This window comes from Musca vetustissima, unplaced genomic scaffold (genome assembly GCF_032173495.1).
Source record: "Musca vetustissima isolate MV318-11 ecotype Yass unplaced genomic scaffold, APGP_CSIRO_Mvet_v1 utg1998, whole genome shotgun sequence".
Taxonomy (NCBI): Eukaryota; Metazoa; Arthropoda; class Insecta; order Diptera; family Muscidae; genus Musca; species Musca vetustissima.
Window position 1 is genome coordinate 263534 of NW_026884959.1, and position 288358 is coordinate 551891.

General features: G+C 34.2%; 3 protein-coding genes across 3 annotated transcripts; all 3 read right to left on the reverse strand.

Annotated features, from left to right (window-relative positions):
- Positions 1 to 31939: 31939 nt before the first annotated feature.
- LOC133332059 (titin) lies at positions 31940 to 171214 on the reverse strand. Its single transcript, XM_061540440.1, has 19 exons — positions 170905 to 171214; positions 112348 to 112470; positions 110971 to 112278; positions 110569 to 110910; positions 99836 to 100012; positions 96270 to 97034; positions 94114 to 94185; positions 90184 to 90378; positions 87542 to 89075; positions 87310 to 87470; positions 64262 to 65780; positions 50420 to 50626; positions 50141 to 50301; positions 48265 to 49527; positions 41201 to 42725; positions 37701 to 38189; positions 33432 to 33511; positions 32204 to 32384; positions 31940 to 32123 (listed from the first exon to the last, which is right to left on the reverse strand). Exons 1-19 carry the CDS (start codon positions 171205 to 171207, stop codon positions 32014 to 32016), a joined length of 10515 nt encoding a protein of 3504 aa, XP_061396424.1. The 5' UTR covers positions 171208 to 171214; the 3' UTR covers positions 31940 to 32013.
- Positions 171215 to 203309: 32095 nt separating this feature from the next.
- Positions 203310 to 207634, reverse strand: LOC133332060 (uncharacterized). Its single transcript, XM_061540442.1, has 2 exons — positions 207461 to 207634; positions 203310 to 203978 (listed from the first exon to the last, which is right to left on the reverse strand). The coding sequence occupies exons 1-2, from the start codon at positions 207632 to 207634 to the stop codon at positions 203310 to 203312; spliced, it is 843 nt and encodes a 280-aa protein (XP_061396426.1).
- Positions 207635 to 222346: 14712 nt separating this feature from the next.
- Positions 222347 to 268759, reverse strand: LOC133332062 (uncharacterized). The gene is made up of 8 exons (XM_061540443.1): positions 268590 to 268759; positions 263396 to 263588; positions 263105 to 263218; positions 262787 to 262961; positions 234823 to 235692; positions 230615 to 230979; positions 222434 to 222822; positions 222347 to 222398 (listed from the first exon to the last, which is right to left on the reverse strand). The coding sequence occupies exons 1-8, from the start codon at positions 268754 to 268756 to the stop codon at positions 222347 to 222349; spliced, it is 2325 nt and encodes a 774-aa protein (XP_061396427.1). The 5' UTR covers positions 268757 to 268759.
- Positions 268760 to 288358: the final 19599 nt, after the last annotated feature.

The window sequence follows — 288358 nt, forward strand, 5'->3', positions numbered from 1 at the left end:
AATAACTCTAGAAAGGAGTAATCGAATTTATCTAAACTTTTTATATAGTAATATTTCATCCAAACTTATTTCTAGTTCGAAGATCGGAAATATCGGCCCACTTCTTCTGGTACCTCCCCCACAAATGGTCAAGTTCAATATGGACCCATTGGTCCACTTCTTCTGTAACTCCTCCACAAATTGTATTATGTAACAAGAAGAACCGACATTTGTTTAGCGAAATGTCGACACCACCCCGTTTATCTATAAAGTTTATAGGTCAAACTAGCTTCGATGTTGGAGTAATCGAAAACTGGAAACAGCATGGGCACCATCTGCGACATAACCACTATCAATATTTATAATACACATATATATACGAAAGAGATCGCAATATTGGTATTCGATATGTTGGAGACTTTGGGCACGCTTTGAAACTGAATTAGTTATTATTGTATATTTCGTTTTCTCATGGGGTGAAAAATCTTCTTACAACCTTCGATTTGCTTCCAGGTATTTATGCCACCCCATTTTAAAGGGTTTAGCGGCATTTTTCTACTGAAGTGGCTGAACAACATTTTTGCAAATTTCGAGATAGACCCATTTTTGACAAAGTACCGACACATTTTTAATATTCTGAAGATTCTAATCGAATTTTCTTATCTAAGGAACTGTAATTAGGACATGTGAACTTTTGTAAGCTGACTTACACACATTTATAAAATGTTGAAATTTAAATTTAGGACTTTGTTTTGAGGAAGTCCTCATATAAACGTACCGTCACCTATTATTAGGGTTTAAGCCAATTTCGTGCAGTGTCATACATACTTTTGCCGAAAAGGTTCTAACCTTTTTAAAAAATTGAGTGCACACAATATACAAACATAGGTCCGAGGGAATTTAACTACTTTTCTTCTTGCTTTTTTAAGTAGAGGACCTTGAAAGGGATCACCTTATATTTGATATGTATATTTATCATCATGGCGCATGCAGTTGTCTGTCCATTAATTCATACTTATATCATAATTTAAATGTTTTTAAATAATTTGTTATTATAGGTAATATCGATCCTGGGCAATACCTCTACACCTGTCGCATTAATATCTCTTCGTTAATTTCTTGTGAAGGAATTTCAACATCTCAAAGAAAAGCACAACGTATCGCCTCAACACCAAGCCAATGATGGATTATAGAATAACACGATGCTTTTCAATTCAAATTGAATATCCGGTTAATTAATTTATTGAATGATTGGCAAACAACACCTACATGCTGCAACAACAGCAGCAGATATTTTACCTTGAACATTGATTAGAATTAAATTTTTCATATGCAATACCAAGAAAAAAAAAAGATTTTTATTTGTGGCTGGTAAAAATAAACAATTCACAGGGAAATGCCAAAAGGCAACATTTGTTTGAACGGAAGAAAAATAAAAAACAAAAATTAAAATAAAAATAAAAAATTAAATATGTATATGGTGCAGTTGAATGTGGCAGAAATTAATAATACTAATAAACAGCTGCTATTGATATGAAACGAGAATCATATGGGGATGAGGACGATTGGCATGCATCGACACATGGCAAATGGGATGGAAAACAGAAGGTAAACAAACAAACTGAAAAAAAAAACAAAACTTACCTTTTTCCTCTGTACCATTGGTCTTGTCACTGCAACCATTGGCCAATTTAATTGGAATTTTCTTGACGGTCTTGCCATTAAGCGGCTCCTGGGTTAGGGTTATGGAAATGGGTGTATTCGCCAGTTTACTCTTATCCGTGGGATATTCATTGATGGCCACCGTTTTAGTGGTGACATAACTAACCGATTCCACTGTTGTTTCCCACTTCTGGAATGTATTAATTTTCCCACTTTTCAAAGTTCTACACGATGATCGCAAGGGTGAGGAACGCAGCGAAAGCAAAGAACTTGAAGATGAATTGTTGGTGGTGGTATCTAGTGTACCCCTTAACGAATTATTTGAAGATGAAGAAAATGAGGCGGATTTTCGTAATTTGTATTTGTCTTTATCTTCTTCTTTTTCGCCTACTACTTCTTCCGTATCCTTGTTATTATTGGCCTTTGACAATTTCGTTTCCCGTTCAATTGTGTGATAAATATGACCATTGGGTTTTGTAACATTTGCATTTTTATTTTTAATGATCATCGTTGTTGTCTCCTCGGTCGTCTCTTCTTTTTCGGTAATTTGTAGAACCTCTGTTTGGCTGCCTTTTTCTGAAAACAAAGATAAAATATTTTGTTATTTTTGTTGTTGGTTTTTTTCTGCTCAGCATTTCTTTCTAATGTTGATGGCCTGATCATAATCTCTTGTTGATGTCTATCTGCCATTGCCACTTAACGTTTTCAATCGTATTGGCCATTAAATGTCAAATAAGAAAAACAAGTGCCCGCTCACTTAGACCGTTCGTTATCTTTATTTGCGCGTTTCGAAATCACACATTTCAACGGTGTCAACATAAATAATAATTATTTGTTTAAGCCATTTTACTTATATGTATTAGCACATAATTTATTCATTCATTTAGTGAAATTGTTTCAAATTTTCATAGAAGAAATACAACTTTATTTTGAGATATGAAGAAAATGTAGAGAGATATTAAATATATAGTGGTATTAATGTTTAAAAAAATAATTATTGATATTATGCTGTTTTAAACTAAACTGGCAAATTAAAGAACAATACCTTCAAAATAACTTAAATCAGAGACAGCTATATTTTATACGTTTTTTTTAATTTTTGCGTCCGTCCGTCCGTCTGTCCGTCTGCAGATATTAAATTATAAACAAAGTACAGGTCGCATTTATGATCCGATTTGGATGAAATTTGGCACAAGTCACTTATTGAAATTGGGAAAAATCGGTTCAGATTTAGATATAGCTCCCATATATATTTTCGTCCGATTTAAGGTAAATGTGGCACCAAAGTCCCTCTATATCTTTCGATTTGCACGAAATTTTGCACAGAGTACTGAATTAGGTCCAGAATGATTTGGTCCAGGTTTTGAGAAAATCGGTTCAGATTTAGATATAGCTCCCATATATAGTTTCGTCCGTTTTAAGGTAAATGGTGCACCAATGTCCCTATATATTCTTGGATTTGCACGAAATTTGGCATAGGGTACTGAGTTGGGTCCAGAATGATGTGTGCCAAGTTTCGTGAAAATTGGTCCAGATTTAGATATAGCTCCCATATATATTTTCGTCCGATTTAAGATAAATCGGTCTCCAAAGTCCCTATATATCATTTGATTTGCACCAAATTTTGCATAGAGTACTGAATTAGGTGCAGAATGATGCGTGCCAGGTTTCGTGAAAATCGGTCCAGATTTAGATATATCTCCCATATATGGTTTCATCCGATTTAAGGTCAATGAGGCACCAAAGTCCTTATATATCTTTCGATTTGCACGAAGTTTGGCGTAGGGTACTGAATTGGATCCAAAATAATGTGTGCTAAGTTTCATGAAAATCGGTTCAGATTTAGATTTTTACATCGTCCGATGTAATGTAAATTTTGCACTAAAGACCCAAAGATTGACCGACCCGCACACAATTTTGTACAATGTACTGATGTTACTATAACCTTTCGTGTGTCAAGTTTTCTTGAAATTGGTTCAGATTTACATTTAACTCATATATATACTTTCGTCCGATTTTAAGTAAATGGTGTACTAAAGTCCCATAGCTAGGCCGAATGGCAAAACGTACTGAAATTAATATAAATATAAATGAATCTCCAGGTTTCCTCGAAATCGGTTCAGATTTAGATATAGCATAGCGTCCATATATAATTTCGACTTATTCATGTTGATTGTAAACCAAATCAATGGGTGCTTGATTGATATGTTTCTTCGAAAAGACGACATCTGTAAGGATACATATGTAGAATATCCCCAAAGTGGTGAAGGGTATCATATAGTCGGCTCAGTCCGACTTTACTACTTTCCTTATTGGTTTTTAATGAAAAACTTGCACTTCGTTTTGAAAAGGCGGTTGCGATCTTTGAAATATCCAATATGACTAGGATTAGATCCTTTCACAATGTTAAATTCAAAATTAAATACACATCTGTAGGATAATGATTATCGAAATACGCAAAATCGATGGGCATCCTTATATGGGGTTTTATATCATAACATGTCCCTCTATTGAATATATTATGATTCTAGTTTTTTATCAATTTACAAAAGATCGTGGTATTTCATTTCATCCTTTGCATTGAATGTTATATGCGAAGAATTTTTTCGCACGGACCTTAAGTCGATCGGGACATTTATATGGGGACAATGTTATTGTAGGTTTTTCAAATAGCTGCGTTCACACACTCAAGTTGGAAAGCTTCAACATACCGAAGTAAAACGAGACTTCTTTAATTTAATGATTTTATTCACCAGGAATCCGTTTTGCCAAATTAAAGCCAGTTACATGAGAAAATTCCGTTAAAAATTTATAATACTGAAAATGTGGTGCCGTTCTATAGGGTCGGAAACTTGGGTCTTGGGTCAATATTAATCATTTTTGGTAGAGACATTTTCTACTCAACGGGAATCCAAAACAACAAATTGCTCTCACATTGACTGAAACATGAGCTCAAGCTCACCAAAATACTGGACTTTGAAATATAGCGCCACGTGGGAGTTTCCTTAAATGGTGAAGCAATAGTAATAATTTTTAGTAGGAAGATTTACTACCACACCATAATCCAAAGTACAAAAATACAATCGATAAAAATAGAATAATGTGCCTAAAAACCTCAAAATACGGAATATAGGAGGGTACCGCTATATGGGGGCTACCACGAAACATGGGCCAATTTTGGTAATGTTTCGTAGGCAGATCTGATGCCCAACGTGAATCTAAAATACTAAATTACAGGGGTACCGTTATATGGGCCTACCCTAAAAAGTGGACCAATATTCATAATTTTTGGCAGGAGGATGTGTAACCCAATGATAACCCAAAATACCAAATTACAACAAATTCAGTGCCAAAATCCATAAAATAGCGAATATTTGAGGGTACCATTATATAGGGGCTTTACCATAGCATTCAACGTATGTGCGATATTTAAAATCTTCATTTTTAATATTGCGAGCTCTATCGTGATTTGAACAGACAGGCACAAGGACATGAATAACTCGTCATAGAATTGTACTCAGATCAAGAATATATATATACAATATGTGGTCTCCGGTGAATATTACGAGGGGTTGAAAACGGAACATTTAATACACATTCCACCTTATGGTGAAGGGTATAAAAAGGTTTCTTTTCGTTGGATCCCCCATAACCAGAAAAGGTTCATTCTAATTGTTGCAAATAGATTTTGAAACAGAAAATAACATTGATAAGTTCGACCAGGTCCAAATTATAATACCCCATAAGGTACACATTAAAAATATCTAAAATCGATAGGCACTTGTATGTGTTAGGATTATTTGATACCCAATAGATACCAAAAATATAAACTATAGCCAATTCGGGTGGAAAAAAAAAAAACATTGAATAATGGGGAGAAGCAAAAGAATGTGTCCAAAACAACGAATATTAGGGGCTACCTTTATATGGGATCTATATCAAAACGTGGATCGACATATATTTTTTTTTATTGGAAAATATTTAGGCTTATTACCAGTTTATTGTTTTTATAATAACAACTATTTATTAGTGGTGAAAGTATTAGGTTGGTGAAAAATAAATCCATTATTTTTATATGAACTATAGGACTTTCTTTAACATGCTTTGGAATGTCCGATTTGCATCATTTTTGCCATTTAAAAAGTAACATCATAATGCCTCTCTCATAAAAGTCCAGCTCTCTATTTGCAAAAAACTCTAGTAGTCCATTTTCACAATCCTCCCTAGATACCAATTTTTTATCATTAAAGAAATTTTGCAATGCAAGAAAAGGATGATAATCGCTTTGTGTCAATTCTGGACTGTATGGCGGATGCAATAAAACTTTCCAACCAAGCTCCAGAAGTTTCTGGTGTGTCACTGGCCTAGCGTTGTCCCAGTGGAACAGGACACCTCTTCTGTTGGCCAATTCTGGCCGTTTCTGGTCAATTGTAAATGGTTTAAAACAGTTTTATGATCGATTTTTAGCTCCTGGGCGATGTTACATGCCGGTCAACTGTGATCATTTCTCCGATTTTATTTTCGACGATCGGCTTACCAGTGCAAGGGGCATCTTTAACCTCAAAAATTCCTGAACGTAGTCTACGAAACCAAAATTGCACATACTTGGCTGTTACAGTATCGGGACCATAAACACCATTCACAATTTTAGCCGATTGGCTTGCATTTTCGCCTCTGTCAAAGAAAAACTTTAAAATGTACCGAATTTTCTCTTTATTCACTTCCATTTTTAACACCCTGTAGTTCGCAACTGAATGCACCAAAAAAAAAAACAGCAACATAATTTTTTTACTGCGAAATGTCACCCTTCCAGCGAGCATAAATCGGAAATTGTGTGATCGATACTTTACGAGAAATCTATCAAGAAAAAATAATTTATTTCTTTTTCCCGAAGCTAATATGTTATTGTCCGCCAAGGGGTAAGGCAGGGAAGACTATAGTTTCGGATCAGTGGCGAGATCTATTAGTTTTTGTTCAGTTCCCTTAGATTTTTGTTGGGTTATTCATCCCAGAAGCTATTTATAGCATCTTTACAAATAACCCTTTGTTTTAAATATTGCGAACTTTGCCGTATTTTCAACGAACATACGGACATTTCTAAATCGGTATAGACTTGTATTATGAGGATATCGCCAACGATTTCCTTAAAAATGGCATAAGTGATGACGAGTCATGGGTATATGGCTATGACATTGAAACCAAAGCCCAATCATTCCAGTTAAGACATACCGAAGAGTTAAACAAAAAAAAAAAAAAAAAAAAAAACCATATTCGGTCACATGTGAAGGTTTAGCTCCTGTAATGACGTGTTACATCATGAATTCTTGTCACAATACGAACAATGATGAATGCTATCTTGAAGTTATTCATGGTTTGCACGAAGCAATTCGCCAAAAAAGCAACTTAATTTTGGAAAACCCAATCGTGGATTTTAAACCATGATAAAGCATCAGCTCGCACATCGATGCTTGTGCGTAACTTTTTGGACAAAAGCAAAACCGTTCTCATATCTCAAACACCATACCGGACTTGGCCCCCGCTTACTTTTTCATCTTTCTAAAACTAAAGTCGACGATGGAAGGCACAAACAGGATCGGTTTCTATTAGACCTCGTACGTAAAACTACATGGTTAAATGAACACCCTCGAAATTGGCAATTTACATGAAACGGATGTATTCTTCGTTACAGAACAAAACAAATTTTCCCATCCAAAAGGGTGTAATTCATAATTTCCAATCTCAAGAGGTTGTAAGCAACTATGCATACATAATGGGATTTATCTTCCGATTTTATATATTTTTAAGAGTATTTTTGAATGGTTACACCCTGTGTATATATTGGTTAGAAGCTACTGTATATATTTTGTATTTAAATAGAAAAAACATTTTATACGTAATTACATTTCTCATTAATTTTGAGTTTTTCGCAAATTTTTCTATATAAAATTTGTTTACACATTTCAGACAGACTTTAGACTTTTTCTTAAATTGTTTTTATTCGCAACAAATGTTTAATATCAAATTTATGGTGGTTGTGAAATTGTTTTGCGAAAATAGACAATTCGCACACACACGCACAGCAATTTTATTTTCATTGAATATTTTTAAATTTTTATTTTATAAATTTTAAAACAAGAATAACAAATATCTATTTAGGTCACATTAATGACAACAATAGACGATGTTAACACTATGTTAAAGTGAGGACATGCTAACCAAATGACTAGCAAAAGCAGCATGATGCCAACAAATTATCACATCATAAAAAAAGCACTAAATACTATAAATTATATTTAATTTAATTTTAATATTTCTATCACTATAACAATTTTGTATTGTTTACGCCATACATTGTTGTATAAATTCTTTTTATGTTATTTTTCCTATATATTTTATTGTTTGACCTTCACGCAACTTTGTATGGCTCTTGCATTTAATTTACAAATCAAGCAATTAATTTCTAATTGATATTTAACCGGAAATATCTCACCTCGATTTAGCCTAAGTGCATCGAAACATTAAACAGAAATTGTCTATTGAAATTTGGCCAACATGTAAAATTATCGTATTTAATTTAATTGACGTTTAAATAACAATTTTGACATCGAATGCAAAATGTTCTCATATTATTTACAAAACAAAATATGTACGAATGTGGTGTACGAGGGTAGAGATTACGGGCAGCTCGTATTCTATGTAACTGGGTGAAAAGATTGTCACGAGGTTTGAAATTGTACACATATGTATGAAATGTACAAATGGATTTGAGTTCTGAGTACCAAAGAGGAATAGCATCTCGACCCAACCTTTCGAGGCATGCGGGAACTCAAACTCGAAATTCCAGTCTGAACACGATAGTAAGACAAACATAAACGTCTTAGAAATCCTGAAGAGCGGATAGGCTGATAAAATGGTAGAGGAAGCGAGAAAAGAAGACGAGCGTTGCATCGGAATCTTCCAGAATGACGGCGAATCTCAAATGGACTAACCTGATTTTACGAAAGATAAAGTCCGTAGCGACAATTTTTAAAGAACCGCTATTTTACGTGAATGTTGCCAGGAGGCGGAATAAAAACGAGGTCTGCTATGCAGTAATGATGAGAATATTGTGCAATGGATTTTTTTAAAAATAAGATCACGGAGAAAGTCTGGCGCCTTGTCGATCTGGACAGCTGCGAATTTAAGGGAGATTTTCTTATGCTAGAATTTTCCTCAAAGAGAATTTTTTTCAAAATTTTATTGAGGCAAAATACTTTTTACACTCACTGTATGTATGAAATGTACAAATGGATGACCAGGAAACACGAGGGCAAGCATTGCCTTTATAAGCGAGAAAATCAAACTCTTCTTCGTCAGGGGTTGAGGCAGCTAGTTCACGACAGAACGCAAGCTTGAAGTCATTGGTCTGCAAAATAAGACACTGCTGGTGTGGAATTGTGAAGTCTTCCACAGAAAAAAATAACGAAGAAGGGTATTTTGAAAAGGTCTTCAATGGTATGTCTCGCCAAGACTAAGGGTAAGACGCAATACGTATCCCACACTGTCTACTTTAAGTATTGGAATATAAAGATTGGAAATGAGGAAGACATTAAGATCACGAAGGAGAAACACCCAGCAACAGAAGTGAGGGAGCCAAGGACCGACTCATAAGAAGATCGTTTATCGAAGAGTAATTGATTGAGACCGTGCAGATGATGAGGGAAGAGAACGAAGAAGGGACTCTCCGTGTGGTAAGCTTGAACAGGGTTTCTATGGAAAGTCTGACCAAAACTAATATGAATCCAACACTGTCTACTTCAAGTTTGTGAAGACAGAGATTTTGGATTTGGAGAGGTGGAAGCCACAAAAATTGGCGAGGGAGAAACAACCAGCAACAGAAATGAGGGAGCCGAGTAGAAGGTGGCCGACTTCGAAGAAGATTGTTTATGGGAGGGAAATTGATTAGGGCCGTCCAGATGAAGAAGTGGGAAGTCGGTTTCAAGGATGAAAACGAAGAAGGAATTCTCCTTGTGGTAGGCTTGACCTGGTTTTCAAAGGTAAGTCTGACAAAGGCTAACGCTGTCTCCTTCAGGTTTGGGAAAACATAGATAGGGGAAACATCCAGTGAGAGAAGTAAGATAGCCGAAGAGAAAATTACCGGATCCCAAGGAGAACGTTTTTCGGAAGTCAATTGATTGAGGCCGTCCAGATAAGAATCCATGGGTTCTGCAAGTATGGCTCTGATGATCAAAGGAACCTTTGACTGTTGAAAAAGGTTTCCGATTTAAACGTAGATTCGCGATACCACAAAACTGTGTCAGGAATTTCTGTTGAGGCGTTTGGCGAGTTTACTATGAGCAGAACGCTGGTTAAATTGTGGTATCATCGGAATAGGGAAGGTAGAGAACATATCAGTGACTTGTTCGCTTTGCTCGACCGAACACCCCATCTACCGGTGAAAACAATGACGTAGTGAAGAAACTGATTTTGGATAGTCGTTGAACCGCAATCAGAGAGGTTGCTGATGAGATTACAGATCGTTCGACCCATGACAAACCATTTTAGGGATTTTTTCTTATTTTTCAATTTTTCCTCTTGTTTTTTTTTTAATATTTCAGGTTTTTATTATATAAACAAGTGAAAAAGCGTTAAGTTCGGCCGGGTCGAACTTTGGATGCCCTCCACCATAGATACACTGACAGGTACTAGAAATAAAAATATAGGGAAGATACCAACAAGTGGACCCCGACATTTACATACATAATACAAATTTCAGAAATTTTTAATGAATAATTATACCCTACAGCAAAATTTGATGTCGATCTGACTAACATGAGGAATTTGATGCCCAATTTACTTGAAATCGGGCAAAAAAATATATATGGAAGGTCTATCCATAAATTAAGCGATTTCTTATGGCTAACAAGGGTGTATACACTTTAACGCGATGAAAATGTGCCTCATCGAAATATTGGATATAGTCCCCATGTTTCTTTGCACCAAATCCGTTACAGAAAATTTAGATTTCATCCAAACTTTGCCCATCATATTATTTCTTCCAAACTTAGTTCAAATTCGAAGATGGGGAATATCCACTCCTTCTAGAACCTCCACACCGGACCTAGGTCTAAATGCGGCTATAATTCATTATCGAATCTGAAGTTCTAATTTTTTATCTCGCTATCCTCCGTAGGGGAAATGATTACGAGGGAGTCTTAGAACCACACTTAAAACGCGGAACAAATCAGATAATTATTTAAATATAAAAAAGGGGTTATATGGGGACTGACCCAAAAAGTGGGGCGAATATTAATAATTTTTGGTAGGGAGATTTGTTACCATATACGACTACAAAATATCAAATTGCAGCAAATTCGGCTGAAAAAAGCGCTTAAGAACTCCAAAATACCGAAAATTGGGCGTACCCTTATATGGGGGCTATCCGAAAAACTTGACCTATATTAATAATTTTCTGTGGAGCGATTTGGGACCTATTAAGAACTCAAAATATTAAACTACAGCTAATTCGGCGGAAAAATACGATCAAAATCCCCAAAATACAGAAAATTAGGAGGTACCGTTATATGGGGGCTATGAGAAAAAGTGGACCTATATTTATAATGTTTTGTGGAGACATTTAGTACCCTATAATAAGTCAATGTAGCAAATTTCAGCGAATTCGGTCAAAAAAGCGCTCAAGAACCACAAAATACCGAACATTGGGGGGTACCCTTATATGGGAGCTATGCCTAAACGTGGACCGATAAAGTCCATCTTCGAACTTGACCTGCCTGCAGACAAAAGACGACTCTATGCAAAATTTTGGCGATCTATCTCAATTCGTTTAGACGCTAGAGTGATTACAACAGACAGACGGACATGGCTATATCGTCATAGAATTTTACGCTGATATATATATATATATATATATATACTTTATAGGGTCGGAAATGATTATTTCGATGAGTTACAAACGGAAAAACAAAATTAATATACCATCCATACTATGGTGTAGGGTATACAAAAACATAACATACCCCCTTTATAAATGTTCCGATCGATTTTCAAAAACATTTCTACCGATTCTCGTCTTTTGGTATATTTACTTATTTAGTTTTTCGTTTATTTATTTTTTTTTTGTTCTAAATACTCGTCTTGCATCTGAAGTGCATTTCATTTCATGCATCTCATTTTCATTCAATGTTCATTCATTCACATACAATTATTTTTTGAAATTTATTTGAAATGAAAATGTTTTAAGGATTTTCCAATTGATTTCCTTGTTGTCGGTTTTCGTTAATTTTCGCATGACTACAAATGCATAATGCGGAAGCTGTGAAATACAAATTCGGTAAATATCTCTCTGCTTGTCTGTCTGTCCACCCCTGTAATTAACATTGAATGCAAATGGCCTGCGACAACTGTTGATAATTCTTAATGAATATTCAATTAAATTCGTTATGAAAATCACCCAAAAACAGCGCCACTCAATTAAATGACATCGTATTTAAAATTTTAGCAACATTATTATTGAAAATTATTATATCATATACATATGTATATTCCTGCAAAATAAATATTCAAAATATATTCCTCCTAAATATATATATTTTTTTTAATATTTTTATGGACATTGCTGGCTGGCAATTATGCTTGCAATATTAATCCACTTAATTAAGACATTTCATAATTTTAGAACATCATAATTTATATAAGAGAGAGATAAAATTTATATTCAACCAAAAGCATTTTTATTGTCGACGTGTTTTTTTTTTGTGAATTTATTTCCAATTCATATATACATGTTTTAAAATATCAAAAAAAGATCAAAGCACAACAACCATCACCAAAGATTTATTAATTTGTGCATTCGTGTTTATTGGTTGCCTGAGAAGATATTTGTTTATTTTCACACACAATCCAGCTGGAAAATTGTTTTGCTCATGAATTTGAGATAAACAAATTAACTTTCGTTTTAATTGAAATTATATATTTATATATAACAAATATGTATATAGGTGCTCATATGTTGAAATTTCGATTGTGAGTTTGTGTTTGGTGGGTAGATGTTTGAAAGGTTGGATTTCTGGAAATTTGTACAAAAATCTACTACATAGAACTAAATACGAGGTCTTATGATTTTTTCCTTTTCTGTTTTTATGTTGGTCCACAAGTCCGTTATTTTATTAGCAATATGGACAATTTTTGATTGCCATTTTTTTATGGACAAATAAGTCGGTTAGTCGGGTATTGGTGTATTCTTAGATTTTTACCTAAATTTTAAAACTTTCCACTGACATTGCTCAGGAGCAGTTGAATATCGTCTTGATTGGTTGTATGGTTATAACATCAAAAAAACCAATGGAAACCTCCTTAGGGGGAGACTGAAAATCTGAGTCTGAACACGACAGTAAGACCAACATAACCGTCTTAGAATGCCGGAAGAGCGGAGAGGCTAAGATGGTGGAAAAAGTAGGAAAAGAAGACCAGTGCTGCATCGGAATGTAAGTAAAGACGGGACTCCCAAATGGCCTAACCGGACTTTACGAAATATAAAGAAAGTAGTGACAATTTGTAAATAACCGCTATCTTATTTGAAGGTTGTCAGGAGGTTGCTCTCTGCTAGGTGTGAACGGCAAACTAAAAAAGTAGGGCCCACATGAGGATGCGTTCAAAAATAAAACCATGAAGCAAGGATTGATATGGACAGCTGAGAATTCAAGGGAGATAATCTTATGCTAGAAGTTTCTTTTAAGAGCGTAAAAGACAAAACATATTTGGGCAAGCATTCGCTGTATAAGCGACACAATAAAACTCAAACTGATGAGGAAAAGACACATCGCTCAACTCTAAATATCAAAGGTCTGCGTCAGAGATTGGGGCAGCGAGTTCACGACAGAATACATGCTCAAAGTATTTGGTTTGCAGAACAAGATCCAGCTGTTGAAAAAGTGGACGTCTTCCACATTGATAAAGTCGTAGAAGCGACTCTCCTTGTGGTAGGCTTTATAATGTGTAAATCGTGTCCGACGATCTCTAATTTAAATCTTAAGGGAAGTCAACGATTGGAGAGTAGGAAGCTACAAAAAGCGGCAAGGGAGAAACACCCAGCAACAAAATAATGTAGGAACCCTTGAACAGATCGTTTATCGGAGGGCAATTTATTGAGGCCCTTCATTTAAAGGTCCATCAAAGTGAGTCGGAATGAAATTAAAACGTTTTGCTACGATTGAGAAGATAAAAGTAAAATCGATTTTTTCACAATGTTGACGCTATGTGTCGCAGGTACCAGAAGGAGTGGAATAGTAAGTTAATTTATATATATATATATATATATATGGATGAAATTGGATATTCCGTTTGATCCATTCGAACATAATTTTGGTTTTAAAGAAATGTTACTATGTGAACGGTTTGGATCAAATCGGACATTACATTCGTCATATATATGATTTATAAATATTGAAAATGTTTGTCTTTTGTGGGGGATGTACCAGAAGGAGTGGTCCAATAGGACTTGATGTAGGCTATAAAATTAATGTTCAGCAAAATTTTGAAAATTTTGTGGGAAAGGTACCAAAAGAGTCGAACTTCAACTAAATATGAAAGAAATATTACGATGTGCAAACTTTTGATGAATCGATTTTTTTTTTTGATTTATAATCGAATCCAAATTGTCTGAAACGTATTCGGTCCAAAGAAACATGGGGTCTAAAACCAAATTTTATGAGGCAAATTTTTACCGTACAAAAGTGCCTTTCAGAAAGTAGTAAAGTCGGACTATATGATACCCTTCACCACTTTGGGTATATCCTACATATGTATCCTAACAGACGTCGCCTTTTCGAAGGAATACTAATTTCAGTACGTTGTGTCAATCGGCCTAGCTACAGATCTTTAGTGCACAATTTACATTAAATTGGAGGAATATATATATATATGCAAGCTATATCTGGACCGATTTTCACGAAACTTAGCGCACATTATTCTCGACCACATTCAGTACCCTATTCCAAATTTCGTGCAAATCGAAAGATATTTAGAGACTTTGGTGCAGCATTTATATAAAATCGGACGAAACTATATATAGGAGCTATATGTAAAACTGAACCGATTTTCTCGAAACTTAACACACGTCATTCAGGACTCAATTGAATACACTATACAAAATTACGTGCAAATCGAAAGTTATATAGGGACTTCGAGGCACCATTTACATAAAATCGGACCAAACTATATATGGGAGCTATATATAAATCTGAACTGATTTTCACGAAAATTAGCGCACGTCATTTTTGACCTAATTCAGTACCCTATGCCAAATTTCGTGGAAATCGAAAGATATATAGCGACATTGGTGCCATATTTACTTTAAATCGGACGAAAATATATATGGGAGCTATGTCTTAATCTGACCCGATTTTTTCGACACTTGCCACACATCATTCAAAACTCAATTCAGTACCCTATGCAAAAATTCATGCAAATCGAAAGATATATAGGGACCTTGGTGCAACATTTACATTAAATCGGATGAAAATATATATGTGAGCTATATCTATATCTGGACAGATTTTCACGAAATTTAGCGCACATTATTCTCAACCTAATTCAGTGCCCTATGCCACCATTTACATACAATCGGACCAAAATATATGCGGGAGCTATATCTAAATCTGAACCGATTTTCACGAAAATTACCGGACATGATTCTGGACCTAGTTTAGTACCCTATGCCAAATTTCGTGCAAATCGAAATATATATAGCGGCATTTGTGCCATATTTATTTTAAATCGGACGAAAATATATATGGGAGCTATATCTAAATCTGATTCGATTTTCTTCAATTTCAATAGGGTTCGTCCTTGGGCTAAATAAGTGACTTGTACCAAATTTCATCAAAATCGAATCATAAATGCCACCAGTCCTTTGTTTACAATTTCAAATCTATAGACGGAGGGACATGCATAAATCGTTTCAGAAAGTGATTCTATGCATATTCTCAAAAGGAACCATGTGTCTATCTCGTTTCCTTTTGCCTGTTACAAACATATGCACAAATATATAATACCTTGTACCACAGTGTGGTGAAGGGTATAATAAAATGTTTCTCTTGCCGTTTTACCATGACCGCCAGTCACGATAGAGATTGCAATATCTAATATAAAGCTATAGGCCCACGTGTTGCTGCACGTTTCCAATCAATATTGGTCCATGGACCATCCTGTGCCACAGTGTGGTGAAGCGTATGATGGTATAATCCTATTTTATATTAATATAAGCTGTGATAGGAAGATTGATTTTTCGTAGTCTCTTGTATTCGTTGATGCCTCGACTTTTTGCCCAAATAAATTCGACATTTAAAGTCTATAATTTTGGTAACGAATACAAAAACTACCGCCCGTGTAAATATGTCATTATGATATAAATTATTGATTTCCCCCAAAAATATCAATACAGAGATATTTTAATTAACAACCCAAGAAATCAATTCATTGAAACGTATATGGGGATGCTGCATAGTTTCGTTTAAATTATTTGACGTCAATACCAAAAGTACATAGGCTCCTCGATGTCATCGTGTGAGTGTCGTGTGTGTCGGTGTGTGTGTTTTTACAACAAACAAGACGACGATGGCTATTATCAATTTGGGGGCATATATCGTTGCCTTTTGGTGCAAGTAAATATATATTGGCGGGGTATTTGACAAAATTAAATTATTTTTTTACAACTTATTGGCGACAAGATAAACTCATTAAAAAATAAAAATATCTATGGCATATGAGGATATATACATATATATATGTATGTGTGTAGACGATGGCTACATATACGGCATTCATCCATCTTTTGTGAATTCTTAGGCGAAAGCAAAATTTGAAAGCAAAATATTTTGATTTTATATCTGTCTGTCGTTACTGTTGATTCGGCCTGTGTTATTTTCTTTCGGCCAGAAAGACAAACAAACGAATAGCGAACGCTGTTTTGGTTGTTGTTTTTCTTCAAATAAATTTGCCTGTCGCTATAAAAAATACACCCCCACACAATACAATGATTGTTATAAAAAATATTAGAAACAAAATCTGAAAAAAAAAGAAATCAGCATTAAATAAGAGGCTAAAACAAATCATTTTCCCAACGCCAGCAATTACCGCACATTTCAAAAGCATTATAAAATTATTCACTTTTCGCAATGAATATCCAGTTCGAATGTTATTAATGGGAAATTTAGGATAAATAAAAAAAATTCCATTATTAGATCATTGTTTATTTTGAGAGGGCAAAACATATTCCTGATTTTCCAAAGGCAGCAGACTGATTGTTTTTTTTAAATATGATTGTCAATAATTTTTCAAATTGCTGTAGTTCTAATTTTGTATGGGCTATTCCCACCACCACTGTTACGTACCCTCACAACTAGTGCTATCCTATTTAGCAGTCACGGTCGCACACAGCTTGTCAATCTGTTTTGAAATATTTGATGCTTGAAATTTTTCATGAAAATTAATTACTTTTGCGCTATTCATTTGATCTTTTATTCTTAAATATTTTCTAATATTTTGTTGTTTTGGATTTTAACTACACGATTTTCTTGTCTCCGTTTGTAGTTTTTGCTTAGAACGACCTTCGTAAAATAAGTGTCTTGCTAAATTCTTGTTGGCAAGGTCGTTTTACTTAAGTAATTGTTGTGCTTTTAGTACTCATTACTTATTTTGTATAGCTTAATTTTTTTTACGTTCTGCATAATATATTTTCATGAACATATTTATTTTTAATGAAATTCTCAAAGTTTTTTTTTTAATTTGTCGACACTTAATTTTTTTACTTGTTCGGTTAACTTTTTGAAAAATACAAATATTGAAATGTGAAAGTGAAATTGACCATTTTAATGTAAAAAGCGGACAACATTTGGGTATTTCGGACACCATTTAGATTAAATCAGTAAAAAAGTGTCAGTCGATGTTGCTGACAGATACACCCTCAGCTCATGGCATATTTAATATACCCTTATCTTTACATTTGAATGATATTTTCATATGCGTAAGAATCACTGGCTTGTACCCTTCACCACACTGGTACACGGTATTATGCCTTTGTGCATATGTTTGTAACAGGCAAAAGGAAACGAGATAGACACATGGTTCCTTTTGAGAATATGCATAGAATCACTTTCTAAGTCGATTTATGCATGTCCGTCTGTCTGTCTGTCCATGTTAAATTGTAAACAAAGTACAGGTCGCATTTATGATCCGAATTGGATAAAATTTGACACATCTAGTCTATTTGGCACAAAGACGAACCCTATTGAAATTGGGAAAAATCGGTTCAGATTTAGATATAGCACCCATATATATTTTCGTCCGATTTAATGTAAATGGTGTACAAAAGTCCCTATATATCTACCGATTTGCACGAAATTTGGCATAGCGTACTGACTTGAGTCCAAAATGAGGTGTGTAAAATTTGGTGAAAATCGGTTCCGATTTAGATATAGCTTCCATATATATGTTCGACCCATTTAATGTAAATGGTGTACCAAAGTCCCCATATATCCTTCGATTTGCACGAAATGTGACATAGCGTACTGAATAAACCCTAGAACGATGTTTGTTAAGTTTCGTGAAAATCGGTTCAGATTTATATATAGCTTCCATTAATATTTTCGTCCGATTTTATATAAATGGTGCACCAAAGTCCCTATATATCCTTCGATTTGCACGAAATTTGGATTTATAAGTAAGTGACGAACTCAAAATTTGGCCGAATGCACAAAATATATTGAAATAAGTGTAACGTAACATGTGACAAGTTTTGATGAAATCGGTTTAGATTTCGATATTTTGCTTTATTATACATTATTATTTAAATAATTTTGCCCCATTGTAAGAAGCAACTCTATATCTGACCAAAATTTAGTATAGGTTGCAGAATGACATGTTTAATTTCATATTAGTAGTCCTACAAAAATGTGACGTCTGTTAGGATTCCATCTGTTGAATATACCCAAAGTGGTGAAGAGTATCATATAGTCGGCCCCGTCCGACTGTTCTACCTTCCTTACTGGTTTATATTTATATTTAATATAATAATTTGTTATTATATTAAATATAGCCGTTAGTTTAATTAAGGGGACCCCCCCCCCCCATTCTCGGGGTCAAAATTTTTGTTGACTTAATTCCAATCTACACTAATTCAAGAATGTCCCTGCAAAATTTCAAGTTAAAATCTCAAGAACTCTTGAAGATATAGCCGATTTATTGTGTCAGCATCAAGTGACGGCTGAAGGGCTTCTCAAACTTTAAACGCGTTTTTCTCTAAACATTTTTTTGCGAATGGCGGGCACGATAACTCAAAAACTAATAACCCAATCGATTTCAAATTTTTACACGTTTCTCTGTGAGTGTACTGCTATCGTATGAACTAGGATAAAGCCAATCGGTGAAGATCTTCCTTATTTTTTAACTTGGTTTTTGGTAAAAAATCGGTGATTTTTCAAAAATATTTTTTCAAAGGTCCGCCATTTTGTTAATTTTAGAGCGAGGTCAATAATCCTAGTTCATACGAGAGCCAGACATGTACTCTTTCTAACACCGTTGGAATTTTCGAATTCCGATGTTCCAGTGAGGAGTTATCATGCCCGCCATCAAAAATAAGGACTTTTCTTTGATCACAAAAAACAACAACAAAACAACAACAACATTTTTTTGTAAATTATTTTTCTTCCTTTTTAAATCTTCAAATATATATGTGCAAAGTTACAAACCTTAACAAGCATTGGTATTCATTTACCAGCCCATTTAAAATCTTAAAAATAAAAAATCGAGAATGGGGGGGGTTCCCTTAATTATATGAACTACACAGGATATGTTTATACCAAAGAGTTGACCATTTGTGGGGAGTTACCAGCTGAATTTGCCCTATAGATCCATACTTCGGATTTAATATAGGTTTGTTAAAAATATTACGATGTGTCCAGTTGGGATGAAATTGGATAATACGTTCTCTTAATATGAGATTTACAAATTTCCCAACATTTTATGCTTTGTGGGGGAGATACAAGAGAGAGTGGACTCACAAGTCCTAACTTCAAACATTATAAATGATAATGGACAAAGATTGTTTCAAATTGGATACTCAATTCATATTATATTATGCAATTAATTTTCAGTAAATGAGGTACCAGAAGAAGTTGGCCGATATTACCCATATTCGAACTTGATTTTTGGAGGAAATATTACAGTGTGTAAAATTTGGAAGAAATCGGTTTGCTGAGGGTATACATATATAAGGAAGCTATATCTGAACTGGCAAACGCCATTTTACACTAAATTTGGTACGCTGTATACAGTTTAGTCTGAATCGTATAATCGTTAGGTATTCGAAGCTGTTTGTGCGATATGCTCTTTGATACGGCAAAAATGTGCCTAATCGAAATATTGGTTTTAAACCCCCACGTTTCTCTGGACAATATCCGTTTCTCGAACGGAGTAACCGATTTCATCCAAACTTTGCACATCGTAATATTTCTTCCAAACTTAATTCATATTCGATTATGGGGAATATCGGTCCACTCCTTCTGGTATCTTCCCCACAAAATGATCAAGAGTACGCTAAAAATTAAAGTTATCGTACCATGCGAACGGACTATCCGATTTGAACCATGTTATGCACAACCTACTATATTTGTCAAGTATATATCAAGTCCGAAAATGGGATCCATTGGTCGACTCCTTTTGGTAACTTCCCCACAAATGGGCAAACTCTTCAATGTTTATAAATCCAATGTCAGACGAACGAACTATCCGATTTAAACCATACTTTGGACAACCTATTGTCTTTACAAAGACTAGGATAGTACCATATGGTCAAAATTTCCAAAATTTTTAAATCCAATATCAGACCAAAAGAGTGTACAGTTTGAACCAAACTTTACATATCTTTATCAAGTCTAGATCAAGATCGAAGGCGGGACCCGTCGGCACTCTCCTTCAGGTACCTCCCCAACAAAGTGTTCATATTTTATAAACTTATAAATTTAAACCTATTTGATAAAAATATATAGCTTAGCGAATAATACAACTTTCGACATGGAATATAGATGAATACAAATCATTGTATGGCTATGTGGCCCCAGCCCACATCACGTGAGAAACTGGTGTCGTGAATTTAATCATGGTCGTTATACCACTGAATATTTACAGATTGTACTCGTTGGATCCCGTACAATTTGAAAGTCCTTCAAAAAGGTTCGCACCGATTGGTGCAAATAAATTCGGTAGGGCCCATCGGATTTTTTTGTGAAGGCTTTTATGCATTATAAAGCACCAGATTTTGGGGTCTACCAGACTTACTACCAAAACTCCCAAAAATGTCGAAAATTGGGAGGTACCTTTATATGGGAACTACATCTACAGACATAGAACCTATTATGATCAAAAATATATTTCTCCGAGGACTACATTGAATATTACGAGGTGTTGCAAACGGAATGACAAATCTATAATGGAAGGAAAGTTTCTGCCTATCCATATCCCGAGACTGAAAAATATTTCGTAATATTTGCACTCTTTTAGCCGATGACAGGTCAACTGCTTTTCTGTGACATATTTTTCGAATCATGTTTTCGCGGTTTAAAAAATACTGCATAAAATTAAATTTTGTTTATATTACAAAAAAAAAAAAAAATACTAAATATCGGCATTAATATCGAATTAATTGGTCAGATAGAAAATTTATGATTTTCGGCTTATAAGTGTGGTGTCTGGAACGGCTAGAAAACTTATGATGTTCGGCAAAAAATAAAGGTTTTGGTCCAATTCATCCCTGCAATATCATTTGCTCATCATCGAAAATTAAATTAAAGGCTGCACCCTTCAAAATTTCCTAACACATCAGTGCATATATTTTTGCACTATTGTGGTAATGGTAATAATAAATATACATTTATCAAATTTTTAACTTACGGGTCCACATTACCCGCCAAGTTATTTATTTTACCGTTTTTAGATTTTTTTAATATAATGCGATACCATGTTTATATACAAATTTTGTAATTTTTCAAACAAAAGTCTGGGTCCATTATACCCGCTATATATTGACCATCAAACCAGTCATGCGTATTCTCTGTGTAAAATTTCGTTTTTTTTCATAATTTGTCTCTAGAGCAACATGAAGAGACAAAAATAAAGTTTTTAAAGTAAAGTTCATCCCCTAATTATTATCCGATCATTGTCATACATAATAGAGGTCTTCTTTGGCCAGAACCCCTCCCATATGCAAAATTTTGTGACGATTGGTCCATAACTGTGGCCTATATCGTGTTTATAAATTATAATGGAGAGACAGACGGGCGAACGGACACATATGTCTAGATCGACTCATCTAATCGAGATATGACGATCGGTGGGCCAATATTTCACCGTGTTCCAAACTCTTGGGCCACACAAAGCTATAAAACCCTGACAACAAAGTGGTATAGGATATAAAAAGGGAGCTCATGGTCTGGGGTCTTAAAAATTCGCTTTGTGCATGAATTACCTTGATTAGTACAAATTCCGAAAGAGCAAAAACTTCATCAATAAATTACTGATTATTTTTGTGTACATGTAGATTGATTAGACATCCAAATATTTACCAATACAAATTATTACTAATATGGGTATTCATATTACAAAGATTACAAAGGTCAAAACACCTAATATGTATCACATTTTTCTAGTTTTTTCGAATTCTCAAAGTCTATTATTTCGAATTCTTTACGTCTACAAATACCCTTCCTACTAAATGGGTCTAATATAACTTCTAGCCCCATTTAATTGATCTTAATAATTTTCTTTCACAAAATTTTCGATTTTTTTATTTTTCTTTCTGTCTGCGGCCAGAACATTCGGAAATATTTATCATCAATAAATTTTATAACACCTTTTATTGAAAAAATTTCAGCCAGCAATGGGAAATGGTTTTCTGTTTTTAATATTTTATCACAAAAAATATGGTGATGATTATATAAATTCTGACCAATCGTTTTCATCCCCCACATTTGCACACACACACAAACATATGACAGACTTAATCACATTCACTTTCATCAACAAAGTTTTTATCGGTGATTCACAAAGACACAAAGCATTTTCTTTTTTCGCCCAACCAACCATTCACATAATTTTGTTGACACCTGAAAGTGATTATTTTTTTTTTCATCATATTTTTTTATTTTAAATTTATTTTTGTTGTATATTATCAGATTTGGCGATTACCGGACTGACTGAATCATAAACAAAGAAAGGAAAAATCATAGAGGTTTTTGTGCAGAACATTCATAGCTACCTTGCTAATATCTGTCAATCTTTGACATTGAAATGTTTTTGAATAGGAGGATGTTTTATATACATCAATATTTGGGTATTATGGTAGGGTAGAAATTGAAATCAGAAGAGCAAAATTCAATGCTGATTTACCAACTTTTAATTCAAATTAGACGAAGAAAATCATATAAGATAAAGCAGTTATTGTATATCGACACAGTCGTACATTAATAATAAAAGATAAATATCGGCAACGTTTAGATTTTTGTTATGGTCATTTGTACCACAAAAATACCACGAACTCATAATGGTCGTCATCTTCTAAAAATATACTCCATGCAATTTTTTCTGCCACATCGTTTCTATTTATCTATTCCGATTTTATTCTGTTTATTTGCATTCTATTGTAGTTGACTTATTTTCAAACGAAAAAAGTATTTTCAAAAACTTTACTAATTAACAAAGACACTTTGCTAAATATTTGTCGACGAAAAAAAAAAACAACAAACTGTTGCATTCATTGTTTGCAAGAATTTTTTGGGTTTGTTTTCGATTTTCTTTTAATTTTTTTTATTTCTTTGTTTTAGCATTCTATTCAATTTAAAATGATTAATGGGGATCTTGAGCCAATTCTTATTCAAAATTCTTCTTCGGTCGACTTTCTTTTTTAACAATAAAACGTTCGTTTTCTGTTTTGTCTGTCATTTGGTGGCAACGACGCAATTTGAGGCACAGAATGCTATGGCGGTAATCTTAGCCGCTAACGGCGGAAAACATGAAAACAATTTAACAATGCGTTGGTCGCCATTTACAAAATTGCTTTGGTGGGCTTTTCGATGTGAATGTCTTCATTTCTGTTTTGCACGATGGAAGTGTGTCAACAACATCATAATTTTACTGAGTGGTAATGTATGTACTTCTGAAATCGTTACAATTAATATATTAATAAATTGTAAAGGCTTACGAAGCCATCAGGCCATCTTATGAACATAAATGTATTCAGCATGGATTGACGTACGACATTTGTTTTGTTGTTTACAGTGACTTGCGAATCCAATCTGCTAATTAATTTTAACCCTTTATGGCCCAATGTTGCCCGCAGGCAATAACATGTTTTAGAGCTTTTATTTATTATACAGTTAGTAGATATGCATTATTTTGATTTCCTATGTCAAGACAGATTATGGACGACACATATCACAAGAAAAATCTAAAAAATTTAAATGTTTGGTAAAGTTATGAGCTTTTTAATATAGAGAAGAGGGCAAAAATGTGTACAGTGCTAATTTGTGTATACAGTCCAAATTATTTAAATCGCTTCGTATTCCGAATGTACGAATTCTGCCATCAGAATTATTTTTGATTCTTTGGCTTTTATTTTTCAGAAAGAATGTACTGTATTTCCCGAATGCAAGGATGTAGCGACGTCAATTTTTGTCCATATCCTATCTAGGATAGTTGCAGAAAATTGTTCTATACGGAAAAAAAATTCGGGGTTCAAATGTTTAATAACATATTAATCCGTCTGATATAGCAGGATCATGAACACCTGACCGTAAATAGCTATGTCCTCAATGGATCACATACAATTTGACATTCGCTCGAAAAGCCTTCGATTGATGGTTTAAAAAAAAATTAAGTCAGTTGAAATTAGGTCCATATCTTACATAGTTCTCACAAAATGGTACGCCCAATTATTTGGTATTTAAAAGTTTTGATCACCCAAAGTGACTGTTGTTTGGATTCTTGGGTTTGGGTTCTTCTGATCGTATAAAAATGTTGCCCTATAGGTCCATGGCCCGATATAGATATCATTTAAAGATCTCTACCGATAAAATGACATTATAAATGTGTAACATGTAGAGGATAGTATAACAATTTCGGTCAGGACAAACATTATGCGTTTTTTCAAAATGGAGATTTTTTAGCTCTTACATTTTTGGCAACACTGGTTTATACAACTCACGCGCTTTTCTTTTTCTTCAGTGACAAAAATCTTTAGTTGGGTCCATTATTTATAAACGACCAGAGAAGGGGCAGACGGATCCCATCTTCGAACATTTCGGATATTTCAAACACCCCATATTTGAGTTATAAATAATGAAAATGTTTACCCACAACTATTTCTGGTACCTGATCCACAAGTACCAGAAATAGTTGACCAATGAGTCCCATCTTCGGACTTGATCCAGGCTTGATAAAAATAATAGGTTGTTGTGCAAAGTTTGTTTCAAATCGGACATTACATTCGCTTGGTATTGAATTTATAAATATTGAGAAATTTGACCCTTTGACCGGAAGGCGTGGACCAATGGGTCCCATCTTCGAACTTGCTCTAGGCTTGGTGAAGATAATAGGTTGTGCAATGTTTGTTTATAAATATGAGAATGCTGTTTATAAATATGAGAATGTTGACCACTTGTTGGGGAGGTACCAGAAGGAGTGGACCAATGGGTCCCATCTTTGGACTTGATCTAAGCTTGGTAGAGACAATTTGTTGTCCAAACTTTGGTTCAAATCAAACTTTCCATTCGCTTGATACTGGTTTAATAAATATTGAAAATTTTGAAACTTTGTGGGGGATATTCCCCATCTTCGAATTTGAACTAAGTTTGGTAGACTTATTACGATTGCAAAGTTTGAATGAAATCGGATACTCCCCTTCGAGAGTTATCGTGCGCACCAAGCGGCCAGACAGACGAACGAACATTTGTAAATCGACTCCAAATTATCTGAAATCGATTTGGCCCAAAGAAACATGAGGTCTAAAACCTATATTTCGATGAGGCACATTTTTACCGTATGGGTGGGGGTATAAAAAGTACATATATACACAAAAGTCTGGGTTCATTTGCCCCGCTAAACATTGACCGATCCTCATCGGGCGAGAAAATAGACAAAAATAAAGTTTTTGGTCCAGTTCATCTTCTAAATATTAACTGATCATTACCAAAAATAATAGGAGTCTTCTTTGGCCAGAACCCATTATACATACAAAATTTCGTGAAGATTTGTCCATAACTGTGGCCTGTATTTGGTTTACAAATTATAATGGACAGACAAACGGATAGACACGCATGTCTAGATCGACTCAGCTAGTCGAGATATGATGATCGGTATACTTAACAGTGTGTACAATATTTCGCGGCGTTACAAACTCCTGGGGCTACACCAAGCTATAGTACACTGGCAACATAGTTGTATAATAGTCTAGATAGACGACGGCCTTAATTTGCATTAACAGCCTTAATTGAAATTAATTTGTACATTATCCTCATTTCTATGTGTTTTTAATGCACAAAATCAAACTGAATTTATACTGGGGAGTTGTTTTACTATCGTTATAGCTGATTTTCTTCCTTTCTGCAATGTATCAATTTCATAAAGACGTAATCCCAAAAAAATATTGAAAACAAATGCCAATATCTTCTTCCTACACACAGGCAAACAACAGTTTTGAAACAAAAAATTGTTTCATAAATGCAGAAACTTTCGTCTGTCAGAGGTAATTATTTATTTAAATTAAGAACTTTTTAATGCAAATAAAGGCTGTCGTCTGTCTAGGGTATAAGGTATAAACAATCCTAAATTCACAATAAAAAGAATTTTAAAATTGTAATAATAAAAATTATCCATATTGAACAATTTCCGATCGAACTACCTAAACGAGGTGTCATTAGAGTTCTTTGTTTTAAAATTTACTTATGTAAATTTCTAGATTTCTAATTAAAAATTCTAAGGTGTATATATTAAAACAAAATCCCAACTTTTTATAATTATTTCAAAATTAAATGGTAACAAATGTGAATGACATGTGAGGCAATGTCAAGGATGATCCGATGTCATTTGTTGTGTTTATGTCAAACGTAAAAATAACCAAAAATAATAGCATTTGTTTGTCATTTATTTGGCGGCAGAATCCCAGAAAATTGAATGAAATACCTTGAGATCACCTGCTAAAAAAAACGACATTTTTATTATAGCACGTTGTAGTTTTTGCAACGCTGATATTAGCTGGCAAGATAATCTGTTTAATGTGTTTACACCAGCCAGCCAGCGAGCGAGCGAACGAACGGGCAGTGAAAATAATCAGACGCGTGGCTATCACAATTAAAGCTACAATCTCTTCTAACATCAGTATTTTATTTCAATTTCAAAGCCAAAAACCCAAAATATATATGTGTTTTGTGTAAAAAATATGCCATCCTGCGAACAACCGTTGGATCAAAGTCTACAAATTTATTTAAATGAAAAGCAAGTGCATTCTTTTTTTAATTTAGAATGCATACCAAAAGCATAATATTTTTCTTTCTCATAGTTTCTTGGCAGCACTAACAAAAATATTTTTTATGCCAATAGGAATTGTAAATTTATTTCTTAAACGTTTTATACTAAATTAATTTTTGTTTATATATATAAGCTAGAAAATCATTTTCAAATAAAAATATAAAAATATAAAACAATTGTCCACTTTTTCCAAGACAAGTGTTTTTTACAGCACAGATACGGAAAAAACAAACAACAAAGAAACATTAGACGAACAAAATTCTCTCTGAAATGTTCTTTATGTATTTTTCTAAATATTTTACTTTGTGCTTTTTGGAAAAATGCCAACAAATTTTGTTCATTACACTCAAACGAATTTCTCTTTTCTGTCGTTGTGTTTGTATAGAAAAATTTCACGCAGACACATGTATTTGTTTTAGTGTATCGGTCTTTTCTGAACACATATTTACATTTGTTTATCCAATCGCTGCTATTTGTCAATATTTCGGTGTGTGCATTTTTAAGTGAGAATGTATTTATAAAATTTTCAGAATTTTTTTTCATTTCAATACTAATGCTGCCATCTCTTAGAAACTATGGCCATGAAGTGAATAATTCAAAAAAACGTTAAACAAAGATGGCGCTGTTTTTATACCCTTCACCACACTGTGGTATAGGGTATTATGTCTTTGTGCATATGTTTGTAACAGGCAAAAGGAAACGAGATAGACAATCCTTTGGAGAATATAACACAGAATCACTATATAGTCGATTTATGCATGTCCGTCCGTCCATGTTAAATTGTAAACAAAGTACAGGTCGCATTTATGATCCGAATTGGATGAAATTTGGCATAGGTCACCCCAAGGACGAACCCTATTGAAATTGGGAAAAATCGGTTCAGATTTAGATATAGCTCCCATATATATATTTAACCGATTTAATGTAAACGGGGAATATATATCTTTCGATTTGCACGAAATTTGGTACAGCCTAATCATTTAGGTTTAGAATGATGTCTGCCAAGTTTCGTGAAAATCGGTCCAGATTTAGATATAGCTCCCATATATAGATTCGTCCGATTTCATGTAAATGGTGCCGCTAAGTCCCTATATATCTTTTGATTTGCACGAAATTTGGTATAACGTGCTGAATTAAGCCTAGAGTGATGTATGCCAAGTTTGGACCAAATCGGTCCAGATTTAGATATAGCTCCCATATATAGTTTCGTCCGATTTCATGTAAATGGTCAACCAAAGTCCCTATATATCGGCGATTTGCACGAAATTTGGTACAGCCTAATCATTTAGGTCTAAAATGATGTCTGCCAAGTTTCGTGAAAAAGACCTTATTTAGATATAGCTCCCATATATAGTTTCGTCCGATTTCATGTAAATGGGCCCAAAGTCCCTATATATCTTGCACAAAATTTGGCATAACCTACTTAAATGAGCATAGAATGGTGTCTGCCAAGTTTAGTGAAAATCGGTGCAGATTTAGATATAGCTCCCTTTTATTATAGATTGATTTTAAGTAATTGACGTACTAAGGAACCAATAGGAACAAAACGTTCTGAAATTAGTATAACCTAACCTGTGACAAGTATTGAAAATTTTAAAAATTTCTGGGGGAGGTACAAGAAAGGAGTGGACCTATGGGACCCATTGTCGGCCTTGATCTGAAATTGGAAAAAATATTCCGATGTGTAAAGTTTGCCTACAAGGCGTAGATTTTTTAAAGTATATTTTCTAAACACCTACAAGGCGTAGTTTTTTTAGGGAATATTTGTTGGAAGACCTGTAAGGCGTAGTTTTTTTAGGGAATATTTTTTGGAAGACCTGTAAGGCGTAGTTTTTATAGGGAATATTTTTTGGAAGACCTGTAAGGCGTAGTTTTTTTAGGTAATATTTTTTTGGAAGACCTGTAAGGCGTAGTTTTTTGAAGACCTGTAAGGCGTAGTTTTTGTATCACATATTTTTTTTTTCTGAAATATTTTATTAATTTTTTTGAATATTTTTTGGAAGACCTTTAGGTTTTTTAGAAATTTGTCAAAACTGTAAGGCGTAGTTTCGACAGGGAATAGAGAAAAGTTGATTTTTATAATGAATTTTATTGGAAGATTAAGGCGTAGTTTTTTCGCAATAGTTTTTTTCCATAAGACCTGTAAGGCGTAGTTTTTTTAAATTGGGAAATTTTTGGAAGACCTGTAAGGCGTAGTTTGAAAATATTTTAAAAGGCCTGAGGCGTAGTTTTTTTTACAAGAATATTTTTTGGAAGACCTGTAAGGCGTAGTTTTTTTAGGGAATATTTTTTGGAAGACCTGTAAGGCGTAGTTTTTTTAGGGAATATTTTTTGGAAGACCTGTAAGGCGTAGTTTTTTAGGGAATATTTTTTGGAAGACCTGTAAGGCGTAGTTTTTTAGGGAATATTTTTTGGAAGACCTGTAAGGCGTAGTTTTTTTAGGGAATATTTTTTGGAAGACCTGTAAGGCGTAGTTTTTTTGGGGAATATTTTTTGGAAGACCTGTAAGGCGTAGTTTTTTAGGGAATATTTTTTGGAAGACCTGTAAGGCGTAGTTTTTTAGGGGATATTTTTTGGAATACCTGTAAGGCGTAGTTTTTTTAGGGAATATTTTTCTAAACACCTATAGGAATCTACAAGTTAGTTTAATTACAAAAATGGCGTATACGTGTTGTCGGTAATCATACGCCACCTGGATTGATTAATTGAGAAACGAAAGTAAATATATATTTTATCTCAATTTTTTTGAATGTCTTGTAAAGTTCGTAAAGATTTCGTTTTTTACAAAATAAAGTTATCCAATATCTTAGATTTTTTGTATTAAAAAATCAACAAAATTTACGGAGTGTAGAAATTAGTATAAGAAATAACATGGTAATTTTTTAAGATGGTGGCAAGAGATCGGCGAGATTTAGGGATTAACGTTTTTATAAAAAAAAGAACAAAACTACTAAATTCTCATTGCGAAAGGTATTTTTGTCAAGGATATGCTTGAAGGCGGAAAAATAATGAGACGTAGCGTATACGTGTTGTCGGTACTCATACAGCACCTAAACTTGTATTAACATTTCTACACCCCAACAATGATCCTAATTACAAACTTTGGGATTCCAGCTCTATCAATTCACCCAAAATTTACATTGGTACCATTTAGTGCACATTTGTACAAATTCCCAAAACTTCCTACATATCCCAATTCTACACACCAACAGTGATCCTAACTCCAAATTTTTAGGATTGGTTCACCAAAAATTTAAATTGTACCAAATTTAGTACACTTTAGTATGAATTTCCAAAACTTCCTACATAGCCCAATTCAGCATCTCAACAGAGATCCTAACTCGAAATTTCAAGATTCCAACTCTATCAGTTCAGTCAAAATTTAAATTGTACCTAACTCGAAATTTCATATTAGGATTGGGATATGGATGGGTAACTCTATTTCCAAAATTCAGTGTTCCAGCTCTATCGGTTCACCCAAAATTTAAATTGTACCAAATTTTGTACCATACCAATAATGATCCTAAGTCCCAATTGGGATATGGTCCTCCAAAAATGTGTAAGCCAAAACTTCTTCCAAAATCCTGTACTCCAAAAGTAACAAAATTTCAGTGTTCCAGCTCTATCGGTTTACCCAAATCAAAAATGTACCAATTATGGTACGATTTAGTACTTTTGTAAAAAATATTACGAATTTACATTAAATATCTACATAACTCCAATCCTCCAAATTCAAATTGTAGATTCAGTACTTTTCATATAGTTTACATTTTCTGGACCTTACTTCACAGCTTTGTTGATCCAAATTTCGTTAAGTCAGTCAATCAGTAAGTTAGTACGTCAATCACTTTACATTCTTAAATATAATGAATGACATTTTTCTACATATATTACATTTTATACAGGTATATGAAGTTCTCGACGTTTCCAATTTTAGACAGCCGAAAATCTAAAAATTCGTTACACGGACCATCCTAATATACGATGCACCACTTTTGGGTACATATAGGAGGTACTGTTAGGATTTATATCATAACTCAATATAAATTCAAGAAATTACCGGTTGGTCTTTTTTTCGGAAAAATCAGAAGTCTCCCATTACACAATGCTTAATATAATTAATAACTATAAAAAATTAAACACATTAACATTTTTTTTGGAGTCAATCGGGGTCGTCTTTATTATGGATTTATCCCTAATTTCCATGAATGCTAAGACAACGTTGCCGACAACATATCGCTCTCATTTCTGACGACAGCAACATGTTGCCGAATTGGTTGGTTGGTATGCAAACAATGTTGCTGCTCTTGTTGTTGTTGTTGCTTGATGATTATCCAATGGATTTGTAAATTGTATAACAACACACGCGAAGTTATTATGAGTTTAAAATGCATTCGATAAATCGATAACAAACAAATTAGTGATATATGATTATAAGAATTACATGTATAATAATTATAATAGTTATTATAATAATAATAATGATAATAGCAATAATTTAAATAATTAAAATATTTAAACGCATTTGAAACACGTAAAGACAAAAACAATTCAAATAAAATAATTAAATGGGATTCATCCGATTGTCGGCGGTTTAAAATTATTCGTAATTTCCGGTTAGTTAAATCGACTCCCCAATGTTTATACACAGAACTACAACAACATCGATCCTTAGATATCATATGATAGTAGTGGTAGTAGTATGAGTAGAATAATTGTAAGAGTATTGGTAGTAGTATTTTCATCATCATCATAATCAGGGCATAAATAATTATACAAAAACACTGAATGAACTTAAATCTATTTGAAGATGTGGACAGCCTTGTATTGATTATTGACTTCCAATTTGGCGTTCGAGGTGGCAACGCCCAAAGGATTAGCAGCAGTGCATGAATAGTTACCAGCATCCTCTGCAATTGGAAAAATTAAAAATGTTTGCATTTAATCGTATATGATTTTTTTCAGAGTATGTTGTTTTTTTTTTTCTTACCTGGATATGCCTGGGGTATGGTTAGACGACATACACCATTACGATATTCAACAATATGCTTGGGACTGCATTCCAAATTGTAACCGTTTCTAGTCCATGTCACAGATGGTGTTGGATGCGATTGAACGATGCACTCAAATCGAGCAGTTTGTCCAATGGCAACAGCATGATCTTTCAAGGGCTATAAAATGAAGAGATTATTAATGATAGTCATAAAAAAAAATATAATTTTGGTATATGGTATTCAGAAATATAGGTCATCATAGAAAATGTATTTATAATAAAATATAAACAAACTAAAAACAACAAACGGCGATTCAGTCTGACTATTTTGCAAAAACAAATTTTTATAAAAATTCAGACTTAAAGTCTGCTATTGATAGAGTGCCTTCTGCAAGTATATTAAAGACAGAATACGTAGATAAAATATAAGACCTTCTTCGGGTTTTCTATTGAAGGAGTAACTTCCAAAAGGTCACCTTTCAATAGAAAAATCTTCAAATGGGCATCTTTAAATACACGATTTTTGAAGGGGTTTCTTATAAATTGAATGCCTTCAATGGCTTGCATAGACAGGGGACTTTTATAAGTGGAATATTTTTATGAAACGTGTAAAGATCGAAGACATTTCATGGGTCTTGTGAAGATATAATTTATAACTATCAAAGGGTCTTTTTGTACATTCAAAGTATAAATGAAATGCCTTCTATTGCTCTTTGATATGTGGAAGATTTTCTATGGGCAGAATATTTTTCAGGATACCAATATTCTATTCATATAGAAATACGAGCACATTTTCAATACGGACATACTAAGTACAGTTTGACGTACCACCATGTGTTGTGTTGTCATTTGCTAAAAGTGGAGTTTACTCTTCAACTTTTTTCACAATTCGAGGAGTCCTGCGCCGTACAGACCTGATTGGCGCCCAATTACTTATTTCGGCCAGCATAATTTTTGTCGCTCTTTCATATGAATAAAATATCTTATTTGGATCTCCAAGGCTTTATTTGGGTCTTGTATGAATGTTTTAAAGATAAAAGACCTCCCTAGGGTCCCATTTCCGTGGGTTTCTACGTTAAGATAACGTACTACACATATAAAAGATGTGTGAAATAGTTAAGATGTCAACAAAGGGTGTTGTATATAAACGTATATCATTGTCATTATTGTTAAAATTAAATTTCTGAATACCATTTCAAAATAATGTTGTTAAAAATTAACTTACCGTTATAAAGATTGGTGCAATGGGTACAAATTCTTCACGGCTATAATTTACTGGTACATCTTGTGGATAACCTTGTTGTCCTAGAAGATTTCATTTGAATATATTTTTATTAATTTCACTCAAATTTCTATAAAATAATGCATTGTCTTGTTAATTGCAACACTTACAGCTTTTAGGCACTTTGATTTAATTTTTTTATTACTTCTTCAAAGGATCAAGAATGCAATTAATCCTTTATTTGCAAGCAAGCATAATTTTGGGGGGTTCAATTACAAGTTTTTTTTAATTTGAACAGCATCACTTTTTATAAACACTTAGCATGCAAATTATTTAATTATTTTTTTTTCAATTATAATTAAACTCATTATTAAAAAACACAGTAACAAAAAAATGGGTTAAAATGTTAATTAAAATTATATATAAACAATCATGCAAATTTCCAGATGTATAATTTGATTCTGCCAGTTAATATCTCAAATTGGGTATTTGTTTCCATTTGGATGGGTGGCAATGATATCGTTTTTTTTTGTGACATTTAGTAGAAAGATCAATGAGTTCTATAATGATCTTAAGAGCGATATACATTGTTTTTAGTTTCATACATTAAAAAAAAATATATATTGAAAAGTTAAAAAAAAATGAATTGACTTTATAATAACAGTTTCCGATTGATAAACAAAAACTTAGGTTTGCACATTTTTTTGTCATTATGCAACCAATACTAAATTTGGTCAGATATAGAGTTGCTTCTTACAGTGGGACAAAATTATGTAAATACATTTAAAGCAAAATATCGAAATCTAAACCGATTTCATCGAAACTTGTCACATGTTAGGTTACACTTATTTCATAAAAATTTCGTCATTTTATATATACATACAAATATTTTGCAAATAAGGATATATAATATATTGGGAAAATATATATGGGAGCTATATTAATATCTGAAAATCTTTAAAAATTTAACACAAATCTTTCATAGACCTATTTCAGTACGCTGTGTCAAATTTTGTGAAATACTAAAACCTTCGTTTATTCTTTCAAATAAAGAAAAGGTACTATTTATATTTGGGCTATACCAAACATGACCAAACGAGGTCTCTTGTCGGTGTGTGTTTTAATTTTTTAATAAAAAAAATCAGTAAGTAAAAGACAAAAATTGGATGTGAGCGCCCACAACATTAGATATATTCACATACAAATTTTCATCGTAATCGGCCAAACCTCGAGGGTTTAGTGGACGAAAATATTATATAGTGGGAGATGTATCTATGTATATCTGAAACAATGTTGACAAAACTATCTAAATCTCAACCGATTCTCACAATTTTCAACAGATTTCGTCATTGGGCCAATTAAATAGGCCTATAGTACAGCCTATTAAAGTCATTAAGTTCAGCCCCCCAAAAAGAAAATATTAAGAAATTTGAAGTTATAAATGTCGAAAATTTGTTAATAAAAATTTCAATTTTATATAGGCATAAATATTACAATACAATACTTATATATATTATATTGGATACTTTTTTGGGAATCTCTATTAATATAAAAATATTTAAAAAGTGTTTCTATACTAAAAATGTCCTACATGATTTTCCTAACCGCTGGAATTTAGAAATACTAAAACCTTGCTTAGTTCTTTCAAATAAAGAAAAACTGTTATTCTTTTATATTTGGGCTATACCAAACCTGAAAATGGTGGTCGGTAGGAAAAAAATTTGTGTTGCAAAAAAAAATTTAATTAAAAGCAAAATGTGTGTTTCCCCATTGTAATTTAATTGTGTAATATTTTCCAATATTTTATTTATTGATTTATTATTTATTTTATTTATTTATTTTATTTATTGTTACTTAAAACTCCTTGTACATTAGAACTTTTTACCGGGTTAACCTACTTTATGAGGATTTATTTGACATATATGCAAAGGAAATGACAATTGAAACCCACTGGGTTAACGAAATCCGGTTAAATGTAAACGTACTGTAAACTTTATAACAATACATATGTGAAATATCAATAATCCACTGAATAAATGCTTTGCGATTAAAAGAAAATAAATTAAAGTTTAAAAATATGGCAACCTACAATATGGCACTGCTGTTCATTGTTTTGAAGCAATTTGGTGCAACAACTACAATAGATTACAAATAAAAGAACATTTTTATGATGGGAAAAACACGAATAATGGGAAGAAATCTGCGATTAAATTAAATAATTCACATGTTATTAGTTCATTACATAATTGTGTGCCTTTTAATTTAATTTCGATATTTTTCTCCCAAAATTCTTAAAGTGGCCAGTTATGATATGCTCCTACTCCTATTCTTCCTTCGAATCATGCACACGATAATTTTGAAAAAAAATGTTGTCACTTTATTTTTGTGCTTTCATAATTTTTATTTTTCTCTTGAGAGACAGATGCTCTTCCAAAATGTCTGTATTTCGCCTCCAAAATGCATCAAACTCGACTTAAATATTCCTTATTACCTTTATACATTCCTTGGCAATATTTGGTTCAGCATGCATCGTTATCAATAGGATTTCCAATGGCATTTTATTTGTTGTTTTCCAGTTAAAAATTTGCTCTCTGTCATTTATAATATTCTATGTATTGTATAAATATTTTTTCATAAATATATTTATTACTTATGTTTTTGTAGTCAGCTCCCTTTGAATTTGTTAGCGAAAATGTTCGCACAAAGTTTCATCTCATTCTCCTACTCCCTGTAATCCAGAATACCTAATTTTTCCCCAAAGCGGATATTTTCGCTTTCGGACTTTATTCAGAATAAGACGAAAGCGAGAATGCGAAAAAATCACAGGAAAAATATTGTTCAGAATAAGTCGAAGGGGAAGAGCCAGTAAATTCACGTGGAATTGACATCCAGAATAAGGCTGTATGTGTTTTGGGTTTTCCCTTAAACATCCTTCTAAAACGACATCTAGTGGGGAATATTGGCACAAACTCGGAATAAAATCGGGAATAAGGAAGGAAGTGTTCATATTTTTTACGTTTAGGCTGATGTTCGAGTTTTGGGTTACCTCCCGATGTAAAGTTTCAAAATGTCGATACACGTGTCATTTATTTTTACGCCCTCTATCACAATTTGTTTGAATTTTCCGATTAAAATTTTTTGTGTTGCGCATTTACTCCATTCGCTTCATATAATGTACAACTTTTCCACATTTTAAACATTTGAAAAGGGGTGTATCTATACCAAAATATCAAAACGTATCTTAAATCCTCAAAATACCTAAAATATGGTACAATAGTGATAATTTTGTCTACGAAGATTTTCAACCCAATGATATTCGACATATTTTTAAATTATAGTCAATAGGCGTGACAATTGTGTATAAGCTATGAAATATATATTGAAATTTGGGAGGTATTTTTATATGAAATCTAATCTATAACATTGGTAGGAAGATTTACTACTCAATGATAACATAAAATATGGTGGAAAAAACAAGTCCACAGATTGAAAAGAAATCACTGAAACCAACAATGACTAGTTAGCACCATTGAATTGCTTTAATGTAGAGGTAGTGAACAAAAATTAAAGCATACTTTGAGGCGCTCACATTTTTGTTTGTTCAATTTGTTGTCCATTGTGGTATATTGTTACAGACTTAATTTTTTCGTATAATATCATTTGTATTCTTCAAATAGATCAAGCTAGCTCCTCAGCTCCTTGCCGATAGTTAAATGTGAATAAACTCTAGATTATAATTGAAACATTAAATGGAATTAAAATAATACCAATTGAAATAACTATTAATATGTTCTCAAGAAAATGTTAACACAGAACAAAATAAACATAAACTTAATGATTATTTGAGGATTTTTAGGATAGGAATTTGAGTGGAAGGGAATATGTCAACTCCATTTTTGGGGGATAATTTTTAATTTTTCAGGTTTTGGGGGAATTTATATACACAAATAATGTTATGACATCGAAATAGTAAATTCAATCTTGTGGGGAAGGTAAAGGAAAAATGATTATAAACATCAAAGTGATAATGAGATCTCATACACATATTAATTTATGAAAACGATATTTGTTTAGAAAAAGCTTATTTTTGGGATCCAAGCTTTTCTCCGATTTACATTTCAATTGTTTTCAATCAATAATATTTGTTATTTAAAAACACAACATCAATTTTCTTCGTTTTTTTTCTGTTTTTCTTTCATATTGTTACAACATCAAAGAAGCCCATCGATCGATTGCTGGATTTCAATTTAACATTTAACAAAACCAACAAACCTGTTAATGGTAAACTAGACAAATTATTTAATGAATCCCCACTGTGCAAACGATCGATATTAATATCGATAGATTGGGTATTCGGTAAACTATAACGTTTCTTTAGTCTATTTGTTGCAAACGATGGTGATGGACACGATAGATTCGGTGTGATGGATCTATACGATGATGAACCTCCCCTGTAATGACCGCCAGCATCATCTGTATCCGAATAATAGCCACCATTTACGGGTGATGGTGTTATATGGGTACGTTCGTGCTGGACCGGTATAACTAGATCACGTCCACCCGCCAACGGATAGAGGTTTTTGCGTCCAGTTACTTTGGGAAAATTCTGTCTGTGGCTGGTCGGTAGTGATGATGATTGTGATTTATTCCATTGGCTGGCCACAAATTTGTGACCCTCACCGGGGAACAGTATACCAAATTCATAACCGAAATCATATTTAAAATAAACCAAACCAGTATTGGGATCAACACATTTGGTACCTAGTTCCACCGATTATTGTGTGTTTTTTATGTATATATAGAACATATAATGGACAATATTAACATTGTATTAAGTTATACCATAAAATTATTATTTTTTTTATAAAATATGTATTGTTGTTTTGTGTTGTATTGTAAAAAAAAGTGTTGAAAGATAAATAAAAAACAAGGGTTATGTAATAAAATGTCAAGCAGTAAAAATATAAAATTTGTAACTCCAAAACAAAAAACCAAAACCAAAAATATATTTAAACCAATTTACTCCAGTTACATGATTTTTTTCAATCACGTTTGAGGAATATAAAAAGTGTGATTTTCTCTATAGCCAAATCCTTTGAGCATTGAGCGGGGTTGTTGTTTTTTGTTAAGCTTAAATTTTGAAGAATAAAAAAATAAAGCTGTTAGTGTTATTTGTAAAAAAATAAATGCTTATATTTAGGACAAACAACCTGTCAAGAAAATGTTCGTATATTATCAAAAGTTGGGGAATTTCTTCCATTTAGAAGAAATTCATCAACAAGATGTTCTATTTTCTTGACAAACTGTTGATAAGCGGGAAATAAAACTGGAATACATTGGGTCCACTTGACAATTCACCACATTAACACATTTCCCCATATATTTACATTTACAAAAATAAAAGGTTCCCTCATCATATAACATAGGACGAAAGTCTCTTAAAAAAAATAATTTGTTTTTGCAAAATAGTCAGGCTGAATCCCAGTTTGTTGTTTTTATAAAAAACAACTATTTATTGGTGGGGAATGTATGACATTGTTTGCCGAGGGGTAAGGCAGGGAAGACTATAGTTTCGGATCACGCCACTGATCCTCATCAGTTCCCTTAGTTTTTTGTTGGGATATTTTCCCCAGAAGCTATTGCTTCTATACAAAAAACCTTTCATACCCAAATGTCTCGTGTAACAAAGCGAAGTACTTAGCTGACCAACGACATAAACTGCATGAGAATTTCGCTGGAGCCTCACTTCGAGGTTAACAAGGCATTTACAAACAATACCACACCTTTCCCACTGTTGTGTGTTGTCACATCGCGACAAATGCACACAACGACTTTGTTGGTGTTGCTAGTATACAGCAACAAACCAAACAGTTCAACCGTGCCTGCGTCTACAACTTCAGTAGTGTTGGCGGTTTATTTGGGATACCATTTGTATTTTGTTTTTGCAAAATAGTCAATATAGTTGTTTTATAAAAAAACAACTATTTATTAGTGGGGAATGTATGGCATTGTTTGCCGAGGGGTAAGGCAGGGAAGACTATAGTTTCGGATCACGCCACTGATCCTCATCAGTTCCCTTAGTTTTTTGTTGGGATATTCTCCCCAGAAGCTATTGCTTCTATACAAAAAACCTTTCATACCCAAATGTCTCTTGTAACAAAGCGAAGTACTTAGCTGACCAACGACATAAACTGCATGAGAATTTCGCTGGAGCCTCACTTCGAGGTTAACAAGGCATTTACAAACAATACCACACCTTTCCCACTGAATAATTCCCACAAAATAATTTTATATAATGCACATTTTGGAAGATTTGCTATACCCGGTGGATGCCGTGATTTTATGTAAGACTTATATAATACCGTGGAAGATTTATTATCTACCAGAATCCTATAGATGCTCAACTATAGTTAAAAGATCAATCGAAGTCAGATTTACATCCTCAGACTATGATCCAGGTCACCTTTCTTGGAATCTCTATGCTATTTTGTAAAGTTTATATCAGTTCTGTGGAGTTCGATCGCAAGGGTGGGGGAAATAATGTTTTTGTCTGTCCGTAATACTCTCCAGTATAGGGTGTATACAATCCACCATTCAGTTTGCAACACATGGAAATATTTGGGCACCAATGACCTCATAATGTATGCCTAACCATTGTGGGGTCTCAGTCGGTCCATCTGTCGGAATCACCAATGAGCTTTAATACTGTAAATATGTTAGGCATTGAAAACGGGACCACCACATTTTTGTTAATTCCGAACAAAGTGGCTGTTATTTGATAATTTAGGCTTTTTGAGTGCAAAATACTAGACTAGACGTAGATCCCATACTAAAGTCCCAATTTATGTATTTTGATTTGTAATTTTTTAACCGATATGACTACAATTATGCGGTTCGGAATTTCAATTTTTCTAATTTTTCAATATAAGTCAATGATTGGGTCCTTCAAATCTCCAGCCCAATTTAGGTATTTTGATCAGTTTTTGCCAGGTGGCAACAATAACTCAAAGTAGGTTCATATATTGACATAGGGTCTACATAACGGTCCGACCGATTTTAGAAATTTTTAAAGCTATACAAAGTTTGGCCCGCCCGTAATTATTCACCTATTTGATATCCTGGACTCATTCCAGGCACTCATGCGTGCCGGGCAGATGGGGGACAGACATTTGGAAATCAATTCCAAAATGTTTGAAACGGATCTGTGCAAAGTTACTTGGAAAATTGCAAATGAAAGATTTTTTTATTGAACAACTGTGGTCCTCCTTCTATAAAATACTTCGGAGGAAGTGTTTCTCTCATTAGAAGATCTTCAAGAGATATATGAAAGAATTTCTATCTATGGAAACAAATCTCCATTATTAGAGGATCATTGCTTGAGTTTATATGTCTATAGAAGATATTTATTTTTATAATTTACTAGTTTTCTAATTTATTCTTGTTTTTTTTATTTTTTTTAATTTATGTCGTTTTAATTTTACAAAAACTTACATTCGTCATATATTCCTCTAAAAGCATATCTTTCTAAAAAATATTGCATCTTTACCGTCTTATTGCACAACAAAACTGCAATACACATTACTCACAACAAAAAATATACAACAGCAACAACAACAACAACAAATTTACTCAACATCGTTCAAAGGATTTGCTTATAACAAAAAGTCACAGGCAAAAAACAAAACTCAAAAAAAGGACAAACGAAGGAAAAAAATAAAACAAATGAAAAAAACTCAAAACATAAAAATACACACACACAAACAACTACTTACCGTATTGAGATACCCGAGATTCATCATGATAAGCCTGTGGCCTATTGTCACCCTCACTGGGTGCCCGTTGGAAACCGGCACGATAACCCATTGGTGAGGCTGACGATCCATTGACTAGGTTCGATGTATTTTGGCTGCTGCTGTACTTGTGCATGTCTTCCCTAATGTTTTCGCTGAACTTTTGAGTTTTCTGCATAAACGACGAGTTCATGCTCTTGGCCTGATGTTCGGCTTGCGATTGCCAGCTATTGGCAGCATTATAGCCACCATCGCGGGGATATGTCTGTGGCAATGCCCCCTGATCGTAGTTGTTCGTTTGATAGTATTGTTGATTGGAACGCATCGACGAGTTGCGATTCAATGACTGAGTGCGATTCTGCTGGCCAATGTTGTTGGCACGATCACGGCGAATGGTCTCAACATCGACATGGATTTTGGTGGGCATTTCTGGTCCCCGGTCGAATTCCATGGGCGAGAGCACACGTTCATAGGCGCGTGGCAAGCTGGTGGAACGTGATTTTGGTGCCTCAACGTGACGGTAACGCAAAGGTCCCGAGGGTCCCATAGGTGTCCAGAGGGGAGCAATGCGAACCTTGTCGATTTCATTCGAATAGCCGCTGTCATGGAATTTGCCTGGTATGAATTTGGTGGGTGTAGCTGGTGGTGGTACACGTTGGCGACCAGGAGTGGCACGTGGTGAGGGAGTTGGGCTATAAGGTGGGAATTGTTCCATGGGTTGTTGATATTGGTATCCCAAGTTATTGTTGGCGTTGTTGTAGTTCTGATTGTCGTAGTGCATCACGCGTTGGGTTTGTTGCATATTCACAACACGTTGGCACGACTCCGAGGACTCCTTCATTTGCATGGAATTCTTGGTCTCGGTGGCCATGTGTGGCATATGCATGGGAGAACTAGCCACAGCGTTGTAATACATACCAGGTTGAGGAGCCACACCACGTGGTTGTTGTTGATGCAAATCTCTTGGTATGGGTTGTGGTGGTGGAGCAAATTGCTGCTGTTGTTGGGCAGCAGCAGCCAAGAATTTAGCAGCCACTGGTTTCGGTTTGTAGACCTGTTGAGTTTGGGCTGGAGCAAATTGGGGCTTGGGAGCTTGATAGCCACCAAATTGACGGGGTTGCTCAAACTTAGGCTTGGCAGCATAAGAAGGACCGGTTGTTGGTGGTGTAGGCTCGAATTCCATGGGTGATGGTGTAACCACCACAACGGGAGACTTATGACCATTAATAGTGGGCTTGGGTGTGGGTGGATAAACCACACGATAACCCTTAATGTCATTGTCCGAAGCACGTGACACCGAACGGAAACGTTCATCAACTTCGCTGCAATAGTCGCTGTATTCAGCAGCTGGTGTTTTACGTTGAGCCGGTATTGGGCTTGGTGGGGCAACGGGTCTATAGCCAGTAGGTTGTTGGCTAACTGGTTCGGCACCGAATGGTTTGGGACCACCACTGGTCGATGACATGTTGTAGGAAACATTTTTCGTCATGGATGTTACAGAGTAACCCTGTACAGGGAAATAAAGAATAAAAAATAGTTAAATTTTACAGCGTTATTTAAGTAATGAAGAAATACGAAGTCTTATTAAAAAACATTGACGTATGTATATTATTACTTATAATCTAACATTAACGATTAGTTTCAAATTACAATTGTTAAAAATTGCTATACTCAAAATGGTTTTGGATTAATCAAAAAATATTTACACAAATAGTGTTTTGCGGGATTGGGGGGCAATCACATGCCGTTGGTTAAACAAAAAACATTCAAACATAAATATAAACAAATTATCATTTAGGAGCCAGGGAACGTAGTTGTCGAATTTTATTATAAAAAAAAAAATTTTAAAAATATAATTAATTGACTCCAAAAGATTTATTTTTTTCTGATCGAAAATTCGAATTTTCCATAATTATTTTTTTTGTGATGATTATTTCGAAATATAGAAAAAGAATAAATGAAAATTCGAATATACAAAGATTTTTATTCCTTTAAAATGTATATTTCCAAAAAACAAGCCGCAAATTGTTGGAAATTCGAATTTTCGATTTATTTTATGCATATCATTTATAATGCAATATATGGGACTATGTACATATAAGGTACATGCACATGTGTCGAAGAATTGTTCTTAATTTAAACTTAGTGTAGTGTGTATTATTTGTTTATAATAACCATTACTATGGTATAGATTAGTTATACAGTGGTCTTTGTTTTAGAACATGGATATAGTCATTAGACTCTGAAGACTCTAAAGTTTGGAGACTAGATTGTAATCATGTTGTATGCGTGATTAAAATTCCACAGATCCAATTTCTTATATGACGTCCATCACAACTAAACATACTGAGTGGTACGTGTATGTATGGAATATTTATAAACGTATTTTTTTATTTTTAATTACAACTGTCAACTGTATAAAAAGGTGATGAAATGTACCAGGATAGATAAAAGTTTGATTCACAATTTTTTTAATTAAAAAAATAGGGGATTCTAAAATGTTAAAGCGTATTAATAAGTAGGATTAAAAGGAGAAACCCCATTCTTCAAAGAATTTCTAATATGAATATTTTATGAATATTAGGTTGGGGAAAGAGAAATCCATTTTTTTTTTTGTAAATGGTTTAAAACAGTTATGGTCGATTTTTAGCTCCTGGGCGATGTTAAGACTGCTAACATACCGGTCAACTTCAATCATTTCTCCGTTTTTATCGACATTTTAGACGACCGGCTACCTGTGCGAAGTTAATCTTTAACATCAAGAATTCCAGAACGTAATCTACGAAACAAAAATTGCACATTCGCCCATGTTCCGAGAGTTTTTGAATTCATATACTTTTTTAAATTCCCATGTTGTGCAAAATGGTGTGCTCAATTTCGAGCGAAAGTGCGACTCGAAAGCATAGCTGTGTTCAATATGTTACGAAAAGTGTTCAATAAAAAAACATATGTTTCATTGGAATTTGCAATTTGTTTACAAACAAAATTAAGAAAAAAATATGCCTGCTGGCTTAGTAATTGCCCTGGTTTCTACCAGAAAAAGTCTAATGATAATATAATGATACACAAGGGTGCCATTCCTGAAAGTCTCCAGTTAGCAAGTACATTAAGATTTCTGGCTGTTGGTTGATTTCAGAGGGTAGTGGCAAATGATTTAAATATAAGTGTTGATCGCACAACAATATATAAAATATTGTGGAGAGTAATGAAAGTCCTGAAAGACAAAGTGTGTGCAAGCTGTGGACAGCTGCAGACCAGGATCCAGCCATGATGCTTTTGTTTGGCATATGAGTGCAGCTAGGCAGCATTAACAAAAAAGAAAATGGTACGCAAAATAGTTGGCTTGTATAAGACAGTGGTTACGCTTTAGAAACATTTTTTGACGCCCTATAAACAAGTGGAGCATGGATCTTGTCAACATCGATATAATAAAGTGCACACATCTGCAAGAAATATTATTAAAAGGACTATTGGAAATCTTAAAAGTAGATTTTTTATAGATTCTATTTTTATTTTGATCATATGGTTTTTGAGTTGCCAAATTGATCTCAAATATGTTACTCGCTGTTTTTGATAAAATGAGCCCTTTTTTATTTTCTTTAATTTTACTATAAAAACTAATGTAAATACTGTATTTTTTAAATAAATATGGTAAAATCACGATAAATATTACTTCGGCGTTCTTTTTCAACTTGTACGTGCTCAGAAAAACACGTACGATCTCATTTCGTTTTCAATCCACAAGGCTATATGTGCTCGAATTATATTCCCAATATTTTTTTGGGAAAATGTTTCACATTCGAGCAAACTCGAAATGCAGCACATGGGCGATTATTGGCTATTACAGTATCGGAACCATACAAACTATTTACTATTTTAGCCGCTTGGCGTGCATTTTCGCCTTTGTCACAAAAAAACTGTAAAATTTACCGAATTTTCTCTTTGCAAAAATAAATTAGTTTACTGTGAAATGCGCATAAATCTGAAATTGTTTGATCGATACTTTACGAGAAATCTATCAGTACAGCCATTTTCTGACAAAAATAATAGATTTCTTTTTCCCCAACCTACTATCTGCAGAAGTTCTTATATACGAAGAGCTTTCTCATAGGTAAAGTACCCTAAAGTTTGTTTTACGGCATAAGGTGTATATATTATATATATACCTGCAGAAGTTCGTATATATATATCTGCAGAAGTTCGTATATACGAAGAGCTTTCTTGTAGGTAAAGTACCCTAATGTTTGTTTTTCGGCATAAGGTGTATATATTCTGGCGTTTTCTGCACAGAGTCCCCACCCACAACAACTGCAGGAATTATGCTTATTTCTGGTGGGAAAGTTTACTTTCAAAATTAATTTCCCCTAAAAATGAATTAAAAGTTCATTTTTCTTGAAGGAAAATACACCTTACTTAAATAAAAGTTCCCTTTTCTTAACGAAAAGTACTCTTGGCTTAAAGAAAAGTACACTTAGCTTAAAGAAAAGTAACCTTTGCTTAAAGAAAAGTACTCTATGCTTAAAGAAAAGTACCCTTTGCATAAAGAAAAGTACACTTTGCTTAAATAAAAGTACCCTTTTCTTAAATAAAAGTACCCTTTGCTTAAAGAAAGGTACCCTTTGCTTAAAGAAAGGTACCCTTTGCTTAAAGAAAGGTACCCTTTGCTTAAAGAAAGGTACCCTTTGCTTAAAGAAAGGTACCCTTTGCTTAAATAAAAGTACCCTTTGCTTAAACAAAAGCACCCTTTGTTAATGAAAAGTACCCTTCCTTAATGAATAGTACCCATTCTTAAAGAAAAGTACCCTTTCTTAAAGAAAAATACCCTTTCTTAATAAAAAGTACCCATTCTTAAATAAAAGTACACTTTCTTAAAAAAAAGTACACTTTTGTTAAAGAAAAGAATCCTTTCTTAAAGAGAAGTACCCTTTCTTTTAGAACAGCACAATTTCATAAAAGAAAAATACCCTTTCCCTTGAGGATGGTACCAGCTCTTTAATGAAAATGACAATCTCCTTAAAGAAAAATACACTTTTCTTAAATAAAAGTTCCATTTCCTTCCTTAAGAAAAGAAATTACACTTTCCCTAAAGAAAAGTACCCTTTCTTTAATTAAACGAACAGTTTTCATAAATAAATGTACCCCTTTCCTTAAAGAAAAAGTACCCTTTCCTGAAGGTTAAAACTGTTGATTCATTCTGAGGGAGGTACTAGAAGGCGAGGACCGATAGATCTCATTTTGGGATTTAACGTGAGCTTCATAAAAATATTACGAGTGCATCAAATGTTTTTTTAAATTATTATCTTTGGAACCTATTTTGTTAAAATTTATGCTCTCAACCACACTGTTTTTCAATTTTTCTTCAATCCGCTTTTCTTTAAAATTAAATATAATTAGCACATGCCATGTGGATGCTCTTTGGACATTTTTCCAATTGTTGTTGTCGGTATTGGGAACAAAATACATTTGAGTAGGTGAGCCACCTCCAAAGGTGAGAGGACTTTTATATGGAAGTTGCGTCAAACCATTGACCTACATTGAACATTTTCTAAAATTATATATAGTTTTACTCTAATCAAAAATATTTATGGCGTATCCGAAAAATCGTTAGAGGTCTTTCAAACCTTTTTAATCACATAAATGTCTACATTATGGACCCCGAAACAATTATCACTAAAAGAGTTATTTATATAATCACAATTATGTACATACATTTTTATATAAAAATAATATTAACAACAGTGTATTACTTATAGTATTTGTTAAATCACAGTAGAAATATTTGTACACAGAATTTACAAAACCTTAAATTATGGAAATTCGAATTTTCGAAATCGATGTAATAATAGATGACAAAATTTTATTTTCTTTTCTGCAACACTTACGAACCGTAGCCCTTAAAGATCGTGTTAAAACATAAACAAAAACGCGTTAATTATTATTAAAAGAAATTAGTCATTGTTTTTAAGCATTCATTCAAATCAATCGTTGGACCAAGGAGAGATAATGTGTTAACATTTGTTTTTAAGGGGAAACGGGAATAATTTTTAGGGAAGGGAGGAAACAAACGGGAGGGATACAATCATACATAAGTGTTGTTGAGTGAGAATATACACAGATTAGTTTGTTTGTGTTGTAATATAGAAGTGTTGGTAATAGAAAAAAAAACAAAATAATTACAAAAAACATTTAAAATCTTGTTTTACAATCAAAATTAACATAAAACACAAATGATATCTACATTCAGGATATATGGGAACGAAGAAAAAAATATATATTGATATTCGATTTTTTAATGTGATATTCTACATTAAGAGACCAAAACTAATAAAGTTTTTGAAATATAAAAAAAAATAAACAATTGTGGGAAATATAAAATATATTATTGTCATTTTTTATTCGAAGTCCCATGACCTAAATATTGGCAACTTCCAGAATTCACCACTGTAAGAAAAGGACCAAAGTCGGACAGGGACGGTATATTCGTCCCTTTACCATAATAAATTATTTATGTATCCCACTCGATTTAAACCAAAATATTCGATACAGTTTTTTTGTGGTATTTGCAAAATGTCGTGTCGATCGAACAAATGTGGTATATTTGGTGTCATATTGACATGAAAAAGTAAAAAATTTGTTAAGGGAGCTGTGACACACGCTTTAAATATTTAATTCGTTACACTACTTATTATTTCATTACAATCGAAAGAATGGTGGAGTCTTTGGTGAAATCTGAATCAATTCTCACAATTTTGAACAGCGGTTTTTATCTAAACAAAGTATCTCTCAATGTAGAATATCTTTGAGTTTATACAACAGATCACGATGATGAGTTTTGATGCTTGTAGACCTTTCTAACATAACTGAATTATCAAAATTTACAAACATAGAACAACATTTGGTGGGGGGAGGATACAATTTGCAAACTCATTTCTAAATAGTCCAACATTTTTTTGTACATAAAACAAAAACAACAACAACATGAATAATAGCATATTAACAGACATTCGAAAAATGATGTAGGCATGTGAATGCGTTTCAATTCCAACCTTATCTTCATGATGATAACGATTCTCTGTCGTTGAATACGATTCCTGTTTGTCTTCTGTATCGGCTGCATAACCATTTGTCTTGTGTACAGGGGCCTGGAACGAATTGAATGTGGTGCGTAAGGTATTCTCATCCGATTCACTGCCACTGCATTTCCAGCGGTCACTTTCATAATCACTTTCATTGTTGGGCGTTTGCAATTTGTTGGGAACAACTGGCGGGGGAGGTTTATAGATCGGAGCTTGCTGGGGTGTATCAGTGGGTGTTAGTGGCAATACTGTGGGCACCGATTGTGGCAAGACAGTGGAGGGCCTTGATTGTATCAATTTCTCCTCGATTATCTTCTCCATGGTCTCGACAATGGATTGACGTTGCTGTAGCTGTGGGCCCTTGGGGGCAAAACACATTTCTGGTGGAGTGCCTGGTTGTAAGTCGATATCTTCAATTGGTGTCTTGGGACGACTGGCACCTCCAGTGGCTTGTTTCACCAATGAGGGAGCTCTCAAATCGTGGGCACTACCACCCAAACCAGTGGCGTGTGTGGCACTGGGACTCCACAATTTTTCCATACGCAAACCTTCCAGGGAGGGTTTGGGTGTACCTGGTTTAGGTGGGAAAATGGGCACACCACCATGTGGTGGCTCTTTGGTATTGACGGGCATTTCTTCCAATTGTTTAATTCTTTCATTGATCGGGGGATTCTTGGGTTTCGTTTGGTTATCGGTATTGGGAACAAAACACATTTGAGGTGGTGAACCACGTCTCAAAGTGCGATCTTCGACGGATTCTTCGTCTTGGTTCATTGGAACGTTTTGAGATTCGGCTGGGGCGCCACTTTGAATGACCTTATCGATTTTCTTGAAATACTCAAAGGATGAAGTCTTCTTTTCTTCACTGTCAATAATGCACTGGGGTTCGGTGTCATTTGGATCCACAAATGTAACATGGGGCTTGGCTGGCGACGATGCGACCGCCGCCGCCACAGCTGCTGGGGCTGAGGGGTGGAAGGGCGTAGCTACACCACCGAAATGTGGTGGTGGCACTGACTTGACGCCGGGATTACTGTGATCGGTTACATCCACATTAGGTCTGGTCAGGCGATCGGGCAAATCGGAGTAATTGGGTTTATGTTCTAGACGCATGGTTGCCTCGGTGGTGCAACGATGCTCAGTTATAATTTTGGACTCGGATAAGCCATGCCTGTCGCTTGATTTTTGGCTTTCGATTTTTTGGGATTCAAACGACAGTGGTTCCTTGTTAAACTGTAAATTGTTGTTGATGATGATGCATCCAATGTGGGGGAGAAGTCACAGAGAAGAACACACACATACATACACACGCAAGTAGGCACAAAGGTAAATGTTTGTTGTTGTAATAGTTAATGTTTATTATTATTATTTGTTGGTTTTGTTGAGGAATCCAGGTTTTGTTTATGGTGTTGTTGATGGGTTGGTCGGTCAGGAAGTAGTACGTATATCCAAAATAATTGATTGGTTGTTTGGTTGGTTGGATTTTGTGTACATTCAGACATTCAGATACGTTCGTTACAAAATCAATTGATTTTCATTTTGGGGATATATAGATTTTTTGTTTGTTGTTAGTTTCAGTGGTATACCCAGATACGTGTTCGAAAGAAAACACGTTTGTTTTTGTTATGGAAAAAATAATAAAGAAAAATAGTGTTTATACCATAAACTATAGTTATTTGGAGAAAATTGGTTTCAATTGCTTTATGTATATAAATATGTAAATATAATTACTTAATAATATAAAAAGGATTTTTATATTTTAAATTACACAGTATTTCCTGCTTGCCTCTTTAATTTCCTTTCATTTATATCGATAGAATTTGTGTCTTTTCAATTTCAAACTTACTTCAGTGGTGAATGCATCGGGTCTCTCATAGACGACTGTCTTGACCACCTCTTGCATGCGTTCTGGTGTCGGTTCCAGAACAGCACAATCAGCTATGCTCTTGGCTTCGCCAGCGGCATTGGTTGCTTTGACCATGTATTTGCCAGAATCGCTTATTTGGCCTGAATTGGAAGTGTGAATGAATATTGTAGGGGTGTGTGGGTTAATAATCAGAATATTTGTTTTTTTAATTAAAATTGAGATGGGATTAAACTTATATAAAATTTGTGGAATACTTACCCCTTTCAATGATCAAGGTATGAGTGTTGCCATTTTCAAGGAGTCTATGTTGAGATAAACCAGCCTCTGCCAACGGTTTGTCGTCCTTCATCCAGACGACCGATGGTGCGGGTAAACCAGTAACCTCAACTTCCATGATAATCTTTTCATTTTTCTTCATGACTTGGGCTTGCAAGCGCTTGCCGAAGACAGGTGGGAAAATGGTTTCTGAAAAAGAAAAACAAAACAACAGAAATAGAGAGGGAATTAATATAACAATTTAATTTGAAATTTTAAAAATTACAGAAATACTTTTCTCTCAAAAAAGGGTGGAAGTTCTCTTCTATAAATAAAATAAATGCACTTTTAAAATTCCTGAAACAGAAAACCTGCGCAATATTTCCTATCTACAGAAGAAATTTAGAATATTCTCTTTCTAGAAGTCATGTAATAGCAAAAGATATCTATGATATCTGAATATTTTCAATATATGGCTATGTTTTGATATAAGGGCCCCGTCAACTTTTCGGTAAGTTAAAGATCTTAGCTCAATTTTCAACATGTTCCAGTTCGCAATTTGGAACTTCGTTATTATGTTCATATTTTCATAGCTCTTCATATAAGAGACCCTGGAGTTTCATTTGAGTTCCCAAAACGACACATACATTTCTCAAGAATTTTCCAATCCTTGATCCATATTCCAGCCTCTCAAATATGACAATTTTTGGGGACCTGGACTCATTTTCCAGCTTTAATATTTGTAATTAGAAATTTAAAGTCTTCAGATGAAAAAGAGTCTCTTAAAAGGGTCCTGCCCTATTTTAGATAGTTTGCAAGTAATATGATGCCAAACGAAGTTGCAGTAATTTTTTTTCGCAATTTGAACTTCGTTGTTATGCCATTTTTTAAACAATGCTCTTCATAGAAGACACCTTGCAAATTTTAGGAGTTCCATTTTTGTTCTCAATATATTACAATATATTACATTTTTCGTGATAACGTACATCTGAAAGTCCTATCCTTTTCTAAATATTCTTAAATTCCTAGAACCATATTCGTGCCTGCCAAATTCGATGATTTTTGAGGTCCTATACTTATATTCCAGCTATAGAACCTGTAAGTCACAATTTATGGTTGTCAGTTGTCTTAGCTCCTCCCCAAAAAGGATCCTGTCCCATTTGTATACCATTCACCACACTGTGGTATATGTTTGTAACAGGCAAAAGGAAACGAGATAGACCCATGGTTCCTTTTGAGAATATGCATAGAATCACTTTCTGAGTCGATTTATGCATGTCCGTCCATCCGTCTGTCCGTTTGCTGATGGTAATTTGTAAAAAAAGTACAGGTCGCATTTATCATCCGAGTGGGATGAAATTTGGCACAGCTCATTTATTTGGCTCTAGGACGAACCCTATATATAAATTCGTCCGATTTAAGGTAAATGGTGCACCTAAGTCCCTATATATCTTTCGATTTGCACGGAATTTGGCATAGTGTACTGAATTAGGCCTAGAATGACGTACGTGATGTTTCGTGAAAATCGGTTCAGATTTAGATATAGCTCTCATATATATTTTCGTCCGATTTAAGGTAAATTGTGCGTCAATGTCCTTAAATATCTTTCGATATACACGAAATTTGGCATAGCGTACTTAATTGAGTCTATAATGATATGTGCTAAGTTTCGTAAAAATCGGTTTAGATTTAGATATAGCTCTCATATATATGTTCGTCCGATTTAAGGTAAATGGTGCGTCAAAGTCCCTAAATATCTTTCGATATGCACGAAATTTGGTATAGCGTACTAAATTAAGTCCAGAAAGATGTGCGCTAAGTTTCGTGGAAATGTGTTCAGATTTAGATATAGCTCCCATATATATTTTTGCCCGATTTAATGGAAATGGTGAACCAAAGTCTCTATATATCATTCGATTTGCACGAAATTTTGCATAGCGCACTGAATTAAGTCTAGAATGGTATGTGTTAAGTTTCGTGAATATCGGTTCAGTTTTAGATATAGCTCCCATATATATTTTCGTCCGATCTAATGTAAATGGTTCGCCAAAGTTCCTAAATATCTTTCGTTCAATTTCATGTCAATGTTCTTTCGAATAGGCGACGTCTATTAGGAGACTATGTAGAATATACCCAAAGTGGTGAGTCGGCCCAGTCCGACTTTACTACTTTCCTTACTGGTTTTTGTTATTTTGATGGGAAACAGCAGGTGTAGAGCGTGTGGGAAAGATAGCCAAGCGTTGGAAAATTTTCTATGCCACTGACCAGATTTTGCAAGCTTTTGAACTAAAAGGGGAAACACATAAGAGAACTTCAGGATTGTCATGTTAAGTCGGATTCATTTATTGTAAAAGAATAAAGGAAAACGGCGTGACAATTCATACAAAACCAATTTAACGTGCCAGGCTTGAATCATTGTCTGTGTTTCCACTTTAATTTTTGAGCACTAACCGACCTAAGTGGGTGTGAATGGAAAAGACTGAAGAACTTCACTAAGAACACAAAATTCTTGGAAAAATAGGGTGAGGAAATCTCAACATGTGTTTTTCTAACTTATCTTCCTCTCTAGAGCGCACAGCTGGCCTTTATACTGGCTTAAGTGTATGTCCTACTATTGGAGATGAGGGGTGGCGTAAATCACCCTCTTGTCAATCAAACCTAAGTTATTCCCACGAATGCTCCTTTCCACCAAAATCAATCAATTTCAAAATATGTTGTTAAAACCACCTGCCACAAGTTTTCAATTGAACAACAACAAACAACAACATATGGATTTTTGACACATTATGTCATAAGATTGGCTGTACAGTTGAAATTTTCATATCTACATCTACATCTAAATATATAAATATTTTTATTTATATTGCTTTCATACATTTTCTATAATAATTTGTATTATTCACAAACAAAACTATACACATGTATGCCAGACAGTATATGTGAAAGAGCAAAAGAAAAAAAAAAAACAAATTTGAATACAAATTTAACGCATCATCGACTGAACAGTTGGTTTCATTAAAAATTTATATTTCACAGAAGATGTTTAAAAATTGGAAACTTTTATGTCACTGTCCACCTCCATGAATTTTCCTCGATTTTTCTTTCTAAGTAAAAAAACGTAAGTGTGGGTAAAAGTGACATACATTTGGTTCTGATGTTGGATGGTGGTTGGTTGAGGGGGAACATTTCAAGGACATTTGTTTACATATACATCTTTAAGTTGTTAAAGTGGCCGATATTTTGAAAAAGAGAAACCTAAATATATTTGAATTAATTTTTACTAACTATAATACTGATGACGATTGTGCTTGTGCCTGATGATGATGATGATGATGCTGTTGATCCACAAAAACATTTCTGGGATCAAAAAACAAACAAAATGCTGGGCATCCAGTTGTGGAACATTGGCGCAATGCCATTATAGTCTTTTTAAATATTTTTGTTGTTTTAAATTTTAATGTCCAATGGTTTTTGTTTTTGGGAATCTAAGTCAAACAAATTCTTGGCGTCCAATGCATGGCAAATGGAAACCACTGTTTACATGAGACAATTTTGTTATCTCGTAACTATCAAGGTTAAATGCATTGAGCAGAAGATTGCCCAAAAATTCCAATGGAAGGCCATTGCTGAAAATGCCTTAAGAGACAGACAGCAAGTGTGGAATGTCTCCAACAATTTTTTCTTTTATCAAGAAAAATAATCTCATTCTATTTAGCAAATAAATCAAGTGGATTTTAAAATAATAATAACACCAAAATATTCAAGGCTATAAATAAAAAATGCTTAGAATTCATTAAAAGTTTCTACTGATCTATTTTAATTTTTGTTATTTGACTCGAAAGAGTATAAATAATCACTTAAAATCACTTTCAAATGATCACAAAAATTCAAATAACAAAAATTAATTTCAGCCGAGCACGGCTAGGGCTCGAACCTAGGTCCTCAGAGCAACACAGATGTTGCCAAGACCGCTTAACGTTCTGAGCCATCAACACTTCCAAAACGGTTGCGCAAAAACATGTGTATACCAGGAAGCAATTGTAGGTGTGTGGATTAATTATCCATCGCTACAACAAAAATCTGCTTTGAAAAGGACTGTTCCTAGAATGAAGACAAATGTCGAACTTTGACAAATTTGAATTTAATTCGCATATGCAAGTTTCGCATCAGGGCGGAATAAATACAAGTTATCAACGTACGACCTTTGTAAAGCCACATAGCCCAATATGCCTGATGAGCCGCTTAACCAACGGCGAAACGCGTCGCATAATGGTGGGTACGTAGGTTCTTCTCCTGGCTTTCCTTTTCATTGCAAAATTTAGATCATCAAGCTCGACTCGAAAGAGTATAAATAATCACTTAAAAAACTGATCTATTTTAGCTAATTGAAATTGGGAAAATGGGAACCAGTCAACGTCAACGATTTCGGACAGTCATGATAAAGAGTAATAATATGCCATGAAAACAATAATTTTTGTTAGTAGGATTTGAACCCGAGTAGAGCCATTTTGGTTAAAAAACCTTCACATTCCCAAAATACCGGATCATGGAAGGTACAGCTGTCCTAAAAAGTGGACCAATATCGATAATTTTTAGTAGGAATACGTATGATAACTCAAAATACCATCTACAGCCAATTCGATTGAAAAACATATCCAAAACCCCAAAATACTGAAATTTGAGAGGTAATTGTAAGGAGCTATCGTAAAAAGTAGACCAATATTCAGAATTTTTTGTTGTGAAATTTTACACCTGATGAAAATCAAAATACAAAATAACAAATTCGGATGAAAAAATTAAATACCTTCATTTTGGAGGTACCGTTATATGGGGACTATACTAAAGAAGGAACCAATATAGACACCCAATGATAAATCGAAATACCAAATTAAAGCCAATTCGCAAGAAAATATTCTGGCATTTGGGAGGTGCCGTAATATGGGGTCTATACTAAAAATGTGACCAGCAGTTACCAATTTTTTATTTTATTTTAAATTACAGTAAATTTGTTAGAAAACGAGCCAAAAACCCCAACAAAACGTGGAATGATATATCTCAAAACCAAATATCCTAGACGCAATTTCAATGAATGTACTAGGAATAAGTAGTCGAGAGGAAAAGTCGACTTTTTGCCTCTGACCAAAGAGTCGATTTTAGACTTTTCGATTTTAGCCTCTGACTAAAAAGTCGAATTTCGATCTTTCGAAATTTGTCAAACCTGATCAAAATTGATTTTCGACATTTACCGACTGATGCAAACTCGACTAAAAGTTTTTTTCTTTTTGTATGAATTATTGTCAACAGATGAAAGTTATGGAATATGGGAAATTTGGGCTTTATGACAATACTTAATACTTCTTAGCCTATTAATGAAAGAGAATAGTTAGTTTTTCAAAAATATTTTTATTTTTCAATATAATCTCCTGAAAACTTAATACACTTAGTCCAACGCTTTTCTAGCAAATCTATCCCTTGAATAAAATAGTTTTCCTCAAGGTCTTCAAAATAGTAGTTTACAACTGTAGCAATTACATCTGCATTTGAGGTAAAACGCTTGCCAGCAAGGATTTTTTTTTGAACTTTGGAACAAGTAAAAGTCACTGGGAGCTAAATCAGGAGAATACGGTAGGTGGTAAAGAAACTCGTACTTTAATTCGTTGATTTTTAGCCATTGTAAAACAGTCTTGGGCGCTGGTGCTATGTCTTGATGAAAAATTATTTTTCTTTGTGTTGTAAGCCAGGACGTTTTTCTCCAATTTGTACATTTGATTGAGCCAAATGATTACAATAGTACTCTGAATTTATTGTTTTACCCTTTTACAGATATTCAATCAATAAAATATCTTTGTATTCCCAAAAAATCGTTGTCATAACCTTACCAGCCGATTGAATTGTTTTTGTCTTCTTCGGAGCACTTCCTCCAGCTTCAGTCCATTGTTTGGATTTTTATTGTGCCATCTTGCAGAAAGCTTTTTCATCTGTAGTTCTTCATTCAAAATTATGAAGAACTACATTTGAGATGACCATGATATTAGCAATTTCAAGCACTACCTAAAATTTTATGAGGGACATTTTTGTAGAATATTTGGAGGTAAAATTTTTGACTTGTGGTATTTTAATGAAAAGATTAAATGAAAAGATTTGCTAAGACTCGAGATAGAAGGAAGATATTTTTTTAAAAAAATATTCCTCATTTGATTTGACTGAAGGCATGTCATCTCAAAAATAACCTGTAATAGCCACAAACACAGACATAAATCCGTTTCTTTCAAATTAAGTACATAATTTAGTATCATTTATATATTTAGTATTTATTTTTATTATTTTAAAATATTTTCCTATACTTTTCCAAATCACTTCTGTTATCCACTTATTATGTATGCCAAAAAATTAATCTCTATACAAGACGAAGAATATGAACCATTGGCCGCTTATGCTCTCATATAAACATACATAGCCACAAACATACACATTTTCGTCATTATACTATTGATATATTATATAAAATATGTATCCAGAAAAGCATATATAAAACAGAAGGCGATTTAGGAACCCCTTGAACATTTAGAATGTCAATTTATATTAAAATTGTATCATAGGGTGGTGTATGCCATTAGTTTGATGTTAATTTGTTGATTTTATTGATCAGGAAAAAAATTTTTTTAGTATAAATTAATGACTTTAAAATATAAACAAATAATTCTAATTAACAATACGATAAAAAAATCAAATTCTAAGAGCCTCTGGGACAATTAATTATCCAATTATCGGTAAAATAAATATTTGCTACTTCAATATAAAATACTCTGTGACACAAACTCGAGGTCATGATGTGGGATAGAAAATAACGTATGAAGTTGAAAGCTTTTGCAGAGTATATAAGGAACACAGAAAGAATACTTCGACATAGGTACGTTTTTAAGTGAGGAATATTTTTGTTAAACATATCCTCCTTCTAACTTTAGTCCTTATGCTTCTTTTATGTTCTTTATTTCTTGAACCGTAATTTGAATACCGCAAGACGAAATTTTTTGGCCTTCAAATATTTTACAGAAATGTCGCTCATAAGATTTTAGATAGGATCTCCATTTTAGATAGGATTTTAGATAGGATCTCCAATAATAAAAAATTGATATTCGTATGTTTTCATCGTCCTTTTACCATTTTACTCGATTCATACTCAGAAAGCTGAATACCTATCCAATCGGATCGGATTTTCAGATAACAATCCCGATTTTTGTAACTTTTTTTATAAACCGATAAAACATATACTCATACCATTTAAAAGCTACAAATATTAGTATCTAATGGAATAAATTGTCTGCTACCAAAGGTGCAATGTTTGTATCAAATCGGACAGTTCATTCGGTTGATATTGAAATTAGAAATTTTAAAACATGGTGATACATTGTAGGTGAGGAACCAGAAGGAGTGGACCGATGGGTCCCATCTTCGATTGGGATTGGAAGATATAATCGGATACTCGGTTCGCTTTGTATTAGATTCCAAAATTATCAAAAATAAGCTGTCAACTCCTTCTGATGGGGGAGGCATCAGAAGGAGTTGACTGATGAGTCCTACTTTCTGACTTAATCTTGCACTGGTTAAATTTTTAATATGTGTAAAGTTTGCTTGAAATGGGATTTCCGTTTGCTCTACAACCGGCATAAATCAAAAATCGCAATTTTTAGTTAACCATGTAGAATTGTTTGCTATATCAAACTTTATGTTGTTTAAAAACTTCAGATGAATCTCTTAGACACTCTGATTGATAGGCTGTAGGAACTCCTCTGTTTCTTGTAATGTGTGAATATATTGAAAAATTAAAACTAATATTCTGCAAAATCATTTTTCTTTTTCATTTGAGCCGGTTATGCATGAGTTTTAAACTTTGTTAAAAATTATGACCCTTTGTGGAGACCACTAGAAGTAGAGGTTCGATACATTCCATCTTCAAGCATTGAACACACTTTATTTAAATTTTATGTGATGTAAAGTTTGTTTCGAATCGGACACTTAATTCGCATCATATTTTGAAAACAATTTTCAACATCATTTGAACATTTTGTGGAAAAAAATACGAGAGGGAGTAGATCGACATTCCCCATTTTCGAAATTGATTTATATTTGGAAAAATGATTTCGATGTGCAATAATTACATATAAACTCTCTTTAAGAGTTGGCGTACCTACCAGCTATACAGACAAACGGATGGATGGACATTTTTAAATCAACTTTAAATTATCTGAAACGGATTTCGTTCAAAGAAATTTGAAATCTAAAATCAATATTACAAGGAGGAAAATTGTCGTCGTGGCTAAGCGTATAAAAAACAAAAACAAAATAAATTGCGAAAATATATTAAAAAAATTTTCATACTTTTTTTTCATTAAATTCCATTTTAAATCTACTATAAATTTTGTTAAATTTAAAATATTTAAAAATAACATAACTAATAGATACACAAGCATATGTAAGTAATACAATTAATTTTCATATCTAAGAAAAAAAAACCAAGAAATTTTTGGCAAAAATTCAAAACCAGCTAATATAAAACTAAAATATTCCAAAAATATTCTTTCTTTTGGTATTGTTTTTCTTTTAAACAACTTTGTAGTTTATTTTTTTTTCTTTCAACACTTTTTTTTTACAAATTTCCATAACCTTCACCTACACTCATGTCACCCTTACATTGCCTTCACAAGATTAAAAAAATATTTGTCAAGTGTTAAGCCAATGTGAAGAAGAGGCAATAAATAAAAATACAAATTTCCTAACACACATTTTTCTTTTATTCAATGGGCCAGGGACACATGTCATCATCAGCATCGCCATCATTTGTTTGTTATTGTTGGTTTTATATAAAGTTTAGAGCAAATTATATATGTACGTTTGTATATGTAAACACACATGAATGACGATGATTGTTAGTTGTATAAAATATCGACAAAATGAAAGATCTATATAGATAGATATATGTATGTATATGTGTATATAGCCAAAAAATAAAATAGAAAGAGAAAATTTTGAACGAAAACCCGCGACCAACAATATCAAACATTTTGCAAATATAAATTTTGTAATTTTATTTATTCGGTTTTGTGGTTTCCTTTCATTTTCCATCTCTCTTCTTTGATGCCGTTGTCTATGTTTACATTTATGAAACAAAATCTTTTTGTTTGCCAAAACTTAATTGTCAGTTTTGTCTTTCTTGTAGAAATTATTTGTTTCGATTTTGAAATTTTCACTAACCGCGCTAAATATTGTCCACGGACGTGTTGGGAAAGGGGTAGGGTTTTCTTAAAGGCATGGTGTGTAATTTTTGGTGGACTTGAATGTGTAAATATTTAAAAATGTTTTCTCATGTTTTAAAAATGGTTTTTGACATTTTATTCATGCACTTGGCACACACACACCACAGTGATGCAGTCAACAAAATGATGCAAACAAAATGACCGAGAATATCGATAGAAATTTCATGAAGGGAAATAGAAAAAAATTGATGTTTTGCAAACATTTGTTTATCATATAAACGATAAATGTTTACAAATCAGAGATGTCCAAACATCTGTAGGTTGTTAGGTGAACAAAAAAATCAAAAACAAAAATAAAGTTGTTTACATTTTGCATTTCCTGCAATTATTGAGGTTATACTAATTAATCGACTTAGAATAAGATGTGCGAGAGAAGAGTTAAGTGGACTGAATTTATCGATATAATCGGATATTACGATTCTTAAATGTTTCTGTGTTGATTTTTACTATTAATTCGGAAATTGAAAAATCTTGTTTTTGAAAAAGAATATTTGTGAAATTGCTTTTCGAATGAAGAAATTTAATTAAGGCAACACGAAGTTCGCCGTTTCTAATAGGTTTTATGTACATTCTTGTCCATCCAACAAAATTGGAACAAGAAATTACAATATTTTTTGGAATAGATATCTGTTATAAATAATGTTCCGGCGTAGTTATGCGGCTCACCAATGATTTGTAAATTTTGTTTTGAATATTTCCACAGGCAGATCTTTTATACCCTTCACCATGAAGTGAGTATCCAAGAGACCAAAAATAGGTCTAGTCTTTCCTATCAGAGCTATGCCAATTAGTGGACACAGGATGGGTCTTAGTTCCTAAGAAAATGCAGTACTAAATTACAGATTTTAAAATTGATAACCCTTATGACCTTACATAGAATATTTTCTAGAAAGAAATTTTTTGCCTACCAAAAACTCCGAATGCTTATTTACATCCGTTCATGAGAATGCGCCTAGAACCATCGCAATACTTAAAATTTGATGGGATATTTTCTGCAAAAATTTTTTTTTACTCAAAACAAGAAATAATAACTTCTGTTGGGAATTGATCCTAGGACTCTAGAAATACTTAAAATGGTCTGAGACTTTGATAGGGAGATTAGTTAAAGCACGGATCTAAATTAAATAACATGTTGCATATTTTACAAATTCTCAATTCGATGGCAAAATGTGGTTAAAATCTTCAAAATATCGAAAAACTAAAAAAACAACAGATTCTGTTGGGAACTAAGCCTAGGATTTAAAATGAAACGAGACATGGACCTATTTTAAAAAAAATTTGCTTTTTTCGAATAATCAATTCGAATGCAAAATTTAGTTAAAATCTTCAAAATATCGAAAAACTAAAGACAGCTTCGGTTCGGAACTGAGCCTAGAACTCCGAAAATTCTTAAAATTAATCGAGACGTTGATATGGGGGCTAATCAATTTTGCTTATTTTTCGAATATTCAACTCAGTTGCAAATTGTGGTTAAAACCTTTAAAATATCGAATATGGTCCGATAAGATTTTGTGGGACCATTTTCTGTACCAAGAGTCATAATATTAGTAGCATGAATAAATCCACATAGAATTCTTTTGTTATGTGGAGGATTCCGACAAATATTTCGAGTTGTTAAAAACTGAATGAAAAATTAAAAAATCATAATAAGAAAAGTGTATTTAAAATCTTGAAATTTCCAAAATTTGTTCCTGACACCACTACGATATTAAATATATTCTGCTATATTTAATGTTAAAGTGGCATATTCTTCTCAAAGTAATTCTACAATCCTAATGACCATTAGAAAATATAGGGATAGCAACGAAGATATAGCCGCTGTGAAAACCTCGAGATATCTATGGTTGAAGAAGGAAGGAATAAGTGAGTAAGCGAAACCCTGAACGAAGTAACTTCCTGGAGGCACAAAGGCGAAGGGTCAAGCTGACCTAAGCGTCCTTTGAATATTGACACTACTTCATTGCTAAATTCGAAGGGAGATTTTTTTTGGAACGAAATGGCTTGAATAAATAGGAGAAATGGGAGATTTGTGCTGAACATTTTTTATACCCTTAACCACTCTGTGGTACAGGGTATTATGTCTTTGTGCATATGTTTGTAACAGGCAAAAGGAAACGAGATAGACACATGGTTCCTTTTGAGAATATGCATAGAATCACTTTCTGAGTCGATTTATGCATGTCCGTCCGTCCGTCCGTCTGTCCGTCTGTAGATGTTAAATTGTAAACAAAGTACAGGTCGCATTTATGATCCGATTTGAATGAAATTTGGCACAGGTCACTTATTTGGCCCAAGGACGAACCCTATTGAAATTGGGAAAAATCGGTTCAGATTTAGATATAGCTCCCATATATATATTTAACCGATTTAATGTAAACGGTCCCTATATATCTTTCGATTTGCACGAAATTTGGTACAGCCTAATCATTTAGGTCTAGAATGATGTGTGCCAAGTTTCGTGAAAATCGGTCCAGATTTAGATATAGCTCCCATATATAGTTTCGTCCGATTTCATGTAAATGGTACACCAAAGTCGCTATATATCTTTCGATTTGCACGAAATTTGGCATAACGTACTGAATTGAGCCTAGAATGATGTCTGCCAAGTTTCGAGAAAATCGCTCCAGATTTAGATATAGTTCCCATATATAGTTTCGTCCAATTTCATGTACATGGGCACCAAAGTCGCTATATATCTTTCGATTTGCACGAAATTTTGCATAACGTACTGAATTGAGCCTGGAATGATGTCTGCCAAGTTTCGTGAAAATCGGTCAAGATTTAGATATAGCTCCCATATATAGTTTCGTCCGATTTCATGTAAATGGTGCACCAAAGTCCCTATATATCTTTCGATTTGCACGAAATTTGGCATAACGTATTGAATTGAGCCTAGAGTGATGTCTGCCAAGTTTCGAGAAAATCGGTCCAGATTTAGATATAGCTCCCATATATAGTTTCGTCCGATTTCATGTAAATGGTGCACCAAAGTCCATATATATCCTTCGATTTGCACGAAATTTGGCATAACGTACTGAATTGAGCCTAGAAAGATGTCTGCCGAAGTCTATGATGATTTTGGACAATAAAATGAGAAAAGGATTCAATAGGGATAAGGAAATGAACCGCATTCTTTGCTGTTTCACTTGGTAGACCTTTCCATTGCCAGTCTGGCCTAAAAATTTATTACTATTCATGGATTCCCGATGTTAAGGGCCTGACATAAATTTAGGAAGTCCAAACATAATAGAATCAGCTCTTCTAATTTACATGTCCCTGTGTGCAAGATGCCAAACAAAGCTAAGGATTACTTACTCGTAGCTGGTAGACACTTTAAATAATGTTTGCTGATTTTAAATTACAATCTATGAGCTCAATGGGAAGTTTTATCTTGACCCAGACTTCAGATATATACTATGATTCAGGTCACAACATATTAAAGTGCTACTAAATTGTGAAAGAAGTGAGAATATTTGCAAAAGAGAGAAGGCTAAGAATTAATGCGGAAGTGCACGTCAAAGAATGACAAAACATACTTTAATGGGTGGAATGTCTTTTACTGGGAATGCTAAGGGTCAGTATTATCTTGGGAATATTGGGTAGGGAGATGTCAACCCTTCCGGGCTTGCACCATGGATGAAAAACAAGTTTTCAATGTCTATATTAAGAGTATCAAATTAATGCCAGTTTTTTAAATGGGTTTAATGAGTCTATATTTTTATCATCAAGTGTTTGAGCCGGTAAATATTTGATCTGTTTACCTAAATTTAATGGTTATTATTTCCAGAAATCGATTTATATGTCGCAATAAAACGGTCACACCGATTTACATCTACCAACAGGTGGCTTTAGAAACAAATAAACTTTTGTGCCACCATACCCACCATTCCCCATTCCACCAACGTTTTGACATATCTGTACAAAAACAATAAACGAAAAAGAAAACAACTAACAACCTAGGATTTTCATTAACATCCCCATCCATTTGTACGAAACAAGAATAGAATTATTTTCATGTTCACGATTAACACTTGTCTAAAGTACTAACGTGACTGCGGGACGTCAGAAGTGCTGCTGCTTTTGCTTTTTTTATGTGTTCAAAGATTAAAAGAAAAATTCTTGTATTTCTTTTGTATTTTCTCAACATTTGCTAATAGTTCATCTGGGCTATAGCATAAACACACAATGCCAAGCAAAACGAAAAAATCGGCATATATATTTTCCGTTGATATATATTTACCACAACAATATTTCATATATAAATGTACATATAGGATGAAAGCTGGCCACTCTACTCCTCCTACATGTTCTGGCATAGAAATTTATTTGCCTGTCGCTGTGTTATTTTTTTGCTTTGTTTGCTTCTGTTTTCTTCTAAATATTTATAAACTTCTAAATATACAGCAAAAAATATACTTTGGTTGATTTATGCAGCAGTGGGACCAGCACCACAGCACACCACCACCATCATCATCACGAAACCAACCACCCATACATCTACACAATTCGAGAATTCATATCATTTACTTACTTTTGACAATCAAATCGGCGGTGCTTGTTGCTTGGCCAGCTACATTACTGGCGGTGACGGCATAGCGGCCAGCATCCGAATGATTAACATCCTTAAAGTCAATGGTGACATGGTTGCTGTTCTTTTCGACAGTAATGCGACCATTTTGAGGCAAATCATAGCCATTCTTTTCGACCTTGATGTCGGGTGAGGGGAAACCATCAATGACGGCTTCCATGCTGACATCAGCGCCTTGATCGACGATTTTACCGGCCAAGGGCGTGGTGAAACGAGGTGCATAGGGCTTGCGGGTGCCGGAGGGGCTAGAGGGTTCGGCTGCATCATGGACTGGTGTGCCAGTTCTAGTTGTTTCCAACAACAACACCTCTTTCTTGGGTGCAGCATCAACAGTTTCTTCAGGTTCGGCATTCGATGACCTAACCTCAGATTGGGTTGTGGTACTGGTGACAGTCTTCTTTTCAATTGTTACCGAAGCTGAGCCGGACATATCTTGAGTAAGACTTTGGGCCACACTGTCGTCATCGGTCATGTCTTCGAGATCCAATTCGGAGGTGGACAAGCCCAAGAAGGCAACGCTGTTCGAAACACCAACGGGGTTTCTGGCGGTCACCTCTACCTTACCTGCTGTAGCGGTGCTCATTTTCTTGATGGTAAGGGAGAAATTGTCTCCACTGGAAGAGAGGACAAAGTTGTCGTCATCACCCTTAATGGGTGTACCATTCAAGGCCCATTCTACGGTGACCTGGGGTTTGGCCTTAATAACAACTTCCAACTTGACAGTTTCGCCAAGTTCGGCTGTTTGATCTTGAATTTGTTTTACAAATTCCAAGTATTGTTCCTCTTCTTCTTCGACTTCTTCCTCTTCAACTTCTTCGACCACTTCTTCTTCTTCTTGGGCGTCTTCTTCCTCATCTTCGCCAACATCTTCGACCACAACTTCTTGGACAGCGGCCGTTTCTTTTTCAACGGTTACTGTTTTGGTCACCTTTTCCTCAGTCACCACCTCTTCTTCTTTTTTCGTCTCCGACTCGGCTACTGAGGCAGTTTCCGATTCGGCAGATGGTGCAATCTTAACCTCACAGCTGCTTGTAGCTTCACCCGCCGAATTAATAGCCACCACTTTGTAGTTGCCAGCATCATCCTGGTATGCCTCCTCGATGACGAGCGAACACTTGTCACCCTGGAAGAGCAATTTCAAATCGGCCGATTCCTTGATGGGCCTTTCGTTGTGATACCAAATCACTTCGGGCTCGGGCTGGCCCACAATTATACAATCGAGACGAACTGGTTTACCCTCGACAATCGAGACATCTTTAAGCGACAACTGTACCGTTGGCTTGACGGGTTCCATATCCGAAGCCATTTCCGAATCGGACGTCTCGTTTGGCAGACGTCCTTTGACAATCACGTTACACGAACTATAAGCTTCACCTGCTAAATTTTTAGCTGTCAGTACATAGACTCCAGCGTCGTTTGGATAAGCTTGGGGTATTATGAGCGTTACGCGGCCGTATTCATACTGAAAATAGTTTGCCAAAAAAAATCATTAGAAACCAATGAGTAATGGTGAGTTTTGAGTATGAAATCATTTGTACGAAAATTTTCACGCTACATGTGTGTGTGTGTGTGTGTGTGTGGGTTAGTGAGTGAAAGAGTGAGCGACGAGCGAGCAGAAAAATGAAAAATGGATGAATGAATTAGTGTGCGTGTGTGTGTGTGCGTCGATATCCGTACATGTTTGTTCCCACATCCATCGTGTGTGTTGAGTATATTTTCGATCTCGCCAATATTTTACGATGTGTGATCTTCACTATGGTGAATTTCTGCAATAGAGAAAATTCGGTTTCTTCACCATGGAAGATGTTTGTATTTGGGTTATTTTTCCAATATTGCTTGAAAAACATATATGTATATTTTTATGAAAAAAGCAAAAAACACTCATTTCTCTACCTCCACTTCTGATTTGTTTTTATTTTGCTATAGATTTTTTTCGGATTTTGTTGTATTGCCAATAACAACTTGTTGGATATGCATTAAAATCGTTGGCATATAAATGTATCCGGCCCCATGGAAATGAGTGGAAGCTAATTAGAATTTTGTATTTATTGTAAGAGACAAAAGCGAAACTGATCAACCTTAGTTGAATAATCAATCGTCGAATCTATCTAATATAGGACGTGTTCTGTGTGGGAAAAAAAAGAACGAAAAGAAAAATTCGAACAATTTATGGAACATGTCATCACTTCCATTAGCCATCTTTTTAATGTGAATTATTATACAAAGTGTTTTAATAGATATCATATCAGAGGCAGTGTGGGGTCATTGTATTATTACAGAAACAAAAAAATTAAATGTTATCAATACATATGCAAATTTTTAAACCGATTTAAGTGTGTGAAACTTCGTAACGTACTAAGTGAATCCTATAAATTAAGTATATATCAATATAACCAACTGAAACCTATGAATATTTTTAGAAAGAATGATATTCGGTAGATATACGTAGTTAAATTCGTACATATGCATAAAAACTAAAATCAGTCTTTGAGGGTATGCCAGGTTCTAGAAACAGTTCATTTTTTTTTTGTAAAAGAGAGCAGAAATCACATGCGCCAACTAGTAGAATGTTATATACACAATACAAGAAGTTGTGGTCGAGGATGTTGGCGAAGATGAGGAAGAAGAAGAAGTGGTCGAAGAAGTTGAAGAGGAAGAAGTCGAAGAAGAAGAGGAACAATACTTGGAATTTGTAAAGCAAATTCAAGATCAAACAGCCGAACTTGGCGAAACTGTCCAGTTGGAAGTTGTTATTAAGGCCAAACCCCAGGTCACCGTAGAATGGGCCTTGAATGGTACACCCATTAAGGGTGATGACGACAACTTTGTTTCTCGCTTACCATCAAGAAAATGAGCACCGCAACAGCAGGTAAGGTAGAGGTGGCCGCCATAAACCCCGTTGATGTTTCGAACAGCGTTGCCTTCTTGGGCTTGTCCACCTCCGAATTGGATCTCGAAGACATGACCGATGACGACAGTGTGGCCCAAAGTCTTACTCAAGATATGTCCGGCTCAGCTTCAGTGACAATTGAAAAGAAGACTGTCACCAGTACCACAAGGATAAATGTCGAACCTGAAGAAACTGTTGATGCTGCACACAAGAAAGAAGTGTTGTTGTTGGAAACAACTAGAACTGGCACACCAGTCCATGATGCAGCCGAAACCTCTAGCCCCTCCAGCACACGCAAACCCTATGCACCTCGTTTCACCACGCCATTGACACATAAACACACATTAAATAAGTAAAATTTATATATGAAATTCGGCGGGTCTGACCTTTCACTTGATTTTGTGGTATTTTGATTGAGGTAATACAAATAACAAAGTTAAAGTTTTAGACCCAAAAGAAATTTAGAAGAAGGTGTTTTGTAAGTAAAATCCTGGAAAGAGGCATCCTTTTAAATTAATTCGGTGTATAGACATTTCGTACTGCTTTCTGACAAGTAGTTGCAACACACTTACGAACTGACGAGTATTATATTTTATTTCATTTATGGAAGCTGCAAAAATAGACAGGTTTTTATATTTGAAACTAATTGCAATACCAATATGTGATTCAAAAATGCAAAAATATTTTGGAGGGATAGAAAATTCCTCATCGGGATTCAAACCCCTTTGCGGCTATATTAAAAACCCAGAGGAAAAAATTTTGGCGCGATAAAGGTTTAGCTGGCAACTGAACATTTGATGACCCAGATCGTATTTATATTAACACTGTCTGTTAGTGGTGGAAGATAATTAAAAGTTCTAATTACTTAGTACAAAAATTATCGAAATTTACTAAATTCGATTGATTTTATTAGGGTTTTATGTTTAGAAGTCCCAGTATATACACAAAACATGTTTGGATCATTTTGAAAACATAAACAAATACTTGTGTAATGATTATCCCGGTGAACTTTATTTTTAGCTTGAGGAAGAAGAATTTTTATCTTCAGGATAATTACTTTTCAATAACAACAATTTGATGATCATGTCCTCTTACCTATTTGCATATATTTCACGCGTATCTGCATTTGACAATAGGCAATGAAAATAAAAAATGCTTCGAAACTTTTTTTAGAAACTTTTATTAGCAATAGAGACAAAATATTAAAACTCTTTACTTTCCGAACGTATATATTAGGTTGGGGAAAAAGAAATCGATTATTTTTGTAAGAACAATTTAACATGCTTCAGAATATCCGATTTGAATATCCAAATATGCACCATTTTGTTGTATGATTTGTTGCCATTTAAAAGGTACCTTCATAATGCCACTCTCATAGAAGTCCTGCTCTCGCTTTCTTCAAACGGTCCAGTTGTTGACAGTAGAGATCAGAATTTACCGTTTGGCCATATGAAAGCAACTCATAATAAATAATCCCACTCCAGTCCCACCAAATACATAGCAGAACCTTCCTGGCCGTTAGTTCTGGTTTGGCCACCGTTTGAGGTGCTTCACCGCTCTTTGACCACGATCGTTTTCACACAGGGTTATCGTATGTGATCCATTTCTCATCTCCAGCCACTATCCGTTTAAGAAATGGGTCTACCTCATTCCATTTGGCCAAGGATTCGCAGATGAAAATTCGATCCATCCAATTGTTTTCTGTTTTCTGTTAATCCAGCTATGTGTAAATGGTCTAAAACAGTTTTATCGTCGACTGTTAAAATGCCGGTAAACTTCGATTATTTATCTGATTTTATTGACATTTTTATAATTTATTTATTTTTCCCCATCCTAATATAATGTTTGATGGACACATTATTCTTTTCCGAATCATATGCTCATTCAAATTGCATATTCCAAGTAAACCTAATATGAAGGCCAGGACAACAGTCTGATATTGTGTTTTGTTAATATGTCAAATTCACTTCGTAATATTTTTACCAAACCTCTCTCCGCTTTTTCCACGAAGCAAATTTTCAAAATTCTGAAATTTCATATGAAGCTGATGGAGTGTCCGATTTGATCCGTTGAATGCAGATTCTAATATTTCACCAAACTCAGATCAATGCTGAAGATGGGAACTATCAGTCTACACCTTTTGGTACCCCCGTCAATAGGGGGAACATGTTGAATAATTTAAAATTTCATATGAAGCGAATACATAATATAAAGCGAATGGAGAATCTTTCGGAGTCTAAACTATGCAGAATTTTATATTTAAACTAACCATATATCCATATCGAAGTTCATAATCTCTGATAACTACCTCACAAAAGTCAGGAATATTTTTGAAAACATATTCTCTTCTATATTTTTGCCGCTGACCAAAAAGTCGATTTTTACCTTTAACTAAAAAGTCGGCTTTTCGATCTTTCGATGTTGTCAACCCTATTCAAAATCGATTTTCAACTTTTAACGACAAATACCAAATGGACTAATTTTTTTTAATTAAAAATAATGTTTTAGAATGTGTAAATTTTGAGTAATTTGAGACAATAAACCAAGTATGTTTGAAGAAGATCGAAAGTCGATTTTGAAAGGTCGACTTTGCGATTTTCTCAAAGATCAAAAGTCGACTTCGACTTTCAGACTTTTCAATACAAAAAGTCGATTAACCGAAAGTCGATTTACTTATCCCTAATCTGGTGCGTATTTTTCGTCCATATTTTCTTGAGCTGTAAATTAAATATCACAAGAAGATATTTTAATAGAGCCCTTATGTCAAAAATCGATATTCTTATGTTTCCATCGTCTTTTTCTACTTTTACAAGATCCTAGCGCAAAAAATTTAAATTTGCGAATACTCAAAAATTTAAAAAGTTTTCTGAACGTTGATGTATTGTAGTTCAGAAAACTTTTTAAATTTTTGATTATTCGCAAATATAAGATTTTCTGTGCTAGAATCTTATAAAAGTAGAAAAAGAGGACGCAAATTTTGCAAAGAATAGGTATAATATATTCCAACAAATGGCATACATCATCAAATGTTTAAATCGTTGTATTCATTTATTTTTATTTTATATAGAATGAGTTTGCAGAAGACAAAGAAAAACAAATCATCACTGTACCTTTTCGCCTGATTTGAGCATATGAAATACTATGGGATTCGTAGACAATGGCGTATTAATTGGAACATTTTTATAGTTTTCCAAAAAATTTTGGATTTTTTTTTTTAATTTTTTTAGCTATTATTTGGTATCTACGAAATTCGATAAAAATTAAACTGTGAGACAAAATCGAGGTCATGATCTGGGGTTTGAAAGCTCATAGTGGTGAGTATGTGAATACCCTAGAAGGAAATATTCGTTCGGAGATTAATGTTTTGCTGGGTACCATATTATAAATAAAGAGATTGATGCATATCCTGATTTGAAGCTATTGTACTGACTTTTTAAGATAACATTTCTGTAGAACATTTCGTCCTTTTAACTCGACTTCTTATGTGTCCCATTCGTCTTTTATTTATTGAACCGAACTCAAATTTCATCCACAAAAAAAAAATTGTTCATAAGATTTTAGGTGGGGCCTTCAATAAAGAGAAGTCGATTTTATAACGTTTTAATTGTCTTTTCTCAATTTTACAATTCGACAAATTTGTCATTGGTACCATCAAAATTACAAGCATCGATTACAATTTTCTCTGAAATATCTTATATCGTATATTACAAGTAATGCCTACCGCTGAAGTCATTTCCATATGACAATTTGAAAACTTTTAGCATAAATATACTCAGTACGCCTTAACATACTCTCATGTGTTGTGTTTTTTACAGCAATTTGCCAGAAAAATGCAATTGACTAGTGAACATTTTGGTGAGGTCATAATTCACGACAAGAGTATATCGGTTGCACCTTCCTAGATGCATCGGGTGCGCCTTCCAATTTAATAATTTCAATCATGGCCGACAATTGTTTTGTTTACATTTTATATAACAGGAAAATTCCGAACATAGCCCACAATCTAATAAATATTTATTTTCATTTCAACATTCTTTCACACATCCTGTCCAGTAGACCCACCGATCAAACAACAAATTCGTCATCGAATTTCAATTTAAACAAATCAATGGAAAATCAAAACAATTCAAATTGGTAGATTTTCCTAAGACTATGATGTCAAAACAACTGCAGTGAAGAATTTGTACATACAAACTCACACCCATATGTATGTATGTGTATGTTTGTATTTAGAACAATGAATGCTAATGATTTCAATTTTGTTTCGTTTATATTACGGCGAATGTTTACAATCATTTAGCCAAGATTCTTAATTATGAGCAACAAGAAAACATTAGCCAAACATTTGAGAGAAAACAACAAAATTTGAAAACAACAATAACTTTGCTAACTGTGGTGAAAATATGAACGAAAAAAGAAACAACACTGGCCGAACAATCATACAACGTTTTGTAGAATGAAAAGTAAAAAAGCGAAATATGAAAAATATACGAGATATTGAAAAACAACAGCGACAAATGAAAATACGCCAACCAACCACCCACGAATTTTTTTGTTTGATATACTCGGACAGCCGCCAGGCTCGTTAAGATACAGCCACACACACACGCGTGCAATCCAACAAATAAACATGGATACCACGCATACACAATTACCGCGAATTGATCTAAATTGTTGTTGGTCGGTATCCCATGTACATAGACACTTAAGTGGGGAAACGGGGGGCCATAATCGTGGAAAGCTATTTGTCTCTTTGCCTAACTGTCTGTCTGTCTGCTAGCCAGCAGCAGCGACCAGAAAATTGTGATTATGGCATAAAACAAAGAAAAGAAAATAAAGTCCAAACAGAAGGGAGGCACACGAACACATTTTATGGCCAATTCGTTTTGGGTATCAGTCGATCTCAGTTGGCCATCAAATACTGTTACTAGAAAGGGGTAGGGGGTCAACGATCACTTGCCATTTCACAATGAAATTATTACATTTCTCTGCCTTTTGTTAAAATTTTAGCGCTTAGTAAACATTGTTTGTACATTGTTTGTTTGGCTTTCTTGTGTTCTTATTTATTTTGAGTATTTCTTGTTTTTTTTTTCATATTTTGTCTGCAGTCAACCACAATTCAGAATGAAAATAAACGGCAATTAATAAAAATAAGTGGAATTAACTTGACACAAATTTCAAATGACATCTTGCTGTAACAGTTGGTTAGTCAACCAACCACTACCCAAAAGACAAAATTAATTTCATTATGAAGACTGTGAAGTAAAATTTTGTATGATAATTGAATATAGACATTTGTTGCTTACTAATTAAAAAAACCTTAAAGGATAAATTCGAAATAAGAAAAGGCATTATATACTAGGTTCGGAAATAGGAAATCCATTACTTTTAATATAAACTATAGGACTTTATTTAAAATTCTTCGGAATGTCCGATTTTGGCCAAATATTTTGTTGTATGATTTGTTGCCAATTTAAAGGAATTTCTCGATCATTTCTCCGATTCTATCGACATTTTCGACGACCGGCCTACCTGCGCGAGCTGCATCTTTAACATCAAAAATTCCTGAACGGTATCTAACGAAACCGAAATTGCACGTAATTGTCTGTTACAGTATTGGAACCATAAACGCCACGCACAATTTTAGCCGCTTGGCATGCATTTTCGTCTTTGGCAAAATCTATAAAATGTACCGAATTTTCTCTTTATTCTCTTCCATTTTTAACACACTGTAACTCACAACTGAATGCACCAAACATACAACAGCAAAATAATTTTTATACCCTACACAACTATGTTGTCAGGGTATTACAGCTTTGTGCAGCCCCAAAAGTTTGTAACGCCGCGAAATATTGGACCTAGACCCACCTTTAAGTATACCGATCGTCATATCTCGACTAACTGAGTCGATCTAGACATGTGTGTCCGTCCGTCCGTCTGTCTATTATAATTTGTAAACACGATACAGGCCACAGTTATGGGCCAATCTTCAAGAAGTTTTGCATGTAAGATGAGTTCTGGTCAATGAAGACCCCTATTGTTTTTGGTAAAGATCGGTTAATATTTAGGGGATGAAATGGCCCAAATACTTAATATTTGTCGGTTTTTCTGGTCGCTCCAGAGACCGCAGTTATGGTCCGAACATCTTGAAATTTTACATGGAGAAGGAGATCGGACCAAAGATAAAGGTCGCTCAATATTTAGCGGGGGAAATGAACCCTGAATTTTGCGTGAAAAATTACAAAATCTTTATTCTGGGGCGTATATATTTACCCCTGAAGGACATAGACCCCAGAAGTTGATAGTATATCCAAGAGGAGTCGTTGGCCGTTAAATTGATACCAATTATATTGTCGTATGTACTCGGATGTGGGAGTTACAAGCAAATATTTACAGGTACTTACGTATTCATATATTATTTAGTAACCTATTACCACATTAGAGGGTGAAAATATAGCGCGGATCGTTTTGAAATTTTCTAAGAGGATCAAGGACAACGCCTATAATTTTCGGTGATGATCAGATAATAATATTGGGATGAAATGGACCGAAACATTATTTTTTTGTGTTTTTTCGAGTCCATCTATAGGCAAAAATTGAAAGCCGAACATTACAACACAACCCACGGTGAAGGAAATCTGGACAAGTAATTAGAAAGGCTGTACTGAATATTAGCAATAATAGTATTTGTTGACCTCTAGTCGGTCATGAGGGTGCAAATATCGCGAAGTATTGCCTAAGCTCAGAATGTAGTACCAAAGAAAGTTAGATGGTCGGCCACGTCCGACTATACTGCTCCGCTCACTGGTTTTTACTGCGAAATGTCATCCTTCCAACGAGCATAAATCTGAACTAGTTTGTTCGATGCATTACGATAAATCTATCAGTACAGTCATCTGCCGAAAAAAATAATCGATTTATTTTTCCCAAATCAAATATTTGTCTGTGGGTATTACAGTTGTCTTCCGTCGAACCGATTAAGGAATATTTTTGTAAAATATATCCTCCTTCTATTTCCAGTCTTGTTTGTCTTGTTCTTCATTTTTTTGAACCGTGAAATAAATACCACAAGACTGGTTTAATGTGACCGATGATTGCTCCTTGGACGATCGGCAAGGTTTGTTCTCCTTTGACCCACACAAATTAAAAAAGTGGTTCGTGCACATTTATGCAAAAAGATGGAAAATGGAAAGAAGAAAAAAGGTTCCAGTCGGTGTTAACGACAGATATATACCCTCAGCTTAATATAAGGCTCGCTACTTCGTTAGCGAATGCTACTCCAATATCGACCAAAATTAAAACTTGAGTACCATCCCAAACAAACTACCATATTTGTTGTAATATAGGTTGGAGAAAAAAAATCCATTATGAAAATGTCGATAAAATCGGAGAAATAATCGAAGTTGAGCGACATGTTAGCAGTCGTAACATCGCCCTTGAGCTAAAAAAAAATACCATAAAACTGTTTTAAACCATTTGGGTGCCACATCAATTACCAGGAAAAAATAGGATGGATTAATTTTCCATCTGCGAAGCCTTGGCCAAACGGAATGAGATATACCCATTACTTAAACGGATGGTGACTTCAGATGAGAAATGGAACACATACGATAACCCTGTGTGAAAACAATCGTGGTCAAAGAGCGGCGAAGCACATCAAACGGTGGCCAAACCATGACTAATGGCCAGGAAGGTTCTGCTATGCATTTGGTGGGACTGAAAGGGAATTATTTATTATGAGTTGCTTCCATATGGCCAAACGCTAAATTCTGATCTCTACTGTCAAAAACTGAACCGTTTAAAGATTGCAATTGACCAGAAACGGCCAGAATTGGCCAACAGGAGAGGTGTCGTGTTCCACCAGAACAACGCTAGGCCACACACATCTACAGTGACTAGCCAGAAATTTCGGCAGCTTGGTTAGGAAGTTGCTAAATTTATTTAATGATAAAAAATTTGTATCTAAGGAGGATTGTGAAAATCGACTATGTACTAAGGTTATGAAGTCACCTTTAAAATTGCAACAAATCATGCAACAAAACGGAGCATATTTGGCCCCAATCGGACAATCCGAAGCATAGTTCATATAGTTCATATAAAAATAATGGATTTATTTTCCCCCAACTTAATATATTGCCACTTATATTGTTGTAGTACTTATATCCGAAACTAATTCTTTGTTTCATGATTAGACCTCTACTTTTTCACCAAATCCAAATTTTAAAAAAAATTAGTACAATTTGGTGCACATTAACATTATCAAATCCAAATTGTTCCAAATTTTGTATCATTTTGTACACATAAGTACAAATTTCCAAAACTTCCGACATATCCCAATCCTACACTCCAACAGTAATTTTAATTCCAAATTTGTACAGTTTTAAATTTCCAAATTGTATCAAATTTAGTACACATAAGTACTTTCCAAAACTTCCTACATCATATAATCCAATAGCAATCTTATTTTCCAATTTGTGGATTCCAGTTCTATCGAATTACCCTAAATCCAAATTGTACCAAATTAATACCATTTAGTACACATAAGTACAAATTTCCGAAACTACTCAAACAATTATATACTCTAACAGTAATTTTAGTTCCATCGCATCAAAATTGTATCAAATTTAGTACAATTCATTCCAAAACCAAATCCATACATCCATCCTATAATCCCACAGTAATTTTAATTCCAAATATAAGGATTCAAGCTCTATCGGGTTAATCAATATTGAACCAACTTTAGTACCATTTAGTACACATAAGTACAAATTTTAAAAATTTCCAACATACTCCAAACCTACACTCTAAAAATAATATCTATATTCCAAATATCAGCTCTAAATCCAGAATGTATCAAATTTAGTACCGTTTATTACCCATAATTTCCAAATTTCAGTGCTGTCTTCACCTAAATCCAAATTTTATAAAATTTAGTATCATTTAATACTTTTCGGTCACATAAGTACAAGTTACTAAAAATACCTACATGTCCAACTCCACACTCCGAAGGTAATGTTAATTTAAAATGTCAGCTCCATTAGTTTCTCTAAATTTAAATTGTACCAAATTTAGTACTTTTCGGATACTTATAGTTCGAAATTCCAAAAAAAAGCTTTGGCAAATCAAACCTTCTCTCCATCAGTGACCTATCGGTTCGAATAAATTAAATATTTCGTCTGTTCCACTTGAGCAATTTAGGAACGCAACTTCGAAGTTTTAAGTCAGATTCATAAACGGGTTTTTGATATATTTTTGACGGTTGTAGGCAACACATTTGGTTGACACGCGTTAGCCCCATTAACCTAATACACATAATAAGTCTTGATTTTTTTTAATCCATCACATTTTTCAAAAACTTGCACACTTAACATTTAATCTTTTTGCATTTTCATTCTGAATTTTGGGATTTTCGTCTCTTTATAATCTAGTTTTTTTTTGTCTATTTTTTATTTTAATTTTCCATTTCAAATCTCTCGTGTCGAATCGAGAGGTTCGTTTTTTATTGTTTCATCTTGCCCTAGAAATGTCGTGTGGTATTATTGAACTTGCTTTTTTGCCATTTTGTATATAAAAGATTTTTTCTTTATGATTTTTTATATATATTTTGTTTTGTTGGAATTGACGTCAAATTTGTTTCGTATTTTCGCATCCAGTTAGATCATCATTAGCGGTGGTGTTTTGTCAATGGTTTGGTTTTGGGAAAACGGAAAGGGGATTTTCTAGATATTATTTTTTTCTTTTTTATAGGAATGTGCCGCCAAAAACACAACCCTGAAAATGTTTTGTATATACAATTTTTTTGAAGATATTATAATCAACTGCGCACCAGATCTCCAGTTATATATTGTAAACAAAATTTTTACAGTATATTATTTTTGGCTGCAGTACAAATATTTTTTATTCCTACAGACATTGTTAATTATGATTTGTTAATTTTACTTTCTGTCACATTTAATATAAAATTTAATTGAAAAAAAAAATACATTTATATATGTGTTTTTCTTTTTCTCGTATATTTTTTGAAGAATGAAAATAGAATAAATGTTTGGTGTCCATAAAAAAATATAAAATATATTTTTTATAATTATCTATATTTGGGGAAATTTTGTATCAATGTGTATATAATTTATATAACGTAATTGACAGGAAACAGGATGGTGTCTTGAGGGATTGAAAACATAATCAGTTTTTTCAGAAATTCTTATTTAAGGGGACCCCCCATTCTCGGGGTCAAAAAAAATTTTTTTTATTTAATTCGAATCTGCGTTAATTCAAGAATGTCCCTACAAAATTTCAAGTGAAAATCTCCAGAACTCTTAAAAATATAGCCGATTTATTGTGTCAGCATCAAGTAACGGCTAAAGGGCTTCTCAAACTTTAAACGCGTTTTTCTCTTTTGCCAATGGCGGGCACGATAACTCAAAAACTAATAACCCAATCGATTCCAAATTTTTACACGTTTCTCTGTGAGTGTATAGCTATCGTATGAACTAGGATAAAGCCAATCGGTGAAGATCTTCCTTATTTTTTAACTTGGTTTTTGGTCAAAAATATTTTTTTCAAAGGTCCACCATTTTGTTAATTTTAGAGCGAGGTCAATAATCCTAGTTCATACGAGAGCCAGACATGTACTCTTTCTAACACCGTTGGAATTTTTGGATTCCGATGTTCCAGTGAGGAGTTATCATCCCCGCCATCAAAAATAAGGACTTTTCTTTAATTACAAAAAGCAACAACAAAACAATAACAAACATGTTTTGTAAATTATTTTTCTTCTCTTTTAAATCTTCAAATATATATGTGCAAAGTTACAAACCTTAACAAGCATAGGTATTGATTTACCAGCCCGTTGAAAATCTTGAAAAATTAAAATCGATGGGGTTCCCTTAAATCATTGGAAAAACCTTATGTGATGGGTTATTGGACGTATCAGTAACATATATTATAACGTATACCACATGCCCTTGCCACTCTTTTTAAAGATTTGTATCAGATTCCCAACCTAAAATCTAAATTACAGTTATTAACATTACGCAAGACACCTATAACTACTCAAGATGTCCGTATTTAATGAACAGACCTGCTAGTACAACAACACAATAGATATCTCCAAAATATTTTTTACGTTAGTTAGGAACATATTATCTTATCGGAACCAGATGACAGAACCCGAGTCGGAGTCTGGAAATTGAAGTGAATTTCATATAATTTCCATAGACCTCGAAAGACCTTCCTCTTAAAATGTCCTATAGGTTCCATATTTTAAAATATCCCTCATGTAACGGTACCGCCACAAATTTTCGGTATTTTGATAGATGTAGCCATATCTAATGAAAGTGGGTGCAATTTTGCATTCAAAATTGTTCTTCTTGTAGCGGTTAAAACAGTATTGCAACAGATTTTCCATCCAGATTCATAGTTTGTAGCCACCATATTCAGTCACCCTCACAATTTTCGGCATTTTAAGGGTTCTTGAAGGGTTTGTTTGGTCCAAACAAACACGCGGTCTAAAACCAGTATTCTAATGAGGCAAATTTTTGCCGTAACAATGTTTAATACCTCCAATAGTCATAAGTCTAAAGGCTAGGACATTATCCCTCTCTATTTGCAAAAAAAAACTCTAGTAGTCGATTTTCACAATCCTCCCTAGCTACCAATATTTTGTTATCCTTTAAGAAATTTTGCAACGCAAGAAAAAGATGTCATGCCCTGACTATATGGCGGATGCATTACAACTTCCCAACCATGCTCCTCAAGTTTCTGGCGAGTCACTGTAGATTTGTGTGGCCTAACGTTGTCCTGATGGAACACGACACCTCTACTGTTGGCCAATACTGGCCGTTTCTGGTCAATTGCTATCTTCAAACGGTCCAGTTGTTGACAGTAGAGATCAGAATTTGGCGTTTGGCCATATGGAAGCAACTCATAATAAATAATCCCCTTCCGGTCCCACCAAATGCATAGCAGAACCTTCCTGGCCGTTAGTCCTGTTTTGGCCACCGTTTGAAGTGCTTCAACGCTCTTTGAACACGATCGTTTTCGCACAAGGTTATTGTATGTGATCCATTTCTCATCCTCAGTTACCATCCGTTTAATAAATGAGTCTATCTCATTCCGTTTAGCTAAGGCTTCACAGATGGAAATTCGATCCATCCTATTTTTTCTGTTAATTGGTGTGGCACCCAAACATCGAGCTTTTTTTGAATCCAGCTTTGTGTAAATGGTTTATAATAGAATTTTAGCTCCTGGGCGATGTTACGACTTCTAACATGCCGGTCAACTTTAATCATTTCTCCGATTTTATCGACATTTTCATAATGGGGTTTTCCCCAACCAATATTTGGGCTATATTGCCAATTTTTTAAAATCCTTTATAGTTGGGGAATTGTATATTGAATAGTTTCGGATTAGTTGATTTCGTTGGGAGCGTTCATAAATGGCGGTCTATGCCAAGGTAAATTTTTGATAGGGAGATTTGACCACCAAATAAGAACCAATTCGTTTAACAAAAGTGACAAAAATCCCCAAAATTAAAAATCGTGCCCCCGCTCCCTACAATACCGAATAATTGGGAGTACTGTAATTTGGGAGCTATCCTAAAACATGGATGGACAAGATTTGCTACCCAATAAGAGCTTAATGTACCAAATTACAGCCAATTCGTTTGAAAATGTGCCAAAAATGTCCAAAATACAGAATATTTGGGAGCACTAAAATAGTGGGACTATACCATAACATTGGACCATTATATGCCTTGATATACGGATATTCATAAATCGACAAAGAATAATAATAAGATGCTTAAATATATGTAGGCATTATTGTCAAATTTTAACCAATTAAAGTATATGCGAAAAATGTAATAGTTTTGGATTTATTTGTTGAAGACATTTCACAAAGACACAGTTATGGGACAGTCGTCATGTAATTATACACGTTTTGGTAACGAATGGTTAACATATAGAGGATCAAGTACACCAGGCATTTTTGCCAGCGGTCTGGACAACCAAAAAATATGTATTATGAACCATGTCTCCTATTTTATAGTAGTATAATGTGCATACTATTTTGAAATTAATTTATACTATTTTGAAATTTTTATAAAGCAGTAAGGAAAGTAGTAAAGTCGGACGAGCTATTTGATTTCCTTCACCACTTTGGATATATTCTACAGATGAATCCTAACAGACGTCGCATTTTTAAAGGACCAGTAAAATGAAATTCATAAACATGTCATTCAGCAACCTATACTAAATTTTTCATTTGGTCAGATATAGAAGGTATATCTAAATCTGAACCGATTTCAACGAGACTTGCCAGAGAATAATTTATATTAACTACAGTTCATTGTACAAAATTGTGTGGCGATCGGACAAACTTGGGGTCTTTAGAGCAAAATTTACATACAATTGGAAGAAAATATATATGGGAGCCTTGTCAAAATCTGAACCAATTTTCAGGAAACTTAACATACATCATTCTAGACCTAATTCAGTACGCTGTGCCAAATTTCGTGAAAATCGAAAGATATATAGGGAATTTGGTACCCCATTTACATTAAATCGGACGAAAATATATATGGGAGCTATATCTATATTCCGTACCCTATTTCAATACGAAATATATAGCACACATCAATTCAGTACCCTGTGCAAAATTTCGTGTAAATCGAAATATATATATATAGGGACTTTGGTGAAGCATTCACATAAAATCGTACGAAATTAGATATGGGAGCTATATCTAAATCGGATCCGATTTTCTCGAAACTTAGCACAAATAATGCTGGACATAATTCATTACCTAATGCAAAATTTCGTGCAAATCGAAAGATATATAGGAACATTGGTGCACCATTTATATGGGAGCTATATCTAAATCTGAACCGATTTTCTCGAAACTTAGCACATATTATTCTGAACCCAATTCATTACGTTGTGCCAAATTTCGTGCAAATCAATAGATATATAGGCACTTTGGTGCACCATTTACCTTAAATCGGACGAAAATATATATGGGAGCTATATCTAAATCTGAACCGATTTTCCCAATTTCAATAGGGTTCGTCCTTGGGCCAAATAAGTGACTTGTGCCAAATCGACTCAGAAAGTGATTCTATGAATATTCTCAAAAGGAACCATGTGTCTATCTCGTTTCCTTTTGCATGTTACAAACATATGCACAAAGACATAATACCCATTACCACGGTGTGGTGAAGGGTATAAAAAATATGATTTTTTGTTTGAAAAAAGTTATATAATTTCAAAATATCCAGTGTTGTGAATAAGTAATATAAATTAATTATTACGTATACGCCACCAATTTTTTCGTGTATACAAATACGCTAGCAGCACACATATTTATTTATATTTGTTGTTGTGTTGTTCTATGTCCATGGTTTGTGTGCGAGTGTTTTTCATAATTTAAGACTTCTTAAATCATATTTGTGCAAAATAAATGGAAATAGAAACATTTGCGAAATATTTGCGTTAATATGTAAAGTATGCACAATAAACAAAATAACGAGTTCAATGGATTGCTTCGAGGTCTAATTTATTGTATAGCCATTTTTTGTGAAGCGCTCTCCTTATTAGCTCACCTGATAATACAGATGGTGGCGCTACTTTAATCGTTTTCCGTGTTTTTTTCTTAGGTAAATAATTATTAAAATAAAAAAACAAGAGGAACCAGAAAAAAATGGCACGCGACATTATGTTGTCCGTCCGAACGTATGAGTATTTATTTCAAAATTCTTTTAGCATTTATCATTAAAATAGAAGAAAACAAAAATCGTACAGGTCGTTAAGTATTTTAATTAGTCACGGCAAAAGACATTTTGTCGCCAGGTATACACGTATGTCATTGAGGTATTTCACAAATTTCTTTTAGTTTCGTTTCGTTTCGTTTGGGGATGCGTTGACAGGCACAGAAGTGTAGATGGAGACAACAAACACTAATACCAAATTAATAATTTTGAAATTTAAAGGATTTGCGATTATAATTTTATGAAGTAATCATGCTGTATACAATTTATACCTACAAATTGTGAATATGAATTGCTGAGAACAAAATCGATTAGACAATATTCTTTTTTACCCATTTCCCTTTTTCCAGTGTGATAATTTTTGTAGCTATTTGTCCATATTTTTATTCAAAGTTTAGTTAAAAAATAAAAATATTAGTCTGTTATATGACTCTGTGCGAGACATCAGCATAAATTAATAAACGACATTTATATTTATTCCAATTATAATTTTTAAATATAAGGAATTTATATTTAATGGAGGTTAATTTCATTTTTGGATTAGGTACACGCACGCACACACACACTCTCTGTCTTAGTTTCTTTATCATTTGTTCCAGCAGTGGTGGCCAAAATGTAGTCAGATTCGACCTTTTCTCATCGTTAGACTCCAATCAGCAGCTAATTAACATTCATTTCTATTACGGGTAAATAAAGGATACGGGTTATTATTGGATTCATCATATTTAATGGAACTGGCAACAAGGAACGCAATTCGCAGAATATAGCAGGACAATTACCACATAGCAGCAGGACAACTACGACACAGCGTTTTTTTGAACGTAAACAATGCAGGCCAAAAACGTAAGCGGAGGGCATGGCGGCAGGGCAATAAACACAATGTGGAATGTAGCATAGCTTAGCGTTAATAATATAATACAGTTTTATTCCCTACTGTTTGATGTTTGTAACAACAATAAAATATATTTAACACTTGGCCTAAGTAATTATTTCAATTAAGGGAACCCCCCCCCATTCTCGATTTTTTATTTTTAAGATTTTAAATGGGCTGGTAAATGAATACCAATGCTTGTTAAGGTTTGTAACTTTGCACATATATATTTGAAGATTTAAAAAGGAAGAAAAATAATTTACAAAAAAAATTTGTTGTTGTTTTGTTGTTGTTTTTTGTGATCAAAGAAAAGTCCTTATTTTTGATGGCGGGCATGATGACTCCTTACTGGAACATCGGAATCCGAAAATTCCAACGGTGTTAGAAAGAGTACATGTCTGGCTCTCGTATGAACTAGGATTATTGACCTCGCTCTAAAATTAACAAAATGGCGGACCGATTGGGTTATTAGTTTTTGAGTTATCGTGCCCGCCATTCGCAAAAAAATGTTTAGAGAAAAACGCGTTTAAAGTTTGAGAAGCCCTTCAGCCGTCACTTGATGCAGATACAATAAATCGGCTATATCTTCAAGAGTTCTTGAGATTTTCACTTGAAATTTTGTAGAGACATTCTTTAATCAGTGTAGATTCGAATTATATCAACAAAAATTTTGACCCCGAGAATGGGGGGGGTCCCCTTAAGTAATTTAATGTATATTTTGTGTTTATAGTATACACAGCTTCAGAGTAACACTCATCCAAAGGTGAAAATTTTATGCGATCATATTTCAAAAAAAAAAAAAAAAAAACGGCCAAATTTTTAGATCTGTCAATGGAATTATATGGGTACCCGCGATCAGTACGGTTTCGGATGAATAAAACGGGTTTCGGCTGAAATAAAATATTCTTCGTGAAAATCCATCTACTACAACGGAGAGAACTGGCCTTCCAAAAACACTAAATTTAGCAAAAAAAAAAAAATGTTTTTGAAAACATCGCGGATTTAGTTGCATTTTCTGTGGATCATTTTCGTTTGGATCCCAATACGAATTTTGAACTTTTGCAAAAACAGAACTTAAAAATTTTTAGCCGAAAGAGAGATGTACTCAATTTAACACAAAACCAGTCAGGAAAGTCGGATGGGGCCCACTATATGATACCCTTCACCACTTTGGATATATTCATCAGATGCATCCTAACAGACCTCGTGAAGAATCATTAACAGAAAATTGGATGAATTAAAATGTGCCTTCTTTATCTAAAGGTGAATCGACTTAGACCAATCCATAAACATGCCATTCTGCAACGTAAACAGCATTTTTCATTTGGACAGATAAAGAGCCGTTTGTTTAGAATGGTACAACATAATAAAGCAAATCTCAATCGGACCCCCCTTGATTATTTGGAGCCCTATTAACATGATGTCGGTCGAAACCATACATATATGTGCTATGCTCAATTTTGTGCGCTGTGCAAAATTTCGTGCCAATTTTATAAAAATAATGCTGCACCATTTCATTAAAATCGGACGAAAATTTATTTGAAAGCAATATCCAAATCATAAACGTTTTCAATGAAACTTGCCACATATGAGGTTATGCTGATATCAGTACGTTTTGTGACTATGGCCATATTTTGGTGATATTTGGGTGCTATATATAAATCTGAACCAATTCTAACAAAACTGGACACACCTTATGTTATAGTAATTTTAGTACATTGTACAAAATTGTGTGCCAATCGGCCAAACATTTGGTCTTTAGTGCACAATTTACCAATTTTACATTAAATAGCCGAAAATATATGTGGGAGCTATATCTAAATCTGAAACGACTTTCACGAAACTTAGCACACATTATTTTGGGCTTAGTTCAGTACGTTATGCCAAAATTCGTGTATATCGAAGGATATAAAGGGGCTTTGGTGCACTATTTACATTAAATCGGCCGAAAATATATATGGGAGCTATATTTAAACCTGAACCGATTTTCACGAAACTTAGCAAACATTATTCTGGGCCTAATTCAGTACGGTATGCCTAATTTCGTGCATATCGTATAGGGATTTTGGTACACCGTTTACAAAAAATCAGACGAAAATATATAGGGGAGCTATATCTAAATCTGAAACGATTTCCTCCAATTTCAATTGGGTTCGTCCTTGGGCCAAATAGACGGACAGACGGACATGCATAAATCGACTCAGAATGTGATTCTATGCATATTCTCAACAGGAACCATGGGTCAATCTCGATTCCTTTTTCATGTTACAAACATATGCACAAAATCATAATACCCTGTACCACAGCACCGTGAAGGGTATAAAAACTTAAAAGGTGAGACTTTAAACCAATTTTTTTACAAAATCGATTTGATGGCCTTGCAGTAAATGAACGATATGGTATTTTGGCACGTTTTGGCTATAAAACTGTTTTGAATTCTCATAGGTAGCAAATCTTCTTTTCAAAAATTATCCATGTTCCGTCTTTTTTTGTAGCCCCCATAAAGCGTTAGCCGTCATTTATTCGGTGTTTTGCGGAGTTTAGACAGTTTTTATTTGGTTCTAATAGGGTATCAAACCTTCCTACAATCAGAATGCCATATATAAAGGTCCTTACATGTTCAACTTATGTTGGAAACAATTTCAAAGCAGGATCGTTTGTTTAATTCATGGTGGAAGAAACGAATAATCCACGATATATATTATTATATATAGATGTGAATACCACCAAACTCTTTAGCGAAACACGCCAAGAAATGAGAAAATGGGCGGAGTAGACCCAAAAAAAAACCTTTGGGAAAATGAGGGGACAGGAAAACTAACCAAAATCTTATGGGGTGATACTATGCAAATCCTAACGCTAAACAAAAAAGAAATAAGCCGACTGGCGGGTATTCTAACGGGACACCTTAGCCTGAAGGCACATCTACATAAGATTGGATGCGAATGTAGCAACATGTGCAGAACGTGTGGGGAAGACAGTGAAACGCTGGAACATTCCCTGTGCCATTGCCCAGCATTTACAAGCCTTCAGAAACAATTCTTGGGAAATGACACTCTTCACGGACTAACTGATCTGAGGGGGTGTGAATGGAGAAGACTGAAGGAGTTCACAAAATATACGGAACTCCTAGATTCATAGGGGAATCAAACCCAAACGTTTTTTTTATCTAAGCTTTCCAACTTTCTCCGCACTTCTAGAGCGCACAACAAGCCTCATTTGGCTTATGTGTATGTCCATCTTGCATTGGACATGTGGTGGTATCATCCACCACTCTTTTAAACCTAACCTATTATTTTTAAATTTCCTCGCGTCCTACAGATGACTTTCAGTTGAATTATTAGACGAATTTAAATATCAATCTGGTCCCCATAATAAGTTTCGTAAAAATGCCCTCTATCGTGGATTGAGGTTTAAAAATACCTAATATCGATCGGGACCCTAATATTGGGACCAAAAACGAAGCTTCATTGTAATTGGTCTGCCAGCATATTAAAAAAACACAAATATCAATAATCAACAAATAAAAACATCGACCTATATTAAAATAGTACAGCATAGACATTTTTCACCCTCCAAGAACCCAGAATGCCAAACAACAGACTTATGATACTTATAAAACTACTATGGTATTCATATAAAACTACGGAAATCTGTTTATCCGAATATTGAATGATGTGTGCTAATTTTTATTTTAATAGGTTCAGATTTAGATATAGCTTCTACATATCGCTCATTTGCTGCAAGACAGGCATAACTCAAAAATCGTTTTTGAAGAAAATACGTTTTAAGTTTTCAATTTACTCATACCATATATGGGACAGAGGAACTTCTACAGCTTTTCAATTTGAATGTGTAAGAGATATTCATATGAATTTTTTACACAACATGAGGTCTATTATAGCGAACAATTGGACATCATTAACTCGAAAAGCACTTTTTTGAGTTATGCCTGTCTTGCAGCAAATGCGCGATATCATTTTGTCCGATTTCGTGTACATGGTTCTGTTGTGACCTGTAAATGACTTTTTTATATTTTCGATTGACACGAAAAATCGCATTTCATACTGAATGATATGTCAAGTTTGTTCAAATTTATATATATCTAACATATTTCTAACGAGTATAATATTTTTAACAATACCTTCTAGTTAATATTGTAGCAACTTGTTTTGGCAAAACATTTAAAATTAAAGCATTTGCAGCGAAAACATATTCCAAACGTGGAGAATATGTCTGTATTGTAAATGTCTTCTGTTCGAAGTCAATCTGTCCAATGAATATATATTTACAAATGTATAGAGGTCGGCATATCAACTTAAAAAAATTCGCATTAGATTGAAATTTCAATGATATGGTGAATGAAATATTTTTGAAGTGAATGTGTTTGTCTTAATGTGAAATGAATGTGTCTGAATAGGTTTTAGTAAAAAAGAAAACAATAAAATTTTTCAAATTCGTCTTACCTTAACATCACGTGGGAAATATTGTTTGCCATTGTGCATCCAATATATTTCTGGACGCGGTATACCACCAATTAAAGCTTCCAATTTTACCTTTTGGCCAACACGAGCCATTGCATTGTTCAGGGGAATTTTAAAGTGGGGAACTTCAGTGGGTTCAAGAGCTAAAAAAAAACAAAAATAAATTTTCAATAACTTTTCAATAAAAACTAAAAATAGCAATATGTCAACTTACGTTCCACAATCAAGCTGGCCGAACAGTGTTCAATTCCAGCGGGATTTGAAGCACTGCATGTGTAAACAGCATCATCCTCCAAGAAGACTTCTTCGAAGCGCAACTTCGCCTCACCATTATTATAACTAATCACATAATCGGGACAGTCATCAATGCATTTATCATTTTTATACCACTGTACGGTCGGCAATGGGTTGCCGGTGACCACACAAGAAAATTCGAATGAGGAACCTTCCTTGGCACTAGCACTGGCCAAATAACGTACAATACGTGGTGGAATCATTTGTACCTCGGCGGCATTTTCACGTACCGATAGAGTGGCACTGGTCGTGGCATTTCCGACTAAATTCGAAGCACGGCATGTAAATCTGGCCGAATCAGCAGCAAATGTTTCTTCTATAACGAGGCGACACATGCCCTTGTCATAGGAGGTTTTATAGTCGGGATTGTTTTGTATTAGAATGCCATCTTTGTACCATTCAATTGATGGTTCCGGACTGCCCGTCACCTCACATTCAAAAGTGAATTTATCATTTTCCCTGGTTACCGCATCTTTGAGAGGTTTCACAAAGACCGGTGAGGAATATTTGATTTCGGTAAAGATGTGATTGATTTCAATATCCTTGCGTATATTTTCGGTGACAATACGCTGGTGATCGATTTGCTCGTGCATGCTTTGTAAACGTTTGATAGATTCTTCGCGTTGTACTTGCTCTTTGAGGGCCAACATGCGAGCTTCTTCTTCACGCTTTGTTTGTTCACGTAATGCCTGAATGCGTGCTTCTTCTTCGCGTACAGCTTGTTCACGCAAGGTTTGTAAGCGAATTTCTTCTTCGTGAATTTTCCTAAGGCGTGTTTCTTCTTCCTCGCGAGCCTTTTGTTCGCGTATAGCCTGTTCCCGCAAAGTTTGCTCACGAACCGCTTGAAGACGTGCTTCCTCATCACGCAAAGCTCTCAAACGGGCTTGTTCCTCTTCACGAGCCTGTTGTTCTCGTGCCGCTTGTTCACGCGCCGCTTGTTCGCGTATCTGCAACAAGCGTTGTTCTTCTTCGCGTACAGCCTTTTCACGGGCTGCCAGCTCCAATGCCAAACGCTCACGTTCGAATTTTTCACGTGCTGCTTGCTCTTTGAGTGCCAACAGACGTGCCTCTTGTTCGCGGGCGGCCTTCTCGCGAGCCTCAGCTTCACGCATAGCCTTTTCACGTTCGGCTTGTTCGCGTGCCTCTCGTTCGCGTAATTCTCGGGCACGTTCCTCTCCCTTCAAACGTTCCGATACAATCGTAATATCCGATTTAAGTTTCATAAATGATTGGAAGATGGCCATCACGTCATTGTACAGCTGGGAAACCTTAGACATGTCATGACTACACTTGGCAGCACTTTCTAATTTTTCACGTAACGGCGCCTCACGTTCATTGACATATTTGTCAATGTCATTGACGAGATTGGAGGCTTCTACAGGGTCGCGAAGGTAGGTGATTTTGTTCGAGACACTATTGTAGAAATAATTAATTTCACGATATTCGCAATCGATCTGGAAAGGATAAATAAATCGATTAGAAATAAAGAGGGACAAAATTATAGTTCTACATCATCCTAGAGATGTCACATTTTCTATAAAATTTCGTTATATGGAAAATTGCCTATTGTTCTTCTATAGAAGCTTGATATTCAAAGGGATTTCATTACTACAGATAGTAGACTTATATAAATAAAAGACGGACTTTTATCGGTCTTATATAGAGGACAAGCCTTGCAGGTGAGATCTTACATTGACCTTTTAAATAAAATTTATATGGTTTTTTGTTTATATAGATATAAGGTCATTAATTTTTCTACTTTAGTCAGAATGTCATCTACTTTTATTTAATAATTAAAATGCGCCTCACGTTCATTGACATATTTGTCAATGTCCTCTATGAGTTACAGGGTAGCGAAGATAGGTGATTTTTATAGGTCTTCTAGAAATAATTAATTTCACGATATTCGCAATCTTCTGGAAAGGATAAATAAATCTTAGAAATAGGTCTTCTATATATCTACATATATTCTGCAGATGTCACATTTTCTATAAAATTTCGATATAAAACCCTTCTATAGAAGCTTGATGTTCAAAGGGATTAGATAGTAGACTTATATAAATAAAAGACGGACTTTTATCGGTCTTATATAGAGGACAAGCCTTGCAGGTGAGATCTTACATTGTTCTTTTAAATACATTTTATACGTTTTTTTATATAGATATAAGGGGTTCTATTGGTCTACTTTAGTCAGAAGGTCTTCTACTGTTATTTAATAAATAAAATGACTGATATAAGTCCTCTATAAGTCAAATGACTTTTATAGGTCTTCTAAAGATAAATTGCCGTCTTTGTATCTTCTACAGATCTATAGATCTTCTGTAGGTCTTCTATATATCAAATATATTATGTAACTTTTATACACTAAAGTCATTCTCTAATAAAAGTCTTCCTATAAGTATTTTTATTGATAAATAGAAAACCACGATATTCTATAAATATATATGGACTAAAGTCATTCTGTAAGGCTTATAAGTCCAAATTGATAAAAAGAACGATGGTTTCTATAAATACAAGACCATCTGTAGGCTTATTCAATAAAAGGGGGGAGAGACAACTTACCTTTTCAACCACTTCAAAGAATTCCGTTGCCTGATTCAATGAATTCCTCTTGATTTTAACTTGATCTCTGAATTGTTGCCATTTTTCATTAAGTTTGCGCAATTCCTCGCGGAAATAGGCTTCACTTTCGGGATTTGAAACGAGCAATTGTTCCGTTGTGGTTTCAGTGAATTTTTCAATACGTTTTTCCAATAACTAAAAATAGAAATGACAAAAACACAAAAAGAAAAGAAAAACATTAATATTGCAACAACAATCTGACACTCAAAACACACTTGAGGAAATATTTCATAATAACATTAACAACTACAAATAATCCAACAAATATCCATCCATACTGCAGCAAGTCATTCTATATTTGGCAGCTATACAGCAACTGTCCCGCAAACACAAACAAAAAAAACGGCTGTCTGATGTTCCCCTTTTCTTTTAGTCTAAAGGAAGCTTTTCTATTGGGAATACCAGGAACTAGCTGGTGAAAATGGCACAACAATAAACAAATATAAAAAATACTCAGTGCAAACCACCACAACAACAATTCATGATTTAATAGCAAATGTTGCAGCTCTTATTTCATATTTAAAACAGCTGTTGTTGTCGTGTCGTTTCTCCCAGTAAACGGATGGTGGCCCAAGCGGATGTTTATGGTTTTTTATTTTATAAATGGAATATTAAATGAATCTGTTTATATACCATATAACACACACCGTACTATTTGTAGACAACATGCTAAAGGAAACCATATAGAGCAGTAGCTAATTTTTAATGTGTTCTTAGTTATTCTACTTGATCTACGTCTATATACCCTACCTAGTTTGTCTGAATCCGAAAAATAATTATTTCATTCATTTAATTTTAATTTTTAATGTGTTCTTAGTATTTCTACTTGATCTACGTCTATATACCCTACCTAGGGCCTAGTTTGTCTGAATCCGGAAAATAATTATTTCATTCACTTAAAATTCAAATTCAATTCACAAAAAAATCTCAAAATCAGCAGTATTCATATATCACAATTTTCTAAAACGGGAATTTTATTTGAAATATCAACTCATTGAAATATTAGACAGGTTGGTATCACTTTTAGTTTATGCCCGCTACTTCGTTGGCGATTTAGTCTCACCCTATTACTATACTGTTTTTTTTACAGAAAATATGTCAGAACAGGAAATCAAACTACACACCAACATCGACCATCGGTAAAATTGTACTACCATTATATACCTCTGTTTTCTTATAGTACGTGTTTCCAAAACTACCCCCATAGCTCAACACAACACACCAATTCTGACCGCAACAGAAATCTAGTTCTATATTAAATTTGGTAGAATTTATTACCTTTTGTGTTCTTGCAGTACTAATTTCAAAATTCATGATGAGAGCTCTATAGGTTCTCCTAAATCTACATTTTATCGAATTTAGTACCATTTAGTACACACTACCTACATAAACAATCCAACATAAACTATAATTCCCAATTTAAGGATTCCAGCCCGATCGGTTCACCCAAATCCCAATGGAACCAAATTTTGTACCATGTAGTACGCATAAGTACGAATTTCCAAAACTTCTGGCATATCCAAATCCCAATTTCAGGATTTCAACTCTCTTGCTTTACCTAAATCCATATTGTACCAAATTTAGTACCCGTAATTATGTATTTCCAAAACTACATCCACACCCCAATCCTCAAACAGTATTCCTTATTCCAATTTTCAAAATGCCAGCTCTATCGGAGCTAATTTGTACCAAATTTAGTACACTTTAGTACGAATTTCCAAAACTTTCTAAATACAACAATCCTACACCTCACAAGTAATGCTAATTTAAGGAATTCAGCTCTATCGGATCTCCTAAATCCTAAATCTCCAAAGTGTATAAATTTACACTGTAACTAAGTACATCACAAAATGGCATAGATATCTTATTTTTCAATTTCAGTATCGCAGTCCTATCGGTTCACCTAAATCCAATTTGTACAAAATGTACGAATTTCCAAAACAGCCTACATACACCAATCCTACACCCCAAGAGTAACCTTAATTCAAAATTTCATTAATTCAGCTCTGTCGGATCTCCTAAATCTAAAATTTTAGTACTATTTAGTACACATAGGTACACATTTCTATTACTATCTGCATCAACAATCCAATAGTAATATTATTTTCCAATTTTAGAATTCCAGGCCTATCAGTTCATACAAAATTTAGTACATTTTAATAGAAATTTCCAAAATTTTTAACATACTTTAATCCAATTCCAAATTTCAGAATTCTAGCTCTATAGGTTCACCCAAATTTCAAATTGTATCAAATTTAGTACCATGTGTACTAATATATATATATATAATAACGAATTTCCAAAACTTCATTCGTAACCCAATCCTACACTCCTATCTTAATTCCCTATTACAGGATTACAGCCGCATAGGTTCACCGAAGTAAATATTGTACCAAATATAGTACCATCTAGTACTTTTCGTACACATAAGTACAAATTTCCAAAACTACCTAAATATCCCAATTCGACACTCCGACAGAAATGAAATTCAAATTTCAGGATTCCAGTTCCATCCTCTCCATATACAGATTGTACGAAATTTAGTATTGTTTAGTACTTTTCATATACATGAGAACCAACTTTCAAAACCAACTACTTATATCGACCCTACTTGTCTCTAACCTTGAATCGCATTCCAAATTGCAAGTTCTTAGCTCTATCCGTTCACTTGTTTCGAAATTTTACCAAATTTAATACATTTTGGCACTTTCGGGTGCTTATAGTTCGAATCTCACAAAACACTTTGGTGAATTTATCCTACATTCCATCAGTGATCATGTAGCTCTACCGGTTCGTCAAATACAAATGATACCATATTGAGTACTTTTCGCGCCGTCTAGTACGAATTTTCGAAACCCCAGTCTTATCTGACGTCTTCGGATTCCAGCTTCAGCCGTTCAAGATTCTAGCTTCAGCGGTTTCGTCAGTCACTACCCTGTTATTAATGTAGATACCATTGACTTTTTTTGAAACAGCTCATGTACATCGGATGTAAAATTTGAGACTCATTGGTTCGTAACTGCTGTTAAATCATGACGTAGAAAACAAGGCATGCGCTTAAAAGGGTTCGTAATTAAGCAAATTAAAATAACTATGCCATGTTAGGATCGACCTTTATTTGTTTAAAATTTTACATCAACAGACGGACGGAACTTACGGTCATGCTTCCACAGAATGTGATTTCATCCATATTCTCAAAAGTATCTATGGGTCTATTTCGATTCCATTTCTTTGTTACAAAAATAATTAAAGGAATATATAAACATATAATCCTTTACTTATTTTAGTTTGTAAAGATATATTTTCACAATTGACTCTGTCACAATTGTGTCCCAAAGAATCTACACTCCATCATTATCTTAAAGTGCAAAAAATTAAAGCATACTTTTAGGCAGCTTGGGTATTTGATGTACATTCGAAACTGTGTACCACAAAATATGACGAACAGAAAAACATTATAATAAATCCAATGACAAAAATGACATTTGTTTATATTAACAAATATGTTTATAAAATATAAATTTATTAATTCCGATGGTTTAATGAAAATGTCCATTGTTTATGCAATTCTTTTAAATGACTTTGACTACAAGAAAATGTGAAGATTTTTAACAAATATTTTTGAAAACGCGATCATATGTATGACGTCATGTATAAATACAATAATGAAAGGACTGAAAACATATTGAAATGTGACATAGAAATTGGGTTGAATATTCGAACGTCAATACATGAGAATTAATTTTTTTTTCAACTAAAATATAAAAGCAATTAGCCATTGTCAAAATATAGGTAACAGATAGTTTGTCACAGTTTTAAACGTAAAACAAGAAAAACAACTACAAAAACTACAGGCTAACAAAATAATACCTCCATTGTGTGTAAATAACAGCCCCAACGCAGTTCATGTCTGGTGGGCTTTAAAAATGTTGGCATTAAATTCTAGAGATTGAGGGGGGTTAAAAATCATTTGTTTTAAATGGTAATTGAGATATATTTGCGAGATAATTCATTTTAAATTAAAAATATAAAAATTTGCTGTGTTGTTATGTATGAGTGTGTGCTCATTGATTTTGGATAATCTGAGTGAAACTAGCCCTTAATAGCCTGGTGGTCCCTTCAGGAACCTCAACTTTAGAGACTTGTTTTTCAAAAATGTTACTTTTTTGCGCAATGTTTATTCAGCAAATATTCTCTTTATAATGTATGCCATCTAGCGAAAAAGAAAATCATATGCTTTTCGGTGCTGAACAGCTGATTTTTGACGTTTATCAGAAAAACACACAAAAGCTTCAAAGTGAACAAATCGTGCTTTTTCAAATTGATTGAAATCAAAACTTTTGATCCAAAAGAACCAAATAAAATTAATTTTTATTATTTGTGCACTATATTCAAACCATGTAAATATCTTTTTAACAATATAAATTTTTTTTATTTGTGTTTTTCATGTAAAAGTCCTTTGGTCCTTCAAAGAACCAGTAGGCACTCATTAGAGAAGTGAAATTCGTTAGTGCTTTAGCGTCTTTTTCTTATTTTAGTGTTAATTTTTAATTTTTCATAGAAAAATGCCACGTAAATACAAAGATTTTACCACGGCTGAAGAGTTTGAAGCATTCGTCAATGATTTTGAATGGTCAGAAAGTGAAATTGGCGATATATCAGATTATGACGACGACAGTCTAGACGATCCCGATTTCAATATAGTGACAAATAATGATGCGAATATCACTGATCAGTTGGAAGATGATGTGTTCGAAAATGGGAACGAATTAGATGCTGAACAAGTTGTGAGGTGGAACCAACTGCTGTTGAGAGTGTTCAAAATGAAGATATAGTTGTTACTGGAGATAGCACACGCTGGCATCAAATTGCAACATTTTACAAAGATATCACAATTGACAAGGACTCTTCCGAGTTTAAAAAATGTATCTGGAAGAAAAACCATATGCAGAATCATGCTAGTTGGGTTCAGTTTGGCAGCGATTCTGAATTGACAACAGAAATAATGGTACTAGATACACCTTTCAAATTTTTTTCTTACTTTGTAAATGACGATATAATTTCTAATATTGTTGGCCAAAGCAATTTGTACGCAATTCAAAAGGATTCATTGAAACCTCTAAATACAACGCCAGACGAAATAAAACGCTTTTTTGGCATTACATATTTTATGTCCGTCTTCAAGTACCCAAGTATCAGGACATATTGGGGTGAATTTGGCATACCGGCTATTATGAATACCATGACGAGAAATCGATATGACAAGGTACGCCAGTTTTTGCATCTAAATGACAACAGTAAGATGCCACGTGCGTCAGCTCAAGAACCAGCTCCTTCACGTCGACGAGGATTGCGTCCACAAAACACTGATTCCTCAAACATTGATCGTTTATATAAAATTCGTCCGCTTATTGATGCTTTAAATAGAAACTTTGACTCTGTTCCAAAAAGAAGTCGTTTGTCGAAAGGACGTCCAAGAAGCACTGGAGAATGTGAGACCCCTGAAAATGTGCCAAAACGAGTTCGGGTAGTAATGCCGCCTAGTGACGTGCGGTTTGATAATGTTGGGCACTTCCCGAAATACCTAACAACAGGCAAACCTCGCTGTAAAATGCCCAATTGCACATCTAGAACAACAGTGTATTGCATTAAATGTGAGGTAGAATTATGTTTCCAATCAACAAAAAACTGCTTTCTAGAATATCATACAAAACATTGAATAAATGAACTGAAATATATATAATTTAAATGAAAATAAAAAAAATCATATATAGACCATATGCATTTTACTTGTCAAAGGAGTGCCTGGTGGTTCTTCAAAGAACCAACACACAAAACCTCCCCTAAAATGTCCAAAACTCAAAATTGTGAAAAGTCGTAGAACAAACATTGTTAAGGGTCCTAAAATACATCATATAAAATTTTTTCATTGAAAAAGAAAAAGTCAGGCTATTGAGGGCTAGTGTTGCTTTTTATGTCATTGAAAATGTAATATAAAATAAATGTTGTTTCAAAATCTCACTCACCTCGATGGTACGTTCAAAATACTCAAACGCCAATGATGTGGTTTTAGCTGCCGCCAAACTATCAACATTCTGACCATTTATCTCTTGCAATTGCCGCGAAACACTATCCAAACTGCGATTAATATCCAACAAATCAGTTTTGAATTTCTCCAGCCTTTCCAAACGTTCCAACGATGACATTCTCTCACCATTACAAGTCTCAAAATACATACGCAAATTTTCCATCAATTTCAAAATACGATCTGTGTCCACCTCCTTAGCACCGGGTGGTTCCAGTGCACGTACACGATCAATTAATATCTCCGATTGTGTTATTAATGAACGGAATGAATCCATTGTCAGATCACGGAATTTCTCATGTTCGGCAATGCAACGTTCAATGGCATCGTTCGTATTTTGTTGTGTTTGTTTTTGTTTCACAAAGAAATCGGTAATTTCCTGATGTATTCGCTGAACACTTTCCAGAAATTGTAAACTACTTTCGACCAGGGTTTTATAATCGTATCGTATACCATCCAATTTGGATTTTAATGTTCGTAAATTACTAATGACTTGTTCGATTTTTTGCATTGCTTCGGGATCTTTCGTTTGAATGTTGATAGTTGTGTGAACTCGCTCTTGAATTTCATTTTGAGCTTGATCGATATCTTGCAGGACGATTTTCAATTTTTCGCTGGTTATTGTGTGCAGTTGTTTGGCATCCACCGAAGGTGATGTGAAAATTGGATAGAGCTGAGTATCAACATTGGTGGTTTTGGCAGCGGTCTGTTAAATAAAAATAAAAAAATATAATTAGGAAATTGTGTAGAATATAAAAATTAAAATAATAACTATAGAATGTACCCCATAAGCATATGGCTAGTATAGGGTGATCCATCTGTAGGCGACCAATAAATATAGATCAGTATGAGATTTTTTTGTTATTAACTCTGTACTGTCCTCTAAGCATATATTGTTTTCTATGCATGAAAGATCGGTAGAAAATCTTCTTAAGGGGACCCCCCATTCTCGGGGTCATTTTTTTTTTTTGATTTAACTTGAATCTACTCTAATAATGTCCCTACAAAATTTCACGTGAAAATCTCAAGAACTCTTGAAGAAATAGCCGATTTATTGTGTCAGCATCAAGTGACGGCTAAAGGGCTTCTCAGCCTCAATGGCGGGCGCTATAACTTAAAAACGAATGACCAAATTCATTCCAAATTTTTACACGTTTCTCTGTGAGTGTATAGCTATCGTATGAACTAGGATAAAGCCAATCGGTGAAGATCTTCCTTATTTTTTAACTAGGTTTTTGGTAAAAAATCTGAGATTTTCCAAAAATATTTTTTTCAAAGGTCCGCCATTTTGTTAATTTTAGAGCGAAGTCAATAATCATAGTTCATACAAGAGACAAACATGTGCTCTTTCTAACACCGTTGGAATTTTCCGATTCCGATGTGGGGAGTTATCATGTCCGCCATCAAAAAGGACTTTCTTTAGTTACAAAAAAAAAACAACAACAAAACAATAACAAAAATTGTTTGTAAATTATTTTTCTTCTCTTTTAAATCTTTAAATATATATGTGCAAAGTTACAAACCTTAACAAGCATTGGTATTGATTCACCAGCCCATTGAAAATCTTTAAAAATTGAAATCGTTAAAGGGGGGAGAATATCCCAACAAAAAACTAAGGGAACTGATGAGGATCAGTGGCGAGATCCGAAACTATAGTCTTCCTTGCCTTATCCCTCGGCGGACAATGCCATACATTCCCCACTAATAAATATTTGTTTTTTTTATAAAAACAACAAACTGGGATTCAGCCTGACTATGTTAAAAAAAAACAAAAGTTTTAAATAATCTATAGACCCATAAGCGATATTTTTAAGAAGTTATTTATTACAATTGGTTTCTACCTTTTTTAACAATTTTAGATTTTTCAAAAAACATGTTTTTTAACATACAGACCTATTTTCACAAATCCAGGCTAATTTTCAGGGTATCTTTTTCAAAATTCGTGCTAAACATAAGCTATTTATCAGGGTATAATATTTAAGACCAAGACTAAATTAATAGAGTACATGTATATATATTTTGTACAAATCAGGATAATTTTTCAGGATATATCTTTCGCAATTTTTACAGGGTATATTTTTTAAAAAATATTGGTCCTTGAGGAAAAATATTCTTTAAAAATCCAGTCCTATTGGTCCCTGAGCAAAAATATTCTTTAAAAATGCAAGCCTATTGTCAGGCCTTTATAAAAATCCACGTCTATTATTCCTTAAAAAAATATTTTTTTTAAACAAAATATTATTTTGAATATCCACGCCAATTAGTCTTTGAAGAAATAATATTTAAACATCCACACCAAATTATCTTTAAAAAATATTTTTTAAACATCCGCTCCTATTGCATCTTGAAAACAAAATATTCTTTAAAACTGCACGGATATGGGTCGTTGAAAAATAACTTGTTTTAAAATGTCCGCTTATTGGTCCTTGAAAACAAATATTGGTACTATTGGTTCATAATTTTGTTTTTCTAAAATCCACGCCTATTTCTCCTTGAAAATAACTCAAGGTACAGGTATCGATGTTGCAGCTGGGCGTAGCCATGGTGCAAAATCCATAATTGGATTTCCACGACTTCAACGTAGTATTCCTTATTAACCGTACGACTTTGGGGTAAGAATTTATGATGCATTGCATTCGAAAAAAAAAAACAGTACACATAATCTTCCTATTTGACCCAAAATTACGTTTACGGTCTTGGCTCTTCAGTACGTTTCCATTGGGATGTGTGTTTCAATGTCATAGCCATACACCCTTAATTATTCAACAGCTCCTGAGTGATGTTCATGCGAAGTTGGTTTCGCTTAATATGTATGCAAAAAATCGAAGAGTACATGGAAACACGTCTAATCTCTTCACTTCTATATTTCTCCTGTAACTCGAAGACGTGTGTATATCCATTAAAGATATATAACAAGTCCAAAGAAAGAACATAGACGTCATTTTGCCAATAAGAAACATAGAGATCGTCTCAATTTTTGATTTTGGAAAGATTTTGTAAGAAATTGATTTTTTAGCTTCCAAAACATTTTTTTTAATTTTCCAGAAAAAGCTATTCAAATTTTTGTATTTTTTTGTTTAGATATGTCATTCTATTAACTTCCGGATGTCTTTATTAGCACACAATACACATGCACTTTGAATATAACACAAAATCCATTTTAATTGTTTTTTGGTTTTAATTATTCTTTCCCCGTCATTTCACATTTGATCGATAATTAGTTTCGAAACGATTTACATTTTGACAACACACTTAATAATGTTCCGGGTTACAGTAATTCTATGGCAGGCACAACATTTGCCGGTCATTTGTTTTGTTGATGATGTTTTTGTGGTTGCAGTAAAAATTAAACATCCATCATCCAACAAAGGCCCCATGATGATGTCAAGCGGCAAATACATTTTAAAATTTTCACATTAGTCAACATTGGTATTTTCTTTTAATTTACTTAATATAAGGATTATTTATTTTTCTTTTCTTTTCAGTTTAATTTTTTTTTCTACTCACCTCATCATTTTGACTCATGATCGTTTCCAAAATAGTTTCAACTTCACGCTTTTCCGTTATATGGGTTGTCCAATTTTCAAAACTTGTTGTTACATCGATCTGTTGCTTACTGAAACCATTGAGGATATCTTCGACAGCATTTGCTGATGGTTTTGTATCGAGATATGGATCCAAAATCTGTTCCACCAACCAAAACACCAAGGAGTATCCAGATAATTCAGCGAGAGAGAGAATGAAAAAAGAAAAATAAAGAACTTTTTAGGTTTTTTTCGTTTGTTTGTTTGTGAAAATTCGTCAATGCGTTCCGTTCTATGGAGATGTTTATGGGATGCGAGTACGCAGTAAAATAAAGAGGCTGGTAGGCTGGCTGGCTAGCATCATTGCTGCTCGGGATGGCTTGGCAAAGCAGGCGACAGAAATAGATGAAATGGCCCAACAAAAGAATACAGAGCATGAACAGCATAACATTGTTCAAAAAAAGAATGGGAGAATGTTTTCATTTTGTTGTTAGGTTTTTTTGTATTCTTTTCTTTCTATTTTCTTTTTTGGTTTGTTTAGAGCTTTTATTTTTCCAATATTCAAAACAAAAAATAACAACACAAGCCTTTCAATACTGTGCAAAATGTTTAATGGAACAAAAACATGATGCGTCTACTTGACACCCTACACTGTGTGGGTGTTGGCCGTCAAGTTTAAAAGAAAATAAACACACAAAAATCAATAATAGTTTTTATGTTACTAATAAATATTAATTATAAATAATTTAAAATATGGCATTATAAACATAACTAAAAAAATAAGATATGATGGATATTTTGAGTAAATTGCATATTTAAAGTTTTTAAATTATATACAGTCTAGAAACAGGCAGAATTGGTCGCTACATGTTATAATGGAAAAACATTTTTTGGAGCTTTCAAAATCTTCGTTCTGGTTACTGTTCAAAATAATAAGGACGAAGACGATACACAAGAACTCGACATATTTTACAAAAAACCCTTAGTCGATTGGATTTTAAAAATAACTTGCTTTAATGTAAACAAATGTATGCGGCCTATTCCATACGAATTAGAAGTCCATATCAAAAAATTCATCACGACACACATAAAAACTGGACCTATGGAGAGGATGCTGTTAAAGATTCGTTAAGGGCATTCTTCATTTAAAAAAAAATACCGTTCCCCAGATTCATGTTGCACATGTAATCGGAGCAGCAGGATATTTTATTGTGGAAATGGGATCTGGCCAGAAGATAAGCATATATATATTTTTGTGAAGATGACTTTTGTGCAAAAAAAAAAAAAAAAAACAAATGAGAACGTCGATAAGGGAATTTTTTTCTTGCACCATGCCTTGAAAACGCAAAAGAAATACCAATATAACGTACCATGTATATTTTTGGGGGCCAATATTGATCATGTTAGAAAGATTTTAAACCCAAATTTTAAAATTGCCGCCAATTTCTGAAATTTGGGCGGTATTTAGGGGCAAATTTTGAATTCGAAACCAAAATAATAAATTACAACCAGGACGGTTTAAAAATGTGTCTAACATCCCAAAAATTCCGATTATTTGAAGGCTATTCCAATATGTGGACCGATTCATCGTATTTGCAATATCAAACATCCTAGAAGTAAAGTACGCACACTACAAACTACTACAGATGTGTGTGGCCCAGGGTTGTCCTGGTGGGACACGATACCTCTTCTGTTGGCCAATTCTGGCTGTTTCTGGTCAATTGCTATCTTCAAACGGTCTATTTGTTGACAGTAGAGATCTGAATTTAGAGTTTGGCCATATGGAAGCAACTCGTAATAAATAATCCCCTTCCAGTCTCACCAAATGCACAGCAGAACCTTCTTGGTCTTTAGTACTGGTTTGGCAACCGTTTGAGGTGCTTCACCGCTCTTTGACCACGATCGTTTTATACAGGGTTATCGAATGTGATCCATTTCTCATCTTAAGTCAACATTCGTTTATGAAATGGGTCTATCTCATTCCGTTTGGCTAAGGCTTCACAGGTGGAAATTCGATCCATCCTATTGCTCTTTGTTGATTGGTGTGGAACCCAAAAATCGAGCTTCTTTTTTTATACCCTTCCCCACACTGCGGTACAGGGTATTAAGTCTTTGTGAATATGTTTGTAACAGGCAAAAGGAAATGAGATAGACACATGGTTCCTTTTGATAATATTCATAGAATCACTTTCTGAGTCGATTTACGCATGTCCGTCTGTCCGTCCGTCCATGTTTTTTTTTTTTTTTGTGAACAAAGTACAGATCGCATTTATGATCCGATTTGGATGAAATTTGGCATAGGTCACTTATTCGGCCTAAGGACGAACACTATTGAAATTGGGAAAAATCGGTTCAGATTTATATATAGCTCCCATATACATTTTCGTCCGATTTAAGGTAAATGGTGCACCAAAGTCCCCATATATATATATATATCTCGATTTGCACGAAATTTGGCACAGCGTAATGAATTAGGTCTAGAATGATGTGTGTTAAGTTTCCTGAAAATCGGTTCAGATTTAGATATAGCTCCCATATACATTTTCGTCCGATTTATGGTAAATGGTGCGCCAATGTCCCTATATATCTTTCGATTTGCACGATATTTGGCACAGCGTAATGAATTAGGTCTAGAATGATTTGTGTTAAGTTTCGTGAAAATCGGTTCAGATTTAGATATACTCCCATATACATTTTCGTCCGATTTATGGTAAATGGTGCACCAAAGTCTTTAGATATCTTTAAATTTGCACGATATTCGACATAGGGTACTGATTTAGGTCTACAATGATGTGTTAGGTTTCCTGAAGTCGGTTCAGATTTAGATATAGCTTCTATATCCAAATGAAACATTTAGTCGGTTGACATTTTTAGATCCAATTTCATTTACTGGTCCTTTAAAAATAGCTCATCTGTTGAATATACCCAAAGTTGGGAAGGGTATCATATAGTCGGCCCCGTCCGACTTTACTGCTTTCCTTACTGGTTGAATTCAGCTTTGTGTAAAAGTTTTAAAACAGTTTCTTGCTCAATTTTTAGGTCCTGGGCGATGTTACAACTGCTTACATGCCGGTCAACTTCGATCATTTCTCCGATTTTATCGACATTTGCCACGACCGACCTAATAGATTTCTTTTTCCTCAACCTAATATATGGAATGTGTGCTGGGAAAAAGGCCGCGGGCGGCAATTTTTCGAACAAAAATTTTCTTTAACGATGAAGCACATTTTTACTCGGTGGGTATGTAATTAAAAAAAATGTTGTTTGGGATTCCGAGAATCACATTATTAGACTTTTTATATTGTAGGGCGAAAGACCGTGTTAATGAGGATAGATCATCACTTCGTCAACTCGAGGTATTTTTATGAGTCTGGTGCAATTTTCAACAGAAGCGGCTATTGGCATTTCGGATTCTTAGTTCATAATTTTTTTTTCCAAGAGAGTTGTCAAAAAATACCCATGCTTTGGCATAGACTCCATATAAATATCACTCCCAATATTTTTTTATAGTTTTTATTGATTTATTCTTTACCCATATGTCTAAAAGTTGACATTTCTTGACATCAATTTGTGCTTTGTTATTTTTTACTTCGCTCCCTCCTAATCGATATTTTACTGGGTTTTGTTCCATTGAATACCACACCGATATCTTTTAATTTTAAAAATATAACACCATGTATTGAATGTTGGGGATATTGTATACTTAATATATCGATTTTTGGCGTCACCATCAACAGCCCGGCAAAAGTTTCTGTCTGCCTATTTGATTTTTTGTTTATACGAGAGAGTGAGAAATATGTTTTCTTCGTGTTATTCTTCTTTTCATTTTTGGTTTGTTTTTTTGTTTTTCTTTTAGTATTTTCAAAATGTAAACGGATTGTGGAGTTTAAAAATATTTATGGTAACACGCCAAAAACATTATGGCAATGGTTTAGTGCCACAAAAAGGCTGAGGAGCGAGAAAAAACACGAAATCCCAAACCGAAAAGAGTTTAAAGACATGAGGTTATTTTCGGACACAGCATTTGTGGTCGACAAACCAATTGTGGATATCGTTCAGCAGAACTTATCCCCATTTAAGAGGGCCACAATGATAAGTGTGTTATGAATGTTTGTATTTTGTGATTTTCGTTAGCAAAATAACACATTCATCATTTATTTTCATTAATTGCTGTCTGCCCCAATCACTAATGGATTTTTTAGAATAGGCGAAAGAAAATTAGCATTGATTCAGATTAGAAAGAAAAACATATTTTTTGCAAACATTCAAGTGTTTTATCAAATTAAGTTTTGAGTTTTTTAATTAAAATTTCAATACTCGCCAACTATGTCCATGAAAAACTACTATCAGATGTTTCAATAGGGAAACAACAAATTGTTCGATCTTTTTTGAATTTGAACTTTTATTGAAAATTGCAATGCTAATGTTTGTTTTAATCCAATTGAACTTATTATTGGCCTAAGATAATTGTTTTGCTAAAAGTAGATCCATTGCTGATAAGTATGTGTGTGTGTTTTAGTTCTCTTTTGGGGAAGTATTGTAAACTCATATTGCTTATAATTTTATTTTTCCCCAGAAGTATCTTCTGCTGAGTGTTAAAATTCAACATTTCACCACATTACAATGGAGTTTATTGCCTCATGTAATAATTACTGAAATATGAATGCCACATGTGGTGGTGTGATGAAAATTTTAATTTTAAAATTACAAATTATTAAATTATTCTAGGAAATGTTTATAACCAATCCAATTTTTGAATGCAATAATAATAAAAAACTTCGTTAAGCTCAGTCGATCTTTAGTGATTTGAATACCTCCAATACATGAGAGCTACATGGAACTACATCGGAAATTGTTCATGTACTAAAAAAAAAAAATACAAATACTTAATTTGGAAATCCGTAGGAAATAAGAAAGATATTTAAAATTTCTATCTATAATAATAAAAGAGTATAGTGACTGACTTAACGATTCATCAAAGCCCAGACGAAACGGCTGAAGTTGGAATCATGAAATTTTAATTGAGGGTCACTATTGGTCCAAAGGTGTGCGATAAGGTTAGGGTTATAGGAAGTTCGTACTAGAACGGTACGAAAAGTACTAAATGTGGTATAATTTGTATTTTGCAAACCGGTAGATCTAGAACTCTTAAATTACAATAGATATAGCATAGGGATTTTTGGACATTGGAACTATAAGTATACGAAAAGTACTAACATGTACTAAATTTTGTACAATTTAGTAGAATGTGAATGGATTGAACTAAAAACTTGAAATTTGGAATGCGAACTAAGGTTGAGAAGTAGAGTCGATATAAGGAGAAAAGTACTAAACGGTACTAAATTTGAATTTGGAGAAACGGATGAAGCTGGAATCCTTAAATTTGAAATTAACATTGCCATCGGAGTGTAGGGATTTGTACGTGGTCTTGGAATTTTTGCTTACTTATGTGTACGAAAAGTACTAAATCGTACTAAAACAGGTACAATTTTTATTTAGATGAACAGATAGAGCTGGGATCCTGACATTAGGATTTATGATTATTGTGGAGATGTGGGATTTGTGTATGTAGGAAAATTAGGAAATTAGTACTAATGTGTACTATATGGTACCGGATGAACCGATAGAGCTGAAATCGTGACTTTTGGAGTTAGAATCATTGTTGGGGGTAGAATTGAGCAATTTATGAAGTTTTGGAAATTCCTACTAATGTGTACTATATTTGGTGCAATTTAATTTTTGAGTGAATCGATGTAGAAAGTTTTGAAATATTTTACCATTTACTAAATGGTACCAAATGTGAATTTATGTGAATCGATAGAACTGGAATCTTGAAATTGAGCTTAGTATAAAGTTTTGGAAATTCGTGCACTAAAATTTCTACAGTTTAAATTTTGGGTGAATCAAAAGCGTTGGAATCCTGAAATTTGCAGTTAAGATCACTGTTGGGGTGTAGGTTTGGGCTATGTATAACGTTTTGAACATTTGTACTAATGTGTACAAAATGGTAACAAATTTTGATTTGGGTGAACCGATAGGCTGTAATCTTGACATTTAAAGTTAGGATCACTACAGGAATGTTGGAAGTAATGGAAATGTCTACTAATGTGGCAATTTGGTACAATTTGGATTTGGAGAATCCTGATATTGGGTAATAATTCCCATTGGATTGCATGAACGTATGTGTACTAAATGGTACTAAATTTTATATAATTTGGATTTAGATGAACCGATAAAGTTGGAATCCTGAGATTTGGAATTAATATTGTAGTGTATTGGAACAACATACTTATGATTGTTAGAGTAGATAGTTATGAAAATTTATATTGATGTGAACATTTGAAAATTGGATTTTTTTCGAAATAAGTATTACAAGAGTACAAAGGGCTAGGGATAGATTAATGTTGCGGTCAGAATTGGTGTGTAGAGTTGAGATATGGATGTACTTTTGGAAATACGTACTATAAGAGAACATACATTATAATGGTCGGTATTGGTTTTTAAATAATGCCCACATTCACTAACGAAGTAGCGGGCATTTGCTAGTTATAATAATATTCGAATTTGGTATGAATGTCAGTGTTATCTTCGAAGAAATGCATTATTTACCAAGAATGTCAAATTCCAGACACCTCAGTTTGGAAGTGGGAAAGGACTATGTTAAAACATAAACTTACATAGATCATTTTCTGCAATGATATTTTCCACGCTCCATGAACCCGAATGCCAAATTTCTTCCTCATCGATTATAACATGCGACTAAAAACTTCAAAATATCGCAAAACATTAAAATTGTATGCCCATAAATTAATTATTCGTCAGGGACCCAACATGCCAAATTACTTCCAATACTAAAGGCTTGAGCCATTGTTTATTCATAAGGTTCACAGGGAGGCGAATTTGAAGTCTTCATTGATTGTCAAATTTATAGTTTGAAGAATAAATAAATAAAATATATTTTATTCGAACCGAAATATATGTGCACATTACTATCAATACTCCCTGAAAGAGATTTTAATTTTTTATCCTGTTCTGGTTGGTACTTCGCGATTAAAATGTTGACAGCAAGAGAAGACTAAGCCATGAATTCGCCTGCATGTTACCCATTTTTTGACTTTCTCACGGTACTTTCTTCCAGAAATAAAAGGGCTTTCTTGATAATTTCCGGGTATGACCTGTTGCCATAGTTCGCACAGATTATGTTCTTGAGGTTTTATCCAACGGTAACACACTCACCAATTCAGCTGAGCTTTAAATTTGTATTTTTTTACTGTAATAACAATTTCTTGTTCCCTCAGTGACGAACAGTCACTAATGATATAGTTGCATAAAATCAACTTACAATTTGAGAAATCGCGGATTTTTTATTGAATATTTCTACACATTTCTTGTGACAAATTATTTAACAATCACTGGTAATTCGCTTTTTTATCCGTTTTACAAAATTCCATGTTTTGACAGATTCTTGTTTTACAAGATAAATTGATTTTCGATAATGTTTTGGTAATATATTTTCAATATGTCATAGACCGATTTAACCGATTCAATGTAAACGAACCATAATGGTTATCAGATCTCATTCCAAAAATTGTCAAAATGTAGTTTAGTCAATCGATTTTAGTAATATATGTGTGAGATTGAAAATATCATCCCAATTCGCATCTTCAGAATCCCAGAATTGTTGAGAATTAATTTATCAGTTAAAAGTGTCCAGAGTAGGTGTAAAATATACACATATATAAAAAAGTATTCTGACCGAACCTAATGTACGGGTTCTTTACTTTTATACCCCTAACGTATAAATATTCATCACCCCTATGGAGAATATCCCTTTAGTTTATTGTATGTACTTTTTATTCATTGTTGCAAAATTTAAATATTTCCGCGTATTTAAACAGCAGTGTGAATGTGTGCTTTCATTACATCTTGTGTGGTATTTTTTCCATGAATTATCAATAATAAACATTATTTTTTCCAGTGAGTATACCCTTTATGGCATAAGTAATATTGAAATTACGTCATCGCTCCTTTTGTACTAAAATAGACACTGCAACTGAATCGAGGTTGTATTATTTCGAAATTTGCATGCTGAGAAAGTTAAAAGTCTAAAATTTGAATTCTATGGTAATTTCTGATATTCCTCAATTTCCTACTACCTCAGTTTGATCTATGGAAATATAAAATGTCGAGTAATAAAATTCACATTTAGTGCACATTGTAATATTTTCGGTCAAAATGTTCGTATAATGGAGAAAATTAGGCATTACTGGATTCTCAGGGTACCTGTCGGTATCATCGGAACGTATACTGTATTTAAATGTCTGTAGGCTTTTTCACAGTTGGTATTTGTTTCACATTTGATATTTTTATTCACATCCTACCAAAAATTGTGAATTTTAGTCCACTTTATAGGGGTCCATCAAAGGGTATCTTCAAATATCTTTAGTTTGTATGCTGTATATAACACATAGGTTTCTTATAAATCTTAAGTTATACCATATTAGGTTCATATAGGTTTCAACATACACATTATATGTGGTAGAGGTACCAGAAGGAGTATTACATTCGGGCCTAATAATGGTTCGGTAAAAATAATACTATGTCCTGTCTCAATTTGCTTTGTATGACATATATGTTCACACCGTAATAACAGAAAGACTGGTCCAAGGGAGCCAATAATTTTGCGCCAATTCTGAAATTTAATTAACTTCATATTTACAAACATTCATCATTTTTATTCTTTGTGGGGGGGAGGTACTATAAGGAGCAAATCTTAGAGAGATTTTATTATTACTTTTTATAACATTAACTAGCATATGCCCGCTACTTCGTTAGCGAATGTGGGAAGTATTCAAAAACCAATACCGACCATTATTAAAATTTTAAAAACAGTGAGAAACTATTATAGCAACACTATAATAAATTTGGTATCATTAATTACCCTTTTCGAAAAAAAAATCCAAATTTCAAATATATGCTCACCCAAATCTAAATTTAGTACCAGTTAAATTTCCATAAATACCTACTTTAACAATCATTAGTAGGAATTTCAAAAAATTTTCACATACCCCAATCTTAATTCCAAATTTCACAACTAAAATCCGACGGAGCGTACAAAAATATTCAACTTCCCTTCAACTTCAAATCCATATCTTCAAGCAAATATACAAACCGCAAAATAAAATTGAAAATTTATTAAATTAATCCAAAAGAAAAAAAATTAAAAATACGTTCTGTCAAAGTTGAAATTGTTCACTTTAATACACATTAGGTAACATTTCATATAAATACTTGTATTCTACTTTTGTGGTAAAAAACGTCGAACGAGCTAGTTGAATTTTAGATAAGGCTGTCAGGATTCTATCGGTTCAACAAATTACAATTTGTATAAAATTTAGTACCATTTAGTACATAAACACACAATTTTTCCATTACTAACATCATGCAATACATGGCATAACAATTTCAGGGGGTCGATTAAATCTAAATCCAAATTGTACAAGTTTATGTCATTTTCCAATCTTTTCAATGCATACTCAAATCAAACTCCTTAACAGTGATCCTAACTCCACTTGTCAAGATTCCAGTTCTATCGGTTCACCCATATCCAAATTTGGTACCACTTAGTACACATTAGTACGAAATTCCAAAACTTTCATACATAGCCCAATCCTAAACTCCTACCGTCATTATAACTTCAAATTTCAAGATTCCAGCTCTATCTGTTCACCCAACTCCAAATTTGGTACCATTTAGTACACGTTAGTACGAATTTCCAAAACTTTCATACATATTCAAATATTTTGGAAGTTTTGGTTCACACAAAATTTAAATTGTGCCAAATTTAGTACACATAAATACGAATTTCAAAAATTTTCTACAAAGCCCAGTCCTACAGCCCAACAGTGATCCTTACATCAAATTTCAAGATTCCAGCTCTATCGGTTCAACCAAAACCAAATTTGTTACCATTTAGTACAAATTTCCAAAATACCATACATCGGTTCACCCGAAATATAAATTGTACAAAATTTAGTTCACATTAGTATGAATTTCCAAAACTTTCTAAATAGCTGAATTCTACCCCCAATAGTGATCATAACTCCAAATGTAAAGATTCCAGCTCTATCGGTTTGCCCAAAATCCAAATTTGGTACAATTTAGTACACATTAGTACGAATTTTCAAATGTTCCTTCATACCCCTATTCTACACCCCAGCAATGATCCTAACTTCAAATATCAGAATCCCAGCTCTCTCGGTTTAACCAAATCAAAATTGTACCAATTATAGTACAATTTAGTACACTCAAGTAAAAGAATTTCCAAAACAACGAACATATTCCAATCCTACACTCCGGCGGTAATTTTAATTTTAAATTTCAGGATTTCAGATCCATTTGTACCTCCAATTAAAAATTGTACCAAACTTTTCGTATATCAAACTACCTCCTTATAACGAGGAATTTTTGTAAAACAAATCTAGGTTTCTTCGCTTTTGAAAATGTTTTGTAAGTATCGATTATTTCCAATAAAAGTGTTATATAAATAAAAATATAATGGACGAATTTCAAATTAACATAATATTAAAAAAATATAATAAGCAAATTTTCTGAAATCTTGAAAAGAAGCGTTAATCATGCCTTAATAAATACTGAGAATTCCAATTTTGTTTGCAATTTATAGCACTTAATCTATCTAATCGTACAATTACATACCTTTAAATTAAGGAATCTTGAACCCATGTTCTTTAAATCACTGAAATCGGATTGCATATTCTTCCATGTTTCCTGGAGGAATTGTAATTTCTGTTCGTTGGGTGTCATGGCCAGTTGGCGTTTCAAATTGTCCAGTTGACTACCAAATTCATTGGATTTTTCGAAGAATTCGATAAGGACCGAAACACAATCGACACGTTTCAGTACCAAATCTTTCAATTCTATCCAATGTTTGTGCAATGATTCCGCCTTGGAATCGACATCGTAACGTTGCTGGGCACTCAAAGATTCCAAATGAGTTTTTATTGATTCCAACAACAGGTTAATAAGTTCACCTTTGATCTAGGGAATTGAATATTTTGTTTTTAATTGTTGTTAATTTTTAAAATTTGTTTATCCTACCTCCAAATCCTGCATAAGTTCATGATGCTGCAGCAGAAACTGTTTAGTTTGTTCCAATGTTTTACCCATATGGATATTTTGTTGTAGATACTGTTGACCCGAGGACATTAGCCACTGTAGAAGATCATTGTATTGAGCAAGGAATTCGTTAAGGGCCCGGGTAACCCTTTGCTGTTCCTCATTACTATTGGCACAAATACCCTCAATATAGGCTTTGCGATTTTCTATTTCATCCAAAACCCGTTTAATGCCTTTAGTTTCTGGTGCTGTACGACCAACATCATCCAAAATACTGTATCCTAAACGCAGCGGCTCTTCTGTGAATTTAGCCACATCTTTGGCCACCTTGGCATACATGGCATAACTTTCGGGGGTATTAGGTGGCAGTTTAACATTCGACAATTCCACTTCAAGTTTTTCCAATACCTTCAAAGTGTTGTCAGCCTTTGAGAAGAAGTCCCTGGATTGATGCAGCCAATGTTCTCGCTGATCTACCATATCGTAATGCTCTGAACATGCACTTAGGACATTGTAGGCCCTAGCACAAGCCTCGTCTCCTGTAAAGGTGCCAGACGATTGCAATTTCTCTTTGGCTCGTGTAATTTTGAGAGCACGATCCCGCAACTGCATAGCCTGTTGTTTCCATTCCTTGTAATTCTGCAGAGCCAAATTGGCCGTATGTTCACATTCACCTAAACTAAAGAGCGTGGAGATTTCATCCTTTTGACGTTGCAACGCGGCTTCCACTTCGATAAGTTCACGACCCAACATAGCCAATGCCAAACATTGTTCAAGCTGTGTTTTCCTCGTCTGCCATGCAATTTCCAATGTGTTACGACGATCGTGCAATGCCTCAAGCCACAGCTGCACTTGATGAACCGCTCGAGCAGCATCACGCTTAATGTGTTCCGGTCGTGTATCCAGTGTTTCTAAATTTTCCAATTCCTGTAATTGGGCCAACAATTCGTTGCCATCCTTAAGGGCAGCCATCACGGCCGTTAACATATCGATACGCAACTGTTTGAATTTACTTAGGAACTCCTGCACGGCTGTCACTTCAATTGGAATCATTGTGTCAATACAGGCAACCTCCAGTGAGTCCATACGTCTCTGACACTGAACCATTTTATCCTGGAATTGTGTACATAAATGCAGAATATTTTGACGATCTTGCATCAAATGTAAAATATCAGCCCAAATGATGTTCAAAGTATCGGCCATGGCATTGACTAGATCGGCACTAATACGTTTGCTGGCGAGCAATTTGTCGGCTTTGTGAACAAATTCGTCCATGGGTCCGGGTAAGTTCTAAAGCAAAGAAATTACAAAGAATTATAATAAGAGGTTCGCATATTAAACTGAACATGATTTAGTTACCTGTACATTTCGAAGAGTCTCATCGTGATCATTCTGTAGTCTTATGGATTCATCGAGATTAGCACCTAGTGTTGTTATCTTTGGTTCCAGTTCCACAACTTTTATATACAATTTTTCCGTACTCTATAAGAGAATTTGTTTGTTTAGAAAAATACATTATCCAAAAATTGTTTGGCAAATGTTAGGGGCGGCTGGATAAAGTCTTGATCAGATCGGTTATTACACGAATATTTAGTCGTTGATTTTATTTACACATGTTATTAACACTAAAACAATGAGAGTTTGTTATAAACACATATTGTACAAATTTTACACGAAAATTTACTATTTATTATAACTTGCAGCTGCCGACAAAACTTATTCAAGGTCGATCAAATATTAAAAAAATGTATTTTTTGAAAAAAATTAGAAATTATTTTCTATGACTTGTGATTTTTAAATATTACAAGTAATTGTATGAGGGTCGTACCTAAATTCATGCGTACCATTTTATTCAACTCAAAAGTTAAATACACGTATTTCAATGAATGTTACCCAAAATACGCATTGTGTATAAAAATATAAAGTTGAAAATTTTCCACATTGACAATGCGTATTTTGATTTTTTTGTTTTTCAATTGACCAGAAACGGCCAGAATTGACCAACAGGAGAGGTGTCGTATTCCACCAGGTCAACGCCACACACATCTACAGTGACTCGCCAGTTCGGACTTAACATTCCAGCGATTATCATCTTTTTCTTGCATTGCAAAATTATTTTAAAAAAATTGGTATCTAGGAGGGTTATCGACCCTAAAAATATATTCTTTTATAAATCCTTGTTTTGCAAAATTACTTTAATGATAAAAAAATTGGTGTCTAGGGAGGGTTGTGACAAATCATAAATCCGCGCTTCTTATGGACCCTAAAAATATATTCTTTTATAAATCCGCGCCTCCGATGGACCCTAAAAAAGTATTATGTTTTAAAGCCATGCCATTGGTGGACCCTGAAAAAATATTCTTTTATAAATCCGCGCATCTGATAGACCCTGAATAAGTATTTTTTTTAATAAATCCACACCAATAGAGGACCCTTAAAATATATTTTGAAGCGTCCACGCCATTTGTGGCGTGAAAAAATATTCTTTCATAAATCCACCCTGAAAAATATTCTTTAATAAATCCACGCCTCAGTTGGCCCTGAAAAATATTCTTTTATAAATCCACGCCTCAGTTGGCCCTTGAAAAATATTCTTTAATAAATCCACGGCATTGGTGGACCCTTAACAAATATTCTTTTATAAATGCACTTTTCTAATAGACCCTGAAAATATATTCTTGAATAAATTCACGCCTCTGGTAGACCCTGAGAAATATTCTTGAATAAATTCAAGACTCAGGTGGACCTTGGAAAATTTTTTCTATAATAAATCCACGCCTCTGGTGAACCCTGAAAATTTTTTTTCTTTAATAAATCCACGCCTCTGGTGGACCTTGAAAAAATAATCTTTGAAAAATCCACGCTTCTGATGGACCTTGAAAAAATATTCTTGAATAAATCCACGCCTCTGGTGGACATTGGAAAAATATTCTTGAATAAATCCACGCTTTTGGTGGACCTTGGAAAAATAATCTTTAATAAATTTACGCTTCTGGTAGACCCTGAAAAATATTCCTGAAGAAATCCACGCCTCTGGTGGACATTGAAAAAATATTCTTGAATAAATCCACGCTTTTGGTGGACCTTGGAAAATGTTTTCTTTAATAAATCCAAGCCTCAGTTGGCCCTTGAAAAATATTCTTTAATAAATCCACGACTCTGATAGACCCTGAAAAATATTTTTGAATAAATCCACGTCTCTGATGGACTCTGAAAAAATATTCTTGAATAAATTCACGCCTCTGGTAGACCCTGAAAAATACTCTTGAAGAAATCCACGCCTCTGGTGGACCCTGAAAAATATTATTGAATAAATAATATTTTGTGGACCTTGGAAAAAATATTCATGAATAAATCCACGCCTCTGGTGGACCCTAAAAAAATATCCTTGATTAAATCCACGCCTCTGGTGGACCCTAAAAATATCCTTGATTAAATACACGCCTCTGGTGGACCCTGAAAAGTATTCTTTTGACATAGTTCATATATAAGAATAATGACCCAGAAAATTTACAATATAGGTTTATATTCCACCATATGCTAAAATAAAATTTCGCCCATTTTCGGAAGTTGGAAAATTCAGCATAATTTTCCCACCAAGGTATACGCCTCTGTTTTTTTCTTTCTTGTATTATATCTAAACTTCCTCTAGAGACTATTACAATTGTTTTGATAACGGTTTTCCTATTGCCATATTCGGTTCCTTTAACTGACCTTCATTGAAATCTTGCAGGTATTTTAAGCACTGACACACACAAACCACAACAATTCCACGCATTAAACGTTTTTGTAAGATGAACACGAATTTCGGAATACCCTACCTAATGCCTACATTATTTATGATGGAACTTCGAAAATTTGCCATTCATTGCTAAACCCCCTGAATTTTAAATATTAGGTTAACATATTTGGTTTTCCAAAGCGTGGTTCAAATCGTAACCTCGTTCGCATAATATTACAAAAATAATTTTCCCTAGAAGGTTACCCTTTTGTGGATGAAGTTCCAAAAGGACTAATATAAGTGTTAACAAATATTAACATTTGCAATGTTTGGATGAAATCGAATACTCCCTACGACTGTCGCCAGACGGACGGGCATTTTTAAATCCTCTCCACATTGCCTGAATCCGATTTTGGTACGAATAATTTTGCGGTCTATAACAGACATTTCAACGAGAGGGTTCCGACCTAAAAATCTTCAAAATAAACCATTGCAGAATATTGGATTGTTGAACGAATTAGTGAAAATAAATTCAAAACGAATCAAGAAAATAGGGATTAGAGGGACCTATGGTAGAGCGCACACGAGTTTCACCTAATAAAATTTGTCCTACATATTACGAAATAAATGTAAGAAAATAATGATGAGTAGAACTTATGGATGCGTCCACTGCAGTCTCCGCTTACTAAATCTAACCTGCATGTTACCAATTGTTGGAAGCTATAATACAAGACACTCAATGCTGATAGTGCATTGAGTAGAAGTTGTTTTTTGAGGAAGCTTTAAAATCTCAAAACATAACAAAGATAAAGTTGCCACTGCCATAACTACTACTGTCGGCTACATTTTGTAGCCGAGGAGGCCCACGTTGCTTTTGGCTGCTGCTTCAGCTGCCAATTTAACTCTGTCAATGATGATGCTTTGTCGTAGATCTTCTAAACCGAAATAGTTGAAAGCCTGTCTAGCACGTTTTACAAACACTGAATACGGTGAAGAGCAAAGATCTCCTTCATTCGCTTCCCCTCAGTTCACCGGATATCAAACATTTTTTTGGTTAGGCCGAGAGATGCAACCAACCAACCAACGGAGCAACAGAGCTACATTAAATTGTTGGACAAGTTTAAACGATATGGAAGTCGATTGGCTGTAACTGGCATTGTTTGCCATCAATGTTCTTATTGAGGCTCTACCTTTTATATCTATCGGAGTGTGAGAGTGTGTGTGTGAGTCGGTCTTTCGTTGCACTTCAAGCCCCATTGTTTATGTGGGGCTACTGCGCTTGCCTTTGTACATTGCGTTTTTTATCGCGATGGCTTAGTTATTTTGGTAGGCACCTCAACTTGTCCTTGTTCTTGACTATGAAATATTTTTCTTCTTCTGGTAACCTCTAAAAAACCCGCAGATTCATTGATGAAGTGTTTTTTTTTAAGTTTTGCAAATATTTGTGGTTTGCGGTTAGGGTTATTTGTTGTATTTCGTACTTCTAGTTCTTTTTATCCTCTTCGTTGTTTTTTCAGTTTTTTTTCAAGTGTTCAAAGTGTTAACTGGTTAATTGAGTTAGCAGCAGCACTGCCATTGTACAAATTCTTGTTAGCAAATTCCATTTAGACTGTAAAGAATTATGTCAACATATTTTTGTAAGCATACAACTTGAACGAAAGTAGGTGTTGCAGGACATGTTTATGGAATAAGTTTGAGTTATGAAGAAGCAAAACGTATTCGAAATGTACAGAATATGAAATTGGAATTATCGAGTTTGGCAGTTTTTTTTTCAATAATTTTAATTTCTGTATGCAATACCTAGAAATTGGAGACCCTATAAAATACATATTCTGAATCAGATTTAAATTTTATGTCTTTTTAACCATGTCTGCGAAATTGTCATAAAGATCACAGTATTTTAGGTAGAAGTTTAAAAATATCCAAATACATTGCTACTACTGAAAACATATCGATGATCTTCGCCTATGTGCTGTCATATCCCCCATATACCGATACAGTCCCATACACATTGTGAAGGTTGTTTTGAGCATTTTACAACCGAAGTGCCTACATTACGGGTCCTTAGTGGGTTAATACAGGTTTGCAAGAAATTTTCTTGCCTCATTTTTGAAGCATTTACTGAAATTTGATGGGAAAATTCTTCATATCCACCATATCACGATAATATATCAGGTTCTTAAAGAGTTCAACAGCATTTTTCATCCGAAGTGTTTGTAAATTGTCCTCCGAATTCTTGCTGAAAAAAACTCAACATAGGTCTATGTGTTGACATATCCTCCATAGAAAGTCCTATCTCATTATCGTTATTTTGAAGGTCCTGGTCGAGTTTCCCTATTTCATTTTTTTCAGATGATAGACAATTTTCAGTAAAGGTCCGTGAAATCGGACGAAAATATATATTGGAGCTATATCTAAATTTCGTGCAAATCGAAAGATATATAGGGACTTTGGAGACCCATTTACTTTAAATCGGTCGAAAATATATATGGGAGATATATATAAATCTGACCCGATTTTCTCGAAACTTGGCACACGTCATTCTTGACCTAATTCAGTACTTTATGCCAAATTTCGTGCAAATCGAAAGACATATATAGAGACTTTGGTGCCCCATTTACCTTAAATCGGACGAAAATATATGGGAGCTATATCTAAATCTGGACCGATTTTCACGAAACTTAGCACAAATCATTCTGGACCTAATTCAGTACTGTATGCCAAATTTCGTGCAAATCGAATGATATATAGGGACTTTGGTACACCATTTACCTTAAATCGGACGAAACTATATATGGGAGTTATATCTAAATCTGAACCGATTTTCTCGAAACTTGGCATTATTATATATGACATTATTATATAAATATATATATATATTTACACATTTATATATATATATATATATATATATAGGAACTTTGGTGCAACATTTACATAGAATCGGACAAAACTATATATGGAAGCTATATCTAAATCTGGACCGATTTTTCCCAATTTCAATAGGGTCCGTCCCTGGGCCAAATGAATGAGCTGTGCCAAATTTCATCCAATTCGAATAATAAATGCGATGTTTACAAATTAACATGGACAGACAGGCGGACGGACATGTATAAACCGACTTAGAAAGTGATTCTATGCATATTCTCCAAAGGAACCATGTGTCTATCTCGTTTCCTTTTGCCTGCTACAAACATATGCACAAAGACATAATACCCTGTACCACAGTGTGGTGAAGGGTATACAAATAGGGGATATCGGTCAACTCCTTCTAGTACCTCCAGCACAAAATGGTCAATATTTTGTTTAATTTTTTTATACCAACTGGTTATAAGTTTGTAATCAAACTTGTAGATTTGGCCCATCAGTCTCCCATCTGGCAACCAAATTTTTGATAGAAAATATACCTAATAAAAAGGGAATGGTGAATCGTGTGAAGTCTAATGTTTGCAAGCCTTAATATTTCAGAAATTTACCGGAAGACATTGAAGAACTCTCTGTGGCTCTGAAAGTCCTTAGCTAGTATGGTCAAAGTCCAGAAAAGACCAACTTCGCATTATTCAATTTTTGAGTTATGGCAGGATAATTTTTTGCTGGTAATTCTATTGAAGGTAATTATCATTTATCCTTATCCTTTTTCCTTCAAAAATATCGCTCATAAGATTTTAGATAGGTTCCCAAAGAACGAGAAATCGATATGCGTATGTTTATATTCGTACGATAATAGGATTTGTGATTGTAAAAAAGTCATAACCCTAGTGTTGGTATATCAAGCAAACGCTATGATTAATATTTAATTGCTCATTGACAACAAAAATTTATTAGCTTTAAACTCCCACGAACTAATAGCACAAAAATTAATTCAATCGTTTCAATTTCTACACGCGACCACTGCCAACGGCGAGGGTGTGTCAAAATTGTATTCCGCCTCATTTGACATTTGAAGGTGGTCATTAAAAATTCTTTACCCAAATAGTTAAACGGCTTAGAATTGAACTGTTTATCCAGAAATTTATAACGCTTGCAATAAAATCAAAAAATAATTACCAAAAAAAAACTACAGTCGAAATTGCTTATAACGATAGTCAATGAACCGGCGAAATTGGTCGTTATATTCGATATAAATAAAGGGCTGAAATTTTCTGGTGATTCTAGATACAGTTGTTATAAACTATTTCGACTGTATTACTAAATTGATACAAAAACATAAGACAGCATGAACCAAATTTTATGTTTTTTCTTTTTTATTCTGCAAATGAGTCATCATGGCATGCAACATCTATACATACGTTGCATGCAACAATTGGCTACATGTGTTACACATAATAATGTTAGAGCGCCAACATATATTTACGTATATGCAAATCTGTTCTCCTAGAGCATTTAATGTTTGTGTTTTTTCGCTTTATTTACATAAAATTAACCACAGTACACCCACCACCACCCCTTAGCAATGCCTGCTGTTTTTAATGCCAAGAAATAAAAAAGAAATCAATTTAGCATTAACAATTGTTGGTCGTTGCCTGTCTGTGGTCTCGATAGTGGCCTCTGACTAACTTTGCCAAATGCAAAAATCATACATTGTTATTTTTATATCATTTTGTTTATTTTATATTTTATTTTCAAAAAATAGTTAATAATCATCGCCATCATCATTATGACCATTACAATTTCCATTGAATTTTTCTTAAAAAAAAACATATTTTGCCGAAAAAATTATGCTTTGCCCCCAGAGGCTAGAGAAAAAATATAACAAAATATGCCAAACATAAATTGCTTTATGAATTTGTTTGTGCCGCTGGCTGACTGGTATGCCGAACGAAGCATGTGACCAAATTCATGGTAATTTGTGGCATAAATCATTTTCGTTAAATTGGTGTAAAAATTAAAGCGCCCGCAGCAGCAGCACCACCAACAGTACCAGCATCAGCAGTCATCATAAAGTGCTGGTTTTATGCGTTTTGAAGTTTGTTTTTTGCATGCAAATTTCGGTGGATGCCATCCCGTGGAGTTCATGTGCAGAGTGTAGTGATAGGATATAGACGGGCGGCTAACCGGTGTTGGGCAATTTGTCAGGAATATTTAAGAGGTATATGTTTTAGACCTGCCACCATAAAATTTGTCACTTCGGAATATTTCTGAGATAGCCCACAAAGTAAAAAAATAGTCCTGATCAAAATAAAATTGTATGTTGATATAACCATGCATGCTGGATAAAAAAACTATTCGCAGGCAATTGACATACATATTTTCGGCAAACCCCCCATTAGGATCCCGACCGATTTTAAATATTTATTTAGAATTAATCAAGGTATATCTGCGTTGGAATTAATTTTATTGTCTATCAATATTATGTTAGGGAAAAAGAAATCCATTAGGTCGGTCGTCGAAAATATCGATAAAATCGAAGAAATGAGCGAAGTTGATCGGCATGTTAGCAGTCGTAACATCGTCCAGGAGCTAAAAATGATCATAAGAATCTTTTAAACCATCACACAATGCTGGATTAAAAAAGAAGCTCGTTGTTTGGGTGCCACACCAATTAACAGAATGAGATAGACCCATTTCTTAAATAGACGTTGACTGGCGATGAGAAATGGATCACATAGCATAACCCTGTGTGAAAACGATGGTGGTCAAAGAGCGGTGAAGCACCTCAAACGGTTGTCAATTTATGCATTTGGTGGGACTGAAAGGGAATTATTTATTACAAGTTTTTTCCATATGGCCAAACGCTAAATTCTGATCTATACTATCAAAAACTGGACCATTTGAAGATAGCAATTGAGTTTTTGCAAGATAGCAAGAGTTTTTTGCAAATAGAGAACAAGCGATTGTCAAATTTTTCTTGCATTGCAAAATTTCTTTATTGATAAAAAAATTTGTATCTAGTGAGGATTATGAAAATCGACTACAAGAGTTTTTTGCAAATGGCAACAAATAATACAACAAAATGGTGCATATTTAGACATTTCAAAGCATGTTTAATTAAGTCATATAGTTTATATAAAAATAATGGATTTCTTTTTCCCCAACCAAATATATGAAATATTTTGTGGAATATTCTATAAAATTAAAATTATATCTCTATCCTCATCAACAAAAAGGAACATAAAATATGTCGAACTTTTTATACACTTCACCATGAGATGACCACTAAATATATCTTAAATCGATCAGGACGTTTTTATGGGGCCATGGGAACGAAATACATAACTGGGCTAGGACAGTGAACACGCCGAAAATGACTGGAGAGACGGCTGAAAAACATGTCCGAAATCTTCAAAATACCAACAATGAGGGGGTAATTTTATATAGGGGCTATACCAAAGTGTGGACCGATATTGATAATTTTTATTTGAGAGCCCAATATATCAAATTAGAAACAATTTTCGATTAGGTGATTTTCGAACCTATGATAATCCGAAATAAAAAGTTACAACCAATTTGGCTGAAAACGTGCCCAACGCTCCAAAGTACCCAAATTTAGGAGTACCTTTATATGAGGACAACCCAAAAATTAGATCATTATCGACAAATTGTTGTACTTCCCACTGGTTTGTGACATGTTTCACGAAAATTTTGGGGAAGGACTTAGGTGTAAAGCCTTTGAAAATACAGCCGGTGCAAAAATTGAAGCCGAGAGAATGGGCTCTAGTTAGGTTGGTCGAAGAACCACTTAATGAGAGTATGACAAAATGGGACTAAATGGATGAACCTTTTGAAATGCAATTGTTGTTGTAGCAGCATATACTGCTGTGAATTTTCTATGTGTAGCGTATAATGTGGACTATGCCGGGTAGATATTGTCCACTGTACCATAAATCCGTGCCCATTATGATTTGTGGCGGCTACAACATCCAATCGCGCTTGCGATCAGTATTTGCATGAAATAATCTTCAAACATTGAATTATATGCAACTCACTAAATAAAGATTTCATTTTTTCTGAATTTTTTGTATTTTTTTTCTGAAAGACTTTCATAGAGCTCTAAATATATCACCCTTTATAATTTTTGTTCTATTTTCAAAATATCTTGGAGTGGAGCTGAACTTGTTCCACCCACAACAACGAAACATTGCCTTTCTTATTAACCCTAATTGAATAAAAGTCAACTGACATTATTATATCAACAATTGTCACTCAGCATTTGGGTGACTTCAATTTCTACGACATGGCGTCATACATACGAACAGCAACAACAACATAAAATTACGAAACGAAAAAAAAAATCGTATACCATTGACATTGAACTTCATTAATACGACAGCACGTAAATATGTATGTCGTTCAATGTAGATATAATTTATTGGCTTGCCGTATGTCATGGCCCCAAACCTTGTTAACTTTTCATAATCAACTTTTAAAAATATTTGAAATTCTTGTCAAGTAATCGATTGATTTACATACATTTGGTGTTTTTACATATGTAAGTATTATTTATGTATGTACACAAGGTGTATTTAATAAGGTGTAAGTGACAATCATATGGTTTCAAACTTTTTTCTTTATTGTTTGTAAAGCAAATTGTCAAAAACATTTTCAACAACATTTCGTTTTCAAAAATTTAGGCTTTTTTAATAATAAAAAATCAAGAAAACTACATTCATAGAGGGGGACGGAAAGGAAACCTAATCTTAAATCAGTTATAACAACGTTCGCCGATTGGTACACATATTTTATTTTATGTGGGGAAATCTGTCCGATTATGTTAGCCTATATTGGAATCGAGCCTATATTGGAATCGGGCGGGGGTTCAATACGCCTAAGGAAAGATTGTATACGGTCAACACAATTTCCATGATTTAGTCTTTGGCTGGGGATTTATGTCCCTTCAATTTTCTTTAAGAAGGCAAGATTTGAAGCCTCTTCATTGAAAGAAATAGATTGTAATTCACAATATAACAACATCACAAGGAGCCATGGGCTGCATGTAGGAAACTTAAAATAAATCGCGACCAGGTCGTAAACATTATTTTTCACTGACCTAAAACCGCCAATAACCCAAGAATACACAAATTCATTAATTATTCCTCAAAATATTATCCTTGACTAAAATAAATTAATAATTGTTTTTGTTTATTTTTGTCAAAAACTTATTGTCTGCATGACAATTTAATTTCTATAACAACAATGTTGTTTTTGTAAAATATTTGTTGTTGTATCTGATGCATACACCTTATTAAATACACCTTGTATGTACATATTTGGTGAATGTCGTTTGATTGGTTACATAGTTGTACACATATTAGAAAAGTTTGATTTTCTTGATTTTTAAGGCGAAGAAAACTTATTGCAGTGAGATTTTTCAATAAATTACTGGAACATTCCATAATATAACCAAATTTTCATAGCAAAAAAACTTTTGGAATTTCCGAGCCACTGATCGGCATTTTTTTTTTTTTTTTTTTTTTTTTTGTCAATATAATTTTTCGTAGGAATTCCAGACCATGACTGCAGTCAAGTGGATTAAGGATTTTTATTTTATATCATCCACTATAAGTTGGAAATATTAACCGGAGACCCCTTTTAAGTATAAATATTGTGGATCTGAATAGAATTCTAGGTCGATTAGGCCATGTCCATCTGTCAGTTGAAATAACGATGTTTGGCATTGAAAATGGGCTATATCGTTCCACTTTTTGGTCATGGTACAATTATAAAAGGATTTGATTCCAACGTAATACTAGTGTCAATATGAATTTGACAAATTATGTTTTTAAAAATCACCCAACAGGAAAATTGGGAACGCATACAATTTGAAATTGTTCTTTATTAAATGTGCTCCCGTATTCAATTTACTCAATCTGCCTGCTGGGAAAGTTTGAGGAAGCAAATCTTTCTTCAAGGAATAACTCGCTACTCCCAGCATTTTCATATGTGTTACACATATATATGGCAATGGCTCAATTATAGGAAAGATGTGGAAGCGATAGAAATATAAATTTGATAGATTTTCATTCATGTTTTTCAATTTTTATTTTGAGGATTCGAAAATATTTCATTTTCAAAATAAAAATAATTTGATGATAATTTGTTGGTTTGTTTACATTTTTCTGTCAAATGAGTTGACACTAGTAGAAATTGCAACAACAAATTTCCATGTGGTTGTTGTATCGTTTTTTGTACAACAACACTTGCTGTTACCTTCTATTATTATACCATGCTTTTTGGTTAGTATTTTGTGTTCGTACTGGGTATATAATAAGCCTTCTAAAAATTATCAATATTTGTCCCTTCCAAATTCAAATTCATGTCAAATTTCGGTATTTTGTTTCACGTATTTCAACACAATTTGGCTGTATTTTATACGCTTTTCAACCGAATGGACTACCGCAAATTATCCATATCGGTTTACGTTTCGGTATAGTACCAGTCCATATTCTTAAAAAATACGATTTGACAGAATGTTTAAGGTTTTAGGTGCATTTTCCCATTATAGTGTCCGTAATTTGATATTCCCGGATATTGTTGGGCAAATCACATTTTCCGAAATATTGTCTATATAGGTCAAAGTTTTGGTATAGCACCGACACATTTTCCGAATTCGGCATATCGAATTCCAGAAATTATGCAATTCATGTTAGTATTTTAAAATAGCCCCTCGTAGACATTTGTATAATTTTCCACAGTTACCAGATTAACGTCCGACCGTTTTGGAATGCACTCCAGGTGGTGGAAGGCATGAAAAGTTCGAACCTTATGGCTGAGGATCGAACTTTTTATGAGTGTACATACACTTTAATACCGCAAATATTTGTCTCACCGAAATACTGGTTTTATACACCATGTTTCTTTGGACCGTTTCAGATAATTCTAGAAAGATGTAACATATGTCATCCAAACTTTGCCCATTGTTATATTTCTTCCAAACTTAGTTCAAGTTCGAACGGGAAATGATGGAATTTTTCTACTTCTCAATATTCTACAACAAAGTCGCGTATAAGATTTTAAATAAGGGTGCACACAGATAATAACTCGACATTCGTATGTCCTAATCGTCCTTTCCACTTCTATCCAATTCTACATCATAAATTTGGAAAAATATAGATTTTGAAGAGCTGTCTGATTCGCCAAAAATTTTTATCATAAAAATATATTTTAATGATAAATAAATATATATTTAAACCAGATTTTCTACTAATGAATCTGATTTTTGTGCCGATTAAGCGTTTAACCTTATGTACGATTCCGAATATACTCGCCAAGTACTTTCATCCCCAAATGGATTTTTCCACCTACCCAACTACTATCTCGATTTTGTTGCATGGCGTTATTTAATATGTCCTCTGGGAACTTTTCTCTTTGGATTCCGAATATACTCGCCAAGTACTTTCATCCCCTAATGGATTTTACCACCTACCCAACTACTATCTCGATTTTGTTGCATGACGTTATTTATCTCAATACTGAAAATGTATCTTCCTCCTCAATGACAAATTTATAGCTGTCAATAATTTCCATATTTCCTTGTATTCTTATTCTAATACCGTAATATCTGTGGCCAATGTTAGCTTAATTTACAGCATCACTTTAGATTGTGCGCCAAAGTTATCTCCCTGTCTTCTCTAAGCTGACGGCAAAAATTGTTGAATGTGATCAAGACAACAACAACAAATATAGAACGAAGAACATTACATTAAAAAGCATTTTAAATTTATTGCGTGTCTATTAAAAGTATTTAGAGATCTGAAGAAGTTTTACTTAAATCACGCCCACGCATTTAAACAACATCATCTTGGCTAGACAGGCAAAAACGAAAAAGCCTGGCCCAGGTTGAAAACTTGTTCTTGTAGACAAGAAGAAAAAAGCACAAGAAAGGAATTTCTTGGTTTTTAATATTTTTGTTTTTGTTGTTGTTGTGATGCTGCGAAACTCTTTGACACGGCAAACATGCGAATACAATGCGGAACTACTTAAGGGGACCCCCCCATTCTCGGGGTCAAAATTTTTGTTGACTTAATTCCAATCTACACTAATTCAAGAATGTCCCTGCAAAATTTCAAGTAAAAATCTCAAGAACTCTTGAAGATATAGCCGATTTATTGTGTCAGCATCAGGTGACGGCTGAAGGGCTTCTCAAACTTTAAACGCGTTTTTCTCTAAACATTTTTTTGCGAATGGCGGGCACGATAACTCAAAAACTAATAACCCAATCGCTTTCAAATTTTTACACGTTTCTCTGTGAGTGTATAGCTATCGTATGAACTAGGATAAAGCCAATCGGTGAAGATCTTCCTTATTTTTTAATTTGGTTTTTGGTCAAAATCCGGCGATTTTCCAAAAATATTTTTTCAAAGGTCCGCCATTTCGTTAATTTTAGAGCAAAGTCAATAATCCTAGTTCATACGAGAGCCAGACATGTACTCTTTCTAACACCGTTGGAATTTTCGGATTCCGACGTTCCAGTGAGGAGTTATCATGCCCGCCATCAAAAATAATGACTTTTCTTTGATCACAAAAAACAACAACAAAACAACAACAAAACTTTTTTGTAAATTATTTTTCTTCCTCTTTAAATCTTCAAATATATATGTGCAAAGTTACAAACCTTAACAAGCATTGGTATTCATTTACCAGCCCATTTAAAATCTTAAAAATAAAAAATCGAGAATGGGGGGGGTTCCCTTAAAACATAAATTGTAGATTGTATGGTGCTGGTGCTGTATGTTCGAACATTCGTTCATTCGATCGTCTATTTGTCCTGGCCTCATGTCCATTGAACGGTGTTAAGTTTCGGTTTGTGTCTTTCTTGTATCGATTTTGTTCAATATAAGTGCGCCGCGTGTCCATTTGGTTCTGTATTGATTTTCGTAAATGATACCTTTGCAGTTGCATTACAATTGCAATAATAACAAAAACAAATGAATGTGGTTGTATGCGGCCAAGAGTTGTTAACTGGCATGCTTTTAAATCGGCTACAAAAGAGTGAGAGATTAAATTTTTTCGTCTTTTTTTGTAGGATAAATGCACTTATAAAGCTAGTAGGGGTATCGAAAGATATTCGCTCACTGAAGTACATAGATCAATGACATTTAATTATACTCTACATAACTATGTTCTAAGGATTTTATAAGTTTGTGTGGCCCCAGCAGTTTATAATGCCGCAAAATATTGTTCCTAGACCCACCATTTATCGCTGAGTCGATCAACTATTGTGAGTCCGTCCGTCCGTCCGTCCGTCCGCCTGTCTATTCTAATTGAATGGAAATTTGGCATTTATGTTCATTTGAGACCAATGAAGACTATTGTTCTTCGGTTGTTAGTTTTTATTTAAGGAAACAAATGGACCGAAAACTATATTTTTGTATGTTTATCTGGTCTCTCTATAGTCCATAATTATGGCCCGAACGTCACGAAACTTTACACATAGAAGAGGATCTGTCCTTGGAATAAGTATGGCCCATTTTCATGATTATAGGTCAATATTTAGGGCGTTAAATGGTCCCAGACTATTGTATGAAAAAAATAGAAAATTTGCATTCTATGGCGACATATTAGGTTGGGGAAAATAAATCCATTTTAAAGGTAACTTCTTAATGCCTCTATCATAGAATTCGTGGTCTCTATTTGCAAAAAAAATCTAGTAGTCGATTTTCAATCAGGATTTTCAAACCTCCCTAGATAAGAAATGGGGTCTACCTATTCTGATATTGTTTAATATTACCATTACACCGTGATGTTCTGGTTATGGTCATGGACGACGCCTATGAAATATACCGAAATGTTTTTGTATGGTTTTTAAGTCGCTCTATGGGACACAATTGTAAGTCTGGTCAACGAATTTGAATGACTGTTTTAGTACTGATATAGAAGGGGTCATATGACCCATTTTTTTGTAAAATAAAAAAAAACATATTTTTTAATAAAATAACAACATGATTCGGATGAGAATTCTGAGTAAAAAGAGAAGCTCTTGTCCTCCAATCGCAGATTGTACAGTGGTAGAGTCGACCCCGTCGTACTATACTGATCAGTCCATTGTTTATACCCTTCACCACACTGTGGTACAGGGTATTATGGCTTTGTGCATATGTTTGTAACAGGCAACAGGAATCGAGATAGACCCATGGTTCCTTTTGAGAATATGCATTGAATCACTTTCTGAGTCGATTTATATATGTCCGTCCGTCTGTCCGTCTGAATTGGAAAAATTTGAATTGGATGAAATTTGGCACAGCTCATTCATTTGGCCCAAGGATTTAGATATAGCTCCCATATATATTCTCATCTGATTTTAAGTAAATGGTGCATTAAAGATCCGTAGCTACGCCTATTGACAAAAGTACTGAAGTTAATACGAATTAGTCTCTGACAAGTTTCCGTGAAATCGGTTCAGATTTCGACCTATTCATGTTAATTGTACACCAAGTAATCAATGCATGTGTGATTGAGATTAAATTTTAAACCGTGCAACATACCAAATAGTGTGTGTCAAGTTTGCTTTAAGGGGACCCCCCCCATTCTCGGTGTCAAAAAATTTTTTGATTTCATTCGAATCTACTCTAATTCTAGAATGTTCCTACAAAATTTCAAGTGAAAATCTCAAGAACTCTTGAAGATATAGCCGATTTATTGTGTCAGCATCAAGTGACGGCTAAAGGGCTTCTCAAACTTTAAACGCGTTTTTCTCTTTTGCGAATGGCGGGCACGATAACTCAGAAACTAATAATCCAATCAGTTTCAAATTTTGACACGTTTCTCTGGGAGTGTGTAGCTCTCGTATGAACTAGGATAAAGCCAATCGGTGAAGATCTTCCTTATTTTTTAACTTAGTTTGTGGTAAAAAATAGGCGATTTTCCAAAAAAAAATTTTCAAAGTTCCGCCATTTTGTTAATTGTTGTGCGAAGTCAATAATCCTAGTTCATACGAGAGCCAGACATGTCCTCTTTCTAACACAGTTGGAATTTTCGGATTCCGATGTTCCAGTGAGGAGTTATCATGCCCGCCATCGAAAATATGGACTTTTCTTTGAACCCAAAAAACAACAACAAAACAACAACAACAAATTTTGGTAAATTATTTTTCTTCCTTTTTACATCTTCAAATATATATGTGCCAAGTTACAAACCTTAACAAGCATTGGTATTCATTTACCAGCCCATTTAAAATCTTAAAAATAAAAAATCGAGAATGGGGGGGGGTTCCCTTAAATCGATTTACAAAATTTAGCATAGGTAGCAGAATAACTTGTGTTGGGATTGATGTTAGTCGGTTTAGATATAGATAAGGATCACATATATAAATTCGTTCAATTTCATATCAGTGTTGATTTAAAAAGGCGACGTCTATTAGGATACATATGTAGAACACACCCAAAGTGGTGAAGGGTATCATATAATCGGCCCAGTCCGACTTTACTACTTTCCTTACTGTTCTTTTTTTTAATTATAAATAATCGATTATTCTAAGGTTTACTACCGACATCGTATATCTTAACACCTATTATAATTTTGATTAATAAAATCGAACAATAAAGGCTCGAAATTAGACTTCAAATTGCCTTAATATACTTTAAGTAAGGCTTTGGCCAAAATTGATCTATATTTAATATTTTCTACAACGATATATTTTAACATCGGAGATTCCCAAAAGGCCCCCTTAAAGAGACTTTGGTTCGAAAATTAGGCCAAAACCTTTAACATACCTAATAAATATTTATGGAAATTTTTGTGTAAAACGGCATAAACATTAATTAGAACTTTGAAATATATGCAAAGGAATTGACAATTGAAACCCACTGTGTTAACGAAATCCGGTTAAATGTAAACGTACTATAAGAACGATTTTCGAACCTCTGGGAAACGGAAATGTTATTTTTCTTAGTAGGACTAAGACCTTCAAAATTCCAGAAATGAATATGGTGCAACGGGAAAATATCTGAAACTCGAATTATAGTTATTTAAGTTGGAAAATTTTATTTAATAATTTGTTGAAAATCGGATGTGTTATTAGGTTTATGGGAGTTATGAGAGCAAAAACAAGGATCAATGATTTCTTTTTCACGAGGTTAGATTTGAAGAGATATATCTTAAAAATTTCGAGCTTTATCATTGTCAAATTTACATAAAAATTTTCAGTTAACAAAAATATAAAGGGGCATTTCCAACAAATTATCTAAATGGATCTTCAATGACAAATTTAATATACACTCAATCGTATAAGTGAGTAGCGTGACCTGCTCAGCATAAATATTGTAGGGGTTATTTTATTCCCAATGATATTGATATCAATTTTTTAGAAATTCATATAACAAACATTTTGAATGAAATAAATTCTGAAAAACAGATTTAATTGTCATAGCTGCAACCAAGACTGTCTGATAAAAATAAATCAAAAACAGATGTTGCAGAGAAAAAACACACATTGATTCTAAAGATAATTTATGGACTACAATTATGAACGTCTTCGTTTGGTCCCTTCACTTGATGTCACAGCTGCGGCAATGAATCTCATATCAAATTGCACACTTGCCACTATTAAAAAAAATGGATATATAATAATTATATTTATCCAGTGATGAAACAACCAAAGGATGGTATTCCTCTTCGTTCATTGTTAAAGGAGAATAAATAAAGACAGCATATGATGGATACTATTAAGGCATACACACAGCAGGTTCATCGTTATCTGCATCCGTGTCTTCGACCTGGGCATATGATATGCATGCTGATCGACAAAACCGCATCAGACAATAATAACTACACACATCATTCAGATGATTGTAATTTGTGTTGTGTCCAAGGAGGAAAAAAATTCTTACGCAAATATTAATGTTGACCACCCATCATATTTTTGTTCGATAAGATTTTATCCCTACCATCGGAATTCCCTAACAGCAATTATGTTAAAGTAAATATATGAAGACAGTTGAAATAGCACAGAAAAGGGGAATAGGGAGACAGTGGTTTTTATAGAAGAAAATAATAAAAAAACATTTGTACAGAATTAAAAACACGAACATGAAATGAAGTTATATATTAGGTTGGGAAAAACCATTATGAAAATGTCAATAAAATCGGAGAAATGAAGTTGAAGTTGACCGGCTTTTTAGCAGTCGTAACATCGACCATAAAACTATTTTAAACCATTTACACAAAGCTGGATTCATAAAGAAACTGGATGTTTGGGTGTCACACCAATTAACAAAACAAAAAAAAAAATAGGATGAATCGAATTTCCATCTGCCTTAGCCAAACGGAATGAGATTAACCCATTTCTTAAACTGTTGGTGACTGAAGATGAGAAATGGATCACATACGATAAACCTGTGTGAAAACGATCGTGGTCAAAGAGCGGTGAAGCACGTCAAACGGTGGACAAACCAGGACTAACGGCCAAGAAGGTTCTGCTATGCATTTGGTGGGACTGGAAGGGGATTACTTATTATGAGTTGCTTCCATATGGCCAAAAACTAAATTCTGATCTCAACAACCGTTTGAAGATAGCAATTCACCAGAAACGGCCAGAATTGGCCAACAGGTGAGACACACATCTACAGTGACTCGCCGAAACTTGGGGAGCTTGGTTGGCAAAGTTTTAATGCATCCACCATACAGTCCGGACTTGGGAACAAGTTATTATCATATTTTTCTTGCATTGCAAAATTTCGTTAATTATAAAAAATTGTTATCTAGGGAGGATTGTGAAAATCGACTACTAGAGTTTTTTTTGCAAATAGAGAGCAGGACTTTTATTAGAGAGGCATTATGAAGTTACCTTTAAAAATGGCAACAAATCATACAACAAAACTGTGTTTATTTGGCCCAAATCGGACATTCCGAAGCATGTTAAAAAAAGTCCTATAACTCATATAAAATAATGGATGTATTTTCCCCCAACCTAATATTCAGATTATACAATGCTTTTTATACACTCCATTTTCGGCATTTTGGGAACAATTTCCATTAAAAGTTAGAAAATCCCCTTGAAAAATATAACGTTCTTAATTTTTTTATATTTTTATAAATTAATTAAAATTATTTACTCTCTTCATCTAACCACTGTACCAAACTATCCAGTCATGGCGGGAACATGGCTTCTTAGCCTCATGCTATCCCCATTGTTCCTGATGATTAAAGCTGATGTTTACTCTGCAAGAGTGCTAACAAATCTTGTCACATGATCACCCATAATGACGTTAGGTTTTCAACATCAGTTAATCAAGATCATTGATTTTGATTGTCATCTTTGTATTTTCCTTTCAGCTTTGGAGGAGATTCAAGTTACCACCTTTCCAGTTGGTAGCGAACTAGACAGGCATGCAACAGGCACGCACATCTAACCGCAAACAAACATGTTTTGCATTTACCCTCTCCTTTTACCACACATACATATATACACAACCGACTAACGAAGCCAGTTTCTTGACCATATCCTTGAATATTTGTGGTCGATCGTATATTGCCATCGTAAATAATTGTGTAACCTTTGAACTTGTTGTGGATATGTTTTGCTGGCCTCAGAGCACGTTTGTTCGACGAAGAATTGTTAAGAATTTATCTTTGGTGCAATACATGTTCGTGTAGAGGGAAAAACCAACATACAATTGCAACAGCATCTATGAGGCCATATAGTTAAGCATTTGTTTACCACCAAGCCACAGACAATTCCAATGTTTTTTGGTACAAAATTTTTGTCCATGGAACTGTGTATGTCGGTTAGCCTATTGCCATTTTAAAAGATTACCATCGTTATGTGACTTGGCTGCATCCCGCAAATCAGCAGCTCTCTATCTGTTTGTTCGTTTCTTACATTTTGCTACATTTGCCTAACACTTTACTGATATCATTTTACATTTTGTTGCAAATACCTAGAAAAAGAGATAGGAGACGACCACCAGCGCCACCGACAGTGCAACAATCCGCTAGCAAGCCATCCATGCCACTGACCAACTGTATACGCACGCGATGAAACCATTGGCTAATATCAACACCAATTTCAGCAATTCAGATATAATCCATTGGATATTTGATCAGCTTCTGCTTAACAAACAAATGTGAGGAGATTATTTGCATGCTGGAATATACTCGTACTCTGCTGTCGACATTCAGTCAATGCTGGTGATCTTTTGACATCACATTCTCCTGAATTGAAAACTGGGAGGAAAAACCATTTTTGAATAGAGATAAAATATTTTTGTGCGTCAGTATTGAACAAACGAAATATTGGAGAGCAATATGAACAAAAATTGAAGGACTTAGGTACCAGGTTTCACGTTAAGGTATCCGTATATTTCGAATGTAATTGCAGCTCACTTTTCTGTAGGAAAAGTCAATTCAGGTAATGTTTTGTATAAAAAATCAATTCAGCTAACTTTTTCTGTAGAAAACGTGTATTCAGCTAATTTTTCTATAGGAAAATCCAATTCCGCTAACTTTATCTATAAAAAAGTCAATTCATCTAACTTTTTCTATAGAGAAAGCCAATTCAGCTAACTTTTTCTATCGAAAAAGCCAATTCAGCTAACTTTTTCTATGGAAAAAGCCAATTCAGCTAACTTTTTCTATAGAAAAAGCCAATTCAGCTAACTTTTTCTATAAAAAAAGCCAATTCAGCTAACTTTTTCTATAGAAAAAGCCAATTCAGCTAACTTTTTCTATAGAAAAAGCCAATTCAGCTAACTTTTTCTATAGAAAATGTCAATTCAGCTAACTTTTTCTATAGAAAAAGCCAATTCAGCTAACTTTTTCTATAGAAAAAGCCAATTCAGCTAACTTTTTCTATAGAAAAAGCCAATTCAGCTAACTTTTTCTATAGAAAATGTCAATTCAGCTAACTTTTTCTATAGAAAAAGCAAATTCAGCTAACTTTTTCTATAGAAAATGTCAATTCAGCTAACTTTTTTTATAGAAAAAGTCAATTCTTCTAACTTCTTCTATGGAAAAATCAAGCAAATATTTTTTTTATAAAAAATCCGGCAATTTTCGTTTGGAAATAAACAATTGAAATAAATGTTTTCTATATAAAAATCCAATTCAGCACAATGAAGTTTTTTTAGTTTAGAATATATATGAAAAATCAATTCAGCAAAATATTTCCATAGAAACAAGTCCAAACCAATTCAGCACTCAAAAATACCATTTCTTTTAGTTTAGCTTCCAAATACACGTAAATTTGTAATACTTCATATGTTCACTAATTCAGCAGATATAAATCTTTCAAATTGTCACCTAAGTGAGTGTCGATACCCTGACCACAAAACCGCGGATTTATTGTTAATGAATAAATCAAAATTGAATAGCTTTAAAATAAATTACAACAAAATCACTAAATCCTCTGATTATGCTCAACACCTCGAAACATTCAAACATGCATACCTCCCAAATGGCCACCACATACCAAATAGACAGCCTGAGCCGCAACCAAATAACTCGGTGTAATCGCCTTTAGAAAGCTTAACAAATTTAAATCTTGTCTAAAACCACCTTTAGACGATCAATGAATAGCTGCTGCTTCTTCGTCGTCATGCCTTAATTGCGAAATACTAGTTAAGGAAGTGATATCTGGCTCCATGCCTCAGCCTGCCTGCCTGGACTCATCCATTTACATGGTGCTAACCGAACATGGGTTTGGTTGGGTAATAAAACAAAATGCCATATTCGTGTGCTGGAAGTTGTGGTGTTAAGAAGACATAAACAACATTGGCCATAACATTCTTAGCCACTTAGACTTCCTGCAGCAAACATGTTAACGGATCTATTGTATGTTATGTTGTTCTGTGCTGTGTTGTATTTGTTTTGGTAGCACAAGTCAGAAGTATTCTGTTTTTTGTTAAGTCGGCTGTGAACTTTAACCACGATTGCTGGTCTTCCTTGTGGTGTTTATCTAAAATTAAGATTTCGCTCGAACATTGCAAGAAATTATGGCAACAACTATTTAGGGGAGGAGTTCTTATTTTCCATTTGTGGTTAACAACGATTAGACATACAACACACTTCCCATTAGATTAAGATTCTACATACAGATGATGCATTTCTCCAATTAAAATGCTGGATGGTTGTTGTTAACAGTTTTGTTGTGTTTTAACAACAACAAGAACAAAGAGTGAACAATGTTAGCACCATTCGTGTTGGTATCCTAATTTATCATTGGACAAAATCTAATGTTAGCTCTCAATAATAAATTTTACGATCGACTTCATTGAAAATAATTTCAAATTAAATTTTAGCATTGTAAATTACAATAAGTTGTAGAATGAAAAAAAAAAAACATTTCCAGGAAAGTTGTAAAATTCATCTTTGGTGGCCTTCATATATTGCTGTTGTCACTTGACATTTCACACACACGGACGTCTAACTAAGTTTGATTGACATCGCCCACACACATCATACTAAAAACGGGCATGCACACATATACATACATGTCGTAGAATCGTATGAACTCACGTAAAAAACATTTTTAAAGCAAAAAGTCATTATTCAATTGACATCTACTTCGTTCACATCTTCATTATCGTAAATATGGTCATTATATCCATTGCTATGTCTAAAGACGTCATTTCTCATTAGCAATGGTTTGCAGAGGCAGGGCAATGTCATAAAAATATTGAAATTTTATTTGTTTTCATAGACACACCTCAATGGATAATGTGACAGCATATGAAGTCATAATTATAAGGAAGAAGAAAAATAAAAAAAAACATTAACAATATTAATAAAATGAAGTTGTTTTCAGAATTTTGTAGGAAATAAACAATATAGAAAACTGTATTCATAGAAAAGTAAATTTCATGTTTTTTCTGAAGAAAGTTGTCTTCCGGCAAGGTTTTTTTTAAATTCCATTAAATATTTTCTTTTCCACAAAGAGTGCAAATTCAGCAATTTTTTTCGATAAAAAAGTCAATTCAGGCAACTATTCATATAAAAACTTCTTATAAGTTATAATTGTTTATTTGTATAGTAAAACACTTATTATTCAGCGATGTTTTTCTATAGCAAAAGTCAATATAACGCAACTCTCTAATAGAACAGGACAAAAAAAAAAAAACAATACAATTCAGCAACGTTTTCCCGTAGGAAAAAATGATTTCAAACAATTTTAATTCAGCCAATATTTTACATAGAAAAAGTCAGTTCAGCAAACGATTTCTATAAAAAAAGTTTCTTAAACTAAATTTTTGTATAGATAAAATCTATTCAGCAAATTTTTGCCATAAAAAAGTCAATTCAGCGAAACATATATATATATATATATATAACAAATCATCAATGTTTTCCTATAGGAAATTAATTTTAAAAAATGTCAATTCAGCCAACTTTTTATATAGAAAATGTCAATTCAGCCGACATTTTATGTAAAATTTGTCAATTCAGAAAACTTTTTCTAAAGAAAAAGACAATTTGGTGAAGCTTTTCTATATTAAATATCAATTCAGTAAAGTTTTTCTATACGAAAAGAAAATTCAGCGAAATTTTATTATAAGAAATTTATTGAGTTATAATTTTCTATTTTTTAGGGAAGGTCAATTTAACGAAAAATGTTAATACACAAAGTCAATTCATCACAGCTTATCTACAACAACACGATAATTCAGCGAACATTTTATAGTGATAATTCGTTTACTTTATTATGAATTCTATATAAAGACGCAAGTTCAGCTAAATTTTTGGGAAGTTTTTTAATAGGAAAAGTCAATTTAGCGAAATTTCAGCTAAATTCAGCAACGTTGTTCTACAGCTAAAAATCAACATTTTCTACATTAAATGCAGAAGCGAATTCGAAAGTCTTTCTCTTAAGAGAAAGCATGCAGTAAACACTTTTCTATGAAAATGGATATTCAGTTGACATTTACTATAGAAATAGCTTTCTTATTGAATAACTCAACTATGTATAAAAATCCGAAGTGTTCAAAAAAAATGGTTAATTCAGGTAACCTGATCTATAAAAAGATCGTTTCAGCAAATCTTTGCCAATTCAGCTAAATTTTTTCAATAGAAAAAATTAATTCAACAAACATTTCTTCTTTAAAACAAATTAATTTAGCATAGACGGTGTAACAAACCTGTAGCTTCTCTCATAATTATTTCCCTGAAGATGACTGTCGAAGACTATCGAAATATTGGAGAATAAAAATAAAAAAAGCAGAAAACAAAATACTTAATTTTATTTAACCTAAAGCCGAAACAAATCCAAACAAGAAAAACAAATTAATTCAGCTAACTTTTACTAAAGCTAAAAGTCAATTTAGCTATCGTTTTTCTATAGAAAAAAATAAGTTCAACTAACATCTATCAAATGCCCTTCAGATCATCAAAATACCAAAATTGCAGCGGGACTATTATAGGGGGGATATATCAAAATATGGACCTAAATTAAAAAAGTCTGTGAAGATATTTTCGCTTTCCTATAACCCCGACAACTAGCTGCAAAAATTCCAATCTCTTCAGGCGAAATTGCGGCTATAACCATCAAAAGGGCTGAAAATGGGGCGGAATCTTTATTTTTATGCTATATCAAAATGTGAATCATATTCCATAACAAATTTTCTAGGAGAATTAGTAAAGCAAATTTCCACATACCTTACTAATTCTTCTAGGAAGGAGTTATTTTTAAATAACGAATAGTTCGACGTGTTCGAGGTGTTGCAAAAGGACTGGCAGATGCTTGGAGATTTTCAACCCAATGGCAATTCCAAACGTCAAATTAGTTCGGCCACGCCTTGAGTTGGTCCATGAAAAAATATTCTTAAAAAATCCACGCCTTGTGTTGGTCCTAAAAATTGTTTCAAAATCCACGCCTTTCCTTTAGAAAAATAATTTTTAAAAATCCAAGTTTTGAGTTGATCCTTGAAAAAATATTCTTTAAAAATGCACTCCTTAAAAATATTCTTTAAAATACCACACCTTAAATAGTTTTTTTTTAAATATTCTTTAAAATCCACACCTTGAATTGGCACTGAAAAAAATATTCTTTAAAAATCCACATCTTGAGTTGGACTTTGAAAATTATTTTTAAAAATCCACGCCTTGATTTGTTCTTGAAAAAAATGGGTTATGGTTCTCACATTTGGTTTCATTAGCTGTATTTTCTTTTGCCATGACAAGTCCTTCAGTATGCCAGACTTAGAATTTTAACGAACAGCGGATTTTCAACGGACAAATGAGTGAGTAGACATTAATATGGTTCGGGTTTACATTTAGAGGTATAGAATTTTCCTAACAAAAGAAGCATCAGATTTGTCATATTCGCAATGTACTAAATTCTCCAAATGGTAGAAGGTATAGAAGTTTTACCCGTCCGAGCTGACACCCATTTATTGTTTTTCCATTGAAAAATCATTTTTTATTTTCGAGTTAATTTAAATATGTTTTTCCAAGGTTTACAAAACAACGTAATAACAGTTACATCATGACCATATTTATAGTTACAACAAAAATAATAATAAAAAATAATCTCTGTTTAAGTACTTTTTTTTATCATACTTCGCCATACAGAATTCAATATGTGTCTCTCTCATTTTTCGATTATTAAAAATAATTAATTATTCATATCGATCGATCCTATATATGAATATAACAAGTTTGTTATTAACGAATTTATGAAGCTTTTTCGTTTCGCTATATATGGTCTACAATTTCGTTTGGCCGTATGTCCATATGTATGTGAACGAACGAATAAGTGTTCGACGACGAATTTATTTTGTCGCCGAGTATTTGTCTCTGTGATGTCATATTGAATTTAGTATTGAAATCATGTTCGGAACTCCGTTAGACCGGCTGAAAAACAAAACAACGACAACAACAACAAAAAACGTGCACTTGATGCAATGACAAACGTTTTGTTTATAAGTGTAAACATTTAATTATAACATCATAGTTGGTTGTACTGTCAGCAATGATATGCATATTTGTTGTTGTAGTAGTTGTCGTTTTTTGCGGTTACTGGTTGATTGTTCAACCTTAACGTTGATACAAAACAAATTAAATGAACGCATTATAAACACAGCATGATATTCACCAACAGTCGCGGCATCGTATTTAAATTATTCATGTATTAGCTTTAAAATTTTCATCGCCATTAATATTCGATTTTAAATGTCTGAACTTGATTTTTTACAAATTTAATACCGACAATGATTTAACGACGATTAATTTTATTAATGATGATCTAATCGATACATATATATTTTTGTTTATCTTTATTGAAAAAAAAAAATTAATTCACTAATTATTTTTATTGAAATACCAAGTAGTGTTCGAACTAGTTCGAAATCAGAAAAATATTATCACTACCATTCAACAAATGATGTTTGCAGAAAAAGTGAAATCAGGGGACTTTGGAAAAATAAAAATTCTGGAGAAATTGCCTAGAAAAGCTCAAATCAAAGGTTAAAATATATTTAAAGTGATACATCTACACAAAAGGAGATTCAGCTTACTAATATGTTCATTTCATTGAAAGAATTAATTCACCAAACTTTTATTTATCAAAATAGTCAATTCAACAAAATAAAGTCCCCTACCATTCCAATTCATGTAATGGTCGAATCATGTTGTTTAAGAACCCAAAGATACTTTCTCTAGAATTTCGCAATGGGAAGAAAGCAAAATTTTACTCGGAAAAAATTAATTCCACCGATTTTTTCTATAAAAATCAATTCAGCACATTTTTCTCAGGCAAATATCAATTCAGGGAAGATTTGCTTTGGAAAAAATCAATTCAGTTAATTTTTCCATATAGAAAAAGTTAATTTAGTGCACATTTTATATAGAAAAAAATGAATTTTGGGAAAATTGAGAACTGTAGAACAATAGTTTTAAAAATCCAAAGGCTTTATCTAGAATTCAGCAATGGAAAAAATCCACAGACATTTTCTTTAAAAAGTTTCTTTTTCCTTTTGAGAATATGCATAGAATCACTTTCTGAGTCGATTTACGCATGTCCGTCTGTCCGTCCATTTGTGAACAAAGTACAGTGCCAAATTTAGATATAGCTCCCATATATATTTTCGTCCGATTTAATGTAAATGGTGCACCAAAGTCTCTATATATCTTTCGATTTGCACGAAATTTGGCAGAGCGTAATGAATTAGGTCTAGAATGATGTGTGTTAAGTTTCCTGAAAATCGGTTCAGATTTAGATATAGCTCCCATATATATTTTCGTCCGATTTAATGTAAATGGTGCACCAAAGTCACTATATATCTTTCGATTTGCACGAAATTTGGTACAGCGTGATTAATTAGGTCTAGAAATATGTATGTTAAGTTTCCATCGGTTCAGATTTATATATAGCTTCTATATCTGACGAAATGAAAACTTTAGTTTCGGTTCCAGAATGGCATGTTAATGGATCCAATTCCATTTTACTGGTCCTTTAAAAATGCGACGTCTTTTAGGATTCATCTGTTCACCGAAGTGGTGAAGGGTATCATATAGTCGGCCCCGTCCGACTTTACTACTTTTCTTACTGGTTTTTCCGTGGAAAACCTTAATTTAGCAAAAGCTGTTAATAAAATATTTCAGTAATTTTCAATAGCGAACCACAATTGAGCCAAGTTTTTCAAAACAAAAAAAAAATAAATAAAAACCAGTGAGCGGAGCAGTATAGTCGGACGGGGCCGACCATACGATACCCCACACAACTACCAAGGAACTCAAACTTTCTGCGGATGTTTATTCCGATCCTGGGCAATATTTCGTGATATATGCACCCTCTTGCCCGATTGGAGGTAAACAGCTCCTCTTCCTCACACTACAGCTATTTCCAGATTCCCTTCACCTTGGGTTGTGTTGTGATCTTCGGCTTTCATTTGTGGTCTATAGATCGTCTCGAAAATAACACAAAAAATTAAGTTTTCGGTCCACTTCATTCCAAAATTATTATCTGATCATCACCGAAAATTATAGGCGTTGTCCTTGACCATAACTGGAACCTCATGGAACATTTCAATGCGATCAGCGCTATAGTTCCGCTCTCTAGAGTCATAATGGGTTTCTAAATAATATACGAATACGGAGATACCTGTAAATATTTAGGTGTAACTCCCACATCCGAGCACATACAACAATATAATTGGTATTAATTTAAAGGTCAACCAATCCTCTTGGATATAATATCAACTTCTCGGGTCTATGTCCACCAGGGGTATATACGCTATAGAATACAAATGTTCTCATTTTTCACTCAAAAGTCAGGATCCAATTGACCCGCTAAATATTGACCGATCTTTATCAAAACAGGCATGCTTATTCTTTGGCCCGATCCCCTTCTCCATGCAAAATTTCACGATGTTCGGGCCATTATTGCGGCCTCTGGAGCGACCAGAAAAACCGACAAAAATTTAGTATTTGGTCCATTTCATCCCCTAAATATTATTCGATCTTTACCAAAAACAATAGGGGTCTTCATTGACCAGAACCGATCCCACATGCAAAATTTCGTGAAGATTGGTCCATAACTGTGGCCTGTATCGTGTTTACAAATTATAATGGACATATGGACGGACGGACACACATGTATAGATCGACTCAACTAGTCGAGATATGATGATCGGTATACTTAAAGGTGGGTCTGGGACCAATATTTCGCGGCGTTACAAACTTTTGGGCCGCACAAAGCAATAATACACTGACAACATAGTTGTGTAGGGTATAATAATTCAGCCAACTTTTCCCATAGAAAACTAAAACTTAGCCCATCTGTTTTCTAGAAACGTTGTTATAGAATTCCTTTCAGTGAACTGGAAGTGATTAGAAAACAGGAAGATGTAGTTATTTTTTTTCATACAGAAAATAATCAATTCAGCAAAATTTGTCAAAGAGAAAAACTATTTCAGTGATTTTTAAGTCATTTTTTTATTTAAAGACAATAATAAATTCACCGAAACATTCTATAGAAAAAATCAGAAGTCATGTTCTTATATAATATTATGCTTGCATAACTTTTTAATTATTTTTCCTTCTATAATAAAATCTATTCAGCTAGTTTATTGTAATAATAATTAAAACATCCAAGGTGTCCCCAAAATTATTCATAAAATATTACTTACAGGTTGTAATGTACCTGTTATAACATTGCTTACAACTATACCATATAAGTCACTACAATAAGTGACCGGAAATAAAAATAAACTACAAAAAATTAATTTGGCATTAACGCCAATTATAAAAATCATTTAAATCTATTTTCAACACCTTTTTATGTGATTATTTTAAATATTAAAAAATACTGGCCCTGAGAAGAATTATTATTTGACATTCAGGTCATATTCATATGAACTCAATGTCCCACAAAAACAAATAATATTCTTTTATATTTCGAAAAACATTCGAAACAAAACAAAATGTGCAAATGAACATGACATCATCCTGAAGAAAACATTTCATTTCGCTGACAATAACACACATTTCGGTTTCTTTTGGTTTTATTTTTCTGAATTTGATGTTTAAATTAAGTATTTAGATCACTTTCACGATTTTATTTGCCAAACTTCGTTCGTTGCATACATAATAAATGGGTTAGCAGGCAACTTCAGTGTTTTATAATGGGAATGCAAAAGCAATGAAATTGAAAACTCAATATATCAAAGAATAATGCGATTGGTCAATTGCTTGGACAGTCGTGAAATTCTCAAACAAACATTTGTTGTTGTTGTTTCTATTGGCAACTGAAATCACGATTTTTATGGGACGTGAGGTACATTCACCCTAGTTGAGTGGTACTGATTTTTTGCTACCTAATCTCTCTTTAGAGAGTGTGTGCGAGATTTTATTTTTAGTTTAATTGAAAACAGAACGATGCTTTTTATATATCGTATTTTCATTGACGATACCGTTAGGTGTTTTCTTCTTAATTTTGTATTTTTAAACACCTGTGAATTTGCGTATTTACTTTAAAATGGTGCCCAAAATAAAGTAAAAAAATACAAAGAAAAGTAGAGAAAACAAATTTATCGAAAACTTTGTTTTCTAAAGCAGGATGAAGAAAATAACAGCTCTTTGGGGGCCTTACAGAAAAATGCGTTGAGATTTTCAACGGCTGTTAATCCAACAAATATACCGAAATTTGGGAAGTAACGTTATATAGAGGCAACGCCAAAAAAGTGGACCAACATATTTAATTTTTTGTAGTATGATTTTCTATCTCTTAAGTACCCAGAATACCAAATTACAGTGCATCACTAATTTTATTTTCAGGCTTCTTCTATTTTTCGGTCCCGCTTATTGTTATCTATATAAATACATGTGAAATAGCATTGAGAAATAAAGCTGCGAAAGCATATATCTAATTTACTTGGATGCATAAAAAATGGGGCCTAAAAAACCCAAGGTGATATTGTTGGCATTACTTCACATGTTCTCTGAAAAAATCGAATCGAAAATTTTCTCTAACGATTTATTCACAAAGTACATAACATTCGTTTTAATGGTGGTAAAAATCCACGCCTTTGGGATGGCCTTTAAAAAATATTCCTTAAACATCCACGCCTTTGGGATGGCCCTTAAAAAATATTCCTAAAACATCCACGCCTTTGGGATGGTCCTTGAAGAAATATTCTTAAAAAATCCACGCCTTTGGGATGGCCCTTAAAAAATATTCCTAAAACATCCACGCCTTTGGGATGGTCCTTGAAGAAATATTCTTAAAAAATCCACGCCTTTGGGATGGGCCTTGAAAAAATATTCTTAAAACATCCACGCCTTTGGGATGGCCCTTGATAAAATATTCTTAAAACATCCACGCCTTTGGGATGGTCTCTGAAAAAATCTTCTTTAAAAATCCACGCCTTTGGGATGGTCCTTGAAAAAATCTTCTTTAAAAATCCACGCCTTTGAGATGGTCCTTGAAAAAATCTTCTTTAAAAATCCACGCCTTTGGGATGGTCCTTGAAAAATATACTTTAAAAATCCACGTCATTGAAATATTCTTGTGCTGGTCCTTGAAAAAATATTTTTAGAAACACACGCCTTATAGGTTCTTGAAAAAATTTTTTCTAGAAACACACGCCTTATAGGTTCTTGAAAAAATATTCTTTGAAAGTCCAAACCTTGTGTTGGTCCTTCAAAAAAAATCTTTAAAAGTCCACGCCTTTAAAGGTTCTTGAAAAAATATTCTTTAAAAGTCCACACCTTCTGTTGGTCCTTTAAAAAATAATATTTAAAAGTCCACGCCTTGATTTGGCCCTTAACAAAAAAATATTCTTAAAAAAGTCCACTCCTTGACTCGGTCCTTATAAATGTTGCAACCCTCCAAGGACCAAGAGTGGCCTATTCCATCCAATGCTGAAAATTTAGCTGCTAAAATCATGGAATTACCATAAATGGGTCGGGACCTCAATAAATGAATTAAATCAAAACATATATATCTAAAATTTTCTGTAAAGATTTTGCTCAAGCCCAATATCCCCAAATGGCGACCTAAAAGAACTTAGATTGGAAATGCGACTAGACGCGAAAATGGGACAGTGCCGTTTCATAAAGGAACAAAATATCGTTGAAGGCGAAACAACCTATGTGCTAATTTTCAAAGATCAATCTTTAACATTTCGATTGTAATAGACAGAATAAAATGTGGACATAAAATGTTATTCAGCTGAAGACATATATTGCAAGCTGTTGCAAACAGAATAACGAATTTTCCCAAAACATTTCTAATTCATTTGTCCGCCTTTATAATGAGAATATTCATTCATGTCTCTTGATAAATAAGCATCAAATTTTCGCCACATTCAATTTAAATGTGAAGACATCCGACCAAAAAACAGATCAAATCAGTTGTGGGTGTTTATATGCATTGCATTCGTAAACAAATAAACATACATTGTTGTTGTAGTTGCGTCTATGCGACTTTAGCATTTCCTTCTCATCTATCTCTCGGCTAGCATCTCTCTCATTTTGTTACATTATTTGCAAGGATATTTATGTTTACAATGTGATCGTAAATTTGTTCAAATAAACTCACACACGCACACACACAAACAACGACATGAAGACAAAAATATAAATAAATATGACGTCCAATAATGCGGAGGACTGTTACACATACTATTCACCATCCCATCCTATTCCATTCACAATTTCACTTTGAAGTGTAAAGTTGTCATGGAGTAGTTCTTTTTTTTTGCCAGTGTCTTTGACAAGCGAGTTGTCGTTGTTCGCCTTGCGTGCCATAACTTTTAACTAAACCAGACCATACAAGGCAAAGGCAACACACCGGGAATTTTTTCAATTTGGTCTAACTCATTCGCAGCGGGTAGACGACCAATATCTTCACTTCACTTGGAGATCTGTGAAGTGACAGTGGCGAGAAGTCCCGTAAATTGGTTAGACACGCATAGTGTCCTCATAAAGCAAACATTGGTGAAACTATATGCCACATAGGAGTATACGTGGAGGGGTTGGAGGACTTTATCACCTTTTGTTCATTTATCAGCTGTTAACTGGAGTCATCGGTGCAGCTGTTGTCGTCCATGTGGACGAACGGACGGACATCGTCTAACATGCATGGATATTAAATTTCCTTTACTTCAGTCGCGTCATTCAATTCCATTATTCTCTGTCAAAAGTAAACAATGATTGACAATCTTTCGTTTTTGAGTATTCACTTTGGAGGACGTGTATCTACCTGTGTGAGTGTGTGTGAGTGAGTGCACCATGTGTCAAATATGTCCCACACTCGACTTGACTTTGTACTTTTTTTCTTATTGTTGTTGTCGTTGTTGTTAGTACTTGCCAAAGTTTTGAAGCACGTTTATCCGCTGCATTTTAATGGACACTTGAAATGTTTATTTAGTCTGTGCCAGAGTGTGGGTGAGAAAGTTCATTACCGCTTAGCGCACTCTATGTTTCCTCGTTGCCACAAGACATTGTTGTGAGGGGAATAAGATCGGACAGGAGTTTTTAAAGATATGACATGTTCGCTTTATTAAATTAAATTTTCTTTTAAGTTTAAAAGGGGAATTCGTTCGTTTATTTGGAGTGATAGAAATGTAACTGGTATGTATTAAGAATAAAACAAAACAAAAAATAGGAAAGAAACAATTGGTGTGGTACAATTACAATAGAACTGTAGTAAAAATAGCTTAGCCACATATATATACGTCTGTGAGACATATTGGGCTAAATAATTTTTTTTTCTGCGATGAGATAATACAAAAAAACTAATTATAGTCATATCGATTGGCAATGAACCTTCTAACCTTGATAATAATCCGAAATGACAACATAGAACAACTTTGACTGGAATATGGGGATTTGATCCTTTAAATGCATGGGACCCTAGTATGGATGGGACCCCAAAGTTTTGAAGGTATCGTTATAGGGACTGCACTATAAAGTAATCACAGTATTGATGATATTTTGTAGGACAATTTTCTACTCTATGAAAACCCAAAGTATAAAACTACAGCCAATTCGATTGAAAAGTGTTTCAAAAACCTCCTCAACACCGAATATTGGGGATACGCTATATGGAGGCTATTGTTAAAACCTTGAAATTACCGAAAATGCGTCGAGATCTTAATATAATGCCTAAGTCCAGACATACATTTGTTTCTAAAATTTTCTGCAGAAATACAAATACAAACAAATACAAACTTCAATCTCTTCGCTTGGAAATGCGGCTTGATCATTCAAAATTCGCACAGCGACTTTTATAATGGTTGTGCACAAAGATATATGGGACCAACCCGGAAACTTCGGTCAAACTTTACCGCCAATTTGATTAAAAAACGTGACCAAACCTTTTTAAATTTCTTGTTACCATGACAATATATCGTACCCTTTAATTATATTTGATACGTGTTTGACATTTTGTAGCACTTTAGTCTTGACTTTGATTTGTTATTTTATTTTTGTGTCTACTCTTCTATGTCTTTACCGTTCATGTGTAATCATAAATAATGTTTCTCTTTAACATCATCATTATCCTCATGAATCATCATTAAGATCGTAAGAAATAATCAGAGATCACACGACTTGTTATATGTTTACACACGTTCATCTAACAAAAACCGCAAATGTTTCTTTAAGTAAAGAAAAGTTAAGTGCCATCAAGGATTATCGGTACGAGTATAGTAACCAGTTTTTACATAGCCTTACAGTTTCACATAACTTGGCTATTCAGCGTTTTTTGAATGGTTAATTAATTTGTTCATAAATTTGTTAACTAATTTTCATCGTTACATGATTGGTTTTTATTGTCAGTTTTTATTGATTTTTTAAGATTATATTTTTTAATTTTTAATTATTCATTGAGTTTCACAGAGGTTGGGGAAAAAGGAAATCTATTATTTTTATATGAACTATAGGACTTTATTTAACATGCTTCGGAATATCCGATTTGGGTCAAATATGCACCGTTTTGTTCTATGATTTGTTGCCATTTTAAAGGTATGTAACTTCGTAATGTCTCTCTCATAGAAGTCCTGCTTTCTATTTCAAAAAAAATTTCGTGCAAATCGAAAGATGTATAGGGGCATTGGAGCACCATTTACATGAAATCGGACGAAACTATATATGGGAGCTATATCTAAATCTGGACCGATTTTCTCGAAACTTGGCAGACATCACTCTAGGCTCAATTCAGTACGTTATTCCTACTTTGGTGCAAATCGAAAGATATATAGGGACTTTGGTGCACCATTTACATGAAATCGGACGAAACTATATATGGGAGCTATATATAAATCTGGACCGATTTTCATGAAACTTGTCAGACATCAGTCTAGGCTCAATTCCTTACGTTATACTAAATTTCGTGGAAATCAACAGATATATAGGGACTTTGGTGCACCATTTACCTTAAATCGGACGAAAATATATATGGGAGCTGTATCTAAATCTGAACCGACATACTACCCTGTACAAAGAAATAATAACCTGTACCACAGTGTGGTGAAGGGTATAAAAACTGTCGTACTATTTATACCCTACACAACTATCTTGTTGGGGTATTATAGCTTTGTGCAGCCCCAAGAGTTTATAACGCTGCGAAATATTGGTCCTAAACTCACCTTTAAGTATACTGATCTCGACTAGCTGAGTCGATCTAGACATGTGTGTCCGTCTGTCTGTCCATTATAATTTGTAAATACAATACAGGCCACAATTATGGACCAATCTTCACACAATTTTGCTTGAGGGACAGTTTCTGGCCCGAGAAGATCCGTTAATATTTAGGTGATGAAAAGGACCAACAACTTTGTTTTTGTCTGTTTTTCTGGTCGTTCTAAAGGCCACAATTATGAAGCGAACATTACGAAATTTTGCACAGAGAAGGGGATCAGGCCAAAGAATAAGTGTGCTCGTTTTGATAAAGATCGGTCAATATTTAGCGGGTCAAATGGACCCAGACATTTTTGTGAAAAAGTACAAAATTTGTATACTGAGGCATATATATTTACTACTGAAGGACATAGACCGGAGAAGATGCAAATGTATCCAAGAGGAGTGACTGACTTTTAAATTCATACCAATTATATTGTTGTATGTACACGGATGTGAGAGTTATACGTATAACCCCACTATAGTGCGGAAATTTCGCGCTGACAGCTTTGAAATTTCACACGAAGTTTCGGTCAAGAATGACGCCTATGATTGTTGGTGATGTTGAGATGGTATTTTGGGGGTGCAAAGAACTGTAAACGTTATCAGATTTTATAGTCGCTCCAGGTGCCATTAGTATATGCAGAACATCACATATTTTACACGGTGAATGGGATCTGACCAAATACTTATAACAACAGTTTAGATGATGATAGGTCAATATTCCGAGTATCAAATCAACCAAAACCTAAAGTCACCAAATTTTTATTTTATTAGGATGGGGAAAAAGAAATCCATTATTTTTTCGGCTGTCCTGATAGATTTCTCGTAAAGTATCGATCAAACAATTTAAAAATGTATGCTCGTTGGAAGGGTGGCATAAGTCGTAAATATTAGAAAGTGGATCTGTTGACCTATAATCGGTCAAGAGGGTGAAAATAGGGCTCAGAATACAAATGTGACTTCAGTGGTAGTTGTATAGGGTATCATATGGTAGGCCTTGTCAGAATATACTGCTCCGCTCATTGTTTTTTCGTTTGATTAATTTCTTTCAATATTTCTTAATTGTCAAATTGCGGGATTGTATATTTTCATACAACTTACAGGCTAAGTGGAAATCTCGTTGCAAATTGACAATTATATTTAATGAAATTTTCACCGGAATATTACGGACAAATTAACATTCATACAAATTGACTTTAATTCTAGTAAACAGCTATGCTCTCATTTGTGAAAAAGACATATGTACGTACATACATACTGATGTGTTGATATATGTATATATTTGACTTGCATTGAAAAATCCCAATTAATAACATTTTCTTGGCAAATAATTCATACATTGTATGTTCAGGGGTAATCAATAAATTAATTACATTTAATGATTTGTGTGCGAGACTTTACGAAAATTTCTCTTTTCATGTTGAAGTGCCTTAACGTATAAAATGTGAAATTTAAACATCAACAACGAATGAGATTTAGCATTGAAAAGAGGTATTTTAGAATGCAAACAATAAATTGACATAAATTATTTGCATGAATAATTTACACAAAAGTCAAAATAAATTACAGAACAGAAAGTCGCCAGCTGAGACATAAACTGAATAACAATAAAAATGAACACAAATGTTTTTTATTCAATTATTTTATGAGTCAACATAAATATATACCAATATTTATACCCTACACAACTATGTTGTCAGGGTATTATAGCTTTGTGCAGCCCCAAAAAATTGTAACGCCGCGAAATATTGGTCCTAGACCCACCATTAAGAATACCGATCGTCATATCTCGACTAGCTGAGTCGATCTAGACATGTGTGTCCGTCCGTCCGTCCATTATAATTTGTAAACACGATACAGGCCACAGTTATGGACTAATCTTCATGTAGGATGGGTTCTGGCCAATGAAGACCGCTACAGTTTTTGGAAAAGATCGGTTAATATTTAGGGGATGAAATGGACCAAAAACTTTATTTTTGTCGGTTTTTCTGGTCGCTCCAGAGGCCGCAATTATGGCCCAAACACCGCGAATTTTTGCATGGAGAAGAGGATTGGTCCAAAGAATAAGCATGCCTGTTTTGATAAAAATCGGTCAATATTTAGCGGGTCAAATGGACCCTCACTTTTGTGTAAAAAATACAAAATTTGTATTGTATGGCGTATATATTTACTCCTGAAGGATATAGACCCGAGAAGTTGATAGTGTATCGAAGAGGAGTGGTTTACCTTTAAATTGATACCAATTATATTGTCGTATGTACTCGGATGTGGGAGTTACACTTAAATATTTACAGGTGCTTACGTATTTGTATATTATTTATTAACCCATTACAACACTAGAGGGCGGAAATATAGCGCTGATCGTTTTGTAGTTTTCTATCAGATTCCCGTTATGGTCAACGACAACGCCTATAATTTTCGGTGATGATCAGATAATAATTTTGGGATGAAGTGAAGTGTGTTTTTGTTTTCGAGTCGATATATAGGCCACAATTAAAGCCCAATATCACAACATAACCCCTCGTCTACTGAATATTAAAAATATTTGTTGACATCTAGTCGGTCAAGAGGGTGCAAATATCGCGAAATATTGCCCAAGCTCAGAATATATAGAACCACAGAAAGTTATATCGACGCCTCCGAACCATAGTATGCTAAGTCGACTTAGCATGTTTTAAAGTTCTTTACGTTTTTAGATACTACGGTCCTTAATTTATCCACTGAAATTTTGGTAATAATCGGCCAATCCAAACCAAAGTTATAAGCAAAAATGTACTTAGCATGGCAAGTACGATTAAAGAAACGTACATACTTTGAAAGCTTCTACTGAAAAACTCACTTTTCATACTTAGCATACTATAGTTCGGAGGCGTCGATATTTTCGTGGAAGTAGTGTAGGGTATCATATGGTCGACCCTGTCCGACTATACTGCTCCGCTCACTTTTTTTTTATACAATATTGTAATTTTTATTGTAAATCTACGGGAAAGAGATGTGTATGAAATATACCAAACCCCCCAAATTGTGGAACCCCCAGGAAAACACTTCTCAAATTTATAAAGTAAAACGAATTCGATAAATAGTAGGTTCTTTCAATTTTTAGAGCAGAGCAATTATATTTCTTCTAATTTCTATACATTTAAAACTGCCATAAAACAGACCACAATTAAAAAGAAAATCTAATTGAATTTTTTACTCACAAAAAGATGCAATAAACTAACAACTGAAAGCATTTTCCAATTGGACCATGACAAACAACAAAACTTTTGCGAACGTGATCGCCATACACCATTAGATTTTTTTTTCAAATTATTATTAGAGCGAAATTTTTCTTAAAACTAAAACAAAACTATATTTGGTCTTTAAAGGCTCTTGTTTATTTATAGACTTTTTCTAAACATTTTTTTATTTATTTTTTCTCGAGCATTGCATAAATTTTCATCCATTAGATTTACGACTGTGGATCATGTTATCTATACATTTGAGGTCTTATTGTCTTATTTGTCTGTGTGTATGTTTTGCAATTTGTTGTAAACTATGTTAGAGTAGCATCTTGACTACTTGTAGGAAGTTGCGTGTTGCGAATCTCCATTAACTGAAAAAAAACAACTATAATTTTCTTTGTTTATCTTTTTTGAAATATTTTCTTTTTTGAATGTGTTGATGGACAAATGGCTGGACGATTGAAATGTCTAGCATTTATGTTTTTTTTTCTTGTAATATATTTGAGATTTTTTTCCAAAATGACCTAATTCTTTAAATTGGATTTTTTCATGAGGTTTTCTATTTCAATTGTTTATATTGCAAAATACCACCAACCACATTACTTCCTTGTTTAAATATTGTGTGTAAGGCTACACTTTTTTATAACCACAAATCGGTCAAGCCAATATAAATAATTTTTTCTTAAGATTTTGAAAAATTGAACACTTACTTTGTTTCAATTTTAGTAAATAGTTTCAGTCAAATTTCATAAGAACCTAAGAAGTACAATTTTCGTTGATTTTTATTACGATTTTTAGAGCATTCACTGCAAATACTTGAAAACCCTTTTTATATCATAGGGTGTAGTGTAGAATAAATTCGTCATTTTCGCCATAGTCATTGGATGTTTATACCCTTCACCACACTGTGATACAGGGTATTATGTCTTTGTGCATATGTTTATAATAGGCAAAAGGAATCGAATCCTTTTGAGAATATGCATGGAATCACTTTCTGAGTCTGAGGCGGACATGCGTAAATGTCCGCCTGTCCGTCCGTTCATGTATTTTTGGGAACAAAGTACAGGCCGCATTTATAACCCGATTTGAATGAAATTTAGCACACTTCACTTTTTTGGTCCAAGGACGAACCCTATTGAAATCGGTTCAAATTTAAATATAGCTCCCATATATAGTTTCGTCCGTTTTATGTAAATGATGCACCAAACACCCAATATTTTTCAGATTGAGACAAAGTTTGGCACAGAGTACTAAATTAGATCCACATGATGTCTGCGAAGTTTTGTTAAAATCGGTTCAGATTTAAATATAGCTCCCATATATAGTTTGGTCCGATTTTTTGTGAATGATATACCAAAATCCCATATGTGTCCGATTGGGACAAAATTTGGCACAAAGTACTGAATTAGGTCCAGATTGGCGTCTGCGAAGTTCTTTTTTAAATCGGTTGAGATTTAGATATAGCTCCCATTTATAGTTTCGTCCGATTTTTTTGTGAATAATACACCAAACTCCCAATATTTGGGACAAAATTTTGCACAGAGTACTGAATTAGGTCCAGATTGGCGTCTGCGAAGTTTTTTTTTTAAATCGGTTCAGATTTAGATATGGCTCCCATATATAGTTTCGTCCGATTTTTTGTGAATGATACATCAAACTCCCAATATTTGCACAGAATTAGGTCCAGACTGGCGTTGGCGAAGTTTTGGTTAAATCGGTTCAGATTTAGATATAGCTCCCATATATAGTTTCGTCCGAATGAGACAAAATTTTGCATAGCGAATGCAATTGAGAAAAAAATTATGTGGGATAAGGTTTGTTGAAATCGGTTCAGATTTTGATATAGGTCTTATATATTTTTTCGTTCGATTTTATGTAAATAGTGCAACGAAGGGCCTAAGTTTGTTCGATTTACACAATTTTGGCAGAGGTATTAAATTGAATATAGTAATTACAAAAAACAAATGGTGTATGCAACGGTTTTTAATTTTACTTGATTTCATACTAATGGTACACCAAAGAATCCAAGTCTGCCCGCTTGACAGGAAAGTGTTCATTGATTTCAGATAGGTATGTGTATGGGTTTTTTCAATTGTTTCAAATATTTATTTATTTATTTTATGTCTGTTCTATCTACAGGATATTAACATCTCTTGTGTGTACCCAAAGTGGTGAAGGTATCATATAGTCGGCCCCGTCCGACTTTACTACTTTCCTTACTGGTTTTTTGTTGAAAATTAAATTTATCGATTCGATTAGCCCCCATATAGGGTATCCCCAATATTCGGTAATTTCGAATTTTTTGGCACATTATAAGCGAATTGGCTATAATGTGATATTTTGTGTTTTCGGCGGGTAGCAAATCTTGCTACCAAAAAATACAATATTGGATAGCCCCCATAGAACGATACTTTTATATTCGGTATTTTGGGCACGTGGAAAAAACATAAAATTATCATTCTATAATGATTTCCTGATAGAAGATATGCTCCGAATAAATAGCTTACTACGGTGAGCCATATTTATAAGGAGATTCTTCGAATGGACTGGTATTACTCGCCTTAAAATTTTATACTGGTTCACACCACCTTATAGCGTTTTCAAAAAAGTCAAATACTCTAATCGATAAGATATAAATTTCTTTAAAAATATTGAATATTTTGAGGTGGAAGTACCACATGTAGGGTCCCACAACTAGTCAAAACGTTCATTATACCCTCCATCCTAATTAAGTGGGTAGAACATTTAATTTGTCATTCCGGTTACAACACCTCTTCTATTCTACGTCGATTTATGCATGTCCGTCTGTTTATTGAAATCACGATAGAGCTTTGAAATTTTGCAAATACTATACGAAGACGTAGAGCGATATACCCCGTTTTCAATATCAAAAATCCTAGAAGCAATAGCAATACTTCTAGGGTGTTTGATATTGAAAATGGGATATATCGGTATACGTTTTCGTATAGTGCAACATATAACGTTACCCCAAAATATTCGGTATTTTAGGAAATGATAGAAAGTTTTTCAACCAAATTGGCTGTAATTTAATACTTTGAGTTCTTATTGGGAATAAATACTCTCAAATTTCGGTTATTTCGTAAACACCAGTAAATTTTAACGTGTAACTCCCACATCTGAGTACATACGACCATATATTTGATATCAATTTAAAGGTCAACCACTCCTCTTGGATACATTATCCACTTCTCGGGTCTATGTCTATCAGGGGCAAATATATACACCATGGAATAAAAATTTTGTAATTTTTCACACAAAAATCAGGTTCCATTTGACCCGCTAAATATTAACCGATCTATATCAAAACGGGCATGATTTTTTTTTTGGCCCGATCCCTTTCTCCATGTAAAATTTCACGATGATCGGGTAATAATTGTGGCCTCTGGATCGACCAGAAAAACCGACAAAAATTTAGTATTTGGTCCATTTTATCCCCTAAATATTAAGCGATCTTTACCCAAATCAGTAGGGGTCTTCATTAGCCAGAAACCAAACACACAAAATTTCATGAAGACCATAACTGTGGCCTGTATCGTGTTTACAAATTATAATGGACAGACGGATCGGACACACATGTCTAAACTGACTCAGCTAGTAGACTACATCCACAGGACAAGTGAAGCACATCAAGTATTTCGCGGTGTTACAAACTCTTGGGGCTGCACAAAGCTATAATACCCTGACAACATAGTTGTGAAGGGTATAAAAAAGAAAAATTTATTTTATATCACAATTTTTTCCTACTTCGCTCTACTTAGCCACTTTTTGCGCTCATTTGTCCTTTCTATATCCTTTTTTTTAACCAAAGGTATCCCTTCGTTCATTTGACTACTGTTTCTTGTGCTAACAACCGCGACTTTACACTCACACGATTGTGACTAGGTTTGGATTTCATTGCTTCTTTATTTCAGACACTCTTTGGTGTTACAAAATTCACATATGTATTTTCCAAATTATTTCGATATAAATGCTAAATACAATATATCAAAACAAGTGTTGATTCGAACAACAACCCAACCGAATGTTTAAAATTGTTTATGGCTGTTCCACTGACGCAGAACATGAAAGTAATTTTAATACATTTAAAAAGTGTTGAACTGGCGAAAAGTTGCTGGATACAAAACTAAATATGGACTTTAAGAGGACAAACTCTGGAATCCTTGTTTCACATTACTCTCTTAAAGCCCTTGTCCCCTAAAAAAATGGAATTTCACAAAAATTTAAAAAATAGCTCATTTTCGATTTCTAAAACACCGTTAACCGGTTGTCACAAATTTTAATAGATTTCATGTCCGCCATCAAAAATGGACTTTTCTTTAATTACAAAAAACAACAACAAAACAATAACAAACATTTTTTTTTAAATTATTTTTCTTCTCTTTTAAATCTTCATGTGCTAAGTTACAAATAACAAGCATTATTTGTTGAAAATGAAAAATAGGAACGTGTATGGAATCACAAAAATTTAAAAAATAGCTTATTTTCGACTTTTAATTTTTTTTGGAATTTTCTACTGGAATTTGCTTTTTCTCTTTTTGTTGCAAAATATAGTTTTCCTTGTCATTGACTATTTATATCCGCAAAACGTAATCATATTGGAAGCAACATTTGTTATACATTTCTGTGTTTTCATTTTTCGAAACGATAATAGATATGAGGTGATAAAATATTAATGAAAATATAATTTATATTTTTCCTCATGACGTTTAGGCGTCAAAAAATTCTTGTATTTCATTCATTTTTACGCCCCATATGGTTGTAGTTATATTAATTGAGGAAAGTATTTTTTCGTATGGCGGCAGATGAAGATAGGTTATATATGGAAAAACTTATGTTAATTTTATTAAATAAGACAGAATATATATATATATATATATATATATTTAAATTAATGTCATTAAATACATTTGCAAAAAAGGAAGAATAAGCTGTTTAATAGAACAACATTACCACCTATAGAGTTTTTCATTTTGAATTGCGAATTTTCAATATATGTAGCATGTTCGTATATAAAAAATATATTTTTTATATTTATATTTCGAATAGGCGTTTATTGTTTAGATTATGTTTATATTTGGAGAATCTAGGTTAATAAATAATGGCTGCCAAGTATAAATAAGAACATCCAGGAAACATAGTTTTCAAATGAATATGAATTTTTTCAGATTTTTGTTTATATCCAATGAAAAACTCGCATAATAAGTACTTGAATATATAAATAGTAACACTATACTGAATACTATACATATGTTATATTTACTCAATTTCGCAACAAAAAATCAATTTCGATATTTATACCCTTCACCACACTGTGGTACAGGGTATTATGTCTTTGTGCATATGTTTGTAACAGGCAAAAGGAAACGAGATAGACACATGGTTCCTTTTGAGAATATGCATAGAATCACTTTCTAAGTCGATTTATGCATGTCCGTCTGTCTGTCTGTCCATGTTAAATTGTAAACAAAGTGCAGGTCGCATTTATGATCCGAATTGGATGAAATTTGGCATAGGTCACTTATTCGGCCCAAGGACGAACCCTATTGAAATTGGGAAAAATCGGTTCAGATTTAGATATAGCTCCCATATATATATTTAACCGATTTAATGTAAACGGTCCCTATATAACTTTCGATTTGCACGAAATTTGGTACAGCCTAATCATTTAGGTCCAGAATGATGTCTGCCAAGTTTCGTGAAAATCGGTCCAGATTTAGATATAGCTCCCATATATAGTTTCGTCCGATTTCAAGTAAATGGTGCCCAAAGTCCGTATATATCTTTTGATTTGCACGAAATTTGGCATAACGTTTTGAATTAAGCCTAGAGTGATGTCTGCCAAGTTTCGAGAAAATCGGTCCAGATTTAGATATAGCTCCCATATATAGTTTCGTCCGATTTCATGTAAATGGTGCCCTAAAGTCCCTATATATCTTTCGATTTGCACGAAATTTGGCATAACTTACTTAATTGGGCCTAGAATGATGTCTGCCAAGTTTCATGAAAATCGGTCATGATTTAGATATAGCTCCCATATATAGTTTCGTCCGATTTCATGTAAATTGTGCCCAAATGTCCCTATATATATTTCGATTAGCACAAAATTTGGTACAGCCTTATCATTTAGGTCTAGAACGATGTCTGCCAAGTTTCGTGAAAATCGGTCCAGATTTAGATATAACTCCCATATATAGTTTCGTCCGATTTCATGTAAATGGTGCACCAAGACCCTATATATCCTTCGATTTGCACGAAATTTAGCATAACGTATTGAATTGAGTCTAGAATGATGTCTGCCAATTTTCATGAAAATCGGTCCAGATTTCTATATAGCTCCCACATACATTTTCGTCCGATTTCATGTAAATGGTACACCAAAGTCGCTATATATCTTTTGATTTGCACGAAATTTGGCATAACGTATTGAATTGAGCCTAGAGTGATGTCTGCCTTGTTTCGTGAAAATCGGTCCAGATTTCAATATAGCTCCCTTTTATTATAGATTGATTTTAAGTAATTGAGGCACCAAGGAACCAATAGGAACAAAACGTTCTGAAATTAGTATAACCTAACCAGTGACAAGTTTGTTTGAAATCGCTTAATATTTGGATAGAGCTTCGATATATAGTTTCGCCCGATTTCAAGTAAATTGGGCATCATACTATTCATGTTAGTCAGATTGACATCAAATTTTGCACAACGTACAAAATTAAGCATAGAATTACGTAGTTGTGTTTTCTTGAAGTACAGACATAGCCCAATGGTTGACCTATTTATATTTGTTTGAAGTCGATTTACATACTTTATGGATAGATCTAGGTAGATTCACATATAGATAAATATCACATATTTTATTTCATCCAATTTCATGCTAGTAGTCTTGTTTAATATACCCATAGTGGTGAAGGGTATCATATAGTCGGCCCCGTCCGACTTTACTGCTTTCCTTACTGGTTTTTATATAAATTAACAATATACAGTTGGAATTTTAGAAAATGTTTAGAATAGTAGAAAGAGAACTAGAACTCTCTCATGGAAATATTGCTGAAATTTCAATAAATCTTTTATGAAGTAAAAATGTATATTGTGTGTGTTACACCACAATATTCTCATACAAGTAACTATTTAAAATATTATTTATTACATTTTAAAAGCCAACACAAATGGACGGATGTGGTTTTATATGTAATTAAAATATGTTTTTTTTTTTTTTTTTTTTTTTTTTTTTTTTTTTTTGAAAAATCAACCCCTTGCTAATTTAAATTGTACACATAATTTGTTTTGCATTTTCACATTTAAAAATAGATTTATTAAATACTAATTTTTGCATTTTCATTCATAATTTGTTGTTTTTGTCTCAAATGGTGACAACATCATCTATGCTGTCACATATTGCAAGAAAATCTATTACAAGGCCAAAGAAAATCTGTATGCACATTCGTCGATCATTTTTGATGATTTCAGATATTTTGCCAAGTTTTTTTTCAACATTTATGATAATAAATGCATAAATTTTTCAGTTACAAAAAAAAAACACGACAATAATCTTAGACAAGATTTTTTTTAATGTTTTTTTATTATTATTTATTTAAAAACTCATTTGCATGATGATCTCACAGTAACCTAAATTCAGTTCAAAAGAAAAAATGTATTTTTTTACGATCGATATGTAATTGTATGTATGTCGATTACGTTGTAGAATGTGTTTGAATGGATTTGATTTAAAATTTTTGATATATAAAATGACCTACGGACCACTTAATGCTCAATATAAAATGTTATACAGTGTTCCACGCAATATTTTGAAATAAAGGCGAACCTATTAATTTCGTCTTCAAATTTCCGATTTTAGGTCTTGTTTAATATTAGGCAATTTTAATTGCCTCAATTTCACACTTTGTAATTGAGAAAGTTGACGGGAAAGTAAACCCTTCACCTCTCTCGCCCACAAACTAACAATTGCTGTAAGTAAAATTCAAGAATATTTCCTTAAAATTGGGAGCAATTAACAAAAAAAGTAAAAACTTATAATACGTTTACATTTAACTGATTTCGTTAACCCAGTGGGTTTCAATTCTCAATTCCTTTGCATATATGTCAAATAAATCCTCATAAAGTAGGTTAACCCGGTAAAAAGTTCTAATGTATATGCCGTTTTATTTAGGTTCGGATCTATATTCCGAGTCTAAGCTTTATTTTGTGATATTTGACCGATTAGAGAAGTCAACAGCTCCTCTTTCTTACCCTGGCATCTTTTCTCGGTGTGATCATTTATGCTATAACGTGAATTTTACATAGAAAAGGCTGATTTGATCCACTGTATATTGACAGATCATTAGCAAAACAGCCCCTCTAATAAGTTGGCCAGATTTCCTTCCCGTGAGTTGTAATATTCGGCCATTAATTGTGGACATTGTTTGGCAATAGTAATACTAAATAATATCAGAATTGGTAGACCCATGTAAACATTTAGGTATAACTTCCACATCCGAGTCATTATAACAACATGATCGGTATTAATTTATCTTGGATCTTTTGTCAACAGACTTTTGTGTAAAAAATAAATTTTTTTATACAAAAGTCTGGGTCATTTGATCCGCCAAATATTGACCGATTTTTACCAAAACAGTCATGCGTATTCTATGGTCAGACCCGTTTCTCTGTATAATATTTCGTGTTCGCGACCGATCATTACGAAAAATTTACAAATTATAATGGACAGACGGACGGACACACATGCCTAAATCGACTCAGCTACACGAGATATTACGATCGGTATACTAAAAGGTGGGTTTAAGACCTAAATTTCGCGTCGTTACAAAATAATTTTTTATTCACAAGGAATCCGATATGCTAAATTATAGTGAGTTCGATGACAAAATTCGATTAAAAACCTAATAATACCGATAATAGCGATACACGTTTTGACCTCGTGGACCTATATAATTTTCCGCAAAAATTTACTTTCTAATATCCCGCAATACTCAATTGCAGTCATGAAATTCAGGGAATTCGACTAAAACATTTAAAATACCGTCAATGGGAGCTACACTCATATGGAGAATATGCCAAAACATGAACCTATATTCATAATTTTCTGTATATATGTTTGTCAGACTTCAATAACACTTTATACAAAATTACAATCACATTAGTGAGTAAATGCGGCTAAAGCATTGAGAATAACGAAAATGGATCGGTAATGGGTAGTATGGAAGCTATAAGAGTATGCAAGCTATATAAAGTTAACCGACTTTGATCATTTTTAGTAGGCACGTTACCAAACTCCTCTAAATTCCGAAATTTTGGCGTTATATGGGCTCTACTCTAAAAAGGGGACCAATATTGATAACTTTTGGTAGGTTAATTTTCTACCAAGTAAGAATCCGAAATATCAAATTGCACCAGAATAGGTGAAAAAACGTCCCCAAAAGCTTCAAAATACCGACTATTGAGGCCTATCGTTATATGAGGGCTACCCCGGAAACATTGGCCAATATTGATCACTATTGGCAGGGAGATTTTCTGCTCGATGAGAATCCGTAATATTATATTAGAAACAATTCTGTTGAAATAAATGCCCGAACTTCTCAAAATACCAATTTTTGGGAGGTACATAAAAAGTGGGTCATTATTGTTATCTATAGGAAGATTTGCTACCCAATGAGATTTGGTTTGTAAAGCGTGACCAAATCCCCAAATATATGATATTTGTGAGGCACCGTTATATAGGCCCCAAACTAAAACGTGGACCGATCTATACCATTTCCAATACCGAACACCCAATTTCCAATACCAAAAACTTATTTAAACTTTGCGAGCTCTATCGTAATTTCAACAGATAGAGGGGTATGGCTAAATCGTCAAAGACTCGTTTGTCCGATTGCATGTAATTTCACAGTGGAAATGTCAATATAGCTACCACATAAAATTTCGCTTCATTAGACTATAATTTATAACCCTTATATTATTATGTTCAATTTTTGTTAAAATCAAAAACAATGTAAACCAGTGTTGCTTTTTTGCATTTTGTGAAAGTTTAAATCAGAAAAAAATAAAAAATTTGGTCAAAACTTTCATTAAGATCATTGAAGATTATTAATGGAACAGCATGCATAAAATCACTTAAATTATAATGACAGGTGTTTTGTTTTAAACGTACTATAACCTGCAGAAGGTAAAGAACAGACATTGTGTCGTAAAGAATGTGCAAAAAAGTTCAGAGCTCCAATTTTGTACACATTTTATGTCTTCTTCAACTTTACGGTAATTATATACAAAGCAATTGCTTTGGGCTGCCATGTCATGGTTTTGTATACAAACTTTGGCCAAACGTTATCAACCGCATGTTAACAATTGTGTTTTAACCAAAAACTAAGCCAAAACAGTAACAGGTAACAAAGCTGAAAATAAACCGGTCACAAACAAATTTACCTCCTATCGGTTACCCTTACCCCCCACATTAAATCAACCAATTAAGTTAAGATCTTGCCATGCTTTACTTACCTCTTCATTACTTGTTGAGCAGAGCGCAAACGTGTTGCTTGTGTTTTTTTCTGGTAACATTTACCGAATTCCAAATGCTTAGCAATGACCTTGAACTAAGACTAAATACAAAACTTGGTTTTGTTTTTATTTTCTTGTTGCTTTTTTGTCTGTTTTTTTTTAGAATTTAGAAGAAGCCGCCCGCCATTATAACACTAACAAAGATATTCATAGTCAGCCAGCCAATAATTTCGATAACGAAATTTGAAAACGAAAAAAACTGGTTTTCACAAAACTTCCTTGAGTGTTCTGAAGCAGGGTTATGTGAAACAAGTTTAGGAGCCCCTCTGTTTATTTGTTTCAGTTGTCAAATGGAGTCGCATTCACTTTGAAATTTTGTAGAATTTTTTCCTTTGCTTGACTGTCAAAGGTGTGCCTAAAGCCACTTAATTTGATACAAATCTCTTTTGATGTCTAATGTAAATTTGTGAAAGATTTTGTGAATATGATTGAGATAATTTCATGATCGAATACAAGGTAATTGGGATTTTTTATTGAAGGTTTTATAATTTAATTTTATTTTTTGATTTGAACCTACACTAATTCAAGAATGTCTCTATAAAATTTCAAGTGATAATCACAACAATTCTTGAAAATATATCAAGCGCCGACTAATGTGCTTCTCAAACTTTAAACGCGTTTTTCTCGAAACAGTGTTTTTATGAATTTCGGCATGATAACTCAAAAACTAATAATTCAATCGGTTCCAAATTTTGACACGTTTATGAGTGAGTGGATAAATCCAATCGGTAAATATCTTCTTATGCTATTTCTAAAACCGTTGGAATTTTCAGATGAAAAATAAAGACTTTTCAGAAATTATTTTTCTTCTCATTTAAATCTTAAAATATTTATGCTCATTGAAAATCTTGAAAATCGAGATTGGACGGTTTCCTTAATGACAAAATATTTGTAATAGATTTGATTAAACCCTTCATGTATTGGCAATGTCCCGAACCAATATAACTCTATTTATACACTCAACTCCAAGGATAAGGAAGGTTTATAGATTTTAATAAGATCACAAATTGCCTTCATCGAAGTATTAGTCTAGATCCAGAATGACTTTCGACCAATTCTATTCCAGACAATGTTGACAAAATATTTCCTTCTGTCTGACTGTAGTGCACCATAACTCACGAAGTGTGTATGCGATTAGGTCTAACATTTGCACATCGAAATACTCCTTCCCAACATATATCAATTTCAATAAGGTACACTCCTTTTCGCACATAGGGGTAGGTGCCAGTGGATTGGAAAATATTTTTACCAAACCTATATCAATTTCCAAAACGGACCATTTTTATACCGTTTTTGGGGAATGTTCCCAACAAAGTTACAATTTTGAAGTCAATTGGAGTATTCAATCAATTCGAAATCCTTCTTCAGAGGCAAAAATCGAAAAACATAAAAATCTACTTTTGCGCTCGATTTCGTGTCCCTACATGTCCACTTTTCTAGTTCTGGTAATTTCAGCAGAAAGTTTGACATCAGTGATATTTGACGTACGACCATGTGTTGTGTTGTTTAAAGAGACTTAAAAAATAATTTGCCAAAAATTGCACATCATTCGAAGCGGATTATTACGACAAGAGTGGCGTGGTGGACTTAAAAAATATATGGCGATGAAGCTCCATCGATTATAAACGTACTTAGTACTGTTTGACGCAAGACCATATGATGTGTTCTCCAAAAAAGGCAATTGAGCCACAGAGTCGAGAGATAACCCAAAATGGTGCGGAATATTCATAATTTTCAAGATTTGAATTATGATTTTTTGAAATTCTTACATTTTAGATATATTGCGTATTTGGTAATATTACTGATAATAACCTGAGGAATATTTTTATATACTCCACCACAGTGTGAAGGATATATTAATTTTGTTATTCCGTTTGTAACTCATCGAAATATTTATTTCCGACCCTATAAAGTATACATATTCTTGATCAAAGTAAAATTCTAAGACGATCTAGCCATGCCCGTTTAGGCATAGCACCCATATAAGGACATCCCCCAATTTTCGGTATTTTCAACCGAATTCGCTGAAATTTCGTACATTGGGTTCTTTTTGGGTACCAAATTTCTCCACCAAAAATTGTAGATATAGGTCTACTTTTTCTTGTAGCCCACATAAAACGGTACCCCCAATTGTTAGTACTTTCGGAATTTTGGTTGCATTTTTCGATATCGAACCTAACGATAATGAAATATATCGGCCAGCATTTAGGCATCTCCGCCGTATAAAAACTGAAATGTTGGGTTCGAAATTGGCATATATCGGTCATTAATTAGCCATAACTATCATATAATGATAACCCCAAATATTCGCTAATTCCTACACTATGTAATTAATATTGGTCCCCTTAATTGCAATAGTTTGAGGATTTTATATTGTACCATGCGTTAGCAGCATCAGTTCACGTTTTAGGGTTTTTAGATTTTAGGAAAAAATTCCCATTCAAAAATGCTGGAATTTGTATTTTATGTACATAATGGTTCACTTAAATCGGGTTGTAGAATTATCGGTATAGGCCTACTTTTTGGTATGTTCCCTATATTTTCATTGCAAGTATCTGTCAGTATACCTATGGTGGAGGGTATCTAAAGTTCCGCACGGCCGAACTTATCGTTTTTTTACTTGTTATCTTTAATTTTAACCCACAATTGATTCGATAAAGGGGTATTTTCGGTCCATTATTCCAGAAATGATTGAAAAATCATTTAAAATGGTCTTAAATATTCTATTTACTATAAGTCTCTCAAAATTCAAAATTTAGCCAAAACATCAACAGTTTCCAAAACATTAAAATTTATTTTAGGGTTAAAACCGCATTTATACCAAGTTTGTTCGAATCTTTCCCACAATATGCCGTTTTAGATGGATGGTACTAAAGACAATAATATTTTCCATCAAGTTTTAGTCACCGGTCAAGAGAAATGTGTATATATTTCCTATGAAATACAAAATTCTTTATAATTTTTGATTATTTCATTACTGGTTTCTACTTCTCTTATATTCCGAGCCTACCTTGTTGTCCAATATTTAATACTGCTTTTTTAACCTTTAGGTACAGGAGATTTATAAATCCACCAATGTCCAATACTTTGCATACAAAAATTCTCTGAAAATCAATACCTTCTGTGTCATTTCAACACAAATTTATTTCCTTTGACATCGAATTCATCAATTCCCATAAAAAATAGTCCACATCGGCCACAATAATTAATGATAGTTTTCAGTTACTACGGCATTATGCATTTTTCATCCAAAGCTATTGAACTGTAAATGTTCGGTTCTAATATTTTTCTTTTTGTTGTTGATACGCTGTACCACTTAATAATAACGATTCGAAAAAAAATATATTACATAGTTGGAATCTTGCGCTGTCACAAACATTTTACGATACAAGAACTAAAATCAAAACAACATGACACGTTGAGAAACAAAAAAGTCAACAATGAAAAATAATGCAAAGAATAAACAGAAAACACAGAGAAAAGCCGCTTAAAGTGGCAAATGAAAAATGATTAAATCTTAGCGCAGACTGAACGTAAAGTAACGTTATGAGCGTAGGTTGTTTGGTCGACAATGTGGGCAACATTCGGCCCTTGATCTTGACGTTACGTTAGGTTTAACAAGAATTTTTGTGTGTCACTAGAACGAGAGAAAATGCAATAAGTGCTTTATTTTCTGGCTTCCTAAATGCAGTTTCATATCGCTTAACTGAAAACAATTATAGATAAGTGGTGTTGTAAAGTGGAAATTCTGAATTGTTTTAAAATTTACAAAATGTGCAACTTAATGGATATCGGTTTAAAGTCTTAAAACTGGATATTTAGTAAAGAAATATTAACTGTTTATTTCATGGAAATCCCTTTAAATTACAACACACAATAACCCACGAAGTGAATAACGGATTTGGTCTAACTATTCCATATGGTAGTATTTCTTACAAATTTAGATAAAGTTCGAAGTTAGAGCTTATGTGCACACTTCTTCTAAAAACTAAATGTAAAAAATTTGCGCATCAAACTATGGGATTTGAACTTAATTTACCCATATGCATATTTTCACCAAACCTAATTGAATTCGAAAATTATGTCTATCGTCTTCTGAACTTCCACCATAAATGGTCAATATTTTGATAAAAAATGTGTATATATAGACCTCATGGATAATCTCATATTATCCACACTTGGAACAACTTAATATTTATATTAAGCATATCCTCACCTGCAAATGATCACTATTTTGTAATACTACATTCGAAATCGTTTAAGGGGACCCCCCCATTCTCGGGGTCAAAATTTTTGTTGACTTAATTCCAATCTATACTAATTCAAGAATGTCCCTGCAAAATTTCAAGTGAAAATCTCAAGAACTCTTGAAGATATAGCCAATTTATTGTGTCAGCATCAAGTGACGGCTGAAGGGCTTCTCAAACTTTAAACACGTTTTTCTCTAAACATTTTTTTGCGAATGGCGGGCACGATAACTCAAAAACTAATAACCCAATCGATTTCAAATTTTTACACGTTTCTCTGTGAGTGTATAGCTATCGTATGAACTTGGATAAAGCCAATCGGTGAAAATCTTCCTTATTTTTTACCTAGGTTTTTGGTAAAAAATGGGCGATTTTCCAAAAATATTTTTTCAAAGGTCTGCCATTTTGTTAATTTTAGAGCGAAGTCAATAATCCTAGTTCATACGAGAGCCAGACATGTACTCTTTCTAACACCGTTGGAATTTTCGGATTCCGATGTTCCAGTGAGGAGTTATCATGCCCGCCATCAAAAATAAGGAATTTTCTTTGATCACAAAAAACAACAACAAACATTTTTTGTAAATTATTTTTCTTTCTTTTTAAATCTTCAAATATATATGTGCAAAGTTACAAACCTTAACATGCATTGGTATTCATTTACCAGCCCATTTAAAATCTTAAAAATAAAAAATCGAGAATGGGGGGGGGGGGTTCCCTTAAAACGTCGTTTAGCCATATATCGGTTATAATAAGGGAATCCAAAAGTCCCGATCCTTGGTCGCCGGTCCCTTGGTCGTCGTGATAAACAATTTCGTTTGTAACAAATTGAGGGAAGGTACTGACTCCATAAATCTCGTAAGGGCTATAAGATGGGTCAGAGCTCGATATATGTAAGATAGAGCATTCTTTATTTCGCAATGTCAATACTTCTCGGATATTTGGTACATACGAGGACCCCTATATATTTTTCTCGCTTAATTATGCAAATGAGATTATTTATCATCAATACAGATCAATACAGCACAATTTGTACAGTCTTTAATGCCCTCATAACTATTGTGATTAGGACACGTCCAAATCATGGTTTTTGAGCGCTTCTATAGTACCTTCTTGTGTAGGAAATCGTTGACCACGCATGTTGTGTGGAAATAAAATGTAGCCATTGGACGCAAAATCGGTCTGTATGGAGGATGACCTATTAATTTCACGCTTTGGCCGGCAAAAAGACGCTGATTTGACCTAACGTGTTCGTTTATCGTTTTTCTCGGAAGACTTCAGGTGTACGACACAGGAAATAAGCGACCATTTGTTTCGGACGGCATCGTCCACAAACAAAATTCGGTGGATTAACCCGACTTCGAAGACCCACACGGTGAAATAATGGCTTATTTCGGGTTCATCTGCATATATCCACCATCCGCCACCTGTGACGATCTTATAAACATAGTTCCGAGATTGTATTTTAAGAAAATTTCTTTCGATTGCGGTTTGGATCTTCAAATAACTGAAAATATTTACGAGAATTGTTTTCGTAATAATAAGTTTACTATGATAGTTTTCTAATATTTGGATCGAAATCGGGCCAGAATGTGTCAAACATCCCAATGAAAAATTCAGATATTGCCAGGAACATATATCTTAGTCGAAGTACAGATCCATGTTTTGGAATGCTCTCGTATTTTAAATCAATACCAATGCTTGTTAAGGCGGGCATGATAACTCCTCACTGGAACGTCGGTATCCGAAAATTCCCACGGTGTTAGCTCTCGTATGATTTTTTTTTTTTTTTTTTTTTTTTTGAAAATTATTTTTGGAAACTTCCTTATCTTCCCCGATTGGATTTATCCTAGTTCTTACAATAGCTACACACTCACAGAGAAACGTGTAAAAACTTGGAATCGATTCGGTTATTAGTTTTTGAGTTATCGTGCCCGCCATTCGCAAAACCAATGTTTAGAGAATATCGCGTTTAAAGTTTGAGAAGCCCTTCAGCCGTCAATTGATGCTGACACAACAAATCGGCTATATCTTCAAGAGTTCTTGTGATTTTCACTTGAAAATTTTGTAGGGACATTCTTGAATTAGTGTAGATTCGAATTGAATCAAAAAAAAATTTACGCCAAAATTGGGGGACCTTAAGCATTATGAAGGCCGAAGCCGCATATTCTAAGCAAAATGGGTACAATTTTAGGATATATGCCCCCAGAAAGTATATCCTCCCAGAATTTTTTTTAAATACTTCATTGTTTTGAAATAGAAGTCCATCGATATTTTAGGCTGTAATTCTGAAGTTCGATTAAGGAGACCCTATATTTAAACAGAGCCCTCACGTAAAGATCATGCAAAATTTTTAGAACGAAGTGAAAAATTTTAAAATTGAACAGAAACAAATAGTTTTAGGTATGATGAAAGTCCAAGCCGATTTTTCCAAACAAAGTGGTTTTAATTTTAGGTTACATGTTCTCAGAAGTTATTATTCTCCCAAAAATGTTCTTATATTGTTATTTATTTATTTATTTTTTTAATAGTGCTCCAGCCTCTTTTTAGGAATTTTCGAGGTCCCAATCGTATTTTGAATCGAATGGCGGTAATTCGATATTTCGATTTCCTGTAGCCTAGGAAATTTGTCAATACCTCATATTCACGCCCCATAAAATATTCAGCTTTATATATCCCACCGATGTAGTTCCTCTTCGACATATTGAGCTATTTGACGGCAAATACATCCTCACAGAAAATGTTTGATATGTTTGTTATTAAACTTTTGGTTCCTCATGGTGGACGGTATAAAAAGTTCGGCGAAATCGAAATTAACGTTTTTTTTTATACCCTCCACCATAGTATGGAGGGTATATTAATTTTGTCATTCCGTTTGTAACTCATCGAAATATTCATTTCCGACCCTATAAAGTATATATATTCTTTATCAGGGTAAAATTCTAAGACGATCTAGCCACGTCCGTCCGTGCGTCCGTCTGTCCGTCCGTTTGTTGTAATCACGCTATCTTCTAAAGTAATTGAGATAGGATGCTGAAATTTTGCATAGGGTTGTCTTTTGTCGACAGGCAGGTCAAGTTCGAAGATGGGATATATCGGTCCACGTTTAGACATAGCTCCCATATAACAGTACCCCCCTATTTTCGGGTTCTTGGGCGCATTTTTCAACCGAATACCCTGAAATTTGGTACATTGGGTTCTTATTGGGTACTTAATGTCCCCACAAAAAATTAAAAATATAGGTCCACTTTTTCTGGTAGCCCCCATATAACGGTATCTCCTAATTCTAAGTATTTTGGGGTTTTTATCGTATTTTTCCAACGAATTGGCTGTAATTTAGTATTTCGAGTTCTTAATAGGTACCAAATCTCTCCACAAAAAATTATAAATATAGGTGAGTTTTTTCGGATATCCCCCATATAAGGGTACCCCCCAATTTTCGGTATTTTGGGGCTCTTGAGGGCGTTTTTCAACCGAATACGCTGAAATTTGCTACATTGGGTTCTTAATAGGTTCCAAATATCTCCAAAAAAAATTATGAATATAGGTCCATTTTTTCGGATATCCCCCATATACGGATACCCCCCAAATTTCGGTATTTGGAGGTTCTTGAGCGCATTTATCAACCGAATTTGCTGCAATTTGGTATTTTGTAGTAGTATATGGTAACAAATCTACCCTACCAAAAATTATTAATATTCGCCCCCCCCCCTTTTTTGGGGTAGTCCCCATATAACCCCCTTTTTATTTTATATTAAAATAGCTAGCCCCTGATTGGAAGTTCCAGAAATTGAACTAAGTTTGAAAGAAATAATAAGATGGGCAATGTTCGGATGAAATCTAAATTTTCTGATACGGATTTGGTCCAAAGAAACATGGGGTCTAGAACCAATATTTCGATGAGGCACATTTTCACCGTGTTAAAGTGTATACACCCTCATTAGGGTATAATTATCCTTTACAATTTTCTAAAATTTGTATTATGGTTTACATAATCCGTTTTTAGAAATGTCGATATAGGTCCACTTTTTGGTATGTTCCCTATATTTTCATTTCTAGTACCTGTCAATATATCTATGGTGGAGGGTATCATTAACTTCAGACTACACAGAAACACTCCTCACGTCCCATAGAGCATGTACATACAATTTGGTCCAAATCGGTGCAGTAGTTTTTAAGTTTATCGATCACGAACATACACGTAATTTTTATATATATATATAGAGATTTAAATTAATTTTACTTCAATTTGATAAATTATTCTTTTTTCGTTTGACTCCCACGCGTATTTTACGAAAACAGGTTATGTATGACTCGGTGTCGGAATACTTAGCGTCGGCACACGCCGATTAAGCGTCCAATCTCTAATCGGGCAAAACACAAAGAAGCTATATATCGCGCCATCTGTCGGATGAACTTAAAATTAAACACAAAAACACTACGCACGCCCCATAGGACATATACGTAAAGTTTGGTCAAAATCGGTGCATTAGTTCTTGAATTATAGTGAAAAACCACAAAAAAACTAAATATTGTATCATCTGTCGGATGAACTTCAAACTACACAGAAACACTCCTCACGTCCCATAGAGCATGTATATACAATTTGGTCCAAATCGGTGAAGTAGTTTTTGAGTTTATCGATCACGAACATACACGTAATTTTTATATATATAGAGATAGAGATAGAGATTTTAAAAAATGAAACCTAGGAAATCTAAACTATGCCATATCTTCCATCACACACTGATTTGTATATTTCCTTACATGATTTAATCCTTTACATATAAAGCGAAACAAACTGTTGGACACATCGGTCCCCGAAATAAATCCCACCCAAATTCTCCCTCCTGAAAATCATATATATATGACAAAAAATCCAAATATCAATGCCAACTCTGTGTGGCAATAAAGAAATCTAACATTCGTATATCAACGTCTGTTACATCAAATCTTTGCAAATGGATGCAAACACACAAGGAAAACAAACATCATTTTCCTGTGTCATTAATCATCCCAACAAAAATACCACTCAAAGAAGATGTAACCCATAACTGATCAAGACTTTGTTTTCCATTCCTACTACATAATACAGTTATATTATAAAGAGAATATGCTAAATTCAAAAAAAAACTACAACAACACTTACTTGCAACAGAGCTATGACCAATTGTATGGGACCACAGCGTACAACAACGGTACCAATTGTTGTTGCACGTAATCCTTGCATTGATGATGAAGTTCCACTGGCGATGCTGTCATTTTGTGATATTTGTGGCATTAATTGATTACTGCCACCAGAGGTGCCTCCACCACCACCTCCTCCTTGGCCACTTGGTGTGGGTGATGGTGCTGCCGAAGATGGAGGATAGTGACGCGACGGAGTCTGTGATATATTCGAGCCGGAATACAAAGATGACATTGACGAATCCAATGTCCGATGACGTTCCATTGTTGTTGTTGTTGATGTTACTTTTGACTATTTTATTTTTTGTTTGTTTTATTTTATTTAATATTTACAATTTGCTGCGTGCGTAGGTGCTTTGTTTTGTTGATAATTATTCTTCTTTTCTACCAATGATTGATGATGCAATTGTATTTCTGTGTTCCTTATTAGTTCGTTGTTGGTTGTTTGGTTGGTGCACTTCGTCGTTTATGTGAACATTTAATTTTAATTTATTTTATATTTTTTGCAGCCAATTTATATACATTTTTTCTAAAAATGTAAAGTTTTAAATATTTAATTAAAATAGTTTTAATAAATTTTAATAAGGCTGAAATATTTTTCTATTGACCAGGACTACCACCAACACTATTTATTTGGGTATCATGAGATTTGCGTAAATTTTGGTAGATATTGATATTTTGTTATAGTGTCATGGAATAGACTTCATACACTTGAAACCCCATAAAGTATATCTACCTGTTAAAAATAAAAATCTATGTCGATTTGACAACCTCCTTCTGCCTATTGAATTTACTTAAGTGCTCGCAATATGGAAGATAGAGCATTAAAATTTTCCAAATATATAGCTATTACAAATGGGATATGTCGTCCACATTTTGCTCCCATATAACGTTGCCGTCCATTTTGAGTCATTTTTAATATTTTTAGCTGAATTTTCAAACCGAAGTGCCTGTAATTTGTCATTCCGGGTTCTTGTGGAAAATGTTCATGTTTTGGCATGTCCTCCATATACAGGTCCCGTCCAATTTTAAGTATTATGTCGGTACTATACACATTTTTCAAACAAAGTAACTGTAAATTTGCAGTTCGGGTTCTTGGAGGGTAAAAAATCCCCGCAGAGAATTTTCATTTAAGTCTATTTGTATTCGTATAGTGAAGGCCCTAGCCGAATTTTCCAACCAAATTAATTATTTGTAATTGGGGAGGGGGAAAATATCTTGGAAAACAAATTGCAGTGTTTGTTCGTGTTTTGGTATACTCCATATAATGCTCCCAACAGATTTTACGTATTTTGGACGAGTGCCTTACGCTGAATGGTGAAACAAGTTCGGCCTAGTTGAAATTAAATCTATTTTTTACTTATAGGTATTTTGAATGGCTTTGGAAGTATTTGGAGAGCCTAGCTGCCTTAGAAGCTGTGATTTGTCATTAAAGGTAATAACTATAAAGGTAAATATGGATATATACCCCAATATATCGGTTCCATCGGATTATTGGATAGTTTGAAAACGTTTCTGTTGAGTATAATAAAGTTATTATTTTTTCCAGACTTACTGACTCCTGGGTATGGCAAATGCCAAATGCATATTAATTACATTTAAAGATATGAATATGAGTTTCAATTACCAAAAATGGCGATTTTTACCCAAAAAGTGGATAAATCGTATACGTTTCCTGCGGGAATTCCTCAAAATATCATGATGCAGCCTTGCCTTACTATCAGAATACCAAAATAAAATTAACATTTAAGATGTTATGTAGAACATGGAGTTCTGCTGTCGACCTTATGGTTTTCCATAGGAAAGAAAATTTACAAAAGAAGGACTCTAGAAGAAGACCCTCAGGACTTGTGGTCCAATATGGATGAAGGGCTTTTGGTCTTATGTGAAATATAAAATTCTCGCCTTCTACAAAAAATATATATTCTGGTTCTTTACATAAGATGAACCCCTACTTATTCTCTATAACAGAGAAAAGCCTTAGGATATACTACCTTCTGATCGATAATAGAAGCCCTTTTGCTATTTTATAGAAAACATTTTTAACTTCTAAAGAAGAAAATTCTTCTGGCCTTCTATAGAAAAATAACTTCTAATCATTTGTAGAAGAAGCCTTCTGATCTTCCATAGAAGAAAACCTGCTGGTCTTATTTAACTTCTCCAATTAAAAAAAAAATATTTTTATAAATGAATTAAATATTTTAAGGTGATACTTTAGCTTTATAGCTACGATTTCGTGTGTCCGTGTGTTTGTCCTTCGGTTAAAATCACAACAGAGCTTGTAATATTCTAGATAAAGCCTTGATTGATGTTACTTCTAGGAAATCGGTCCACTTTTTAGAGTAATAACACCCATCTATTAAATTTTAATAGTTTGAGGCTTCTGGGCACGTTTTCCAACAGAATCAGTTGTAATTTTATTGCTCACTGGATAGGTAAGGTTTCTACTAAAAATTGTCAACATTGATCCACTTTTTAGGGCAGTACTGACTGACGTAATAATCAATATTTTTAATGTAGCCACTACAAAATGATGCCTCCAAAATTTCACTATAGAAAATCTCCCTACCAAAGATTATAAATATTTAATTAGGATCCATATAGGTAGCCTTTACGTCCCGGTCTAATTTTAAAACTTTTTACTTGGTAGGATTCATTTCTATCGGAACGTATAGACAGAACGAATTATTTTTGTATAATTAGCTATAGCTTATTTGAAAATAAGTAATAATTCATAGAATGTATTATTATCTGATATAATATGTAACGTATTTTATGTGAAATTAAATTTTCATCTCCAAACATTCTGGTTCTTACTGGTGGTAGTAGAGTGTCATTTGATTTGAAAAAATTATTTCAGCCTTAGATAAAATAATTGAAGTTCATATTTATATTTATTTCAAATCATTTAAATTTTTATTTAATAATCGTTATAATTAAATTATTATGTTTATTGTAATTGCATTAGATATTTCAATATGTATTGTAATTAATTTTCTTAAGATACACTTTCACAATTTCGCTTGCATTTAATTAAATTATCGATGTCTGTAAAAGAAAATTATTTTCTTGATGTTTTTTCTAATTTAACTAAATTATTTATTTAAGTAGAAGCAGCTGTCGCCGCTGCTAAAGATATCTTTATTTGTTTGGTTGTTTGATTTATACACACATTCTTGTTTTGTTTTTTATTTTTATTTGTGTTTTGTTTTTTAAATGAATCCACTTTTTTGTTTATGCACGAATTAAGGATGAAGATTTTTTTTGGCAATGTTTGGTGCTGATTTCATATATGACAATAACGCATACACACACTTATTTCTATATGGAAATTTAGTTTTGTTCACAATTTTTTAATGATCCACCTTTCATAAATTTGTTTGAAATACCATTTATGCATATTTTTTATTTATTTTTTTAATTATACCATTTCGTATTTTTTTTTTTTTTGAGAATTTTTTATTTATTTTTAAATATTTACTTTTTAATTTTGTTTTTTTTTAACAAAAAGTCGTTAGTGAGAATAAAACCAAAATATGTCGCTTTTAAAATTTGTAATTTTTCGTTAAACAATTTTACTAAACAAAAAAATTTAATTTCGCTTAAATTATTTTAAATATTTTGTTAGTTTCTCAAATGCTCGCACCGTCGTTGCTCTCGTACGTCTAACCGGCCATACGGAACTCAATCTAACTCACAACCGATTCGTTGCGATTTCGAGACAGACCATCGATCGTTTTGTTCTCATCGAAAAAATGGGGCTGATGGTCGACTAATGGGAGATGTTTGGGGTCGTTGTAGTTGTTGTTGGTCTGCTATTTGGGTTTACGTGAAACGGTATGACTTCATACTCTGTTTTATTTTTTTTCTATTTTACAAAAACAACAAATCATATAAACTGAATTTAATAGTACAACAACGCGTATAGAGAAATCTACATACCAATATACATGCATATGTATGTATGTACGTGGAAACTCTCAATGAAGAGATACATTTGAATATTTTATAGCAAAATATTCATTAGACTAGCAGTAAAAAAACTAGACAAATTTTTTATAGCATTCATCAGCAACCACAACAACAACAATTACACACAGGAGAGCCGACACGCTGTTCATTGTTTATGTGAGAAAAAATATTATTTTTGTTGTTCTTTCTTGAACATTGTTGCTATTGCCCATGGCTATAAGCCAATTTATTGTTGTATGTTGCGTATCGAGATGGACGCGTACTCAAATCACTGAAGAAGAACCGCGTTGAACTAGTTGAGTTGAATGAAGAGCGCAATTGAAAATCAAAAGATGATGAGAATGAATCTCAATATTTTGCACACCATTTTACACACTATATGTGTTCCTCTATATAGAGAAAAGTTTTAGGTCTTCTACAGCGTCTATAGAAGAACTACTGTTGGCTTTCTATAGAAAAAGACCTTAAACTAGAATTGTGCAGAGAGAAAATGATCGGAGAGAAAATGAGAAACCGCCATATTAAACGATTTACTAAAAGAGAACATAGAGAACGAGCTTAATGTAAACCAGGGCACCAGTACCTATGCATGCACAGGGCTACCTTAAACTGAAATGTCCCTATTGTAGCATCGGTCGTTGTGGTTTTTTATGGAAGCAGGTCATATGGATTTGCAAGTATGAAGACCTTATGATATTCCAAATCAGACAACCTATACCTGAGGTCCTTTATTTTTTGAAGATTTGTTAATACATTTTGGTCCTCTACAGATGAGATTATATTTAGGTCTTCTAAATAGAAGACAAACTAGTGTTGATGTGTGCTTCTAGGAATATTCGAACATCAGTTAGCCTTTTCTCACGATTCTACAGACTACCGGCTCTCCGCTAGAAGAAGTCTTTCTGGTACAGAATTTTAGGTTTACTATATAACATGTGGTTGTGGTATCTACCTTCTGACATTCCATAAAAGAAGACCTCGTTTTATTGTCCAAATGAATGACATCAGGTAATCGTATTTTCTATAGAAAATGACCTCCTGATCTTCTATAGAAAAATAACTTATTCTTCAGGAAAATACCTTCTATTCTGGTCTTCTCTGCTGGTATTCTAAAGACCTTCTGGTCTTCTAAAGATGAATAGCATTTTGTCTTCTATATAAGATGACCTACTGGTCTTCTATAAAAGAAGGCGTTCTTGTCTTCTACAGAAGATGACCTTCTGGTCTTCTATAGAGGATAACCTTTTTGTCTTTTATAGAGGATAAACTGTTTGTCTTCTATAGAGAAAGATCTACTGGTCTTCAATAGAAGAAGACGTTCTGGTCTTTTGTAAGAGGAACACTTCTGGAATTTTTAAGAAAACTTCCTGGTGTCCTTTAGAAGACCTTCTGGTCTTTTCTAAAAGAAGGCCTCCTAGTATTTTTAAGAAGAAGACATTCTGGCATTCTATTCTATGAAGAAGACTTTCTTGTCTCCTACAGAAGACGACCTTCAGGTAAAAGACCTTCTATGGTAGAAGACCTTCTGGTCTTCTATGGAAGAAGACCTTCTGATTTTCAGTAGAAGAAGTCCTTTTGATATTCTACAGAAGGATACCTTTTGGTCTTCTATAGAAGAAGAAAACTTCCTGTCTACCTTAGAAGAAGAAAATCTTCCGGTATAAGACCTTCTATAATAAGACCTTCTATAGAAAATAAGACCTTCTATAGAAAAATACCTTCTAATCTTCTACAGAAGAAGACCTTTTGGTCTCCTGTAGAAGAAGAAAACATTCCTACCTCTCATGGAAGAAAACCTTCCGGTAAAAGAATTCCTTCTGTTCTTCTACAGAAGAAGGCCTTCTTGTCTTCTACAGAAGAAAACCTTTTGGTCTTCTATAGAAGGAGAAAACCTTCCTAACTTCTATTGAAGAAGAAAACTTTCCGGTATTCTATAGAAGAAGACCTCCTGGTCTTCTATAGATAAAAACGTTCTGATCTTCTATAGAAGTCGAAAACCTTCCGGTATTTTATAAAAGGCCTTCATGTCTTCGATACAGGAAGACCTTCTGGTGTTCGATACAGGAAAAATATTCTTCTATAGAAGAAGGTCTTCTGGTCTTCTATAGAAGAAGATCTTCTGGACATCTATAGAAGAAGTCCTTATGGTATTTTATAGAAGAATACCTTAATGTCTTCTATAAGAGAATAACTTCTAGTCGTTTATGGTAGAAGAAAACCTTCTGGTATTATATGGAATACATACATTCTGATCTTCTACAGAGGAAAACCTTCTGGCCTTCTACAAAAGAAAATATTCTTGTCTTTTAAAATGGAATACCTTCTAGCCTTCTACATAAGTAGACCCTTGTGTCTTCTACAAAATAAGATCTTCTGGTCTTCTACTGAAGAAGACTTTTCACAAAAAGATCCCTTGGCCTCCTCTAAAAGAATACCTTATTGTGTTTTATAGAAGTATGCCTTCTGGAATTCTACAGAAAATAATTTCAGACCTTCATGGACAAAGATCTTCTGATCGTCTACAAAAGAAGACCTTTGATCATCTGGTCGTTTTATAGTAGAATAATTTCTGATAGATTTAAGAAGAAGTTTTCTTTTTTTAAGGAGTAGAGGTCTATCTTGTAATTTGTTTATTCTCTATGCAATCTTCCCAAACCACTGTCCATTTACATTCAAAACGCCAACCAAAAAAAATTACTAGCGGCATATTCATGATTCGTGATGAGCACTATTTTACTCTTTTTTTCATTGTAGCATTTGTTTTTTTTTCTGATTCTCCTCCTTTTTTCTCGAACTTCTTTATTCCCCATCCAATAGATGTGGATGGTCTATATTTAACGCACGCACAGCTACTTAACTTCATTTCATCGTTGTCTATTTTATGGCTTTCGGGTTTTGAGATCGCAATCGAAAAAACTACAACAATAACAATAATACCAAAATTATACATAAACAAATGAAACATTTGTTATTGTTGTTGTTTTGCATAATAAGAAGAACTGAACTGAAATTATGCAAAAACACAAAAATATATTTCGATTTTGGTTTTCTTTTGTGTGTGCGATCTTTCAGATTTGTTTATTTGCCTTTTTTGTCTGTGTATATGTATAATATGTGTGTTTTATGTGCTTCTTTGCGATCGTAAAACTACAAAATAATTTGCATTTTCACAATAGAGTATAGCAGAGACGTAGAATGGACAGGATGTGGAGTTTGTTAATGGGTTCCCATACAAGAGGCAAGAAATCGTGGATAGGCCCAAGAAGCAAAAGGTATACCGTAAGATTGTCTAGCATTCTGTATAGAAAATTTTACAGATCTTCCGACGTTCTTTGTTCAATTTTAACATATGTATATTGTTAATAAATCATCTGTTTTATATATAGGATGATTTCTATATACATGAAGTCCTTTCGACATACTGCACATACATACACCCTAACGATCCTTATCCTCATATCAATTACAAATAGCCCTTCATTGCCACGCTCCTGCTCTGCTCATGACTAACATTACAAATAATGAAAAGAAAATTGTTAAAGACAAGAAAAAATGAAAAACATCACAGTGTCTTTACAAAAATACTCGCTGTCCGCTGCTGCACTCTGTTAAAATTCCTTAAGACGCCAGACGTTTGGCAGTGGTGTTTTAGAGTACAACTGTTCGTTCTGTTGATCGAATGTGAATAGAAAATTGTTCATACAAACAAACACACACATTCTATGTAAGTAAATATAAATATGTGTGTAGATCTGCACGAGTAATCAATGATCGGTGACGGCAGCAGCTTGCACTATATATGTATATACACACAATTATCATTAAAGGTTTAACACAATTTGTTTGTCTATCTGTCTGGTGGTGGGCCTGTTTCTTCATTACAAAAACAACAACAATAAACAGAGAAATGTAAGCAAATAGAAATTATTGCACACAGAAAACAGCCAGACTTTACGAAATCATAGAATATTGAAAAAACACAACAATTGTTCAACTGAAAATTGTTTGCCAAAATTGTGTAATATTTCTATAAATACAAAAACATAATTTATTGAATAATTGTTAATATATTCTGTGTGTGTGTGTATTTATACTTTTGCAATAAAGGGACACAATCACTTACTGGTGCTGGGCGGGTGTCAAAATTAAAATTGAAATGTTTCAAAACTTTTAAAAATACTGCGATTATTAAAATAGTTCAATAATTCCAATATGGAAAAAAAATCTTTGTAAAGTTTGGCTATTTTTATTTCGAATGTAACGAATGCAATGAATGCAAAATTCCCTAAAATGATTACTATCGATGAATAACATATGGATTGACAATATGACGACATTGATTTGAAAGATAATTTTAAATTTTTAAGAGGTATTTTAAACTGACCTTTTACTTTTTTAACATGGAGTACGAAACTTTAGTGGTTTGGGTAGCAGTATGGCGTATGCGTAACAATGGCACTTATACGTCGGGTGTCCTTTAAATTTAAACAGACTAATCTATCTACAATCTGTATTGTTAAATGTGTTATTACTGAAAATATTTAGACTTTAATCAGTAATAAACACATTAAAATAAAAGAAAACATTTCATATAAAGTAATTTTTATGTAGTCTTGAAATTGATATATCGGCATTAATGTCACGACAAAACATTTTTGAAAAATGCACATAAAAATATTTATGAAAATATTCTACCAATGTTATAACCCACCGGCAACAACATTGTTTCGGAGCTTGTAACACCACGAAATATTGCTTCAAGACCCACATTTTAGTATATCATCATAACTCGACTAACTGAATCGATCTAGCCATGCATGTCCGCCTGTCCATTATAATTTGTAAACAAGAACAGATCGAAGTTAAACAGGTTCGACTCCTTTTTTTTCTTTTTTGGTTAAGATCTGTTAATATTTCTGTATGTTTTTTCTGGTCGCTCCACGGCACATACAAATAGATCTGGCCAATGAATAAGCATGGTTGTTTTGATATTTAGCGGGGCAAATGTAGCAAGACCACTATCAGAGAAGTGGTTATATGGTTGCATATCCTCGGATGTGGGACTTAAAATAAAATAAAATATTTCTAGGAATTTACGTGTTCTTATATTATGTAGTAGGAGGCGCAAACGTCGCGCTGATGGCTATGTAATTATGCATGAAGTTCCTGATATGGTCAAGGACTATAGTGGTGGTGATCGGATGATTTGATTTGAAATTGGTCAAAGTTTTTATTGGTTGTTTTCGTAGTGATAGGACAAAAATATGACTAGAACGTTAAGAAATTGTACACGAAAAAGGAGGTCTGACCAACAAACAAGCATGGTTCTTTTGATGATAATCGTTCAATATTCTGCGGGCCAAATTAACCAAAACCCTTGTTGCCAAAGTTACAATTTGTTTATTATGTTTAGAAGAGAAGATCCGAAAAGCTTTCAGTGTTGACAAAAAACATGTTATAACCAACGAAAGTTTTTCGAGGCCTGTTTCATGGGAAAACTAGTCATGACTGTTTCCTTTAGCAACGTAGGAGGTCATTACTGGGTGATACGCCACAATTTGTTTTTCCTGAAGTGGAAACTAACAAAGAAATTATTGTGCACCGCGATATCCCGAACACATTGGCTCAAACCAGCGTCTTTTTGACCCACCAAAATGTAGAATTGGTGAGTCATCTGCCGTATAAGCCTCATTTGCTAATCGGAGTAGATAAAAGGCTTGGACAATTAATGTGGGATAACTTAAAAAAAATATTAAAAACCATTTTTGGTCAAAAATATATATTCAGAACTTACGCATGAACTTTGTTTTCCATATTATATTAGGTTGGGGGAAAAGAAATCCATTATTTTTTTATGAACTATAGGACTTTATTAAATATTCTTCGGAATGCCGGATTTGGCCCAAATATGCACCGTTTTGTTGTATGATTTGTTTCCATTTTAAAGGTAACATCATAATATCTCTATCTTAGATGTCCTGTTCTCTATTTACGAAAAAACTCTAATAGTCGATTATCACGCTTTGTGCCAAGTCCGTACTGTATGGCGGATGCATTGAAACTTCCCAAGCAAGCTCCCGAAGTTTTTGGCGAGTCACTGTAGACCTATTCGGACCGTTACAGGCCAATTTATATCTTCAAACGGTCCAGTTGTTGAATGTAGAGATCAGAATTTAACTTTTGACCATATTGAAGCAACTCACAATAAATAATTCCCTTCCAGTCCCACCAACTGCATACCAGAACCAACCAGGCCGTTAGTCCTTGTTTGGACACCGTTTGACCACGATCGTTTTCGCACAGGGTTATCGTATGCGATAAATTTCTCATCTCCTGTCATCATCCGTTTAGCCAAGGCTTCGCAGATGGAAATTCGATCTATACTATTTTTTCTGTTAATTGGTGTGGCATCAAACATGGAGCTTCTTTTTGAATTCAGCTTTATGTAAATGGTTTAAAAAAGTTTTATGATCGATTTTTAGCACCGATTTTATGGGCATTTCCATAATGGATTTCTTTTTCCCCAACCTAATATTAAGTTCTTATACATTAAGCCCTAAACGATAAATTTATTGGATAATTGGTGAAGTGCGTATTTCTTTTCTTTGATATTCATCACTGGCATCTTTGTATTTCCCTAAGGATCATTCTATTTTAGAGGGTTCTTGGAGGGTGAAAAATTTCTTCAAAGAAAAAAATTAAATATAGGTCATTACGTAGCATTAGCATTATTAGATATTGATGTTTAACGACTTCTTAGCAGATAATGTTCAATATAGGTCCATATTTCGACATAGCCTCCTTATAAAGGTACGGGTTGATTTTGGTTATTTAGATGGTCATAAATGTATGTTCCAAAAGGAGTGTTTGTTTATTGGTATTCTGGGTTATTGATTACTAAAATCTTATTCCCAGAATATGTTCGGGGTAGGTCATTCCTTAATATGTCACATATAACCCCGCGTCATTTCAAATATTTTCATGCTCAAAGCGTATTTTTGATTTTTTTAAACAAATTGGTTACAATTTGTTTACTTGCCCAGAATGGCAAACAGCTTCTGGGCAAGTAAACAATAATGCCTATCAATGTCTTCACATAGCCCCCTATAAGGGTCCCAACGATTTACTTATTTTAAGGTACTAGCCTCAAATAAGCATATCGGTGTTTTAGAGAACAAAATACTTCATGGCTGAGAATTTTTAATCCTCAAATTGAATGCTCTGAAACTCTCGTTCTTAATGTATGTATGACATTTATTAATAACTGTCCATCGAATTTACTAATATCTGCCCCGCCATTTCCCATTTTTGGGTACAATATCCAATTTTTGTTTTCTTTTTTACTAATGCTTTCACATTTTATACGCTACACCTTCACGGCATGACTTCATGCTTAAAAACACATTTGTCCCCAAATATTTCCCTAATTACATTAGCCAGTTGGTACCGTTAATTTAAGTTCCTTCTGTTCTTGTCATAGGCATATATCGATGTTATGTCACTAAAAGATGTTTTTTTTTTTAAACGGGATTGTTTTTGCCTACAAGCTAATTATACCTCGTAAAAATTACACAAACAACACAAAACATAAATTGCTAAATGAATGAGGTCATAGACGGACGACAAGCACAGCCAGGCAGCCAGCTAAATTTACATAAATTGTTTAACAAAACACAAAAAAGCACACAAGACCCCAAACCCCCCGAAAAAAAATTATGGCGGTAAAAATACGAAGTCACAAAAGTTGGCTTTTTTACAATGGCCTGTCATATTTGGCGAGAAAGAAAAAGGCAGGGTGGCGGAACCACATTCTCGATCAATTAAAAATGATGAATAGAAGTCTGTCGGTACCGCTGCTGATGTTGTTGTTGTTGTTGTTCGCGATGATGAAGGTGTTCATTTTTATGAGGTGGCTTCAAGCTCGACATTGAAAAGTGAAATTACGAAAACAAAATGTTCGGAGCACACAACCACCCTGACTTGGTCACACTTAGAACACGATGCCCCCGACAATGAGTAAGTGAGCTGGAGCACGAAACAGCTTGTTTTGAGAAACTCATTAATTTTGTTTAATTTATTTTTTCACATTGTTTATTGCTTGTAGTTTTTTAGTTTAGCTTTTTTGTTATTTATTCTGATTTTGGTTTTTTTTTTTGTATGGGGGAGGCCTGAGAACATTATCATTGCCTTATTCCATTGGTGCGTGCGTTATTTATTTGTGAAAATTGTATTTGATTTATTTTAAAGGTTAATTTACAAAGCGAAGAGAACAACACGGCATTCGGAAATCAACAACAAGGTGTGAAATTTCGAACACTTAAAATGTTTTGCCACTTTGCGCCAAGTGCTTTTTTAATTAATTTTATTTTTCTTCTTCTTTTTATTTTGAATAACATTCGAATATAATTTAGTTTTCATGTTTTTCTTCTACTTCAGCTACGCATCAACACGCAAAATTTAAATTTCACACCTCCGCTAAGCGGTAAGCACAAAACACTCAGACACATAATTTTGTTGCAAGCAAAAACACTTGTTGTTGTCGATGATGATGATGAGTGTGTGCTTTATTTCAGTTTACACTTCAAAACACGCGCTTACATTTCCAATGCAACAAACTGTGTACCTTACACACGCGTTACTCGGTTGAGACTAACAACAAAACTTATTGCGATCGTCGTTTAGACAATCGACAAGACAACATTCGCCACCAACAAGAGCACCAGCCACCCAACCAAACGAACACTGTCGTCGAACGACAATCATATGAATTACACAGGCAAATAAAATCTCAACCGTAAAACTGATCTGTCTGTTGTTTGCCTTCTGACAAACAAGCAGTATCTTTCGAGCTTCAGCCGGCTAATGTTTTGCTTACAGGTCTCTTTCTCAAAAAAACAGAAAAATGACCGGTAATAGTGGCCAGCAATTTTCTCCCATACGGCATTGTTATCGATCACATCAATTGATTATACGCCAAACAAACCCCCCAAAGAAGTATTGAGAGTTCTAATCTCTTTGAAGCGACTCTCAATGTAAGCTTACTTTGGTGACTCTCAACATAGTCTCTTTCGTATACATTGAGCTTAAAATGCCGTTTGTGTATGTTTTTCATTTTCCTCTTATACTTGTATCGATAGTTAACAGTTGAATGTTATGATGTTAACATATTCTCTCCCATTTAGGTTCTCATTTCATTTAACAGTGTGTAATATTTGTACAGTGGTTTCCACAACCAAACTTACAGCTCCAAAACCTAAAACAAAATCCCCTAAATAGGCATACTGATCTGGATAACAAATATAAATTCCTAAACTAGTGAGCGGAGAAGTATAGTCGGGCGGGACCGATAATACGATACCCTACACAACTACCACGGAACTCTAACTTTCTGCGGATGTTTATTTCGAGCCTTGGCAATATTTCGTGATATTGGCCCCTTCTTGACCCATTAGAGATCAGCAGCACCTCTTCCTTATATTCAGTATTCTAATTACATGTCCGGATTTCCTTCACCGTGGAAATTAAGTCGATCCACTTCATCTCAATTTTTTTATGTGATCATCACCGAAAAATATAGGCGTTGTCATTGGCCATAACTGGAATCTCTTGGAAAATTTTATAGCCATCAGCGCTATATATCTGTCCTCTAATGTTAATGGGTTACTAAATAATGTCTGGATACGTAAGCACAGATATTATTGGTATATACTGTCAACTTCTCGGGTCTGAGTCCTTCAGGAGTAAATATATACGCCATAGAATACAAATTTTGTCATTTTTCACACAAAAGTCAGGGTCCATTTGATTCGCTAAATAATGACCGATCTTTATCAAAACAGGCATGCTGATTTTTTGGCCCGATCCTATTCTCCATGTAAAAGTTCGAGATGTTTGGGTAATAATTGCGGTCTGTGGAGCGACCAGAAAAAAATATTAACCGATCTTTACCAAAAACATCATTGGTCAGAACCCATCCTACATGAAACATTTCGTAAAGATTAGGTCGCAATATTTAAAATAGCAAAAATGGGATATATTGGTCGAAGTTTTCCTATAGAATCAATATAGAAGAATAATGGCGAAGAATTGCCCACTACCTACAAACTGCAGCAATAGCAACACTTGTATACCAAAGATCACCACCAAGAATCACATGGTACGATCAGGAGTGTCGTGATGCTACTAAGGTGAAAAACGCTGCGTATAGCGCCTCCACGGGAATAGTAGCAACACGTAACGTGAGAGAGAATTGTGTGGAATCTTAGCATCCTGTATCCTGTGCACAAAAAAGTGACAAGACGATGTACAAACTATAAAGAAATTAGCCTCCTACCCATTGCATACAAAGTGCTCCCAAGGGTGTTGTGTGAACGACTGAAGCCAATGGTTATTCCTCGACTGCCAATATAAAACCGCGTTCGACAGCTTTATCCTTTCAGAGGGAAAATAAATACGGCTATACAGGATAACTTTAACTGACACAAGATCAGCAGTTAAAGTGGGAATGGACCTCTTGGAGTCCTCCAATGCCGTGTGACCTTTTTAAAATCCTGCTGAAAACGGTGAATGGGAGATGCATAGGGGAACAGAACTGGCAATCTGCAGAGGAGGAAGCTCTTGGAGTGTGTAAGAGTGGATGAGGTGGAGGTGGATGGAGTGGATGAGGATGCCCCAGATCAAAAGGCATATACCAGTGAGGTTCACGCAGAAGGGAAGGCCACGGATTCGATTGAAAAATAAAGTGGAAGATAACATATCGAAACGTGATCTTTCAAATTGGAAAAACATCACATAAGATCGACGTGCCTGGAAATTTTTTCTAAACTCGGCATATGGAACAAATGAACTGTCCCGATTATATACAATCCCGATTGAGCCCGCAAAGTAAGTGGAGGGGGTACCAGATGGAATGGACCGTTGGGTTCCAACTTCGCATTTAATTCAGAGTTGTTAAAAATAGTACAATGAGACGATTTTGGTTCACAATGGACATTCCATTCAAATAATATTGGATTTATAAATGAGTCGTTTTTTAAGTGGTTTAATTCCATTTTTTCTTATATTGAGATATTTAAAGGTTTGATTTTAATTTTTGTGGTACTAATTTTTTTGTAGCTTTGTGCCCTTATGTTACAAGTTTTCCTACCATAAATGATCAATTATTGGTCCACATTTTGGGATTAGATTAGCCCACATATAACAGTTCATCCCAAATTTCGGTATTTTGCGTACGGGTTTCAACTAAATTTGCTGTGATGTAGTATTTTAAATGCTCGTCTCCGAACCAAAAACCAGTATTGACCCATGATTCGGGGTAACCCCCATTATTCGATATATTAAGGAATTTGGGTACGTTTTTCATCCGAATTCCCTTTAATTTAATATTTTAGATTCTTATGAAGTGTTCTTCTAAAAAAATACTAATAATGGTCAACGTTTTGGTATATATAACGATACCGCCCTATATTGCTATTGGCAATAGGTATTTTGAAGGGGTTTTGCCATTAAAGTATCTGCAGTTTGAAATTACGGGTTCTTGACTGGTGAAAACATTCGATGTAAGTGCAAGTCTATTCTCGTGTTTTTGCAGAGTTTCCCGCCGAAATTGCTGTAACTTGGCATTCCGCTTTTTTTTTTTTTTTTTGATAAATGTTAAATATGGATCCATGTTTGGACATAAGCAGAGATGGCCTGTCAGAAACAGTGACGTAAATGACATACATTTCCGACGTATAATACATACGTCAGAAACGTCGCAAACCTACCCAAATCCATTACGTTTTTGACAAAATAGCTATTCCCATTAATCAATTTGGAAATTACGCATGCTTTACTCAAATCGATATAAAATTTCAAAATTTTCTTCTCGAAAAAATTAAAAATTTTTTATCAGTTCTAGTAAGGAATAGTCAGATATATATAAAAATAATATATATTCTTGAAAATAACTGTATATGCTGATAATATTGATATAAATGACGTTTACTACGTTTATTACATTTTATACATGTATATGACGTTTTCGACGTTTACACCTTTTTGACAGTCGAAAACCTAAAAATTCGTCACACGGACCATCCCTGGACATAAGGTTCCGCAGTATTTTCGGTATTTTGCATTTGCCCCGCGAATAGGTTGTAATTTTGCATTCTGTGTTCATTAGCCGTCATATGAATTAGCCACCCATTTTCGGAATATTGAACGTTTTAGAACAAAGTGGCTGTAGTTTGTCATACCAGATCTCTGGTGAATAATAAACTTCTTTTCAGAAGACCATATATAAAACTTAAGGGGAAACCCTGATTCAAAAAAAAAGCTTGATTTTTGGTCGAATACAGGCGATGTTCCAAAAAAATAATAATTTTTCAGACCTTCTGCAACATTCGTACACTCGACACTGTATATATCGGCTACACCGACTGACGCTTCGTTACTTGTAATATTATGACCGATAAGCGGCATCTCCGATTTTCGGTATTTTGAATATTTTTGACAAATTTGTTATGTCGTTTAGTTAAATTGTTAAGTCTGTTCGTCTGCCCATTATATTTTGCAACACGATACAGACCCCAGTTGAAGACCAACCATCACGATATTTTGCATGTAGGACGGGATCTGGCCAATTATTATTTTTGTGTGCCACAATTATGACCTGAGAGGAAGGGGTCGGACCATGGTGAAGGGGATCTGACCAAATACTAAGAACGACTGTTTGATTGATGATCGGTCAGTATTTCGAGGGTCAAATTAAGCAAAACCTAAAGTGAACAAATTGTTATTGTATGTCGTAAATATTCTCCTCGGAAAACAAGATATGGAAAATATTCCAGGGTTCGAAATAGAAGCTGTAGCCGCAAAAAGTTATATACTCGAGGTAGTTGTGTAGGGTATAATATGGTCGGCTCCGTCCGACTATACTGATCCGCTCACTGCTTTTATATTTAACATTGAATAACAAATTTGCATACAAATTAATCTCAATATTGATCCATAGTTAGAGAAAATGTCCATATGTACTGCAAAAATATATATTTTAAATTATTTAGCCTGACAATATTTTGGCAGACTAACATTCAAAATTATTTGTGCTGTAATTTTTTTTTTTTTAATTTTCTTTCCATAAATATTCATATTGTATGTATTGTATATGTAATGTTTCTAAGCATATTTATTTTCCAGTAAGATAACAAGAAAATATGGCCCATATAAACGACTAACAGACCACCAGAATTCATATTGAAAGATTTCATTAGAAAAACACTTTATAGCCATGTGATAAAATGTGTCTGTCTGTATGTAAATCATTTTTGGAATTCAACAAATACTTAGATATTTTGTTGTGGGTTTCGTCGTTGCCTTTTCTTATCGGGAAAATTGTAATGAAAACTTTAAGATCACTTGTTAAGTGATCTATTCAATTTGAGAGTAAAGCATTTCACAAACAACAGCAGCAACAACCACACTGGATTTCATTTACTATGTATTTTGTTGCTTCTTGCTGTTGCTTCTTGCTGTTGCTTCTATTGTTGTTATTGTATCTCGAATCGAGATCGTGATGCTTGTCTAAAATATTCAATTGCTCTTCAATGTGAAGAAGAAGAAGAAAAAACGCATTAAACCCGGCACCATCAACATATTGTGTGTAGTGAGCAAAACAACAACAAATTCACATAGACATCCCCAAAAGCCAACATGATTTTTTTTTCATATCAGAATGAGAAATGAGAAAATTGCTATTTTTTCTCCAAAAACCAAAAAAAAAAATCTGAATAAAATCGCCCATCTCAAATGACGAGGAAAACAACAACAACCAACCAAATGAAAATTGTAATAAAAACGTTTTGAACCGGCAAAAATTACAACCGACCGGCAAAAAAAAAGAATAACCACGACGGCGACAATCAAACAAACGCGACATACGTACGTATAGACATAAGTACTCTCACACGATCATGATTTTGTGCTCAATTTGAATCTTATCGACAACGCTGAGATGATGTGCAATTGTTGACGCTAAGAGTTTTTTTTTTGCATTTTTCGTTTTCGTTTTGTTGTAATGAAGACGGCGTCAACAAAGCTGTGATTTCAGGCTCAATTGATGCTGAGTTTTTAAGCTGAGACTATTGTTTGATGATCAAGCGTGATGCTGATGATGAATATAGGTTTGAAATCACTGAGTAGGGCTTTCGTTCGTGTGTATGTATGTGCATAAATTTGACTGTAATATTATAACGCCGGCACATCATATACGAAAGGTGAAGTAGAAGTTTTTTTAATACATAGTACCCTCTGTCCTTCTGTTGAAATCAGTATAGATGTCACGAATGTAAAATACTACTCTGAAATCTTGCACAAAAATTGCTACTACATTTAGAATAATTGGTATTGCGATTGGTATATATTGGTCCAAGTTTTGGGTGGCGTAGGGGATGATAGATACCAAGCAACGGCTCTGATTGGCTTTAACATGGCGAAGTTCAGGCATATCTTGGTCCCTCTTTCATCTGAATTGTGGACACTGACCTCCCCGCGGTGTCACCTGGTGTAGCTATATTCATCATCCGTTGAAATAGTGAGCTAATATGTGCCGCGAGTTCATCCATAAGAACTATAAAAAAATGGGTTGAGGCGTCGGGTTAGTTGCCCACACTCGGAAAACCCCTCCTACTATGAAAAAAGCAAAGAAAAAGAAAACAAAACCCCCCTAATGTGGACGACCCCCGCAAACGTATAAAGGACCACGATCTGCGAATCTGCACTCGGAATGTCCATATCCACCTTGTACAGAAGTGGCGCAGTTTTCGCTTTGGCGGATGTACTCAAGAAGTACAAAGCCGATATTATTGCTTTACAGGAAATGCGATGGAAAGAGACAGGCGTAAATAAATCAGACGATTACGCACTGTATTATAGCTGCCATGGGTGGAACATTGCGAGCGGTAACAGCCACCTTTGAACAAATTGAGAAGTAGTCTGCCAAAACATCGAGAAGACCAAGCTGATGGTATCAACCAGTAGACTTGGACCAACTGTGGAACTTGAGAACTACAGCTTCGAGGTAGTTAACGATTTTATATACCTTGGTACCGCTATAAATAAAACGAATGACATCAGTTTTGAAATTCGGAGAAGGATTGTGACGGCCAACAGATGCTACTATGGTCTAAGTAAGCAGTTTACTATGGTCTAAGTAGCAGTTTAGGCCACTTCTCCCAGACCAAACTACGATGGCTAGGCCATGTTGAGCGAATGAATGAGAATGCCCCAGCTCAAAAGGCATATAAAAGCGAGCCTACTGATGGTTCCCGTAGATAGGGAAGACCACGAATCAGATGGATAGAAAACAACATCTTGGAACGTGGTCAAATTGGAGGAGATGCGCACAAGACCGACGCGCATAGAAATCTTTTTTACCCTCTACCATAGTAGACGGACAGACGGACATGTCCGTCTGTTTGTTGTAATTACTCTAGCTTCAAATTTTGTCTGCAAGTTCGGTACGTTTTAAATCTCTATACTAAAAATGATCAATATTGGTAAATTGTTTTTGTGTTGAGCTCTATTGGGTACCAAATCTTCCCGTCAAAAAAATCAATATGGGTCAAATTTTCTGGGTTGACCCTATATAACGGTACCCCCTAAATATAGGTATTTTGGGATTTTTAGCACAATTGTGGCAACAAATCTTCATACTAAGAATTTACCCTTGACCTTATATGGACGTATGTTGATAAAAATTCTGCCCTACAAACACTCTAAATTTCTGAATACAAAAAATAAGGGGGACATCTTGGCACCCGATCTAAAAGGATTCTCATTCATTATACGTGAAGGAAGCCCTTTAAAACAACTAATCGTCTATTGATTCGCCGAAACTGACCATATGGCAACTTTTTCGCATGAGCAACATAGGAGGTCAATTCTGAGGGGTACAGCACAATTTCGGCTCAAACGAACGACTTTTGACCGACCAAAACGTGGAATTGATGATTTATTAGCCGTAAAGCCCTGTCTTGGCACCGAATAACTTATTTTTACACCCGTACGTCAAAAAAATAAGCCAATGAATTTTGTAGCCAAGAGATGCTGTTGAAGCTTTGAAAATCAATTGTGTCTCAACCGGAGTGCCTGTTAGTATAGGAGCCCTCGTATTTTTATACCCTCAACCTCATCGCCTCATCGGAATATTGATTTTACAACCCATGTTTCTTTGGACCAAATGTCCGTCCGTCTATCTGGCCGGCTGGTTCGCACGATAACTCTAAAAGAAAGTAACCGATTTCATCTAAACTTTGTAAAATTTCAAGTTCGAAGAAGGAAAATATCGGCCCAATCCTTCTGGTAACTTCCAAATATAAATTATTATCCTTATCAAGCCTAGATCAAGTTTGAAGATGGGTCCCATTGGTCCACTCCTTCTGGTATCACCCACACAAAGGGTCAACATTTTCAATATTTATAAATCCAATATCAGGCGAATGGAATGTCCGATTATATATTGGATTGAGGAAAAAGAAATTGATTTTTATATGAACTAAACAACTTCATGCTTCGGAATGTAACTTCTGGTAACTTCATAATGCCTCTCTGATAGAAGACCTGCTCTCTATTTGCAAAAAAAAAAAAAAACTCTAGTAGTCGATTTTCACAATCCTCCCTAGATACCATTTTTTATCATTAAAGACATTTTTCAATGTATTTTTCGCTTGGTGCCAAGTCCGGACTGTATGGCGGATGCATTAAAACTTCCCAACCAAGCTGCCAAAGTTTCTGACGAGTCACTGTAGATGTGTGTGGCCTAGCGTTGTCCTTGTAGAACACGACACCTCTCCTGTTAGCCAATTCTGACCGTTTCTGGTCAACTGTAAATGGTTTAAAAATGTTTATGTTCGATTTTTAGTTCCTGGGCAATGTTACGACTGCTAACATGGCGGTCAACTTTGTGTATTTCAACGATTTTAACGACATTTTCGACGACCGGCCTACCTGTGTGAAGTGCATCTTTAACATCAAAATTTCTTGAACGGAATCTACGAATCCAAAATTGCACATAATTGGCTGTTACAGTATCGGAACCATAAACACCATTCACAATTTTAGCCGCATGGCTTGCATTTCCGTCTTTGTCAAAGAAAAGCTGTAAAATGTACCGAATTTTCTCTTTGCTCACTTCCATTTTTAACAACCTGTAACTCACAACTGAATGCCCAAAACAAACAGCAAAATATTTTTTTCTGCGAAATGTCGCCCTTCTAACGAGCAATGATCTGAAATTGTTTTATCGATACTTTACAAAAAATCTATCAGTACAGTCATTCGCCGATATGATAAATTGTTGAAGCTATAAAATTATATAGATCCTTCATGATATTTACAAAAATTCTTTAAAAATTCCAAAAATGACCCTTCGTATTCACAGGAAGAAAAAAAGGCTAAACCTTTAATGCAAACAACAAACGTAATATTAGAGTTAAAGTTTCCCGTGACTAACAAAACTCCATCCTAAGTGTTTGAATACAGCCGCAGAGAGATTTAAATCACAACCATCAATTAAGTCTGGAAGCCATAAAGTACACAGACTAAGAAATACAAACACACGCCGATACAGCCAAAAACAAAACAAAAATGTATCTAATGGAAATCTTTCAACGCTTCCAAAACAATGTATCCATCCATGAAGCCATCTATCCATCCATCCAAACAAGCAACCCAGTCCGTCATTCAGTCAGTCAGGCAGGCAAACAAACATGCAACCGTTCAACCAGCCATTCATCCATCCATACACACAAAATCAGATAGATAGAGAAATTATTTGTTCTATGATCGCCAAGATCAACATTAATCCATTATACGTACAGCAACAACAATTCAAGCAGGGCGGAGAGGGTTCGCCGAAAAATCGCCACATATAAATTATGCTGTGGCAGCTAGGAAAAAGGGGGGTAGCCAAAAAAAAATGTATTACGCTGTGCGAAAGTCATGGCATACTTTTAGTGTCGGCCACAAAAATAATCGCCAAATGCCGCCAGCCTTCTTTTTTGTGGATTTCCATTGAAATTTTCTTTAAAGCATCGAAGAGCCCATGACCAAAATAACAACATGCCGCCGACAAGGGTATGACCAAGACACGAACAATTCATAATTCCAATAAAACAATTTTGAGAATTTATTAAAGAAAAATATATATGTCGGCGATTTTCCAAATCCGAAAAAACACACACACACCGAAATTGTTGGTGTTGAAATTTCACTTAGCAATATTTGCCAGATCATCATGTTGGGGAGCAGATGGTGAATAGCATTTCCTAACATATCTATATAATTCTAATTAAAATTTCCAAAAAACGAAAAAAAAACTACTTGAAATTTCCCCACATAAACAGAGTAACACAAGAATTTCATATCAAGTTTTGGGGATAGCTTTGTTGCACATCTGACGTTTGCCGATGCGTATTGTTTACCAGTTACCACACACACACATATATACACGAATCGAGTTGGAAACAACTACTTTTCGTTGATTATGTGCACGAAACGCATATTTCATAATTGCATTCCCGAAAGCCACTACCATTCACCAGCCATAAAGCATCACCGCCACCGCATCTTCCGTCATCATAATTGTAAACGTCATAGTGCCAGTTGTCATTATGTTAGATGTCGATGATGATGCCGATCATGATGATGATGGGATGCTTGGGTGTCTATCAGATTATGTTTAATTGTGGTTTTGGGTTTCTAATTTCTATTACATGAATTTTCTTCAATTGTACTTTTTTTAAATAAAAAAAATCTCGTTCAGTGTGTTTCTCAGTCATAAAGGCAAGTGCATTGCCATTTTTGGCATGATAGGTAGTTGAAAAAGAAGTAAAATTTTCGTTAAGTTCGGCAGGGTCGGATTTGCATACAATCCACCATGTTGCATAGTCGAAATAACTAAAGTCGTTCGAGGCCCTCAAATGGGTGCTATTTATTATCAAAACCGAATGTAAATTAGAAACGTGGAAAATTTGTCTAAGTCCATAAAAATACCTAAACTGGGACGGCTGTGACTAAACTAAGCTCTTACATAGCTTTATACCAAAAACGGACCTACATATTTTTAATTTTTAAAATTTGTTTGTAAATTTTTATATCCTCAGCTTTATGGCTAATGAGGTATAGACACTTTGACACGGCAAAAATGTGCCTAATCGAAAAATTGGTTTTAGACTCCATGTTTCTTTGGACCAAATCTGACCGGCTGGTGCCCACGATAACACTTGAAAGGAGTAACCAATTTCATCCAAACTTTCCTCATCGTAATAGTTCCTCCAAACTTAGTTTAAGTTCAAGAATGGGGAATATCAGTCCACTCCTTCTGGTACCTCCCCCACAAAATGGTCAAAATTGTGCCAAAAAATAATTTGTTAATATTAGGTTGGGGAGAATGAAATCCATTATTTTTTATATGAACTATAGGACTTTATTTAACATGCTTCGGAATATCCTATTTTGGCCAAATATGCACCGTTTTCTTGTCATTTTAAAGGCAACTTCAAAATGCCTCTCTCATAGATGTCCTGCTCTCAATTTGCCATCTTTTATCATTAAAGAAATATCGAAATGCAAGAAACAGGTGATAATTGGTGCCAAGTCCGGACTGTATGGCGAATGCATTAAAACATCCCAACCAAGCTCCCGAAGTTTCTGGCGAGTCACTGTAGATGCTATCTTAAAACGGTACAGTTGTTTACAGTAGAGATCAGTATTTATCGATTGGGGATATGGAAGCAACTCATAAAAAATAATCCCCTTCCAGTCCCACCAAATACATAGCAGAACCTTCTAGCCTTTAGTCCTGGTTTGGCCACCGTTCTTTGACCAGGATCGTTTTCGCACAGGGTTATCCATTTCTCATCTCCACTCGCCATCCGTTTAAGAAATGGGTCTATCTCTTTCCGTTTGGCCAAGGCTTCGCAGATGGAAATTCGATCCATCCTATTGTTTTTCTGTTAATTGGTGTGGCACCCAAACAGCGAGCTTCTTTTTGAATCCAGCTTTGTGCAAATGGTTTAAAACTATTTTATGGACGATTTTTAGCTCCTGGGCGATGTTACGACTGCTAACTTGCTGGTCATCTTCGATCATTTGTCCGATTTTATCAAACTATCCGATGTGAACCAAACTTTGTATAACCTATTATCTTCTAGGCTTATCAAGTCCGAAGATGGGTCCCTTTGGTCCATTCCTTATCAATATTTATAAATTCAATATTAGGTGAAAGGAATGTTCGATTTGAACCAAAAATTTTACAATATATTATTTTTAGCCAGTCCAATAATGGGATGGCTTCAGTCTTTATGGTACCTCCCTCTCAAACATAAATATAAATGCAATATTAGGCAAAAGGAATGTCCGATTTGTACCAAATTCTGCACAACCTATTATCATTATCAAACATAGATCAAGTCCGCAGGTGAGACCCGTCAGACCTCTCCTTCTGGTACCTCCCCCACAAATGATCAATATTTTATAAACTGGTAAATTTAATTTGAAGCGAATTGAAAAATCGATTTGATCAACATTAAACCCGAAACCGAATAATAAAACCTGTGTATAATTCCGAAGACCTCAGCAAACCATATCTGTCGACAACGCCCACTGACACTTTTTTACTCGTTTTCCTCTCAATAAGAATACGATATTCCGATTATAGAATGCGCCATTAAAAAATTAACAAGTAATATATCGTTAGGTTCGGCAGGCCCAAACTTTTTATGCCCCCCACCATAAGAAACCTTCATAAGAGGTGCGCTATATTATGGTAAAATGTTGGTAGAAAGATTTGACACCCAATGAGAACCAAAGGTAATTCGATCCCAAAATACAGAATAATGGCGACACGGTTATATAGGGTCTACTACAAAATGCACACCGATATCGATAATATTTGGTAAGGAGATTTGCTACCCAATGGGAACTCAAAATACCTAATTACAGCCAATCGGATCAATAAACGTGTCCAAACTCCCTAAAATATATGGGACTATCTTAAAAAGTGAACCTATAACGATGATTTTTGGTAGGGACATTTGCTACTCAACGGGCACTCAAAGTACTTTTAAATGAGGGGCAATCTTAAAAAAGTAGATTGCCCCTAGATATCGAAAATGTTTGGTAGGGAGAATTGCTACTCTCTAAAATACCGAATAATACCACAATATGTAGACCGATATCCATAATTTTTGGTAGGAAGATTTGATATTCAATGAGAACTCAAAGTATCAAATAATAGCGAATCCGGCTAAAAAACGTGTCTTATCTTAAAAAATGTACCGACATCGATGATATTTGGTAAGGAGATTTTTTACTCAATGGACACTCAAAGTACCAAATCAAGTACCAAATTACAGGTAATCCAGTTAAAAAATTGCCCAAACTCCCTAAAATACCGAATAATCGTTATAATCGAAGCTATCACAAAAATTGGACCAATATAAACGACTTTTGGTAGGAAGATTCCCTTGGTAAGTCGGTACCGTATATGAGGGCTATATAAAAATATGAACCAATATTTGGTAGGAAGAAATAATATTCAATGTGAATTCAAAGTACTAAGTTATGGACAATTTAGATGGAAAACATGCCCGGACTCTCTAACATACCGAATAAAGGGCAATTGTTGACCAATATTAATAAATTATAGTAGGGGGTGGCTGGCGGATATGTCTTAATCGGCATATGATTTTATTCTGGGTCTAAAATGAATATTTCGAGGTGTTGCAAACGTAATTACAAATGGATCGGAACCTTTATATGACGGCCATATTAAATAATGGACCTATATTGAAAATCTTCTAAAAATATGTGGTATGTGTTTTAGGTACAGTCTTATCAATCGCTCAAAAATTTTTTGAAAAAACAAAGGACAGTAAATGATTCTACAACACATTTTTATTGGTTTTGAAGTCTCTGAACAAACTGACCAGATGTAACAATCATTGTAAACCATGATTGTGAGCTTTAACATATAATTTTCCTGAGTTCTTGTCCGATTTTTCCTTCCCTCAAATCCCCATCACACCATTGCACTCCGTTCATTGATCTCTCTCACCCAACCAATTGAACGTCAATTTATTTCTGCACATGGAATGCTTTATTGAATTTTCCACAGCGTCTCCCTCCCGCCTTCCCACATAGCAATACCAGTAACAAAACAAACCGTAAGAGCGATTGTTAGTTTTTCACTTTGATCACAGTTGTTTTGGTATGCATGTATGTGGTTGATGTTTTCATACCTTTGTTTGTGGTCGTGTATCTAGTCACTCACTCTGCTAGTCAGCTTGTCATTGAGTCAACAACAACTATTGTTTCCTTAATGTGCCGATATCTGCAGGGCGGTCTGACACTGTCTGATGGTATGTGCCTAGACACAGAAAAGGGTTTGCTCAGATTGTCATTTTATCGTCATAGATTTATTTTTTGTTTTTCTGGCCGCTTTGCCGATTTTTTCTGCTTAAATGCATAAGTCACGATTATTTAAATGTGACGCGCCATATCGAAACGCATTGGCGCTTAAAGGTAACAAAATAGGTGAACAACAACAACAAAATAAAGAAGTAAGCTAATCTAAAATATACTCACATTTATGATTCGAACAAATGGGTGATGTTTCTTGGAATTACCTTGATACCTGGATGGAGTTTGCAATCACCAGCCAATTTAAAAATAGAAAAATCCGTATGAAAGGAAGATTGTGATACATCCTAATGTTCATACATTATTCATGCAAAACATAGATCAACACATGTACAGTGTTGGTGGTATTTATTCCTTGATTTTTTTTTAACACTGAATACTAAATATCAAACAGGTCATGGGGTATCAAATAGAACGGAGAGGTAGATGCCCTATTGGAAAAATTAAAGTGTGAAGCTTCAAAACAGCATCATACACTCACTGAGATCAGACATTCGGCCGGATGGCGTTCTGAAGGGCCGAACTTTTTACACCCTCTACCATGTGGTGAGCATTCAAAATTTCTTAAATCGGTAGGGACCTTTTTGTACGGGGATTATGTGATTGTATTATATGCTAGTAGGTTGTTCATGCTTTATATGTATCCGAAATCATCAATAACCGACAGGCGTGTGGATAACCTAGGATATAAACTTCAACACACCGAAAAATAATTGCAACATTTATATGGGAGTTATTTTAAAACTTTAGCCTATATTGACTAGTTACTGCAAAAAGGTTTTTTATTCAGCAGGAATCCCATATGTCAAATTACAGCCTAAAAGTGCTGAAAATGGGGCTCGACTTTTTATATGGTTATATCTAAACATGGTCCGTCCAATATCCTGTAATAAATTGCAACCATTGAGAAAAAATGCGACTAATCTTCAAAATTCCGAAAATGGGTCAGTACATTTATATAGGAGTTATACCAAATAAAAGACAATTCGGTTCAAAAACGTACCCAACCCCACAAAATACCGGATAAGCGAGTTACATAGGGAATAATTAGAGGGAGATTTTCTACTCAATGAGTACCAAAAAAATTGATTTTCATTGGGTGTAAAATCTTCCGACCAACAATTTACGAAGACATAAACCGCCAACTCTGAAGACTCGAACGATTAATAGTATCATAATTGAACACCTTATGGTAGAGGGTATTAAACGTCATTATACCATACACATCTATGTTGTCAGGGTATTATAGCTTTGTGCAGCCTCAAGAGTTTGTAACGCCGCGAAATATTGGTCTTAGACCCACCTTTAAGTATACCGATCGTCATATTTCGACTAGCTGAGTCGATATATTGGTCTTAGACCCACCTTTAACCCTTTGTGGTCCAATGTTGCCCACAAGCAACAAAATTTTTTTATTTGTTTGGATTTCATATGTAAAGACCTGATTATGGACGATACATATAAAAAAAAATCAAAAAATTCAAAATGTTGATAAAGTTATGAGCTTTTCAATAAATCGAAGAGGGAAAATGTGTGTACAGTACTAAGTTGTGTATACAGTCCAAATTATTCAAATAGCTTCGTATTCAAATTAAGAATTAAATTAAGAATATTAAATTAAAAATTCTGCCATCAGAATTATTTTTGATTCTAGTAAAAATAAATTTAGAGAATAATTTAAAATGATTTTTCTGCGGATTTTGCATTTGGTTTTCTTAATATTGGGCTTTAATTTTTCCAAATGAATGTACTGTATCTCCCGAATGCAAGTATGTAGCGATGTCAAATTTTGTGTATATTCTATTTAGGATAGTTGCATTAAATCTGTGAAGTGAAAGTTGTTCTAAGATTGCGGAAAAAATTCGGGCTCAAAGGGTTAAGCATATCGATCGTCATATATCGACTAGCTGAGTCGATCTGGACATGTGGCCACAGTTATGTACCAATATTCACGAAATTTTGAATTAGGATGGGTTTTGGCCAAAATATATTTACAGGTGCTTACGTATTCATATATTATTTATTAACCCATTACCGCACTAGAGGGCAGAAATATAGCTCTGATCGCTTTGAAATTTTCCATGAGGATCCAGGTCAAGGACAGCGCATATAATTTTCGGTGATGATCAGATAACAATGTTGTACTGAATATTAGTAATATTTGTTGCCAAGCTTAGAATATAGAACCCCAGAATGGTAGATTTTCGTGGAAGTTGTGTAGGGTATCATATGTTCGGTTCCGCTCGACTATACAGCTTCGCTAACTGGTTTTTATTTGTTATTATAAACAATTTGTTGGGGTATCCCGTTTTACTTTATCTTCTCATTTCAATAAGTATTTCCCCATCTATTTTTTAACGTGTAGCATTTTATGAATCGCCTAGAAATATGCTATAAATTTTAAACATTTTATTTTGTAGTATGACTTAGCGATGGACCTGCGGCAAGATGGCATTTACACTAGTTCAAATAAAAATCCAAAAGAGTAAATAATAAATCACGTTGTTACAAGTTTATATTATTAGATATCATATTTATTTCTTACTATTCCTGTAAATCTATGTGTTAACCCATTAACAGGTCCGACGAAGCGAAGACACTTTATCCAACTAATATTCCATATGTTTTTCAATTTTGTCGACACATTTACCTGTAAAATCTCTCGTTTATAGAAAATTACATTACCCCGATGGTTTTACACAGTATGAAGTTGGGGCTAAGATTATACAGGGTTATCCATTTTGTGGTTTCAAAAGTATGAAACTAGAATTCGGCAGCTGTCAATCTAAGTTGTTAAAGTATTTTTTCAGTTGAAAGTCTGCCATTGACGGAAATGGATCACTACGTATAAAAATTATCAAAACTTATTACAAACATGGTGATTCTGTCACAGCCACATATCGTCCATTTGGTGAAATTGTGAAGAAATTTAAAGAGCATCATCATTTCGCTTGTTCCGCTGAAAATATCGCTGTTGTAAGTGAAAGTGTTGCCGACGACCCGAATGGGTCGTTGTTCTCAGGAATTAGGTCTGTATTACAGCACACGATGGTGTATTATGCTTTCGTATCTACATTTACATAGTCCCGCTGACTTAAAAACTGAAACCATCCGACCATTCACAACGTCGTAGATACGTGGACTGAGTGTTTCAACAACAGGATAGAGACGGCAATTTTTCAAATAAAAATTTCTTCGGGGATGAAACACACTTCTCTCTCGGTATATTTGTAAGTAAACCAAATTGACGTATTTGGTGTTCTGAGAATCTCCAAGTAATCGAAGAAAAAGTCACTGTTTGATGCGCTTCTTGGTCTGAAGCAGTGATTAAACCTTACTTTTACGATAACGACAATATCAATGCGAAGCCTGCCATTGAAGGAGATGACTTGGAGAATATGTGGTTTCAACTATGCGATTTAACACCCTTTTTTATGGGGCTACAGACCGACAGTGTTTATGCAGACAAACATTCAATTTTAGTCAAGTTATGACTGAGATACCACCCAATATGCTTCGAAAAGTGCACAAGTTTGCGTGGGGGTCATTTAAGTGGTCTAGTGCTTTATAATAAACCAGCAGAGAAAATTCCAAAGTCGGACGGGCTAACTATACGATACCCTTCGTCATTTTGTGTATATACAAAAGCTATTCCTATGATTCCTTTTGTAAGGTACAGTAAGACATATATCGATATATATCAAATACAACATACGTCATTCTTTAATTAATTTGGTCGTATATCTACAATGACAAGTCGATAGAATAAAAACATATTTCAAAGATACAATGAATTATTTTTATTAATCCATAAATCTATCCACTTTCGTCTTAAGGGTTGAATTTTCACTTGAAATTTCATAGGGGCATTCTTGAATTAGTGTAGATTCGAATTAAATCAGAATACAAAATGAAATTTTTTGAAACCGAGAATGGGGTAGGGTGATCCCCTTATTGGGAGTTTGGTACACCATTTACAATAATCGTACGAATATATTTGAGAGCTATATATAAATCTGAACAGATTTCAACTTAGCACACATAATTCTAGACTCAGTTTAAAACTTGTTATTCGAAATAAATATAGGCGCTTCGGTGCACCATTTACATAAAATCAGAGTAAAATAAATATATGGAAGATATTTCTAAATCTAATAATAATAATTTTCAGACTATGGCGATACTACGTTATTACTCTACGTTACGTTATTTTTCTTTTACTCGAATATAAAATTGTTTACAAATATATAGCTGAAACCCTACAAAAATTAAAATAAACTTGAAGCGGATCAACTCTATTTTTATTCAATTTTAATTACTATAGTATAAACATATATGTTTTATTAATTATATTAGAGATTATTAGCAAAAAAACAATGTTTAAGCATTTGAAATTAACGGTTAACTATGTTTTTAAATAGTACCAAAAATCAGCACTTATTTGTTATTTGTTAGCACTTATTTGTTATATTAGATTTTAACATTTATATCAAAATATTTTGGAAAATGTATATGCGAATTTTATAACACCAATGCAGAGTTCGGTAACAGTGTCTGAAATAAAGAAACAATGGAATGCAAAACAAGACACAATTGAGTGAGTGTAGAGACCGCAGTTGTAAACATGAGAAACAGTAGAAACAGTAGACAAACAAGCGGTTGAAAACTATCAACCACCAATTGAGAGGAGAGACAGAGGGCAACACCAAAACAAACACAACAGACGGGTTACTTACATTTGTTTTTGCCAAAAAATTTAGAGAGAAGGAGAGAGAGAGAAAATAAGCGCAAAGAGTGGTAGAGTAAAGCGAAGTACTGAAATAGTTTTAAAATTAATGAAATGTTTCATTTTTTTTTAAATAATTGTAGCTTTCTTCTGATTATAAGATTTGTTAGTGTATTCTAAGCGACGTACAAGTACGATATGGAAAAAATAAACAATGAATGAAATTATGAAAATATCCATTAATTTTTTTTCGTCTTGTTTTCAAGTCGGAAAATATATTTCGTTATTTTTGACAATGATATAGATTGAATTCGTTACTTTTTTTAAATATAATTGTACACCATATTAAAATTGTAATTTGAAAATTTTTGATATAGACATATTTGTTATAATTTATTCAAGTAAATATTTAAAAAAATGTATTTGCTATAATATTTAATTTATTAACCTAAAGACTTACAGCCTGTTTTTGTTAAAAATTTCAAACGAACGAATTCGAGTGGCTTACGAACAAACCTTTATTTATGTTTATAAAGTTTTTCTGATTCAAAACAAAAATAAATGACATATTTTTCAAAACCAAGGAGTTTGGTCGTAAAAAACTGAATTTGCTTAATATTGAAATTTTACAAAAACAGGCTGTTAAACACTAAAAATATTGACTAAAATGTTTGATTAGGTAAATTAAATTAAATGCAACATTTTATTTTACAATATATTAATATAAATAATAAAAAATTACATATCGAGATTATTATTAAACATTAAAAATAAAAATAATAAAACATTTAAATAAAAACCAAAATTTATAATTATAACATAAAGCAAAAGAACAATGTTTGGAATTCTCAATATTTATTTTTAGAAAATAAAAAAACGAACTAATAAATTTAAAATAAATACAGGCATGCGTAAAATAAAACTTGAATATTAATTATAATTTTCTTCTTTCAATTTTGAAAATATAATAACAATAAAAAATAACTTGCTAGCCCACGCAATCATTTCGGTTGACTACGTGCCTAGTTGACACGCACGAAAAACAAATTCGTCTGATAAATATAAATTAGTAAAAAAAGTAACAATAAATTATTAAAAAAAGAAAATAAGTTGACAAGTTCAGGGTTAAAATTGATAAAGTTCAAGTAAGCAAAACAAACAAAAAAAGGTTACATGTGACAATCAAACATAGAAATTAGATATCTTTCTCATAAAAATCCTTTTATTGTTTGTTTTGTTATATTTTCATAATATTTACTACGACGCCAGGCAGCATTTGGCTTTGTCGCATTGTTGTTGTTGTTATTGGCATTATGGTTAGTGTTATTGCATTGGGAAATATTAGCGGTCGTTGTTGCAGAAGCATCATCTTCATCAGCATTTAATTCACATTGTTTTGAGCTCACCTCTGGTGTTACGGACAATGGTACAGCGGCATTTTCGGTTAAAACATCTAATGTGGGTGCATCAACAATACCCGCCACTTCTAATTCAGTTTCCGATTCTATCGGTATACTATCAACATATAGCTCTTCTGTTTCGGCTGGTGTCGGTGTAACACTTTCACTGTGTAAATCTTCAATATCAGCCAAACTACTGGGATCTTCAAGATCCTCTTCATCCAGAGCGCCATCAACATTATCGGATAATTTTGTTGGTGTTTTACTTGCATCCTGTTGGGCAGAGATGAAACTTTGTTCCGATTCATCGAATGACATATTGAACGGTGAATTAATATCGGGCATATCAAAGGCCAGTGTAGAATCATCACCTTCGCTGTAGTCGAATGAACGTTGATTGCAGCTCATATAGGATGATGTACGACCCTCTGAGGCCGTTACAAATGAATCATCTTCCGTGGAACGGGAATGCCAATCCTAAAATATAATGGATACAAATATTAATAATGATATATAAATGTTATAGTTAAATATAGGTTCAACGATAGCTATACATTTATAAATAGCTATACATTTATCTAAAAATCAGTAAGGAAAACTGAAAAGTCGGGCAGAGCCGACTATATGACACCCTTCATCACTTTGGGTATATACAAGATTTGCTTCTTAGATTCTTTTTGCCAGGTACAGATATAACAACAATGGAAAACAATGTAGTTTTCCAATTTTCGCCTTAATCGGAGAATAATTGGGAGTTTAGTACACCATTAACATTAAATCGGAGGATCATATTTCCCTATATATGATCCTCCGATATCTAAATCTTAACCGACTGAAACGAAACTTATCACTCATCAATTTAGACTCAACTAAATCGAAATAAATATAGGGATCTTGGTGCACAATTTGTTTTAAATCGTTCGAACATATATAAGGGGGCTATATCTAAATCTTAGCAGTAATATAGACACTATACGTACACACTACACAAATTTCGTCTTAATCGGACGAACATTGTGCACCATTCAAATAAAATCGGACGAATATATATATATATATATATATATATGAACTGATTTCAACAAAACATAGCACACATTATTCTAGACTCAATCCGATATGGTATTCCAAATAGTGTCTCATTGGAACATATGTTGCGAGTTTGGTGCACCTATTATATAAAATCGGACTAAAATATGTTAGCTATATCTAAATCTCATACCGATTTTCTCCAATTTCAATAGGTTTTGTTCTTGGCCCAAATAAGTGGACCGTGCCATATTTCATCCAATTCGGATCATAAATGCGATCTGTACCTTGTTTACAATTTAACATTCAAAGATGTACAGACATGCATAAATCGAATTAAAAAGTAAATCTATGTGTACAATAAAATAATGAACAACAAGCAAAATGGAATATATTCGGAAGGGGCCGACCACGACCCTACCTTTTTCACCCATGAACCCGGAGTACTAAATAACATCCACTTCATTCATAAATTCGCATAAAACCATAAAAATACAGAAACTGTGACAAAACTTGTATATGGTTGCTTTGTCAAACTATGTAACTATATACACAGAATGTCATTACAGCCCTTCAAAGACAAAATTAGACTAAAATCTTCTATATACCGATGGGACCTTTATATGAGAACTATGTCGAAACATGTATTTTTCCCCTATAAGAACCCGTGGATGTGAATTTCAGCCACTTTGGTTGGGAATCTTAGGATATGATCAATATATCGAAAATGTGTCGGATAGCGGATATGTCAACAGATATATGACCATATTTTGACATAGCCACCAAATAATCGATTTTTTTGATTTCTTTTTCGTCATTTTTAATTTTTTAGCCTCAATTCTGGGCAAAAAATATACCACTTCATGTTAAGTATAACATTTATAGGGTCATCGGCACATTTTCCAACCAAATTTGTCATTATGTCTAAAATCTAAAAGTCGACTTTTGCCCTCGACGAGGTGCCTCTAATCTGAAACGTTCACACCGATCTTGCCCTTTATGCACTAATTCTAATACTTCTCGTACATCACATAACACATCTTCTTAACAAAAATGATCAAGTGTTTTACCTGAATTGATGTAGTTTTGTAATTTTAATCCCATTGGGTAGCAAAAAAATCATGTATTTAGGTGTACTTTTTATGTTAACCCCCATATAAGCCAACTCCCCAATATTTGGTATTTTTCTGGAGCTTGGGCACATTTTTGACCGAATTAGCTGTAATTTATATAGATCTCAACTCTAGACACCATGAAATCTAACTCTATACTAAAATTGGTATCATTTATTGATCTTCGTACTCTTGTAATACTTATTTCGAAGAATAAATCCACATTTCAAACATAGGTTCACCAAAATTCAAATTTGTTACCCAATGTCAGCATTCCAGCTCTATCGGTTCACTGTAAATCCAAATTTAGTGTCATCCAAAACTTCCTACATACCTCAATCCAACACCCCTACAGTGATATGTCCATATGCCAAGATTCCAGCTCTATCGGTTCACCTAACTCCATTTAGTACAAATTTCAAAAACTTCCTACATACTCCTACCCTACATCCCAACAATGATCCTAACTCCATATTTTAGAATCCAGCTCTATCAGATCACCCTAAATTCAAATTGTACCAAAATTAAGTAGAATTTAGTACCCATAAGTATGAATTTCCAAAAATACATCTATACCCTAACCCAACACTCCAACAGTAACCTTATTTCCAAATTTCAGCGTTCCAGATCTATCGGTTCATCTAAATCCACATTAGTACTAATTTCCAAAACTTTTTGCGTAGCCTAATCCTACACCCCAACAATGATCCTAACTCCAAATTTCAGGATCCCAGCTCCATTAGTTCTCCCAAAATTTAAATTGTACCAAGTTTAGTAGCCATACGTACGAATTTCCAAAACTACATCCATATCCCGATGCTACACTCCAACATTAATCTTATTTCGAAATTTCAGCATTCCGGCTCTATCAGTTCACCTAAATCCACATTTGGTACCATTTTGTATACATTAGTACCAATTTTCAAAACGTTCTATATATCCCAATCCTACACCTCAACAGTGACCCCAACTCCAAATTTCAGGATTCCAGCTCTATTAATTCACCCAAAATTTAATTTGACCAAACATAGTATAAGTTATTACGAATTTCCAAAACTTTCTACAAAGCCCAATCCTACACCCCAACATCGATTTAGTACGATTTAGTACTTTTCGTACACATAAGTAAACAATTTCCAAAACTACGTACATATCCCAATCCTACACTCCGACGGTAATGTTAATTTCAAATTCCAGGATTCCAGCTCGATTTGTACCTCCAAATCAAATTCGTACCAAATACAGTACCATATAGTACTATTCGTACACATGAGTACACGCTTTCAAAGCCATCTCCTTATATCGACCCTACTTCTCAACCCTAATTCGCATTCCAAATTTGAAGTTTTTAGCTGTTTCCATTCACATGCTACGAAATTGTACCAAATTAAGTACATTATAGTACTTTTCGCATACTAATAGTTCGAATGTCCAAAAAAACCTTTGATATATATATATATATATATATTCTACAATCCATCAGTGACCCTCATTTAAAATTTATGAGTTCTAGCTCTACCGGCTTGCCAAATTCAAATGGTATTTAGTATTTTTAAATACTTTTCGTACCGTTCCAGTACGAGTTTCCAAAAACCCAACTTTATCCTATACACCAATTGTGATCACATACATATTTTCTTGGATAAACTAAAAACTTCTTCAAATGACGTATAATATTGTTCTGCTTTTTTCCACACAAATTGTAGGTCCATTTGAATCCTAATGTGGATGTCAACATAATGTGGATTAGGGTATAGTATCGTCGAACATGTCATCCTCTAATAACAACTTTTTAGAATTTTCTAAAATAAAACTTACCTCACTACTTGTACTCCTTAGGGTGCCCAGCTTCTTATCACGTGGACTTGCCGTTGTAATCGATTCAACTTCTGCACGCTGCGAATTCTCTTGAATATCACGTATTACCGAATCCAAGGACTCCGCCACTTCAGCAATATCTGTCAATTTACCAGTAATAGCAGAGCATGCCATACCATTACTACCCACCGGAGTAACAACAATTTTGGTGGGATCAGCTGCCAAACGTGTTGTTGTAGAATCCACAGTGCTGGTGTTGGTGGAACTATTACTGCTATTCGTATTATTGCTGCTACCCGATATAGAACTCTCCATAGAAGGACTGGGTGCTGTTATTTCCGAGGGCAGATCTTCAATTACAATGCTAGAATTTTTGATATTAAGATTATTAGCGGATTCAGTGGATATGAGAGGATATGGTGTTGGTGGTATTGAAATGGCATTATTTTCTTCAACCCATGAATTTACATTTTCGGTTTTACAAATTTCGGGCATTAAATCACCCAAGTCGCGAGAGGGTAATTGAGAATTGTTAGATGGGGTAAGAGTATCTTCTTTGTCCGATTTGTGAGATTCTTCACTTATAGCTTTAGCTTTTTTCTCGGTATGTTGAGTTTTTAGAGAATCATTGCTCTCCGAGAGCGGGATTTCATCATTGATAACTTCATTTGTATCACCACCCGTTCCATTTGTGGGTAATTTAGAATTTTTCTCTACAGCTAGAGATGACTTTAGTGGTACCTCAGTTGAGACCTGAGGGATTTCTTTGTTATTTTCAGTTTTTAGAGATTCTTGGCGCTTTGAGAGCAGACCAGGGGTGGGTAATTTAGAATTGTTCTCTACAGCTAGAGCTGACTTTAGTGGTTCCTCAGTTGAGGTCTGAGGAGTTTCTTCGTTATTTTCAGTTTTTAGAGATTCTTGACTCTTCGAGAGCAGATCAGGGGTATTGTTATTCGAATTTTCTTGAATATCGATAATTTTTTCTATGGTGCTTTCCGCACATGGCTTAGGAGATTCCTCAGTTATGGCTTGAGATGTTTCTTCTGTATTTAGAGATTGAGGAGAAACTAAATTTTCTGAGAGTGAAGGTTTGGATTCGACTTCAGCTTTCAATAAAATCGAATCTTCGATACCATTTGTTTTCGATTCCTTAGTTATGGCTTGAGATTCTTCTTCTGTATTTAGAGATTCAGATCCGACTTCAGTTTCCAGTACATTTGAATTCTCGACACCATTTGTTTTATCGAACGATGGCTTAGAAGATTCTTCAGAAGAGGCCTTAGTATTTTCTTCCGAATGATTAATTTGTATAGAGTCATTACTCTCAGGGAGCAAAGGAGAAGTTTCTTTGGTTTCATAATTCAGAGTTACAACTTCAGTTTTCATTTTATGTAACAGATCTTGGACAGTATCGGTTTCGGTTGATATTTTTAAATTATCTTCAGGGAGTGAAGAAAATTCTGTACTTTCGTTCATTTTCGTAGTCGATCCTTTAAAGGGTTCAGCTTCTATTTGTTCGGAAATTATTTTTTTCAAAATCGAATCGGATACTTTTTCCTCACTTTCATCACTGGTAGTTTGAATCTCATTACCACTACTAATATCGGATAGCTTATCATTGAGCAAATCTTCCACTTCTTGACTGAATGAAGACCCCGGAACATTCTCAATACATCTTTCCACAGATCTTGACATTGATCTGGATGGATCACGTTCACTCTCAACTAAACTTTTTAGGAAATTCAAACCCTCCAATTTTTGTTCTTCTGTAGACGAGGGGGTTTCGCCGTTCGCGCCCGTTGTCACATTTGTATCGGCGACCGAATTCGTTTCCAAATCGACATTTCCGTCCGCGTCCGTTTTATTTTTCGAAAAAATATTACGAAACCGTGAAAACATTTTTAAAGAAAAAAACTTCAACGACCGTCACGCGTTTTACCGAACTTCGAAATTACTTCGTTATATCAACGTACAGAAAAATGATGTATTTCGATTTTTCTTAAGTAAAATTGTTGTCTGCTGTTTTCCGGCGTTTTTCCTGGGTAATTGTTTGTGGTTGTGGGCTCGGTGCCAACTATAATATTTTATTGGGAAAAATTAATGTTTTTTTCTTCAACAATCAATTACTCTGAGGCTGAAGAAAACATCAAAACTTTTTGCTCGTTTTTATCGTATCCCACGAGTAGAACATGAACAATTTTTCTTGGCGCTACTTTGGATTTATTTCAATTATCTCACAGACTTGTATGCTTTTTTACTAAAAGGAAATATTGAAAGAAAACTACACAAAAAATTTATATTTGTCGTTGTTGTTGATGTTTTTTTTTTTTTTTTGCCTCTGGATATTTTTAGATATTAAAAATTGTGTTTCTTAGGGATCAGATTTATTTTTTTCACTCTGAAAGTAAATTCCTTAGCTGAACTGATTCCCTAGTTGTCGTCGAATATTTAACACACAACTTTTTGTCTTCTAATATAGCTTCACTTCTTTCTTTGTTTTATTATAATTATAGTCGAAATTGCCTGGGGGAAGAAATAACACGACCGATCGACCGCCCGGCTTTTCTTTGAAATGCTTAATTTTGTTGTTGTTGTAGCTGTGTGGAAAACAATGTGCCTTTCGGTTATGTCGCTATGAGTTTGCCGGTTTTTTATTTTTGTTTTTGGAATTTTCCTTTGACAATTCGTTTCAAGTTCGTTTTTTTAGTAAAAATTTTGATTGTTCCACGCTGGACCACTCTCAAAAATATACTAAATTTTCTAAAGCAATTTTCTCAATGAACTCTTCCTGTATGCATGGTGTGGAGACTTGAATTGTTTTTGGTGACTTTTTAGTTAATTTGTTTTTTTTTTTTGAGTGTTTTGTGTTTTTTTTTAAATTTGTCGTGAAGTGTGTTTTTGCTGTTTTTTTTGGTTTACACACAGTGGTTCAAATGTGGTATTTGGTTTTGGCAGATTTTTGTTGATTATTTTATAAACAAATTTTTTAGGCGACTATCACAAACTTTATTTTATTATTTAAAAATAGTTCATGAATTTTCATAGGCCTGGATTTCTTAAAAATATTTTTTCAGTGGCTATCCTAAACATGAATTTCAAAATTGTATATTTTTAGAAAATCGATCATTGTCGTGAATTAAAACCAGTAAGGAAAGTAGTAAAGTCGGACTGGGCCGACTATATGATACCCTTCACCATATTCTACATATGTATCCTAATAGATGTCGCGTTTTTGTTATATATCTATATCTGAAGGGAAACTAGCCAGAGACTAATTGATATTATTTTTAGACTTAATTCAGTACCCTTTACAAAAATTCGTGCAAATCAAAAGATATATAGGGACTTTTGCAACGTTTCTGAACTAGGATAAAGCCAATCGGTGAAGAGTTTCCTTATTTTTTAACTTGGTTTTTGGTAAAAAATCGGCGATTTTCCAAAAATATTTTTTCAAAGGTGCACCATTTTGTTAACTTTAAAGCGAAGTCAATAATCCTAGTTCATACGAGAGCCAGACATGTACTCTTTCTAACACCGTTGGAATTTTCGGAATCCGATGTTCCAGTGAGGAGTTATCATGCCCGCCATCAAAAATAATGACTTTTCTTTAATTACAAAAAACAATAACAAACATTTTTTGTAAATTATTTTTCTTCTCTTTTAAATCTTCAAATATATATGGGCAAAGTTACAAACCTTAACAAGCATTGGTATTGATTTACCAGCCCATTGAAAATCTTGAAAAATTTAAATCGAGAATGGGTGGGGTTCCCTTAATTCAGTACGCTTTGTCAAATTTCGTTCAAATCGAAACATATATATGGACTTTGGTGCACCATTTACCTGAAATCGGGCGAAACTATATATGGGAGCTATATCTAAATCTTAACCCATTTTCATGAAACTTAGCACACATTATTATAGGCACAATTCAGTACTTAACTCGGAAGAAGATATATATCTAAATCTGAACCGATTTTTCAATAGGGTTCGTCTTTGGGCCAAACAAATGAGCTGTGCCAAATTTCATCCAATTCGGATCATAAATGCAACCTGTACTTTGTTTACAATTTAACATGGACAGACGGACGGACCGACGGACATGCATAAATCGACTCAGAAAGTGATTCTTTGCATATTCTCAAAAGGAAGCAAGGGTCTATCTCGATTATTTTTGCCTGTTACAAACATATGCACAAAGGCATAATACCCTGTACCACAGTGTGGTGAAGGGTATAAAAAAACACATTTTTGAGGGCTGGATGTTTAAAAAATATCATTTTTTAAGAGACGCTACGTTACAAATTTGAGGAACTATCTGAAGCGTCAATTTTATAAAAAATATTTTTTGATGGATTTAAAAAAAATATATATTTTTTGGACTCGTGTATTTTATAAAAATAAGTGTGTATTTTTATACCCTACAACATACCCTATATGTTGTCAGGGTATTATAGCTTTGTGCAGCCCCAAAAGTTTGTAACGCGGCGAAATATTGGTCCCAGACCCACCTTTAAGTACACCGATCGTAATACCTCGCCTAGCTGAGTCAATCTAGATATGTGTGTCCGTCCGTCCGCCTGTTCATTATAATTTGTAAACACGATACAGGCCACAGTTATCGATCAATCTTCACGAAATTTTGCATGTGGGATGAGTTGTGGCCAATGAAGATCGGTTAATATTTAGGAGATGAAATGGACTAAATACATAATATATGTTACACGCATTTATGACCGGACGACGAAATTTCACATAGAGAAGGGGATCGGGCCAAACAATAAGCAAGCCTATTTTGGACCCTGACTTTTGTGTCAAAAATTACAACATGTTTATTCTATTGCGTATATATTTACTTCTGGAGGACCCGAGATGTTGATAGTATATCAAAGAGGAGTGGTTGATACAAATTATATTGTCGTATGTTCTCGAATGTGGGAGTTAAACTTACATATTAGTTAGTTACCCATTACCACACTAGAGGGCGGAAATATAACGCTGATCGCTTTGAAATATTCCATGAGGATCCAGGTATGGTCAAAGAAAACGCCTATAATTTTTGGAGATAATCAGATAATAATTATGGTATGAAGTGGACCGAAAACTTATTTTTTTCGCTTTTTTCGTGTCGATCTATAGGCCACAATTGAAAGCCGATCATCACCACACAACCCACGGTGAAATGAAGCAGGACATTTCTGGAATCTGGAGTAATAAGAAGGGCTGTACTGAATATTAGTAATATTCGGTAAACATGTCAGTGTAAGGAGAGGTGATGTTGACCTCTAATCCGGAAAGAGGGTGCAACTATCAAGAAATATTGCCCAGGCTCGGAATAAAAATCCGACTAAAAATGTTTTTAGTCCAATAAAATATTTACATTGTGTCATACCATCTACATATCGACGCCTCCGAACCATAGTATGCTAAGTCTGAAAAGTGAGTTTTTCAGTAGAAGCTTTCAAAGTACGGAAGTTTCTTTAATCGTACGTGTCATGCTAAGTACATTTTTGCTTATAACTTTGGTTTGGATTGGCCGATGATTACGAACATTTCAGTGAATGTAAATTAAGGACCATAGTATCTAAAAACGTAAAGAACTTTAAAGCATGCTAAGTCGAATTAGCATACTATGGTTCGATGGCGTCGATATGTATTTTTTCGGAATTGTTTCCACTGTGCCTAAAGTTGACCGACAGATTTATGTCGATCTTTTGTTGTGATGACGTGATCTAATTTTATTTTTATTTTCCGAACAAAAAAGAAAAACAAAAAACAAATTGAAGACGACACATCTGTGTGGGACATTTTTATTTTGGAAAATGAGAAAATTTTATCTAGGCTGAGTAAGTGGGATGAATAGTGTGGTATTCGGGAGAAAATTTGATTGCATTCATTTTAGACGATTAAGAGATGTCAATATAATATATTACCTATTTAGTTAAGTGAATGAAATTGTATTTTATTCAAATATGATATTACACATTTTTGTTAGTGAAATGTAATGCAATACACCTGATCGTGAACGTTTATTTTAAATCAAATCAATATGGTTCATTAAAAACAGAGTTAAAATTGTTCACTTCATCATTATCCAATAAATCTAAACATTGAAATACACAACCGACCTCTTCTCTAGCAGTTAACTAAACCTTTCACACTATATTTTCCCTCCATTTTCATGTTGAAGCTCATAAACAAGTCAAACAAACCCCCCAGTAACAACCACGAAGAAAGCCAAGTTATTTGAAATGCAACACGTATGATGTGTGCAACAAACAAACATTGAATGTTTTATTAAAAGCGTAATAAAACATTCTGACCATGTTAGTGATGGCAGACCTTGCCCCTTCTCACGTCTCGTACAAAAGAGCGGCATTAGATCAACAACAAGAATAAAAAAACGGCGTCTAATGTGAATGCGAAGAAGTAGAAACGATACAAAAGATCACACGTAAAATCATCGTTCATAACAACAACAAGAAAAAAACACGCGTCCCACAGTCAGACTGGCTGTCGTCTATGTTCATAGGCAGACAAATTAATACTCCTTTTGTTTAAATTGCAAATAGGAAAAATCTATGAAAATTTAAAAGCAAAGGTAAGAACAAACTAAATGCAAAGATTATACAAAGTGCAACATCATTCATGTGGCAGTTGTTGTTGTTTTAGGCGGCAAACACACAGAATGAAGAGACGACCATGGGTGGTTTCATAGCTTCATTATTTAGCTAAGCAGAGGTGGGTAATACAAGATACTTTATCATTTAAAATTGTAGGTCAGAAACTTTAAAATTATGGTTTGGAATTATACCAAAATGTGAACCAATTTAAAACCAGTGAGCGGAGCAGTACAGTCGGACGGGGCCGACCATATGATACCCTACACCACTTCCACGAAAGTCTAACTTTGTGTGGTTCTATATTCTGATCTTGGGCAATATTTGCACTTTCTTGACCTTCACTGTGGGTAGTGTCGTTATGTTCGGATTTCAATTGTGGCCTATAGATCGACTCAAAAAACCCAAAAAATAAGATTTCGGTCCACTTTATACCAATATTATTATCTGATCACCACCGAAAATTACAGGCGTTGTCCTTGACCATAGCTGGATCCTCATGGAAAATTTCAAAGCGATCAGCGCTATATCTTCGCTTTCTAGGGAGGTAATGGATTACTAAATAATATTTGAATACGTAAGCACCTGTGAATATTTAAGTGTAACTCCCACATCCGAGTACATACGACAACGTAATTGGTATCAATTTGAAGGTCAACCACTCCTCTTGGATATATTTTCAAATTCTTGGATTCTACATCCTTCAGGGGTAAATAAATGTATACGCTATAGAATACAAATTTTGTCATTTTTCACACAAAAGTAAGGGTCCATTTGACCCGCTAAATATTGACCGATATTTATCAAAACATGCATGCTTATTCTATGGTCCGATCCCCTTCTCCATGCAAAAATTCGCGGTGTTTGGGCCATAATTGCGGCCTCTGGAGCAATCAGAAAAACCGACAAAAATAATGTTTTTGGTCCATTTCATCCCCTTAATATTAATCGATCTTGTCCAAAAACAATAGGGCCAGAACCCATCCTACATGCAAAATTTCGTGAAGATTGGTCCATAACTGTGGCCTGTATCGTGTTTACAAATTATAATGGACAGACGGACGGACGGACACACATGTCTAGATCGACTCAGCTAGTCGAGATATGACGATCGGTATACTTAAAGGTGGGTCTAGGACCAATATTTCGCGGCGTTACAAACATTTGGGGCTGCACAAAGCTATAATACCCTGACAACATAGTTGTGTAGGGTATAAAAATGGGAGCTATATCTAAATCTGAACCGATTTTTCTCAATTTCCTTGGGCCATATAAATGAGCTGTGCCAAATTTCATCCAATTCGGATTATAAATGCGACCTGTACTTTGTTTACAATTTAACACCAACAGACGGACAGACGGACATATTCTCAAAAGGAACTATGGGTCTATCTCGTTTCCTTTTGCCTGTTACTGTTACTGTACTGAATATTAGTAATATTCGGTAAACATGTCAGTGTAAGGAGAGGTGATGTTGACCTCTAATCCGGAAAGAGGGTGCAACTATCAAGAAATATTGCCCAGGCTCGGAATAAAAATCCGACTAAAAATGTTTTTAGTCCAATAAAATATTTACATTGTGTCATACCATCTACATATCGACGCCTCCGAACTAAGTCTGAAAAGTGAGTTTTTCAGTAGAAGCTTTCAAAGTACGGAAGTTTCTTTAATCGTACGTGTCATGCTAAGTACATTTTTGCTTATAACTTTGGTTTGGATTGGCCGATGATTACGAACATTTCAGTGAATGTAAATTAAGGACCATAGTATCTAAAAACGTAAAGAACTTTAAAGCATGCTAAGTCGAATTAGCATACTATGGTTCGGTGGCGTCGATATGTATTTTTTCGGAATTGTTTCCACTGTGCCTAAAGTTGACCGACAGATTTATGTCGATCTTTTGTTGTGATGACGTGATCTAATTTTATTTTTATTTTCCGAACAAAAAAGAAAAACAAAAAACAAATTGAAGACGACACATCTGTGTGGGACATTTTTATTTTGGAAAATGAGAAAATTTTATCTAGGCTGAGTAAGTGGGATGAATAGTGTGGTATTCGGGAGAAAATTTGATTGCATTCATTTTAGACGATTAAGAGATGTCAATATAATATATTACCTATTTAGTTAAGTGAATGAAATTGTATTTTATTCAAATATGATATTACACATTTTTGTTAGTGAAATGTAATGCAATACACCAAATCGTGAACGTTTATTTTAAATAAAATCAATATGGTTCATTAAAATCAAACTTAAAATTGTTCATTACTCAATAAATGAAAACATTGAACTACACAACCGACCTCTTCTCTAGCACTCAACTAAACCTTTCACACTATATTTTCCCTCCATTTTCATATTGAAGCTCATAAACAAGTCAAACAAAACCCCCAGTAACAACCACGAAGAAAGCCAAGTTATTTGAAATGCAACACGTATGATGTGTGCAACAAACAAACATTGAATGTTTTATTAAAAGCATAATAAAACATTCTGACCATGTTAGTGATGGCAGACCTTGCCCCTTCTCTCGTCTCGTATAAAAGAGCGGCATTAGATCAACAACAAGAATAAAAAACGGCGTCTAATGTGAATGCGAATAAGTAGAAACGATACAAAAGATCACACGTAAAATCATCGTTCATAACAACAACAAGAAAAAAAACACGCGACCCACAGTCAGACTGGCTGTCGTCTATGTTCATAGGCAGACAAATTAATACTCCTTTTGTTTAAATTGCAAATAGGAAAAATCTATGAAAATTTAAAAGCAAAGGTAAGAACAAACTAAATGCAAAGATTATACAAAGTGCAACATCATTCATGTGGCAGTTGTTGTTGTTTTAGGCGGCAAACACACAGAATGAAGAGACGACCATGGGTGGTTTCATAGCTTCATTATTTAGCTAAGCAGAGGTGGGTAATACAAGATACTTTATCATTTAAAATTGTAGGTCAGAAACTTTAAAATTATGGTTTGGAATTATACCAAAATGTGAACCAATTTAAAACCAGTGAGCGGAGCAGTACAGTCGGACGGGGCCGACCATATGATACCCTACACCACTTCCACGAAAGTCTAACTTTGTGTGGTTCTATATTCTGATCTTGGGCAATATTTGCACTTTCTTGACCTTCACTGTGGGTAGTGTCGTTATGTTCGGATTTCAATTGTGGCCTATAGATCGACTCAAAAAACCCAAAAAATAAGATTTCGGTCCACTTTATACCAATATTATTATCTGATCACCACCGAAAATTACAGGCGTTGTCCTTGACCATAGCTGGATCCTCATGGAAAATTTCAAAGCGATCAGCGCTATATCTTCGCTTTCTAGGGAGGTAATGGATTACTAAATAATATTTGAATACGTAAGCACCTGTGAATATTTAAGTGTAACTCCCACATCCGAGTACATACGACAACGTAATTGGTATCAATTTGAAGGTCAACCACTCCTCTTGGATATATTTTCAAATTCTTGGATTCTACATCCTTCAGGGGTAAATAAATGTATACGCTATAGAATACAAATTTTGTCATTTTTCACACAAAAGTAAGGGTCCATTTGACCCGCTAAATATTGACCGATATTTATCAAAACATGCATGCTTATTCTATGGTCCGATCCCCTTCTCCATGCAAAAATTCGCGGTGTTTGGGCCATAATTGCGGCCTCTGGAGCAATCAGAAAAACCGACAAAAATAATGTTTTTGGTCCATTTCATCCCCTTAATATTAATCGATCTTGTCCAAAAACAATAGGGCCAGAACCCATCCTACATGCAAAATTTCGTGAAGATTGGTCCATAACTGTGGCCTGTATCGTGTTTACAAATTATAATGGACAGACGGACGGACGGACACACATGTCTAGATCGACTCAGCTAGTCGAGATATGACGATCGGTATACTTAAAGGTGGGTCTTACCAATATTTCGCGGCGTTACAAACATTTGGGGCTGCACAAAGCTATAATACCCTGACAACATAGTTGTGTAGGGTATAAAAATGGGAGCTATATCTAAATCTGAACCGATTTTTCTCAATTTCCTTGGGCCATATAAATGAGCTGTGCCAAATTTCATCCAATTCGGATTATAAATGCGACCTGTACTTTGTTTACAATTTAACACCAACAGACGGACAGACGGACATATTCTCAAAAGGAACTATGGGTCTATCTCGTTTCCTTTTGCCTGTTACAAACATATGCACAAAGACATAATACCATGTACAACAGTGTGGTGAAGGATATAAATATCATTTGAATGGATTATTCGCTTTGAACCAAACTCTTTATGAAGCCTAAATTTATGAACCCCATTGGTTTACTCCATCTGGTACCTCCCCTACAAAGGGTAAAAATTTGCAATATTTATAAATCAAATAACCGACGAAAGGAATGTGCGAAAATGGTCAATGTTATATAAATTTGTAAATTTTATTTGAAGCGAATTGAATAACCAATTTGATCTACATTAAATCCGAAACTGCTTTGATAAAAACATGTACTTTTATAATACGAATAAGAAAACCTGTGTGTAGCTTTGAAGTCCTCTGAAAACCATTGGCTAGGGTATATATATGTCGGCAACACCTAAGTAAAAACAATATTTTTTATGTTGTCGCTTTAAGCGCAGATTTTTAAAATCTATTTTTGTGGGTTTGTTCTAATAGTTGTCCAAAACCTAGATTTTTTCAATATTTTTATGGGTTCGTCCCAAACGTAGATTTTTTTCGGTTGTCTCAATCGTTAATATTTTTTATGTGGTTGTGCTAAGGGTGAAATTTTTCAAAATATTTTTTTTTTAAATATTTTTATGGTGTTATCCAAAGTGTGGATTTTTTCAAACATATTTTTATGGGATCGCCCTAATCATGGATTTTTTTAAAATAACATTTAAGCCGAAACATGGATCTATATTGAAAACCGTAAAGAACTAAATTCGTGCAATATCAACTATATGAGACTCTATACCATTTATTGCAAACCATACATTCTAGAAGTACATAACTACTGTCTCTACTGCTTAATTTACATCGAATCTGTAGAAATTATATATAGGACCAAATTATGTATGAGAACCAAATTATACCATTTCATTTTATACTTAAATCCGCTTTGTATCAAAATTTCATTCGTCATTCGTTATGTGCATTCGTCACAAAGTGACGACACATAGCAGTGGGAAATGTATTGTAGTTGTCTGTAAATGCCTTGTTGACCACGAAGTCAGGCGCCAACGAAACGAACTTCTCATTGGGGTCGTATCGCTGGTAACGTAACAACTTCGAATTGTCACAAGAGACATTTGGGTTTGAAAGGTTTTTTGTAAAGAAGCTATTAATAGCTTCTGGGGAGAATATCCCAACAAAAAACTAAGGGAACTGATGAGGATCAGTGGCGAGATCCGAAACTATAGTCTTCCCTGCCTTACCCCTCGGCGGACAATGCCATACATTCCCCACTAATAAATAGTTGTTTTTTATAAAAACAACAAACTGGGATTAAGCCTGACTATTTTGCAAAAACAAAATATATTTTATGATTTGTGTCGGAACATATATTCCCAAAATTTCTGCATTCAAGATTGGACAATCCTGATTTTCAAACATCTCTACGTTTGTTTTATTTATTTGTCTGTCTGGCTTTTCGACGTTTATCTTCGAGATATGTGCATTTGGTGTTAATTATATATAAATATGTTTATAATTATCATACATTTAGTATGTAGACATACATACACACACAAAAGTAAACAATAACAACAACAGAAATGCATTTAGATTTTCAATTTTCTGAAAATGTAAATGATTTTTCGCAAATACAATGACAGCAGCAAATGTGGCACTGTGGTTAAAGAAAGTGAAACAAAGTGAGTTACGAACTTCGAAAGAAGACTAAATTAAAATCTGAAAATGGATAATATAGCTTCGGAAATTGACCGCATTGGTCTTTAGGGGATTGCAATTAAATTTGCAACACCTCGAAATATTTGTTAGAGATCCCTTCAGAATAAAAGTCTATAGATTTAGTTGTGACCAAAGATTTTGAAATTTTGATTTAGGATGTTTGTTATTGCAAATAAGATATTGGTCCATGTTTCGACATAAAGCTATCTCCTTACTTGCGTAATTTGTTTAAACATAATTGGCTGCAATTTGACATTCTGGATATTTGGAGGATGGAAAATAAATTTCTAGAATGTTTTCGACATATTTCCATGTTGTGACATAGTCCCAATATAAATGACCAACTCATTTTCGAAATTTTGAAGATTTTAGCCACTTTTCAGACCGAAGTGGCTTTAATTCAACATTTCAGTTTACTGAAGAATGAAAACATGTGTGGAAAGAAGGTATTAGTCCATCTTTCGACATAGTCTCCAAACGATCTCGCCTCATTTTTGGTATTTTATATATATCCATTTTTTAAAACAGTTCTTTTAAATTTTCGGGGTTTTTCGCCCAGGCCACTTTAATTGGGCATTCCAAGAATTTTCCCAAATGTACATAATGTTGGTAACTCATTAAAATTTTCATAAAATTTTAAATCCTTTCTTTAACCGAAACCAGTGAGTGAAGCAGTATAGTCGGTCCGTCCATGTATTACCCTACACAACTACAGGCCGCATTTATAATCCGATTTGGATGAAATTTGGCCTGGTCAATATTTGGTAACAAGGACGAATCCTCTTGAAATTAAAGGTCAACAGCACATCTTCAATACACTGACATATTTTCCAAATATTACTAATATTCAGTACAGCCCTTCTTATTACTTGTTCAAATTGACTACAGCGTTGGTTGTATGGTGATCATCGCCTTATAACTGTGGCCTATATATATATATTCGAAAAATTGTAAAAATTAAGTTTTCAGTCCACTTCATCCCAAAATTATTGTCTGGTCATCACCGAAAATTATAAGCGCTGTCCTTGACCATAACTAGAACCCCATGGAAAAATTCAAATCGATCAGCGTTATATATCCGCCCTCTAGTGTGGTAAAGGGTTACTAAATAATATATGATAACGTAAGCGCCTTTAAATATATATATATATATATAATTGGATATATTATCAACTTCTCGGATCTATGCACTTTAGGAGTAAATATATACGCCATAGAATCCAAATTTCGTCATTTTTCACTCGAAAGTCAGGTTCCATTTGACCCGCTTTGACCCGATCTTTATCAAAACAGGCGTGCTTATTCTTTGGTCCGATCCCCTTCTCCAAGTACGATGTTCGGGCCATAATTGCGGCCTCTGGAGCGACCAGAAAAACCGACAAAAATTTCGTATTTGGTCCATTTCATTCCCTAAATATTAACCGATCTTTACCAGAAACAACAGCCAGAACCCATCCTACTTGCAAAATTTCGTGAAGATTGGCCATAATTTTTGTGGCCAATTTCATTTTCGTGCTTACAAATTAAAATGGACAGACGTCTACTAGCTTTTCGAGATTTAACACAGTATCTTTTGAAGGTTTTGACTAATATTTCGCGGCGTTACAAACTCTTGGGGCTATAATACCCTGACAACATAGTTATGTAGGGTATAATTATAGTCATTTTATGGAAAAATACCAACATTCGAAGCCGCTTATAACGACGATCGATTAAACGGATACTTATAACCGATATGAAGATTAAAAATGATTTTATAAACAATTTATACTGTTTTCATAATATTTAATTTTATTTATGCCATTTAACCACTGTGCAATTCGATGTTAGAATGACATAAATTCTTTTATAGTTCAGTGACCTGATATTTCATCATTTAGATCGAGACGAGAAAAAATTGTTTACTTTCCATTAAACAAAACATTTGTTATTTTTTATACAACAGCAATTTCGCTTTTTTACAATACTTCTCTTTCCTTCATACGAAATTTAAAGATTCCTTGGAAATAACAAAAAGACAATAGGAAAACTCTATGCCATTTCAGTGGTAACCAACACCTTTCCAAAAAATAAAACCCAAATAGAAAAGAGAAATCTCTTGGGGAAAATATTAACAGCAGAGCTACCTACCTTTTGCCTGTGGCCGCATCCAAGACGAAAGGTTCTTTCAAACGAGTTTTCAATAACCTTCCCAATCGCACCATGCGACCTACTTCCACCAGAAGTTTTTCACGTTCCACCAAATACTTGCGCAACAATTCACTCTGTTCGTTGAAAGATTTCTCAGCCAGTGCTGCACCGCAATCTTTCAGCAATGATGTTGTTGTTGCTGTTGCCGCCGTTGTGTTAGTTGTCGTTGTTCGTTCGTTGCTTGGTTTTCGTTGGTTTGTAGCCATGCCTGCCTTACGGGATAATTGTCGTGAATGCAGCAACATCATACAGGGTGATGATGTTGCCGATGATATTGTCATATTGCGTGTCATTGTCGACGTTGTGGAGGATGGTTGAGGCGAGGCAGATTCACTGCTAACGCCGCTGCTACTGCTACGTTGTTGTTGACGCAACTGCAATTGTTGCTCCTGCAACATGGTGCGTAGGGTACGACGCAAATCGATCAGCTGCTGACAATAATCTTCGACACTGCGATGAAAGACAGCGGAAACGCGAAGTCGTGTCATGTGCTCCTGACTTATAGCCTGCAGACTGTGCCACGTTTTCTCTAATTGCTGTTGCATTTGTAATGCTTCGTTGATTTCCAGCTTGCAGGTGGTGCGCAACGTCTGTGATGCCTCCAGCAATTGACAGCCGTACTGGAAGATACTCTGCAAAAAGAAGAAATGAAGAAGAGTTGTTGTTATTTTTATATATTTTTTTGGTGTAGCGTTTAAGTCTTGGGCTTTTCCAAGAAGGGTTTTACAGTTGAGAGCACGTGCTTCAATGTTCATCTCATGTTTTTTTGGTTTATACAAATGTTATTCATTTGTTGAATATCAAATGTTGTGAGGTTGTATTACATGAGATCTTCTTGTGTTGAATTGTACCTTTCACTTGCTGCAAATTGTCTTCAGATTTCCATTTTGAAATTTAAGAATTCTAATGACCTTTTTTGTTAGCCAAGACTGAAGAAGAGAAGGGGATTTGAAATGTATTTAGCAATTACATATCAAGTTGTGCAAAAAATTGTTTTTATTTTGCAACAAAACACGTTGATCTTGAGCAATCTTAATAATTGAGATTGTTGTACTCTAAAAATAAGTTGTCATTCGGTTTGCAACACATCAAAATTTTTCGTATTAAAAATTGTATGTATTTATTTTTAAATTCCTGTTTTGCCGAATTAATAACGATACTACCCCTTTGACATTAAATTTAATGGCTTTAGCCGCATATTCTAAACGAAGTGGCTGTACTTTGGGATTCTCAATTCTTGGAGGGTGAAAAACATATTTACCGAATATGTTAAATAATAGCCATGTTTTGGAGCAAGCTCCGTATTATGGTCCCTTACCACTTTTAATTAAGTATTCCGGAATTTGGTGGATACAAAATGTCTTTGAAAAAAACATTTTAATCCATATTTAAAATTTTAAAGTCCTGCCGTTACTTGGTTATTTTTATTCTTCTAGTCCCTTCCATAAAATTGTATAAATACGTGGATAATGAGGATTTTTGCAGAATATTTTGCAATATAGGTACATGCTATGACAAGAAGTTTTAGGACTTAAGGCGAGTTTATACTTTCACTTTTTTTTATCGATTACTGACTGTTCAAAAACGATGCATTTTTTTTTTGGGTCACTGATAAATGACAAACATGACAGGCCACACTACAGAACAAGCGAAATTTGGGCCAAAGTGTCATTCAAAAGTGATAGTGTGTATACCACTTTATGCAAATTTTCCAATCCATGTAGCAATAATTTGGAATTTTTTGCCCAAGTACCATATTTTGATGGTAATAGATATATTTTCCAAACTATGATATATAAGTGATCATTTTGTGTTTTTAGAAGTTAATGTACCTCATGGCGGAATATATTCAATATATGCCAATATTTTGTATATATTCCACTAGTAAAGGTAACGGCTCATTTTCGGTATGGTGAAGGTCGTATTCGTTTTTCCAACCTAAGTGTCTGTAATTTGGAATTTTCTTGTTTCAGAGGATAAATAACCCCAATATACGATGATACCCTCCATCGTTCCCTCCAACAGTTCCGCCGAGTCGGACTTATCAGAGTGTCTATAATTTCAAATATTAATCGTTTAGCTATTTCATTTGAAATCGATTCGCCTGCCAGTGGAGCACAATAGCTGACATAGGGAGTAACCATTTTCATCCAAACTTTGCTAAAAATGAAATAAAATCTAATTCGAAAATTGGGAATATCGGTCCACTCCCCCGCAAAAGTATGTCATTCTGATTGCAGAACATAGAGATATTCACCGGAGACCCCTAGAATTTGATATTTTTAAGATTTTGAACACACTTTTTGGGTTTGGGTTCTCAGTGCCAAACATGCGTACAAACAAGTAAAAAAGTGTTAGTCGGTATTAGACAATTTGAAATCGATTCGCCTGCCAGTAGAGCACAATAGTTGACATCTGGTTTTATTATTTGCTTTATATATGGTATATGAAATCGATCGATTAATCAAATCGGTTATTCAATTCGATTCAAATTAAATTTACAAGTTTAGAAAGCTATTTTTGGACACACTTTTTGGGTTTGGATTGTCAGTGCCAAACATGCGTACAAACAAGTAAAAATGTGTTAGTCGGGGTTGCCGACAGATATATACTTTCAGCCTATTGTTTGCGGACATTCTACGGAATTACAAAAATATGTTGGACAAAGTTTGGTTCAAATCGGGCTATATTATCGCAAATATTTAATTTAAAAATATTGGAAGCTTTGACCATTTGTAGGGGAGGAAGCAGAAGGAATGGACCAATGGACTTCGGACTTTATCTAGGCTTGGTAAAGATACTACAAGTTTGATTCAAATCGGATTCGAAATTAATTTTTTTCACAGTAAATTTATGTTTGTAACAGCGAATTTTTTCATTTTGTACTACCGGCCCCCCCCCGAAATGAAATCCTGTGTACGTTGCTGTTATCTAGGCTTGGTAAAAATACTATGTTATGTAAACTATGATTTGAAAACCTGTAAATCCCGTTCGCTTGATATTATAAAATTATTTTTTTTACCTATTTACCTATCGTTTACCTATTTCGAGAATTATCGTGTGCGCCAGCCGGCCAGTCAGACGGACGGACATTTCTAAATGGACTCAACATTGTCTGAAACGGATTTGGTCCCAAGAAACATGGGGCCTAAAGCCAATATTTCGATGAGACACATTTTTGCGCGTTACAGTGTATAGCCATAAGTCTGGGAGTATAAAAATTATCCATGTTTTGGTATTGCCCCCCATATAACGCCCCCAATTTTCGGTATGTTAATTTAATTTTCCAATATTTCATTTCATCGTGGCAGCAATTTTTTGTGGCATATTCCCGAATCGAATTTAGGTATATTGAAAGTAGAAATCATGCTGCTGAGTTCGGCTGGGCTGACGACATTTTTCCTTGTGAATGGAGCATTCGACTTGAACCAAACTTTGAACCAAGTATTTTTACCAAACCTATACAATGTTTGGAGATGAGCTTTACCGGTCCACCACTTCTAGTAAATCCTCCCAAAGGGTCAAACTTTTTTGAATCTAATATCAATTGAATGCCGTGTCCGATTTGATACAAACATTTTGCACATCGTATGTTTATATTAAACGTAGATTGGGTTCGAGTATGGTACCCATCAGTCCTCTAATCAAAGTGTATACATTTTGAAAATTTTTAAATCCAATATCAAGCGACTGAAGTGTCCAATTCGATTGATCATTGGTTCACCTCCCATTGTTACCTCAACATTGTTTACACTTGCAAATCCAATACCAAACGAATGGAGTATCTGATAAGATAATTTGATTGATCTTAGTAATACTTTAATAATAACTTTATTAGATTCTGATATGAACAATGTTTCGGGGTAGCCTCCATAGAGCGATAACCCAGTAATTTAATACTTTGGGTTCTCATGACGTATCAACTCTTCCCTTTCAACGATTCCACACCATTTTCGGTATTTTGAGGGTTTTAACAATATTTTCTCACTAAAGGAACTGTAAGTTCGCATTGTGGGTTAGGTCAAGGATTGTGCATAGCCCCCATATAAATGTACCGCCCTATTTTGAATGTTTTAAACGAATTCTCTCTTTAAGTTGGCATTCCGTGTTCTTGGAGGGCAAAACACAATTATGCAGAACATTTGCCTACTTTTAGATTTTACAAATATTTTCCCACCGAAGTGGCCGTAATTTTAAAAACATATATGCCGAAATTGGTTAATATTTTGACTTAACCCTGTATAAAAAGGAATCTACCGTTTCTCGGCTTTACATCGATCCCATACAAAAGCTCAGCTTAATTTTGTCTGTTATTATGATTTTCATTTTCCCAAAAAGCATAGTCATCATAAAAAGATCTCGGATATTGTGGATTTATGGGTAAAGAGTTCGTTTTTATACCCTCCACCATAGTATTAATTAATACCATATAATATACCCTATATACTATATTAATATACCCTCCATTAATTTTTTTTTTTCCGTTTGTAACTCATCGAAATAATCATTTCCGACCCTATAAAGTATATATATATTCTTGATCAGCGTATAATTATACGACGATCCATCTTTTGTAATCACTCTAACGTCTAAATTTGTGCACAGAGTCGGCTTTTGTCTGCAGGCCAATATCGACGATAGGTTATATTGGTCCACGTTTAGGCATAGCTCCCATATAAGGGTACCCCCCAATTTTCGGTATTTTGAGGTTCTTGATCGCGTTTTTCAACCAAATTGGCTGAAATTTGGTACATTGAGTTCTTATTGGGTACCAAATTTCCCTACTAAAAAGTATAAATATAGGTCCATTTTTCTGGTAGCCCCCATATAACGGTACCCCCAATTTTTAGTATTTTTGGCGTTTTGATCGCATTATTCGACCGAATTGGCTGTTTTTATTGGGAAGAAAAACTCTCCACTAAAAATTATAAATATATGTCCATTGTTTCTGGTAGCCCCATATAAGGTTACCCCCAATTTTCGGTATTTTTAGGTTAGTAAACGCGTTTTTCAACCAAATCCACTGTAATTTGGTATTTTGTAGTCGTATTTGGTAACAAATCTACCTACCAAAAATTATTAATATTCGCCACCTTTTAGGGGTAGTCCCCATAAAACCCTCTTTTTATACCCTTCACCACACTGTGGTACAGGGTATTATGTCTTTGTGCATATGTTTGTAACAGGCAAAAGGAAACGAGATAGACACATGGTTCCTTTTGAGAATTTGCCATAGAATCACTTTCTGAGTCGTGATTTATGCATGTCCGTCCGTCTGTCTGTAGATGTTAAATTGTAAACAAAGTACAGGTCGCATTTATAATCCGATTTGGATGAAATTTGGCACAAGTCACTCATTTGGCCCAAGGACGAACCCCATTAAAATTGGGAAAAATCGGTTCAGATTTAGATATAACTCCCATATATATTTTCGTCCGATTTAAGGTAAATGGGGCACCAAAGTCCCTCTATATCTTTCGATTTGCTTGAAATTTGGCATGGAGTACTGAATTAGGTCCAGAATGATGTGTGGAAAGTTTCGAGAAAATCGGTTCAGATTTAGATATAGCTCCCATATATAGTTTCGTCCGATTTAAGGTAAATGGGGCACCAAAGTCCCTCTATATCTTTCGATTTGCATGAAATTTGGCACAGCGTACTGAATTAAGTCTAGAATGATGTCTGCCAAGTTTTGTCAAAATCGGTCCAGATTTAGATATAGCTCCCATATATAGTTTCGTCCGATTTCATGTAAATGGTGCACCAAAGTCCCTCTATATCGTTCGATTTGTATGAAATTTGGCATAACGTACTGAATTGAGCCTAGAATAATGTCTGCCAAGTTTCGTGAAAATCGGTTCAGATCTAGATATATATTTTTTCGTCCGATTTAATTTAAATAATGTGCTAAAGTTCTTATGTTGCATAGAGTACTAAATTTAGTCCAGAATGTTGTGTGCCAAGTTTCGTAAAAATCGGTTGAGATTTAGATATAACTGATATGAAGTTATTGACGCACCAAGAAACCAATATATGGCTGAGGAAATAAACGTACCGAAATTAGTATAACTTAACCTGTGACAAGTTTCGTTGAAATCGTTTCATATTTGGGTAAATAAATACAGTAAATTATACATCAAACTCATCATGTTTGTCAGATTGACATCACATTTTGCACAACGTACAAAATTGAGCCTAGAATAACGTAGTTACGTTTCCCAGACGTACAGACATAGCCCAACGGATGATCTATAGATATTTGTTTGAAATCGATTTTCATACTTTTGTCCCAAACGAATGACATATTTATGGATAGATCTAGTCCGATTCACATTTAGATAAATATCACATATTTTATTTCATCCAATTTCATATTAATAATGCTGTTTAACACTAGAACGCCGAAGTCAGTCATTTTGACCGCTTTCCAATTTCAAGTACAAAAGCAACTGTGCATTTAATGACACTTTTTTTTAAATTTGATGAATTTTTTATAATAAACGTAATGACACTTTTTTTTAAATTTGATGAATTTTTTATAATAAACGTAATTCCATGAGGTACAAAAAGTCACCAAATTTTAAAAAAGTGTCATTAAATGCACAGTTGCTTTTGTACTTGAAATTGGAAAGCGGTCAAAATGACTGCCTTTGGCGTTCTAGTGTTAATATATCCATAGTGGTGAAGGGTATCATATAGTCGGCCCCGTCCGTCTTTACTACTTTCCTTACTGGTTTATATTAAAATAGTTAGCTGATTTGTTCCGTGTGTTGGGGGTAGTCCCCATATAGGCGTATTCTGCCATAGAATGGGGGATAGTCGATATTATGTAAATGGTGCAGTATTTACCCTACATAGTGTGAAATTTATAACGTATTTAGCCATTAGGTAATCTTTCCGCCTTCAAGATATCGTGATAAAAATCTCGAACCTGGCGATATATCCATATATATATCCATTTTATGTTAAAGATTCACCAATGTCCATATAATGATAATGGTTGATAGAAACAAAACAAAACTAAAATATTGGGTATAATTGACATATATGGGCCATTTTGGGCTTGAAATCGGATCATATTTGGATATAGATTCCACATATATTTAATTCCTAATTTATGTAATGCAAATGGTGTTTAGGCAAATTGCCTCATATAACTTTGCAATCGAAATTGTAATTTGATGATTTTATACTCTACCATTTGTTATCAGTATCAGTCCACGTTTTGGGGGTTTTAGATTTTCACACAAAATCTCCATTTAAATGGGTTACAGTTGATTCACATTATAGATAAATATCAACTTTTTTAGGTCATCCAATTTCTGTTAAGTATCTGTTTAATATACCCATAGTGGTGAAGGGTATCATATAGTCGGCCCCGTCCGACTTTACTACTTTCCTTACTGGTTTCACTTGTTACTTGTCTTTTTTGAATTCATATTTGTATAAAATCTCTATTTTTTTATATTTTCCTTTCACCACACCACCAACTAACTAATCTAATTTCCTGTCTGTAGAAAATTATATCACCTAATATCTGTAATTTCTATGGAACAGTTACTGAACCGTTGCAACACCAACTAGTCATCCAACTAACTGAAAATAATTTGCAGCCTAGCATAAACAATGCAATTATTATCGAAAAACTGAAAAAACGAAGATATTCTTATAAAGCAACAATTACCTTGAACAATGTGTTGTGGTGTGGTTGGTGTTGGCCACAAACAAAAAAAAAATGTGCAACAAGTGCAACCATATCGAACGACACGTAAAATACGTCAACGGTACAACAGGAATAGAATGCAGAACAAAAAACAAAAGAAACGTAAAATTTGCACTACACTACGAATTGGGAAGGTATATATTTAGATGGTCTTTCCATTTGTAATAACAAATTTGTAATTTTTTATTGCCGTCGTAATCTTTTACAACGACACCGTTTTTAAGACGTATCGGTCAAAACGATGGTATTAAAAAGTCCAGAAAAAGCTCTGTCCTCTATTTCGCTTATAGCGACCAATTACCTCTGTCCCTTGATCGTCGTTATAAATGATTTCAACTGTATATGTAGTGTACATCCCAACTGTTATATTGCAACCTTACCGACAAACCAACACTCCCATAAATGTAAATAAATGAACTGAACACACCAATAACATGAAACTGGATCAATATCTCCGTTGCCACTTTTTTAACATTACCCTAACCATACACATGACCAACAATTATGGCTATCCGCCAATCCTATTGACTACAAATGACCGTCATCAGACCGTTCAGGTGTAACCAGAATAACTGCATTGTTTTGCCAAACAAACACTCACACACACACACATTTATTTCTCGTTCATTGTACTCCATATACCCCGCCCGATCCACTGCAATTGAAAAACCAACAAAAAACCTCTATCTCACTTCACTCACCTTTCCAGTTTCCTGAAATGTTTGCAATTCATCCTTTTGCACCTGTATCTCATGGATATTACAGCCAACATGCGAATGGCACTTGATCATGACATTGTACAAATCGTCCAACCATTTTATGGCCATTCGGGCATCCTGTTCGTATGTGAAAATGTGTGTCAGCTGTTCCAAGGTGAGTTTTTGCAACTCCACACTATCACTGAATATTTTACGTCTCGCCAGGGTGGTGTCCAAAATTTCACGAATATTGTAAATGTCATCGCTGTAGTCGATGTGTAGGTCACGGCCAAGAGCATCTTTAACCGGCATCGAGAGCATATCGCTGAGCTTTTCGCCATCCTTGATCAATTCACGTTCAATGGCAGCTACAAAAAAAACGAAAGAATACAAAAACCAAACAAAAATAAATAGAGACATTTTGAAATTTAATAAAAGGTTTGAAAATGAAAGAGGTTATTAAATCGAAATGGGAGGTTACTCAGAGAAAGAGACCGCATAAAACTAAAAATTAAAAAAGGTTAGACTTTTTTGTGTGTTTATTATTTTTTTTTTTTAATTTTTTATTAGTAAATAAAATTTTGAAATCATAAGCCAAAAAGTTAAGGGCGGAAAATTTAGTTCATATATGCCCTCAGGGTAATCACACTTTCCTACTACAGTAATGTTCAATCGAAGTATCGATACTGTAGACCAAAATAGTTTCAGACAATTTGAATTCGGTTTACAAATGTCCGTCCGTCTGTTTGTCGGTCGGGTGCGCACAATAGTTCTTAAAGATAGTAACCAATTTCATTAAAATTTCACGCATGGTAATATGTCTTCCAAACTTAATTCTAATAAGAAGATGGGGAATATCGCTCCACTCCTTCTTCTACATCCCCGGATATTAAAACGAACTTTGGGCAACCTTATATTTTCACTATGATTGTATAATTAAGGAAGATATCACTTATCGGCTCACTTCAAGGAGAACCTCCCGAACGTAAACGGAACGACCAATTTCACATAGTAAAATTTTTACCAGCCCTAGATCAAGTTGGAATATGTTGACGATTAGTTCACCCCTTCTGATTCCTAACATGACCTGTTTTTTCGAACAAAAATGCTATTATTTCTTTTGAAGGGCTTCTTCCACGATCAATTTCTGGATAGATTGCTGTTTAGTTTTGGGTTCTTATGTATCCAGGATTCGATACAATACCACATATGTCGTTTTATCCCAAATACATGGAGTATTTGGGTTTTCAAATAGGAGGATTTGCCAAAAATTATCTATATTGGTTCACTTTTTAGGGTAGCCCATATATAACTGTACCTCCAATATTAGGCACGTTTCTCAGCAAAATTGGCTGTGTTTTACGATTCTCATGTGGTACACTATTTAGCTACAAAAAAACTATCAGATTTGTTAAATCTTTTTACGATAAATTTAAAAATATATATTCCCTATATAAAAGTCCCGATCGATTTTATGGTATTTTACATATCCGCCTCATTATGAAGAGTATGAAATGTTAATTGTTTATCAATTATTGCAGTAACCAGGACAATTCGGGGCTGTATGCTAGAATAGGGCATTATCGTTCCTGAATCTTTTCGGTCTTCGGTCTATTTTTAGTTCAACCGTTCATTGTTATATGTCAGCTAATTCGGCCAATGACGGAGAGACCTGGACGTACGATTGGATGAAAAATGAACGACTGAAGCAAAAGTAACTAGATGAACCAAGAAACCAGACCTAGTACCGACAATTGCTTTTGCGGAATAATTTCATTGAACAAAGTCGGGGCTGTACGGTGGAGTTGGGCTTTATCGTCCATGATCATTTTAGGTTCATCGTAATTGGAACTAGGTCATTCATTTAGTACCACAGCTCATTTTAGTTCAATTATTTATTAGTACATGTTTGCTAATTTAGTCAATGAACGGGGAGATCTGGATGAACTATTGAATATAGGTGAACGAGAGGAAAAATTACAGACTGGAACACAAAAAAAGCTAGATGAGCAATATAAACGGACCCAGTACCGATCCTTACTTGAATTTGTTAGATTTGGGCATTCTGATTCCTGAAGCCGTTCAAAAGTTTTCGATTCGTTCCACAAAAAATAACCATGCAATTCATTTAGTTCCTTATAGGTCAATCATACATCATGAAGTCCACAGCTTTTTTAGTTCAAACGTTTATTAATACATGTCTGCTAATTTAGTCAATAAACAGGGATAATCTCGTTGAACGATTAGTCCAAAGCAAGCAAAGGTGGACGTGAACAAAAATGACCAACTGGAACAAAAAGAACTAGATGAGCAAAAGATACGGACCAAGTACCGATTGTTCCTTCAACGGAATAGATTTTTTTTTTGAATTAATTAGAGCTGGGCATTCGATTTCCTGAAGACGTTAAATCTTTTTCGCAAAAAGTATAACGCAGTTCACTTAGTTCCATTGTTATTTATAGTTTAATCATAGGTACACGTCAGCCAATTTAGTCAATCGAAAATTTAGACAAACGATTGTATTTAAAGCAACTAGACGAAGAGAAAATGAACGACTGGGTATAAAGGGGCTAGATGAACGAAATGACCGGACCTAGTACCGATCATTCCTTTTGAATTGAGGAATAGAGTGTACAGCAAACGACCCATCAATACATTCCGGAACTCTAGTGTACAGCAAATGACCCATCAATACCACGTTATGACCTATCAAAAAGGCACTGATTTGAGTCGTCATGGTGACTTGTTTCGGTTTCGATTTTTTCCGAAGACTTTAGGCAAAAAAATTGTATATTCATCTGAATTGAAACTACTACGTTACTCAAGCAGAACAGTCACCCATGACCAGTTTTTATACCCTTCGCCACACTGTGGTACAGGGTATTATGTCTTTGTGCATATGTTTGTAACAGGCAAACGGAAATGAGATAGACACATGGTTCCTTTTGAGAATATGCATAGAATCACTTTCTAAGTCGATTTATGCATGTCCGTCCGTCTGTCTGTCCATGTATTTTTGTTAACTAAGTACAGGTCGCATTTATGATCCGATTTGGATGAAATTTGGCACAGGTCACTTAATTGGCCCAAGGACGAACCCTATTGAAATTGGGAAAAATCGGTTCAGATTTAGATATAGCTCCCATATATATCTTCGTCCGATTTTAGGTAAATTGTCCACTAAAGCCCCTTGGAAATCTTTTTATTTGCACGAACTTTGGCACAGCGTATTGAATTAAGTCTAGAAAGATGTGTGTTAAATTTCGGAAAAATCGATTCAGATTTTAATATAGCTCCCATTTATATTTTCGGCCGATTTTAGGTAAATAGTGCACCCAAGTCCCTATATATCCTTCGATTGGCATGAAATTTGGCATAGCGTACTGACTTAAGTCTAGAAAGATGTGTGTTAAATTTCGTGAAAATCGGTTTAGATTTAGATATAGCTCCTATCAGCAACGTACACAGGATTTCATTTCGGGGGGCCCGGTAGTACAAAATGAAAAAAATCGCTGTTTCAAACATAAATTTACTGTGGGAAAAAATCATATAGGGGGGCGGTTTGCCCCCCTGCGTATGTCCCTGGCTCCCATATATATTTTCGTCCAATTTTATGTAAATGGTAAACCAAAGTCCCTATATATTCTTCGATTTGTACGAAATTTGGCATAGCGTACTGAATTGAGCTTAGAATGATGTGTGTAAAATTTCTTGAAAATCGTCCGATTTTATGTAGGATCCAAAATATGGCCATTAGAAACAAAACCTGCTGAAATTAGTACAATCTAAGCTGTGACAAGTTTCGTTGAAATCGGTTCATATTTGGGTATAGCTTCCATAACTATTATCATCCCATTTTAAGTAAATGGTGCACCAAACTCCTCATATTTGTAATATTGAGATGGAATTTTGCACAACGTACAAAATTGAGCATTTTGATATTTTTGATATTTGCTTCAAATCGATAGGAATCTACATTTAGTTTTGTTTGATTTTTCCCCCTTTTTATACTTTTTGTCATCCTTTTTATTCAGGCCACAATAATGTTAAATATTTTTGAAATATTACCCTTTTACTTTAATTTGATTTCCAGTTTTATTTCATTTTTTTAACATTTTCAAAACCTCAGGAATTTCTACTCATATACCAAAACCACATGCTACATGCATACCCATATAACTGACCCACTCCCTTCATCATACTCCACTTACCCAAACTCTGTTGCGAACTTTTCAGCTTTTGCAGTGTACTGGTGGCCGCCGCCAAATCTTCCACATTCTTACCACTACCCATGACTAGAGATTCGAATACCTCTGTGGTCCGTTCAAAGTATTCGCTTACAAAACGATAAAATCTCAACGAAGTTATTAAAATATTGCGTCGCCTCTCCAGACGAGTGGCAAACGACCGACATACAAACTGCATGAATTCCTTTTGTGGTAATAGGTCACGATAACCGGGTGTATCCTTATTGCCGGCATACGCGTCGATCTTGTAAAGGAGTTCAGCGTAGAAACCATATGTTTCACGGCATTCCAACTCCAAGTTGTCGTGGGCAGCTCTCAGCTGTTCACATGCCTTGACATCACAGCCAATGCTCGTCTGACGATTAAGCTTTTGTTCGGCCGTATTCAATATCCAATTGGTTACAAAGGCGACACCCTCCTCCAGGCTGGCCACTTCTCTGGCCTCTCTCACGGACTGCAGCAGATCCAGCCATGCTGTACGCACGTCAGTCTGGCGTTTTTCAATTTCGTTTAGACGCATTTCGATACGTGCCCGTTCACAATTCAAATCGGGTGGCAATGGAGGTTTGTGCATTGGTTGTGGTGTTGCGGTTGCCATCACTGCAGGTGTAGAATGGGCAGCACTCACTGCTACTGCAGCGGCATCGTGATCATGGTGTTGTTGTACCAATGTTGTTGCTGGCGGCGAGTTTGTTGGGGTCGGTTTGGCTTTGGTTTTATTTGAAGTTGTGCTGCTGGCATTGGCACTAGGTATTGTTGTTGCCGCTGCGGTTGTTGTTGGAAATGGTGCAGTGGGGGCATAGATTTCATTGAAACGTGTTAAAATACGATTGCCTACAAAAAGAGAATTTCAAATGAGAAAAAAATAAAAATTTTGTTTAACGAAATATTTAATTTTATTGTTGATGTTGGTGTGTTTGTTTGTGTTTGACTTTTCAATGGCAATCAAATAAATTGATTGTTGATTAACCTTTTGGCCAGAGAAAACCGCATGTGTAACTGAACTTTCTTTTTTCCACTCTTTTTTTTTAGACTTCCATACCTGTTTCTTATTCACATAATTTCACTCTTTTCTTTGGGGAAGACAAAATTGGAATTGATTAGAAGAGCTTGCATTTGACATTAAGACATTAATCCAATATAATATTGGAATTAAGTTATTAACTCGGTGAGGCAAGTGGTGGAAAACTTTGAAGAGTGTATTGTTAGTTGTCTGCAGCAGCTAAGTGAAATGAAAAGTACACATTGCACTTAGCTGCTGTATGTCAATTCTGCTAAATGTCAATAAGGTAAAACTGCTTCTGGCATTGTGGGTATTAAATTATATTTCAAGTTAGAGGAATAAATTGGTTATTACACTTTGAGACAAAATCAAGGTCTGGTCGGTTGATGGAAAATTCCCACTATGTATGAAATACCTTGGTGAAGGGGTAAACCGTCATTGGTCTGTCTACACTATTGTACATGAAGATCTTTCATCCCCTATACGTGATCTATAATTGGTTCATACACCTGTCATTCGGCAATTTATGCCGACATTTGATGTCGATCGAGCAGACCTATGGACTTTATATGAATTCAGACAAAATTATATGTAAATACGTACCGATTCATAGCAAACAAACAATACATGTCATTCTTGATCCAATTCGTACTCTGTGCGAAATTTTGCCACATTCGGACAAATGTTGGCTATTTGGGGCAGGCATGCTTAGCCATATACGTGTGTCTACCAGTTGTTTTTAACCCTTTGAGCTTCGATGGTTAAATACTCTCTTTCTTTGCGATTTTTCGGTTATCATATTACCGTTACTATTGATGTTTTTGTGTCGAGGGTTAAAATCCTATTTTTTTTCTTTATATGATTTTAAATACAAAATTTTAAATTTTTATTCGGACAAAATTTTTTGTTTGACACGGAAAGGGTTAATGATGAATTCTCAGATACGCTCACCACATTTACTCTCAATATTTTTATGCCCACCAATGATCTAGAAAATTTTTCAGTCTCCTACCGGCAGTTGGCGGATGATCATACAAATCTATTTTAATCAGTTAAATCAGGATTTTATGGGATAATATTATCGCCCAAATTTAGAATATTGCCCCCTCGGACCAAAACGGACTTCGGGGATATTCCCTAGCAAGCATGGATGAAATAAGAAAAATAAAGTTACGGCGCAGAGCATAAAGAACTCAGTACCGGCAGGTGTCGTTGATCTGCCCACGAGTCACATATCTTAAAGATTTGAATGTCTTGGCATCTGTTGTCAAGGTATCGCTACAAGCACGCAGCCAACTTACAAAAACGGATGTGAGTTCAAGAAACACAGGAGAAGACCAATCTCGACCCAACCTTCCGAGACAGCCGGGGACTCAAATTCCGAATCTGAACACTAGAGTAAGACCAAGATAACTGTCTTAGAATGCCGAAGGAATGAAGAAACTGACAATATAATAAAAGAAGTGAACCAAGACTTGGTTCGCGAAAAGAGAAAATCAGATATCCGGGATAAAAACTGGCCAAGATGAATCGGAAAACAAATTTCGAACAGCATACTTATGCTCAAAAAATATAAGCCTGACCTTTCCCCACTTCTTCGGAAGCGGCTGAGAGTATTGGGTCTCCGGACGAGCAGACGAATGTCAAACCCACAAAAATGATAAAGGGCTTCGAGTCGTCTGACGACGGAGAGAAAGTGAAGCCAATAAAGAGTTGAAGGTGTCCGCCAGGAGAATCGATCGACTGAGGGCTGTGAAGCTAGTTCTAATATCCAGAAGACGAGCGACACCAGGCGAGTAAACACGAGAATCCCTAAAGGAGTAAAAGAGCAGCAGCAATTGATAAATGGCCGTCGTTTCAAGCGCAAGTTGCCAGGAGATCCTACAGAGAAGAGCTCTGTTATGCAGTAATCCACGAAAATAGTGCGTTCGATAAACCAAAAAAAGAACCCATAAGGAGGTGATGGCTACAATCAATAATAAGATCATGTAACAAGTGGTGCAAGAAGGTCATCTCAATAATCTGGACAGTTGCGAATTGAAATGGGAATTGTTAATACTTGAATTTGGGTCCTTAAATAGCACTGAAGGCCTGTAGAAAGTGGAGTCGGCTGATATAAAGAGAAAGTGGAGACAATCCAAATTTGAAGGAGACTAACACTAGACTAACTGAGGGAGGTTGGTCTAATATCCAATGTTGCCAGGAGGCGCTACAAAGGAGAGCTCTGCTATGGAATAATCGACGAAAATGGTCCGTCCGGTGAACTAAAAAATTAAAAAAATTAGACCCATAAGGCGCTGATGAATGCGAATTCAAAGGACACTGCAGAACTCACGTCGGCTAGAATTCATCGACTAATGGAGGCGAAGCTCGGGGCGAGAAAATATTGGAAACTACAAAAGGACCCACGGACCTTTACAAAAGAGGTAAAGGGCGCCAACAACTGCTAAATAGCCGTCGTTTTAAATGCAGATTGCCAGGAGCCGCTGTAGAGAAGAGCTCTGCTTTGCAGTGATCGACGAAAATCGTGCGTCGCTAAACTAAAAAGCAGTAAGGAAAGTAGTAAAGTCGGACTGGGCCTACTATATGATACCCTTCACCCTTCTACATATGTATCTTAACAGACGACGCAGTATTGTTATATATCTATATCTGAACCGATTTCAGGGAAAATTGCTAGAGACTAATTTATATTACTTCAGTACGTTGTGTCAATCGGCCTTGCTATGAATCTTTTCACGAAGCTTGGCAACATCATTTTAGACTTAATTCAGTACCATATGCCAAATTTCGTGCAAATCGAAAGATATATAGGGACTTTGGTACACAATTTACCTTAAATCGGACGAAACTATATATGGGAGCTATATCTCAATCTGAACCGATTTTTCCCAATTTCAATAGGGTTCGTCCTTGTGCCAAACAAATGAGATGTGCCAAATTTCATCCAATTCGGATCATAAATGCGACCTGTACTTTGTTTACAATTTAACATGGACAGACGGACGGACGGACATGCATAAATCGACATAGAAAGTTATTTTATGCATATTCTCAAAAGGAACCATGGGTCTAGCTCGATTATTTTTGCCTGTTACAAACATATGCACAAAGACATAATACCCTGTACCACAGTGTGGTGAAGGGTATAAAGAGACCCATAAGTCGATCAGTAAAACCAGTAAGGAAAGTAGTAAAGTCGGACGGGGCCGACTATACGATACCCTTCACCACTTTGGATATATTCAATAGATGAACCCTTTTCGTCCGATTTATGGTAAATGGGGTACCAAAGTCCCTATATATCTTTCGATTTGCACGAAATTTGGTATAGCTGAATTGGTTCTGAATTAGGTCTAGAATGATGTGTGCTATATTTCGTGCAAATCGAGAGATATTAAGGGACTTTGGTGCATCATTTACATTAAATCGGACGAAAATATATACGGGAGCTATATCTAAATCTGGTCAGATAGGCCTTCAAGAAATTTTACATACATCATTTTAGACCCAATTTAGTACACTGTGTCGAATTTCGCCCAAATGGACGGATATATGGGACATTGGTATACCGTTTACATTAAATCGAGCGAACATATATATGGGAGCTATATCTAAATCTGGACCGATTTTTAAGAAATTTTACACACATCATTCTAGACCTAATTCATTACGATATGCCAAATTTCGTGCAAATCGAAAGATATATAGGGACTTTAGTACCCCATTTACCGTAAATGGGACGAAAATATATATGGGAGCTATATATAAATTTGAACCGATTTTCACGAAACTTAGCACACATCATTATAGGCCTAATTCAGTTGGCTATACCAAATTTCGTGCAAATCGAAATATATATAGGGACTTTGGTACCCCATTTACCGTAAATCGGACGAAAATATATATGGGAGCTATGTCTGAATCTGAACCGATTTTCACGAAACTTAGCACATATCATTCTAGACCTTATTCATTAGGCTATACCAAATTTCGTGCAAATCGAAAGATATATAGGGACTTTGGTACACCATTTACCTTAAATCGGGTGAAAGTATATATGCGAACTATATCTAAATCTGAACCGATTTTCACGAAACTTAGCACACGTCATTCTAGACTTAATTCAATACGCTATGCCAAAATTCGTGTAAATCAAATGATTTTCAGGGACTTTGGTGCACCATTTACCTAAAATCGGCCGAAACTATATATGGGAGCTATATCTAAAGGCCATTCCTCAGGCCTTCCTACAAAGGAAACGGTTTTCGTCAGAGGTCCTATGACCTGTTTTTGGTATTTTGACGGGCTGAAATTGGATAACAAGGGTTTTTGGAGGGTTAAATACTTCTTAGCAGATATTTTATGCTATATTCGTCATTTGATATTCTGTATTCTTGAATGATACAATATTTCTTAGAAAAATATTAAAAAGTTCCTGTCCTGTTTTGGGTGATAGTTTAAGAGGAGAAAAGGCCTCCTGTCAGAAAATCTTCAATATAGGTTCATATTTTAAAGTATTCTCCATATAAAATTATCGATCCTATTGGGATGCTCTGAGGGTCCTTAAAACATTTTCAAATCCTGAATCTATAATTTGGCAGAAATTGTACTATGGAGATCCACATTTGACCCGACACATAATGTATAAAGGCGAGTATTTCAAAAAAAATGTAGACTCTGTTTAACCACTACTGTATATTTCAGAAAAACAAGCCATTCACATACCCAAAATTGCTATTATACAATCCACATCATTAACCCCTGCACGTTAACTTAATTTTCGATCTTATTACGATTTCATTCATTTAAATGAAGTAAACAAACCATTTTGGCAAATAAAACAAGAGATAACGATGTAAATGGTTTGAAAAGATATGACTATTTTGGAACATTGCTTTGGCGAAACTTATATCCAATTATGAAATCTTAATTATCTTCGGACTCACATACGTACTCTCCAAACGAATGTAGATAATTTTTAGCTTATTTTAGGAATTTCGAAGCGTGTATAATAATATTTGAAATATAGAAACCGCCAAGAATTTGCACAAAAAAAATACGAAACAACGTAAGAAAACAAAAATTACCTTGATTTTGGGGGGTTCTTCTATTCTATTCAATTTTGTGCGTGCCATTTCAAACATAATTTACCTTGCGGCATTCACCATTCATTGCTCGTTGGCTTGTTTGTAATTTGTTTGGCGACGCGCTGACGATCTTTGTTTTCTTCTCTCGTTTTTGTGTGGCAGCCATTGTCAGTCAATAAAAAAAAAAAACTAAGAAAAACCCCACAAAATATGGCCCCATTCTGTTGCCCACCTTGACGTTCAGTTTCCATTGTCTCCGACACTTCGTTTCGCTGTGAACGGTTAAAGTTATGCCTGACTATATTTGCGAACGAAAACACGTTTTATTTGATGAAAAGTCATCAACTCCATGTACATGGCTAAGGTGTTGTTGTTGCCTCATTGCCCCGTGCCAATGTTGCTATTAAGTACTCTCCTTGTCACATTTTTCTGTTTGCCAGTTAAAAAAAAACGTGTAATGGCCCAGGTATTTGAAGGCATTGCAATTGTAAAATTCTCGTCCCAAAAAGCTTACCATGTAGCAATTAAAATTATTTCACGGGAAATCCGACCAAAACATTGAAGTTGTTGAAAAGGTGAAACTTTTTTTTTGTCAAGAAAAAAATATAATGGAAAGATGTGAAACTTAGGGCCAACGGAACCTAAACTTTACACATTGTACTTTCTCGAAATAATCCTTGGATTAAGGTCAAGTATGAAAAATTACGTCCTTTAACAATTAAACACAAAAAAATAATTAAAGTTGAATTTGTGATAAAACGTCCGACCAAATAGAAACACACAACGGCAACACTGTCTTTCAGTTAACTATTTGTTGTAGAGAACAATAAACAACTCGAGGAGTGGTGTATTTGTGAACGTATGTATGTCTCGCATGTACTTGGGAGACAATATAAATCTACGCGCATGCCTACAACAATTACATGTAATAATGAATATAATAGCCATAATTATGGTCTATAAATTACGGCCACATTACGCATGGGCGTTATTGTGCCAGACATATTTTGGATCTTTTGTTATACAATGTATTTTACTGACGATTAACATACATTGCTACTACTCTAAGGATGTTGGGTCCTTTTTAGGGTAGCCCAATATTTGATATTTTAAAGATCTTGGTTACGTTTTTCTACGTCATTTGATGTAATTTTGCATTCTCCATGTTTAGAAAATCTTCCCACTAAAAAGGATCAATATTGGTCCATTTTTAGTGTAGCCCTCATTTTGTGATAAATATCATTTCCAAAAATTATCAATAGCGATACCTCCATTATACAGTATTTTGGTCCTGTGGAAACGTTTTTCAAACGAAGGCTCCAAAGGCTCCTATTTTATAATTTGGATTCTCATAATTTAATACTTTTGATTCTAAGGAGATGGCAAATCTTCCCACAAACAACTGTACCGTTTGGTACAGGTACTATATTAACGTTACCACCCTATTTTTGGTACTTTGAAGGTTATAACCAAATTTACCCACCGTAATTTCACATTGCGGGGTTTTGGGAAAATGCAAATGAAAAAATACCTTATTTTGAAGGTTTTAGTCGCATTCTTGTAGGATAGAATATATTTATGCGGACAATTTTCTAAATAGGTCAATGATGAGACATATTTTCCATAAAAATGTTTCATCCTTTTTGGGTAATTTTACAGGTTAAGAACCGAAGTGACTGTATTTTAAAAAATAATTTTGCCGAAAATTTGTGATTTATGTCTATTATTGACATGGGACCGGCCGAACTTTTTGACTATTTTACTTAAATATTTAAATATGTTCTGACATTTTTTAACATAGGAAAATCAAACTAATAGCTTGAAACATAGGTAAATTTCAAAGCGTCATTGTGAAATCTGTTAAAGTCGGCCGGGCTGAACTTTATGTAGCCTTACCCACGTTGCAAGCATTCTCTTAATCCGCCAGGATCTTTTTATGGAGGCTATGTTATTGTTATGTAATATTTTTTCAGATAACAAATTTTGGCCGCATATGTCAAGTGGTTCGGTAGTTAATGAGTTTATACCCAATTTTTGGGTAAAAACTCGGGTATTTACCCAAGTATTTACCCACGACTTTAAAGTATCGTAAAACTATCCATTCTAAATCGATTTGATAACAGAAACCCGGAAATAGGGTGTAAGATGTTGTATTACCGATTCAATATAGTAAATATCCAAATAAATACCCGCAAATGGGCATTTACCCGGTATTTACCCACCCCTTGGGTATTTACCCGGTAAATACCATCTCTAGTATCAACACTTGTTTGATATCTAGTATTTGGCATTTATATCGAAAAAGTTTGGAAAAAACATATGGGGATTGTACCACATTGATGGCGAGCATGATAAAATGTAATCCTCACTGGAACATCGGAATCCGTAAATTCCAAAGGTGTTAGAAAGAGTACATATCTGGCTCTCGTTGAACTTCGCTTAAAAAATACAAAATGGCGGTCCTTTGATTTTTATACCCTTTACCACACTGTGGTACAGGGTATTATGTCTTTGTGCATATGTTTGTAACAGGCAAAAGGAAACGATATAGGCACATGGTTCCTTTTGAGAATATGCATAGAATCACTTCTAAGTCGTCCGTCTGTCTGTCCATGTTAAATAGTAAACAAAGTACAGGTCGCATTTATGATCCGAATTGGATGAAATTTGGCATAGGTCACTTATTCGGCCCAAGGACGAACCCTATTGAAATTGGGAAAAATCAGTTCAGATTTAGATATAGCTCTCATATATATATTTTATATGAGAGCGTTTTGTAGAAGTACAGACATAGCCCAGCGGATGACCTATTTACATTTGTTTGAAGTCGATTTACATACTTTATGGATAGATCTAGGTAGATTCACATTTAGATAAATATCACATATTTTATTTCATCCAATTTCATGTTAATAGTCCTGTTTAATATACCCATAGTGGTGAAGGGTATCATATAGTCGGCCCCGTCGGACTTTACTACTTTCCTTACTGTTTTTTTTTTTTTTTTTTTTGGAAATTCGCCTATTTTTTACCACAAACAATGTTTAAAAAGTAAGAAAGTTCTCCACCGATTGACTTTATCTTAATTCATACGATAGCTATACACTCCCAGAGAAACGTGTCAAAATTTGGAACCGATTGAATTATTAGTTTTTGAGTTATCGTGCCCGCCAGTCGTAAAAACACTGCTTCGTTTAAATTTTGAGAATCACTCTTGTCGTCACATGATGTTGACACAATAAATCGGCTATATCTTCAAGAGTTCTTGAGATTTTTTACTTGAAATTTTATAGGGACATTATAGAATTAGTATAGATTCAAAAAACTTAAATGTCAGTAGCTCTTCTTTCTTACACTGGTATCTTGTAAGAAATATCATTTTTTGATCGATCATTATAAAAACAGACATTCCAATTAATTGTACAATTTATGAATAAATAAATAAAATTGTTGTTGTTGTATAAATTGTAAACAAAGTACACTTATGATCCGATTTGGATGAAATTTGGCACAGCACAATTATTTAGCCAAAGACGAACCCTATTGAAATTGGTAAAAAACAGTTCAGATTTAAATATAGCTCCCATATATATTTTCATCCGATTTAAGGTAAATGGTGTACCGAAGTACCTATATATTTTGCAATTTGCACGAAATTTGGCATAGCGTACTGCAAAGTCTAGAGTGGTGTGAGTTAAGTTTCGTAAAAATCGGTTCTGATTTAGATATATTTCCCATATATATCTCCCTCCGATTTTATGTAAACAGTTCACCAAAGTCCCTATATATATTTCGGTCTGCACGAAATTTGATATAGCGTACTGAATTGAGTCTAGAATGATGTGTGCCAAGTTTCGTGAAAATCGGTTCAGATTTAAATATAGATCCCATGTATATATTCTTCCAATTTAATGTAAATGGTGCACTAAAGACCAAATGTTTGGCCGATTGACACACAATCGATGTACTTAAGTTAGTTTAACTTTATGTGTGTCAAGTTTTTTTTTTAATCGATTCGTATTTACATATAGTTACTATATGTGATATTTTCGTCCAATTTTAAGTAAAGACCCATAGCTAAAGACCCATAGCTAGGCCGATTGACACAACGTACTGAAATTAATATACATAAATTAATCTCGGCAAGTTTCCTTCAAATCGGCCTATTCATATTAATTGTACTCCAAGTAGTCAAAGGGTGTCTGATTGAGATTAAATTTTAAACAGTGCAGCACACCGAACAGCGTGTGTTCAGTTTGCTTTTAGTCGATTTACAAAATATAACATAGGTTGCACAATGGCATATGAAGGATATCATACAGTCGGCCCACTCAGTCTTTACTACTTTCCTTACTGCTTAAAATTATTTTAATGGAAGTTTCCGAAAAAAACGGGTTATGCTAAATTACACTTTCCCTTAAAAAACACCACATAATTTTTATTGCTTATATTTTATTAACATTATTTATTAAATAATTTAAATTACAAGTTTTTACAAACTAATCAACCATCAACAACTCATACACTTCCCTTTATTCTTCCAGCTCCAATTGAACTTGAAAGCATGCAACACCAACATGATTTCTGGCAACAACTTCTACACAACCAACGGTATCGGCAGACATTTTCTTAACCGTTAACATATAATGATTTCCCTTTGACGACATTTCAAAGTTTTCGTTGCCCTCTTCGATATATTCACCATTAAAACGCCACTGAATATAGACGACAGGTTTTCCAATGATGATAGTTTTGAATTTGACACTTTCACCTAGTTTCGCCTTCTTATCGCCAATATATTTCAAGAATTTTAGATATTCCTTTTTTGATGCTCCCTCCTTGACGACAGTTCTTTCCATTTCGGTTTCCTCATCATTATCGGTATCGTAGTGTTGTTCTGAAGACATTGTTTGTATTTTTTTTTTAATATTTTCTTAGAGAAATACAATTTAAATGATGGCTGACGGTTTGGCGTCTCTACGTATACTGATGACAATTTTCGAAATCGATTATGTGTCGAATGACTAATTTTTAATATCATTTATTCTTAACGTTTTGTTTTCAGATGAGCATTGTAATTTCTGTTGTTGATGCTGAGCGTGTGGGTGGCTAACGAACCAGTGTTGGAAAACGTTAACATGTTGTCCACATTCTATTATTGACACACTTGCCGCTGCCTCTGTTCACAAAGATCAAAGACCGACCTCTAAGTGGGCGAATAATTTCATTTCACAAATCTTCTAAGAAATATGATAAATAATATTCTCTGCTATATTAGCTGTGATACGTCACGCTATACACAGCTGTTTTATTATACAGTAGGTGTCACTAATTGATCTGAGGATGTTAATTACATTTTGAAAATGTACATAAATAGTTCCATGGAATTGAAATGTTCGGTGTAAACCGGAATTTATGAAAGATATGGTGTAAAAAGAAAGAACAAGAAAAACGCGAGCGTGAGCAAATCGATATGTAAAGGAGTCAAAACGAAGTACGAAAATTTTACCAACGAGTAAAACACCAAACCGAAGGCTATGGTGCAGGTACACCCTCCTGTAGAGATGAAGAAGGAAACCTGTTGATAGATACAGACAGCGTTTTTAGGATCTGGAAGGAGCATTTTGAAAAGCTTCTGTTATCAAATAGTGGCGGTGAAGAAGATACCCCAGAACCAATAAGAGATAGCGGTATAGAGTGTATACCACCTAGCCAAGATGCGTCCGAGAAGTAATAAAGCAGAAGGAGCCCGTTGGTTACCAGCCGAACTATTCAAGACTGGTTGTCAGATGCTGGTTAGGAGCATGCACCAGCTGATTAGTACAATTTGACTAGAGAATGCCCAATGATAGGAATCTCAGCATCCTATTTCCCGTGCATAAAAAAAGGAGACAAGACGATATGTACCAACTATAGAGTAATTAGTCTCCTTGCCATCGCATACAAAGTGCTATCCAGCGTGCTGTATGAACGACTGAAATCAATGGTCAATGACATTATTGGACAATACCAATGCGGCTTCAGACCTCGACTATAGAGCAGTCGACTATAAAGCAGGGTTAGCCAACAATACATATGTAAACTGCTATGATTATGTTGGACACACGCATAGATCCGTTGTGAGAGTAATTTTCGCTCGTATATGTTAAGGCATAGGACATTCGATGTCGAGAATAATGTTGAGTTCGAATACAGTACTATGATTGTATTGGTACTCTCCCAAAGCGCCTACAGGCGCCTGTTTGTTGAACCCTGCTAAAAAGCCGCATTCGACAGCCCTATCCGTTCAGAGGTATTTAGAGTCATGTCTGCGTTCGGCACTCCTACAAAATGAATACGGCTATGCAGCATAACTTTAGTTGGCACAAAGTCAGCAGTTAAAGTCTGAAAAGCCCTATTTGGAGCCCCTCATAAAATTAATAAATTAAATTAATAACATCAGTTTTGAAATTCGGAAAAGGATAGTATTGGCCAACAGATGATACTATGGTCTAAGTAAGCAGTACCAAACTAACACTTTAGAAAACGCTGATACTACCCTTGCTGTTATATGAATCTGAAGCATGGGTACTTGCGAAAGCAGATGAGGCATCTCTTGGGGTATTTGAGAGAAAAAAAGTCCGAAAGATCTACAGGCCGATCTACGTTGTCGGTGAATATCGGCGTCGAATGAACCACAAGCTTTACAACCTATACGCGAACATCGACATAGTCAATCGTATCGAGCTGCAGTGACTGCGGTGGCTAGGCCATCTTGTGCGAATGAATAAGAATGTCCCAGAACAAGTAGAAGACAACAAATCTGAGGCTTTAGCCAAATTTTGTGGATGTATTTTAGTTTAAAGGGTTCTATATATATGAAATTATAAATATAGATCGATGTTTTGACATAACCTCCTCATAAGGATAGTCGTAATTTGGAAGGTCTTAAGAGCATTTCCCATTATGGTGGATGTCATTGGCATTCCGGTATATTGGTGTGTAAAATGAATTTTGTGTATAATATTTCCATATAGGTTTAATATAGGCCCCATAGAAGGGTCCCGCACATTTTCAATTTTTTGTTTGGTTTTAGCGAATTTTCGATACATGTTCCTGTGTTGACATGGAGGCTACCATACAAATTTCCCCATGTTTTTTTAAGTTTTACCCAAATGTTCCACTGTAGAGCGAAAAACACACATATTTAGAAAATTTTCGACATCAGCCGATGTTGTGACATGGCCCAGTATTATTAAGCGAAGAGAAAGTGTCTACAATTTGGTATATCGGATTATTGGCGAAAAAAAATTACTTCTTTGCAAAAATCATTCAATATAGGTTAATTTTTTTGTTATAGTCCACACACAAAATTCCCATGTAACTTTTGGTATGTTGAAGTTCCTAACCCAGTTTTCCATTCTGAGTATCTGTAATTTAGAACATTATTTTTGCAGGACATGAACAACCTACTACCACACAATTCAACAATAGTCAACATAGTCCCCACGTGGTGGAGGGTATAAAAAGTTCTTAAAAGAACCAAACCACTCTTTTACTTGTTATGATTCAGTAATGAGTTTTCGTGGAAAGCGATCCACCTCTTATTTATTCCTTTTGTTCCTTATTTAGACTTAAAGCTCATAGATTCCATTTAAAATAACATATCCTGTGTATTCTCACATATATTTGAAGCACATATTTCAAAAACCTATACTGTTACAGGTCATTGTATAATCGATACCGCCCTAATCTCCTCCCATCCTTTATTAATTTTTCATTCGCTTTCAATGACTTCGAAGTACTGCAATATTTTTTTTTTTCATTTAGGCCAATTATAATATATTCTTCATCTAAAACGCAATTTCACTATTTCCTCATCGTTTTTCTCTTTGTTCCATTCAATTGGTTCTTAATTATTTTCAATTGACTGCCTGCCTGCAATTCCACCAACCATCCACCCACTAGGCCAAACTATTTTAATTACTTGAATGAACAGATGCGACAAATGCAACGATGATTGAAACATTTTTGTGGATTCTATTTTTGTGATCCTATATTTCCTTGATTCACTGAAGATGTTTTGAACAAAAACAAACACACACAACTAAATGACGTCGCTTGTGTGGCGGGCATTTGTTTTTACTTGTCATGCCAAAAATTGCCACCCACCTCCTACTTCGTCATAAAGAAAATGCAATTTATTTTGGTTATATTAGATGAGTTGAGTTTTATTAGTCAATTGCGAAGGCCAGTCGTTTTGGCCAATATAAACAGATATAAGTTATAAACAATGTTTTTGTTGGACACATCATTATGGATAATGAAATATTTATATTTTTATGAATATATAATATTAAGTACTTTTGTTGACAAAAAATAAAAAAAATATATTTACAACCAGTAAGTAAGACTATATGATACCCTTCACCACTTTGGGTATATTTTACATATGTATCCTAACAGATGTAGAATATATCTCAACCGATTTCAGGGAATCTTGCCAGAAACTAATTTATATTACATCAGTACGTTGTGTCAATCGGACTAGCTATGGATCTTTTCACGAAGCTTAGCAACATCATTCTAGCCTTAATTCAGTATGCTATGACAAATTTCGTGCAAATCGAATGATTTTCAGAGATTTTGGTGCACCAATTACCTAAAATCGGATGAAAATATATATGGGAGCTACATCTAAATCTGAACCGATTTTCACGAAACTTTGCACATATTATTATAGACGCAATTCAGTACGCTATGCCAAATTTCGTGCAAATCGAAAGATATATAGGGTCTTTGGTGCACCAATTACCTTAAATCGGATGCAAATATATATGGGAGCTATATCTAAATCTTAACCGATTGTCACGAAACTTTGCACACATCATTCTAGTATCAATTCAGTACGCTATGTCAAATTTCGTGCAAATCGAAGGATATATAGAGACTTTGGTGCACCATTTACATAAAATCGGACGAAAATATATGGGAGATATATATAAATCTGAACCGATCTTCAGGAAACTTAACACACATCATTCTAGACCTAATTAAATTTCGTGCAGATCGAAAGATATTTAGGTACTTAAGCGCACCATTTACCATAAATCGGACGAAAATATATATGGGAGCTATATCTAAATCTGGACAGATTTCCAGGAAACTTAACACACATCATTCTAGACATAATTTATTACGCCATGCCAAATTTCGTACGCCATTTCCAAAATGCGACCTGTACTTTGTGTACAATTCAACATGGACAGACAGACGGTCGACTTAAAAAGTGATTCTATGCATATTCTAAAAAGGAACCATGTATATATCTCGTTTCCTTTTGCCTGTTACACACATATGCTCAAAGACATAATATATACAAATATTTGCAACAACTCGAAGTATTCACCGGAGATCTTGTAAAGTGTATATTCCTGATCCGAATAAAATTCTATGTCGATTTACCAATATCCGTCTGTTGAAATCACGTTAAAGTTCGCAATATTTAAATAGTGGGGGTGTGGAAAATTCCTATTTGAGATAAAGACCTTGGTGAATATATGAAATGCCCTAAAGGAAAAAAATTGCCATTGATCAAAGTTCGGACATATGGTGTGATATTTTTTTGATGTCTACCATATTATTCATGAAGAGATAGCTTCATATCTTCATTTGTACCAATTGTATATAATTGTATAATTTGAGATTACATTTCTTCAGTAACATCGAATGAGAATTGTTTTTGTAGATGATTTCGTCATTCTAACTCGATTCCTTGTAAGTCCTTTTCGCCCTTAGTTGTTACTGAACCGGACCCCAATTATTACAAGATACGATTTTTCATCCTCGCAATATTCTACAAAAACGTTGCTCATTAGATTTTAGATTTCTCGTCATTGAGGACCTCACCCTCAAAATGGATAAGATATTTTAAATACTGTAAGGCCTATGCATTATCCACGCGCGCGTTCCGCTGAAAATATCGTTACTGAAATTGAAAGTATTGCCGATGACCCGAATATGTCGATTTCTAGTCGTTCTCAGCAATTACGGCTGTCTCACCAGACATTTTGGCATTTAGATCTACACATACATCCATATAAAGTGCAGTTCATGCAAAAATGTATAGCAGCTGACCCATTAGCTACGTCATAGATACCTGAAATGGGTACTTGAACAACAGGTGTCAAACTGAAAATTTTCGAACAATATTTTCTTCAGCGATGAATCACATTTCTCAATCGGAGATATGATATATCATGCAGAAAATTGTCATATTTGTGGTTCTGAGCATTCCCAGGTAATTGAAGAGAGGTCTCTAAATCCAAAAAAGTCTCTGCTTTATGCTCTCTTTGGTCCGAAGGTGTGATTGGATCTTACTGCATCGAAAACGAAATGACTTATTTTTACTGATGATTAAATTGGAAGGTATTAGCCTCACCTTCTTACCCAAAAACTATCAACATTGACTCAGGTTTCGGGGTAGACTCCATATAAACGGAATTTTCATTATTTTGGTAGCTTAAGGATATTGAGCACGTTTTTCAACCTAATTTGCAATAATCGAAATTTAATTAAGGTATGCCATAGTTTTTAGACCATAATACATAAAAATACGATTTCAAGCTATTCTTATTTTAAGTATTGCCAAGAAATTAAGTATTAAGTTTTTTTTCTTATATTTGATCCGCCATTTTGGATTTTTATACCCCTCACCACACTGTGGTACAGGGTATTATGTCTTTGTGCATATGTTTGTAACAGGCAAAAATAATCGAGATAGACCCATGGTTCCTTTTGAGAATATGCATAGAATCACTTTCTGAGACCATTTATACATGTCCGTCCGTCCGTCTGTCCGTCCGTCCATGTATTTTTGTTAACAAACTACAGGTCGCATTTATGATCCGATCTGGATGAAATTTGGCACAGGTCACTTAATTGGCCCAAGGACGAACCCTATTGAAATTGGAGAAAATCGGTCCACGTTTAGGCATAGCTCCCATATAAGGGTACCCCCCCGATTTTCGGTACTTTGAGGTTCTTTACTTTGAGTTCTTATTGGGTAGTTTTTTTTTTTTTTTTTTGGTAGATTTAGATATAGCTCCCATATATAGTTTCGTCCGATTTAAAGTAAATTGTGCACCAAACTCCCAATATTGGTCCGATTGAACCAAAATTTTGCACAGAGTACTGAATTAGGTCCCGACTGATGTATTCACCATAGTGGTGAAGGGTAACATATAGTCGGCCCCGTCCTACTTTTGAACTTTCCTTACTGGTTTTTATTGGATTTTCAAAATTTGATTTCACATTTGTAATCAGTGACCATAGCTCTACAAAATGTATTCGAAAATAATTTGATCAGATCAACTTTTAAACAAATTGAACGCATTTTTCGATCCAGCCTTTATTTTTTTTACATTTTCCTTGCAGAATCGTAATCAGAGTCTTCAAAACTCCTATATGTGATATGTATTTATTTAATGAAGCCACTGCTCTAATTAGAACCAAAAAATGGGATATCTGGCTCATACTACTATTGATGAGTATGTGTTATTTAGAATATGTGGTTTCAACAAGATTTTGCCGCATAGCACACACCCCGAACAAAAATGGCTTTATTGCAAGAGACATTTCCTGACTCGCCTTGGATGTATCAACTGTCCACCAAGGTCATGATCATTGCCATGAATCAATTTAAAGCTGATTTGACACACATTATTCCAGATTCTATACAGAGGGGTATGCTAAATTTTGTGCAATCGGACATACATAGTGTAATCGGTGGACTATTTATATAAAATCGGACTTATCTTCACTCTAGAAGATTAAATTCAAAATTACAGAAAATTTGGAGAAATATAAAATAGCGGAACTGTATATTTCTGTAGGGCCGTTAACTACGAATTCAAATGTATTTCAAAACATATTCCAAAAAAATCCTGGCAGTGAAGAGAATATAAATTGAATACACCTTCCATATTATGGCCGAGGGTATATGTTTTGATACCTTCAAAATACGCCAAATTCTGCAGGTATTTATCCAATAATGAAATATTATATTTGTTTATCATTTAAATAAAAAAAAATTATCATGTGGATGTAGTGTGTAAACCTATTAAGGTTAGACTTAGAGGCAGGGCTCTTAAATTTGTGTCGTTACACATCGGCAAAAAAATTAAAAAATCCTAATTTTCATCCTTCCAAATATCAGCATCGGTTAAAACGGATATCAGCAGAGTAGTACTTCTATAACTAGATTTATCGTTTATAAAAATGTGATGAGAGCGCGGTATAGACTTCTGTCAAAGTGTTTTGTAAACTTCCATCTCTGTTATGAACACATGTTAAATTTTATTTCGATCTGGCAACTCCTTCATATAGAAACAGACGCATCCGCATATTTTTTACAATGAAAGCTCGCATTTCTAATTTTTCCATTGTCTTTTTTGAATACCTGTTTCTAAATGAAGGAGTTGCCAGATCGAAATAAATTTTTTCTGTTTAAACAAAAAAAGCGCTAGGCTAAGAACTTTTCGAACTGGATAATCAATTACACACGTCCTCTGTTATCTGTTTATTAAATATTTTATTATTTTTGGATATATATACAAATTCGAACGGATCCAATGGAATTATTTCTATATCTAATAAAATCGTCGAATAAAAAATATGTTAATTTATATTTCAAAGAGTTATTAAAATGGGAACCTTATGCAGTTCCTTCTTTTGGACAAACTTCTGCTAATTTTTCTGCTGGAACTTGATCGGTTGGTGGAGCAACGGCTTCGCATACCTTTACTTGATCTTCTGTAGCTACAACTCCTGCAGAATTGGTGTCAGCTACCACTGGTTCCACCGTTGAAGTTTGGGTCTCAAGTTTCACTTCACCACTCGTTTCCACTTGTCCTGGCTCCTCAGATTTATTTGTCTCTTCAGTGGATGGTTTAATTTCAGTTGTAGTATGCTTAGCTCCATCACCAGATTGTTCCGATTGATTTTGGGGAGCTTCAGGGACAGATGATTGTACTGCGGAACTATCAGTAGTAGATGAAATATTTGTAGCAGGTTCTGAAAGTTGTGCAGTTTCTTCTTTGGGTGTTTGAGTTTCAACTTCAGCACCGCACTCCTTCGGGAGTTGCTTAGTATCCACGGCCTCCAAGGCCTGGGTTAGCAATGATGTAACTTCCGTTTGGCAAGTTTCCGCTATTGTTGTTGGCAAATCTTTTACAGCTGGTAATTCAGAAGGTGGTGTATCCTTCGATTGCTGATTAGAATCCAAAGTTTCTTTTTTATTTTCTTCTGCTGGTAAAGTGGGTAATGGTTTCAAGGTAATATCTGCTGGGGCTGTTTCTTCAACTTTTGGAGTTTCCTCCTTAGGCGTTTGAGTTTCTGTTGTTACATTGGTAGAAGTTTCAGATTTATTGTTATCTTGGGAAGTATCAGTTGGTTCCGATTTTGCTAGGGATTTTATTTCATCGGTGGTCTTCGTGTTATCAGCTTGCTGTTGATTGCTTTCATCGGTTTGGGGAGTTTCCACTGGTTGAGATTTGGGAACTTCTGTAGCTGTTACATTTTCCTCCTTTGGACTTTCCGGTACCTCTGTTGTTTGTTGTTTTTCTGTCAAGGCTGTCGGTTTTGTTACCTCTGAAGGTTCAACACTTGGTTGTTCCACTGTTGGTGGATTTACTTCGGCAGCCACATCCTGTTTAACTTCAGAGGCTGGTATTTCAGTTGACTTGTCGGAAAGTGCTTGTGTTTCTGTGGCGGATGGTGGATTTTCTCCTTTAAGATCAGAAGCAGGTACATCAGTTGATTTATCAGAAGTTGCTTGAGTTTCTGTGGCAGATGGTATATTTTCTGCTTTTGTATCTTCAGTTTGAGGTGCAGAGTTTTCGGTTTCCTTTAAAGATGTTACGACTTCGTCATCTTTGGAATCAGTTTCATTTTTCGCTACCTCTTGATTTTGCGAATTTTCTTGTGTAATGCCCGATGATGTATCCGATTGTTTTGAGGCCTCTACAGCCTCTATGCCACACTCAATATTTTCCGTTGCAACCTTAACTGGTTCTGTTGCGGTGGGTTCGGACGAAATTGCAGCAGCCACAACTTCTTTTTGCTCGACAGAATTCTCAGCCTCGGTCTTACCATCCACCACATTGGTGTCCTGAAAAACGCTGTCTCCCTTGGCTAGATCTGGTGTTGGTGGAGTTATAATGGTATTTATTTCCACAGGACATTCTGGTGCAACTACTTCCTTATTTTCAGATTTATCTCCAACTTCTGTAGGTGTTGTTACATTCACCTTACAAGTATCGGTAATTTCATCGGCACCATTGCTAACCACAATTTTATACACGCCAGCATCGTCCTTTTTAATATCCTTGATAATCAAAACCGCTTTATTTGCTTCCGCGAGAATTTGAATGCGTTCCGATTCTTCAAGTGGCTGATCATTTCGATACCAAATAATTTTACGATCAGTCTCACTAACAATTTCACACTCAATACGGACTGCACTACCCTCAAGGGCCGTGATATCCTTTTGGCACAAATTTACAGCAAACTTAAGGAATTCCATTGCGTCTTAAAAAAAAAAAAATCCTTTCTTTTTTTATTTCACTTTTAAATGTTTTAAAGTCTTGGACGTTCGGCTGTGGACTGAAACAAATATTTTCCTCAAAAATATGTCTATTCGTGAATGCAACTGGCAAGTGGAATGGTGGTGGTGAAATTCAGTTCAACAAAAATTTGTTGATAGTGTTCTAATGTGTGTGGGCGCTTAAAAAATTGTACTTTAATATTTTTGAAAATGTTCCTCGAAATTAGCAACAAAAAAATTATATATTAATGGTGAATAATTTTTGATGGTGAAATATAGTTCATGTGTGGTGTGTGAGTGTGCGTGGTGAATTTGTTGTGTATCGATGAATGGACGCGTAGTTGTGATACGTAAAACAAAGATGCCAATGTCCATTTGTCAAATGAAAATTATGAAATAAATTTGTGCTGCCTGCACTTCTAGTGCACGGTCATTGCTTTCCACTAGCCACCATTAAAATTTTATTTTGAGGTGATATATTAGAGTATAACGATGTTGAGGGTAAATATAATAATATATGGTCTTCGTCGTAATGCTGATTGTAGACCTCATACGACTATGTTACTAGACCAAATTCAATTTAGAATATTTTAATAGTCAAATCACGGAAAAGAATCGGAAGTTATTTATAACTCATTTAGGTTCGTAAAATCTCTACGATGCCGAAAATGGAGTGGGGTGACTGTTATCTGGGGGCTATACCAAATTGGGTTCCAATATAGATAATTTTTGATTGCGAGATTGATGCATAATTAGAATCCAAAATATATTCATAAAGCCAATTCGACTGAAAACCATACCCAGCAACCGCAAAATACCGAATCCTCTGGGCCATTATTAATAATTTTCAAAATACGAAAAATGGGGTTGGGACTTGTATATTACGGTGGGTATGTCAAACATGAATCTATATAAAAACTAATCAGCAAATATGTTTCTCAGTCTCCAAGAAGTCGGAATGTCAAATCACAGTCATTTCGGTGGGCGATGTCAAAACATGGACCTATAAAAAACAATTTCTACATAAATGAATGGCAGCGTCCAAAAACCTAAATGCTTAATTACTACCACAGCCGGTGCAGAAATGTTTCTGAAACCTTCAAAATTGTAAAAATTAGACAGCATCTGCGTTATAACATTTTCTGCTAAGATGTTTTTTCATCCTCCAAGAACTCAGAATGTCAAATTACAGACACTTCAGTGGGTAAATCCGTCAAACATGGACCTATATATCTAACCATAAAGCATAAAGTATCTAACCATAAAGTATGTAAATCGACTTCAAACAAATATAAAAAGGTCATCCGTTGGGCTATGTCTGTATTTATAGAAAACGCAACTACGTAATTCTATGCTCAATTTTGTACGTTGTGCAAAATTTGATGTCAATCTGACTAACATGAGGAGTTTAATGTCCAATTTACTTAAAATCGCGAAAATATATATGGAAGCTCTATCCAAATATTAAGCGATTTCAAACAAGCTTGTCACAGGTTAGGTTAGGTTATACTAATTTGAGAACGTTTTGTTCCTATTGGTTCCTTGATGCGTCAATTACTTAAAATCAATCTATAATAAAAGGGAGCTATATCTAAATCTGGACCGATTTTCACGATACAAGGCAGACATCACTCTAGGCTCAATTCAGTACGTCATGCCAAATTTCATGCAAATCGAAGGATATATAGGGACTTTGGTACACCATTTACATGAAATCGGACGAGACTATATATGGGAGCTATACCTAAATCTTGACCTATATTCACGAAACTTGGCAGACATCATTCTAGACTCAATTCAATACGTTATGCCAAATTTCGTGCAAATCGAAAGAAATATAGGAACTTTGGGGCACCATTTACATGAAATCGGACGAAACTATATATGGGAGCTATATCTAAATCTGGACCGATTTTCATGAAACTTGGCAGACATCATTCTAGACCTAAATGATTAGGCTTTACCAAATTTCGTGCTAATCGAAAGATATATAGGGACTTTTGAGCACCATTTACATGAAATCGGACGAAACTATATATGTTAGCTATATCTAAATCAGAACCGATTTTCATGAAACTTGGCAGACATCATTCTAGGCCCAATTAAGTACGTCATTCCAAATTTCGTGCAAATCGAAAGATATATAGGGACTTTGGTGCACAATTTACATGAAATCGGACGAAACTATATATGGGAGCTATATCTAAATCTGGACCGATTTTCTCGAAACTTGGCAGACACCACTCGAGGCTTAATTCAGTACGTTATGCCAAATTTCGTGCAAATCGGAAGATATATAGGGACTTTGGGGCACCATTTACATGAAATCGGACGAAACTATATATGGGAGCTATATCTAAATTTGAACCGATTTTCTCGAAACTTGGCAGACATGGCTCTAGGCTTAATTCAGTACGTTATGCCAAATTTCGTTCAAATCAAAAGATATATAGGGACTTTTGTGGACTATTTACCTAAAATCGGGCGAACTATATATGGGAGTTATATCTAAATCTTAACGGATTTTCACGAAACTTGACAGACATCATTCTAATCAATATCTTTTGATATTGGGGCACCATTTACATGAAATCGGACGAAACTATATATGGGAGCTATATCTAAATCTGGACCGATTTTCACGAAACTTGGCAGACATCATTCTAGACCCAAATGATTAGGCTGTACCAAATTTCGTGCAAATCTAAAGTTATATAGGGACCGTTTACATTAAATCGGTTGAATATATATATGGGAGCTACATCTAAATCTGAACCGATTTTTTCCAATTTCAATAGGGTTCGTCCTTGTTCCAAACAAATGAGCTGTGCCAAATTTCATCCAATTCGGATCATAAATGCGACCTGTACTTTGCTCACAAAAATACATGGACAGACAGACAGACGGACGGACGGACATGCATATATCGACTTAAAAAGTGATTCTATGCATATTCTCAAAAGGAACCATGGGTCTATCTCGTTTCCTTTTGCCTGTTACAAACATATGCACAAAGACATAATACCCTGTACCACAGTGTGGTGAAGGGTATAATAATCAGCAAATATATTTCTCAGCCTCCAAGAAGTTGGAATGTCAAATTACAGTCATTTCGGTGGGCAAATGTGGCCAAAAGTTTCAAAACATGGACCTAAAAAGAAAACTATTTCTGCATAACACAACCGGTGCAGAAATCTTTCTAAAACCTTGAAAATAGTAAAAATTAGGCAGCATCCTCCTCCAATGTCAAATTACAGACACTTCAGTGGGTAAATCCGTCAAACATGAAACAAACATTCATGGATGTATGACAAACTCAAAAATCCGTAATGACTAATTACTGAAACTTCGGTGGAGACATGCTTAAAAATACAAAAATGTAGGGGGACCTTTATATTAGGGTGGATATGCCAAAACATGAGCCAATATAAAAATGATGATTCTTCCCTTCCATGAAACATGAATGCAAAATTATAGTCACTTCGGTGGTGTGGATAAATCTTTCGAAATACCGAAAATGAGGCGGGATCTTGATATGGAGTATATGTCAAAGCATGGACTTTTTTCACACCCCTAAGAAACTGGAATGCCAAATTACAGTCACTTCGGTGGTGAAATGCCATCAAAAATGAGGCGGGATAATTATGTGGATACTATGTCAAAATATGTGCCTATATTAAACATTTTCTGCAAACATGTTTCGCACCCTCCAAGAATCCGATATGTCAACGTTTTAAACGATATAATTATATCCTGAGAATGTTTAAAAACCCAATATCAGAGAATATAAAATGTGTGTTTCGTTCCACCCCATTAAACATTTTTCATTGCAACCAAAAAATAAACCATATGCAACAACAACAACTTGAGCGGCCATGAAAATGTTCGCACATAAATTCTGGATTGTTTTTTGATTCTATGACGATTTAGAAATGTCCGCAATATTAAAAATAGGAATACATGTGTATGTGTGTATATGTGTTTGTCTATAAAAGTGCCAAATGACAAACGTTAAGCAGCTGTATTGCGCATTTTATGCACAATACAGTGCAAATTTGGCGCGAAAAATTTTAAAATCCAATTTGTTTATTTCAAAATTCAAATGTGACTTCAATAAATTTTCACAATATTTTGTCTTTTGACTAAACAAAGAAAACAAAACGCTAAAATAAATCGACAAATTATTGTGAAAACAGATTGAAAATTAATTATTTCGGAAAAAAATTAAATATTACGATGACAAATATTATGAAAAGAAACAAGTAATGCGAGGTGCTTTTAATAAGTGTGGCAAATATTTTCAATTTCTATAACGAAACTTTCTAAGTTTTGCTACTTTTATTTATTTTTTATTTTTTTTAGAAAATCCACTTTTATTAAAAATTTACCCGAGCTGTGCTAGCGTGACCATATGGTCACACTCATAATACGATCAATAAATCATCTAAAAAACCTGTACCCGAGCAGTGCCAGTGTGAACATACGGCCACAGCCCAAAAATTGATCCTTTCGATTATCCTGATAAGAAAAAGGATACAAATCAAATTTTTGAATTCAGTGGCCCACAATCTAGAGACGCTGAAAGTTTCGTCCCACAATTCAAAAAAAGTAGTAAAGTCGGACTGGGCCGACTATATGATACCCTTCACCACTTTGGGTAGATTCTACATATGTATCCGACAAGTCGACGCCTTTTTGAAGGAATTTTGACATGAAATTGAACGAACTTAAATATGTGATTATTATTTTTTCTGGAATCTGCACTGTTTAAAATTTAATCTCAATCAGACACCTATTGATAATTTGGTGTACAGTAAACATAAATAAGTCGAAATTATATATGGAAACTACGATATATCTATATCTGAACCGATTTGAAGCAAACTTGCCAGAGATTAATTTATATTAATTTCAGTGCGTTGTGTCTATCGGCCTAGCTGTGGACCTTAGCAGGGACATTGGTGCACCACTTACCTAAAATCGGGCGAAACTATATATGGGAGCTATATCTAAATCTGAACCGATTTTCACGAAACTTAGCACACATCATTCAAGACCTAATTCAGTAGGTTATACCAAATTTCGTGCAAATCGATATATAGATATATAGGGACTTTCGTAGACCATTTACCTAAAATCGGGCGAAACTATATATGGGAGCTATATCTAAATCTGAACCAATTTTCACGAAACTTAGCACACGCCATTCTATACTTAATTCAATACGCTATGCCACAATTCGTGCAAATCAAATGATTTTCAGGGACATTGGTGCACCATTTACCTAAAATCGGGCGAAACTATATATGGGAGCTATATCTAAATCTGAACCGATTTTCACGAAACTTAGCACACGTCATTCTAGACTTAATTCAATACGCTATGCCACAATTCGTGCAAATCAAATGATTTTCAGGGACATTGGTGCACCATTTACCTAAAATCGGGCGAAACTATATATGGGAGCTATATCTAAATCTGAACCGATTTTCACGAAACGTAGCAGACATAATTTTAGACCTAATTCAATAGGCTATACCAAATTTCGTGCAAATCGAAAGATATATAGGGACTTTGGTGGAGCATTTACCTAAAATCGGGCGACACTATATATGGGAGCTATATCTAAATCTGAATCGATTTTCAGGAAACTTAATACACATCATTCTAGACCTAATCCATTACGCTATGCCAAATTTCGTGCAAATCGAAAGATATATAGGGACTTTGGTACACCATTTATCTAAAATCGGACGAAGATATATATGGGAGCTATATCTAAATCTGAACCGATTTTCAGGAAACTTAACACACATCATTCTAGACCTAATTGATTACGCTATGCCAAATTTCGTGCAAACCGAAATATATATCGGGACTTTGGTACGGGACTTTCGTGCAAATCGAAAGATATATAGGAATTTTGGTACACGATTTACTTTAAATCGGACGAAAATATATATGGGAGCTATATCTAAATCTGAACCGATTTTTCCCAATTTCAATAGGGTTCGTCCTTGGGCCAATTAAGAGACCTGTGCCAAATTTCATCCAAATCGGATCATAAATGCGAACTGTACTTTGTTAACAAAAATACATGGACGGACGGACATGCATAAATCGACGCAGAAAGTGATTCTATGCATATTCTCAAAAGGAACCATGGGTCTATCTCGATTATTGTTGCCTGTTACAAACATATGCACAAAGACATAATACCCTGTACCACAGTGTGGTGAAGGGTATAAAAACCTGTAACCGAGCAGTGCCAGTGTGAGCATAAGGCCACAGCCCAAAAATTTATACTGTCGATTATCCTGATAAGAAAAAGGATACAAATCAAATTTTTGAATTCAGTGGCACACAATCTAGAGACGCTGAAAGTTTCGTCTCACAATTCGGAAAAAAAATAATTACAGCTCTATTCGGGTTAATTCTTGAATTCAAATTCAAAAGAGGAGTGGATTTATTAACGGATATTTTATTCAAAATCTAAAAGAGGAGTGGATTTTTTACAGGATTTTTTTTAATCTAAAGGAGGATTGGATTTATTAAAGGATTTTTAATTTAATTGGATTAATAAAAAATATTTTATTCAAAATCTAAAAGAAAAAAGAAAAATCAAAAAGAGAAAGAATATTTTATTCAAATTCTAAAAGAGGAGTGAATTTATTAACAAATATTTTCCATGGATGTAAAATTTTTCAATGGAAATTTTGGATAGGTAATACTTAGTGTCTAGCCCTCGAATTAAAATTCAACAATATACTTATCGTCGGGCTACCTTCATATATATATATATATATATATATATTATTACGTTTGCATCCGAATTCTATTTTGAAGTCGGCTTCGCTTCTGGCTTGTACAGAAAACAAAAGACTTAAGAGACAAGCACCATAGCTTTCCTATTATATGAAATTAGAATTTTTGTTTTTATTTTTAGAAAATATTTTTCTAACGGAAATTGTGTTCTATTTCTAGCCAAAAAACATAAAAGAAAAGAAAATTCAATTAATAACCTAGTTAGATCATTAGACCAACAAGAAAAACGACCCATTTAAGTTAATGTATTTGTACAAACTCATTCGTATCCGCCTAATGGCCCTACAGCATAACTGTGTTGTAATAGTCATAATACCAAATAAAAAACACAAACAATTATCACAATTTAATAATAGTGGGAAATAAAAGAAAGCAAGCCAACAATATTGTGGTTGTTGTTGTCGTGTGGCACACACACACACTTACCCATTGCAATGACCGTTTCGATGTTACACTGCACTGTCGCATGTTGTTGGGCATTTTTCTTAAGCTCAACATCCGCTTCCGTTGGCCGTATTGATTTATTGCCCTGCAACAGTTTGTGATAATTTTCCATGGATTTAAGGCAATCGTCATAAAATTTAATGAACTCTTCCACCGTCTGGCATTGGTTGGGGGTGAGACGAAAAACAAAAACGGAAAAAGATGACACATTTAATATTATTCAATGCATTGTATACAAAAATATGGTATGTATGTCATTATGATCATCATTATTACAAGAAAAAATACAAGCAAACTCACCTTCCTCTGCTGTAACCACAAATCATAATTGAATTGCAGTGTACCGCCCAGCTCTTCGGGCAGTGAAGACAAATCAAAGAATTTTGGTAAACGGGCCTTTGACAAGACAATGGGCTGAAAACAATAACAACAAACATTATACATTTAGTTTTATGACGTTTTAGGTTAAAATATTATTCAAATAATTTTTTTAGTTCTTTCGATTATATCATTTTGATTTTAATTTTTTTATTGATATCAATTTTAATTATTGATATTATGATTTTTCCTTTAGTAAATTAAATGTCTTACCTCTCCCTTCCCCTGGCCTTTGGTACAGGTCTCAACATGTTTCTCCCAGAATCCTTCGGATTTGACTAGATATAGACTGACTTTTAGACCATCGAACAGATTGTAAATATAACGGGCATGCTGACGCGTTATCCGGGCCGTTGTCTTTTGGGCATCGACAATTATGGTAATGCCTCGTTGCAAAATCACCTCACTGAAAATGAAAATTGTGAAAAAATAGCAAATAAATCAGTCATCATCAATCATGTTTTGTAGCCTTAATTAACTTGTATTTGTTTAATTTTCTAATAAGAAACTATGACATCTTAAAACACGAATTGCCTTAGGGATTCTCATGTTTTAGATTATAGTAGCTAATAGCTATTTGCCAAAAAAGTTGTATTGACATTGGCCCAAAAACTAAGTATTTTTTCATATTTAGATTTTCTTTAAATAAAGCCGAAATTCTTTAGAATTCACTATACTACCAATTTCAAAAAATATGCCTCCAAGGTAAATTTGATGTTCATGAATAGATAAATAGAAATCTTGTTTCCAAGAACTATGTGATTAATTCACCCTTTTTTAAAAGGCAGTATAACTGTTGTATACCGTCAACCAGAACAAGAATACGAGGGCAGATTCATGATTTTTGGTACATAGGTTAAGGAAAATATGCTGATTCAAAATCTGTTCGCGTTCACAAATTCGGATGCTGCGCACAAAAGAACACTTCTTTTTACAGAAATGAATTTAAATTATATGCATTATGTTCATATTTCGCGAGTTTTAAACTTGCAAACCTCAGCTTCAATGAATTTAAAAGATTTTTGTAATTTCTCCATATCTTTAGCTAAAATGCAAAAAGGCGTAACTAACAAAAAAATTGAATTGAATTTACTTTTTGAATGAATATTGTGAATGTCAATAAACTACATGTGTTGACAAAGTCAATTTCAACTTTCAACTTTCATTTTTTTTTTTTTTTTTTGTTAGTTACGCCTTTTTGCATTTTAGCTAACGATATACACTTTGATACGACAAAAATGTGCCTCATGGAAATAATAGGTTTAGACCGTATGTTTCATTGGACCAAATCCGTTTCAGATAATTTGGAGTCGATTTACATATGACATATGTCTGTCAATTTTTTCAATATTTATAAATTTAATATCAGGCAAATGGACAGTCTGATTTGAATCAAACTTTGTTCAACCTATTATCTTTACCAATCCTAAATGAAGTCTGAAAATTGGACCTTCTGGTACCTCCTCCACAATTGGTCAACATTTTCAATATTCATAAATCCAATATCAGGCGAACGGACTATCTGATATGAACCAAATTTTGTACAAGCTATTATCTTTACCGAACCTAGATCATGTCCGAAGATGATACCCATTGATCCAATCCTTCTGGTACCTCCCCTAAAAATACGCAAAATTTTGAATATTTATTTATGCAATATCGGACGAATGGAATGTCCGAACATTGTACTACCTATTATCTTTACCAAGCCTAGATCAAGTCCGAAGGTGGGCCCTCTCCTTCTGGTACCTCCCCCACAAAATGGTCAATATTTTATAAACATGTAAATTTAATTTGAAGCGAATTGTATTACCGATTTAATCAACATTAAATTCGAAACCTCTTGGATAAAAACTTATTCCTTATATAAAGCGAACAATAAAACCAGTGAGTATTTCCGAAGACCTTCGCAAACCATAGGCTGAGGGTACACCTACTAACACTTTTTCATTTGTTTTACTGATGTATATATTTATTTTAGTGATCTGTCGTTGTATAAATATTTGTCATCGAAAAAAAATTTGTGGATAATACTACATTTTCATTAATCATAACGCATAATAAGCTCTTGGTCATGTTAAGAGAAGAAGGAATCAATGTACCTAAAGACTGCAGAACATTAAGAGGAACTCCAAACGAAGTATACATTCGTAGTATTTTAGGGGGATCATATACTCATTATGGGTTAAAAGCTATCATAATGCCCACTCAGCGATTTACTACATATAGTATAATAAGAGGCACCACCAACATTGGGTATTTTAAAGGTTAGCCCCCATTCAAATTATTTGAAATGCCTATATTGAGGTTAATTTGTTATTATTTCAGGCCAAAACGACATGATGGATGAAATCATCAAATACATATGAACAAAATCTTCCATCAGCTACTGTTAACCAAACACCAATCATCATCATAATCGTATTGTTGGGGAAATAGTTTACAACCAGTTATTTATTATTAAAATAATAAAAACTACCTCATGCGGTGCCACAAAAACAATTTAAATGGCGGCAACATTTTTGCTATGGCTACTTTTATTAGCCAAAATACTTTGAAATCATAAAATTGGTTTAAAAAATTTCAAAAAGCATGAATTACATAAAAACATATTTTTTCTCCTCCCATTGTTCAGAAAAACTCGATAACAGTCTATAATAAAACGGTATTATTTTTTACTAATATAAAATTTTACATTTTTCAAAAAACATGTCGGCCATTTACTCAATCGATTTTACATTAAACGTTAAAAAAAATAATAAAAGCATGGCGCCGCAACTTTTAAGGATGGGTGATCAAATATTTTAATGGTTACTTTCCAAACCACAAACATAACTAAAGGCGTAGTCATTTAGTTATGTTTGTGCAATTTTAAATTATAAACAGACCTATACAGACCTAGAAATTGTAAGATCTGAAAATTTTTAAAAGAAGGTAGCATACATATGTATGGGTATATTACACTGTGCGATTTGAATTTTTTTGATAATTACCGGGAAATTCCAACAGATTATGAGAGATGGGCTAAAAATGGGTAATAAGTACGATATTAACCCTAAAATGAGTTTTTGTTTTTTAAGATTTTTGACGTTTAGGCTGATTTTTGAGTTTTAGTCTATTCTGAGACTTATAGTAAAACTTTATTGCGAACATTTCTGTAGAATATTCTGAGCAGCTTTAACCCCGTTTTGAATGAGTTTTCAATCACTCCTGGAAAAGGGGACCGAAAAGACCCCTTTAATGAGTCGGTTGAGAGTTAAAGTTGCAGACCAAAATATTCCTCGATATTTTATCAGTAATATTGCCGAAGACATTATATACCTAAAATGCAAGGATATCAAGAAATCATAATTCGAAAATTATCAAAATTCTTGAAAAGGGGGAATATTCCCCGCCTTTTTTGGTTACCTCCCGACGTAAACTTTCAAAACGCCGATACACGTGTCTTTTTTAGCCCCTCTTTCATAATCTGTTGGAATTTCGCGGTAATTATTTTTTGTGTTGCACAGTGTTATTATACCCTTCACCACACTGTGGTACAGGGTATTATGTCTTTGTGAATATGTTTGTAACAGGCAAAAGGAAACGAGATAAACACATAGTTGCTATCCTGAGAATATGCATAGAATCACTTTTTAAGTCGTTTTATGTATGTCCGTCCCTCTGAATGTCATTGTTAAATTGTAAACAAAGTACAGGTCGCATTTTTGATTCAAATTGGATGAAATTTTGGCACAGCTCATTTATTTGGCCCAAGGACGAACCCTATTGAAATTGGGAAAAATCGGTTCAGATTTAGATATAGCTCCCATGTATATTTTCGTCCGATTTTACCAACGACGTTCTGACATAGCGTTCTGAATTAAGTCTAGAACAATGTGTGTTAAATTTCGTGAAAATCGGTTCAGAGTTAGATATAGCTCCCAAATATATATATATATATATATATATTTTCGTCCGATATAAGGTAAATGGTGCACCAAAGTCCCTATATATCTTTCGATTTGCTCGAAATTTGGCACAGCATACTGAATTGAGTCTAGAATGATGTGTGTTAAGTTTCGTGAAAATCGGCTCAGATTTGGATATAGCTCCCATATATATATTTTCATCCGATTTTTGGTAATTTGGGTACCAAAATCTCTGAAAATGATTTGATTTGCACGAAATTTGTAATAGTGTACTCAATTAAGGCTAGAATGATGTGTGCTAAGTTTCGTGAAAAAAGGTTCAGATTTAGATATAGCTCTCATATATATTTTTCGTCCGATTTTAAGTAATTGGTGGATCAAAGTCCCTATATGTCTTTCGATTTGCACGAATTTTTGTATAGGGTACTGAATTAAGTCCAGAATGATGTTGCTAAGCTTCGTGAAAAGATCCGTAGCTAGGTCAATTGGCACAACGTACTGAAGTAATATAAATTAGTCTCTGGCAAGTTTCCCTGAAATCGGTTCAGAAAGTGTCGTCTTTAGGATACATATGTAGAATATCCCCAAAGTGGTGAAGGGTATCATATTGTCGGCGCAATCCGACTTTACTACTTCCCTTACTGGTTTCTTAAATGGGGCGGTATCCTTATATGTCGTTATAAACAGTGACGTTGTATAGATTACAATATTTAAGATTGAGTTTGGTATTGCAAAAAATAGATATCGTTAAAAGATTTTGCAAATTTTTTGTCTGTAAGTATATATTTGGAGTTCTATGTTTAGGGTAGCAAATTGTTCTACCATAAACTATCAATATTGGGATTTTTCTTAACAAACCCCCATATTACAGTTCCTCTAAAATTTCGGTATTTTGCGTAATGGCAAGTTTTCACTAAAATTGGCTTTAATATTATTGTTTGGATTTCGAATTTCAATATCAAAATTTATCAATATCGGTTTCCATTTTGATATAGCCCCCATATAACTATAACACCACAATTCGGTTTGTTTCAGGTATAGCACATCCTGAGTGACCGAGCTGTCTAATTCGATTTTTTATGTATGCCCCGATCGGTTTTAGACATTTTAAATGTCCTCTTCATGTCGAACATAACGATTTATTTACTTGTTGATTTATTTAATATTGGCGCCGAGAAATTTCCATAGTGTTAAATGTGTCCTACTGCGGGCCTTATAACAATTACGGACCGTTCGAACTTTACGCATATTAACGTGTTTGACTAGATTGTTTAGAAATTAAATATTCAATTTCAAACCCCTGATCCCCGCACCATTTTACAAACTAACAATCAACAACAGTTTATGTAAAACCCAATTTAATGATTATCCATTAAAAATGTTGTTGTTATTGTTGATTTTCAAATTTCTAATTTGTATAATGAATGATAAATACTATTTTATCGTCACCAAACAACATAAAATTTGCAAGTGTATTAGTGTGCGTTACGACTTACCTTAGTGATCGTCGCAAATACGCTGCCGATAGTTCCAAACATTTACGCTGCCAACTTTGTAGATCGTTGATTACATTGACAATGAAAATGATTTTGCCATCACGATCAAAACTTCCCGGTAAATAGGCTGTGCGGCTCTGTAAGGCATTTAAAACATCTTCTTCCATTTTTATGAGACGACTTTGACAGCAGAAGCAGCTCCAGCTGGCGTAGTAGCATCAATAGACCAACGTGTGCGAAGACGTGTACTCGTACTGGCTATATGGATATATTTCTTGAGTTTTATGAAGGCTGTTGTCGTATTTTTAGTTTTTTTTTTATTCTTTGGAGTTTATTGAAGTTCGATGTTGTTTTTTTTTTCTTCACTAGCAATTACACACTTATTACCAGTGCCACTGGTTTCACCACATATTTTATTATTTTTGTTTCTGGATGGACTAAATTTTTGTGGTCGGCTGGTTTTTCTCGCAAAACCGACTGGTTAGACCGCAATCGGCTGTGTGTGTGCCTGGGTATCTCATCTATGGCTATGACATTTATTTGTGTTTATTAAAACAAAAAACAACAACAACATTAAAAACGAAGAATTTAATTGTAATAAATCAGGAAGTTTCCCGCTATACGGTTAATGGTGGTAGTTCACAACGACGACGGAGATGATGATGGTGTTGTTGTTAGTGGCGGTTATACGAAGTGGTTTTTCATGGTTATGAATTGCTTTATTTGTAATTTGTTGTTGTAACAGATTTATTTTAATGGAAAATCTTGTTATTTATTATTTTATTCGGGTTTTGATTTTGTATTTTCATTTGCTGCTTGAATGCACTTTAGTGGAGATTTCCATCAAACATGTTTGACAGGTTTACGCACATTTTTTGAGGACAAATATTTTTTTAGTTGTTTTTCAATTCATGCTACATTTCTGATGTCCGAACATACCTACAGTGGTCGGAATAAAAACTTGAAAAATCGTGGATTTTCTAAAAAAGGTTGGGAAAAATATTATTTAAAAAATCCACGCCTATGATAGGTTTGGGAAAAGCATAACTTAAAAGAATCCACGCCTATAATAGGTTTAGAAAAGTATAACTTAAAAAGTCTACGCCTATGATAGGTTTGGAAAAGTATAACATAAAAAAATCTACGCCTATGATAGGTTTGGAAGAGTGTAACATAAAAAATCCACGCCTATGATAGGTTTAGGAAATGTATAACTTAAAAAAATCCACGCCTATGATAGGTTTGGAAAAGTATTATTTAAAAAAAAACACACCTATGATAGGTTTGGAAAAATGTAACTTAAAAAATCCACGCCTATGATAGGTTTGGAAAAATGTAACTTAAAAAATCCACGCCTATGATTGGTTTGGAAAAATAATTATTTAAAAAAGCCACGCCTATGATAGGTTGGGAAAAAGTATTATTTAAAAAATCTACGCCTATGATAGGTTTGGAAAAATGTAACTTAAAAAAATCCACGCCTATGATAGGTTTGGAAAATGTAACTTAAAAAAAATAAAATTTTATTTAAAAAATCGGCGATAAAATGATAGGTTGGGAAAAAGTATTATTTAAAAAATCTACGCCTATGATAGGTTTGGAAAAATGTAACTTAAAAAAATCCACGCCTATGATAGGTTTGGAAAATGTAACTTAAAAAAATTTTAAATTTTATTTAAAAAATCGGCGTCTATGATAGGTTGAGAAAAAGTATTATTTAAAAATCCACGCCTATAATAGGTTGGGAAAAAGTTTTATTTAAAAATCCACGCCTATAATAGGTTGAGAAAAAGTATTATTTAAAAATCCACGCCTATAATAGGTTGGGAAAAAGTTTTATTTAAAAATCCACGCCTATAATAGGTTGGGAAAAAGTTTTATTTAAAAAATCGACGCCTATGATAGGTTGGGAAAATGAACCTTTTTGCAAAAAAAAAAATTAATTTTATTCAAAAAATCGGCGCCTATGATAGTTTGGAAAATATAACTTTTTACAAAAAAAAATTTTTTAAATTTTATTTAAAAAATCGACGCTGGTACGGACTCCTATGATAGGATCAGAAAAATATTATTTAAAGAATCTACGCCCTCAAAAAATATTATTTAAAGAATCTACGCCCTCAAAAAATATTATTTAAAAAATCCACGGCTATGATCGGGTCGGAAAAATAATGATATAGAATATATACACATTTCATGGAGTCTCCGCTGAATATTCTGAGGTGGTGAATGTTGTGAGAATCTTATTGGAAATTTGTATATCCATTACAAATGATATCTTAAATATTTTAAGATGCAATGTTTTCTATAATTTATATCTGCCCACTCTAATATATCACCGATGAGCCATAAAAACACATTGGTTTTGTTTGATTTTTCTCCAAAGTAGTTGTCAATTACAGTTACCAACAAAAGGTACACCACAAATCAGGTGGATAAATGCATTTGTAGTTGTTATTTTTTTCCCCAGCTTGTTCTAAGCCTGGCATACTTCTTTTGGACCGATATATAGACATCCGCAGCATTTTTTTTTCTTCTTCTTTAAAAGATTTGTCAGAGACCCACTTTAAATGCGTTCATGCCAGTGGCCATTTAAACAGCTTCTAAAACTAGTTAACGTGGTTTTTCTTTTTTGTTATAACAACAACAAAAACAGTAACTAGTACTTGCATAGTCAGGCAGTCAGTTAGTCCACTCCACTCCTTGTACATCGATTATGGTCAACCTGACCAATCAGTCGGTTAGGCAACTAGCCAACAAACGACCAAACACAAGAATGTTCAATGTTTTTTCTTCTTCTTATTTTAGTTGCAACCTAAAAAATTCTTAACGAACGAAGTAACGAATGACTGGGGAGCGACATTCGTTATTAATTAATGCCAGTAATTTATTGTTGTCATAACGAGCGTAGCCTTTGAATTGTGTTAATGTATTGAACTTATAAATAAATTAAACATTCTGATAATGGCGATGAGTGTGTTCCCGTGGTGGTTAGGTTTAAAATTTCAATATAAGGACAAAGGAGATATGAAATCAATACCTTATGGAGGTCTACTATAAATAGAAAAAATGTAGAATAAAAATAAACCCTCCGTTTAGGGTCTTCTATAAATAAAATGCCCTGTTTTGGTTTTCCATGACCGTCTTTCGTAAAAAAACGTTTATTGTAAAAAAGCGAACTGTTGCATTATACCGCAATATTTCAATATCCCCATACAACTGTACTGCACAAAAAATGTGTAAATATTTCCATGTTTTGTTATTGCCACTAGAACACACCTTTAAATCGCATTTTGAATATATTTCGATAAAACTATTATTTTAGGAATAATCCTACAAATTTGACCTGATATCCACTCATCCTGACTTTTTATGATATTTTAGTTTGCAGAGGTCTACGGCACTGTTCACCAAACAGGCGCCCGTGGGCGCTTTGGGAGAGAACCAATACAATCACAGTTCTGTGTTCGAACTCAACATTATTCTCGACATCGAACATGTTGTATGCTTTGCAATGCTTTAACATAGACGATTTGTACCGAGAGAGCGAAAATTACTCTCCCAACGGATCTATGCGAGTGTCCAACACAATCATAGCAGTTTGCATATGTATTGTTGGCTAACCCTGACCTATATACACAGAAAAAAAATTGATTGTATATTATAGCGTTCAGAAAGTGTAGCAAATGACGGTATTTATTTATGCATTCTATGAAAGCAATTCATAAAACTTTAAATACTTGATTCATGAAAATGTAAATAAATAAAAATTTATTTACATTTTCATGTTCTGCCTCATTAAAAAAATTTCTCAAAATTTCGTGAAAATCTATTGTTTTTGGTAAAGATCGGTTTATATTTGGGGATGAAATGGACCAAACACTTAATTTTTGTCGGTTTTTCTGGTCGCTCCAGAGGCCGCAATTATGGCCCAAACATCGCGAATTTTTGCATAGAGAAGGGGATAGGGCCAAAGAATAAGCATGCCTGTTTTGATAAAGATCGGTCAATATTTAGCGGGTCAAATGGACCCTGACTTTTGTGTGAAAAATGACAAAATTTGTATTCTATAGCGTATATATTTACTCCTGAAGGACAAAGACCCAATAAGTTGATAGTATATCCAAGAGGAGTGGTTCACCTTTAAATTGATACCAATTATATGGTCGTATGTACTCGGATGTGGGAGTTACACGTAAATATTTTCAGGAGCTTAAGTATTCATATATTATTTAGTAACATATTACCACAATAGAGGAGGGAAATATAGCGCTCATCGCTTTGAAATTTTCCTTGAGGATCCAGGTATGGTCAAGGACAACGCCTATAATTTTCTGTAATGATCAGATTAACAATTTGGGATGAAGTGGACCCAAAACTAATTTTTTTGTATTTTTTCGAGTCGATCTATATACTACAAAACCGAAAGTCACAACACAACACACGGTGAAGTGAATCTTGACAAGTAATTAGAAGGGCTGTAAAGAATTTTGGGATATTCGGAAAATATGTATTTGTAAGGAAGAGGTGCTGTTGATCTCTAATCGGTCAAGAGGGTGCAAATATCACGAAATATTGATCAGGCTCGAAATAAACATACGCAAAAGTTAGAGTTCCGTGGTAGTTGTGTAGGGTATCATATGGTCGGCCCCGTCCGACTATACTGCTCTGCTCACTGTTTGGAAAATACATATGCGAATTTTGTAACACCGATGCAGAGGTCGGTAGGTGTGTCTGAAGAAACAATGGAATACAAAAAGTACAAACACCAAGTAAGGAGAAAGGCGAAGAACGATGTGGTGGTATTGTTTTTTCTAGAGAGGAATATATTTGGTTTTGTCAAAAAAGAGAGAGATGAACAAAAGAGCGCAAATAGTGTTAAAGTTGCGATATTAATGAAATGTTTACATTTTTTGGAAAAAAATAGTGGATTTCGAAGCTCCAACTATTTCGACTAATGGAATTATCGACTTTTTGTACTAAAAAGTCGAAGTCGACTTTTGATCTTTGGGGAAATCGCAAAGTTTATCGATTTTCTTCATAAGTACCTGGCATGTAATCACATAGCCCGAATTGCCAAAAATTATAATTAATATATTATAATAATTTCTTTTGGCAATAAAAAAAATAAAATTGTTAGTCGATTTAGCATTAGTCGATAAAAGTCGAAAATCGATTTTGAGAAGGTTTCACAAATTCGAAAAGTCAACTTTTTAGTCAAAGGCAAAAATCGACCATTTGGCCATTGGCAAAAAACGAAAAGTCCAAAAATCGACCATTTGGCCATTCGCAAAAATGGAAAAAATCTAAAAGTCGACTTCCAAAAATAAAACAGTTTCATTGTTAAAACAGTTTCAGTCAAAGACGAAAATTTGTACAGCGTACCAAAGGCTATGACGTTTTTTATATTAGGTTGGGGAAAAAGAAATCCACTATTTTTATATGAACTTCATTTAACATGCTTCGGAATGTCCGATTTGGGCCAAATATGCACCGTTTCGTTGTATGATTTGTTGTCATTTTAAAGGTAACTTCCTAATGCCTCTCTCATAGAAGTACTGCTCTCAACTTTAAAAAAACTCTAATCGTCGATTTTCATAATCCTCCCTAGATACCAATATTTTGTCATTAAAGTAATTTTGCAATGCAATAAAAATATGATAATCGCTTGGTGCCAAGTCCGGACTGTATAGCGGATGCATTAAACCTTCCCAACCAAGCTCCTGAAGTTTCTAGCGATTCACTGTAGATGTGTGTGGTCTAGCGGTTGCCCAATTCTGACCGTTTCTAGCCAATTGTAAATGGTTTAAAAAAGTTTTATGGTCGAACATGCCGCCCAGGAGCTAAAAATTCAACTTCGATCATTTCTCCGATTTAACATCAAAAATTTCTGAACGGAATCTACAAAACCAAAATTGCACATAATTGGCTGTTACAATATCGGAACCATAAATATCATTCACTCTAAAATGTACCGCATTTTCTCTTTGTTCACTTTCATTTTGAACACCCTTCAACTCACAACTGAATGCACCAAAAACAGCAAAATAATTTTTTACTGCATAAATCTGAAATTGTTTGATCGATACTTTACGTGAAATCTATCAGTACAGCAATCTGCCGAAAAAATAATGGATTTCTTTTTCCCCAACCTAATATATTGTCGTCCGAAAACCTTGAGCTTCGATTTACACGAAATTGTACATATCTTATTGTATCGACATCGGTTCAGATTTAAAAGCCATATATAGTTTTTCCCAATTTCATATAAATTGTGCTTCATGTATCATATAGTCGGTTTTTGTACTTTCCTTCCTTGCAATTTTAAGTTTCACTGTAAACAACACAACTCATGGTAGTACTTCAAACCGTACTAAGTGACCATTCTTATTAAATAATAAGATAATATAAGACTTAATAATCATTATGAGAAAATTGAACTTCAGTAGCTTCCAATATAACACCAACTGATTATTCACAGAACGCCCAAAGTAAAAACTCTTCAATGTAAATAGTGATTAGAAACAATCAATTCATTAGCATTTCCTTTTTTGGACCAACTACACTACAGCCATGAACATAAAATTAAAAAAATACAAACTTCTTATTTCAAAATAAGAAGTTAGAAACAAAATCATGCACATATTCACAGTTCCAGAAGAAATGTTTTCTAACAAACATCTCTAGGAAATAGTATCGAAACAAAACATAATACTCAAACAGAAAACCAGTATCGAATCATCATCTACATTAGAAGCTATTGCGGTAAAGTGGAAGGTGGAACAGCAACTCATAAACCGGTAAAGAAATTGCCCTTGGGCAAAAATGTAAATTTGTGGCTTTCCCGTCATAGACGTCTTCTGGAAAACTAATTGTAATCGAATATGGGTGGCATTGAGTGTTGGTGTCGATGATGCGACGAGCAACCATTCCCAATATGGGTGTAAATGTTTGCGTGTTATGTTTTTTTTTTTTTTTTTTTTTTTGGGGCACACATGTCGATCCATTAGTTGATATCGTAGGCACGAGGCGGTGAGTGGTTTTCCGTATAATTGAATCTGAAGCATTGAGGCAGCAATAAATACCGTTAAGAAGCTTGTTTTATATCATAAATACAAATGCTTGATTACAAAAATTTGATAAAATGTCGCGAAGAGTAATAAGAGAAGGCGGAATATTAATATTTATGAATACTACTCATAACTGAGATACTATTCAATGTTAGTTTTTGAATAATGTTTATTATTAAACCCGGAAAGATAAAGTCCGGGTCATAGGAGCAAGCTAACAACAACAACGAAGAGGTCATTAGGTATGGATCGGGATCATATGAAAGTACCTCTTTAAATTGGACTTTCAATAAATAGGAAATCTACTTACGGAATTGTGTGGTTTTTCTCTTTCTCCACCTTTTTTACTCTCCACAATAAAATGAGCTGAAAAATATCCAAAATCGGTCAAACCCATATTTCTACTAAGAATCAGATTAAAAATAATAAAAAATCGGATTAATAAAATGGGGATCTTTAAAAAAATGATATGCCAGAACATAGGCCTATATTGAAAAAATTATACCAATACGTATTGTATCCCGAAACGAAATATCTATTAAAACACAGGGGAAATCGGTTATAAGACTTCGTTTTTAACGATATATCGGTTATAACAAGGGTATCCAAAAATCCTGAAAAAAGTTATGTCCTTTATTTCATATCGCTTATAGCGACTAATTCCACCGATTCCTTGACCGTCGTTATAAGCGATTTGAACTGTATTCAAATTTCAAAAATAGATTTGGTCCCTTCAATGAGATCTTTGTCAAAATATGGAAATATATTGAACAGTTCCCGAAGGAAATCTTTTAGCCAATTAGAATTGGCTCCTCGATTTGAAAATGTGAAAAAAAACCTGCATTGCGGGGATTTTTTTACCCTCCAAAAATCCGGATGACCACAATTCAGTCACTATTCCAAAACATGGATCTATATTGAAATTTCTCTGCGAAACAGTTTTATACCCACTAAGAACCCGATATACCGATCTTTTTATAACCCTCATCATGAGTTTAGTATTAAAACTACCTAAATTGGTCGTCATATTTATACTGGAGCTACGTCATTGTAAATTTCCGCTGGAATACGATTAGGTAGGAAAATTCGCCTTAGACGTTCAGCATTCTGAAATGGAAAAGGCCCTTTATTTGGGGGTTATGAAAAAGCATAGACCTGTATTGAAGTAGTCGTTTGCCCATCCAGAAATCTGAATCCTTATTTTTTAATAAATATTTTTCAATATGTATGCCGAGGCGTTTCAAGATGTAAGGTTTTTCTCAGAGTTCATGTTTTTTCAAGGCGTAGATTTTTTAAAGAATATTTTTTCATATGGCCAACCATTGCGTGGATTTTTAGAGAATATTTTTTCAAGGGCCAACCAATGCGAGTATTTTTTAAGGAATATTTTTTTAAGGGCCAAGCAAATCGAGGATTTTTTAAGGAATATTTTTTCAAGTCATGAATTTTTAAAGAATATAATTTTCAAGGGCCAACCGAGCTATGAATTTTCAAAGAATACAGTTTTCAAGCGCTAACAAAAGATGTATTTAAAAAAAAAACATTTTTTCAAGCGCCAACAAAGAATTGAATTAAAAAATATATTTTTGCAGGGTCCAACATAGGCTTTCATTTTTAAGAAATATTTCAAAGTTCAATCGGGGCGTAAATTTTGTTATGAATATTTTTTAAGATTCAAGGATTTTTTATTATACAATCGAGGCTATGAAAAACATGAACATATATTGGCTGATTCACAGCCACTTGAACCTTAATTGAATCGTTTATTTTGAAAGTGGTTTAAGTCATTTTTTATAAGAAATGTTGACTTATATAAAGTTTTGGGTTTGATTTGTTCCTAAGTACTGTTAAGTGGTATTAATTTTTTATTTGTGGCTTTGTGCCCTTCGACATTAAACTTTTGTAGAAACCCACGATGTTGCATATATTGCCAACATTTAAAAAAATAGGTTTTTACTAAGATGCCGAAAATACCTAAAATAGGACGGGACAAAGAACACCACCGTCCCAGAAGCGGCAATTCTAAATTTCAGTACTACGTTTAAAAAGTCAGCTAAAACCTTCAAGATACCGAAAGGAGTAACTTTTTGGAAACTATACCAACACGTGGACCATTTCCAATACCAAAGATCCTAGGAGGGTTAGCACCATATGTGTACAATTTCAAGCGTTATCATAAATATTGCGATCTCTAAATGGGGTCTCCGATTAATATTTCTAGGCATTATTAAATACTATGAGGCTGAATCGTTTTAAAGTCGTTTTATATGAATTCTTAGCTTCTATATTTCTTGCCACTTTAATAATGAACATATATATATATATATTAATATATATTGAAGTAATATTTATAGTCTTCCGCATTTTTGTCAATAGAATTTTCTATATATACATACACACATATATATTTGAAATACTATTATTTAATTTCCATATAAATCATTTCAATAAAATTCAAGCTACCACTTTATTATCACCAACATAAATAACAGGTGTTGCTTAACAAGATATGTCTTTATATACAAACATACATATTGAAGTAACAACATTCATTTGTCTCATTCTATCTTTCAATGTCCCTTTATTAATGAATTGCCTTTTCATGGTCATCATGACAACGTTATATTTACATACATATGTTGGTATGTAAATAACACCAATCATAAAAAAACTTTTTTCGTTTGTCGCTTAAATCAAAAAATTTTTGATTGATTTTCAGTTATTGTATATTCGATTGAAAATGAAAAAAAAAACAAATGAACAAACAATCGATGTTTCGGTTGGGCCTAAAAACAAGTTTTCAACTCCACACCAGCAGTCACCCAGTCAGCCAGCATCACCCATTTGAGCTTCATAATGAAGGAGATACATTTCCAGTTATACGAAATTGATATTAAACACAAGTTGCATGTAAATGTTCGAAAGTGTGACAGACAACACAATAAATGTCAAAAAGTTTTGCTTTATCTTTGTGACAATAATTTATGATTGTAATTTATTTATTGTAGGTCTCCAAATTCTTGGCCCACGCAAGTGTTTATTTTTAATAAGGAGAGCAAAGTAACATTTTCTTTAGGACGAAGAAAACTCAACCGCTAATTCTATACTTCGGGACCTTAATAGATAGAAAATAGTTAATTTAGGTCCACCATTTTTCAAAGAAGCCATAAAATGGTACCACCAAAGTTAAGGTGTTTTGAAGAATGTAATAATTGGTCTGTTCCAGTACTTTTTAATAGTACATCTAGTAAAAGGGAAACGTTTCAAAATTGCTCTCAGAGTACAAAATGATTTGAAAAGTTCGAGAACGCAAATCTGGTATATATGCCAAAATTAGATGGCAATACAGCTAATCAGAAGGAGGCATTCCTGTTTACCATTTTTACTCGACCAAATTTCTCGAGTAAAAAGTTTATAAAGAGAAGGCCATTTTGTTTTGTGCTCTCTTAAATTTGAGTCATTGTTTTACCAGTTTTGTGGGTTGAGGAACGGTTTTCGAGTAAAAAGTCGCAGAACATGTAAAATGAGTAGAATCTTTTAGGTTTAATATTTGTCAAACGATTAGAGAGCCCCTATTTATGGAAAAGCCCCTACATAACGGTCAAAATATAAAAAATAGAAGAATTTGATTATGCTGAAAGAATCTTAACGGAATTCAAGGTCCAACCGATGTTTGATTTTTTAAGGTTTAATCGAAGCGTGGATTTTTAAGGAATATTTTTCAAGATTCAACCAAAGTGGACATGCTTTAAAGAATGCAAGGCGTGCATTTTTGATTTTTTTTTTTTTTTTTTTTTTTTGAATTTTGAAGGAATATTTTTTCAAGGTTCAACAGAGCCTGGAGTATTTAAAGAATATTTTTAAGAACCAACTAAGGCGTGGATTTTAAAAAAATAAGGTCAAACTGAGGCGTGGATTTTTTAAAGAAGATTTTTTCAAAGGGGCAAATTCTTTAAAGAATATTTTTTTCAAGGTCCAATCGTGGCGTGGATTTTTATTCAAGGTCCAAAAGAGGCGTGGATTATTTAAATCCATTTTTTAAGGTCCAATCGAGCCTTCAATCGTTTAAAGACATTTTTAAGGTCCAAAAGAGGCGTGGATTATTTAAATCCATTTTTTAAGGTCCAATCGAGCCTTCAATCGTTTAAAGACATTTTTAAGGTCCAATCGAGGCTTCCATTTTTAAAGAAATATTTTGTCAAGGTTCAACTGAGGCGTGGATTTTTTAAAGAACATTTTTTCAAGAGCCAACAGATGCGTGGATTATTTAAAGATTTTTTTTCAAGAGCCAAACGAGGCATGGATTATTAAAGGGAACCCCCTCCATTCTCGATTTTAATTTTTCAAGATTTTCAAAGGGCTTGTAAATCAATACCAATGCTTGTTAATGTTTGTAACTTTGCACATATATATTTGAAGATTTAAAAGAGAAGAAAAATACTTTACAAAAAATTTTTGTTATTGTTTTGTTGTTGTTTTTTGTAATTAAAGAAAAGTCCTTATTTTTGATGGCGGGCATAACTCCTCATTGGAACTTCGGAATTCGCAAACTCTAAAGGTGTTAGAAACAGCACATGTCTGGCTCTCATATGAACTAGGATTATTGACTCCGCTCTAAAATTAACAAAATGGTGGACCTTTGAAAAAATATTTTTGGAAAATCGCCGATTTTTTACCAAAAACCAAGTTAAAAAATAAGGAAGATCTTCACCGATTGGCTTTATCCTAGTTCATACGAGAGCTATACACTCCCAGAGAAACGTTGCAAAATTTGGAACCGGATTATTAGTTTTTGAGTTATCGTGCCCGCCATTCGCAAAAGAGATAAACGCGTTTAAAGTTTGAGAAGCCCTTCAGCCGTCACTTGATGTGTTGTGTCAGCATCAAGTGACGGCTGAAGGGCTATATCTTCAAGATTCTTGAGATTTTCACTTGAAATTTTTTAGAGACATTCTTTAATCAGTGTAGATTCGAATTATATCAACAAAAATTTTGACCCCGAGAATGGGGAGTCCCCTTAAAGAATATTTTTTCAAGAGCCAACCGAGGCGTGGATTTTATAAAGAATACTTTTTCAACAGCCAACAAAAGAGTGGATTTTTAAGACATAATTAGTTAAAAAATATTTTTTCAAGGTACAACTAAGTCGTAATTTGTTTAAAGACTATTTTTTCACGGTAAAACTAAGGCGTAATTTGTTTAAAGAATATTTTTTCAAGGTACAACTAAGGCGTAATTTGTTTAAATAATTTTTTTTTTCAAGAGTCAATAAAGGTATATTTTTCAATATATCCGTAGATTAAAAAAACTTAAGTTCCAACCAAGACGTACATTTCTTAAGAAATATATTTTCATGGTCCAACCGAGGCGTGGATTCTTTAAAGAATATATTTTCCAGGTCCAACCGAGCCGTTAATTGTTTACGAATAGTTCTTCATAACTCGTGAAATTTTCAGACAATCTACAGTGTATGTTTTAAGTTTTTAACTACTTTCATGCTCTTCTGTAGAGTTTCTGTGGAGATTTATTTTTCTGAAATCAAAAATTCCAAACATCATTCCCTGAAGTACTCGTTTATTCAGACCACTTGAAAAATCACCATAAATAACACTTCGAATGACAGATAACAAAGATGTTGACAGGCACTTCAACATTGGACTGAGGCAATACATGATCATGGAATTTCTACACATATGATGGGCCCATATGTGCCAGTATATATGTAAATACAGTTTATTTTAAACACAACATTCGTGGCATTTTTATAAAATGTTTTTTTTTATTTATTTCTTTTGCGGAAATTTAAAACGTGATGAGTGAATGAAAATTTAAAATCGAAATAAAACATCTTAATAATGTTGTGCAAACATATTAAATCTTTGTTTATAAATTATTATTTTTTTAAATAATTTTATTTAGTTATTTTTTATTTTATTATTATATTTAATACTCTTTTTTCACATTCAAAATTCCATAATTCTCAAATCGCTGTATTGGCATAGATCAGGTTTTGGCACAGCACACTTTGAAACTTTTGCACAATTACATTTTTCAATTTGTTTTTTTATTCATTAAACCTGTTTGCCTTTTTTACACATTTTATTTGTTTTTGTACAAATTTTAGCTTTTACAATTGTTATGTTGAACTTTCATTGTAAAAAAAAATAACAACAATAAACCACAACAACAACTCCAAATGATAACGCAGGCATTTATGTCAACCTACACTTTTATTTTTAAAATTGGTTTAAGGTTTCGAATTGATTTTTGATGGCCAAAAATGGAATTGAAAATCACCTTTTTAGCAAATTGCACGATTTTTTTTTTTTTTTGTTAATTTTTGTTCACTTAATTTTTTTTATTATATTTTGTTTTTGTTTTACGGTGTAATGGCCAAAAAACGCACGTTACCAATAACCAGACACGAGTACACACAATACGAACAAATTGAAAGCCCGATCAAAACAACCACATGTTCGCGCCTCTAAGCCCAGACTGAAGTCTGGGGTTTAGTAAAAACAAAATTCATGCTGTTGGAAAATTCTGATGTTGTTGATTACAGGTTTAATGTTGGCCAGCATACATGTATGATGTTGCATTGGAATGTTGTTTGCTCTAAATGTTGCGTACGACTATAATAAATATTTATTATTTTAAAAAATATGTGGCGCCCAATCAGAGATTGATAATTTTTTAAGAAAATTTTTTAAAGAATAGTTTTTTTCAATGGCCAACAGTGCTGCGGATTTTGAGAATAATATTTTTTCAAGGGCCAACCAAGACGTAGATTTTTTAAAGAATTTTTTATCAAGGGCCAACCAAGCGGTGGATTTTTAAAGAATATTTTTTCATGGTCCAACCAAGGCGTGGGTTTTTAAAGAATATTTTTTCATGGTCCAACAGAGACGTGGGTGTTTTAAAAACATTTTTTCTTAGTCCAACAGAGACGTGAGTTTTTTAAAGAATATTTTTTCATGATCCAACAGAGACGTGGGTGTTTTAAAGAAAATTTTTTCTTGGTCCAACAGAGGCGTGGATTCTTTAAAGAATATTTTTTCTACACCCAAAAGATCGAGGCGTGGATTCTTTAAAGAATATTTTTTCTAGACCCAAAAGATCGAGGCGTGGATTCTTTAAAGAATATTTTTTCTACACCCAAAAGATCGAGGCGTGGATTCTTTAAACAATATTTTTTCTAGACCCAAAAGATCGAGGCGTGGATTCTTTAAAGGATATTTTTTCTACACCCAAAAGATCGAGTCGTGGATTCTTTAAACAATATTTTTTCTAGACCCAAAAGATCGAGGCGTGGATTCTTTAAAGGATATTTTTTCTAGGCGCAAAAGATCGAGGCGTGGATTCTTTAAAGGATATTTTTTCTAGGCGCAAAAGATCGAGGCGTGGATTCTTTAAAGGATATTTTTTCTAGGCGCAAAAGATCGAGGCGTGGATTCTTTAAAGGATATTTTTTCTAGGCGCAAAAGATCGACTATAATCATTATTTATTTTTTTAAAAAATATGTGGCGTCCAATCAGAGATTTCAATGGCCAACAATGGTGCGGATTTTGAAAATAATATTTTTTTCAAGGGCCAACCAAGGCGTAGATTTTTTAAAGAATATTTTATCAAGGGCCAACCAAGCGGTGGATATTTAACGAATATTTTTTCATGGTCCAACAGAGACGTGGGTGTTTTAAAAAACATTTTTTCTTTTAAAGAATATTTTTTCATGGACCAACAGAGGCGTGGATTCTTTAAAGAATATTTTTTCTACACCCAAAAGATCGAGGCGTGATTTTTTTAAAGAATATTTTTTCTAGGCGCAAAAGATCGAGGCGTGGATTCTTTAAAGAATATTTTTTCTAGGCGCAAAAGATCGAGGCGTGGATTCTTTAAAGAATATTTTTTCTAGGCGCAAAAGATCGAGGCGTGGATTCTTTAAAGAATATTTTTTCTAAGCGCAAAAGATCGAGGCGTGATTTTTTTAAAGAATATTTTTTCTAGGCGCAAAAGATCGAGGCGTGGATTCTTTAAAGAATATTTTTTCTAGGCGCAAAAGATCGAGGCGTGGATTCTTTAAAGAATATTTTTTCTAAGCGCAAAAGATCGAGGCGTGATTTTTTTAAAGAATATTTTTTCTAGGCGCAAAAGATCGAGGCGTGGATTCTTTAAAGAATATTTTTTCTAGGCGCAAAAGATCGAGGCGTGGATTCTTTAAAGAATATTTTTTCTAAGCGCAAAAGATCGAGGCGTGATTTTTTTAAAGAATATTTTTTCTAGGCGCAAAAGATCGAGGCGTGGATTCTTTAAAGAATATTTTTTCTAGGCGCAAAAGATCGAGGCGTGGATTCTTTAAAGAATATTTTTTCTAAGCGCAAAAGATCGAGGCGTGATTTTTTAAAGAATATTTTTTCTAGGCGCAAAAGATCGAGGCGTGGATTCTTTAAAGAATATTTTTTCTAGGCGCAAAAGATCGAGGCGTGGATTCTTTAAAGAATATTTTTTCTAGGCGCAAAAGATCGAGGCGTGGATTATTTAAAGAATATTTTTTCTAGGCGCAAAAGATCGAGGCGTGGATTCTTTAAAGAATATTTTTTCTAGGCGCAAAAGATCGAGGCGTGGATTCTTTTAAGAATATTTTTTAAGGGCCAACCAAGGCGTGGTATCAAGCTCGGCATGTCCAAATCTAATGTTTACATAAACCAAATGCAATTTTAAATAAAACAAGCTAGGTTTACAGGTTATTTTCTCCAAACTCTCTAAAGTCCAGACAAATACTATAAAATAAATCAAAACTATTAATTTACATATATAATAAATATTCATAGCAAACCATAAATAAAATTTTAAACAAATTCATGTTTAACTTAAAAAGAAAAAAAATAAATTTTCTCACATAATTTCCAGCAGCATTGGATCTCCCTTTCAACACCCATTACATTTCACCCCTGCTACACCTGAATTGTCTCTCCAGCTGAAGAATAACAACAACAACCGCAGAACACTTGTTTTGCTTGTTTGAAAGCAGACAATTTATTCCACAAAAATCCCACTTCTCCCGCTACTGTTGGTTCGTTCCTCTTATTCATGGGCATAAAACTATTTTTAGGCTTTCCCAATCGTTCTTTCTGTCTGATATTGGGTAAAAAAGTTGACCCAAAATTCAATGTTGTTGCCGTTGTTGCTTTTGTTTGTTATTGTAACCTAAAGTTTTCTTGTTTGCGTAGAAATCTTACAAGACTTGAGATCTGGAATGATGGTTGGTTGTTGTCTTTCCGAGTGTGTGTTTTATTTTACACCGCGCAACACGCATGTGCTCTTCCCAACCATCATTGATCGCCAAGTACGAACTGATCATCAAACCAACTAACCAAACAATCCAGTTCGGCGTTATTCCATTCATCAGTCAAAACGGTTAGCCTATTTACACGATCAAGTTGTGCTGCAAAAAAAAATATATTTTTTTAAGTTCCAACTGAGGCGTGGATTTTTTAAAGAATTTGTTTAAGGGCCAACTGAGGCGTGGGTTTTTTAAATAAGATTTGTTCTTGTTTTTAAAGAAGATTTTTTTCAAGGACCAACAGAGGCGTGGATTTTTGAAGAAGATTTTTTTCAAGGACCAACAGAGGCGTGGATTTTTAAAGAAGATTTTTTTCGAGGACCAACAGATGCGTGGATTTTTAAAGAAGATTTTTTTCAAAGACCAACAGAGGCTTGGATTTTTAAAGAAGTTTTTTTTCGAGGACCAACAGAGGCTTGGATTTTTAAAGAAGATTTTTTTCAAAGACCAACAGAGAATGAAGGTTTTTATAAGGGTCAACAGAGCCGTGGATTTTAATGAAGATTTTTATAAGGGTCAACAGAGTCGTGGATTTTTAAAGAAGATTTTTTTCAAGGGTCAACAGAGGCGTGGATTTTCAATGAAGATTTTTATAAGGGTCAATAGAGGCGTGAATTTTTAAAGAAGATTTTTTTCAAGGACCAACAGAGGCGTGAATTTTTAAAGAAGATTTTTTTGAAGGACCAACAGAGGCGTGAATTTTTAAAGAAGATTTGTTTCAAGGACCAACAGAGGCGTGGATTTTTAAAGAAGATTTTTTTCAAGGACCAACAGAGGCGTGGATTTTTAAAGAAGATTTTTTTCAAGGACCAACAGAGGCGTGGATTTTTAAAGAAGATTTTTTTCAAGGACCAACAGAGGCTTGGATTGTTAAATAAGATTTCTTCAAGGGCCAACTGAGGCAACAGAGGCGTGGATTTTTAAAGAAGATTTTTTTCAAGGACCAACAGAGGCTTGGATTGTTAAATAAGATTTCTTCAAGGGCCAACTGAGGCAACAGAGGCGTGGATTTTTAAAGAAGATTTTTTTCAAGGGTCAACAGAGGCGTGGATTTTTAATGAAGATTTTTATAAGGGTCAATAGAGGCGTGAATTTTTAAAGAAGATTTTTTTCAAGGACCAACAGAGGCGTGGATTTTTAAAGAAGATTTTTTTCAAGGACCAACAGAGGCGTGGATTTTTAAAGAAAATTTTGCGTGGATTTTTTAAAGAAAAATTTTTTCAAGGACCAACAGAGGCGTGGATTTTTAAAGAAGAATTTCAAGGGCCAACAGAGGCCTTGGATTTTTTAAAGAAGAATTTCACGGGCCAACAGAGGCCTTGGATTTTTTAAAGAAGAATTTCACGGGCCAACAGAGGCGTGGATTTTTTAAAGAATATTTTTTTAAGCGCCAATAGAGACGTGGATTTTTTTAAGGAATATTTTTTAAAGCGCCAATAGAGACGTGGATTTTTTTAAAGAATATTTTTTTCAATGTCCAACAGAGGCATGGATTTTTTTAAAGAATATTTTTTAAAGCGCCAATAGAGAATATTTTTTTTCAATGTCCAACAGAGACGTGAATATTTTAAAGAATATTTTTTCAAAGGCCAATGGAGGCGTGGATTTTTTAAAGAATATTTTTCAAGGGCCAACAGAGACGTGAAATGTTTAAAGAATATTTTTTAAAGTGCCAACAGAAGCGTGGATTTGTTAAAGAATATTTTTATACCCTGCACCACATCACTTTCTGAGTCGATTTATGCATGTCCGTCCGTCCGTCTGTCCATGTTAAATTGTAAACAAAGTACAGGTCGCATTTATGATCCGAATTGGATGAAATTTGGCACAGCACATTTGTTTGGCCCAAACACGAACCCTATTGAAATTGGGAAAAATTGGTTCAGATAATGAATAAGGTCTAGAATGATGTGTGTTAAGTTTTGTGAAAATCGGTTCAGTTTTAGATATAGCTCCCATATATATCTTCGTCCTATTTAGGGTAAATGGTGTACCAAAGTCCCTATATATCTTTTGATTTGCACGAATTTTGGTGAAAAGATCCATAGTTAGGCCGATTTGTCAACGTACTGAAGTAATATAAATTAGTATCTAAGTTAGTATTATTCCACAGTGCAACAAAATAGGCCTGTCAAACATGTAAACTCTAAATCAAAACCCAACCTGAACTTCTTTTAAACCGTTTTAGGCCTCCCATTCAAGTTTCTTCTTTTTTGCTTTTAAGACAAATCATTTCTTCGATTTTTTGTTCGCAGCGACTAATTTATATGTAAATTAATTAAATTCTATTTTTTTGAGTAGCTGTAACAGAAAGAAACGAAATTTCACTGTCACGCAACTCCACCCTTGTTTGGCCACAACCATTGTCACATTCCGTTGTGTTTTAAATTAATTTTAATTTTTCCACATTTAACACAACGCAATAAGGAAATCCAGTTTTTTTCTTTTGTTTCTGATAAGGTAAACTAGACAAGAGTAAATGGAGTAGTTGGAAAAGAAAAATCGTTTATTTATGACAATTTTATCAATGATTTTATTGATACCGCATTGTATTGTGAAGACAATCGTTAGTAGAAAGGGAAATTTGGAATTTGTTCCTATTTTGAAAATGTGTTGTTTTTACTTGGAAATAATACAATTGTTAAATATTTCCAAAAGAATGCCGACACCACTTCTGGGTGGCATAAGGTGTCATGAGCATATGCGGGTGTTCAATTTAATGTGAACTTATGATAACAATCGTAAAAATTTTAAAATCGATAATTTCGATAGGTGGGCAAGGTAATTTGTTTTTAGTTTAATTTGGTGCAAGATGTCAACTTAGAGCTGCTACAAAATGATCCGATCTGGATGAAATTTGGCACAGGTCACTTAATTGGCATATGTTTGTAACCAAGGACGAATATGCCCTATTGAAATTGGAGAAAATCGGTCCACGTTTAGGCATATCTCCCATATAAGGGTAGCCCCCCAATTTTCGGTATTTTGGGGTTCTTGAGCGCGATTTTCAACCGAATACGCTGAAATTTGGTACACTGGGTTCTTATTGGGTACTAAATGTCCCCACAAAAAATTATAAATATAGGTCCATTTTTTCGGGTAGCCCTTATATAAAGGTACCCCCAGTTTTCGGTATTTTGGGGTTCTTGGGCTCGTTTTATAACTGAATTCTCTGAAATTTTGTACATTCGGTTCTTATTGTGTACCAAATTATTCCACTAAAAATTATAAATATAGTTCCAGTTTTTCTGGTAGTCCCCATATAACGGTACTCCCAAATTTTTGGTATTTTGGGGGTTCTGATCGTATTTTTCGACCGAATTGACTTTAATTTAGTACATCGAGTTCTTATTAGGTA

Coding starts and splice junctions, on each gene's coding strand:
- LOC133332060 (XM_061540442.1), bottom strand. CDS start 207,634: ATGGCATGCTCTGCTATTACTGGTAAATTGACAGATATTGCTGAAGTG. Junction 203,979..207,460: donor TAAGGAGTACAAGTAGTGAG/GTAAGTTTTATT, acceptor ATTATATTTTAG/GATTGGCATTCCCGTTCCAC.
- LOC133332062 (XM_061540443.1), bottom strand. CDS start 268,756: ATGGAAGAAGATGTTTTAAATGCCTTACAGAGCCGCACAGCCTATTTA. Junction 263,589..268,589: donor TATTTGCGACGATCACTAAG/GTAAGTCGTAAC, acceptor TTTCATTTTCAG/TGAGGTGATTTTGCAACGAG. Junction 222,823..230,614: donor CATTTCAGGAAACTGGAAAG/GTGAGTGAAGTG, acceptor TTCTTTTTGCAG/AGTATCTTCCAGTACGGCTG.
- LOC133332059 (XM_061540440.1), bottom strand. CDS start 171,207: ATGGAACGTCATCGGACATTGGATTCGTCAATGTCATCTTTGTATTCC. Junction 38,190..41,200: donor ATCTCGGGTATCTCAATACG/GTAAGTAGTTGT, acceptor CGGTGGAACTAG/GTACCAAATGTGTTGATCCC. Junction 33,512..37,700: donor GTCTAGTTTACCATTAACAG/GTTTGTTGGTTT, acceptor GAAATCTTCTAG/GACAACAAGGTTATCCACAA.